This window comes from Sceloporus occidentalis, unplaced genomic scaffold (genome assembly GCF_023333645.1).
Source record: "Sceloporus occidentalis isolate IW3139 unplaced genomic scaffold, rSceOcc1.0.p SCAF_5, whole genome shotgun sequence".
Classification (NCBI taxonomy): Eukaryota; Metazoa; Chordata; class Lepidosauria; order Squamata; family Phrynosomatidae; genus Sceloporus; species Sceloporus occidentalis.
Genome location: NW_028316985.1, coordinates 134,333,742 through 134,622,099, shown reverse-complemented (window position 1 = coordinate 134,622,099; position 288,358 = coordinate 134,333,742). Strand labels below are relative to the sequence as shown.

The 288,358-nt window shown below is 39.7% G+C and overlaps 1 protein-coding gene across 4 annotated transcripts; it reads right to left on the bottom strand.

Moving 5' to 3' along the window:
- Nucleotides 1-90,891: 90,891 nt before the first annotated feature.
- On the bottom strand, nucleotides 90,892-273,361 carry SPOCK3 (SPARC (osteonectin), cwcv and kazal like domains proteoglycan 3). Of its 4 annotated transcripts, none has more exons than XM_089525545.1 (11): nucleotides 273,215-273,361; nucleotides 271,633-271,821; nucleotides 190,445-190,490; nucleotides 164,161-164,275; nucleotides 140,608-140,734; nucleotides 133,371-133,485; nucleotides 108,435-108,551; nucleotides 99,606-99,827; nucleotides 94,617-94,679; nucleotides 93,067-93,204; nucleotides 90,892-92,608 (listed from the first exon to the last, which is right to left on the bottom strand). In XM_089525545.1, the coding sequence occupies exons 2-11, from the start codon at nucleotides 271,819-271,821 to the stop codon at nucleotides 92,448-92,450; spliced, it is 1,293 nt and encodes a 430-aa protein (XP_089381671.1). In that variant the 5' UTR covers nucleotides 273,215-273,361; the 3' UTR covers nucleotides 90,892-92,447. The 4 variants fall into 4 exon arrangements, with proteins under 4 accessions (XP_089381671.1, XP_089381672.1, XP_089381673.1 ...); XM_089525546.1 differs by lacking the exon at nucleotides 273,215-273,361 and adding an exon at nucleotides 272,512-272,923; XM_089525547.1 differs by lacking the exons at nucleotides 271,633-271,821; nucleotides 273,215-273,361 and adding an exon at nucleotides 172,528-172,638.
- Between the last annotated feature and the right edge of the window lie 14,997 nt (nucleotides 273,362-288,358).

The window sequence follows — 288,358 nt, the reverse complement described above, 5'->3', positions numbered from 1 at the left end:
GTTGTAGCCTAAGACCACGGGAAGCTGGCTTATACTTACACATTCATCCATTCTAGCTCAGTTTTGTCAACTGTAACTGGCAGTTGCTCTCCATGTTTTCAGGAAGGACTCTTCCCTGTCCTTACCTGTAGATACCTGATATTTCTAGGTGGTCTTTCCTCCATCAGGCCTATAAATATCTGACAAAATCAGATGTCTCCCGATTAGAATGGGGATGAATCTGCCAACATTGTACTTCCTGATTCACTGTTCAAGCCAAGAATTCTTCTTGATCCCACTTCATGAAATTTTTATAAGGCAGTTTCTCCATTTCCCCTCCCCTGTGCATATTAGCAGAAAGTGCATACAAAAATATGTATATCATGGCAAAAGGTAAGCACAATATGTTTGCTCATGTGAAAAAAAGGGGAAACTGTCAGCAACAAATATTATGAACAAAAATCTTTATATCTGTACAAATGTGCACCCAAAATTAATATGAATTTTCATGCAGTGTTTGCTTGTTCTTGATAAAGTGATGAATTGATATGAAAATGGGACAAAACAAACATAGGATGAGGAAATGGGATATGAGAAAAGGTAGGATGAGAGGATGGAAATAAAAACAGAATTGTCAGACTGGTTCAATCTTTAATTATAACTAAAATTGTCGCTAAATACTGAGCAAGGTTTCAAGTTCATCAAAGTTGGGAAAGGAAAAAAAAGAACCAACTCTTCTCATAAGGGCTGTTGTTACACAAAGATGAACAAAGCCCCTCCCTCCTTAAACAACCCCTGAAGCTATGTTCCCATAGCCAGGCATGCAATGATGACATCAATGTTAAAATCTGTTCTACAAACAAAAACTCTACCAGCAGTTTGGTTTTTGTTTGTTTGCTTTAAACTCAATCCTACACCAAAAGCAAAGATGTTAAAAAGAAGGCCTGCCAGCTTGAAATACTCTTAGTTATCAACATCTTGCAAAAGGGCAGTTTTGGAATGTTAGCTCAAAATTATCAGAGGTATGGCCCAGTGTAGCAGATAAAGTTGCTACAGGCTTGTCCTTGCACTGTAGCAATATCTCATAATAAAAATATTGCTTGAAAAACACAGATCCATGCCCCCAGTGGTTTTCACTGTTATACAGATGAGGAAAAGTTGAAAAACAAGAACAATAAATTTTCTGCACACATACTACATTGGATTACAAAAGAAAAAGCAACATATGTATGGATGAAAGTATATGTTGCTTTCTATTTTCTCCACAGGTGGCAGCAGCAGGGAAGGCAATCAAACAGGCTACACATAATGAAGTATCAGCATGTGAAGAGAAGCAGAGTATAATAATGTTCCCATGGGTAAAGACAAGCCATACATTTTCAGTTCTTCTGGTGTACTTATTCTTTGGAATATTCAACTGACTTTGGACTGCATTCAATTATTTGTTATAAGTGAACCTACAATACCACATTGCAGTCTGTAAGTTTCCAGCCAGCCAGTAATGGTCTTTTCCCAGTATACCGTACTATGTTTTCTTTGTCTCAATTCTGTCTATCTCCAGAGTTTGGAAAATTTACTTTTTGGGAGAACTGCCAGAATCCCCTAGTTGAAATGGTCACTATCTGGAAGATTCCAGGGGTGGGTGTGGGTTGTATTTTAAAAAGTAGCTTTCCCCATCTTTGGCTCACCATCACCCCATAAGCATGTAAGCATCTTCTGCTTCCAATTAAGTTGTGTGTGTGTGTGTTAGCTGTCAGGCGATGTCCATGTATACAGTCACCTTTTTGGTTGAAGAATGTCAGTTTGCAATTAACAAACTATTAGCTTCACAAAATTTATCAGTCACTCTCCTGCTTCATTTGCTCATCCTTTACCCAACTCCCCTACAATGTTTGGTCCTGTTCTTTTCCCTACTTTGGCATACCAATCACCCATGTTTAGCAACACATCCTGTTTGGTGTCTGGACAGTTTCCTCCTGGACTCCTGCACAGAACCTTCCTTTCTGTCTATGTGGTAGGAACGTAAACTGGAATTATGGATATTTTGATGAGTTTTTCCTGTAGTCTTGTTGCATGATATCCTTTGACTACTTTCATTACATCTCTCTTCACTCTTAATGCCACTCTTTCTTCTTAGAGAGAGCTACCATGGCATAGTGGTTTGAGTGTTGGACATTGAAGACCAGGATTTGATTCCCAGCTCAGCCGTGAAACCCCCTTGGTGACTTTGGGCAAGTCATATGACCTCAGCCTCAGGGGAAGGCAGTGGCAATGGCAAATCTCCTCTGGACAAATCCAGCCAAGAAAACCCCATGACAGGTTAGCCTTGGGGTCGCCATAAGTCAGAAATGACTTGAAGGAACTCAACAACAAAACCTTCTTGTTAGGTTGTAATCTCCTAAGTAAAAAAACTATGTGTTATCTGACTGAAAATGTTCCATTCCTGTCCATTTTAGCTCCCTCACCCCAAGAATTACAACGCTGATGCATTTCAAATCTTGTTTTACTATGTCTAGCTTTATTTGATTCATGTTTCTCCTATTCTGTGTTCATATAATATGTGTTAAGCAGATTTGGATTTTTCTTTCAGCTCTGAGCATGTCAATAGCTGAATATTCTTTTAGCTTGAGCCCAGTTGAGTCATTAGACACAACGATACTGGTTCTTGTCCTCTGCTCTTCCCAGTAGCTGAGTGCCCTCTGACCTGGGAGTGTCATCTGCTGGCACTATCTCTTGTATCATTTTAGATTGTCTGATCATAGGGTTTTCAAGGTAGAAGACTTCAGGACTGGTTTACCACTGCCTTCTTCTGCACGATATTAACAAGTGTTATCTGTGGTGCCACTGTTGCTGCTCAATAGCTACATGAGACAATTAGTCTGGCTCTTCAGAAAAGGCCTTTCTGATATGGGAGAACCTATCAAAAGCACTGTGTCAGCATAGCTTCTTGTCTCAAAGAAATATATAATCCCACCATTACGGAAAGGTAGTGCTATGATAGGAGGTGACATGATAAACATCTTTAAATATCAGAAGGGTTGCCATATATAAGAGGGAACAATCTTGTTTTCTGCTGCTCCAAAGACTAGGATATGACTCAATACACTCAAATTACAAAGAAATACAGTCAGCCCTTCACATTCACAGACTTGGGATTTACAAGTTTGGCTATTCGCAATCTGAGTGTGTGCCTCACCAACTTCCTCCTCCCATGCCTGGGACAGTGAGTTTGAGATGTACTTCTGAGACTTTCTGCCTCAAAGTGGGAATACTTTGACTGGTTTTATTGATTGACTGGCTGATGTATGTCTGACTTACACAGAGAGAAGGGGTTGAATTTTGTGATTCTCTCATGGGCTCTAAAGTACAGGTTAGTGCATTCTTGCACTGTAGCATTTTGGGTCCAACAAGATGGACATAGCATGTCACATTTAGTTACATATTAATTCTTCCCTTAATTAATTTGAGGCAGAGTAAGCCACTGGCACACAACATGCAGGAAGGGAGAGCTCATCTCTTCTCTCCAAAATGATCACCAAACACACACACACGCACACAGACTTTTGTGGAAGTAGAAAGCATAGCTAAAACTCTCAATCAGCATCCCATAGAAGAACACTGGTAAAAGGCGTGAGAGTAATTTTATAAAGGTTTTCTAATGGATTTCAAATGAAGTATGAGCTGACAATTCAGAACTGTCAAAGGATCTACGTGTTTCATGCTCACGTAAAGCAGCTCCTTCCCCACAGCCAGATTCACTTCACAGCTTTCACGGAGTCACCATCAATTCAATAAGGGAGCTCCATCTATTTGCAATTGACCTCAGCTGGATTTCGCCATATGGCTACAAGAACTGTTAATGAGAAAAAGATCAAGCATGGAGGAAATAATCAGCCAAATACTTAGTACATTCAGTAATGACATTATCAAGCTCATTTTCTTGTGCTGAAAAAGATAATGAAAAAGCACATCCACTGAAGTGTTTATCTCTGCAGTTTACTGCTTTCCCTCCCCCTTGTCATTAAATGCCTAAGAGCTTCTGCAGCAAAGATAGCAGACAAAACAAGAAGCCATTATTTCCTTAATTTTAAGTGACGTACTATTTATATGCTCACAGGATATATAGTAGGGAGGGCAGACTTTTTTTAAAAAAAATCTGATGTATCTTGAGTAGGTCAGCAAAAGTCCACATGGTCTATTAAACTCAGAACACACACACACCAACTAAAACAGACTTTTTAGTGTGAGAAAATGCATAGCAGAGGAATGCAATGAAAATAGATTCTCATAATGTAAGGCAGGAAGGACATAGGGATGGTGGCTAAGAAAAAGAAAAGGCTGTGAATTGCTGTAGTTTATTCTTTATTTATTCGTTCAAGTAATGCTTCTTAAGCTATATGATTGAGGAACTGGCAGGATTTCCCCCAGCATGCCAGGAACTGGTACCATATTTGTGCCCATTGATTACAATAGGTTCTGTTTTTTTTCTTACAGACTACCACTGTTCCATGGTCCACCAGTTTGGGTAGCACTGCTTTAAACAAATTTTATCCATCCTTCCACACCCTGTTAGCCCTCTGGGTGTGTTAGACTGCAACTCCCTTCATCCCAGTCCAGGCTGGAAGGCTTTCATAATAATATTAGCATTTGGACCTAAGAAAAATAGAATTTATGCTGGAAAGCATTAATTCACTTCCCATATTTAGAACATTAGAACACTAGCAGAGACAATTCTAAGTACCACATCAAAGTACATATTCCATGAGTTACTAAAGTAGTATTCAAGTGCTGTAAGTATGTATTATGGATAGACAGAGAAAAAGGACGGAATGTGGGCTCCAGTATTTCTGAACTTACAAACTCATTTGTGTACGTATTCTGAGAATACATATGTATGTAAGCTCAGAGACACTGGACTCCACATTCTGTTCTATCTGTATGTGTAATCATAATACATAGTGTTCTGAAAAAACATACAAACAAGAAGCCATTATTTTCTTAATTTTAAGTAAAGTCCTATTTATATGCTCATATGATCTGTAGTAAGAAGGAAAAACTTTTTTAAAAAATCTGATGTATGTTGAACAGGTCTATAAAAGTACCAATGGTCTATGAAGCCCAGAACACACACAGACACACACACACTGCTGAACTAAAACAGACTTCTCTTAATGTGAGAAAATTCATAGCAGAGGAATGGAAGGAAAATACATGTATTCTAAGAATATATACACATAATGAAGTTGAAGCTAGGAAAGAAAACTTATAGTCTGATACAAACCTTTTATACACACCTTCTCACTTGGTGCTGGAAAAGAAACAATACTCAGCAATTTAGAGCCTGACTCCTCATCCCTAGCTGGATTAATACTCATTGCATCGCTTTATATGAAAGTTTACAGTAGTGACAAGAGAACATATACTGTTTACTCAGTAAACCTCTGATATTATAAATTGCAGTAGTCCAAATTCATATCCAAAACCTGAAAAATTAAAAAAAATTGGACTAAAATTCCAAGAGTTACTGCACCAGCATAGTGAGTGCCTATGTTAGTTGAAGGATTTTCAGAACTGTAGATTTAAAAAAAAAGTCTCTAAGCTTTGTTCAAATTCCTCTTACCTCTATTACTACTAATAGCCCCACTTGTCTAGGGTTTGCAATTTTACTCAGTTTTTTTTTAAAAAAAACAACAACAACCCTCTCTGCCAATCAGGTGTCTGTAACCAAAATATAAATGAGAGGGGGGGGGGGTATTTAAAGGCTTGAAGAATAGCTCTACAAAGCATGATATTTGTTATCTGCATATGCAAAACAGGGTATTTTCATGAACAATTTTGATGGAGACGCTATTTATAAAAGCCCTTGCAAAGCAATTAGCTGTCCTTTCCACATAAAAGGATGCAGTTCCAAAATAGCTGCAGCACAAAAGTCTACAATTGCTAATTTTCAATGTGAAGCTTATTTTTAGAGAAGAAAATGCATTAAGAGAGAAGAATATCTAGGAGGTGGTACAATAATTCCTATCAGGCAAAAGCATGCATCTGCATATGCTTCTGCTGCTGCCATTGCAGTTTAATGCCAGAGGATAGCATGGGGAACCCATTTGAAAAGCATATATGATACACTGTATCTGAATCTATTTAAGTTGAGGGAAAGCAGCTCATGAGCTGTGTATGGCTCTGTTAACCACCTCCTGCAGCTTCTCAAGACCCAAATCATAAACTATGGCCCCTTAAAAAAACAATTGATATCTTTCATGCTATAAACTGATAGCGCTATGAGTCCACTTTAACTGCCATGAAAACAGCATATGAATCCTGGGATTTGTCATTTTGGGAGGGGTATTTAGAATTCTCCACCAAAGAGTTCCTGTGCCCCACCCAATTTCAACCCCCATGATTCCATCGGATGCAGCAATGGCAATTTAACAAGTGTGAGAGGGCCCAAGAGTGTCATATTAACTTTAAACAATTCTAACCGTTAAAATAAATTATCTGGATCTCAGCTCAGCTGGCTCTACAAAGAAGCAACAGTGCAAGAAGTGGGTGTTGTTCCTGAAGATGGCACAGCCAACGCAAAGGTCATTATATGCAATTCTACCCTGGACAAATATAAAAGTCTGTCTCATTGACCAAGTTACTCCTCTTGAAATTAACAAGATATGATTTATGGGAGATAATCATTATTACGTAACTCTTACTACATATGAGGAAATCACAACTAGAAATGTTTGCCAATTGCTAGTTTTCATAAAAATGAGGCGATGAGTCTAAAAATTAGCACCTAACCCAGCCACAAGTACTCACCCAATTTAAGGTGAGTTCTGGGAAAGGACTAACTCCAGGTCTGGTTATGTTTGAAAAGTTTTGCTCTGAATAGTTGTCCTAGTGTGAAAGATTATTGCTAAGTGTCTGAATTCATTTTAATTAAACATTTATGGAATTCAGAGCTTGGGAAAATCACATTTTTTACTAAAACTTCTAGAATCCTTTGGGTAGCATAGGCGCGTTACAGACCGCCCATTTAGGGCAGCCTGTAGGCGCTCCTTTCCCTGCCGGATCAGGGCCTCAGCTGCCAGAATGGCAGCCTCCGAGGCCCCAGTCCGCCTCTTTCCAGACTGTGGGGAAGCGGCAAAAGGCCGCTTCCCCGTGACCTGGAAAGGGGTGTCCTTGGGGCTTCATGCCCCAAGGACACCCGACAGCGGCAGGGAGGAGGAGAAAGGGGCCGCCCCGTTTGGAGGTGGCGCGTTCATGATGTCGTAATGGCGGCCCCCGTGTGGAACGGGCACCGCCATTTTGTACGTCCTGGGGATGTATTAGGGTTAGGTGCGTGCGTAAGGTATGCACTTTGCCAAACCCTAGTACGTCCCCAGGACATACTTTACGCCCGTTTGTAATGGGCCATAGTTTGGTTTTATAGAGTGAAAAAGCAATGTTCTGAGTTTACTGAATGTTTAGGAATCAAGAATTGTCTTCCATAAATTTATAAATCAAAATTAAACTCCAAGGCAAAATTACTGCTGTATTATGTGGAATGAGGTTCACAGTCTTTGCGCAACTCAGGTTATTGGGGGGGGGGGGGGTCACCTCACAGAACAGACTGTTGGTTCCAGCTCCAAGTGAAACTACACCAAGGTATGATCCAAGCTATTTTCCTGATTGAGAACAAGATGGCACTCTCTTCCTTTCACGTGTAGAAGGAAACTAGACAACTAGTAGGATCTTTCCTCAACATTAGCATTGGGACAGTCCCCCCCCCCCCCCCGAGGGAAACAGACCAGTTTGGGGAGTGCTGGACAGGCTGCGTGACACAGACAGCTCTGGCATACAACAATGGCCAGAGGCAGCCAGAGCTGCTCCTGCCATCGACTCCCTGAGGGGTGCTATAGCTGGTACAGGGCAAGTGGCTCCTACTTGACATGTCTTACTGAGTACATTTCAGTTTGCACCCCCTAAGAATGTAAACAGGATTCTTGGAGAAGTGACATTCACCAGGTGCATACTGGATTCATGCCCTCCCTGGCTCATTAAAAGAAAAAGCAGCCAGAGGGAGGTTGGCTGAGTGAGTAAAGTAGGTAGTGAATGCCTCAGTATGACAAGGCTGGTCCCCAGCCTGCCTAAAAGGAGAGAGGATGAGGCTGTTCCTGGAAAAAAACCTCTGGATCCCAGCATATAGGTAGCAACCAGTCTCTACTATCCTTTTCTTGGACATAGTTATAGAGTGTGTGGGGGCCTTCCAGTTCTAGATGTTCCTGGATGAGACAGTTTATCTAGATCTAGTTTAGTCTGGCTTCAAGCCTGGTTTTAGGACAGAGACAGCCTTGGTTGCATGGTGGATGACATGTGCTGGAAACTGGACAGGGTGTGCATATTCCATTTGGGTCTGCCAAACTGTCCAGTATCTTTCGATACCGTCACCTATGGTAAACTTTTGGTCCTCTCTCTGGGATGAGAGTTGGGAAAATCATTTTACAGTGATTCTTGTCCTTCTTGGATAGGCAAACACATTAGGTCTTGGAGGTTTCTGATTTACCACCTGGTCATTGGCTTGTGGGGAATGCTCAGTTTTATCTCCCATGTCATTTAATATCTATATGAACCTCTGGGAGAAGTCATCCAAAGTTTTAGTGTTTGTTGATAATGATACTCAAGTCTATGTCTCTTTCCATCTAAATCCAAGGAAGCTTTTCAGTGCTAAACTAGAAAACATTCAGGGATAGCCATGGAAAATCCAATCAAAAATACACCAAACAGTGATACTTTTATTGGGCCAACCAAAGTGCACAATATATACGTTGCCCGCATTCAAAGCTTCACTGGCTTCTTCATCAGGCAAGGTGTTACAAACCAAACAGAACCAAAAAAAAAAAAAAAAAAAAAATGGAGATGTTAGTCACAGGCCTGCATTTTGATGTTTCTCTTCTAAGTTGAGGTGGTATGGAGGGCATATCTTGCAGGCTGGAGTATGCCATATGCACCTATTCCTGAAGATACCATATTTGTCTATGGCCTTGATTACATCCCTTCTTGGTTATTGTAACACACTCTGTGCAGGGCTGCCTTTGCAAACTCTTTGGAAACTGCAGCCGGACCAAAATACTGTGGCAGGCTGCTAACCAGGGCTGGTTCTTTAACACACATAACTACCATATTTAAGACCTGTTTGTGGGTTTGTTTCAAAGTTATTGTTATAACTTTTAAAGCTCTATATGACTTGGGTCCAGACTATCTGAAATAATGTACCTCCTTTTATTAGCCTACCTGGATTTTTAAAATCTTCAGGGGAAGGGTTTTTTTCTTGTTCACATCATCATCATAGGTATATTTGGTGAGGAGAAAGGAGAGAGACTTCTCAGTGGCTGCTCCCAACTTGTAGATTTCTTCCTATGGGAGGCTCAGGTGGCCTCTTGTTTACTGTCTTTCCTTCATATTCCCGCTTTTTTATCTAGGCCGATTTTTGGTCTTTAGTTACTGTGGCAGAAGGTTCTTTTTAATGGAGTACATTATGCTTTATTTTCTTTTTAATGGTTTTCAGATGTTGTGGTTTAATATTTTTATAGACCTGCTGTCTTAAAACTTCTGTATCAAATAAGGTTTTTGTGTACTTTGTTTTTAACTTGAAGCGAGACATCTTCTGTTATGATAAAGGTGGGATATAAATAATTACACATATACATTATTGTGGGCAGCTTCTGACCAACAATAGTGTGAATGTCTGTGAATTGATATGATAGCCTTGTTTAAATATTTGAAAGGCTATCTATAGATGGAGCAAGTTTGTTTTCTACTACTCCAGAGACTAAGACCCAAAGCAATGGATTCAAACTACAGGAAAAGCGATTCCACCTCAATATCAGGAAGAACTTCTTAACAGTAAGAGCTGTTTGACAGTGGAATGCACCACCTTGGAGAATGGTGAAATCTCCTTCTTTGGAGGTTTTTAAACAGAGGCTGGATGGCCATTTGTTGGGGTTGCTTTGATAGTGTATTCCTGCAGGGGGTTGGACTTAATGGCCCTTGAGGTCTCTTCCAACTCTATTATTCTAGGATTCTGTGAATGACATCCCTTTTCCTCTTTAGCTAGTCCCTTTTTTCTTTCTAAAGCAAAGATGCTGTTCACCAGCAAAGTCTTCATTGGGGATGCTGTATGGATGAGGTGATCTGAATGCCAAACATAGCTGAGAGGTAGCCCATTCTCAATCTTCTTATGCATCTTCTGTAGCCAAAAGAGCTAAACAGCATTGATTTGGTCTTCACCAGCTCTTGGAAATTGGGCTGCCTCTGAAACACAGACAAAAGGTGATAAATGAAAAGAATAGCTCTCTCTGAGTAACTAGCATGAAAAGAAGGACCTGTCTTTTGTAACTAAAATGTTATCTAAACTGCAGATCAGCCTCTGTCAGGTATCTGAATAGAGGTTTCAAGCTGCAGTTCTGCAGGAATGTGATAGATTTCACATTATTGGCTCTCCTATTTCCCCCCACCTCCCACAACAGCATTTGTAAACTGTACTGTCTGGTGACTGATGATGCTGAGGGTAAACAATGAACAGAGAATAGGAGAAAAGATGAAAAGACACTCTGTTGGCATAGGGAGGAGAAGCAGCCCTTCATCATCCTATCGGAGAAGGCACTTGGTAAGTCATTTATCAGCTCTGTCTCTGCTTGGCTTCCCAGGATTAGACAGCACACCAAAGTGGCAGAAATTGTGTGTCTCTTTATAATTGGCAATGTGTTTGTTTTTCTGTCAATGAGACTACTAACACAGACGTCTCTTCTTTGTACAAGATATTCACCCATACAATAGGAGTATGTGTGTGTTCCAACATATATTAACTAACAAACCACTGATAGATATTATTGCTCATTTGGACTGGAAAATATCCATCTCTTTTCAGCCTCCTACTTCTCACCAGACAGTTTCAAAGTTCAACCCAGCATTTTTAGTGCCTCCCCCCAAGAACCTGAAAAAGCAAGATGACTTGACGTCTGTGTAGGTTTCCTAGTGAATAATTTAAAATGAATGCAGGTTGGTTTATGATTTGCTGCAGTTTAAATCTGTCCACCTACGATGTAATAAAAGATTTAGCAGTTCCAGCAATCTCACTGCCAATCAGACAAACATAAAAGGGGATCCCAAAACATTGCAATGTGTGAAAAGCAAGCATACTGTATAAGAAACACCTGTTCATTTAAGAAACTATTATCCTGTCAATGCCTAGAAGTGATTTGCTTTCATATTAATAGCTTTTATGAATTCTTAAAGTGTTCCATTGCACTACATATTAAAGAGAACCTTTTATACAATTCTCTTTGTTTGCAATAGTTATATAGCTATGTAGGTTATATGGTATTAAACATAAGCTAGCAGGCCAATCTGAAGACTTTGGTAATAATGTCTCAGTCAGTGCCTGAATTATGTGGAGGAGGGAAGAATGCAGGCGCCTTCATGAAATCCACAAGCTCTGACTGACAAAGGCTTGGCTCTGGTTTTCACAAAGCTTAGAAATAATACATCAAAAGTAATGTAGTTACCTATAACAAGTTACTTTTAAAGTAGCAACAATGAAGTAAAGTTACATTCCAAAGACAATGAGAAGTACAATACAGAAAGGAAGTGAATTTACTTTAATGAATAACATTTCTGGTTAAATTCTAGTTACTTTTAAAGGTTATCTTTCAAGGTGTTTTGACATGAACTTTTCAAAAGTCATGCCACTCCCTTATTAGTCCTAAGGGGTCTCTCTCTCTCTCTCTTTCCGTCTCTCTCTCTCTCTCTCTCTCAAAACAAAGTCACATTACATAACAGAAAAACAATTAGAAGCACAAGAAGTGACATGAATTACTTTTTTTCAACAATACAACATGGGAAAGCAATGGGTTACTTTTCAAACACTCTGAAGAGTAAGGTAACTTAGGCACGTTACAGACCGCCCTTTGGGGCGGCCTGTAGGCGCACCTTTCCCCACCGGATCGGGGCCTCAGCAGCCAGAATGGCAGCCGCTGAAGCCCCGATCCGCCGCTTTCCGGGCTGTGGGGAAGCGGCAAAAGGCCCCTTCCCCGCAGCCTGGAAAGGGGTGTCCTTGGGGCTTCAAGCCCCAAGGACACCCTGCGGCAGTGGGGAGGAGGAGAAAGGGGCCGCTTGGCTCCTTTCTCCTTTGGTCCGCTGGGTGCAGCCGTCTGAAGGCTGCGCCCAGCGGACCAAACCAGGAAGGAGCTCTGAAACGGAGCTCCTTCCGGGGTCGCGGAAAGGGCGCCCTAGGCGCCCTGCCACGACCCCAATACGTCACAACCGCGCTGCCTCATTTAGAGGCGGCGCGGTCGTGACGTACCGATGGTGGCGGCTGTGTGGAATGGCCTTCGCCATTTTGTGCGCGCAGAGCGCGCACTAGGGTTAGGGGGGTGCAGAAGCACCGCCCCGTCCTAACCCTAGTACGCGCTCTGCACGTACTTTTTAGCCCGTCTGTAATGGGCCTTAGTTATTCCAAAATATAACTTTCCAAGCCCTGGGTTATCCCAAATCACACTGGGTCCCAAACTCTAGGAAGTCCTAAGTCCCAGCTCAGTTTCTATAGGGTGGATCTGCAATCCAGCTTTTTATGTCACCATATCTGGTAATTGCCCCCCCTTCCCTGAAACACAGCTGCAAGCATCTTGCATCTCTAGCTGACTGATTTCCCTTTCATTTCAAAGCCAAAACACTTTTTTTAGATGATACTCTGAGATGTATCATCAGCATCAGTTGATAAAATCAATCACGGAGCATAACTCTCACTAATGAATTGAAATAATATTTTAATTTAGATCTAAAAGAATGAGACCTCTAATGGGTTCTCTGCCAAAGAACCTAAGAATTAATTCAGTTTCATCTGCGATGAAATTAGGTGGCAACAAAAACTCTTGCTTTAATTCTGGAACCAATCAGAACATATTTTGTGTTCATAAGCTGCTGTTTCAGAATGCAAAGTAATAGCTGCAAAGCCGTTATTAATCAGTGCAAATGAGTAACACATTTTGCTGCTGTTCATGGGCTGCTTTTCTGCATCATCTGAGCACATTTTTCTGCTTTCCACAGCCATCTTTGTGTTTTAGAGAATATCTCCTTGAAACATGATACAAGGTGTTTACATGGCATTCATCCTAGAGAAAGAGAGCACTATTGAGACCCCTCTTTTGTTTGAAAGTAAAAATGTTTATGACTGTGTAGGGGGGATGCCAGTTGAAACTGAACAATAAACTGGTGGTAGAGGCTGCAAAAAGGAGGTGACATGGATTTGTACATGAACTGCATGTTTCCCACCACTGCTTTGCATGGTGATCTGAGAGTACATTCTACTGATCTGCATATGACTTACATTTGAATAGACATACATAGGATTAAAGTATGGATCAAGGACAACAGTCATTTGAAAATAAGACAGCTCCTGCTTACTCACAATTTAGTAAATACAATACAAAAGGAATAGGGAAATGAAACACTGGAGCAGCTGTTCTTTCACTGGCTGATGGATATGGTTTCTTCTTTGCTAGAAAGTTCTTTTTGAAAAGCAAGAATATTGATTCCCACTTTCCTGACTGATGGAAGAAATAGGAATGAATGCCAGTCTCTAATCAAGTTGTTCCTTAGTATGGAATTCTTAATCATGACTTCCTTTCGAGGTCCCATTCCCACTTACAAAAAATGTGGTTTGCAATCCGAATTGATGGATCTATTTGACAGCGGAGTGTGCTTCCTACATTTGCCTTGATCATATTTTCCCCACAGTAAAATAACCGATTCGTGGTTCACATTCATGAATGAATCAATTTAAAATGAATCAGTTCAACTCCAACCAGCCAAAGGACAAATTTAAATCTATTCCAATCTGCATCTGGTTCACACGTGCACAGAATTGATTTATCCCAAAAGACGTGGAAAACAGGAGCGTCAAAAAGATGTGGGTTAAATGCGTCCAGTGCGTGGCCCCCTCCTTGCCGAATTGCTTCAGCGATTCAATTTAAGTGGGAACCAGGGTTGTTTGAACCAGTTCAAACCAAATTGCAATCTGGTTTAAGAGGTAGTGGGAATAAGGCTCAAGTAGTTGTTGGTTTCATATTACCATTACCTGACACCAACCACCATCTTATCAAAAAGATTCACTGTTTGGATTTTATGAAATTTTTCACATGGGGAAAATTGGATGGTTAAACTGGTCACAATGCAGGGTCATTCAGGGCATTAGGAACAATTTCACAATTGCTTTTCAGATGACGCTGTGCACATACCGGCCAGAATCCAAAAAGAAAGTGAGGTGAATTAGGGAATATGAATTTTCGCAAAAAATACTGTGTTTTCATTTCCAGTTCAGTCACAAATATGCTTTCTTCATGTAATTGCAGCAGTCTGAAAACCATGTCTCTGATTCTCCCTGTTCCCCTATTTCCCATGCTTCCTTGATGTGCCAAGGAGAGAGAGGCAGCCTTGTTCTTAAAGGGATACACAAACACATCTCTTTCCCTCATGCAGCTGGTCTCCTTTTCCTGCAGCCTCTAAGCCTTAAGTCTAAGGGAACAGCTGGTGGGAGATGGAGAGAGAAAGGACGTTTTGGAACTCCTCCTGTACAGGAGAGAGAAATGGAGGATATGTCTTGGAAAAGGAGGGAATCTGGGAGTTTCAGCCCTTGCTGAAACCAGGCAGGTTTATGGACCAGCCCCCTCCTCCTTCTCTCTATTGTGTGTGTGTGGTTGTACGGGAGTTTGCAAAAGGGAACCTCAGCCTTCCTTCCTCTAAAATAGCTTCTGGGGCAAAGAGGATTTTCCTCCTCAGTTTTCCTTCCCTCTCTGGAGTGTGTGTGTGTATGCACTTGTGGAAATGACAGTTTGGGGCATGTGCAAAAAAGTTATTTCCAAGCTAGCAACGGGATTTGTCCTCATCTGTCTGAAAACCGCATTCGCTTTCTACACACTTTCTTGCCTAAGTAATGTGTTTTTAACCCCTTGTTGTGCTCTCTGTGTGATAAGCATTCACAAATTTGCTTGCTTTTCTGGGATGTCAATACTTAGACTAATTTTGGGGTGGAAGCACATAGATCCCCATGTGAAAAAGTCCTATATTATTTAATCACTAGCAAAAATATAGACAGGGGTTAAAAACTCTTTATTCTCATCACCACCCTACTGCTCTTTTCTTGTAATCCAGCACCTACCAAATAATCCAGGTGGTCTTCTTCTCCCCTTACTCACCCAGCTAACATGGAGCTTTTTGTCTCTAAACTAAGTATTGTTTCTCTTTCCTTGGCTACTATGTACTCTTTCTTTTTCTTAACCACTCAATGTAAATTTCCTTCCCATAGCTTCCAGTATCTCACAGATGAAAATTGAGTCACATGTGGCCAAGCAACATCAGAGTATGATCAAAATATAAAATGTTATTAATGAGAAAGAGCACAAAAGCTAAGAGAGGCTGCAGCAATTTGCTTTTGCTAAATTTGCTAAATCTGCAGGGATGGGCAAGATTTTGAACCCTGTTCTTCTCTCCCTGCTGCTGAGTTGAGTGCTAACTACTTTCACAGTTTGAACCCAGTTGGCATCAACTGAAGGAAGACATTTTAAAATCATCTGAAAAATTATGGTGAGAGAAGATTAATCAGAATAATTGTCTCTCCACAAAAATGCACTTTCTTTTTTCTCTCCTCTTTCACTTCTTGCTCCTCTTCTTTCTCACTCATCATTCTATCCCTGTGCTGCATACCCTTTTAGATTTTCTTCTTCTCACTTTTCTCTGCTCCATTATCAGAATTCTTCAATTTACTGTGTTTGCATTCATTAGGTACCTCTTCCTGCCCCTTTTATTTGGACTATATTTTTAGATGATCAACTGATGTTTTCAGAGTTCTTGTTGTGAATGGTTTTCAGTGGCCCACTCTTTGTTAGAAATTAGTAGAAGAAAAATTTCATTAGGGGCAGAATTCATACGGGAAGGGGAATGGAGATAATTGCATGACGAAAAAAAGTGACTTAGCTCTGCCGGGATACAGTCGCTTATGAAATGCAGTTGGGAACGATCACATTGAAAATGCCACCAATGCTACCGGGCGGCTGCATCCCAGCTGCATCCTGGCTCCCATGTTTTCAAATCGGCCGGCTGAGGATGGCTGGGAGCCGTGATGCAGTCACCCGGTGGCATCAATGGCTTTTTCAATGCAATAATTCCTGACTGCATCCCGTAAGTGACTGTATCTCAGCAGGGGTAAACCGCTTTTTTTCCCCATGCAATAATCTCCTATGACTTCATTTACCATCTGTAGGTGCATCCTTTTTATTTCTGTATGTCTTCTTTTTAATTGCTTGAAGAGTTCAGGTACCTTGCAGAGTGGAGCACCACACAGAGCTCAAAATGCTATAAAAGGGATACTGACTACAAGAAGACCTCATCTTGTGTTTGTCACCAATGGAGACTCTACCATCAAAGGCACATGCAAGACAACACAGCAACAGATCACAACAATGCTTAATTTCACACAGGAGGAGATGGCCCTTGAAGTATTCAAATCCCAGGCCACTTAGAGCTTTACAGATGGTAGCTAACATCCTGAATGCCCCCATATTCCCAGCACTTGTCCCAATGAAAATTCTAGCAGCAGCTTTCTTCATGAGCTGACATTTGTCAGTACTTTTCAAGGGCAGCCCCATGAGCTGAAGCCTAATGACAAGGAAGAACTTCCCTACTACCAAACAGATTTCCCAGCTATATTTTAGTAAGGCAGCCCTAGAAGGATGTGGGTATATGCCTTCTAGCTGCCTGCCAGCCTGTGGTATCCCCAAGAATTTTATAGGGTTTTCTTAAGCAAGAAATATTCAGAGGAGGTTTTTTCAGTTCCTTCCTTTGAAATATAACCTATGACACCTGGGATTCATTGCCGTTATTCAAATTTTGGTGAATGCAGCTAGCTTGGTGGAAACTTATCTCTCCACTACCACCTCTGTGTGGCAGCTGCTCCAGCTTCCTAGAAAATTCTACACAGAAAGTTGAGAACGCCCTTGACTGGGTTGAGCTGTGGTGCATGGATGTGGGAGTGGGAATGTCCCCCCCCACACACACACACACCAAAATCGTCAAATGTACCTTACAAAATGTCCCTCACAAACATACATATCAAAATTGTCAAATGTACCTTCCATTGATAGAAGATGCTCCTAGATTCAACCCAAAATGTTCAATGATGCCTTCTTTTTCCAGAAAGATTATTCATATGCAGCATTTGTGCTTCCATTTCATTTTTGAACCTTTTTGGTGGTATATAGTGATGAGTGTCTATAAGACTAGGCAGAGACTTTTATACCTTGATATTTTAATTTTGTACAAGGATTTGGAGTAAAACATATCTAACCAAATACCAAAAAAGACGGGGGGAAAAAGCAATATTGCTTTCCCAGTTATATTATTTTAATCTTAGACTTTATGCTTAAGGGAACATAAGGATGAAAATAAGCAAGATCCAATGTAGCAGGAGCTGCAAAACAATCTTGATACATATTAGCTTTTTTATCATCTTATGTCAGTTTTCCTTCGACTCTTAGCAAATCTAACTCCTTGAATGCCTTATGTGAAAAGCATCTTGATTCACTATCAATTCTAGAAAACAGCTGAAGATGCAGCATGGGTCCAAGGAAGAATAAATTGACTTAATTCCCCATAATAAGGATGTGCAGTTTACTAACAGATCATGAGAAGAGGCAGCAAACACTTCAAAACTGTTTGCATTGCTTGCAGGTGGTAGGAGCCAATTGCTCTTAGTTCCTCATTGTTATTCAGATGGATATGCTAGAAAAGAAATAGCATGGATAATTATATTTCTGAAAGGAACGGTTTCAATATATCTGATATTTTAAGAAGTGATGGATAAGAAAAATAAACACTGTCATAAAGTGACTGCTCTTCTGGCTTACATTAAAAGCAGAATCCTTTATAAAATATATGATTTCTCAGTCAATTATTGGTTTCAGTTTGTTTTAAGCCAGCAAATAGAACACAAGTTTTGGAAACCAAGTCATTTCCTTCCAGAGTTAGAGTGACAATTTTGAAATTGCTTATGTATGCAGACATAAAAGTACACTTAGTAGCTGTAATTACAGCTTTTATGACAGTCTAATTAAAGAGCTCATCCATCATATATATTGTTTCTCTGGCTGGGAACATTATAAATCAGCTTGGTGGGGAGGGGAGACAGCACATTTCCTTTTCTTCTCTACCTATGCTTCAAAGATAAACATGAGTTACTCTTAGAAGGAAGAAATCTCTCAAATGATATTACATGACTTCCTGCTTTTGGCTTCTGTCGGGTAACAAGATAGATTTTATTATTTGATATTTCAGTAAAGTTATTGTGATGGAACTAAGATATTCAGGCTAGCTAAGGACTGCAACTTCCATCAGTCCTAGCCAGCATTGGCAATGGTGAGTGATGAAGGGAGCCCTGGTGGCGCAGTGGTTAAATGCCTGTACTGCAGCCATTCACTCAAAACCACAAGGTTGCGAGTTCAAGACCAGCAAAAGGGCCCAAGCTCGACTCAGGCTTGCATCCTTCCGAGGTCACTAAAATGAGTACCCAGACTGTTGGGGGCAAATTAGCTTACTTGCTAATTAGCTTACTTGCTGTTCACTGCTATGATCTTTGGAATAGCGGTATACAAATAAAACAAATTATTATTATTATTATGAAGGGGATTGCAGTCTAACAACATCTGGAGAGCAGTGCATTCCCTATTCCTGCACCCCATTAGTTCTTGCTGTAACCTATTCCATCTCTGTTTTATAAAAGCTTTCCCAGATGTGTCTGCTTTCTTCTTTATTTTTCTCATACTTCTCATATCAGCCATGTGAAATTTGCATGATATCAACCACTTGGGGGGGGGGGGTCAATACACTGAGAGAATGAGTCAAGATCATTCCTACTAACCTTGCCTTCAACCTCCTCGTGTTGATCTGAACAGTACTTAGTACCTAGAATCTCAAAGGGTTTTGCAAGTTGCTCCTGCTAATCTCACTCAAATTTAGAATATTTGAATAGTTGTTGTTGTTCACCTTTGAATCATTTTCAACTTGCAGCAAGCCTAAGGTGAATCTATCATAGGGCTATCTTGGCAAGACTTGGAAAAATGGATTTGCCATTACCTTCCTCTTAGGCTGAGAGTGTGTGACTTGCTCAAAATCAACTAATGGTTTTCCATGATTGATCAGGGACATAAATCCTAGTCTCCCAGACTCCTGGTCCAGCACTCTGTATGCATTACTATTATTCATGAAATGAAAATGCATTCACTTTAATAATTGCTCAGTATAATCAGTACATATTCAAGTAATTATTCTGTTTTATGATAACTTTTTGTATAACAATTCAATATTCAGTTATAATCAGCAGATACAAGTTGCTAATACTTGATGTGCTCATATCAGTATAATGGTTGATATGTATTGCAAGACATGCAGCTTTACAACAGTCTTCCCCATCACAACACTTTTCAGGTGAGTTGTGTTGGATGACCAAGGGCCAAAACAGATGGCTTTAGAGTGCTGGATGAGGGCTGTGGCAACTGCATGTCATTGTCCCAATCCAGTGTTTTTCTGGACCAAAAAGGAGCAGCAAAATGCTGCTTCTTCTTGGATCAGAAAAAGGGCACCCTTGTTGCTGCTGCCACAGAGTTTCAATGTTTCGGCAGTGCGCGCATATAAACTCTGTGCCACCGAAATACCGTGAAGTCGCAGCATGTGTGTAAGCCATGAGGCTTCCCAGTGGTGTGGGTGTGGCATCACAGCGTGTGGTGTCTAAACACTATGCTCAGATGCCATCCCCAACCTAGCCCTTACTGCCAATCTGTTTTCCCCCAAAATCCACAATCCCAAACCACCATAAATAAATGAGAATGGTAGCTGGGGACAACAGGAGTTCTAATGCCACTCATCTAGAGGATGTTAGACCGGGCAAGGCAAATGGTGTCTCCCCTCTCCTTTTCTGTGTGTGACTTAAATCAATTCTTTCCAGACTGTCTGATGCATTGGACTAGCTTTCCCCCACCCTTAATATGCCAGGGACCAGTATCATATTGGTTTCCATTAACTACAACTTTTTTGTTCTTCCATGGAAACCTCTGGGATTAGCAGGCAATGGCTCCTGGACCACCACTGGTCCATGAGGCCACCATGAGTGCTTTAAAATTTGGTTTTGGTTTATTTGCCTTAAACAGATCTGTAAGATGTCCTGATTCACACAGTGTGTTAACTGGTTGTGTCCTTGAAAAACTACCAGCTGAATATAAAAATTTGGCCAACAAATTCTCTTCCACCCAGAAAGGGAATTTAAAAAAATAAAGAGACTAAAATAAAATATATTTAACAGGATTTTAAAACTCATTGACCTGCATGAAACATTCTTTAAATTTTGCTCCACATTGCAATATGTAAAATGATGTTTACTTGCGTACACTCATTTAGCACAGTTAGATTTTAAACTGGGTGCTGGCTAGTATTAAAACCACTCAACTCTAATAACACTGCCAAAATAGACACTTCCTCTTCAACTGAATGAAGAGGTGAATCACTTGCTGCCTGTCTATCAAGCATCTATAAGCTTGTAGGAATGTGGAAGTTGTAAATTGTGAAGAATGGATGTTTTGAAAACCACAATCTGTCTCTCGGGAGTTTATCTCTTCTCTCTTCAGCATCTGGGATCACAAAAGATGAGGCTACCTGTGAGCACTTGGTTAATCATCATTATATTTTATATAAGAAGAGCCCTCCCTCCGGTCCATCTGCCTTGTTCCAGGCCTCAGAGGGAGAGAAGAATGCTGGACTTGATCCCCTCCCCCTCACCATTCCCTTCTCCTTTTGTGTTATGTCTTTTTAGATTGTAAGCCTGAGGGCAGGGAACTGTCTATTATCCCATCTGTTGTAAGCCGCCCGGATTCCCAGTGATTGGGCGGCATATAAATAAATCCTATTATTATTATTATTATTATTATTAGAACAGGAAAATGTTGAAGGGGCCCTACTGGTCTTCACAGCAAGTCCAGCTGTTGTGTGTGAGGTGATGCCAAGGCTGGTATCAATTAATGCACAGAGTGCATATACAGTATTTTCAGGAAAGAAATAAGCACACACACACACACTTATACACACACATATATAATTTGCTTCCAGTGTCAAATGAGCATAATAGGCAGACAAACAAACATAACACTGGTTTGGACATTTTCTTCCCACTTTGACCTACCATGAGGTATGATGAGTAGCATGCATTTGTTATGAATATAGTGCTATAGCTGGAATCCTGTTGGTTAGTTCAAACTGGAGTAGATCCATTGAATCAATTGTTCAGTGGCAATTCAATACATAGGTTAATCTAAGGAGCTTAACACATGATGAAACAAGATAGTTTACCTCATCTGCATTCAGTACAGGATCCAGGATGCCCCCAGATGTTATCAGAGCTAAATCACCACCAATCTAGCCACGATGCAGCTACCCGGATGCATCCCAGGTCGAAGCTTCAATCAGCTGGCTATTTTTTAAGTCAGAAACTCTCTGACTTTGAAGAAATGCTGGCTGAGTTAGGCTTCAACCTGGGATACATCTAGGCAGCAGCATCATGGCTAGATTGGTGGTAATTTAGATCCGATAAACATCTGGGGGTATCCCAGATCCTGAATTGAATGTGGAAGAGATAAGCTAGCTCAGTTCTTCATGTGATAAATTCATAATATATTCATTGTGCCTATTTTACACAGGACCATTATTTATTTATTTACCTATTTGGTCTCTTCCAACTCTATGACTCTATGATTCTATACTTCATTTATATGCTGCCTTGCTTCCAGAGTGGGACCGAAGCAGAAATAGAAAATTAAAAATGTTTACAATAAATGTTTTAAAACAAATTAAATTTCTCATATTAAACACTATAAAATCATTTAAAAGCCATACAAAAGTTAAAAACAAACAAAACACACTTCTAAATAAGAACCTTTCCTGCTTAATCGTTAAACAGCTGCTTAAATAAAAATGTCTTTACCTACTGGTAAAATGTAAAGTGGGAAGGGGCCAGCCTAGCATCCTGCAGGAGGGAGTTTCAGAGAGTGAGTGCAGCCACTGAGAAGGTTCTTTCTCATATTCTCACTAAGCAAATCTTTGGTGGTGGTGGGACAGAGAGAAAACCTTCCTCTGAAGATCTTAGCATTCTTGCAGGTTTATATGGGGAGACTTGGTCATTCAGATAGTCTGGACCTAAGTCACCTAGGGCTTTAAATTCAGCACTCTGAATTGTGCTTGCAAATCAATAATAGAACTAAGGCCAATAAGCATAGATGGTGTTTCTCATTATGACCTCTGTGCACAAAATCTAACATGCATAGGCAAAATCTAACATGCAGGTGATTCTCCCAAGAGAAAATAATAGTAACTGAAGGAGTATTCCAATCTACATTCTTTCAATTTTGAACAGATATTATAAAGATGAGCATATTGAACAAGCTCATGCTCCACTCCATTCCCCCCCCCCAAAAAAAAAAGTCAGATTCTGGGGATGCTGAAGATCTGTTTTGAGATAATATATGAATTAAGTCTGTGTATGACTATCACCTCTGAGCAGAGCTTGGAAAAGTTGGTTTTTGAAATTCAACTTGTCCAACAAAGTAATTTTTCCAAGCTTGTGAATAGTATGTTTATGTGTGTGAATGAAAGAATATCTGACAGTTAAAGACATAATAATTATTACACATCGAAAATATTAAAATACATGCATTGGCTGGATAATGTTCAAGACTAGCACTGCCATTGCTAGAAGAAATAAACATGTTCAGAACTTTAAGGAATTCATGAATCCTTGAATGTACTGTTTAAAGTCCTAGATTGTTTTCATGGAAACTCGTGAACTCAGAGTACCTAGAGAATTTGATAAGATTGATAAAAGAGGTGCTGTAGAGTCCTTCAGAGGCATTCTATCTCAAAGTTTTCAATCAATAAAAATTACATTTTAAAACTCTCCAATTTTGGCCACTGCCATACTTACAGCAACTTTCCCTTACTCCCCTTGGTATTGCATGGGTCAATACTGCCAAGGAAAAAGGCAGAGAGAAAAAATGTTTAAAAAAATGCTCATGTGCTGAATATTGATTTCATTCTGAGTGGAAAAATTTGTCAGTTTAGATATTCTATTAAATTAGATACTCTTACTGAGAATCTCTTGGTCTTTGGTAACTTTGGAACATTCAGAAGTCAAAAATGGTTTGTTTGTTTTTAATGTTTTGCATGCTAGAATATCTGTGTCCCATGGGAAATGTAGTGTTCTAAGAAATAAATCACATTTTTCTATCACTGTGATCTCCAGAAGCTATCTGGCAGGGAAAAGCAAAAGATGAAGTTAGATTCAGTTGACATTTTAAGCCAACTGAACTGCAGACTGGCATTGACCCATCCAAAACAAAAACAAAAACAAAAACAAATAAACACAGGGAACTTATTATATCTTAACTTTCTTTTCCTCATGGGTTGCTGACATATTGGAAATCAGAATCATGGTGATGAAAGTGTGTGTGCCAAGGATGGATACTGGTGTGTGTGTGTGTGTGTGTGTAGCCATGCAATTTATGCAATATGCCATTAGATCCTTAAGACTAACCCACAAGAGCCTGGTCAAAACCATACAGAATGGCTCCTGATGTGATAGGACTGTGAAGAGTGAAGACAGCTAGGGTTCAAAAACAGAGGAAGATACATTGGATGACTTACTGTAACTCTGAATAAAGGTTTCTGATCCTAAACCAGGATCCTCACAGATGCTTCCTCTGGGCCCAAATACAGGCCACAAAATTCCAACCCTGTTACTCTGCAAAGTCTGCCAAACACTACAAGGAGAAGACCAGCTGAAAGCCCATATAGAGGAAGAGGGGGAGTCCTTTCATGAAGTTACACACTTAAGTTAGAGAATGATGGTTGGGAGAGTAATTTTATAGAGGGATTTGAGAGATCTTGTTCAAGTTCCAGCTCTTTTTGAATAAATTGTAAGCCCAAAATTAGCTAAAGTTGTCAAAATCAGACTGTCTACACTATTATGGGTTCTTTCTAAATAGTAAGAAGATGACAACGTTCTGAAGAACTCCTTGACAGTGTTTAACAGTGGAACACACTGCCTCAGAGTGTGGAGGAGTCTCCTTCTTTTGAGCTTTTTAAACAGAGGCTGGATGGCCATCTGATGGGAGTGTGGATGTCTCCACACAAATAGATAGATCTCTATGCTGTTATATTTACAATACGATTAATTTACAATATGGTCTCCATTATCCGTTTTGACATATTAATGATATTATTCTTTATCTTTTTAGCTAACTTTTACCACTGAAGAAGATGCATGTCAAAACACATTTGGATATATATATATATATATATATATATATATATATTTCTTGTTGGTTTGCATTGTTATCCCTTCCCTATGATCTTTTGGTAGTACTTAAAGCCTTACTTGCATTCTGATTGTTGCCTGAAATTTCTATATATATTGGTTGAGATGTATAATTTTTAGCCTTGCGTATATTGGAAATACTTGTATTTTTTACAAGACATTTTATATTCTTCATTGCTTTCACCTTCAGGCCTAGCACACAGCTTTATATGATTTTTCTTGCCTGAAAGTTTGATAATATTTCTGACATACTACTCTTTAAATACTGCACTTAATAAAACTGAGCTATCTCTTTCAGTAATGCTATTTTCCCCCTAGACTTTACTTGTTTTGCTACAATTCTTTTAGGTTTAGGGTCACACCTTTGTGCCTTCATCAGCATCTGTTGGGAGTGCCTTGGAAGATTATCACACTTGCTTCATCCTGTAATTTTCCTGACAGGATATGCACACATTTAACTTCAAAGATGGGTCTTACCACATTCTCCTGTATGCAGCCCATATTTAGCCCATATGCAACCTAGGCTTATACCGCAGATTTTCAAGGATGGGATTTTCCCATCCTTGAAAAGCCACGGGATAAGCCTGGGTCACATACGGGCTGCATACAGAAGAATACGGGCTGCATACAGAAGAATGTGGTAAGACCACATGTATCCTGTTAGGAAAATGACAGAATAAAGTGTGTGTGAGATAATCTCCTTGATTGTGTATCCCTGCATGGCAGGGGATGGGCTGCTTGGCCCTTGTGGTCCCTTCCAACTCTATAGAGATTATCACATTACAAAAAAACTTTGTCTTATCCCCGACAAGATACAATCACATTTTGGATTGCAAGCAGATATTATTGCACTCAAAAATGTCGTCACTGCCACCAGGCAACTGCAACCTGCATGCAGCCCAGGTCCCAGCTGCACTTAGCTGGCCAACTGTTAAAGACAGGAGCGTCCCGTGTTTGAAAATTAGCCAAGCTGCATGTGGGTTGCAGTCGCCTGGCGGCAGCAGAAACGTTTTTAAGTATGATAAAACCCACTTGCAATCCGAAACACAACTGTATTTCATCGGGGATAAGATGCTTTTTTGTAATGTGATAATCTTCTAAGATCCTATTATTCTATGACCTTCTGAATGAAGACAAGGGTTCCTCCTCCTCCCCTTTATGGCTTTTTGCCTGATGTTCTCATTGGCACCCAAACTCACATCCTAAGGCAATTTGGTGGAGCACTGAGCACTTTTTAAAATATTATAATTTCTTATTTTTTAAGCAGGAAAATATATTTTTAAAATTTATTTATTTATTTATTTATTTATTTATTTATTTATTTATTGTGTGGTAACTCAAAACACCACAGGGGATGAGATTCCCCAGGAAGTTACAGACCTATCTGGTAAGGACCATGCCCAAGGTCCTAATTTCACAATTTCATTGGCTTAGCTGGTTGACTAAACAACTTTAATGTTTTTTTCAGGGAACTCATCAAACTGCTCAGTAGCAACCAAAGATCTATAGTTTGAATTTCTTCAGGATTCTACTTACTTTTGTTCTTTTTAGTTGTTTTCTTCAGGTGGACTTTTTCTTTTCTTTTTTTGGCAGAGTTTATCTGAAAAATCTGTTTCATGATGGGGTAGGCAAGTTTATATTCATTCACTGCTTTACCCAGGAGTGATATAGGATTTAATTGTGGTATTACTAGTAAGCTATAGGTGGCTCTATCTCCAGAATAATTTTTACTTATACTGTTGTTCTAGAATAGTTCTTAGTTAAATAAAGATCACTAGAAATACACTGATCGGGCTTCTCTCTGAAATAATCCAATACCAAGATGGCTTTCTGTTAAAGATGAGGACTGGGAGTGGGCAATGTATAGCTCTCCACATGTGGCTGGACTGTTTATTGCCTATGTTTTCTGGGGTTGGTGGGAATTGCAGTCCAACAGCATCCTCAGAACTGCATTTTCCCCACTCCTCACACAGTGGATGGCATCCCACAAAAGAAACCCTGCAGCATACCTCCAAGAATTGTATGGGTGGTGTGTTTCACTGCACACTTTCATGATGCTGTGCCTCCCTTATCCCTTTCCAGCCAGCAAATCACTCTCCATTTTCTATGACGGTTGGGTTCACATACTCAGAAACATTTCCTGTGATGTCAGATGAAGCAGACATGGGGTGCAGGTGGCAGAGCAGTTTGGCTCACTGTTGTTGCTGAAATCCATAAACAGGTATAAGAAATCCCCTGGTCAAACAGGGTTTAGTCACTAATTATAGATCAGGTTTTATGTCTAAGGAGGAGAGACACTGAGGATACTCCTTGCCAATCAGTTAAGGGTTTTTTTAAAGCCAACAACTAGCCTACAGGTGCACAGAACAGCCTAATGAGCTCTCAGCAAAGCTCCAGGAATCTGTTGAGAAGTCTTGTTTACTCAGCTCACATGTACCCAACTTGCCAACTATACAGTCTTAACGAGTAAGCTGTTCTCTCTGAAAGCTTAAGTCTTGATTTACCAGAACTCATGTACACAGTATTTTCAGTGTGACCCCATTTGAAATGACCTACTTCTATTTATTCTCCAAGCCATTGTTAGCATTGGTTTCTTAGCGGTACCACTGTTCCCCATGCCAACAGCTGTTCATTTCACTTGATGTAGTCTGAAACATGGAAATTACCCATACCAGCTGCCAGTGACACCTGGAGGGATCCTGAGTTCAATCCCTCTCAGTGATGCTCTCCCTTTGCATGCTTTTCCCTGACACTCTTCTCATTTCTTTCCCTGTCCATTTTCCCCCTAAACAGCAGGACATTTCTTTCTGATGTCCTTCCTTCCTTCTGTGTCTCATCTAGGTCATTCTGGGCACATTATGCAGGAAGCTTCATAACACCTGGCATCATTTCTTCAGACATGGCTCTGGATGCTTGCTGGGAAGTCAAGATAATATGCAAAACTGTTGCTTTATTCTGCAGTATGTACAAGCTACAAGTTAAGACAGCTGCATTCCTTTCTTTCAGTAACTAACTAAAATTAAGTGAGGGGCTAAACAGACCAGCACTTAATGCCGGTCTTGGGGCAGAGTGGAGGCATGGTGTCCACACACCTCATGCCCCGATGCCACCCCAATTCTGACATCATGCCACATGCCCAACCACACAGTGGGAGGCGTCACAGCGCTCATTTGGTGGAGCATTTAGACACGCTGTGCCAAAGGAGCATCAAAAGGCTGCAGCAGTGGCAAGGGTGCCTTTTTGCCAGTGCTTAAAGGCATGGTATTTTGCCGTTTGTTTTAGCACTGGCAAAGTGCCAGATCAGGGCCACAGTGTGCAGCTGCCACAGCCCCGATACAATGAGGACAGGGGTGGCAGAACGCTGCTCTATCAGGACAGTCTGTTGAGCTCCTAAGTTCCAAGGCACATTGTTATAGCCAGATAAGAGAGATAATATGTCTCCCCAAAGTTTGCTTAATGTTCAGGAGGGATATACATTTTTATTTGACATAACTATTCCCACCATACTACTATTTTCAAATGACAACAGACCTTCTAAAAATATGGAGCTTAATAGGTCCCCAGAGAAAGAAAAAAAATTGAGAGTGGATAGGGATAGAGTGTGAAGGAAAGGAGGGTAGAGAAACATAGTGAAATGAAAGTAGGGCAAATTTCTAGTCCTCTTATTTAGAATATATATCCAAGACAGTATCAAAGTGACGTCCTCTAGTTAGGTTCATGTTCATTCATGTTGGCTTTCTTTTGTAGTCTGCTAAAATTTAGTTGGCAATCTTCTTATTTGTCATCTTCAATTGAGTCTATTGATTCCTGAGAATGTTTGGATTTGCTTGCTTTAAATGAGAAAGGCCAAATTTATTCCTGACACAACAGTTTTGTGCTTAGTTGTTCACCCTTCCAGCATCAAAGAATGAAATACATCATTTAAAATGAAGCTTCCAGATCATTTATGCTTTAAAACTATCTGGAGATAGGTTCTGAGTGATGCCCTTTGGGGTAATAAGTAGGGTTGGGCTGTGTACTGGCCAGGACATTTTTCAAGACCCCTGATTCAGCAATTCAGAAAAGAGCCTGATTTGATTCAAACTGATTCGGAGGTCAACTAGTTCAATCTGAAGATGAAATCCAAAATGAAATTCAGCAATATGAAGAATACCTCACATTGAGGTGTGGCTATAATTTTGGCTATCTCGCAGAATTGGATGAAATTTTCAAGCATGGTTTGAAAGATGCAAAAAAGCCCTCCCAGGACTTAAACAACTAAAGACCTGTTTCAAAACTTCATTTTCTGGGTAAGGTAATTGAGAGAGCTGCTGCCTTCCAACTCCAACTCCAGGTAGTCTTGGATGATACAGCTTGTCTAGACCCATTTCAAACTGCCTTCAGAGCAGGATACAGAGTTGATATTACTATGGTCAGTTTAGTGGATGATCTTTACCTGAACATTGACAAGAGGAGGATGTCCCTGCTGGTGTTTTTAGACCTCTCAGCAGTGTTTGATACCATTGATATCATTCTGGAACTCCTGGGGGATTTGGGAATTGGAGGTGCTGTGCTTCAATGGTTCCAGCCCTATCTTTTGGGTAGGTTCCAAATGGTTGTGTCTGGAGATAATTGCTCCTCAAAAAAAGAGCTGTTATATGGCATACCACAAAGTGCCATCCTATCCCCAATGCTTTTCAACATCTACATGAAACCACTGGGAGAAACTGTGGGGTGCTGTCAGTATGCTGGTGACACCCAAATATATTTCTCCATGCCTTCGAATATGACCTCAGCTAAGGACACTGTGTCTCCTTTCAATGAATGCCTGAAGGAGGTAATGGGCTGGATGAGGAAAAACAAATTGAAGCTGAATCCTGACAAGACAGAAGCTTATTGTTAAGAGTCTTAACCTGGGTTTGCAGGAGTGTCAACCAGTCCTGGCTGGGGTTGCACTCCCCCTGAAAGACCATGACTGTAGCTGTGCCCCTTTCTAAAATTCTGAGAGATGGAAGATCTAAAATTGGTAGTACATGGGCTGGTAATCTCGAGGTTGGACTTCTTGCTCTGTACATTGGGGACCTGTGTACAAAGTTTGGAAACTTCAATTAGTCAAATCACAGCAGCCAGAATATCCAGGAGTATGTATATCAAACCTATATTAAAATCACTCCACTGGCTGCCAATTAGTTTCTAGGCAAGGTACAAAGTGTTGCTTATTAGCTTTAAAGCTCTACATGGTTTGGGTCCAGGTTACCTATAGGGGTGCCCCCTCCTATATAATCTGCCCCGTACTCAGGTCCTCTGGCAGACATTTACTCCAGTCTTCCAGGATGAGGTTGGCAACTGTCAGCCAGAAGACTTTTTCTTCAGCTGCCCCTAGACTGTGGAACAACTTGCCAGAAGAGCTGAATGCACTGTCTGAATTTAAAACAGTGTTAAAGACCAGTTACTTCCAGCAGACCTATCCAGGTGATTTTTAAATTGTGAATTTTAAATGATGAATTTTAAATGTGGATTGTTTTAATATATGTACATTTTATATGTCTTTTAAAAGTGATGTGTGTTATAATTGATGTGTTGTATTTGTTAATTTTTGTTGTCTTGATCAATAGAGTGGGCAAAAAGAAGAAGAGGGCAGAATGGGGTGTAATATTCATGCACTATAGACTCTTATGAGGGGGAGTGAAGCCTGTCAAAGTTCACACAAAAAAGGATACACCCCTATGTTGATTATGAATAATTATTATACAACACAGAGGTGGCTCTAGAAAAGATGAGAGATTTAAGATTTTGGGGGGGAGGGGGGCTTGCATATGTAATGGGTAGAAATGATCAGTGTCTTCTTTTCATTCTATTATAGCAATTTTGGTTAAAATTGGCAACCCTAAGAGATCTGCAAAATTTCAGAAGGACAGGTGCAGTGGTTAGGGAGTTATCATGACTAAAGAACAATTTGAGGCATTTTCCTCTTTAAGTAGCAGTGGAGTCAAGTGAAATAGGATGGCATATACCTGTGAAACAGGGTGGCACTAAAATGGCCATCTCACAAACCTAGAGTTCATTATATGGCTAACCTGAATGTGCGCAGAAAGCTTGTTATATGCCCCTCTGTTGTTGTGGAGAGTGCTAAGTGAAAGAGTACTGCATCCTCTACATGTACAGCCTATCCATGCGTTAAGAAACCATGACTTTTTGAAGCTTCCAGAATTCAGGGAGAGTGTTCAGACATAGAAGACATTCTCTTTTTAGCCTATCACTCTCCTTATGGAGAAAACTACAATAGTGAGATTGTAGCGAGCCTATTCCCTCCGCCCAAACAATCATGTTAACCCTATTCTAAATGCTGGAATAAGGCCATTGCCCCACCACATTGTATCTGCTGGCCTGCCTACATCTTCTTTTATGTAGGAGAGAAGGTGAATTCAAGATCTATCTTTGGTAATTGACATTACAAGTAAATAATAAATGACATGTAAGTAATTGGCATTACCCTCATCAGTGGAATTGTCCTGCGGTTTGGTTTGAGAAGAGTGTATAAAATATGTTCCTCAACATTTTGTCTATTAGCGAAACACAATGATTTTGTGATGTCAAAGGCTTTCATGGCCAGCATCCATAGTTTTTTTGTGGGCTATGTGGCTATGTTCTAGAAAAGTTTATTCTTGATGTTTGGCCTGCATCTGTGTCTGGCATCTTCAGAGAATGCTGACATGGAAGAGAGTTGTGTGTGTGTGTGTATTTACTGTGTGACCCTGGGTAGAGATAAGTGATTTCCATGTTAATCTGTGTATTGTTCTGTTGCTGATGGCAAGACCTCAGGGTGGGAGGATATGCAAAGAGGATTTGTGTCTGCTTAATTAGAACATGATCACATAGCCTGAAAAACCCACAAAAAGCTACAATGATTTTGTTTTGTTTTGTTTTTAAGTAAGAGACAAGTAAATTTCAAAATGCAAAGGATCCCTCTCCCAGCTAAGTTAAAGAAGAATAGTTGAAATGAATACATTTTAAAATGAATATGGGAAAATTAGGTACTGATGGAAAATATATTATGGGAGTAGAGGAAAGGGTGTGAAAGAAAAGAAGCAAATTATTTTAAAACACTGGGGTCAGTCAATGTAGCTTAAATCTGTCCTATGTTAAGCACTTCAGACATAAGTTACATGGCACTGTGTTGTGTATGGGGTGTGGGTGTTCATTGTTGTGTTCCATTCCTGGCCTGATGTTTTTTATTGCCTAGAAACTCCCAGAGGAGAAAATTCTGAAATACACTACAACAAGCAATTGAGATTTACTGATCAAGGAAAAGATGTCAGCTGAGAAACCCATTTTGCAAACCCTGCAAATCACTTGGCACAGCTTGCAAAATGTCTGCAGGGCTCGTCCTTTCCCAATACAGACATTTGTGCCACATGTACAATGAGCATTAGTGAGCTTATCATTGTGACCTCAACAATTGACTTAATTGGGCATCTCATCCCAGACAAAGCAAATACATTTGTAGTTCAGAACTCAGATATCCTTATTCTCACTCCCATCCCACCCTACAATACCAACAGGGTTGTTTTCCCAGTCTATTCATGTAAAATTTGCTTAGAGGCAACAGCAGCCTCCTGATACATCAGCATCAGGAGGAACTAGAATCATAGTCATCATTATATCCAATCAACTTGTATTTATGCTGTCTTGTTCAAAGCACTGTTAAGCCAGGCGCCCTTGAGATAGGAAGCTCAGGGGACTGACTTTGTAGATGGATTTCACGACCCATGAGCCACTTGTTTTATTTAGTTACTTACAGTCCAAATGTCTTGGGCTTTCAAATATCACGTTTGAGACAGACATTAGCAAATGAGATTCAAAATCTTTCAGTGGAAGCTGTTAGGCAGAGAAGAAGAACTTGTTATGTGATACCAGCATCGATCCACACAAGAAAAACTGCCTTATGTGCAGGTCCCTGTAAGAATTTGTTGCTTAAGGAATAGGGGAGTGGAGAGAAGTAAACTAGTAAAACACATGCATTTGGCTTTGGTACCTATAATTTGTTCTCATTATTACTTCTTTCAAGCTTTGTCACCTGTTATTCAAGTACTATTTCTGTTAGCAGAATAATAATAATAACAACAACAACAACAACAACAACAACAATAACAACCTGTACCTGTCTTCCTGCAAAGAAATAGTGTAACATATTTGAGACTAAGGGGCAAAACAGACAGCCCATTTGGAACAGCATCCCGCCACCCTTTTCAGTGCTGGATCAGAGCCACAGCAACTCCATGCTGTAGCCCTAATCCAGCAGTTTGCAGGTGCTAAAAGAATGGCAAAATACCACTCCTTTTCGCACCAGGAAAAAGGTACCCTTGAAGCCGCTCTGAGAGCCATTAGGGCTGAAGGGTGGGGTAAATAATAATAATAATAATAATAATAATAATAATAATAATAATAATAATAATAATAATGGCATGTGGTGACAGCCGGTATGCACACACCCCCATGCCAGCTTATAACACCAGTCTGTTTAGCCCATTACTATGCAAAAGAAGTTGTAAAATAAGCTAGAGACTATGGCTGCATTTGCACTGTAGAATTAATGCAGTTTGACACCACCTTAACTGCCATGGTTCAATGCTATGGAATTCTGGGATTTGTAATTTTGTGAGATATTTAACCTTCTCTGTCAGGTGCCAAAACAAACTTCAAATCCCAGAATTCCTTAACATTGAGTCAGGGGAGTTAAAGCAATGTCAAATTGCATTATTTTGCAGTGAAGATGTAGCTTTGATCTACTTCCTCAGGTGGAGTAGACCAAGTCTACGAAAGTTTATGCTACATCTTTCTCTCAGTTGGTCACAAATCAGTGGATTTTGCTTGTGTGTATATATAGAGGAACCTCTTCTCTTCAGATCATTTGCTTTCCTATCTGTGGAAAGTGATAGCAAAGGACGTGAGAATAGGTGCTCCTAAGCTAAAGAAAAGATAGTGAGTTATAGCTCAATACAGCTCAACTGCAGGAAGCATCACATGAACACTGTGGTAAAGTTTCACACTCCTGACCCTGATCCCACCATTAGGCACATCTAGCTGAGTCTCACCTCCAGGCATCCTCTTGTGATCATACTCAACTGTGATTACAATGCACAAGCTCACATGTCAACTTCAAAATGATTGGAATATTAGGATAATTGGGGGTTCCATGTGCATGAATATATCCATGCAAAAACAGCTAAAACTGTGGGGGTCTGTTTCCTGCAGTTGACTATGCTATTACATGGTCCAATGATATGGACATATAGGCCCAGCAATATGTGTGAAAATGGCACAGGGTCATAAGTAAGCTCCTACTCCAGTAATCACATATGAGCAGAGTATGGAAAAGTTACCTTTTTTGAACCCAGTTTCCCCTAGCTACTGTTGCACCTTGTATATTCACAAGAAATTGTAATGTGAAAACAACAATGACAATAGCGATCTGGTTTCCAGAATAAGGCTAGCCTCGGATGAAGGCAATCATTTATTCTGAAGACAGTCAATTGTGACTTTTTAAATCTTCATAGAGACTTTTGAGAAACCTTGCTTAATGAAGCAGAAAGGTAAGTACAGATTTGGTGTTCTAAACTTCAAATGAATTGCCAATATACCACAGAGAGGGTAATATGTAAATATTAAAGGCTGTCAGCCAATTAGAGATTTTTTAAAAAAGTAACAGTTAACTGTGTCTGACCCTTAAACAATTGATCGTTTAACTGATTGATTTAATTTAAATAAATGTACATATTGCAATACTTCAGTGAAGGTAACCTTTTGAAAATCCCAAAGGAATGGCTCAGAGCTTCTTTTAAATATCAAAGCTTACAAATTTTGGAACGCTTGTTATAAGTAGGAACATTTATTATCTTATATGAGTCAAGAAATTATTTGGGGATGTGATATTAATATTAAATTAAAGCCTTAGCCAAAACATTATCTTCATCATAATTCCAATAAAACGCTGCAATCCTATACACACCTAACCTGTCAGTAACATCCAGTGAACTCAATGGATCTTACATCTAAGTAGACAGATATGCACAGGTTTGTGAGCATATTTGATTTGCAGCCCTTGCAAATATCAAAAACCAGTGAAACAGCAACCCCTCCCCTTCATGAATTTACTGACACCTGTATATTTCTGGACAACGTCTTCCCACAACAGAGTAAAAATTCACAGGCGATTGTATTGGTATGGTATGTTGCAATTTTTAAATTATTTATTGCAACACATACTGTGTTTTTTTTAAAATTCAGTTGTATAACTGAATGGGAGTAAAAGGTGGGACAGCAATTTTTATTTTCTTATTGTTGTGTGTCTTCAAGTCATTTCCAACTTAACAAAAACCCTAACAGCGTTTACTTGGCTAGTTTCTTCAGGGGGGGGGGGGTTCACTATTGCCATCCTCTAAGGCTGAGAGAGTGTGATATGCCCAGCATCCTCTTCCTTTTTAGTAACTCAACTGTAGACCAATGTTTGTCTGCATAAATAATTTCAATATATGGCATATGGAGCTGAATGTAATTGGCTCTATCCTCTGAGCTACCATGTATCTAGCTGTATTCCATCTGTGTTGTTGCTGTTTCCATTTTGGGTGCAGCTTCACCGTAATAAAAGGTATGTGCACATGCGTCTTCAAGTTGCCTCTTGACTTATGGGGCCCTATGAATTTCTTAGAAAGAGATACTCCCAGGTGGTTTGCCAGCTCCTTCCTCTGAAATATAGACTACAACAACGGGTATTCATTGGCGATCTCGCATCCACGTAGTACCTCAGCCTTATTTTTAGGGAACTCCCTATTCCTTAAGTCACAGCCCATCCTAACCAGCAGGCTGACTTATGCTGTTGTGTAGCATTTTCAGTGGTCATGAAGAAGAGTGGAATGTATTTCAGTCATCCCAATTCCTACATTCTGATCTAAACCTTTATATCTTATTTATTCCACTTATTGCGTTGCTGTTTTTCTAATTTTGCACAACTGCCTAGCTTCTTCTAGGTTGCAAGCTATAATCCATTTGGATGCAATACAAAACCTGAAGGACACATACAAATTGTACCCAAGTTTTTCTTGCCGTATCTAAGCATACCCCTCTTTAATAGTGGGATAAAAGTGTAATGTTCACTCCAATGGCAGGATCCTATCACACAGCCCTATAGAATAAGGATGATACTTGGTCCAGAGAGAAGAAAACACACTTTTTCCTGATAATCCAAACAGCATAGAACTTGTCCTGTTTGTTCAGTATAATTTCCTGTCTTCTACTATAGCTTTTTCATGGATTAATATACCCCTAAATTTAAAATGAAATGGGTTGATGTGATGCTATTTTATTGGTGCATTTTCTAAAGTATCACTTTTGAGGCAGGTGGATCTGATGTGTGTGGTGATAAACTGTGGTTGTCTTATTCTTTTAAAGGCCTCTTGTTCTGACCTCTTTTTACATCAGTATATGAAGTTCTGCAAGACCAATTTAGTATACAAATGTCTGCAAGACAATATTGCAAACCAATATTGCAAAGCCAGGACTAAGCTGGCAACTGTAAGACAGGGTACTTTTTTCAACTACCCTCAGACTAAGGAATGATCTGCCAGAAGAAATTTGACAGAATTTGAAATAGCAGTAAATAGTGGTCCTTTCTAGCAGGCATACCAGATCACCTTTAAATTGTGTATTTTAAGTATGGATTGATTGTTTTAATATGTATTGGTTGTATGGGTTTTAGCTGATGCCATGTGTTTTCAACTGGTTTATCTGTTGCATTTTAATCTGTTTTTCCCCTGTCTTTCAATAGAGAGAGAGACAGGTAACAAATTATTACGTACGATTATTATTATTATTAGTCTTTATTTTTATTTTCTTCTCAGTTTGTTTAGTTTTTGTGTATTTGGGGTTTTCTCCCAAAGAAATTATATTTGTTTACCTCTCATCTATCTGCTGACTTTTCTGTCCACTTCCTTTCCTATATGTAGTTACAGTTTTAAATTTTAAAATAAGATTCACTGATTCTTTCTTCCAAACCTTCCCCACAGTCAAGCATTTTTTCCTTCTCTACCATTCATTTCCCAAATTAAACTGTCCTCCGAGTTCTTAAATTATTTTGCTAATATTGCTCTAATTGATTCAATGAGAAATTTTTCCACTCTTGAGGATTAATGTCTTTCAAATGTGCTATAATTTTCCTGCTTCAATGCAGTTTATTCTAAAACACTCTAATTGCTAGGCCTCCTTCCCATGTTTCCTATTAGGCATTTGAGATATACTGACATTATTATTTTATGAAATAATATTCAATGTAATCAAATATATCAAATGAAAATGTATTCAATAATCATTAATAATTCATACAAATAACTTAATGCTACCTGGTTAAGAAATGTAACTAAACTAAAATATATTTCATTCATCCTTAAATGATCAAAACTAAACGTATAGGATTCAAATATATGACACCAACCAAACAATAATAATTCTCTCATTTCTTATCATTTTAACATAATGCTCACAATTATCAATTTGTCAGAGGAAAACAAGAGATTCAAGTCATAACAATAATTCTTTAATAATCTAAGAGGAATTCATCCAAAAATAATCAGTAGTTCAGTTCCTTCAGGGATCCAATTAAAGGATAATTCAGCAATCAAGATATTGAAAGTCTTTCAAAGTTCCTTGAAGTCTTACTATGCTTTGCACTTATGTAAAGTTCCAAGTTATTTAAAACTGAGTCAGAGTTTTCATCTATCAGAGTTAACAAGCAATTTTTCTGAAATGTTCTAAACACAAGTTTAACTGACGAGACTCCAGTAAAGAAGTAGATAGTAGAACAAAAGAAGTATACATAATTTGCTAGGTTTCTATTTAGCTCCATAACATGGAAAATGCACACATGCCTAATAATACCAAGATAGGATTCCACCTTTTTTTAACATAAAAAACAACATTTGCTCTGTTTAACAAGCTTTCCCCACAAGAGATGTACCTGAAAAATGGAAGCTTCATTTGGTTTATTGTGTAATTCCTTCCTGAACTGGCATGGGACGTTTCCATCACTTAGCATGTTCTCATGTTAAAAGTATCACTTTTAACCATCACTGTTCTGGGAGGGTTTTTTTTTAAAGTCCTAGTAAGTAACTTTTTCAAATCCTGTTCACAAATCCACTTTCCTATCAGTATTAACAGTAGGAGAAATAACTGATATTTGCCTTGAGTTTTGAATGACTCGAGGTGACCTCTCAGAAGGACTGGATCAGTTTAATCCAGGCTGGAAAGTAGTTCAGATTAGCGGAAGAAATTTAAACCCGCAGCTGCCAGAAGTATCAGAACAAAATTCCTTCATTTCTGGAGTGATTCTCAATATGAAAGTGCCTGCAGAAATTTTTAAAAAACATTTTTGCTTAGAGATAACCTGCGTAGAACAAATGTAGTTCATGCTGATGTCATTTACCTAGGTGGGCTCAAGGTTATGCATTGAGATGAATAACAACTACTGTGTGATGAGAAGGCAGCATGAATACATTGAAAAGATAATAAAAAAGAGAGTGTGAGGGTTTTTTTTAAGTGTTAAGCACTAGCTATTCTCCCAGCTAAATCTCTAGAATTAATGGTATGCTTTTTTCACTTGCACTCTGATCTGAAACATCCATAAAGAGATTATTTGTTTGATGAAAAAGAAGGAAATAATTCTTTGTTGTTGTTGAATATTTTCTATATGGCATAATAGTATCAAAGAGATTGGACGTGCATAAAAATAAGATTTTTTTAATAATACCTTTTGAGAATAAAAAAAGAATATGAAAATTATGTAAAGAATCCATAGAAAATTAGGAATATCTAACTAGAATCAATGATGATTCAGTACTTGCATGCATTCTATTGATTTCAGTGAGAGCTAGATATCATTCAGTTTCTCTGTGAATGTCACCAAATCCACAATAATATGGGACAGTAATGAGTTGTTTTAACCAGGACAGTTAATGATAACATGTTTTTAGTGTTTATTGGGAAATGTCTGAACAAGAATCAGAAGCAGCCTTCAGCATTAACATTCTTCATGCATTTGAGTGAACATATAGATGTGAACTGGGGAGACATGGAAAAATATGTATGTGGGCCTCAACTTGAATGTCTGGATGGACATTGAGTCCACTTCTGACCTTCATTCATTCAATGTAAAAATCTGAAGGGAGTAACCAGCTTCTTAGTGGTTAAATGCTTTTTTATAATGGAGAACCTTACACTACCAGAATTCCCAATCATGATGAGGATTCCACATGTCTTCAGTTGAGCATTTGGAAGCCCTCTTCAAACCTTTCCTTAACATAGGAAGGTCACAAGAAGGTCAGAGGTGAAACCAGTATGTAGAGGACACAGAAGGAAGGTCATGTGTATTTTCGTTTGAGACTGACATCCTTATTTAATTTTTTGAAAATATTTTATTAAGAGACATTTTCTATACTCTAAAACTACATATAGTAGAAATATATAAAACAAAAAGAAATTACATACATACAAACCATAGATAAGCAAAATTCCAAACATATTACTAAACCATTAAAAATAAAATGGAGAAAAATGTAATAAAGACTTCCAACTTTTCAAATCATTGTAATATATAGTATTATTTATATCAAACGTCCTATATTGTCAATCCCTTAACTTAAATTCTACTGTTGATTAATCCTTCTAATCTTCAAATACAACTACTGAACATTACCCCTGCTGTATCTGTAAGAAAGTAAGAGACTGGCATCCTTATTTTATTGTTGTGTGCACTGAAGTCATTTCTTACTTAAAGAGACCATAAAGTCATGAAGTTTTCATGAAATTGCCCTCACACATGAATCGGATTTTGCTGTAAATCTTCAATTAATAATATCTGTTCATTGAAAAGTAGGGTTGGAAAAGCATGGAGCTGAATCTGAAAATCTCAACAAAAGTAATGTTTTCCATAACGCCTCAGATTTCTTGTAGGAATAAAATACCTTGTCTTGAGACTTTGAACATTTGCCAGTCTTGCAGGGCAACTTGGAGAAATACAGGGCAGAAAAACAATGCCCCCATTTTTAAAGAAGGGTATCAAAACGGCAGATAAAGAAAAAAATTACACACAAACCCAATTTGGTCACTATGGCGGGGTACAGACCGCCGATTTGCGGCGGTCTGCCGCCGCCGCCAGTAGGTCCGCGGGGGAGCCGGAGCCTTCAGACGGCCCGACTCCCGCGCGGACCGAAAAAAGAAGCTCCAAAATGGAGCTTCTTTTCAAGTCGCGTTTGCGACGTAGCGAGGCGCCAGGGGCGCGCTCGCTACGTCAGAAGCGGCGCGACACGTCTGGATGCTGTGCGTCCAGTACGTAAAGATGGCGGCGCCCATGTGGAAGGGGCGCCGCCATCTTGTACGTATTCTATACGTACTAGGGTTAGGGGGGTGCGGAAGCACTGCCCCTTCCTAACCCTAGTACGTATAGAAGACGTACTAAATGGCGGTGTGTATCCCGCCTATATTAGGTAGCATGAATAAATCAATGTACAGATTGAAGGATGCACCTAAAATGTATATGTATTTAAATGCTGGAAGAAAATAAAAATCTTGCATCCTGATATGAAACAAGGAGAGGAAGGGGGGGGGGGGGACAGGTAGGATTGAGAGAAAATCAGGACAGAGATTTTCACATTCCTCAGTGGAACCCACAAGTGGAAATTCAGGATATTCTCATAGGAAAGACTTGAGGTGACAGAAACTGGTGACGAATTTTACATTTCAATGTTTTTATGGTTCCGTACTGCTAGGAGAAGTGCCAAGCTAGGAAGCTACAGTCAGTGCCATCTTTATTTCCATACAATCTGTCTGGGCACCAAGGTAGCAACATTGGTAGTAATCAAGAGTGCAGCAACCCTAGGTCAGTGCTGCTTGTATGAGACACAAGGCTTAAAAATAAACATACAAAGTAAAGCACAAAGCAAGAGTAAGACACAGTGGGATCTTCCACAGCATGTAGACTACAGAATTTGTCCCACCAAGCCAGGTGCTGAGACAAAGCCTGAGTTGAAATAACCCTACCAAATACAATAAAGCATGCAAGCCAACAAACTGTATGTGAATCAAGATCAGAACAAAGCATGGAAATGTTTTCTCAAAATAAATAAACGGTGACAAGATTTAGGTTCTGTCCATACTAGGCAAAGCTGCAGAGAGAAAGAAAGGGATGAGTATGAATGATAATGAAAGTGATGTGCAAAAGATCTACTATCCATTCTCTGTGCTTAAGTCTAAAAGTTAAAATATGTGTTATTAATTTTGATTGATAGTAAGCTGTTAAGGACCCATGTTAAATTAATTATAATATGTCAAAAAGATATAATGCACAAGATAAGGTCTGCAAGCATACGTAGTAAAAAATTATCACCCAGGACAAATTTTGATGATTCATCATTATGAAGTGTATCCTTGGATTTGGGATGTAGAATTTCAGTGGTGCTTAGTTCTAAAAGGAGAAGTGGAATTCTGTCCCATCTTTTACATGTCAGCATTACTATAGGCCTAATGGGATATTGTTAGAGGTGTAAAATTTACTGCATCATAATTTCAGGGATATTGTTAGAGATGTAAAATTTACTGAATCATAATGTATGTCTTTTTAAAGGCTCCCAGAAGTTCAGGCTTCAGTCCTGAATACACTTGCCTGGAAATAAATCCCACTGAAAGCTATTGAATTTACTTTTGAGAAGAGCCAAATTGGTGTAGTGATTTCAGTGTTGGATTATGACTCTGGAGAACAGAGTTCAAATTCCTGCTTGGCATTAAACCTCACTGGGTGACCTTGGACAAGTTATACTCTCTCAACCTCAGAGGAAGACAAAAGCAACTCCCTTCTGAACAAATCTTACCAACACAGCCATGTGATAAGTGTGCCTTAGGGTATCGATAAATTGGCAGCAGCTTGAAGGCACATATCATCATTAACAACAAGTATGAATATACAATTTCTCTGTCCATCAAGGAGTATGTTGTCTTGAACTAGGAGAAACCATGGCTAGAATTGCCTTCTAGCAATTTCTCTGGTATAGCAGTCACAAGCATCAGTGTCAGGATCTAAATGACTTGAGTATGAGAGTGAAGCTTTATTGTGAGAACAATATAAGACAATCATATCAGTTTTCACAGTTTGACTTTTCTGAACTGATACTTATTGCTGTCAAAGAGATTGTGTTGATCTCTGAGGAATCCAAACCAAATTTCCATTTAAGGCATTTCCTTGGTTTCTTTTTTGCAGTTCTTCAACCCAGCATTAAGTCTGTGTCATGACTGAGGTTTGCAGAGATTATATCATTGGTAACATGATAAGTTGAACATACAGTTTTAAAATCAGAAGAAAAAGTATGTATTTTCTGAAAGATGAAGGAATGGAGAAAGGAAAGAACTAAAAAAATTGAGGAAAAGCACATTGTATATTTTGAATAACATTTGCACAATGCTACACTTAGGAGTTCATCACACTGGGGCTAGTTTTGGCATTAAAGAAAGATTAAAATGCATTTAAAGCATCCTGCAAATAAAGTAAAAATGGTGAGAAACTGCACAAAAGATTATCACATGCAATTGCACAAATAAAGTGATATCGGAAATGCATTGTCACTGAAATCCCGAAAGTAAAAAGATACATGTTAATGCTTCTTTGTGACCACTTTAATCACAGGTTTTGTGCAATGGCGTGTGAAATCATTTCGCGTAATTACGCAATTTTCCCAGGATATTAATGGGATAAACTCCTGACTTCTTTTGTCAGATATCCAACTTAGAATTGTTAATGATCCCGGGCAAATTAATATATTATTTGTCGATATTAAAATTGGGTGGGAGATTTTGCCATCTACTCACCAGCATGGAGAGAGGAAATAGGATTCTTCAGCAGTTTACATGAGCCAAATTAAAAAAAAACTCTATAAAAGTTAGCTTCTGACAAATTTTGGCCCATTTAATACTGAAGAAAGCTCTTTTGGTGATGGGTGAATGAGGGAATGAGCTAGGGGTCTACAAATTCTATTTCCTAAAACTCAGAACTAAGTCCCACTGAGTTCAATGAAGTTTATTTCCAAACACTATAATAAAAAAATAAACTAGATCCACATTTGTACTCAGAATTATACACTTCATCCACAGTCAGAGAATGGATACATTTCACCAAATGTTCCCCAGGGACCATCCAAAACAAAATATCACAGAATTATTTGCTGAGAAATTTGGCCTACTTGTTTAGTGGGGCCACTGTAATTGCCGGCTTAACATCCACGGATCGGAGCCTCTACAAATTGCCCTTCCCCATATTGGGCAATGGTGGCATGCATCCACAGGCATACTGACAGAGGTGAACATACACATCACTACCCATTGACTGATACGGACTTGAACTCTTGGACTTTTTTCCCATTCACACTGGGGGTGGGATGGGAACCAAACTCTGCAGATGGGAAAGGCTCACTAAAAATCTAACAGTTTCTTTTCCTTTGTCCCAATTGGTTCACTATGTGATGCCAGATTTGGGGAAATGCATTTACCCTGCACATCCATATTCAGGTTCGTATTCTGGATAGGTGTGTTTACAAATCAATGTGGAGAAAAATAATTAGCTGTAACATTCTGATGAGTTAAGTGGAGGTTGCAATCACCAGCTTCACTTTGAGCCAAGAGCCTCAGGGGTACAGCTTTTTAATGGGAAATGCATTCATCATACATTAAGTCAACATTTGGAAAGAACTTCTGTGTATTATTAATCTTCGTCCAGACATTTTTATCCTCAAAGTCACATTTTACTGCAGAATTCAAAAAGAACTAGACCTATTAAATAGGCATTATTAGAAATGACATTATTATTTGAAGTTCTAAATCCCAAGATTCAGCATCTATAATGATGTTTTGTTTTGGTGCTTGTTTTGCAAACAAGCATCCTGTGAGAAATTATTTCTGGATGTATGAGTGTCCTGATTTTTACCATCTTTAACATGCCATCATTTCTTTATGTCATATTTTGCCCACATGTTCAAACACATTGTTTCTCTATATGAAAGCTTTAAAAAATGGATGAAGCAAAGAGCTAAAGATGTAAGAGGATGTCATAGTTTTTTCTCCCCTTTCTCTTATGATTGCCTCTCTTTTCAGGTTTTTTTTAAAGGAGGTGTTACACTGTGGGGCAGGGACATATCAGGACATGCTTTTTTCCTCCCTCACGTGGGAAAGAAAATTTAGAGAAAGGCATGGAGTTACATGAGTTACATGACTCAGTCATTGGAAACATGTTTTCTTTCATGATACTATTTTAGGTGTATCTACACTACAGGCTTATAACACTTCAATCCCATTTTAACTGGCACAGTTCCTATGGAATCCTGGGATTTGTAGCTTAGTGAGGTCCTCAGAATGCTATTGTTGAGTGCTCTTCTTGCAATAGTGCAGGAGGGGCATGCTTAGTCTCTGACAAAACTACAAATCCCAGGACTAACAGTTAAGCCGCTATCAAACTGTGCAGTGCAAATGCAATTGTGCAGTATAATTCAGGCTATCGCAGGCATTGTGTAGCACATGAGGCAATAGACAATGAAGCGTGGGGACATTTTAATCCCTGCTGCAAATGCAACAACATGTTGTATCTTTGATATCTGACTTATTTCCTAACTCTCCATTCCCAGAGAACCAAGAGGAAAAGAGACAATAGCCATGTGATATGAAACATAAATTAATTTCATGTTTAGACTTGGGTCCCATCTCCAAGACATCTCACTATGAAAATATTCCAACAGCCCCAAAAAATCTGAAATCTCAAACACTTCCAGTCCCAAGCATTTTGGATAAGGAAGAGTCCACCTGTAAAAACTTGTCACTTGAAATGGGATTAGAAATCAAGGCTATCTGTACTAAATAACCACTCTTTCTTATACTTACAATGAAATTGTGTGGAAGTACTATTTCATTATCATATGATTTATCAAAAGAATAAATTATGCCTGTCACATATAAGGCATTTGTTCAGGAATGCACTTTAAGATAGCTCTGTCTGTCTACAGTTAAAGTGCAGTGATATTATTTGACCAAGTGCTTTGCCTGGGAATATTTTATTCATTTCAGAAAGAGCAGTTCTCCCACCAGTAAATCATCTAAACTACAATTCTATTGCCAAGTCAGCATTAAATTCAGTCTTTCTTACTTCTCCTATAGGTATTAAACATGCAAACTTACTTATGGCCCCGGGAGTCTATAAGGAGCAGAATGTACTGAGGGAAGACATCTCTCTATAAAGTTGCTGTCGTAATTCAATTTAAGAGTACAAGCTATTAAAATTTTTTGGTCCTTTCTCCTACCATTCAAAGCTCACACAAAAGAAAAATACCTCAAATAAACTTAAACCACAGGTAGCTCTCTGTTGTCATTTCAAAGGGATATGAATTATTTTGTCTCATCTGTACAGTGGCTTTTGACAAAACTGGCTGGATAAATACATAACTTTCCCTGCATGCCATGTACTAAAGAAGGCATACAGAGCAGCAGATCCAAAGGGCATACATTCTTGTAGCAATGACTTATATCATTTGTGTGGGTTTCTTTATTAGTTTTTCATATTTCATTTATTAAGGTTTCCCATTAACTATCGTAAGTAGAAAGGGAAAGTATATTCAGCATTATTTATTTCCTTTCTGGAAAAATGGTTTCCCTGAGAAAAAATAACACAGAAAAAAATGGAGTTTTCACTCAATGTTTTCACATCCTGAAGTGTTTGAAGATATTATTCTGCACCTAATTATGCAGCATTTTTACTGCAAGAATTGTGGGCTTTGTACAAAACGTTTTTGTGGGGTTTGTGTACAAGCACTGTTTCTAAAAATATTTTACATGTAAAACTGTGTTTTTTTGCAAAGACTGTGCTTGTGCATATTTGAGGGGGGATTGCTGCGCACAAAAAAAAATCTACACGTGTTTCTGGAGATAGTATTTTGTGAAAACAATGTATTTTGTGTGAAAGAACCACAGTTTTTACAGCCATAGGTATTTCTGCACAGAAATAAATCCTAGAGCACGTTGGGATGTGTAAATACCGGGCAAAAACGATATAGCTGCATTCATGTTTCAGCTGTAGTGAGGAGAAAATTATGGAAGTTATTTATCCTCCCATGCAAGGATGAAATAGTCAGAGACTTACATCCCTGATCATAAAAATAAAGTGGAAGGGGAAAAGACTTCTTCAAAAACTTTATTCTATAGATAGGTGGGACTCTTCTCACTGACTGAATAATACAGACCTTAAGAGAAATTGTGGAGTAGTCATTTGTAAAGGAAAAAGAGTTCAAATATATGTAGTTAGGCATCCTTTTGTAGGCATATGCAATTAATGTAAGGATATCAGACATTGGGTACCCCATGGTGGGATGGGGTCAGAGGCTGCATCAGCACTGCAGAAATAATCTGGATTGACACCATTTTAACTGCCATGGCTCAGTGCTATAGAATTCTGGGAAGTGTCATTTGTTGTGGTACCCAGAGCTCTGCTATGCTTCCCAGAATTCCATAGCATTGAGCCATGGCAGTTAAAGTGGTGTCAAACAAGATTACATCTGCAAAATCAACCTCTGGCTCCCTTCACTCACGAGAAACAGAAAGATTTTCTTTTCTTTTCTGTGAGGAAGAAATTCAAATAATTATGTCTTTATAGTTGCTGGCTTTGGTCTGTGTGAAATTATTGAAATTCAAGCTCTGTTGCTTTCATCAGTCTTACCGCTGCCCAGAGAGCCACTGTACCAATCACAGAAGTAGACAATAAAGGGCTTGATTGGAACACAGTTTGACGCAAAACAACACAGCTTTCTATGTTCTATATTGTGTACCCAGAAAAATAGGTGAGCGGATTAGCAAATCCTTTGACCACAGCAATGTTCACATACATTAACGCTGTGGATTGTGACTGAAATAAGAGTAGTGTTTGTTATTTTTCTGGAGTAGCGCTTGTCTGAATAGTTAACTTTCACTACCTCTGCCTTCCCAGTAACACTGGAAAGAGGAAAGGACAATCTGGTGGATTTTCCTTAAAAAAATTTTTTGTTTTAACCACTGCAAAACTGTGCTGTTTTACCAAATGACAATAGCTCCTGTGCAAGAAGACTTCAAAAAATACTATTGTCTGAGATTCAAAAGCTCGAGTGAATATTCTTTTTGTGGCCTTCACGGACTCAGTCAAAAATACATCAATAAACATCTGCTATGTAAGACAAGCCAATACTGGTAATTTGGCCATATGCATTTTCAGCATGGAACATTTTGCAATGCATTAAAAAAATCCTCTGAAGGCATTACCACTTGCTGGAGTCAGTTTAACTGTAAGCGTTTCCTCATTATAATGCCATTAAGGATTGAACCAACCACTCATTCTGATTGATGGAGTAAATTCATGTAACTGAACAATCTGCATTTGGCACTAATGTCTGAGAGTCTGTTATATGACTAATTTTGCTCCTACAGTTTTGATTTCTTATGATACTCAAAGGAACAACACAGAAAAGATGTAATATGGAGAACTCTTTCCTTACTACCATTTCATAGATTTTGATAAGTTTGCTTAACCCTGTGACATGTTGGATAGAAATTCTACTGATGAATACTGTACCCACAGGAGGAAATCATTCAGTGATTAGAAAGAAAAGTGCTTCTCTCCCTTGATTAACTCACATCAAAGTCATCACTCATTTGGCAAAAAATGCAACAAATCACTATCATGACAGGTGTCAAAGAACTGCATATCTAAGGTCAATGTAATATTATTTTCCTTTAATGTTCATTTTCCTCTGCTTATCTACTTTTTGAACAAATTCATTCCACTTTCCACATACCCTCAAGGCTTTAAAACATGAAAGCTCTCTAATCTTTTTCAGACTTCATTTTAAGTAGTTTTCCCTGATTTACACCAGTGATTTCCAAAATGATGGGTTGGCCAGTAGACCAGCAAAAGCCATTGAAGTCTAATTACTGATAAAATGTTATACAAACTCTAAGCAGACATGTGAGCCCTATGTACACATAAGGACTAAAAGGGCGGTGGGAATGAAAGTATGCATGTAACCCACCCACCCCAGATCCTGAGTTTGTTGTCAGGGAGAGCATCAGAGTGGATTAAGTGTCCCCAGCAATAAGGGTCCTGATCCTAATTAATGATTAATAAACCCCAATACTGAAGTCACTTTCAATGTATAGAAGTGCATGCATATACTGGACATGAATGCTAATTTGGGAAGGAGCATAAGGAGTGTTTCCTCTGTTTGGAAATTTGCCACAATATACACAAGACTAACCTTCTTTTTTTTTAAAAAAAAAAAAGGTTGAGACTTATTTCAGGACAATTACTTCTCTCCTATCATCTAATAGGTCAAAGAGTACTAGCTCTTTTTTAAAATGAAGATAATAGATTGTCTGACTGGCTAATGTTTTTGATGCTACTAGTATGTTCTGAAACAAGACATACACGGTTCTAGAATAGGGTGGAGGGCACAGTTGTGATGTGCTTACATTGTATATAAAACAAAACATATTTTAATAGAACTACAGCCAATAAAACATTGATACAAAATGTCAAACAGATATTAATGCAGTTATTTTTCTGTGTGGTCTAGCTAATAACTATTTAAATAATGAAGCAATAGAACTACTTTCTATTCTGCAGTCCGCATTATTTAAAGGAAAATGCTGTATGAGGTTTAGGCAATGTTAGACTTGTTCCAGAGAATGCTAGGATCACATCAACGCTCAGCCTCAAAGCATTTGGAATGATCTTGGTCCACCACGGACATCCAACAATATTGGATGATTGTTGTTGTGAAGAAGTCTGAGCTCCTTGAAGGAAAAGCGAAATACTGTAAAAGTAAAATGAAATGGACTTCAGTTCCAGATCCATGTCTAGCCCATGGGCACGGAAGTAGTGTGCAGCATTCAGAGTAGAGAGAGAAGGTTCCTGAAAAAGCCTCAGTGTGGTATAGTCCAAAACACCTAAGAAGTCAGGAAAAGGTAAAGAGAGCTAGTGGATTTTCAGAAAAGTGGAGGCGTACTAAAAAAAAGGGAATAAATTTAAGCCTGGAGTATAAAAAAAGAGGTTGATAAGGAAGGGTATAGAATGGGTGGGGACAGTTGATGTTGCCCCATGAAGAAGGCTTGATAGAGTCTTATTTGATCCCCCCTGCCTTGTGGCCTCAGTATGTGTGCTCATTGAAGACTTTGAAATTGCTGTGTTCTACTGTAGTAATCTTAGTTAGGAAACCTATTTGATGCCAAGGAGCCTCTTGCTTATTTGCTGGAGGGTAGGATTGTGAATGCAACATCCTGCCTTTCACACTCAATTTCTGGCACACTACAGGCTGTCCAGCTATCTATGGTCATTGTTTGGGACTTAATCAGTTTATGGTATAGTCTATTACCCAAGCCTTTGTTCTCCATCAAAGCTCTGCAGCCCTTGCTTGGAAATCTGCCTCTTCCATGGCTCTCTCCCTCTCCCTCAGTATGTGACATTCTTCTTTTTCTTCTTCAAGATTAGGGCAGACTAGTTGAATAAGAAAAGAGGGAAGTGGGAAAAGTTAGGAATATTTATTCATTCCCTAATCATTCAGTGACTCTTATTCCTTTTATTCCATGTTATAGAGGCAATAGATTGCTTTTAAAAAAATCATAGTTTCATTTTTAAAGCCATTTTTGGATTTTTCAGCTACTACTTTATAAAACCAGCAGAAGTAAGGAAAAGTTCTCATGTCACAGAAACACAGGGTACCTCATAAAAGCTAAATGAATCAGAAATCGAGTGGGAGGAAGAATCTTCCAGCAGCAGTGAATCTGATATCTGAGAAATAGATAATTCTGGAGAGGAAAGTGCTTCAGAGCTTCCAGATGCAGGATAAATTAATTAGTCAATTTGTCCATTTGTAAAGGAGGAGGAGGAAAAGAAGGAGGAGGGGAGGAAATCCATGGTCCAAGTGACATTGTACAGTGGGAAGAAGAACGTCCGATTCAGCCAATGCTCTGGCTATTTTGATCAATAGAATGTGGGCAATATGGAGTAAGTCTGCCAGGGTGAAAACTGGAGATGGCTCATGTACTTTTAATGGTTGATTAGAAGAGGGAATTTCAGCAGAGTTGCCTGTTAGCTGGTTGCATGACAAATAATACCTTGCAGAAATTCCCTCTTCTTCACAACCAGGGTACAGGAACCATCTCCAGTTTTTGTTATGGCACTGCTAATATGGAGACATTTCAACCCAGCATGGTATAAATCTTACCTCTGCTTAGAATATAATGCAACAGAGAATGTTGTGTTTTATTCCATTTGTCACCATTCCACTGGAAAAGATATCTGCATCATTGAGAATGCATTTATTCATAAAGAGGTCAGCACTGCAAAAAGGTTAATGATGATGATTCAAGTTTAGGGGTGTAAAGAATGCTCACAAAACTTCTTATTCTCAGCCTGCACCTGCACTGCAGAAATAAACCAGGTTGACATGACTTCAACTGTCAAGGCTCAATGCTTTGAAGTTCTAGAAATTGTAGTTTTGTGAGACATTTAACCTTCTCTATCAAGAGAGCTCAGGTGCCAGCAACAGCCTCAGTGAGAAAGGATGTCTTGATAAATCAGGAACCCATCAAGAAAATGATCTACTGCTATGAGACTTTTCATAATTCAGAACTTTCCTGTGTGAAAACAGACAAATATTTGTAGGTAACATTTTGTCCACAAATAGATTTGTTTCAGTGTAAAACATTTTTTTTTTTTGGGGGGGGGGGTGAAATCCAAGTTTTTGTGCAAAATATTTTTAAAGGGAAAAAAAAAAACCAAATATGAGAAATTGGTGAAAGGTGTATAAAACTCTCACAATGTAACTCAGTAAGAATAAAAAATATTGAAAGTATTTGTTTGCACTTTACACTCTATCTGGAAATGCATTTCTATAATAATCCATGAAGATTGTGTAGTGATGGGAGCTACAAATGCAATCATTCAGTGTAGCTCAATTTTAGCAAAATTAGCTGGTGCTAATAAATAACGTAGCCAAAGTTGGATTCATTATTATATTCACTACTAAACAAAAAATTGTTCAGAGGCAGCATTTTGATACCAAACAAAAAAATTGTTCAGAGGCGACATTGGACAAATGGAAGAAGTGCTAATAGAGGATATGTTCAAACAGTTGCATCTAGTTGCAAAATACAATGCTAGAATCCAGTCTATAGTAGTCTTCCTCACAATGCAAGATACACACATAATTCAATTCAAGATGAGTTGCTAAACATCATAAGCAGAACAATACTGGAGTTAATAACATTATTCTTTTTCATTAGTCCCCATTAATGTAGCTCAATTAAATCAACTGTTTAGCAGTGAGTGAAGAAGTAGCTAAATCTAATTGATTCAGTGGCTCCACTCTAGTCAGGATGAACAATAGGTCTCAGGGCATTTTCTGTATTGTTTTGAATAGGGTTAGTACTTTCAGTACTTTCAATCCAACCTTTCTTGATTCTGAAATACTCAAAAATCATTTCCAAGCCATTATAATAATGTCATGGATAGGTCGGAAGCAGGATTCAGCTCAAATGTTCCAGAAATTAGGAATGGGAAAGTCAAAAAAGAATGTATCAATGAACTAAACTCTTCTTCAAAATGTTGACTGTCTTTCAGGAAACTCCACAGACAGTATTTCTACTATTAAAGTATTTCTACTAAGTGTGTACAAACTGTATATTTCTGAGCACAATTCAAAGTGCTGGTTATGACCTGTAAAGCCCTACATGGCTTAGGTCCAGACTATTTGAAAGACTGTGGCCCGTTACAGACGGGCACTAAAGTACGGAGTCAGTCTGTACTAGGGTTAGGAAGGTGCGGTGCTTCTGCACCCTCCTAACCCTAGTATGGACTGAGTCCGTACAAAATGGTGGCGCGCCCATCTACATGGGGGCCACCATGAGGACGTCACGGCCGCGCCGCCTCTATATGGGGCGGCGCAGACGTGACGTCCTCGCTCCGTGCCAGGGCGCATAGTGCGCCCTGAGCACGGAGCAGGAAGGAACTCCGAAACGGAGCTCCTTCCTGGTTTGGTCTGCTGGGCGCAGCCTTCAGACGGCTGCGCCCAGCGGACCAAAGGAGAAAGGGGCCAAACGGCCCCTTTCTCCTCCTTCCCGCCACCGCGGGGTGTCGTTGGGGCTTGAAGCCCCAGGGACACCCCTTTTCAGGCTGCGGGGAAGGGGCCTTTTGCCGCTTCCCCGCAGCCTGAAAAGCGGCGGATCGGGGCCTCAGCGGCTGCTAGTGTAGCCACTGAAGCCCCGATACTCCGGAGAAAGGGGCGGGTGCAGACCGCCCCAAATGGGCGGTCTGTAACCCGCCCGTATCTCCCCATATGAACCACCTAGAGCCCTAAGATCTTCAGGAGAAGGCTTTCTCTCGGTGCCACCACCATCCCAGGCTCGCCTGGTGAGGACCAGAGAGAGAGCCTTCTCAGTGGCTGCTCCTTCCCTGTGGAACTCCCTTCCACGGGAGGCTAGGCTGGCCCCTTCACTGCTGGCCTTTCGTAGGCAGGCAAAGACATTTTTGTTTAAACAGGCCTTTTGAGATCTGGCAGGCTTGGTTTTATTGGTTTTATTGGGAGAAGAGAGGGTTGGACTGGACTTTTTAAATTTTAACTCTGTATGTTTTAAATATATATATATATTTGTAATTTTTATATTTTTATTATTTTAATTGTACAATTTTAACTTCTGTTTATATATGTTCGGCGCCTTGGGTCCCATTTTGGGACAAAGGTGGGATAAAAATAAATAAATAAATAAATAAAATATGTAGCTTACAAAATATATTTATTATTATATTTATTTATGGTATTTGTAGCCCTAATGGCTATCAGAGCGGATATATGTGTTGAAGTATATTGCATACACATAGAAATTCACAATTATTAAAAGTTGTACACTAATATGAAAATTGGATGGAATGGAATAAAACATGCAAAGACCTTTTGTGAGTTACTGTAGACTCAAAATGAGGAAGGGAAAGCACAATCATTTCTGCTTACCCTTTCCCTTCATATACTGCTTAGCTCTGTGTAGCATTTAGAGTCTGTTTACATACAGTACATATGAGGGACGGATATAAATTCCTTTAAAGAAGACCGGCATTAGCAAGATTAGACAGTGAATGTTGTGGCAAACAATAACGTTTAAAAGTACAGCTTGACTGATTGTCTTTTTGAAAAGTCACTGTCAAAACACGCTCCTTTCAACTTCTTTCACTCACAAAATTTTAGAACTCTAATAAAAAGAAGAGCCTTGAAACGGTTTAAACTACCAACTGAATGCAGGGTGAATCAAGTAGCAGGTGAATAAATCTTGAACTCTGGCCTGTTACAAACTGCCAAAATAAAGCTGCTTCAGGTCTCTTTGGAAGTATGCTATTTAAATGATGCATGGGTCCTAAGAGTCCGGAGGTCGCACCAAAGCCACACTCCATTCCTAAGCACTGGAATGCAGCTTTTGGTGCAGCTTCTGGATTCTTAGGGTGCATGCATCATTTAAATAGTATACCTCCAAAGAGACCCGAAGCAGCTTTATTTTGGCAGTCTGTAACAGGCCTCTGTTTCACCTGCAGTGGAGCAGTAGAAAGAGTTTGTGCCTGTGAATGGGATAGCTTGAGAATGATGCTTTGTTGCAAATTTAGATCTCCAGAGGATTCCATTGTTACAAGGCCCATAGAGATGAATTAAATTTGCAAATGTGTAACATGGTTTGAAAACATCTTATTTTATGCAGGATATATCAGAAAGGAACCTCAGAGCCAGTTCCCATATGCATCATCCAGATCACTTTCTATCCCTGATTTCATGGCTTGCAACTGATTGTGCAAAGTGAAAAACGTTGTGTTTGAGGTAACAGTGGGTGACAAAATAATTCACATGAATATTACCACTAAATTTGCAGGACCAGTACCAATGGAAACCAATCTTCATCAAAGGAACTAGGGTGTAGTCCCAAAAAGCAATCTCATACCTGCAACACCTATGTAGGCCTTTCCTTGGGTTTACAGATGTCCCATTCTGAAGTGCACTCTAAATGAGCCCTTTCCCACAAATAAAACCCATAGCAACACTTAGCTAATTCAGTGTTTGCCATTAGATCCATGGTAATGTGGGCATTCAATCGCTATTTTGAATTAGATGACTGTAGTCCAGGGATTAACAAGGTGTGATGAACAGCATGCAGCTTCCCAGGTCTTTTTTTCTGTCACTCACATCCTTTTCACTTTTCATGCTCAAGAAAAAAATAAATAAATCAGAAAATGGGTCAAACACACCAGAAACTACCTAATCATGCTATTTTACAACTCTGGGCTACTTTCATCAGAATCAGAAATGACCAGGAATCATTTCTGGTTTTGAAAATGGCTTTACTGGGTGTAAAACAGAGCCAGAGGATCCAGAAAATGGGGTGACAATACCAATCATATCAGCCAGAAATTTCTGGGGAGTGCAGTGATTTGATTACTTTACCAAACAAATTGGACACATGGATAAGGTGGTCCTCCACAGAACTGGGGGGCTGCTGTGTCCCTTGATACCCTGAAATTGTCTGGATCTGCTTTACCTGTATTCAGGTGTTCAGTCTTCACATTTGAGGGTTAAAGATGTGGTGAGAGCAAAAAAGAGAAATTAAACCCTTTCCCATTGTTGCAGTCTGTTCCCAGCCTGTCATGCTGAGAGTTAGGCCTGAAGCAAACTTCTTGAATGCAAGTGTACTGTAGCACCTTCTGCATTAAGAGAAACCATCTGTCTTCCTAAAATCTGCCATTTTAAACATGTTTTCTCTGAAATATTGATTAATTTTGGTAAGAATGTTTGTATATGATATGAATTAACTGCAGTGAAATGACAATAAGAAAATGTTTTCAAACAAACAACATTCCTTGATATACAAGATTTTGTGATATTTTTGTACACAACTTTTATATGCATCTTTGTATTATACCTCTAAACTGAGAAGTACATTGCGCAAAGTCCAGAAAAGTGTGCAGTTGGAAGGATAACCCTGTTCTGATCTGCATGTTAGATATAGAAATGCAGGCCAAGCAAAATTCTATCCAATGTCTACACAGCACCTGCATATAATCAGGAGGCTGAAAATTTCAAGACATTGCTCTTGACTTGTTTTCACACTTCAGATATGTCTGAGAGCCTGTTTTCTTAGCTGCTCTGATGATAGGTGCTGGGGGGGGGGGGGGGAGTAGGTAGAATTACATTTCCTGCATGCCAATTCCCATATAGCATGCTGCAGTCTGTAGCTTATTGGTTGTTTGCACTATAGTTCCCACAAGCCAGCAGGACACAATATAACATGTTCAAGCAGAGGACAATCACCACAAATCCCACAGAGTATTCAAAAGCAGAAAGAAGGAAAGCATTTGCAGACACAGCCAGAAAGGCCTGATTGCTAAAATTAATGAAGTGAATTAATGAACTCAATAGTTACATACAGAACCAACCTCCACAACTTGTTTTACTACATATACATATGTGTAGTAACAGACTAAAACAGCTATATCTTTGAATTCTATATATACATATAGTCAGCTATGTGGCTATGAATATGAAGGCTAAATATGCAGAAATGGGGATGGAAGGAGGAGATGCAAAAATGCTATTAAGCAATACATGCATTTACTGTTTCCATTACAAGGTTGCAGCTAAAAATCAAAATTAGCTCCTGATTCCATAGTGGAGAGAGGGAAAATTTAATACATATCTAGATTCATTATAGTTGCAATGCCTGGTAACATGAGACATTGCATCTAGGAATAGAATTTCTGCAAGGAACTGTTCCATATAACCTGACTTTTCAATTTATTTAAGGTACTGACAGGGGCATGTTGATAGCAATGTGCTAAAGATTGTAAAATGTTTTTTGGAACTCCATCCAATATAGCTGTAATTAAACCTTCTTTCAGGTGGCAGTCAAAACAAACACAAACAAAATTCCATGACATTTTAGAAAGTATATTGATAATATATATATATATATATATAGCTTGTTATAACATATGGGCTGTGCACGTGATTACATTTAAAACGTTTATTTAATGGACACTCGGCCAAAAGCTGAATCTACACATTAATATATAAACTACACAGTGACCCCAGCATGTTGAGAAAATGATTCCTTTTAAGAATGTCTAAACTGTCCTTCATATTGACAGATTACAGGGCAATGAACAGTAATAAAACCATACTCTCTAACTGTTCCTATTTGTCAGGGAATGTCCCAACTGATCCTCTGTCATCCTTCTTTTTCACCTGCCCTTAAAATATCTAATTTCTCTCTCCTCTTCCCACTTTCCCCCTTTGTCTACAGGTTACTTCAATTATTGCAAATTCAGTTAAAAGTGTAAAAGTAGTTTGTATTCAATTAGCAAGGAGGAAGTGGAGGAGGAAAAATTGTGCCCTTTCCAGTAGACTCAGGCAAAAGCAAACTGCTGCAACTTCTCCTAGCTTGTGGGTTATTCCTCTTGAATAACATTTGCATCTTCACCATACATATTGCTTGGCTACACACGCCCTGTTTCCATCAGTGAAATATTGGAGGCAATGCCCGTCTTGACATTAACTTCAGGGATGCTCACGTCTCTCCTGGTGCTACCAGTCAAAAGGCATTCTTGATAAGGCAGAAGAATTATCCAATAAAAACTCCAATATGAAATTACTCTAGGTATTCTATAAGGAGGATTGTAAGAGACAATAATTATTTGTGATTTAATAAACTCTTTGCATTTTCACCAATACACAGAATTTGAATTAAGAGAAGGAAACAATTAAATTTTAGGTTACAGTCAAAAGCCACTCACTCAGTGGCTTTTGAATATTTCTGATGTATGTTTCATGCTTCTAGCTCTGGAGGACCTCTTCTAGAATCTAAACCAAAGCCAACAAGTAAAATTGGTCTTTGCAAATCATAGTGTAAACCATAGGAACATTCTAAGATCTGAGAAACCTGAATGTTGACAGTTTAACATGCAAGCTTAGTCAAACTGAACCGACAGGTATATTTCCATGGAAATACTTAAATGCCTCCTCCTTGTATCTTTATATGGAGATGTGCATGCACACACTATTTGAAAAGCTAAGGTGACTATCAAAGTCTTTCAGCCCTGCTGAAGATGCAACAAGGCTATTCATAATTATTATTTATTTATTGTATTAAATATTTATTATCATTGTTGTCTGCTTTCAGGTTGTTTCCAGCTTATGGTGACCCCAAGGTGAACGTATTAAGGAATTTTCTTGTTATGTTTCTTCAGAGGGGGATTGTCACTACCATCCTCTGAATCTGAGAGAGTGTGATTTGCCCAAGGCCATCCATTGGGTTTACAAGGCTGAGCCAGGGTTTGAACCCTGTTCCTCAGATTTCGAGCCCAACACTCAAACCACTACACTAAAAATATTCATATCCTGTCCTTTATCCAGACACCTCAGGGTAGTGTACTATAAAGAGAATGAGACAAATTAAAAACAGGGTGAATAATAAAAATGATTTCAAAAGGCTAACAATTCAACAAGTTGAAAAAACAGGTCAAATCAGTTAAAATTAGAATGTCCTGTGAAACCTTCCAGGGAGGCACAGGGTTCTCCATTGAAAATCTGAAATTTCACACAAATGGAAGGAGTTGTCTTTCAGATTATTATTATTATTATTATTATTATTATTATTATTATTTTCTTATATCCCACCTTTCTCCCAATATAGGGACCATTCTGGCCCCTGTATCCATGGGGTGAAACTGCAGTTAACAGTGAAAACTATATTTCCAGCAGAAGTTGACCAAGCTGGAAGACCTTCAGGTGCCTAGAGAGATTGTTCCGGTTACTAGTGCTATGGATATGAGGTCATACTTGTATAAGTAGATGTCTTCCTTACACATATTGTGTATCCTGATTATTCCATAAAGCCTTACTAAATTTAACATTGGGACACTATTACTGAATACAGACAGCCCTCCTTATCCATGGATTTTTTTATCCATGGATTCAAGCATCCATAGTTTGAAAATATTCAGAAAAAGCATAAATTTCAAATAACAAACTATGGTTTTCCATTTTATATAAGAGACACCATTTTGTTATGACATTGGATTAAATGGGACTTGAGCATACATGGATTTTGTTATCCATGGGGGGGGGGGGGTCCTGGAACTCGGGAACAGTGGTTTTGGCTCCTCTGACTCCTAAGAATGCCTTGTTAAGATCTGGGAGCCCTGACCTATATTCTGTGGATAGAAGGGGTCATGAGTGTTTAGGGCTGGGGTTACCCCAGAGCAAACACATCAACAATGGCAGCTGGCTTGGCCAGCTCTGTAACCATCTTGATTCATATAGTCCTTATGACTTTCAAGAGGAGAGATGATTATTGGTAGAGCATAGGGCTTTTCATTGATAGATCCCAGATTCATTTCCCAGCATTTCCGGTTGGAAGGATCAGATAGTGAATAAAGACTACTACTCTGGGATCCCGAGAATTGTTGACAGTCAATGGAGACAAAATAGGTCCAGATGCGGAAAAAATCTAATCAGGTATTTTAAAAAGCTTCTGATGTTTGAAACACAGTTCACTTCCTTAAATTATATGAACGTCTCACCTCTGTTAATTCTATACCAAGAATAAATTACATGGAAGTTCCCCATGTTCTCATTAAAAGCCTTATTTTTAGATTGTTAGTAACTTCAAAATTTACTGCAGGTTATAATTTGCTATAGTGTTTTGGTTTTTTAAAAAATACACTGCTGTGCAATATACTGAGATGCCAGATAATTTGCTTGATAAGTGTGTTGACAATGTCAGCTTGAGCAATCAAGCCATGTTGTTGATTAAGAAGCCTTCATGTTTCCCCTGCAATAAATCCTCAGCTTTATCTTTCAGTGACAGATGTTTTGTTAATAAATCTCACGGTGACTGGTAAGACCTCCTATCCTTGGTGACCATGCACACAGTATATTGCCATCTTAAGTCACCCTTTGCCAAGATGTGACTTCAATATTCTGTCATAATATTCCTTTCTAGCAGTTCTATTGTTTGGCCTTTCTGTAGTCACATAGATGCTTATCATTAACATCATCACCACTGGTTTTATTTCTACATTGTCTTGTTCTTAAAACAGGAACCCGGGGTAGGTTACAAATTTAAATCATTACAATGTAGTTTAGAACATATAAAAATCACAATTAAAATAAACAATTAACAATTTTACAGGTTGAGTCTCCCTTATCTGAAATGCTTGGGACTGAATTTCATAGAACCATAGGATCACAGAGTTGCAAGACACCACAAGGGCCATCAAGTCCAACCCCCTGTCATACAGGAACTAACAATCAAAGTAGCCAGCCTCTGCTAAAAAACCTTCCAAGAAGAGGACTCCACCACATTCCAAGAGAGTGTGTTTCACTTACTGTTAGGAAGTTCTTCTTAATGTTGAGGTGGAATCTCTTTTCCTGTAGTTTGCATCTGTTGTTCCATGTCCTAGTTTCTGGAGCAGCAGAAAGCTCCATCCTCGATAGGACACCCATCCTCAATATGACATTCCTTCAAATACTTAAAGAGAGCTATCAAATAATCTCTTAACCCTCTCTTCTCTAGGCTAAATATACCCAGCTCCCTAAGTCTCTCCTCATAAGGCATGGTTTTCAGACCCTTTACCATTTTGGTCACTCTCCTCTGTACATGCACCAGCTTGAGAACATCCTTTTGGAATTGTGTTGCCCAATTTGTTTGGGCTTCAAGGAGTTTTGGGGGGATGGGGTGGATGGAATACCTGTATTTGCAAATGTGTACATAATGAGATATCGTGGAGATGAGACCCAGGTCTACGCACAAAATTTGTTTATGTTTCATACACAGCTTATACCCATAGCCTGAAGATAATTTTATTTGTGCATGAAACAAGGTTTGTGAGAATCAGAAAGGTATCACTTTCTCAGCCATCATGAAAAAGTTTTTGGTTTTAGAAATATTCCATATTTTAGCATTCTGGATAAGGGAGAGTAAACCTGTAATACAATTTCAAATATATACTGAAAGGGTAAAAAGCAGTTTAAAATACTGCATTTAAAACAGTATAACACTTTTTAAAAAGCCCTTTTGTTATAAATTCATGGTTCTAAAAGACTTTCAGAATTTAAAACAGTTTTCATCTGATGACTAAGGACAGCAAAGGGCCATTCTAGCCTCATTAGAAAGGGAGTTCCAGAGCCCAGAGGAAGCCCCCAAGAAGCCCATATCTTGCGTTACCAGCAATCAGACCTTTGAGGGTGATAGAAATGTACATTTTGCACAATGCAGTCATGAGTAGGATGCTGATAGATGCGTATAGCAACAAGCAAATATTATTCGTCCCCAAACCCTGGGTTAGATTTTTTAAAGTTCAAAAAAACCTGGATCAATACAATACAACAGTACACTACCCTCTTGAGTCATCTTTGTCATTTACTCTATTTTCCAGAAAAATGTAGGGGGAGAGAAGAAGCAGAGAAAGCTACAGATAGCAAATAAACCATCTGCAACTTATCAGTGCTTCTGATGATAAAATGGAGACTTCTAAGCATTTTTAAGTCACTGCTTTCACAACCACAAATGCTACATCTTTAGTTTTATGTCTTCCTGGCTTAAAACAAATATTTTAAAGAAGAATGCTAATGCTCCTGACAGTAATGGAGGCTTCTGATCACATTTGAACATTTCCATTGCATTACAAGGAGTTAGAAGTAGGCACCTTGCTGTTCCCAGTATTATTATTATTATTATTATTATTATTATTATTATTATTATTTTGTCTCCTAAAAAGAATGTTTGTAGTGAGTGGGAGGAGGGAAAATGACAGCATGGCAGACAACTCCCAAACACATTCAGCACTGATAAGGCACCTACTTGGGATGGATTATGTGGGACATACATAGTCAAAGTAGGATGCTGAAAATATAGAAGTCCAGCTTGGCTCATTTTCTAACCAGAACTTTTCAAGTTAGGTGTTCACTTTCAAAACCCACAATTCTGAAAATTCCTCAGCATCTCTATAAGTGTGTTGGTGAAGTCATTTCTATGAAGCTGATACTGTCCTTTGTCAAGGGTACCAGTTTTGTGGGAATAGTTCATGAAATCTTCCTTATCATTCAGTTGCATCAACTGGTTGCTGTGAAGGTTCAGTTGTATATTGAAGTGAGCCCTGGCAGATTTAATTGGTGGTGGCAGAAAGCTGTACTGGTTCAATATGTGGCAGAAGGCTTGGAGGTACCATGGGACAGTTAAATGTCAGACAATTCCCAAACACATTCAACACTGATAAGGCTCCTACTTGGGGGTGCATCATGTGGGAAATAACACACAGTCAAAGTAGGATGCTGAAAATATAGAAAAGAGAGATTAGTGGTTCAAGTAGTTTGTTTTTTATCACCCAATGTGCAAGGAATTGTGCATTTACCTTGCCACCAAGCCCAGTTCTTGTGATGTTGTATTGGACATGCTAAATAAAAACAACAAACTAAGTGGACTGCACATCCAAATAACAACAGTATTGCTTAACAGCATGCCAAGTTGTATGTGTATCCCCCAAACATATGTTTCCATAGTACCAATTATTATCATTTAATTGGCCCTCTGGTTGGGAACAAGGGATACTGATGGACAGGCAGGATTTCTGGAAGTGGAAAAGTCATGTAAATAAATCATCTAGCTGTCATTATGTGCTAGAAATATACTTAGACCTGGATTATATTACAGGTTGAACCAAATCTTGGTTTTCTCTTACTTTTCAGAATCATTATTATTATTATTATTATTATTATTATTATTATTAATCTTTATTTATAAAGCGCTGTAAATCTACACAGCGCTGTACATACAATCTTGCTTTACCTCTTAATTTTATTTTAAGTAAGACTATGCTTGAGTACTAAAGTACAAGTGCACAGAATTATTCTCAGGTCTATACTACCAGTCCTGGTTTTTTTTAATTCATTTCCAAAAGCATTGGTTGTAAATAATTCCTGTTAATTCAGGCATTACATACCTGAAATGTTAAACTGAGCTCAGCATTTGAGTTTGCTTGAGGGCTATGGGCCATGACACTTTAACATTTTATTTTCAGCATCTAGAGTAGGCAAAATTGTTTGTATGATTTTGAAGGTGATAGGCAGTCACCTAGGACCCCAAATCCATGAAGACATGCATGTGGCTAATCCACAGGGAGTCTGCAAAGCCTGGATTTCAAAATATGCTTTGGACATGCTCTCTTGCTCTTGTCAACTTGAAAGAAGAGAAGGCAAGGCACTTGGCAGAAAAGAATTCAAGCTGCTCCAAAAGAAATATACTTGAGATAAAATTATTTTACAGGGTTTAACTGCTGAACTCCCAAAGTCTAGAAACCTAGAAAGTCCCAATTACAGTGTGCTCCTTGTTTCCTAGTTTCAAATAATAGTTCTTTCATTATCACAGAGGATTAGTTGAAAAATATTAGATTGTGACAAAGGAGCAGATGAATAAGAATACAGATGCAAAAATATTTACACCTCTTGAAACTTGACATCTTGAATTAAAAAAAAAAAAAAGACTGGCACTTGGTTCAGTTTCAGCATGATGAAATAAAGGCATTAACTAGTAGAATGCTTGAACCAAACAGAAAATTGTCACATTTATCTTTCACTTAATGGCAATTTCTGTATTGGACTTTCCAGTCATATTTTTAGGTGTTAAGAAGTAGTATCAGTAAACTTGAGCACATCAATCAATAGTCTACAAATGCTGAGAGGATGACCCTACTGGTGTCTGAAGCCTGCACTTGCACTGCAGTACTACCCTTACTGCAACCTGATGGCAATCTCTTTCCCCATTGTTGCTTCCAGAGATATGTGAGAAATCTGACCTGTTACACATGGACCTGCCCAATTTTGCACCTCTCAGACTGAATGGAGAACAGTAATAGCCAGACACCCATATTGTCATTATACAGTAAAGCATACAACTATGTGCTAAGTTAGAGAGGGGAGACCAGTAGAGAACTGCTGAACCATCTTCCCATGTGTGTTATTCAGTTGCCTACTGGATTGGCCTGCCACAGGTTCAGTCAAGAGCTGTCTGTTACCATCTATGAAAATGTGTTGGAGGCAAGCTACCAAGGAGCCTTCACCCAGTTGCCCAAAACTGAATGATGTTCCTTGGTAACCATCTTTGTATACCCTTATTACCCCCCATTTATTTCACTGGTCTTCCCTCTCTTACCTTAATACCTGCCTTGGAGAGAGACCAGCTCAGCTTGGCTTTCCAGTCACCCTCACCTCTTACAGACTGCTTCTAAAAATCCCACTTTTCAGTTATCCAAATACATGCCACACCCTTCATCGGACAAGTGATCAACGAACTCTATATAACTGTGGTAGTTCTGAAGCAATAACCAGTTATTGTATTGTTGTCCCATGCATCTATCACAAGTTTCTGGTAATGTCTTTATTGGAATGCCTTTTGTCTATGTTGAAGGGTGCCATGCCCCCCCCCCCCCCCAATCGTAATCATACTCATGGAAATCAATTTGGCCCACAGTATAGTCAGCTTTAACTACCAACTCCAGTCCTGTGATCTCTGTGAGGTTGTTCATGCCCAAATGCACCGCTGGAATGTGGAGTGGAGGAACGGGCCAATGCATCCAAAGCCTTCTGAACCAATACAGGCAGATAATGTTAGATATCCAAACTTTACTGCTCCTTCCTATTGCCACCGTGGCCTGCTTAACCCAGACAATACTGTGCTCATGTATCCAGATAGTAGTGGACTGCTACTGAGATGCAGAAAAGAGTTAGAGGATAGGTCTCTGATGCCATCACCCACAGCAGGGTGTCCACAATGGCCTTGTGCTTTACACTGCATCAGTATGTTCCAGGATCAAGATTCAAAATGACCTGAACAAACTAGAAAACTGGGCCAAAGCTAACAAAATGAAATTCAACACAGAGAGATGTAAGGTACTGCACTTAGGGCGGAAAAATGAAAAGCACAGATATAGGATGGGGGACAACTGGGTGAATGAAACTACGTGTGAAAGGGATCTAGGAGTCCAAGTAGACCACAAGTTGAACATGAGTTAACAGTGTGATGTGGCATCTAACAAGGCCAATGCGATTTTAGGCTGCATCAATAGAAGTATAGTGTCTAGATCCAGGGAAGTAATAGTGCCACTGTATTCTGCTCTGGTCAGGCCCCACCTGGAATATTGTGTCCAGTTCTGGGCACCACAATTTGAAAAGGACATTGAGAAACTGGAGTGTGTCCAAAGGAGAGCAACTAAAATGGTGAAAGGTCTGGAAACCATGCCCTATGAGGAAAGACTTAGGGAGCTGGGGATGTTTAGCCTGGAGAAGAGAAGGTTAAGAGGTGATATGATAGCCCTGTTTAAATATTTGAAGGGATGTCATATGGAGGAGGGAGCAAGCTTGTTTTCTGCTGCTCCAGAGACTAGGACCCGGAGCAATGGATGCAGGCTACAGGAAAAGAGATTCCACCTCAACATTAGGAGGAACGTCCTGACAGTAAGGGCTGTTCCACAGTGGAACACACTCCCTCGAAGTGTAGTGGAGTCTCCTTCCTTAGAGGTCTTCAAACAGAGGCTGGATGGCCATCTGTCAGGGATGCTTTGATTGTGATTTCCTGCATGGCAGGGGGGTTGGACTGGATGGCCCTTGTGGTCTCTTCCAACTCTACGATTCTATGATTCTATGATTTCTATGTTCCCACCTTCTGTATCACCTTGATTGGTAGACCCACCCCTGCCACTGTAGTGGTAGTCTCAAACCTTAATCAGAATGATGGGAAAAAAAATGTTGGAGGCCCACTGTGAGGAGCACCTTCCTTTAAACCTTACTCAATTGATTCTATGCCAGAGGCATATTGCTGGCATAAACCCACAGAATGTTTCTGCCTGGCAGGTAGATTTGAAGAAATGTTCTCAGGATGCAGATGCAGTATAAGTGCCCTTGGTACCACATGCAACCAGATAGGTTGCCCAATTCTTATTTTGGCTGAGTTACATATATTCCAAGTGAAGGTCTTCTCAGTGCTTAAGCCTCCCCCTCTCAGCCTCAGTACTAATTCATTTATCCTCATTACAGTAACAGTAAGGAATGTCAGCATAAAGGTCATGTGAAAGAGTGTTGATTCATATTGGCTGCTATAAATAGCTGATAGTGTGCTCAATAATTTCAATAATAGGAAAGAAGAAATGGGAAACCTATGACTTGGGTGACAGGGAGAATCCTGACACAATCCTCAAGTGCTTTCCAAATCTGTAAGACTGCTGTTGGGTCACCAAAGTCCACTGCTTTGATATGAAAATCTACTACCACTTGCTTGTTCCTTATTTTAGCTGGAGTGATGCTTCTTCATGGAGATGAACTGCATATCTGAGTACCTAGTTGGAATGTATTGGCCATCTTATTGAGGCTTTCACTTCCCACTGGAACTTCAAAAAGTTAGCCATGATATGACTGCATGCTTGGCATTTGGATGAGGCCTGGGATAGAACAATGGTCTGCTGGGCCTCTAACTTCCAAAAGTCCCTTGGGAACATATTGATTTTGTGGCTGATATGTTCCCAAGGGATGAACCTGTAGAACTGCAACCAGGAGAGTGTGCTTTCCTGCTTAGTAGGTCTACATCCTAGAAATATATTTTGTGGTAAACAGGATGTTACATTTCACACATTAGGACAAATGTGCTGTTAAGTGAGTTCTTATGCAGAAGTGGGTGTAGTTCCAGGCCTCTCAAAGAGTTATTTTGGTGCCAAACAGTGAAACATGTAACTGCTATAGCATACGTTTTGTTAGTAAGAAATGATGCTGTGCCAAAAGAGAAGTATTAAACTGAACAGAGTTCCAGATCAATACCATCATTAACAGAGGACCCAGCTAGGTTTCCCTAGTTGGAAAACCCACAGTTTGACCATGATCAGTGAAAGATGGTGTCTCTTTATCCAACTTTTTCCTAACTGTGCTATCTAATGCCTTTACTAATTGAGAATCAGTTCTCTGACATAAATAGTTGTTTGGCTCCTGTATATAGGATTCTGTACAACTATAAAGCCCTCATCCAGGGCCAAGGTGGCATTCTCCCTTCTTGAGTAGATGGTGAACTATTGCTTCAATGAGCCAAACGTAACTGGCACTGGAGCTCTTTGTCCTTGATGGGCTGTCCTGTGATGGCTAGTGCCTGGAGTTGTTTGAGTTAGTGTGCCATTTACCACTGAAACATGAGATGCTCACATGAGTAAGTCTGCAAGTCCAACATTTTTGTCTGAAATGGCAACTGGGTCTTTTACATTTGCCTGCATTATATTCCCAGCAGGCCTGAGCTCTTTTTCTGCCAAGACAGATTTCACAATTTCCCCCTTCGTATGGGCACCATGGGAATAAATCCACTGTCTGTCCTACCCTAACTGGTAGGAGAAACCCAAGTGCCTAGCATATCATCTGACCAGATTTTTCCTGTTTCTGATTCCAAGGAACAGATAGGATTGCAGCAGTTCTCATGCAAAGCTGCTTATCAAAATGTAGCAATGGTGGCGCTTTATAAACTTTGTATAGCCTCAGTATATTTGCCTGATACTTACTGACTTCTCCTTCATCAAGGCAGGGAGATGGCCATTCACTGGACCATAGTGATATGCTGTGGGTTGCACTCTCAAAATTATTCATTGATAACCAATTTCCCTTCTTCTGCCAGGGAAGCAAATGTCTGCCATATGCTCCCAGCTGCAAAAGTTATACCTGCCACTGAAGATGTGGTCACTAGCTATTCTTCAGCTATAGAATGAAGACTAGCAGACTCAGTTTCCTTCTGGGCCAATTGTTGCGCATCCATGCTCTGTTGTTGATTATATTGTTAGACTTATTTATATCCTGACTTTTGCCCAGTTTGGGTCTCCAGGCAGCTTTAAATGGTTAAAACAAAAATCATTCAAAAATAGACAACGCACTAAAAGTTAAAAAGCAATTAAATGATCATAAAACAAAACTGGTTAAAACAAATTGAAGCAACAGCAAGACACTGTTGAGTGTTGGGTTCAGTGAAACCATCCAGACCACAGTAGTCTATGCAGACAGTCTGGCTGAGGAAAACTGGGTTAGCATGCAAGGAAGGGACATATCTATTTGACATGCTGATGGACTTGTCAATGTGCAATCCACCTCATGCTCCATCTGCTCCTGAGCAGCTGCCACCATAGCCACCACCTACTGCACAGTCATGCTTATGTCATGTACCAAAGGGGGTGGTGTGAGGTGTGTGGATTTTAAAGCATCAACTATTCTCTTAACCATCTGGCTCTGCCCACTATCTACCGTAATGCTGTAACTGAACTTGGGTACAATATTTGTTGCTTGGTACTGATTTAATATGTAAAATACATTTCTCCTTCTCCTTCTCCTTTTTTAATTTTTTTTTTTTTTTTTTTTATGTAACACCAGCAAACAGAGGCTGGATGGCCATCTGTCAGGGATGTTTTGCTTGAGAGTTCCTGCATGGCAGGGAGTTGGACTGCATGGCCCTTATAGTCTCTTCTAACTCTATGATACTTTGATTCTAGATAGAACTGCTCGTCTTTTTTTCTTTTTCTTTTTTGCACTGAAGGAACCTATCTCTATTCTTCCTTTGCTATTTCTGCCTCTGCACAGGAACACATCTACTTTGTTGATTGAGGTATACCTGTACAATTCAAAATCTATACTTTTCTTGGTCTATGATGAATTCCTAATACACACACACACACACACGGCAATATGCACATATTTGAAAAACATGGTAAATACTGCTGTCATTCTGAAATGTATGCAGTAGTCAACTGCATCATACATTCATTTATGTGACCATTTGAAAAATGGACACAAATTACATATAGATATTACTTATTTATGTGTATATGTATTCTAAACATGGAATGGTCTTGAATGTGCAAAGAGTAGGAAGATCATGACAAATCTACCCATCCCTACTAGCTACTCTGTTGCCTGCAGTGGTCTCCTTCAGCAAATTGCCTGCCATATTCTTTCTGTTCAGTACATACCCAAAAACTTGAAATCTGGAGCTTATCAAAGTAATACATTCATCATATCGCTAACTAAAGCCTTGGGTTTATTTCTTAAAGAGGGAGGAGGAGGACTGCAAGTGGTCAGCTCATTCCCCTATCCTTTTTTCTCTGCACATTCTTTCATATTTTTCAACTGACCAGACAAGAAGATATCATTGAGATAATCTGCCTCCAGGGACCAAGTTTATCTCCTTCCATTTTCAAGAACAGGCTTGATGAATGTGTACTACATTCTGTCCAATGATAAGCGCAACCTTAATTGGCCATGAGTTTCTGCCTTTCAGAATTCACTCAGAAATCTAGCCAAAGTAACAGCTTGTAAAGATAGTAAGATTTATCTGAAAATTTATTGATATCTCTTACTACACACTAACTTGTAAAGAACATTTCTCTACTGGCCAATATAATTTAAGGGTTGGTAAAACAGTGAACCTATCAGTCTTTCTAAAAGGCAAGCTTGCTCCCTTCTCAGTACTTGGGATTGCTTTAAAAATAATAATAATACAAGCTTCTCATACATCCCTTTGCTTGTAAATGCAACTCTGCAGTATTTTTATGCTCTCGGTTTTAAGAATTGTTTCCCTCTGCATGATAAAGAAAAACAGCTAGGCAGCTTGAGTTGACTTGACATGTTATGAGGGGCTAGGATGTTGAAGTACTGAGTCACTGAAAATGTTAACAATAATCATTAGCATTTGGTTCATACTTTTAGCTTTTTTTTTAAAAAAAAAACCAATTCTCTTATTATCCTTACAGTGACTGTGTTTGGTGGATAGTTATTGTCTCCATATTGCAAAACTGAGAGAGACTGTCTTCCTTTAACCCACTAAGTTATGGCAGAAGTAAGTTTCAGATTAGGAACCTCTTCCTTCACTGATAGTTTCTTAGCCCTTTTGCTGTGTATGTTTTTTGTGGGTTTCTGTGAAGTAGAGTCTACCACACACACAAAAAGATATCTTGAGCTACCCATTAAAAAAAATCTAAGCAGATTTCTGTTAAATTCTCAGTATAACTGGATGGCAGCAAAGTTCTATGCATACAAGCCTATTTGAAAGTAAGATGGAGTGAATTCAGTAAGACAACTAGGTGTATATTGGAGGGCTGGGTAACATTTAGACCCAAAAGCTGTTTCTGCAGGCCCAAACCCTGCTTAAAATGGGATCTTATGGTTTGTTGCATTGGTAAATAAGCATCTCCTATGTGTTTGAAAGGAACATTTCATACATATTTGAATGGGTTCTTCTGAATTTCTTCTGCATTTCAGTGGTACAGTTTACTGCCAAATATTTGGGGCTGGGGGGAAGGTGCAGCCCACAGTCATTTCCAGGAGCAAATAATTAGTACTTAGACCTATCAAAATTTCTAAGGGGGAATGTACAAGGATTGACTGTTAAACTGTCAGGTAGGGCCAGTGAGGAACAGGGATTTAGGGGCTGTACAGACAGCCCCTAAGAGATGATGTGATGCTGCCCCTTTCCTAGCCGGATCAGGGCCATGGCCACTGCACACCATGGGCCCATCTAGCCTTTCCAGGGTGCAAAAAGGAGCCACAAAAAGCTGCAGCTATGAGGTGCTCCTTTGGTGCTACATTGTCTGGACACAGCATCAGAGGAGTGCCATCATGCCATACTTTGTGTGGAGTGGCACATGGTGTCATGATGCCCTGGAGGGGGGCAGAGTCAGGGTGTGCGTCATGTGGATGCGATGGCCGGTCTGAAGAGCCCCTTAGTTAGGTGAGAGCCAGGAGTGTTGAGAGAGGTTAAGTAAGAATTGAAGGGAAAGTTGTTACTTTGATTCTAAATAAGTTATTACAGTGAGAGATGTATGCAGCTCCTTACATGTTAGAGGATGAACCTGTCTGTTAATTCATAAACATTTTGTCATTTTGTTACTCTGCACCTCTGCCTAGAATAATTTAATTTAAATCATTAAAGAAGAAATTTGTCACACCATCATCAAATCAAACCAAGGCCAGTTATAACACTATCATTCCACTTTAATTGACATTGCAACCTCCTGTGTAATCCTAGGATTTGTAGTGTGTTGAGGCATTCAAGCTCTCTGGCTGAGAATTCTAAATATCCTCCCATAAACATCAAATTCCTGGATTCCACAGGATGTTGCCATAGCAGTTAAAGTGGAATCACAGTACTATAACAATAAATGTGAATATGCCCTTAGAGAGGAGATCATACCTGTCCACAGTAAAATACTACTTGGCCTTTATTTAATTGATAAATGGTTGTTATAGTGGTAAGCCTCTTCATGCAATGTGACTGAAAATGTAATAATCAGAAGTAGAGTTGGTATAATATATTCTTTGGTTTTGTAGTATATATGTTGGAGTACACACAATGATTTTTTTTCATTTCTTACCCTCTTTGCCTGATTAATCTGGTCAGTTTCACTCTATTTTTCTCTTGCAAGAGAGATACCCAGCTGTGTCACTAATTTCTATTAGTTGAAATGGAAATGAGAAAACAAATAGTTGGTGTTGGTGGAGGTCCTTGTAGTGGGATTTAGTTTCAATTCCTATTTCTATAATTGTATATTATATATGACTAATTTTGTTCTGGTCTATTGGCATTGCATTGCTCAATAAGCATGAGACCTGGTTAAGGGATTACCATGGCAGTTACTGTGGACCTCCTTTCTTCTTAACTGTTAGTCCAGCCCCGGAAAAACCACATCTGAAGAGACCTCCCTTGACAAAGCAATGCAAAATTTGAGCAGACGCAACTGCCTCCATATATCTCTTTTAAAAATTCAGTGCTAAGGAACAGATTCCCTTTGTAGTACACAGATGGCAGATGGCATCTCAGGAGACTTTTCTGTCTAAATACACCAAATAAATAGTAAATAAATGTCATTATCTTTACGCAAAATCAAAATGATGAAGAGGAAATCATAGAAATACAAGCCAGGGCTCTAAAAGCCTCTTTTTCTGGAGCCAACTTTCATCTCAGTGACATAAAAATAAAATAAATGCTCTTTAAAAACAACAAAAGTTATCTCATGACTCTCAGCAAACTTCACTATTTAGCTCAGGCAACAGGAGGAAAAACACTGAGATGTGTGTGTGTGTGTTCTTGTTGTTGTTGAGGAAAGGCTCAAAGGCAGAAAGAGCCTAGCCTTTCGGGACCTGAAATAACCTACACTCAGGGCAAGAGCCAGCGCACAAAAAATAGAACAGATGGCAGCGTGGTTGCCTTACTCAAACATACAGGTTACTGAGCAGATGCCTTTGGGGATCAAGATCACTTTTTTCTTTGAAAAAAAAATCTTGTAGGGTTTCAGGGCAGTCTTGTTCTTGCTCCACATATAAAACAAATGCAAACCAGCCCTGTGGGAAAGGCAGGAAAAAAAATTACCCAGAGAAAGTATAGGCAGAAGGCAAAAGATGCCAACAGGAAATCACATTTAGAAACTCCTATCAGCTGAAATTCAACCTTGCCTCACCTTCTACATTATTTTATTTTGGCAGGATGTTTCTTGTCTGTAGGACTGCACACATTTTATTGAGGTAACACACAACAGCTTGAGAGCTATACATGGAGGAAAAAGCTATTAGAAATTCTCCATCTGTTTTGCTTGAGAGGTCAGCCTACCTGAGCAGCTGAAACTCACCCCTTTCAGAAGCAAGTAGTTAGACATGGCATGAGAAAGCAACCACCGGAGAATGTGAGCTGAGTGAGGGAATAGGAAGAGAAAACATAAATATTTAGCCCGTTGGATGTTTGATGTCAGACTGAGAAAAACATGAAAGTGGAAAAAGTATGTTGCTATTGGTTTAATAGTTATGTTTTTGAAACCATGAGGTGTCTAAAACAAGACCCAAGAATCTTATTGGCAATTAGCCCCTTCCCCTCCACCACTCCCTTCTCCTTTTGTGTCGTGTCTTTTTAGATTGTAAGCCTGAGGGCAAGGAACCGTCCAATTAAAAAGATTGCATGTACAGCGCTGTGTAAATTTACAGCGCTTTATAAATAAAGGTTAATAATAATAATAATAATTAGTATTTTCCACCCAAACATCTTATTTGTGACAATAAGAGCTTTTCCACAGTGGAATATGCTGCCTTGAAGTATGGTGGAATCTCCTTCTTCTGAGGTCTTATTTAAACAGAATGGCCATCTGTTGGGAGTGCTTTAAGTATTCCTTCATGGCAAGGGGTTGGACTGGATGGTCCTTGTGGTCTTTCCCAATTCAATTATTCTAATTAAAGCACCTTTAATTGTTGATAACAGATTTGAACAACATTTTATTCTAAGTTTGTCTCAATAGATAGTGACAATTTCCACTCTCCAGGCCATGCAAATCAAATCTGGGAAGTGAAAATTCCCCATCTGGTCTGTTTAAGATTCCCAGAATTCCCTCCCCATCCCTGGATGCTGATAGACTCTCCTTGGGATGTTGCTTATATTACCAAATTGGATCGCTGTGCTAAAAGTTATTCCCCCTGTGATGTGCTGTCAATGGTAGCTGTTCCTCATAGTACCAGCCAACTCCTTTCTTCTATGGGGACAGATCTATAGAAATCCATGCCTGTCTGCATGGAAGAAGTTGAAATGGGCTTTGGGAAGATTCAGATTATGTCAGGGGAGGCATTTGAGATGGTTCTGTTATCTGATCTATTGGTAGTTTGCATCTGATCTAGTGGTAGTGAGCATCAAGAACAATCCAGGCTCTGGGACCAAAATATTTCCATTCCCTGATATATAATGAGCCATCTAAGGCTAGAATCCAAATGGTGGCACAAAAATGTTGTGACAAAAAATAGTTAGCACAAAATAAACTGGCACAAAAATAGTTGTGCAACTGTTGTGGTTTCTCAGAGGTTGTGTTTGTGCTATTCCTATGGCAGCCATGGATTCCAAAAGCTCACACGGGGCGTTTCTTTTGGACTCTTTCACACTATGCAGTTATAGGACTAATGTGAGCCCTAACATTAAATAATAGGTGGCTCCTCAATGGCCCAGTAGTGTTTACCTCTAAAGCTTCTTGTGTGTGATACCTAATACTATTTTGATCTTCAGGGTAGCAGTTAACAGAACAATTTGTGCAGTTTGTAGTGAAGGATGAGGAATCTGTTTAAATTTAGGAAAGCACTGCTGATAGAAACAATCATAGCAGTTTGCATGCACACTAAAGTTGCTTTTGGAGGATAGGTATTTCTTTGGGACAAGTATTAGCTGTATCTATGTCTAATCAATCTATATATTTGCACAAAATATTTATTTTAACATTGCCTTTCTCATATGATAATTCCTTACAACTGCAAGGTTGAGAAGCCAGAGATTTGAAAGTGGTACACACAGTGGTGTCTCCTTCTTGCTGTTGGTCTTCAAAAAGAAACCAGTACTGTGGGGAGTTTATAGTATTTTCTTCAAGTCAGACAAAGGCTTGAGTTTGTGCATAAGTTTGCCTTCAACAGTTCTTGGTAGTAAGAAGTTCAGTTATAAAGGCACATCCCAACTGGATAGCATGTGAAATGTCCACACAGTCAGCGTTTCACACAATACTTCGTTGACCTCATTCTTCTCAAACTCTGGAATTCTCATGTGACAAAGTCAACTTGTATCTGACCACACTCCTGCCTCAAGGCTGTAAAAGAAAACACGTGCTTCCACCCTCCCATTCATGTGCTGAATTTTCTACTTAAAATGTGAGCTTTATACCTTGCAAAAGCACTCTGCTCTCAACCACATCACAGCTCAATCACACCTCAAGAGGGAGAAACGAACTGTTGAAAATATCAGCTTTTAAGAATTGGTTAACTAGACGGAGCAGTGGCAGAGAAAAATTATACTCCACTCTCCCCAATTATAACTGTTTGAAGTGTTTTTGGTGTGTTTTAAAAACCATTTAACTACTTTGTTAGCATCTGGTAGTAAGAGGATGGTTTGGAATAAATTGGAAAAAATGCAGAAAGTATTTGCATTTGAATTGTTCCCAGCATGGACAATTTCATTGCTGATCTAGACTGACCAAGCCCCTCGGTAGGGGTTTCACTCAGTCCCACAATGATCATAGGGACATTTGGTGAGGATATAGAAAACAGCCTTCTCAATGGTTGTTCCTATGTTGTGGCACTTCCTCCCATGGGATGTTCAGTTGACACCCCCCCCCCCCGCCTTTTTCTGTTATCCTATTTATAGGAAAAGAGCTTTTATACAGCAAGTCTTTGGACACTCATGTGACAAAGGAGTCATTTAATGTAGTCCATTTATATTTTTAAATGGCCTTTTGTCTTTTCAATTGTGTTGTTTTAAGTGTGGTTTTATCTTTGTTCTGTTAATTGTTGTTGCAGTGTGACAGAAAAGGTCAAGTCGCTCACAAAATGACAAATCCCAGAATTCAATAGTATTGGAGATTACTGGATGTACCCAGTATGTAACTTTCTTAAGGCAGATTTTATCGCATTCACCCATCGCCAGGCAGTATGTAGCCAGTATGCAACCCAGGCTTCTCTAAGCTTGTCCCACATCTTTTCAAGAATGGCACAATCCTCTTCTTGAAAAACTATGAGATAAGCTAATGTGATAATCTCCAATGAATTATGGCAATTACTGTCATGTCAAATTGCTTTAAAATATACTGCTAAACAGTAAAATTAGAATCGTCCAAGCCATTGTATTCGCCAGCACCATGTATGGATGTGAAAGCTGGACAGTGAAGAAAGCAGATGGGGGGGGGGATTCATTTGAGATATAGGAGATCATCACATCAGCAAAAAAGATGGGAGCATAATGGTATGCTCCCGTTAATATCTTGCGATAATGTGAAGATCATCACACAATGTTGCATGACATTGTGATTATCCTGTGATAATTCCATGAATAAAGAGGAATTCTAGCACTGCTTTTTATTCACAGGGATTTTCAGCGAATAAAAAGCATCTCTAGAATTCCTCTTTATTCATGGGATAATCACGGGACAATCATGACATCGCACAACATTTTGTGATAATCTTTGTATTATCACACGATATTGACAGGATAATACCACTATGCTCCCCGTCTTTTTTACCAGTGTGGTAATCTCTATACTGTCATCCCAAGGACCCTCTTGAATGTGAAAAACATGCAAATACCTTAATCCTGCCATGACATGAACGATACAGAGTCCTCTCCCACCAAGAGCACTATTCTCTTTTCCATGTCGTGCCTGCATTTCCAAGCCCTTCCACTTTCAATCCAATTAGAAAAGATCCATCTTCTCCCCACATCCTCCTCTCTCCCTCTTCAACCCAGCCAAAATAAAAGCAACACTTTATCTTCCCTACTTTGCCAGAGTTTACATCTCCTTCATTTCCAAACCTTTACGATGCTAGCAGCCTGATTGGCATACAAGATCCCCCTCTTTCCTCCTTCCCTTCCTCCTCCCTGTCCACCCAGCCAGAGTTTGGAAACAAGGAAGATGCAAACTCTGGCAAACTAAGGAAGATAAAGTGTTTCTTTTTTTCTGGCTGGATGGAGAGCAGGGAGGAGAATGGGGTGAAGAGATTGATCTTGATAAGCAGCAGCTGCAAAGTCGTGAACAGTCAAAACTATGAGTCTGAAAGCCGCAAATGCCAAGGGATGACCGTAATACAGGAGAAGAGTGTTGAGGATACCAGGGACAGCAGAAAATGACAAACAACCTGGTCCTAGAACAGGTGAAGCCTGAACTTGTGACGGGGGCACCGCAAAGCGCCCCTTTAAATTGGGCCTAAGATGACTAAATTGAGGCTGTTGTACTTTGGCCACATCATGAGAAGGCAAGACTCATCAGAAAATATAATGATGCTGGGGAAGGTAGACGGCAGTTATTTTATTTCTGCAAAGTGGCAGAAGTCAGAGTCTCCCATCCTCAGAGATTTAATTCAATAATTACTCATTCATTCTGTATGCTCAGGTATCTTGTTGTCTGTTTTCCAATAAACTATAAATTTCATTATTTTGAACTCTGACTGGATGTCCTATTGAGGGGTCAACTACACTTTAGAAGTTTCTATAGAAACCTGACTTGAGTAGATGGGCAGCGGAAATAATAAATATGATTTTTCTAGGGAAAAGATAATTCTGTCTTGTGGGTATGGACCAAAATTATTACATTTAATTTGCCAAAAACATTTTATAGTGCAAATAAGTCTCATAGTGCAAATAGAATCATAGAATTGGAAGAGACCTCAAGGTCATCAAGTCCAATGCCCTGCCATGCAGGAATACAAAGCACCTCTGATGGATGGCCATCCAGCCTCTGTTTAAAGACATCCAAGGAAGGAGACTCTGAGGGAGAGTGTTCCACTGTTCAATAGCTCTTACTGTCAGGAAATTCTTCCTAATGTTTATGTGGAATCTCTTCTCTTACATATAGAAGGATACCATTGGGTTATCCAATGCATATGTTTGCTTTGGGATTTTTTCCCCAATAGAAAAATGAATATGCAGAACTGTTAATCCCGGTATTCTTTTTTTAAAAAATCATGCAATAACTGAGATCTCTTCCCCCTCTCCCCACTGCTGCAAAATAAACAAACAAAAACCTAGACCTACCTAGCAGAAATAAAATGGTTGTTTGATTCAAAACCAACCAGTAAAATGTTTATCCACTAAAACAGACTTATGAAAATAAAACAGTAAAATGTGTTATATCCCTAGATCATTGTAAACAGTTTATTTCAAAACAGGTGTTACTGAACATTGCTGGGAATTCATTTCCTTTTATCACCTCTTCCCATCATACAGTCTGTCCTCCATATCTGTGGATGGCAAGCCTGCATGGGCGGGGGCAGCAAAGGAGGAAGAGGAGGAAGGAAGGAAGAGGCAGCCACAGCAGTGGTGAGTAGAGGAGAAGGAGGAAGGAAGAGGAGGAGGAGGAGAAGGTGAGGAGGAGGAGGCAGCCCCCTGCTGTGTTGAGCAAAGTCCCATTGTCCACAATAGAATGGATCTCCCGTGGATACCAAAGGCCGACTATTTGTTGCTTGATTGCTTGTTCTTTTCTAAACAGTGGCAGAGAACATTTGCAGTCCAGATCCAAAAGATTCACCCAAATTCAGAAGATACATGTTCACATGACGTGAAACATTTGTTCCAAGTATGTGCCATCAAGCACATACACAATAGGTTCGTTATGACAATTTCTATCTCAGCCATTTTTTTCATTAAAACAATGGCAAGTGGCTGAAAATTTTGGACACGTTTACAGCTCTTCAAACCTATCTGTTTTATGTCAGGTAGGAACATAGGAAGCTGTCTCAGCCATTCCCATTTTCCTCAGTATTTTCAACTCTTACTGGCAGGGTTGCCTGGAGTGGTAGGATTGTTTCCTAGCTGGAGATCCTTGGTATTACCTAATGGTCTCCCATACATGTATTAACTAGGATAGCTTGCAACATCATACAAAATATACAGTGGTACAACCAAACATGACTCTGTGGATGAAGTGCCCTATAATTCTATTTGCCAAAGGTTAAACACATTACCTGTAATGGGCTATCAAACATTGTGCTTGATTCTGAACATGAAAATCACAGTAAAACCCAGACTTCCCAGAGTTTTCAACCATGGTTGAATGGTTCAATGGTTAAATTAGCATCTAAGTCCTTTGCTAGCCCATTCTAATTCTATAACTATTTGTTTTGAACAGGGATGGGCTGATGGAAAGAATATTTGAAAATATTTTTTAAAAAAGATTAAAATATGCATTTCTCAAGTGTTGGGTAAATTGTGATGAAAAGAATCCTGGATTGATGAGCAGCTTTACAGTTTGAGATATATTCTGCCCCAAATTCACATATCTTTTTTGTGTAAAAAAGAGCATTTTTATGCATTGAAATATTATTTTCTGTGCAGAAAATGTTCTGCACCAAACTACCACATGCAATTTTTGTCTAGAATAGGCCCCATACTTCTCTGAAATCTGTCAGTTTTTGATTTTCTTCACAGTGGAAAGAAAATTACTAAAATTGCTTATTGTTTCCTTCAAGAATCAAAATAGAAATTAATGAAGAACTACATCCCTTCTCTAGATACTGTTGGGTTGCAAACTCTCATCTGTGCTAATCTGCATAGCCAGAGGTGAGCAATGGTGAAAGTTGGAAACCAACAACATTGTGAGTGAGAGTCACAGATTCTCCATGTCTGATTTAGAAGCAAATCTCATGGAACACAATGGGAATTGTGAAGTCAAAGGCTTTCATGGCCAGCATCCATAGTTTTTTGTAGGTTTTTCAGGCTATGTGGCCATGTTCTAGCAGAGTTTCTTCTAGAACAGGTCAGGAAGAAACTCTGCTAGAACATGGCCACATAGCCTGAAAAAACACAGAAACAATGGGAATTATTTCCAGGTAGTAATGAACAGTATTGCAGACTGTGGTCTAATTATGTTTTGCAATTCAGACAGAATCCAGGCATAAGAGGATATAAATCAACAGACAACTGAAATCAACAGACAATGGAAATCAATCAGGAAGAGCAGAGATAGATATTTCATCAGGGGGCTATATCCCCATATAGGCAAACAAGTGCAAATTAGATGCAAGCAAGCAAAAAAACCCAGTATCAAAATACTTTCCTTCTTCCCACACTCTACACTTGTTAATGGCAATGTATGTACTGCTTAGAGGCATGTTACAATGAAACAAACATTGTATAATGTATTAGGAATAGACCATCTGGCAGAATATATTTGCTCTTTTTTCACTGTAGCTGCAACCTCACCCTTTCTTACTTTAACCACCACTTGAGCTACTTCATCCCTCTGTAAAACATTTCTTGCATCTCTTGCATTCATTTAAATAGGGAGGGGGGAGAGTAATAGAGCTATAACTGCCTTTTCTAATCACTTTTTCCACATGTTCATCATCCTCTCACAATTCTTCATTTCCTTTTTATTCACCTAATTTTTGACACCCTCCTCTTATCAGTGCAATCAGTTCTCTTTGGAAAACATCAGCTGAATATGAATTGCATGGTTTACAGGGAATAGTAAATATTTTATAAAAGCGACAAAATTCAACAGATTGGCCTATCTATAATTGAAGAAAATTATTTCTCTCGTGGTTTGAAGCAAATAGATTCTCCCTTTCTTTCTTTTCTAAAATACAAATGCCTTCATCTCATGAAAGTAACTGTGTCTATTATCATTATCTACCTACCACCTCTCATTGTTATCATGTACCTGCTCAGGAATCAGCTTACTGATAGTTTCATTAAACAGCAATGCAGGGAGCTCATGCATGACTAAGATTTGAATTAAAGAAAACAGCCTTCCAAATCTTCTGCAATATTTATTTTTCATGAGGTCAAAGTCTTCAGATTCAGACATGCAGGCTCTTCAAGTGTTTTACCTACACAGTAACTGACAGATGAAAGTGTCAACTGATCCCACTGAAAAGCACCACATGTCAGGTAATGTGGAGTAACAGGGAAGTTCTGTCTACAAAACCTATCCACATACAAGGCACTTTACAATGATTCAGCAACATCTGGAGCTCCACAAATTATTCACCTCATGTGTGAGTAACTTGTGGATGTCCAGACATTGCTTAATCACAACTCTCATCATTATTCACCATGGACCATGTTGACTGGGACAAGGAGGGTTGATATCTACTGAAACCTGGAAGGCCACTTGCTGACCATCTTTCATTAAATAATGGGTAAACCCATGTATGAATTAGGCCACAGCTGCCTAACAGATATAATATTATCACCATCCAGTCTTTTCCCCAGTCTGGGACTCAGGGTGCCTTACAAAACTTAAAACAGACATGGCTAAAAATTTACATCATATAAAAACTTTAAAATGTAATTAAACTATGAATTAAATTTAAAGCAGTTAAAGGCATAACCATTACAAAGAAAAACACAAATCTAAACAACACAGCACATGAAAGGTTCTTCCCCACTGAGCAGTCAGCCCTCAAAAGCTTGCCAGAACAAATATATATTTTCCTGTCAATGGAAGAGTAGCAGTGAGGCTGTCGGCCTAACTTCTCTTAAGGGGTGGGTGGGTTCCAGAACCTATGACCAGCTACCAAGTAGGACCTTTTCCCCACTGGATGTACCTGTGAGGGTGGTGGGACAGAGAGAGGGACCTCCCCAGAAGTTGTCAAAACACAAGCAGATTAATAGAGAAAGTTACAATTTTTCAGACTTTAGGTGTCTCAAGATTTTGTCTAGACGTAAAACAATTGTTGTCTTGTGCCTTCAAGTCAACTCCCCCTTTTGATTGCCATATGGCAAGATTTCTTCAGAGGTGTTTTCCCACTGCTTTCCTCTAAAGAGTGTGAATTGCCAAGGTTATCCATATCTGAGTGGTTATTTGAACTTTGATATCCCAGCGTCCAAGTTCAACACTCAAACCACTATACCATCCTGGTTCTTTAAGAAATCATAATTTGTACCAATCCTATTTCAGAGCCTACATTATGATTGGAAATTGATGGTACAAACTGCGGTTTGCAGATTAGGTTCAGGCTGGGAAATGCAGTATGGCGGGTGTATTGTATTTTTGTCTTGAGCTAATTGTGCTCTGAAGATATACATGACAAAGAATACAGTTATTGCAGAATTTTGAAAGGGCCAATATGCATTCCAGCCAGGTATATTTGATACTACTGCTATATATTTGACTATCTCAGCAGTATCTCAAATACACTTCTATTGAAAATTGAGTTGGTTATCAAAGACAAGGAGTCTGCAAAAATAAAATAAATTGGGAGAAGTTGAGTTTAGTGCCAGAAATTCCAGAAATTGCTGATGGAAGTCATTTTTTTTGGCAGAACTAATTTTGCACTTGCTAAGCTTGCCTAGATTTTGCTCACCCTTTGGTATTTAAAAAAACCTGAATTTGTGTTATCTCTCTGCACCACCAAATTTGATAGTCTTTCAGCCTGAAGATCATTATTGCTCATTTGAAAAGCAAATGTATAAATAACTATGATGGATAGCAGAAGCGACCCAACTTTAGTATAGAAAAGTTCTGAAGAGAAGAAAGATAAGAAAGCTTTTGCTGACACAGGTGAGCATTAGGAAGTCAATAGCCTTAGCCTAACAGTTTTGCTATGAAGAACTGTAAGGATTTTTTTGCCTGCCCACCCTTACTGCCCCCCTCATGATGACATCATTTTGAGATGGTTTGCAGAGGAAAACAGAAATATTTGGACTTGCTCTGGAAGGATGGGAGGGGGGAATTGGCAGGTGGTGCCCATGCAGTTGCCCACGTCGGTCTAAAGCAGTGATGGGCAACTGCAGCTGGGCCTGGGATCACATTCAAACATGTGGCACTACTCAGTGGTGCACCTTTTATACCATTTATAGAGTAAATAATTTAGAGCTGGGGCTGGAGTGAGGGAGAAGAAATGAGGTGGTGGTAGCAGCTGTAGGTGGGGGGGGGGATAATATTTTAAGATCGGACTAGACTTTGATGGAAAGTGGGAGCATCTACAGGCTAAGGAAATGATTTTAAACCAGGACTGGAGTAAGGGAGATGGAAAGAGGAGTTGGGAGTGTCTGCCGGTGAGGTAAGATGAATATCTGCATTTGCCCAACATTTGTTTGTCTCATCAAGCCCTCCTTCCAGAAGCCCAACAAAATTCTTGTTCCTGGTTAGATGAAGCCATAAAGTTGTTCCAGGCTAGCTGCACCACTCATCTCTTTCATGTCCAAAGACCTAGAGACTCAAGCAATGTTTTGCTGTAGGTCCTATATATGTGATATTTTCCCATGTATTGACTTTATGCCAGTGGTTCTCAACCTTCCTAATGCTGCAACACTTTAATACAGTTCCTCATGTTGTGGTGACCCACAACCATACAATTATTTTCATTGCTACATGCAAATATGTTTTCTGAGGGTCTTAAATGACCCCTGTGAAAGGGTCATTCGACCGCCAAAGAGGTCCCAACCCACAGGCTGGGAACCACTGCTTTATGCTAACACTTTTACAGCACCCTGGTTTAAGGGTGTTGTCATTGTTGCTGTGTGCCTTGACGTTGTTTCTGACTTATGGTGTCCCTAAGGGGAACCTATCATGGGATTTTCTTCGTAAGATTTGTTCAGAGGGGTTTTGCCTTTTTCTTCCTCTGAGGTTGAAAGAATGTAACTCGCCCAAAGTAACTCTGGAGCTGTACATACGGGCAGGGAAATGCCGCCCCTCTTTGCTGTGTATCATTCCCGGAGCAGCCAAGCCACACAGGAATGATATACAGCAGGAAGAAGCTGCCTCGAGCAGCTTCTTCCATATGTGGCATCATAAGGGCTGTGATGCAGCCCTATGACACTGCTTCCTGTGCACAACGTGTGGACACTATGTGTCACGTACATAATCATAGCAGCCCCTGTATGGACAGGAGGGTGGTATGATGGTGGCAGCAGCACGTTCTAGGGTTCCAGAGAGTACAGTTGCTGCACACTCCGGAACCCTAGAATCGGCAGCACCATGCCGCTTCCTGCCAGTGTGTACCGGGCCTCAGTGGGTTTTCATGACTGAGTGGGGACCTGAATCTTGCTCTCCAAAGTCATAGTCCAATGCTCAAACCACTACACTCCCCTAGCACAATGTCTTATGTGAAGTTAAATATATATTTTGCCTAGGGTGATTTTTCTTACAATGTGTGTGTGTGTGTGTGTGTGTGTGTGTGTGTGTGTGTATATATATATATATATATATATATATATATATAGGGTGACTTTGCAAAATGATGTGCCACAAATTTCTCTCAATTTGCTTCTTCCTTTGTTAACTTTATTTTAGTAATCTACTTTTAATTCTGGGATTCTTTTTTTATTTTTACATTACAAGTATGAAACTCTGAACAGCAATTTCCTATGTGTCAAGAGGATTAGTTAGACTTTCTTTTCTTTCTGTTGACAGGCAAATCAGTTTGCTTGGGCTGGGAAGTTTACTGATAAGATTCTCTTGTGTGTGCGCTGTCATTAATTTGTCATTTTTTGTGACTATGAGGCATGCAAAATTCCCTAGGATGCTAAAGAATTAAGAAATTAGTTTTCCTACTGATGTGATGACAATGCAAGGAGCTGCCATGAAAGAGAGATCAGATGTAAGAATGGTATAAAAGCACAGAAGTTCAATATTCATAGATATTGCTATACTTCTATATGCACTAGGCAGGGACAGAAAATGAATTATTTGTTCATAGCCATTTTTTTGAATTACATAGAAAAATGGACATTAAACTCTAGATGGGAATCTTACTTAGTATATTCAATGATTACCAAGAGTTTTCACACTTACATTATTTTAAAATGACTAGATTGCCCCTACAATTTGATCGACACTTCTGCAGTTTTAAGCAGCTAGCACAACGTTGGAAAAGGCTTCTTTTGAAGAAATCTAAGTGCTGCTTCTCATATTAAAGCCCAAATAAGGACAGCCACTAGAAATATTGATGTGAATCCCAGAGCCTGAAAAAGTTACTTTTTTGGAGTTACCCCCACAACCACATGCATGGCCAGTAGCTATTTGATCCTGGGTAGAGGTCATGCTGGCTGGGAGATTTTGAGAGTTTTAGTCTAAAAATATACCTTTTCCAAACAGGTGCTTTCCCACAGAATGGCTTATTTCTGGTGTAAGAAGGAAACAACTGCGGGGGAAGTTGATGGGGAAGATTGTGAATGGGCAGAATGGGCAATGGAAAGGTAAAATGTTAAGCATGACCATTGTTGTGCACTTAAGAGTGTTGCAATGGGCCTTGAAAAATCCAGGTTCAAATCCTCACACAGCCTTGAAAGTCAGTGTGTGAAATTCAGTGTAAGAAATTATGAGAAAGATAATCATTTTACTCTAATATTTTGAATTGATTCTCAAAATACTATTAACTGTTATTAGTGGTGATCTTTGTCTTTGAACAAGATGGGAACTACACTCATAATGTACTTTCTTCTTCTTTGGTCAGTAGCAAATTTTTCACCCTTTTCTTCCTGCTACTCAGTGATTTCCTTTCTCTTCCTTTTCAGGGTTTAAAAGGAAAGAGACCCTGGACTCAGACTCAAAGAGAATATTAATATAGTGTGTGGCAGCAGTGAAAACGGCAAGTGCCATGCTATGGATGGCATTAGCAAAGGGACGGAAAATGAAACTCTCAATATCACCATGTCTTTTCAGAAATCTAAGGTGAAACTACAGTCGGAGTCCTGTTACAATTCTGACCATCAGCACTTAAAAGGGATATTGAGAGCTGGAGGAGGTATACAAAAGGGTAACAAGGAAGGTCAAGGTTCTAGAGTGACTTTCCTTAGGAGAAAGTACAGTGTTTACAGTTATTTGGTTTGAGGGTACATATATAAATAAGAAGCTATATTGCACAGGAAGCTACATTGCACAGGAAGAAATCACACATGATAAGTTGGAGATAATATTAATACATAGGTGCATATATCTAAACTGCAACAAGCATACACAGGTCCTTATACCTGCTCTGCCACAAGCGTATGCAAGCATGATTGACAGCAGTGGATTGCTCAGGATCCATGAGGTGCAACAGAATCTCATACTTTCCTAATATTTGATGGAGTACAGTTAAGAGTCACAAAATGTCTGGTGAGAAAATGAAATCAATACAAGACATCTCATCCTATGTGAATTGCCCCTCCCAGTTTCTTATGTTAGAAGCCAACTAGTCATGTTTTGAATGAATCACTTCATTAGGTTCAGTAGTCCTAATGCCACATGGTAGGTTCCACCTAATGCCTCATTTGTAGGCATGCAAGCCATCACAGTCTTTTGTTCATCTTTTTAAAGGAGACTGAAAACATCAGCTAAGTTTCAGGCTGTGTTCTAAGGAGGCTCTCACACATTTTGCACATATGGCTTGGCCCTCACAGCTAACTCTTCTCTGAGCTGTCAATTAATTGCAGTCTGGAAGGCAGCAGTCTGGAAGGCAGCTACAACACCTGGTTTTGAGCCCTTTGGAGGTGCGTGCTTAGCACCACTTCACTGCCATCTGCTCCAGACATTCTTCTCCAGCTCAGAATGCCAAATGATCTGCACAGTAGCAAGTGCATGCATAGAGGACCTTGAACATTATTCACTCTCTTCTTCTCCTCTCACCCAAATAGACACACACTACAACTTATTGATTGCTGGGAAGCTCTGTGAGCTTTTAACATTGACATGCAATTTATAGAACTGCATGCATGACTGTATAAAACCAATCTGAGAACTAATGAACTAACAGGAATGGTGCAGCACCCCTATTCACTTCAGGGTCTATTATATATGTGCTATCACACCAGATCTCAAGACAACACACATAGTGATAGCATTAACAAAATATACAAAATATACATCTAGGTATTAAAAGGTGGAGTAGAACTCTCAAAAGGGAAAAGATTTCTCGAGTCATTGGTAAAAATGCTCATGAAGGTTGAACCAGTTCTAGCCTGAATCAAACCACATTACTGCACTACACTCTGATTCCACTTTTACTGCTCCAGCTGTCTCCTGTTGCATTCTGAGGCTTGCAGTTCACTAAGGTCTAAGCACTCTGAGAATTCTAAATGCCCTCCCCTAAACTTCAAATCCCAGAATGCAACAGGAGGCATCCAGAACAGTTAAAGTGGAATAGCAGCACTATAAGAGTGTAGTATGGTAATCTACAGAGACCTTGTTCATCAGTAACAAAACCCTGGCTCCTAACCTTCTCCACTCCTTTATGCTTTCTTTTGTACTATCCCACTTAACCCACAATTTTTATGGGACTGCAATAAAGAATATCAAAATAATGACTATGGGGTCCATACAGACAGGCCAAAATAAAGCTGCTTCAGTTCACTTTGGAGGTATGCTGTTTAAACACATCTTAAGAGGCCAGAAGCTGCATCAAAGCAATTCTCCAGTCCTTAGGACTGGAGCATGGCTTTGGCCTGGCTTCCAGTCTCTTAGGACGCATACATCATTTAGACAGAATACCTCCAAAATAACCCAAAGCGGCTTTATTTTGGCCTGTCTGTTCGGGCCCTATGTTTACCTAAGTTACATTATTGGCTGTAGTCATGCTTTTTGTTACACTTCAAGCTAATCCTGGAAAAGTAATTCCATAGATGTTAAGAGTAATTCTGTACAGAATATTGACTGTGTTCAAATATATAAAACAAAGTCCTCAATGCTTTTTACATATGTTATCTATAGTAAATAGAGATCAGATATATTATTCTCTTTGGTTCATATCTTCATTATTTTTATATCATTCTTTTCTCTTATGCACAATATCCTTAATTAAACATGTATAGACTCTCACATTTTTATGAGTCATGACTCATTGTGTCAGGACAGTGTAGAATTCTTTTTTATCTGCATTAATGGTTCTTCACCAGGATCAAGTGTGGGTACTTTTTCTGAGTAAAGCTGTTTATCCTTGTTCTCTAAGGATATGATATGTCATCACATCTCGCAATAGTAGGAAATTGTCTTGAAGCAGCTGCATTGCTTTTCTTGCTTAGATCTATAAGATGGGTGGTCTCCAAAACTACTACAGGAGGAGAGGGATTTCTATGTCTTACCATCTTGACAATTGGATTCTATGAGATCCAAATCCTACATCTCTCTTTTTTATTGACACAATTGATTTTCCATGATCCAGCTGGGCAGTGGTGGAATATTCAGAGGACAAACATGTCCAACATTCATTCATGTCTAATTTGCTGCTGGGAGCCTATCTTCCCAACCATCTTACCTGTTATCACTCTATGGTTTAGTCTCTAGGACAGCAGATATCCTGCCTTAAGCTCATTGGAGAAAAAGTGGCATATAAACATCACAAATAAATAAATCTATGAAAAATAGTTCATGATCCCACTGTAAACTAGCACTAGTGGCAATCTCACCTCATAAGAACACTCAAAATTCCCAAGGATTTTCTTCAACTACTGTATAAAGCTGTTCTTTTTTGCAATAGCTGACATTTTAGTTTTCTGGATATAACCCTTGTAGAACACTTTTGTGTTTTATAAGTAGGTATGGTTGCACTGAACAAATAATAATGTAAAAAGGTAAAGGTTTTCCCTTTGTGATGATTGTCAAGTCATGACTGACTGTAAGGGGTGGTGCTCATCTCTGTTACTTAACCAAGGGAGCCAGCGTTGTCTAAGATGTCACCATGATCAAATGGCCAGGATGACTGCATGGAATGCTGTTACCCTCCCACAGACGTGGTACCTATTTATTTACTTGCATTTTTACATGCTTTTGAACTGCTAGATGGCAAAAAGCTGGGACAAATTATGGGAGCTCACTCCATCACACGGCACTTGGGTCTCGAACTGCTGACTTCGCAATAGTTAAGAATCAGCATCTTAACCGCTGAGTCACCATATAATAATAATAGCTTATTAAACACAGTGTTTTTGGATATTTTATTTCAATAACTATAAACCACTCTTAGCATGTTCACAAGCCATTCTCACAATCTCAGTCTTTGCTTCTCAGAACCTTTCTACCTAATATTCCAAACTCTAATCCTATTCTTACTCTAAAATCCTCACTGCGTTCTATTCTAAGTCCAAACAAGGCTTCTTTTCACAGTTATTTTGTGTTTGTCAAAGGGAAGCCCTATCTGAACCCTTTTGGGCTGATTTTTGTTAATTTGGACTGCACTTTCCCCACCCACTCCCAGAATTTGAATAAATAGAGAAATGTTAGACTGTAATGAGGAGAAACTTCATACTGGTATAGGTATATTGAAGTACAAGTGAGATATAAATGTAACACACTAGACAACATCGACAGATATTTACCAGATATTTACCAAATATCGATAGATATTTACCATACATGGCCTGGGAACGCATCTCCCTATACAATCCGTCCCGCACTCTTAGAACAAGTGGGAAGAATTTGTTGGAGATACCATCATCCAAACATGTTTCTACTTCCCTAAAGGCATTTAGCATAGCTGCCCCCAGACTTTGGAATGGACTCCCAGAGGACACCCGCCTTATTACATGTTAAGAAATCTTTAAGAAGGCAGTAAAGACAGAACTCTTCCGCCGTGCTTATCCTCCTGACCTCCTATGAAGATTACTAGTATGGAACGAGACCAACTGACCCCTTGATTGATGGAGACTACTGTTTTTAGATTCTGTTTTTAGGTTTTTATGTCTTTATGTTTCTATTTTTACTGTGGTTTTAATGGTGCTATAATTTTAACTTTGTAATTTTAACCTTGCTGTGATTCCACTTCAATACATTGGGGAGGTGGGAAGATAGAAATAAAAATTATTATTATTATTATTATTATTATTAAAATATATTATGATACTGTTTATAGGAAGACAACATATCTATAACTAAAGATGCATAACCATTTATTTCATTCCTTTGCTGACCTCTGTAAAGTAACTAATTTATACAAAAGTTGAAAGGGGCAAGTGATATCAAAATTAAAAATTATAATGAAAACAAAAACTGTTTGTAATCCTAAACATGCTAATTCACTGAAATCTCACTGAATTAAATGCAGTCTACTCGTTATACTGTTTAAGCAGCATAGCCTACAGAACAGTTTAGGAGTTTAGACAATGTAGTCTAAAGAAAATGAATTTCAATCTATTTTCATACATTCCTCTGAAGGAAACAGTTCTGTAACAATTAGCAATATGGTAAAGAGCTAGTTTGGAATATGGCAGTATTTAGGTACAGTACCATAAATAAATAGCCAATTTTCTGCTTAAAATGACCCAGGCTTTACTCCAACTCTACTAAACACATTTGCATCCTTAACCATGATTTCATTACCAACTGCTTTCAACTGATAAAAGAACATAACTGTACCTCATAAATACTGACAGAACAGCTCATGTTCAATAAAGAGAGAGAAAACATTATTTAATTTCCTGTAAATAAAAAAGAGAATAAATATTCCCCATGAATAAAATGCAAAATGCAGTGGGAAAAAGTGAATAGGTTAACCACATAAACATCTATAGCAAAGCGAGAAAAAGATGAATATTTAACTGTCATGATAAAGACAACATTTGGTATACACTGTTCAAATGAATATATAATCAACCATATTTAAAAATTAAGCCAATCTTATGCTTTACATCACAGTTATAAGAAGATGAATCCAGCTACTTTGATCTTCTCCCTCATGGCTTTCAGTTCACTTGAGCTTTTCCTGGTATTTCCAAACAGAACATATTTTGCAAATCAAATAGGTCCTTGCATTCTTTTGATGAAGAAGGGATGGGATGGTCAGAACAGAAGTTTCAAATGTCTGCTTCTTATCTGCATATTTCATGAGGTTATGAAAATCCTACTAAAACTTTTGGAAGTAATTATAAAGAAACAATTATAATTTGCTTTAGTTCATCTACATTTGTATTTGTATACTTTATTATGCAGCAACAGTAAATATATATATATCAATACATTGGTTATCTAACAAATCAAACAAATATTTTGCTTGATTATTCTTGGTTTTCAGTTTAGAACACTTATGGTATATACTCGACCATATGTTAACCTTGTGTATAAGTTAAGGTCAACCTTTTGGGCCAAAAGTATGGATTTTGGTATGACCCATGGATAAGTTGAGGGTCAGACTTCCCAAGGCAGCCTCGCTGCAGAGAGGCTTCTAGGCGATCGCTCACCCTACCCAGCATCTCCACAGCTGGGCTTTCTCCCCAAGAGGGAGCTGGGCTGGGAAGAGGCTTCTGGGCAATTGCTCTCTCTGCCCAGCATCTCCCCAGCCGAGCTCCCTCCCTGCGAGAAAGCCCAACCAGGGAGAAGCTTCTCAGCAAGCAATCACCCTTCTCGGTGTCTCCCCACCTGGACTTCCTCCCCGGGAGAAAGCCCAGTCAGGGAGAAGCATCTGGGCGAGCAATCACCTTGCTCAGCATCTCCCCAGCTGGGCTTCTTCCACGAGAGAGAGAGCCCAGCCAAGGAGAGGCTTCAGGGTGATTGGCTGCCATTCCTAGCCTCTCCCCAGCTGGACTATCCCTTGTAGAGGCAGCCCATCTGGGGAGAGGCTTGGGTACCATATTGACCCATGTATAAGCCGACCTAGGTTTTTGGTCAACATTTGACCTAAATTTTTCCACTTATAGATGAGTATATACAGTAGATCAAACCTGACCATTTTCATATGCTTATTGGTAACTAAACCTTGAGACACTGTAACTAATGTGTAGTCGAGAGAGAACCAGCCAGACTGCAACAATTCAACAACCCTTCCTGCTGTGGGAGAAATAACTCTATTAGAATGCAAAGCACAGGCCTAATTAAGCTTATTAGCTAATGGTTACCCTAGCACAGGGACTGGAAACTCCATATATAGATTGCAACTCCCTTCACCATTGGCTATGCTGGCTAGAGCTGATGGGGGCTGCACTCCAACAATATTTAAAGGGACATGTTTCCCACCCCTCCATATTTGCCTGTCATATTTTGTTAGCTGTGAAAGAAGACAGCTATGTTAGTCACTGGTATTTCTGTCAGAGACATAACCATAAATTATTTCTGCTATGAATCTTGTGTGCCTTGCTATATGAGCTTACCTTTAAAAACATACTCAAGAGGCCATGCAATGACACTCCAATATAATAAAAATGGGTTGTTCCTTATCAGGATGGATCTTCTCCAGAATAACTCCCCCCCCCTCAAAAAAAAATTGGTACATTAGTGTACTGATTTGGTTCAGAATGGGAAGACAAGGATCAGAAACCAGCTCAACCAACCATATTGCTCACCTGAGAGCTTAATTCATGAAAAAGTTATAAAGCCCCTCATCCTCCCCTAATCTCTGTAGAAGATTTGCTTTCTAAATTGTCTAGTTGACATAATTAATGAGTTATTACATGTGCTCTGCCATGTGCACAGACAGGCCAACCCCTGAGAGACACAGTGTGCATGAAGCTGCACTGTTCCACAAGAACTCTAGCGAGAAGGTAAGTTCTGACAGGCAAACCTCTAGACCCATATTACAAGGCTGAGAAGAAGCAGAACAATGGTGAGAAGAACAGAGCCTGTGACTCTGTATATGTACAAGTGCCACAAAGAAACTTAAAGTAGCTGAAGAATCAAGCACAATCTCGATCCCCATATCTTTGCATCAAAACAAGTCACAACTCATACTCAGAATCTGGAAAAGAGAGACCTTTTCTGGGTTAATTGCTGACTGTGGCTTGAACACTTTCATTAAAATAATGTATTGTAGAAATCACAGTGAAATGTATGGTGAACTTTATCAAACTTCTGCTTGGTAAAGTGTGCTTCTTATCCAGTGGAGACTTTCTATGCTTGACATATCAAGGGATACCATCAGCTATACCCATAGGAATTATTACAGCATTCTGGTTAAAAGTTGGTTATGAGAATCTTTATTTTGCAAACTATACATAAACATGAAAAAAGAAAACTGTAGTATAGTTTAATGTCACATAAGATAATCATTAAATTTAATATTAAACCTATTGAAATCAAAGAAGAAAAATATTTTTTTTCTTTCAATTAACTGCAGATAAAAATTAGGGAAAACAGTAAGTCACAGTTGAAATTAAACAACTGCTTGCATATTGTTACACAGGGCCTTTCAGTTTTATTATGGCACAAAGCCACAAGTTTGATATGAATGAAGGTAATGGAATTTTAAAAAGTCTACACAATTAATCAACATGCTAACATAAATACAGTGATTAAAATAATTTTCTCTACAGTCAAATTTTGAATGCAAGACTACTTAAGAATTGTAATGTATTCTACATGGTAATTACATAACAATGAGGTGGGAGAGAAAATAACCTGTTTCTTCATTCCAGCAGCAGTACCTATCTTGATATTAAATTTGGAATATTTGGCTATTGCCTAATAATCATATATTGGTATGCATGCTATAAATCTTTCTATTTCTATTTTGCAAGGCACCTTACAATAACTCCTCTAACGTTTTGAATTAGTAAACAAAAAGGGCATGACTTAGGAGAGAGAATAGAAATTTGTTGGAGTTGGAAAAACAAAACTCCATAGTTAAGTTGAAAAGTGTCTCTTGGGGAAAGTATCATGGTTTTCAAGTCCATTAATATATAAACACTCTTTATGCAAAGTTTTCCCATTAAAATATGTAAAACTAATTTATGGTTAGAATCCTACAGAAAGAAAGATAAAATTATCAGGCTGCCTGCACGCATAACAAGCTGACATGATTTTAACATGAGCTAAGAAAAAAATTGGGAGGGAAAGGGGAAACAAAACTTCAGATTTTTCAGAATCTATGCTTGTCTTGGTTTTACTGGTTTTACATTTCAACAACCTAGTAATTTCAAAGTCAAAAGATAACATTTGCGAACACAGAGGAGAACCTGACCACTTCTACAGTCACAACTTTTCCAGTCCTCTGGTGCATAATAAGCTGGCAACATATTATGACCTTGATTATAATTTCCTTATCCTGTCCATGCACATTTTGAGAAAAACGTCCACATGGTCTAAATCACATCTAAAGTTTTAAGTCACTTTGCTTATAACAAAGCACCTGCTGGAAGTGGCCATACACACATTCCCAAACAGAAGATGTATTTTTCATGGAAGCTTTAAGGTTTGCTTGTCCTTATGATTATCTGCACATTTAATGTTTTTTTTTTATTTTGTTTTGTTTCATTTTTTAGTAGCACATACACATTTCTTTCTTCAGGCTAGACTCCAGTGTGTTTTCTTCTGCTCAATGGCATATAAAAACAACACATAATATAATGATTTTCATTTAAACAAAGAAAGTCTATGACTTCAGTTGCAATATTTCAAATAATCATACAAAATATACATGTTATTTAGAATCCTTTTGACCTTCAAAGGTATAGGGATTTTCTGGGAGTGTCATCTTGTAAATTTTAGAAAGAGACAATTTAGTCACAGCTACAAACATCAAATATATCCTTCATGGTCATCGTCATCATCATCGTCACCTTCATCCTCATCGTCATCTTCAATTTCATCTTCATCATTCATCATTTCATCATCCTCATCATCTGTCCAGTCATGGAAATCACCACTGGCAAAATCACCTGATGTTTCTAGCTCAATAGCTAAGAAAAACCATAGTTATTTATTAAAATATTTATATGCCACCCTAGATCCATTGATCTCACAGCAATGTATAATAACATCAATTTTTTACACTCGATCTCACCTATGTTTGTTTTTTGTGGCATAAATATAAAACAGAATTGTAAAATTTTATTTAAAAGAAATAGGAAAAATGGCTTCTAATTAGTAAGATGATAAAAACTTATGTCTGAAATTATAGGGAGGGTGTTAGTCCAACCACCCTGGGAAGGGAGTTCCAGAGCCTTGAGGCAGCTACTGGGAAAGTCCTCTCCTGTGTTCTCACCAGGTGGACCTGTGTAGATGGTGGGACAGAGAGAAGGGTCCCCCCAGCAGATCTCACAGCATGGGCTGGTTCATAAGGGAGAATTTTGTCCTTCCTCATAAGGACTAAAAGATTTTCCTTAATCATAAGGTCTTGAAGATTTCTGTGACTTACCACAGTCTGCAGCACCATGCGTTCTGGATCCTGTTACCTCATTACCATATCTATCAACACACCAGCATTGCCCTGCACTTCCATGGCACTGGGTTGGTTTGTAATACCCATCTTCATCACATAAGGGGATATACTGCCCTGCGCAATACAGAAAATCATATGAAGCAACCATTCTTACAGAACAAATTTTCTAATTTAATTAAGCAATGTAATAAACATAACTGGTAAATAAATTTACAATTTCTCAGATGTACATACTCTTTTATTCTACACACTCATACCTACAGTTGCAATAAATATCAAATCAAAGTTTTTATTGATATGGAAATATATACAAATTACTTAAAACACAAAATTAATCAACTGAAGCCAAAAATCCTGTTGGGTTATTTTTGTGGTCTTAGAATCAAACCCTATAGACCTATGGAAGAAGGTCCCCAGGGAAGCATCTAAAAAGGGTGGAAATGAACTCTAGACTGCATTAGGGCATTCTAGTGCCTTTTTATTTTCTTTTTTGGAAAAAGATTATGCATGATTTTTTTCATCAATGAAAAAATATTTGTCACTCCCTAAAAATGGTCTCAGGAGTTGCATGCAGCCTGCAGTTTGCACACTGACACATGGCATTACAGACTCCTGGAAGAGAAGGTAGATTTCTTGGCCTGGCCCTTTTGGGTTATGGACTGTACAAAAAGATAAGATAAATTATTGCTATAGTGGCAAGGCCTTGGTGAAGACAATGGAATAAAAAGAATGGAGAAGCTGCAAATCTGGATACTTAAAATGGCTCTAGGCCCACAGTGTACCTGTACTCTGATAAGACATTGTGATCATCTTTTGGGACATTCCAGAAAAGGGCCTCTTACCTGGAATTCAAAATACTCAAAAACCCATAACTTTTTTTTAATGGATGGCTGGGATAGTGTCACCTTGGCTTGGGGAAAAGATGGGATATAAATGAACAAAATAATAACAGTAACAGCCAACAACACCTAACTCATCAAACTAATGTGTTCTACACATTGTATTATATTTTCTCTATATTAAATATATCTGAATAAAAACATTTGTGTTAAAGTACCACAATACATACAACAATGTTGACATTACTGAGTCAATATTCAAAATATGGTGGCTACGTCAGGATACTCTTTAATCATCATGCTGAGCAGCAGCAACAACAACAACAAAAACAACAACATGGAGATTTAGATTCAGCAAAAAGGTAATCATGAAAGAGTTCTGCAGGAAATATCTGGGAGAACATTTAAAGTGAAAGATTTTACTGTTGTATCACCTAGTCCCTCTCTTCTCAGTGCCCTTTAAAGTCTAAAAATGGAGAGTCTAGTAGTGTAATAAAACAGCTGTAACATCTTGGAACTTATAAGGTAATAAAACTAAGTTTAACAGCTTTCAAAGACTTTACAAATTCTGTTACTGAAATTTAGTTTGGTCCATCATTTTAGGATTCATATTGATTTTATGTTCCAGTTTCACTGGGGTTATTTATGTACTCAATAAATACTTCAAAAGAATGATCTATGACTTACCTAGGAGCTTCTTTCCCCCTTGCTGTTTCTGAATGTTGCTGAGTTCTGTCTGGCAAGGTGGGTCTACAATGACATTAGACATGTTAAATTTTATTCATGCTTGAGAACTACGAAATGAATTGCTTGGGCTACAATTTAAATTCAAGTATATTTCAAAATGGTTTATTCTGCCTCCTCAGGGCTACAATCATAAGGAGCCATCTGCACTGCAGAAATAAGACAGTTTTGACAGCAGTTTAACTGTCTGGCCCAGTACTACTGAATTTTGGGAATTGTAGTTTGCTATGGTACTGGAGTTGTCAAACAGAGAAGGCTAACTGTCTCACAAAACTACAATTCCCAGAATTCCATAGCATTGAGCCATGGCAGTTAAAATATTGTCAAACAAAATTATTTCTGCATTGTGAATGCAGCCTATGGCAGCAATATTACAACATAAGCATTGTTTTGTTACATAAGACCAAAGTTACATCAAGCCAGCATTCAGATTACAGTCTCAACATTTGGTAATCAAATAGATATGGCTGCAGTCAGAGCTATTAGGAATAATCACCATCTTGTTGACCTTTTAAAATTTGTCCAATGTTTTTAAGCCACCAATCATCATGGACTCTTGACACAATTTTTTTTGCTGAGTAGGGTAGTATTTCCTTTTCTCTGAACTAGATCTACTGCCACTCTAAACACTAGAAAATAATTCTTACCATCCACTTCAATAGATAATTTTATTCTTGAACATATTAAATCATAGAATCATAGAATCATAAGAGTTGGGAGAGACTGCAAGGACCATCCAGTCCAACCCCCCTGCCATGCAGGAAATGCAAATCAAATCATCCCCGACAGATGGGCATCTAGCCTCTGCTTAAAGACCTCCAAGGAAGGAGACTCCACTACACTCTGAGGGAGTGTGTTCCACTGTCAGACAGCCCTTACTGTCAGGAAGTTCTTCCTAATGTTGAGGTGGAATCTCTTTTCCTGTAGCTTGCATCCATTGTTCTGGGTCCTGTTCTCTGGAGCAGCAGAAAACAAGCTTGCTCCCTCCTCAATATGACATCCTTTCAATGAGAAGAACATTTTAAATGTGTTACTAACTTTGTGCAATCCTGAGTCTGATTTATAACAATTTATTTAACTCTCAGTATTCATCAAATAAACAGAGTCCCACTGAATTAAAGATGAATGAATAAATCCTTTATAATGGATATATGCATTCGATAACAGGAAGTTTCAAAATAAACATATTTTGATTTTATATTACTTTACAGTTTTCTGAGAAGAATGCATAATTCCTGATATTTGACTGGTAGAAATGTTTGGAAAATGACATTTTGAACATGCTCCACATATGTCCGATGAACTACATCCAAATGGGACTAACATTAAGGCTGACTAGCAAGTGCCATTCATTTTAATGGGTCTGTCCCTAGTTGGGACAAAAACTGGCTAACAATTTTATTGAAGAAATTTAGCAACTGACTTTAGCAGTGGGTCTACTCTACCCACTGAATATAGACCAAAATCTGCATCCTGTGGCATGTCTAGAAGGGTGCCACACACTTCTGTTCTGGGTCCAGTGCTATTCAATATATCAATGACTCAAATGATGGAACAGAGGATATGCTTATCAAATTTGTAGATGACACTAAATTAGGAGGGGTTGCAAATACCCCAGAGGATAGGATCAGAATTCAAAATGACCTTAACAGAATACAAAGCTGGCCCAAAACACACAAAATGAATGTCAACAGGAAGAAATGTAGAATACTACATTTGGGCAATAAAGATGAAATACACAGTTATAAGATGGGTGATACTGCTTGATAACAGTGCATGCAAAAGGGATCTAGGGGTTTTAGTGGACCATATGCCGAATGTGAGTCAGCAATGTGATGCGGCAGCTAAGAAAGCCAATGCAATTCTAGGCTGCATAATAGGAGTATAGTATCTAGACTGTGGGAAGTAATAATACCACTCTATTCTGCTTTGGTCAGACCTCACCTGGAAAAGTGTGTCCAGTTCTGGGCACCACAATTCAAGAAGTATGTGGACAAGCTGGAGTGTGTCCAGAGGAGGATGACCAAAATGATGAAGGGTCTGGAAACCATGCCCTATCAGAAGCGGCTTAGGGAGCTGGGTATGTTTAGCCTGGAGAAGAGAAGGTTAAGGGATGACATGATAGCCATGTTTAAATATTTCAAGAGATGTCATATTGAGGATGGAACAAGCTTATTTTCTGCTACTCCAGAGACTAGGACACGGAGCAATGGATTCAAGCTAGAGGAAATGAGATTCTACCTAAAAACCAGGAAGAACTTTCTGACAATAAGAGCTGATTGACAGTGGAACACACTGCCTTGGAGGATGGTGGAATCTCCTTCTTTGGATGTTTTTAAATAGAGGCTGAATGGTCATCTGTTGGGAGTGCTTTAATTGTGTCTTCATGCATGGCAGGACATCGGAGTCATTGTAGATGGCCCTTGTGGTCTCTATGATACAGACTGTTACTTCTGAGTATAACTGATTTAAATAGCTTTGGTCTTTTTTGGAAAGGCGGTATATAAATATTATTATTATTATTATTTGCAAGAATCAAGCATTAAAAATCTTACATTCAGACCAGTGCAATTTAAATATTTAAACTTAACTGGATTGTTCATTCTGTGTGTCTATCTACCTATCCACTGCTTGACTTGAACTTCATTCTCTTCTCCATTATGAATAGGAAAACTTTTAGCTAAATAAGATTTAAGCTGAAGTTCTCATTCTTTTAGTTTTGATCCATTTCATTATATAGTGCGTTTGAAATAGTGCTAATACCATGTTCCTTCTGTTTCTGGACTACAGTGCCATAATACTACTCATTCTTATACATTCTGGATATTTTAATGGAACACACTTGTAAAAGCAGTTCAGGTTTAAAACTGAAACAAAAAAGATTTCCCTTGTATCTATTGACAAGACATGGTACAACTTGTTTTTTTAAAAGAGTTATACAGTGGACCCTTGTTATGTGCTGGAGTTTGTTTCCAAGATACCCCGCTGATAACAAAATCCATGGATGCTCAAGTCCCATTAAATATAATGACACAGCAAAATGGTGTCCCTTATAAAAATGGAAAATCAAGATTTGATATTTGAAATTTATACTTTTTTAACATTTTCAAACCATGGATGCTTGAATTTGTATATAAGAAATCAGTGTATAAGAAGAGCCGACTGTACTAGTGTTTACTTTAAGAATGTAGCTAGTAGCTCCATTTCCTCCCTATTTTACTCAAAGCTTAAGTACAGACGATGCAGTTCAGACTGCAAATGTAGCACATAATGAATCAGAGCTTTATCTTTTTTTCATCCTTTATAGCCCCAGTCCAGACTGTCCCACAATTTGTCTAAAAGTAATCCATTTATTTCAACAGAAAAATTTTCAGCATTGCAAACTGAAGTCATATGTTCCCATCCAACTCAAGATCTCAGCACAAAACAAAAATGAAAAGGCACTCTAAGCTTTACAGGGTTTGTATCTTTTGAATAAAGTGATGGGGAGAGAGTTACAATTGTTAGCTATATTTTTAAATTAACATCTATAGTCAGCCTCTTAGGGGCTGTGCATACCAGCAGGAAAAGCTGCCCTGGGGGCAGAGTTGGGGCATGGCATCCATATAGTGCACGCTCCGGCTTCGCCCCCAGGTCAACATGACACCACACGCCACACCACATGGCATGCAGCGTCACAATGCTCCTCTGGCATTGCATCCACATACTGCAGTGCCAAAGGAATGCTGTAAAGACATGGCACCATGGCTTTCGTGCCCTTTCCAGGCAGCTCCTTTTTGTGCCCTGGAAAGGCCAGATCGGGGGCCATGGCATGCGGTTTCCGCAGACCCAATCCAGTACAGCTGGAAGCAGCTGCAAGCCGTCCCTTAGGGGTGGTCTACACAGCCTCTTAGTCATGCATTAAGAGAATCAATATTAAAAAAAAAAATACAAAATAGACAATCTACTCTTAATTTTGTATCTCTCCCTCCTTATCCTAGTGAAAGGATTAGACAAAGAAATAATGCATGGACTGTGGCGATCCTTTCAAGCAGTAAAAGCTCCCAGAAAAGGTATGGGGCTTTTTAGGGGGTGGGGTGGAAATGGTAAGGCCAGAACAGAGGGGTAGGAAAGAGCGGCCCGAGTTCATTCCTTCCAGAAGCGGGTACGAACCCTCCCGATGACATGACCCACTTCCAAGGCAGGCCCTGTTCACTGGGGCTGATCAGCACTTCCTTTTTGGTCTGGTCCAAAAGACTGGACCACAGCCTTGGTGCAGCTTCCAGCCACTTTGGAGGCATGCATCATCTAATCAGCACACCTCCAAAGCAGCCAGAAGCTGCTTCATTAGGACCATGTGTTTCACCCTGTAAAGACACTAAAATAGTTCTAGATATACCAACTTGGAAACAATGTCCCATCAAACAAGGGCCAAGAAAGAACAGGAAAACAATGAAAATGGTTTTTGATGAGAAACCAATTGCTAAAACTAGTTTTACTTGCTTAAAAGCCATTTGAAATTAATCACAAAATGGAATAAAATTGTTGTAAAAGAGGCATGCTATGCATATGTATTATCTCTCATATTTTAGTGAATTACTTTTTACACTGAGTGAGATCAAGACAGCCTCTTGCACGAACAGAAGTTATTTGATTTATGCTTGGGACTGAGGGAAGGGATAGTAGCTCTGGTTAGTAGATGTTTTGCCTTCTAATTGCAGACTCTCCCCCATCATGCCATATCTGATTTAGAATGGGTCCTCTTCCTTCTCGTCTTTTCAAAGGCTGAAGTGGGAAGCAGGAAAAGAGAAAAGCACAACTGCAGAAGCACAATTCCTCTTAAGGATTTCTAGTTCCTCCCACCTGTATTCTCCACATTTCTATATTCTACATCCATTCATTTGATCAATTATCACTATTTGCAACTTGTTACAACTATAGCCTTTTTTTTACCTTGTTGTCTCTGGAAGCAATAGCACCATTCATTGTTAGATATCAAACTATCCTTATACGTATCACAAGAATTGAAGAAAGCCTTGGTGCACTGCTCGTTCTTATCAAGGTAAATGCTTCCAAGTTCTGATTGGTCCAACAGCAGGTCATAGTTTGTATCAAGCCTGTTAAACATCCAGCCAAGGGAGTCCTTGCAAATTGGCAAAATACTGGTATCAAATCCTAAGAGACAGAAATTCAAAGTGATCAGATGAAAAAGGTCCATCTGGGATATGGCTTAGCTAAACCAAAGAAATCCATTGTCATAGAAATTTTTTTTACAGGATACCTATAAAAATTTTGTGAACAGTGTTGAAGATTATTTTATGAAAGTAACACACTAATGGCACTTCAAAAAGTAGAATTATGGAATCTTTTATTAAACACTCAATTAATGTGGAAGCAGTCATCTAAATATGCTTACTTCCAACCCACATGCATTCAACAGTAGGAAAGAATTTTGGCACCCTTGCATCATAATGTTAACATCCACGAAATCAGAAACTGAAGAATAAGACCACACAGGGTAAGCACCAGGGAGATACATATAATTACATGAAATTTGGTGAGAAAGGAAGGGTGAAGACCAGATAAAGGGGGAATAGCCTGGGGAGACATAGCATGCTGTCACTTTTGTTGTATGCTAAGAAAGGTATGCCTGGATCCCCTTTTGCTAATTAGCTCTCTCAGGGAAGCCAAAACAGACTGAGCTGGCAAAACTGCCCTTGACAGCAGTAGCAGAAAATCAGGCTGATATGCAGCTTGTCTTTAGATTCTCTATCTTTCCTCAATTAACTGAAAATAGAGATCACTGCAATAAAGGACTTACAGTAGATTTTGTAAACTTTTGTTTCAGCAGTTGCAACAGGCAAATCTTATCAGCATTTTAAGATTTTCACTGATTTCTGTAAAACTGTAAAACTACAGAGAATAAATACATTCTGTGCCCGTTCCCACACTGTTTGAGGCCATTCAGACTTGAAGCTAGATTGTCTGAAGCTGAGCAAATTGTACAGATGCTGATACCTGATAACAGAGTTATTCACACAATTTTCCAAATATGTGAGGGCTAAAACTGGGTACAGGGATGGAATAATTTTAACTGGCTTTGCCTCTAATATTGGTGACTCCCATCTCTTTAGATTTTTTCCTTGCTGTGTTGAGTAACATGGTGTGTAGGAATTCTACTCGTGTTCATTTGAATCTCAGTAGGACTCTCAGAGTGACCAGGAATGCTGTTTTATTCAGATTCACTTTACTGAGACTTCAAGCAAGCCTGAACAGAAAATTCTTGCACACTGTACCATTCTATATGTCAATGATATGAGGGAGGTGGGCTGCCATGTAGGGAGGTAGCCTGATCCTCAGTTTCACAGTATGCATTTGATGAATATGGGGCTGTGCAGACCACCCATAAGCCAGATTGGGACCGTGGCAACTGCACGCTGTGGCCCCGATCTCACCTTTGCAGGGCGCAAAAAGGAGTTGAAAAAAAGTGGCTTTATGGCACTCCTTCAGTGCTGCATCATGTGGGCGCAGCACCAGAGGCGCTCTGTGATGCCATGCACTTCACCACATGGTGTGCGGCATTACGCCACCCTGGGGGTTGAGTTAGGGTGTGCATCATATGGATGCTACACCCTGACTCCACTTCCAACCCGGCCTTTCCCGCTGGCATGCACAGCCCCTATATGAACAGGCCCATGTCAAGAAACCAGTCTGTGTGGAGTTTAAACGGTGCTGTTAGCATGAATAGGATGTTGCTCCATGCATTTGATCCTATGTTTGAACACTGGCAGGGTATTCCATAAAAATATTCCACAAGATCTACTGCTCAAAACATCTTAACATAAACAAAATAACTGCTTTTGTTGGAAACTTGACACAGTAATGGCAGAAAATTGGGAGAAAATCCAGAAAAGCACAAAACCTATCAAGACAAAAGAATTTTGCACTTTTAGTTTTCTTCTCAATTCCATGCCTATGGTATTTACTCAAAGCAAGTAAAATGTTGATAAAGTACATATAAAATGCTGCAATGAAATACTGCCATTGAATACATAGTAGCAGAATATTCAAATACAATGTAGAATAAAAATAATCTATAACGATAATCATCTTTAGGTTCTAAAATATACAGGTTTTAAATTTTAAAACCTTTTCATTCTATCACAGATTATTTCTGAATCTCATATCCAGTTACTCTGTCTTTTTTATCCAAAACCATTTCCACCATTTTATATTTAATGCTACATGTGTTTCATCTTGCACTTTACTAATGAATCACCCTGCAAATAGTTATACATCTGTCATCCAGTCTTTATAAAATAATTTATTATTTTGAAATAGACAACTTTCAAATACTCTTTTACAAAATAAAGAACGTAAATCAATGTGAGAAAATTCTCTTTAAACTCACACCATACCCCTGGGTTTTAAAATTCAAAGTCACTATGTCTAGTGAGACCAGTGAAAATATTTGTGAATTGCAAGGCAATTTCTTTCAAGTGAAAAGTATGTTGTATAGAGAAATTACATATCATAACCCCTTAAATGAAGTGTATATAACTGACAATTTTTTCAAATGCATATTTTTAATGTAGGAAAAAATGCAGAATGTACTGGCATTGTTATTCCATATTACAGATGCAAGTGTGTGTGTATGTGTGTGCATGTGCGTGTGCGTGCGCGTGCCTGTGTGTGTGTGTTTACATCAAGAAATACAGTACAGTCCATGTTAGGCAACACAAAGTGATAATTCATTTTAGAGTGAACTTACTAAATATTTTATATTATGCTATTTTATTTACTAGCATAACAATCCATACCACCACCTTTTTCCTGGACAGAACTAGTGGGTTCTTAAAATCTCAGGAATAGATTTGTATGTGTGCATCACTGCAAGTAAATTTATAAGAACTTAGCCATGTGTGATAATTTAATTAACATGATTACTTATCCAGTCTGTACACATCTCCCTGGTGAAATACTGCTGTGGTCAAAGTTTCCCTGTAGAAGATTCAGAGTTTAGAGAGTTTCAAATGTTTCACCAAGGCTGCATCTATACTGCAGAAATAGTCCAGGTTGAAACAACTTTAACTGCCATGGATCAATGCTATGGAATTCTGGGAATTGTAATAATAATAATAAATATTTATTTATATCCCGCCTCATCCACTTTGAGGATCGAGGCGGGTAACAGCAAAGTTAATACAATATACAAGAATAAAAACAACAAGCCCCACAAGACCCCAACCCAACCCTCCCCCTCCCAACTATAAAATTAACAGTAAAAGATTTAACAAGTACATTACAATACATCAAAAATAAAAAACAGAAAAAACAGACCATAAATAAGAAAAATAATAAAAGGAGGGGGATTCAATTGGTTCTGGACAGTATAAATCGGCAAGATTTTTGTCACCTTTTTAAAAGCCTCGTAGTTTGCTATGGCACCAGAACTCTATGATAGAGAAGGCTAAATGTCTCTCAAAACTATAGTTACTATTAATTTCCTAGCATTGAGCCATGATATTTAAAATGGTGTCAACCTGGATTATTTCTGCAATGCAGATGTAGCCTATGAGAAACAGAGGTACAGTGGAATTATGAATCTATTTCATAATGTATCCTCTGGAAAGAATCTAGACTGGTCAGATTCTAGTGTTTGTTTCAACTATTAATGTTTGATTTGACTATTAGACTGCTAATTTTGGGTCTCTCCCTCACTGCACCTTGTCCTGTAGAAAAACTATTCTTGTTTTTGGTTTAGTGTATGACATTTGGCCATTTACCAAGTTGGCACATATACACAGTGATTTTTTTTCCTTCCAGGAAACCTGCCATTGGGATGAATTCCAAAGGAAGTACTGAATTCTACAGATTGCCATAAATGTTTCTGCACTTCATCGTGCTTGGCATTTCCTCAGTTAGGAATTCATGGGTGAAACCTTACAATAAAAAGTGTATCTGCAAACCAAGAGGTAAATGTTGATTACTGAAGGTTACCAAACAGAAGTATGACCACTTTGGCCTATCCCTGTAGCTATTTACTATTTAATATTATTGAACTAACTCATTTTAAAACTCTGCAAAGCAAAAGCATGAAGTTAAAAATCAGGTTTGATAAGAAAATGGGGGGGGGGGGGTTGCCTTTAGTACTATTTTGCATCTCAGTTTGAAATTTTGTTCAAGTTTATAGAAAATTATTGATACACAACCAATTCAATTTTACAAGGCTACTAAGAGACAAGAGAGAATTAGAGGATTAAATGTTGATGGGAAAAGTGAGAAAGAGACACAGAGTAAAGCACAGGATTAGGTAATTGATGAACAGAGGCACAGAAATTAAATGCAAGATAAAAAGTGTGAAGCCCTGATCACGGCTGGAGACTCAGCATGCACTAGAATAGTGAAGTCTGTGAACCATAAAACACCTGTAGCCTTAGGCAAACCACTTTTCTTATGCTTAGCCTCCCATTTTTAGTACACAGACAGTAACAGGAGCCATCAGTGTTTCTGTAAGAATGACTGAGATAATATTCTTTCAACACACAGGGGGGAAAGTACTGCAGAATGGCTATTGAAATGGCTATTAGAAGATTTCACAGTTTTATCAGAAAGAATGCTGGCCATAAACTAGAATAAACATTTGATTGATATCAGATAGAATTTGCTTCCTTTTAAAATAAACGTACAGAGACGAGAATTAGCTATAAGAATTTTAGAACGTGATATAGTTTTTTCAGTGACTCAATAAGATTATAAACCTAGTAATCTTGCTTTCAGAATAAAACAACCTAAACTTCTCATCTGAACTGATTGGCACTTCAGGGCATATTGAAATCTGGGTTTGGGGTGCCACAGCCGGCTATTAAGAACTGAAAAATTGGGAATGCATACTGCTTAATGAAAACTGAGGCATTGTGTACTGAGATGCTTTGGGTCTCTGATCTGAGCCTCTAAATCATATGTTCTCAACAGACTTTGAACAAAAGATCCAGGACTCAAACCAAGGGCAGCTAATAGTACAGCGTGCCCGCGTCATACGCAGGCACCTTTTACGTGGCTTTCAGCTTATGCTGAAAGCCACGTGACGGAAACAAAATGGCACGTGTACCACATGCATCAGCTCCATTATTGTCAATAGGGCTCGAGCATACGTGCTATTTGCTTTACACGGGGTGTGTGTGTGTGTGTGTGTGTCCAGAATGGATCCCCGCATAAAGCACTGTTGTTGAGAACTGCTGTGTGGTGGTTTGGGTGTTGGACTATGAGTCTGGGGGACCAGGATTCAAATCCTCATTAGGCCATGGAAACCCACTGGATGACTTTGGGCAAGTAACAGTCTTTCAGCTTCAGAAAAAGGTAAAGGCATGCCTCCTCTGAACAAACCTTAAGCCACCAGGAACCCTGATGGTAAAGTGGTTAAATGCTTGTACTGCAGCTACTAACTCACAAACCACAATGTTGTGAGTTCAGTACCAGCCAGAGGCTCAGGGTTGACTCAGCCTGGCATCTTTCTGAGGTCACAAAAATGAGTATCCAGCTTTCTGGATACTTTCTTGCATTTAAGCACTCCCTAAGCAGTATAGAAATTTACTTGCTATTGCCAAGAAAACCTCCGGTCACCATAAGTCAGAAATGACTTGAAGGAACACAACAACAACAACAAAGAGGTTCTAATAGGAAAATGGTACAAGTACATCAAAACTATAGTGCTGGAAGCAGAGGTGGGCAGAGAGCAAGAAAAACAGAAAAAGGGAAAGATGAGATCATGGCAACCAGCAATAGATATGGAACAATTCACAAGGCCCTTCCTTAAATCTACCAATTTAATAAGAATCTAAAGGAGTTAGAATCAATCTGATCATATATGCAGGTAAGAAAATCGAATATGCCACTTAACTGAAGTCAGTCACCTCTGTGGTCCCAAACAGGCCACTGGTAGGAGCACTCCTGAAAAGTCTGGCTCCTGCCACCTCAATGTGGCTTCTGGCTGCTTTGGGGGTTTGAGTCATCTGAACACTACACTCCCAAAACATCCAAAAACCACTTCTTTTGGCCCTTCTGTTTTGGGCTGTAATCTTCTGAAAAAGAAGATATAGCTGCACAGATATTTTACACGTGTACATTTCTTCTGCTTTCCCAAACTGGTGTCCTCTGGGTGTGTTCGACTTCAACTCAGCAGGAGTTATAGTCTAATATATTTGGAGGGCACCAGGTTGGGGGAGACTGTTCTGTATATTTATTTTTTTCTGAAATTACAAGAAAAATGAATTCATGCAAGGACTGTTTCATATTTATTCTACAGTGCACCTGCATTATACGCGGCTTCCAACATATGCTGGAAGCCACAACGGAAGTAAGGGAGCCACACGCAGGAAGGAAACAATGGTGCGTGTGCTCCCATGGTGTGTGCCCTGTGCGCCACTCCCCCACTGCCATGGGTACGAGCCCCATTCATTTGAATGGGGCTTGAGCATCTGCGTTTTTTCTCTTACACGGGGGAAGGGCGGAACAGAACCCTTGTGTAAGGGAAGGGTGCACTGTACTTTGCCTAACCACACATAATCACACAAAGAATTAACAGTTTCAATTAAGTAAAATAATAGGATTTCTAAGGAATGCAAATTTGCAGAAAGATGCAGCCATAATGAAACAAACACGATAAAAAATATTCAGAACATCTAAAAAATGTTAATAGTAAAGTCATCAAGGTAAGCAGTAGGTAAGCTCTATTAAACACCACACAGGAGAAATTCACAGAGCTGGCTTTTTGCATTAATGAAGGGTTCAAGTTCAATGCTTACAAAACCTAATTTGCCTTGACTTCTCAGTGGGAAACCACACTCAGATGTATTACTGAACACAGTAATTGCCATTTTAAACAAAGTCTACCAGTAATTACATAACCTGATATTCAACTTATTTTGATGCATAAACAACAGAATCTTCAGAGTTTAAAATTGGTAAGAGTTATCCTCTTAAGTGTTTACAGATCAATATTTCACCATTTTTTTCTTTGAGCCTGGATTGTGCACATACTCCTCTATCTGCACAATACATTTTGGGCATGTACTTTTGTTATAGAGTAGCATTCGCTAACAGGTTTTTGGACCACTATACAGCAAAGATTGCAACCTGCCATTTGAGTCCATTAAAGTAATTTGCATCGTATCCAGTGCTTTTCATTCACCAACAGAAGAGAATCAGACAGTGGAACTGATACCCTTCTCTCTTCCCCGAAGAGCTCTGCACTTCTCAAAATCTAATGGGGTGGGGAGGAAAAGAAAATGAATGATTGGTACCAAAAAATGGAAGTCTGTTTGGGCAAAGTGGGTGTAACCCTTTACTTTTTATCTTCACTTTAGGTTGCAGAATACATGGCCCATCGTGTATTCTCATAATCTCTTGTATCTGTGTATGTGTCTTTAGTGTCAATTTATGGTGACCTCATTAATTCCATAGGGGGTTTCTTAGGCAAGGGATACTCAGTGGTTTTGCCAGTTCCTTACTCTGACATATAACCTACAGAATCTGGTATTCATTAATGGTGTCCCATCCAAATACTAACCAGGGCAGACACTACTTAGCTTCCAAGATCAGATGGGATTTGGTTAGGGCAGTGGTGGCAAAACTTTTAGAGACTGAGTGCCCAAACTCAGTGATGTTCCTGCACTGGGTGTTACCCAGTCCTGGAGGGAGGGACTTTTGGGAGGCAGGACTTCTGAGGGGGGGGGGGGAATCCAAGGCACACTTGAGAATCCAAGGCACACCCTCAGGCTAGCAATAGCAACCCTGCCTCCCCGGACAAAACCTGTCAAGAAAACTGCATGATAGTTTCACCTTAGGCACTTAGGGTTGCCAGGAACAATCTGAAGGCACATACACACACACCCAGAGCGTAATCTCTCAGCCTCAGGCAACAGCAGCCCGCCTCCTGACAAAAGTTGCCAAGGAAACTCCATGATAGTTTCACGTTATGGTCACCAGGCACTATTTGAAGGTGCGCACAACATCCCTATTAAGCCGGGGCCTGCCATTCTGCCTCTTCCACATTCTCATTAGCCATTGGTCAGAGGGAGCCATCAATCACCTGGTCCTCCTGCGGTGATTGACATTTCCCTACAACTAGTGGCTGATGAGAATGTGGAAGAGGCAGGATGGAGGCAGCCCAGCAGGTCCTGTGTTAACTTTTTGTGTTCCGGCAAGGCTTCTCTGGCTTTCTGAGCCCTTGGCAGGGAGGCATTTGAGTACCTGTGCCCACAGAGAGGCCTCCGTGTGCTGTCTCTGGCACGTGCCATAGGGTTGCCATGAGGGATTTAGGGTATTTAGGCCCTCTTCTCTTACCCCTACATAATCTCTTATGCTGGCTAGGCCTGGTGGAAGCTGCAATCTAATAACATCTGGAGGGCCATATGTTCTCCAGTCCTGCATTATAGGGAAAACCATCATTTCGATGTATCAAACTATATTTTCCTTATTAGAACTATGTATCAAGTTGAGCAATAGCCTTGTCAGTGACAACCCAAGAAAACCTGCTTGTACCAGATGAAATCATTGAAAAAAGCCTTAAGGAACAGCTCATGGTAGAAAAGCAAAATTCTATTTCCTGGAGAGCCCCATAGTAGGAATATTGACTTCTGGAAGGCACGTTAATGCTTCTGTAGTGAGTTGCTTAGAAACTCAGTTTGAGACCAACTGAAAAATTAGTCATCTGTAAAAAACAAAACAAAACAACTTCACAGAGATTCTCTCAAAAAGATATCTAAAGTTGTAAGTGCTTACTGCTTCTTTCAGGCCTTTGTACAATTCTAGTCCTCTTCTGAATTCCGCTTTCATGAAGAGCCTTGAACCAATCTCGCAATCTGTTTGCAACCTCTCTGAACTCCAGGTCACTGCACACTGAAAAGCAAAATGAAAAGCTCTTTAATCTTCCCAGGCTGCATATAAATTCAATCTTTCAAGTGGTGGTAAACAAATGAAGACTAACTATAGGCAATAGTTTCCTTGTGAATTGTTTTATCTTTTGTCTTTCCAATGTTAACTGGGATTAAAAACTCAACACCTTAAAATTTGTAATTTATGCAGTGCTTTGGCAATAGCATTTAATGAATGTGTATCTTGCCGTATCTTTACTTAAATATATTGTGGAACTACTCTTGCAACACTTTGTACAGTTTTGGTCATCACACATTAAAAAAGGATTTTCAAAGGTGGAAAAAGAGCAGAAAAGGGCAACCTAAATGATAAAGAAGCTGGAGCAACTCCAATATGGGGGGGAAAAGATTGTTAAATGTGGTTTTAACCTTTTTTTAAAAAAGGTGAGTAAAGGGATGATACAATATGGGAATTTTAAGGGATGATATAGGGGTGTGCATGGCAGGAATAAAGTAGGCAGGAAAAGGATTTTGTTTGCCTCCCATACTAGAGCCCAGGGTTCTCCAATAAAGCCAAATGATGAGTTAAGAACATTTAAATTGGTGTGCTTCTTCTCACACTGCACAGTTTAATGGTGGCATTAACTACCACAAGATGTAGTTATGGGCTCTGTCTTGCTGAAAAGGGGCAGCCCAGAATATCCTGCCTCTGGAGCTGCCCTTACCCTCTCCTCATTGAAAGCCTATCTGGTCTAATGCCAGACAGCTGAATGCACATCTGTCCTGCTCAGCTGCCCACCACGTCTACCACTACCATGGGTCACTTTGCTTTGAGGTCAGAACAAGGCACCTAGTGACAAGCACATGTCTGGGCACCTTGTTTTGATCTCAGAGCAAGCAACTGGCAGCAGCAATGGAAGCACTAGAAGGCTGACCAGGGCATGTTTCAAACAACCACCCAGCATGGGACTGGAGGGCTCCAAATCTTCCTGGAAGATCTCAAACAATTGGTGAATTTTCAAAAGTAAGAACCAGTCTTTGGCCTGTGCGTCATCCTTTTTCCCTGGTGAGAGAACAAGGGGAGGCTTCTGAATCTGGCCCATGATCACTTACATGGATGACTTTAAAGGAGGATTACATGAATTTATGTAGGATTAAGGTTACCACAGATATCTAATTGGCTCTGATGTGAACAAAATACTTTCATCTGAACTGATCAAGTATGATTCTTGTTGTGTTTTCTTATGCTTTCATTCTGTGTAGCAAAATAGTAGAAATTTACTATACTTCATTTTCTTTATTTTTATTTAATAAGGATGTGAAGAGTTAATCAGGAGATTTTTTCCATATATGTGCATACTTTAAGTAGAAATGGGATGAAATTCTCTTGGAATCAACAGAATCTATGAAAGTAGTACTTTTGCCCCTCCCAAGACTTGTGACAAAATATGCAGCTTGCCTTGAACATGTGAATACTTTAAAATATGAATAGCTAGAACGTGCATAATTGAGAAAAAATATGCAGAAATATACTTTAGTTAAGGGAGAAAGTTGTCTAAATTAGGTAATTTTTACAAATAAATAGACACATTAAGAAAAATCCATACACTTGCAAAAGTTTTAGTACATGAAAAACAGCAGTAACAACACCAACAGAGTTTAACAACCCAATAAAATAAAAAAAAAAACATGAACAAACTACAGGTAAGACTCAAACTCAGAAATGTAAAATTTTTATGTCTTTAATGTTGGGATAATTTGAGTAAAACCTGGATAAATGGATAACATTCTACTTAAATTTTAGGTCATTAATAGAAAACTACAGTCAACTTATAGGTAAGATTCCCACCCACCCCAAAAAACTCATTTGAAGGGTTTTGCACACCTCTAAGTGCAATTAGTTCTCATCTCATCTGGCTTTGACTTGCCAAAATGATCTTCCTCAAGTGACAGGAATGTAAGAGGAGTGTTTGCTCTAAGCAACATGGTGTAGAAACCTTGCTGAAATAAAATGGGTCTAGTCAGTGCCTTTAAGGGAAACCCATCTGGGTGCCGTAGGCCTGCTACTTTGATTGCCCACAACCAAAATAAGCCAAGATATAAATATAATGGATCAATCAATCAATCTGATATCTAAAACCTGATATGTGAGAGAGAATTTGACAGTGGGCATGCAGTGATATTAAGCACTTAACCGCTGATGTCCAATAGTATATCACAGCAGTTTTCAACTTATTACATTCATGAAGCATTTTTATTATACTGGCAAGAAGTCTCTGAGCACTGCAGGCATGTACACCCTTGTTGTTGCTATCTTTACCTATACTGCTGTTTCTTGGTATTTAGCTGAACCCATCTGCTACCAAGAACAGTATAGCCTGTGCCGAGTTGGAGGAAGGCATGTGCAGCTCAATGTATTACAGTTTGTTGAATGAACAGCTAATCCAGATTCCGAGCCAAGCTCATGGAAGTGAGCTTCACTTAAGCCAGTGGTTCTCAACCTTCCTAATGCCACAACCCCTTAATACAGTTCCCCATGTTGTGGTGACCCTCAACCTGCCTGGAAATGGACAGAGAAGCGGTGTCTCAGTTCCTAAGACTGTCAGAAACATGTGTTTTCTTATGGTCTTAGGCAACCTCTGTGAAAGGGTTGTTCGACCCCCAAAGGGATCATGACCCATAGGCTGAGAACAACTGACTTAAGCAGAGGAAAGGCCACAGCTATGCTACTGTCCTCCAGTTCCATAGCATCCAATTGCTTGTCTTGAATGTCTATTTTGGCTGACAGCTCTGGACCCAAAGTAAGCTAAGGAGCTTATGTTAAATGTTATGTTTCATGTGAAGAGTAGTAGGCTATGACTGGTACCTCTGCACTGGCCTCTGCTACTGCGACTGACATTCCTGGAAACTTGAGGATAGAATAAATGAATGTTTGAGTATCAGCATTTCAAAGGAACTACAGTAGTGCACATAACAGAGTACAATCTGCTCCCCATGGAATAATTACACCCATGCATATTGCTAAACTCCCAGATAGTAGATAGTTCAATTAAGCTCTTGGGTTCTGCTACTGCCAGAATGCCAGATCAAGGATGTAGCATACAGGGATTTAATCTAACTAGCAAGCTATACTTGGGCAGAAATGGCACCATTTATCTATCCCTTTAAAATGAAAAATCTTTCCCCAAATGAAGGCATGCTACTCAAATTATATACTACGTATTGGTCTGCAATGATTTAAAATAGGTCAAGATGAGGTAATTCAGACTATTATTTCACCCAATAGGTTGGCAGATGAATCTTTAATGACAAAAGACAGACAGTAAAGGTTGTGGAAGGTTAGACAGTAATCAAAGAATGCATATTAAATCAGATGAATCCACTCAGGAACCTGCCAAGAAGTGCTTTTCCTTTTGTCTAATACTACTGCAGGCACTCTTGCTCTTGCAATCAATTCTAGCAGCCATTAAAAGAATTAGTATGGATAAATGAAGTCTCTAGCTCAAAGGTTATTTTGGTTCTATCATCTCAAAGTGCTAGAAGCTGACAGGGTTTACAAAAATCAACATATTTAACTATGGGGGAAATGAAGTAACTTAAAGTCTCCTTCTTACATGTTTCATAAATAACTTTCATATTATATAAATGGAAAGTAAACCAACTGCAGAATTTGTTTTCACATAAAGCAATGCAACCATTTGGAGTTGGAATCTGAATATAATTTTACGGCTGGAAATTTCTGGAATTACAATCAATATATTTTCCTTCACCACTATAATCTTCAATAAAAAAAGTGTTTACTTTCATACCATTGAATCAAAGGGACATGAATGAAAGATCTGTTAACATTTTATACCTAAAATATACATCTAAAACAGCATGATAGTTCACAAGATCAGTTGCTTATGAGAACAAACATATCCTGAAAGTAAGTAAAAGATATAAACAATGACTATGTTGTATCAGCAGCCTGTCAAGGTTCCCAAAAACCAGATTAAATTACATGCTTATGGGACTGAATTTCAGATGACTGTACTCTGAATGTATCACTTCTCCTAAATGGAAATAATTATTTTTATTTAGCAATTCCCTTAAAAAAGCATCCAGCTAGACTGTGTCTTATATTCCTTAGGTAACATTTCATTCCAAAATTAGTAAATTATGCCATATAGTATCAGAATATTTCCATGTATAATACTATGTTGCATATGTATCATTAACAAGGGCTACAGGCTACCAGAAATCATGGTAAACTTAACATCATTCAGAATATTGTACAGTATCTTTCCTCTTAGGACTGTACCACCTCCTAGGACTGAATGAGCTTTATCGCATGGGGCTTAAACCGTTCCCCAGCGCGTTCTAACGGGGGCGCGCAGGGGCGTGCATGGAACGTGATGGGCACCGGATGGGGCCCAGAACGCGACTTTATCGCACGGGGGGCCGCCGCCGCCACGCATTCCCATCGTGTCCCAATTCGGTTCCAGAGAGCGCCATTTCTGGGAACTGTTTCAAAGCGTCCCCAGAAATGGCGCCCTCTGGAACCGAATTGGGACACGATGGGAACGCGCGGCGGCGGCAGCCCCCCGTGCAATAAAGTCGCGTTCTGGGCCCCATCCGGTGCCCATCACATTCCGTGCACACCCCCGCGCGCCCCCGTTAGAACGCGCTGGGGAACGGTTTAAGCCCCATGTGATAAAGCTCAATGTGTGCCCACAGGAGGAAGAGAAGGAAGGGACTTTTTTGATTGCTAAAAGAATAGAGTAATCAGTATTTAAAATATTAGCAACTAGCATTTCTGTTGTCTGAACCAGAATTTCCCCAAAGATCTTGCAAATCAAGTAGAAACAGTATCCTACACTGCAGTATTTCTTAAGACATGGCAAGTGGTGTGTGTGTGTGTTTAAATAGGGTACAAGACTCCCCCCTCAGAATGATAGCTATTTTAGCACTGTAAATAAATCATTTTTAAATTCAGAAACAAACAAACAGTATCAGGACAGCCATTCTTTTCACATAAAGGAGTCAGTGACTACAGAGGACCACGGATGATAAAAACTACTCTCACCTCCAGATGATTCCACAACCTGAAACTTTTAATGCTGCTTAAACTATTAATGTGTCTTCTCCTGTGTACAATGCGTAATGGATTGTGTACGTTGGAACATTACATTAATTTTAACATTGTGTACATTAATTTTGATTTTGCTTTACAAAGGCTTTAAACTCCCCCCCCCCACCCCACCCCAGCTTAAACATACAGTAAAGTTTTCTAACCCTGAAGATACAACAGAGATCCTCCTTCCTTCAAATCCATCCTGTCAGTTGTTCCCAATGTTATTTTCTACCTATGGTAACCTTCTGGATATTTAGAGTTTGCTTTCATCCTTTGTTTCTCATTCTGATTATAGTCAGCTGAATCTCTTTGTTGAACAGTGTTTTTTTTACACACTCTTCTATAACCCTCACATTCCCAGCTATCAGTTCAATCTGATATTTCTTTATAGTATTTCCAAAACAGTGCCTGAAGTGGATAAAAAAAGAGGGAAAAAATAGGATAGTTGTCCATTTTCTACTTCCATCCTGGTTCCAGTTCACACTTTACTTTTTTTGAAGCCAGAGGTATCCTCCTCAAAGGCTGCTAGCTGGCTTTCATTCTTGGTGTGCCTGGGAATGATAGGAGTTAACTATTTATAAGGTAGCTATATCAATTTCTGAAGTAACCCTCTGCCTCTTGAGTGAATGGCTGTCATAAGAAAAATGACGAGTTGAAACTTCCAGTCAGCTAGATTTAAACTACTTTGACAGGGTTTTTGGGGGGAGGTGGGGGGTGGAGAGCAGTGGCTCTGAGAGTCAAATGAAGGAACTGCAGAACTTTTGATATTCTGGCTCTCAGTTGGAAGTACAACAGATTATTTAGGCTTTACATGTCGTGCTCCACCTTGACACAGCAATTCTCAGAAAGGTCACTCGGAGGAGCTGATGCATATGCTCCCTTAACTGCTTCAGAGAGAAAAGGAAGTGAAATGGCTATGCCAGAATCAATTATGTCTGTTTGCAAAGAAGCAAGATAGTATTTCAGAACTGTTTCTAAAAGCCTGTCTTTCCTTTCCTACATGCCTCTTGGTTGTGGCCTTGGTTTTTTTTTTTGTGTGTGTGTATGCTCCAAATAATTTTTTACTTATGGTGGAATTTTCTTGGCAAGTTTTTTCAGAGGGGGTTTGCCATTGCAAACCTCTGAAGCTGAAATAATGTGACTTGCTGAAGGTCACCCAGTGAGTTTTTATGCTCCAGCAGGGAAATGGACCCTGATCTCCATTGCCTTAGTTCAAGGCTCTAACCACTACACCATGCTGGCTCCTGCAAAGTACTATTTCATAACTGGGAAATTCTATTCACAACAGCTGAATGGAAATGACATCAAATACTGCATTAGATTAATTTTGTTATTGCTTAATTTTTTAAAAAAATGTTGCCAGTTGTGTAACATAATCCCTTTGAGTGGAAAAAAAAACTTGCCCAAAAGCATTTTGTTGGGAATTTATGATGTTGTAAACCAACTTATGATTGTGCAGTTTAGAATTATAGCATTGCACAACAGTTGTGCTCCCATGAGGTGAGTGTTGTCATAGTTGTGTCATTGGGATCACTGTACAAATTGCGTCAACAGTGTGGCTGCTGTTGCCTTTCTGCAATGACAGCCCAAGGAGAGAGAGGACAATAGCCCCCAACAAAGCCATGGGTCACAGGTAATCCAGAATGGAGAACAATGGGAATCCTGGATGACCTATGCTCTGCCAGAAAAATGACCCCACCTTTTGTGGTGCCTTGTTGCACGCGGTCATAGCAATGTAACATGGTTGCATACTGTGTCAGCAGTGTAGACCACCGTCATGTCTCACAGCCCATGACTCAGGATTTTAGCCAATACTATGTACTGTCACATACGTCTTATATTCAAGCTATCTGTTGCTTTTTAAAAGATTGGACTTTCACAATGCACATTAAAATCTAAAAATAAAAGCAGTATGATTTCTGTACTACTTAATGAAGCAAGTGTGTTTTATACTCCAGTTATTCTATGTTACAAATACTGCTGATATACCACGGAACTACAGATGCTTTTTCTTATTGCCTCAAATTAATGTTCCATACAGGCATTCTGTCCATGATTAATGTATCATAAAATCTAAAATGATTTCAATTATATTATACATTCACAAGAGAGATCTGATCTTGTCCCCAGACAAAAGTCAAGGCACATTTCATTCAAACATCAGGACTAGAGACGATTGTCAAGATTTACAACAAAAAGATGCACAACTGACCTACTTCTTTGTTAAGTACAACTCTTTGCCCTAAATAACTTTTCACTTGTCATTTCACTTGACCTTCTATAACATTTCTTTTTAGTGTTCTAACCACATTTGACAGTATGTAGGATCTATTTTTCATGTTTCCATACTTCTCCCATAATGCTGCAGTGTGTCATCAAACTGTACCAATTGGCTAGTCAATTAAGCAAGAGTGTTTGCTTTCTGGAAAAATAATGTTGAAAAGTCAGGGAATCAGACCAGACTTAACCCACAACCCAAAGCACTCTGACAGGATTGGCCCAAATTATTCTCCAGCCTGCTCTATGAGTACTGACAATTTCAAAAGTCTGTCTGCACCATTCAGACACTAATTCCTGTTTTGTTGTTCCTCCTCTTTGTATACACAGCTGTCCTTGTGCCAACCAAATAGGGTTGCCAGATGGAAATCAGAACAGGGCTCTTCTATCCTTAATAGCTGTGTAGAAGAGGGAATTTCAGCTAGTGTTACATGTCAAGAAAGAACACCTGCTAAAATTCCCTTTTGCTTATCATGCAATCAACACCTGTTGAAATGTCCTTATCTGCACAGCCCTTAAAGTTGCAGGAACCCTTTCCTGTGTCTCACCTGGTAATCCTACAACTGAAGTAGGTCATTTCACCTTGCTGCCTTGCAGGGTTCCTTTGGAGATTAAAGTCAGCTAAAGTTATTTCTCAGTATTGCTGATTATAATTAGTATCTTAAACTACAAGATGGTGCATAAGGGGTCACACATAAACTGACGTCTTCATAGCTGATTAGGGCTACAATTCTACCTATAGTTACCTGGAATTACCTGCTCATAAATCAGTGTGTTTCAATCACTGATTTAAAATTCCTCTTACAGAAACTTGTCACTTCTTCAGCAAATCCTGCATTGTACATTTTGTTCAGTGTTTTACAGCTTCTGTTTTTATATATGTATAAAAAAATAAAGCTTATAGTCATGATAAGATGGGCTCCCCAACAGTGCCTCATCTGAATACTGTTTATGAGGCCTAATTCCTTAGTCTAAACTGTGTGTCGGTGACATCTAGCTTCATTCACAATAAGTAGGCTGATCCTATGTATATTGACAGATGCCTTTCTAGGGAAAGAAATAATGTTTTATGATATTGTTCTATGGCTGAAAATAACAAAGAAGCATGAATGTTGTGTAGTTCACCCTGTATTCACATATTCCAAAGTGTTTTGGAAAAATATTCTATGCAGAAATTAATATTTTGGCATTAAAATGATGGAGAGAGGTTGTTCAAAAACTCACATTCTCCAAGCAAGATATACTTTTACAGATAGCCATAGATTGAGGTTAATATTTTTGCACAAAAGACTTCCATTAGTATTGTACAAAAAGCCATGTAGGAATTTTTATGTGCAATTTTTTGTTCTGTTTTGTTTTTTGCAAAAAATCCAAACAAACAAAAACCAAGTAAATCCCACAATGCCATCTGTGCATCTGAAAAATATTTTTACAGAAAAATCATGATTTTGTGCAAAAAAAAATTTCACATCTATATGTAAACAGAATACGTCAGAATGTATGAACACTAGTTGAGAACCTCACAGAAATATTTGCTTTCTCCTTTGAAAAGGTAAATAAAAGCTTTAATATTTAGTTTTGAAGTGAAATTTCAATAAAAGGGAGAGGACAGGGAAAGGTGCTTCAATTTCTTTGGTCTTGTTGGAAATACTAGACTCAGAATGGACACTGCATGTACACAAATAAGAAGTAAACATATCTCCCTTTCTTATTATTAGTTCAAAGGTGGAGGTAAAGGTATGGGTTTACTTCTGTATACAGTTAGCACTCCAAGCTCCCTCTCTAGTTCTGAGTTGTTGAGGAAAAGAAGTCTGCTTTTTGCCATAGATCTAAACAGTAGGTGATTTTTTCAGAACTTGATAATACATTTGAGATCCCATTGCATAAGATCATATCTCTTTGCCCATGGTTTTTGGCCCCATGTACTCTCCTGCACCCCAGAATAAGCTTTTAGAAATTGTTTTTTGGTGGTAGCCAAAAATCACCCCCAGCACCTCCTTGCGATCACAAGAGCAATTTCCACAACATTTGCTCCAGTCCACTTTAGGCCCAATGGAAGCCTTTTCCCCCCCTTTCCCCGTTGGGCTTATACCTTGCAAGAACTGAACCTCCTGTCCAAAGAATTCAGTGAGATGAGATAAGCCACTCTGAAACAGTTGTTTTTAGGGTGTGTGTTAATATCACTGTTATTATCCTAATTTGTTGCTACTATATACGGACTATACCTTAGAGTATGTACATATGCAGAAGGGCTTGTAAACCAAAAGAAAACATGCAAATGATTTTACAAAGTAATGTGCCCCCCCAACAGAACAAAAGAGCTACTGCTCAGGGAAATGAACAAAAAAAGGAACGAAGGTCATGGATCAATAAGTGATCCATTTCTTCAAAGGGGGGATTTGATAGCCAAAAGACAGAAAGTAGGCCTGAAACCTCACAGTATGATTTAGAGAAGCAAGCAGAAATCTTGAGCCTTGAGGCCTGGTTCTTTGAGGTAGCAATTCACATTCTTTTCCCTAAGAACATAATGGAGTACAGCTACAACAGATAACATATTTCTGAGGGGTGAAAAAACAACAAATGAATTCAGTTTCACCATGCATGCATAAGCAAAAACATATGTGATGTAGTAAGCAAAGCTTGAGCAACCAATAATGAGTTAGTGTCCAAGCAGTGTCCACGAGCTTAGGCTATGCCTGTATGTAAAATGCAGTCTTCCAGTCACTCTTAAAACAGGGCTAGGTCATTTTAAATGTGGTCCCTGCCTCCTGTTGCATTTTGGGCTTTAGTTCAGTGAGGTTTAAGAATTCTCTGGCTGAATATTCTAAATGCCCTTTCTAAACTACAAACGCCAAAATGCAACAGGAGGCAGGGACCAAGCGACCTAGACCCGTTTTAAGAGTGTAAAGCAATAAGCTCCACTGATACAGATGTAAAACTGTTTAAGAATTCTGTTCTTACCAGTAATGGGGGGCCACGTGATTTGCTACTAAGCTGTGTGTACTCATTCTTGCAAGATTTAATAAAGTGACATAAAGAATATCTCAGTGTGTGAGCTGAGACCTTGGCACACTGGGCACAAATCCTTACTCTGGAAGGCCTGTCTGAGGTTGTAAGGTGACGTGTACATAATAATAATAATATAATAAAAGCTTTATTTATATACCGCTTTTCCAATATGATCAAAGCGGTTCACATCATAACAAATATATCACAGTACAAAAGAGTAAAACAATTGTTAAAAACATCATATAAACAATCTTAAATATCTTAATCACAGGCAAGACATCTAACTTCTATGAAGGGATAATTCTATGAGGTGGCAATTTCAGTGATGGCAATTTCAGCAGCAAACTGATGGTAGCAAGAACCACAGCAGCAATGTTGATTTCAGAAACAGCAGAAGTACAATCTTGTTCACCAACATCATTGTGTAGCATCAGGGGGCATAGGGAGTTTCACAAATCCTATCAGCAGTTTGCACACCCTTACTTTAAATGCCCCCCAACATATCTACATATATAACTGGATTCTGGATGCAGCTATTAATAAACTTAAGATTGGCAGTAAAGCCCATTATACTGTTAACAAATTATTGGTCTGCCTGTTAAAAACAGTTTTATCCCAAGCTGTTTTAATGTCATATCTATGAAGAATTTTTCAAAGAAAAAAAGTAGACAATGAAATGCAAGGCAGTACTCTATTCAGCCATCAATTTGCTTGTTATTCATAAAATATGAAATGTATTTGAACTAACTGAATGTGTTGATTATCAGCTCCATTGCCTTCAGCTGAAAAGAACTGTCAGATGTCATCAACCATGAGCCTCTTTTTCCATTGCAGCTTAGACTAGCAACATCTATTTCCTCTAATAACTGCATCACTACTCCATACCACTTACAAGATTCATGAAACTGAAACTGATTAAACTGTCAATGATGACATCAGCTCTTTGTCAGGGAAAGTCAGAAAATAATCTATCAGGAGCTGATGCTTGGAGAAATAAATAAATGTTTCAACCTTTTCTGTTAGATCCCAAGTATATTTTGATAGTGCTGCTAAACATATCCTTGAAAGGCCAGCAGAGAATAGTCACAATGGATTTTTTTTACATTCTAATATAGTAAAGATCATGCACTCTACCAGGCTAGTTTGTTAATAATTCAGTAACCCTCATGCAAATAGGTCCATATATTTGGGATGCCACATATTTACATATGGCTTTTTTAAAGGGGGGCACTCCTGAAAACCAAGTTTATCATACTGGAAGGCACATTACCACACTGCATCCAAACATTTCTGTGTGGTTAGTAAAAAATCAAAACCAAACAAAAGCATGGCTCATGCAGAATAGCTCTTCCTCCCATCCCTAATACAACTCCTTGTTTTGCCAAATATAATGTAAACAGGTTTGCATATGCATTTTAAAGAAACACAACAGTGAATAAAACATGAAGTAACGCATTCATATAAATGATTTTGTTTATATTTTTAGAACTATTTCATATTCTTAAAGGCCAGGACCAGATGTCAGTGTAAGAGCCTCACTTCAATTAATTTAAAATATTCTAAATAATTTACATTCACATTAGTAAAAGCACACAAATATCATGCTGCACATATAAGTTCCTGTAACAGGATAAAATAATTCAGATGAAATAATGCAACAATTTTGTTCCTAGCTGCACTGTAGCCCATCAAAACTTGCACACATGATACAAAACACATACATCTCAATCCAAATTGTTAGATTACATCTATGGTAAGAACTGTATGTCATGGATGCCATAAACTCCCAAGCTGCACCTGACAGACTGGGATGTTGAAGTCGCCCCAAGGCCAAATGTCTAAAAGACTCCAATATCAATTCTGTGGGCCTGACCAGGAAGTTTGATAAACTGTGGGTAGCCAGTACACTAAAACAACCCCCAGTCTATCCTTGGAGATAGCTCACACCCTTAATGGTGTTTTCAGTTCTCCAGAATGGATTACTACTATATTTTTCTATGTTTAATGTACTAGTTAGGATGCCTGTATCTACAGCGGTGTATTAGGACTGTAATTCAAGTGATGTCTAGGGAGATTATCGCACTGCGTTCTGAGAACGTTCCTATCATCACGTGATGAGAACGTTCCTGGAACAGATATTACTGCATTAGTAAACTAGAACGTGATCAGAACGTGATCAGAACTGCATTTTACCGCACAGCGATTCCTGAAACCGTTCAGAGAACATATTCCACCAAGGCCGCCTCCGTCTCCTGATTGGCTGAAAGAATGACAGGCAGGGAGGCAGGAAAGCAAGCAGGCGAGCGACTGCAGTGAGGGAAGGGGGGTGTGTGAGAGAGAGAGGGGGGAAAGGAGGAGGGAGGGAAGGGAGGGAAGAAGGAGGGATCGGGAGGAAGGCAGGGAGAAAGAGAAATGAGGAGAGATGAGCCTTGCAAGTTACATCCCAAACCTCCTTTGCAAGGCTGGGAAGAAGGAGGAGCTCCATGCAGGTCTCTTCAAGCCGAAGAAAAGCAAGTTGCCAGGGAGGGGACTGGGCCAAGGGCAGAGCCCCGGCAGCCATAGCAGCTCTTTAAACCGGTTAGAAAAGAAGAGTCATCTGCTGTCATCCCAATTCCCCATTTTGGCTGCTTGTCACCCTTTTGCCTCCTGTGTGTGTGCGCATGTAATGTGTGCCTTCATAGAATCATAGAATCATAGAGTTGGAAGAGACCACAAGGGCCATCCAGTCCAACCCCATTCTGCCATGCAGGAAATCACAATCAAAGCATCCCCAACAGATGGCCATCCAGCCTCTGCTTAAAGACCTCCAAGGAAGGAGACTCCACTACACTCTGAGGAAAGAGTGTGTTCCACTGTCGAACAGCCCCTACTCTCAGGAAGTTCCTCCTAATATTGAAGTGGGATCTCTTTTCCTGGAGCTTGCATCCATTGCTCCGGGTCCTAGTCTCTGGAGCAGCAGAAAACAAGCTTGCTCCCTCATCAATGTGACATCCCTTCAAATATTTAAACAGGGCTATCATATCACCTCTTAATCTTCTCTTCTCCAGGCTAAACATCCCCAGCTCCTTAAGTCGTTCCTTGTAGGGCATGGTTTCCAGACCTTTCACCATTTTAGTCGCCCTCCTTTGGACACGCTCCTTTTTGAATTGTGGTGCCCAGAACTGGACACAATATTCCAGGTGGGGCCTGTGAGCTTCCCTCCCCGCTTTAATTCTTGTCTGGCTCTTTGCTATGGAATTCTGGGAGTTGTTTGCTTGCTTTTGTGTGTTGCTCCAAACAGAGGAGCTTTTGTGGGTTCCTTCCTGGAGGGAAGGAGGAGAAGGTCCTGGGCATCCCTGCCATCCTTGCCTCCTGCAGGCTGCCAGCACAGGAGCCCCGCTGGACATGACACTAGAGGCCCCCGCAGAAGCAGCCAGACCCTCTCCCTCTTGCTCTCTGCTCTGGCCCCCCTGTTTCCCTCTCTCTTTCTCTCTCTTTCCCTTCTTTCCTCTTCTCTCACTTGTCCCAACTTTCCTCCCTTCCCTCCCTCCTTCTTTCCCCCCTCACACACACACACCTTCCCTCACTGCAGTCGCTCGCCTGCCTGCCTCCCTCCCTGCCTGTCATTCTTTCAGCCAATCAGGAGACGGAGGAATGAGAGAACGGATTTGAGAACAGATAAGAATATCGCACACACTTCTGTTGGAACGTTCTCATCACGTTTCAGCTCTCTGGGAACACATTCATATCTGTACCCTCCTGGAACACATTTGGAACACATTTAAGCGTTCTGAGAACCCGATTGGAACACATACGTGCGGTATACTCAAATGCGTTCCGTTCTCATCACGTGATGAGAACGGTCTCAGAACGCAGTGCGATAATCTCCTAGATTATCTGAAGTAAATCAAGTTTTATTTTGTTCTTTTCTTTAGCTTAGAGGAAACTTGGGTTAAGAGAATGACCTCAATTGTTTGCTCCTTCTAATTTACCAACTATCTAATGTATGGACATGTACAGCAACTGCCATTCCACAGAAAACTTTTCAAAGACAGATTATGTTATTGAAAAATCAGTCCTCTGCACTGCCCCTTTGATGTTCTCCCACACTGTATGTTTCCAGTGTTTTAACTGCTTCAAAAGAAAAGAACACAGAAAAATAATTCTATTTCCTTTGTATTTCCCAGCTTTGCAAAGTCAGCCTGGTTTTTGTAAAAGCTGTATGCAGTTACTCCAATTGTATTTGAAGAAAGGTTGGTTTTAAAAATAAAGTGACTGAGTGAAGATAGAACAAATTATGACCTCTGGGATATCCTTTAAGTTTATTATTTCAAAATTCAATGTGGGGAAATACTAGGAACGATTAACACCTTCAACTGTTAGAAAGGTGAATATAATTCTATTTCCTGACAAACGTAACAGACTTATAAAACCACTTAAAAGCTTTCATCTCTTTCTAAATCCCGATAAGGAATAATCCTATTGGAAAGGCAAAATGTCTCCAGAATGATCTCAGATAATAACAAATTATTCTGGGGGGAAAGTGGTTTTCAGGTTTTAGCAATGCTGGTTTTGACACTTTGTTTAATCTCACAGTACTAGCAAATTAAAACCATTAAGTCCCAATTCTAGGAAGGACAGTATAATAGAATCATTTTGCTCTCCAAGGCAAAGTGTGCCTGGATGCTGTGTATATGTTATCCAAATGTCTCAGCATAGATGGTAGGAGGCTGACCACTGTCTAACCTTCTAGAGAAGGTTTTCAGGCCACTTTCTTCTTGTACAGGCCTGTGGATTAAGTGGTCAATAATACTGCTGATCCATCAGTGGGCATTTTGGGCTGACCAATAAAGATATCACTCTTTTGTGAATTTTCTTTTCTTTTACTATATATATTTGTTTCTATTTGCCATCAAGTCAATTGCAGTTTATGCTGACCCTATTCATGGTAGTTTGAGTGTTGGACTATGACTCTGAAGACCAGAGTTTGATTCCTCATATGGGTAAAACCCACTGACTTATCTTGGGCAAGTGACATGCTCTCAACTTCAGGGGACAACAATGGCAAACCTCCTCTGAACAAATCCTGCCAAGAAAACCCAATAATAGGGCCGACATAAGTCAGAAATGACTTAAAGGTACACAACAACAACAACATACTTCCAAGAGCCTTGACTGTCATTGCTCTGTTCAGATCTTGAAAACTCAAGGGCTATAACTTTCTTGACCAAATCAATCCACTTGTAGTGTAGCCTTCCTCTTTCCCTATGGCCTTCTACTTTACTGAGTATTATTGTATTTTTCTTTCTTTTTTTTTTTAATTTTTTTTTTAATTTCACATACAAAAGACAAATTCAACACACAGAGCACAGACACACACCAACACACAGATTATCAGTAACATTTAACATTGTACAACACATTTAAAAGCATCTTCTTACATCGTATTTCCTTTTATATTTGCACCGATTTTACTGTCTTTTCCTCATCCTTTCGTTCCTGTTTAACTTACCAATTTTGTTAATTGCACGTAATCCTTCTCTTACAGATTTTTTTATATATAAATTATTATGTATATATACATATGTGTTTTTAATTATTTTTATTATTCTTACCTTGCAGATCTATCAGTATAATGTTTCAGTCTAATTTGATTAATTTTCCCCCAAAATTCATTATTTTTTCAGATAATTATCTACTCTTTTCCAATCAGCCAGATTATCAGTTTTCCCTTTTAGTATCATAGTAAGCCTATCCATTTCTTTTAGATCTAAAATTTTTTGTATCCATTCCTCTATGTCAGGGGTTTTTTCCTTTTTCCAATATTTTGCTATTAGCACTCTGGCCGCCGTCACCAAATACAACATTATTTTCCAAAAATTTTTTTCTAATGTGGCGCCCAAAAAGGATGTCATATTCAATAAAAAAAGTTCTGGGATTAAAGGGATTTTGATCTTAAGCATTTTCTGTATTGTCTGGTGAATGTCCTTCCAGTATTTCTTGATTTTTATACATCCCCACCACATGTGATAGTATGACCCTCTTTCCGTACCACATTTCCAACATTTATCATTGCCCAATCTATACATTTTCGCTATTTTCACTGGGGTGAAGTACCATCTATTGGACACCTTTAAATAGTTCTCTTTAAGATCCTGAGCCACTGTAAACTTACTGGTTCGTTTCCATGAGTTCTCCCAATCCTCCAATTTAATTGTGTGTCCTATTTCTTGAGCCCATTTCGTCATACTATCCGTTATTACTTCTTTTTCCAATTCATATTCCATCAAAATTTTATAAATTTTTCCTATTTTCCCTTTTTCTTTGGCCCATATTATTTTATCTAACACATTTTCTTTCTTTTCAAATCCTTGTTGAGTATAGTCTTGTTTATATTTAGATTTTATCTGAAAATAAGCGAACCAATGTATATCTTTACCTTCTTGTTTTAATTCTTCTTTAGATTTTATATCATCTTCGCCTTTTTCATTTGATTTTAGTAAATCTTTATATCTGAGCCAGGATCCGCCTTTTTCCCATCTACTTAGAAAGGCCTCCTGGGGTGACACCCATAGTGGAATCTTTGAGTAGAACCTTTCTCTAATTTTGTTCCATATTTTTAACAGGGATTTTCGAATTGTATGGTGCATGAATTCACTATTAATCTGGTGTTTTTGATACCACACATATGCGTGCCAACCAAATCTAATATTACAAGATTCAATACTCAACATTTTCATATTCTCCACTTTAATCCAGTCCAGAATCCATGTTAGTCCACAAGCCCAATGGTAAATTTTTAAATCAGGAAGCGCACATCCTCCTTTAATTACCTTCTTTTTCAATATCTGGTTATTGATTCTGGCTTTCCTGTCTTTCCACAAAAATTTTTTAATGTCTCTATTCCATTCTTGAAAAACCTTTTCTTTTGTAATTATTGGGAGATTCTGGTAGAGAAAAAGTAGTTTTGGTAATATATTCATTTTTATAATTGCCAATCTGCCTAATATTGAAAATTCCATATTTTTCCACCTTTGTATATCCTTTTTAATTTGATTCCACGTTTTTTTATAATTATTTTCAAATAGTTCAATATTGTTATTAGTAATCCAAATTCCTAAATATTTAACTTTATTTGCCACTTGAATTCCTAATTTTTCCGCTAATCCTTTTTCCTTAGTCTTTTTCATATTCCTTGTAATCATTAATGTCTTTTCCTTGTTCATTTTAATCCCTGAGAGTTGTCCAAATTCCTCAATTTCTGCCAATAAATTTAATGCACTTTTTTCTGGTTCCTCTAAAATTATTACCATGTCATCGGCATAAGCTCTGAGTTTATGCTCATATCCCTTAATTTTAAGTCCTCTTATCGTTTCATTTGATCTAATCGCATTATTAAGCACTTCTAATGTTATTATAAATAGCAACGGGGATAAAGGGCATCCTTGTTTTGTCCCTTTTTCAACCTGTATTTCCTCCGTCTTTTGTCCATTTATTATTAATTGAACTTTTTGCTTTGAGTATAGATGTAATATATTTATCATTCCATTTTTTTCCACTCCCATGGCCTTTAATACCTGAAACATAAAACTCCATCCAATACTATCGAAGGCCTTCTCTGCGTCCACAAATATAAGTGCCATTTCTTTTTCTTTATATAAGGTGTAATACTCTATAGTATTCAGAATTGTTCTTATGTTGTATCTCATATATCATCCTGGGAGGAAACCATTTTGATCATTATTCATAATTTTGACTAATATTTTTTTCCATCTATTTGCTATTATCCCTGTAAACAACTTATAATCAATATTTAAAAGAGCTATAGGTCTATAGTTTGCCATGTTCATATTATCTTTCCCCTCTTTGGGTATCAAAACCACATTCGCTATTTCCCATGTTTTAGGTATTCCTTCCTCAATACTGTTAAATACTTGGTGCAATCTACCAATTAATTGCTCTTCAAATGTTTTATAAAATAAGGAGGTGAAGCCATCTGGCCCGGGTGTTTTCCCTTCCTTTAATGCTCTTATTACCTGTGTAATTTCCTCTAGTTGTATTGGTTTCTCCAAACTATCTATATGTTCCTTATTCAATTTGTCTATCTTCTTTTTCCCTAGATATCTTGTAATTTTATTCACCAAATCCTCTTTATTGTTGTTTTTATATAATTCCTTATAGTAATTTTGGAAAGCTTTTTTTATTTCATCTTGTTTAGTTATTATTTTTTCTCCTATTTTAATTTTGCCAATCCTTCTCTTGTTTTGTCCCTTTTTTAGTTTATAGGCTAGCCAGCGACCCGATTTATTTGCCCCTTCAAAGTACTTTTGGCCTATAAATTTTAATTTTCTTGCTGTTTCTTCTGTATTTTTTTTGTTGAAGCATCTGTTTTTGTAATAAGTATTGTTTTTTTATTTTCTCATTATTTATATTTTTTGCCATTAACTCCTCCAAGCATTTTAGTTCTTGTTTGTCTTTATTTTCTTTCTCTTGTCTTTGTCTTTTTATCTCAGCCCCCTTCTTTATCAGCATACCTCGTACTACAGCCTTAAATGTATCCCATACCGTTTTTGTACTAACTTCTTTGGTCATGTTTTCTTTAAAAAAAAAGTTTATTTCCTTTTTCAAATATTGAACAAATTTTTTATCTTTGATCAAATTGTCATTTAGCCGCCACTGTTGTTGGTTCTCCCCGTCCTGTTTTTCCAATGTTATCTCGATTTGACTATGGTCTATAATAGCCTTGGGGCAATCTCCATCTTTTTAACCCTATTCGTTAATTGTTTAGAAACCAAAAAAAGATCTATCCTAGAGAGTGATTTGTGCACTTCCGAATAGAAAGTGAATCCTTTTTTATTTTCATATAAATATGACCAAATGTCAACTAATCTGTAGAATTCTTCTTACCACCACATTTCACGACAGACAGACATCAGAAAAATGATGGCATGAATTATTCTGATTTAGGGCTTTAATGAGATACTGTTATACCTGAAGATTATATCTAGTTCCTTCACAGTTGTGCTTCCAAGTCATAGTCTTCTGATTTCTTTACTGGAGTGTCCATTATGATTATGATTATCCATTTTAAATTTATGTAAATTATCTGTGGTCATTATGATTCTGTAACACTGGCCCTTTGCGCTGGCTTGGAGACAAAATTAGGGCTTGGGAGGGCTGGGCGTCCACATGTGCCCAACCCTACATTTGGCACCCATGCACCATACTGCTGCGCCCCCAACCAGACGGGGCATAGGACAATGACTCACAGGCATCTCAGCACCCAAACAGTGCTCTCTGGAAGTGGTGACCTCATGACGCACGAGCACCATTATGACACCCCTAAAAAGAAGCCGCCTAGAGCAGCTCCTTTTAAGGGAGCGTGTCGGTGCCACACCGTGCAGCTGGTGTGGCACTGACAAGGGGCAAAAACGGGTGGCATGGAGCCACCCGTCTGTATCCTCCCTATGTCATGTTTACTGAATATTGAATTGTAATCCTGCTTTTGCACTTTGTTCCTTAACTTTCAATAGTGTTCCAAGTCTATGATATCTTCTGCAAGTAATATGGTATTATATACACATCTTAAATTGAAGATGTGTCCCACCACAACCACTCACCACCCAATTTTCGTGCCACCTTCCTCTGTGGCTAATTCTGTTTTCCTTCTGCCAGTTCTCCTGAATGTGGGTTTCTTTCTTGTAACTGAGCACCAGACCAAAAAGCAACAAAATGATGACATTACAGTCTTCCATGTTTGAGCAGTACAAAAATTAATCTCAGCCTAGCATATAAATAAATAAATAAATACATCTTATACAAATGTAATAATAAAATGTTATTGTATAAGCAATTTAATTTTATATGTCACATCACTTTTCTTCTGTACTGTTGGCAATAATTTTTTAAATTACAAATAGGTATTGCTAGCATAATTGCCCCATTATCTTAATAAAATTATGTGTTTAATGTAAGAATTATAAAGGCAATGAAAGTGCTAATTAAAACAATAGAATTTTCTATTACAGAATTATCAAGCAGAAAATGAGATATAAGGCAATTAGACTATGAAGAAATAAGAAATCATTAATTATTACTATGGTCCAGGTTCTGATCATCAAAATAATAAAAACTGGAAGTGGAGTGCTATAAAAAGCTACAATTTAAAAAGAGAGTGATATGGTGGCTATATTAAAAGGTATTAATCTCATATGCATTTGCCCTAGTACATAGACTTTTTGGCTACTATAGAAAAATATCTCTGATATATACTACTGAAAAACAAGAAAAATAAATTGTCGATAATACATAACACTGGAGAAATTCTAAATCATGGTATGTATATAAAATTGTTTAATTCCTATTTTTGAATTTATTTCAAGAAATTTTAAATGTAAACTTGTATTTTAAATCTAGAAAGAAAAATTATATTTTCACAAAGAATCATTCTTATCAAATTTAAGACTCGTAAATGAGTGCAGTGGTGCACAACTGCATTCTACAGTCATAAGTCAAATTCAAAAGTAAACTTGTAAGGGGAAGAAAAATTTTTTTATCTACTTCTGCCTCGTGAGAAGTATAGCATATGTTAATCAGCTACCTTGGTATCACACACCCAGCTAGAGGGTCCTTCAAGCATCTTCTTTTGGTATGACAAGACATTCTGCCACACTGTAGAAATGTAAATGTTACATGACCCTAATTGTGGGAAGAACTAGCTATGGAAATAAAATTTCTGTGCAAACACAGGGGAATAGTGCTAGAAACATGTTAGAGATTTCTAAGAACCATAATCAAATTGGTTATGGGTCCCTCTAATGAGGCACCTATTTATCTGTGAGAAAAATAAATTGGGATGGGGAATTAATTTATGTTAAGCTTTCTGTATTCTTCTTCTATTCTACTTTCAGATAATTATCAGCTATTCACATATAACAATTTCTTTAAAAATGACAAGTAGACTGCAGTTAATTGCAAAGGTTAATGTAGCATAAGGCTGTGGAAAAGGTTGGGCAAATTTTTAGAAGTTATTCTACCATAATTAAAGTTGTCATATTTATTGAACAAAGCTGAACAATCATCACAAGTAGAGAGACAAGGCTGATAATGATTTTTCATATGTTTCTTTATTCTTTCTCAAATATTCTGAAATGAAAGGCACTAAAAAGGTTAGCCGTTATGAAAAGATATTGAACAAATTTAGCAAATGTATTGCTAAGCATCTCTACCAGTTACAGTGTTTTACAATGTATCTTAGATAAAACTGTAAGGAAAACAAATAACGCTTCAGGTGAAAAAGAATTCAGGATTTTCTCATTTCCAATGTATTGTAAAAAGGTTTGTTCATTCAAGAATCTATTGGACTTAGTTGTTTCTTTAGTCTGTCTAAAACACCAGTTTTCTCACTTCTGTTAACTAAAAAAACAGTAGCTACAAGTTATATAGCAGTAATTCCCAAATGCCTGCCTTCCAGGTGTTTTGGACTTCAGCTCCCAGAATTCTAGACCATTGGCCAAGATGGCTAAGGCTTCTGGGATCAGAAGTCCAAAACACCTGGAGGACTAGAGTTTGGGAATTACTGCTATATAAGAAATGACCATCTAACCAATTTGGGACATTCAGTGCCTCTGTCTTATACCACATCTTGAAAGCTGTGTATAACAGGTTAAAGTTTTCAATAAGAAATTCAGCTAAGATCATGGAGGTAGTCATCTTTTTTCCAATGCTTTGGTAACAATGAAACATTATCGTGTAACATTGCATGTGCAAAATTTTCTAAGGATATTTACAAATATTTCCAAAGAGTCTGTGGACTGAACTGTTATCAGGTGGTCAGTTGAACCATAGCTACATTTTCAAAGAGTATATGGGGATTAAGAGTACATCTCCACTGACAGGAAAATCCAGTTTATCTTTGGGTTACAGGCTTTTGAGAGATCTGTCCACTCACAATTCTCTCTTTCAAACTCCTTCCAACCTGATAAATCACAGTATGCACAGCCACAGGGCCGTGACCTCTCTGGTTTCCCCCCCCTTCCCCCAATGCATGTGAATGTATTTCTGCACTCCTCTCCCTGGTCTCACAATGATATCACTATGGAGTGCAGGCCACACACATGCATGGGTATCCAGAATTTCATCTTAAAACTGGGATAAATCCCTACTTACTTCCTCCAGATTAAAGCTTTGGGCTGATGGAAAGAACCAGATTTGATCCCAATTGCCCTGTACATTCTTTGGAAAGTGTGCTGTGAAAACTAGATGAAACTGTTTTATTTGGAAGGTGTATCCCAAAAAGCCATGTGCTTAAAGTGTAATATCATCAGCACAGGCGCACTGTATTACTGATACTACTAAGTTTTAGCATAAGCCTGCAAACACAAATATCTATCCAGTCACACACATACACACAGTAAACACAAACATATCTACAGAAACCTTTCCCCATCTAGTTGTTCCAGATCTTTGGACTTTATCACAGGGGAGGCTTACCATGAGTAAATCGCTGTGAAATTGTCAGAAATGTCAAAGAAACATGATTAGGGTTCACACTCTTATGTGCTTCTCCCATCAGTAAATCGTCATGGAGCCACCACTTGGCAATAATGAAAGATCCTGTTAATACCAAATGGTGGCTCCAAGGATGCTTTACTCACAGCAGAAGTGAGCCCTGGTGCCTCCATGACAATTTGCTGATGGGAGAAGTGCAAGGGGGTGTGAACAATTAAACTACATAGTAACCCATAAAAAATTAAGTAATGATTCTTCATTGATGTTCCTTTGATTCTTTCTCTTAATTTATAAAGAAATTACATTCACTCCTGCCTTTCCAGGTCACACAATATATATACCCAAGTCCTTTCCAGGCAAGCATTCTCTGAAGATGCCAGCCACAGATGCTGGTGAAACGTCAGGAAGAAACTCTTCTAGAACATGGCCACATAGCCCAAAAAACCCCACAAAAAGCTATGGATGCCGGTCATTAAAGCCTGCGACTTCAAATTACATTCCGTTTTCCCAAAAAATATAAAATCAGTGTGGAGGTTAACGAAATGAAATAATCAAAACTTATATATAAAATAAATATGATATGATATTTATAAAAATAATAAAATGGATATCATACACATAAATCAAGTTATGAATCCAATTCCTTATTGCTCCCTTCCATATGATGTTGTAGTATAACTCCCACAATTCCTGACCACTGGCCAGTTGGAATCCATTGGAATCCAGTGTCAGAAGCCTCTCATTCACTGCATCCCACAACCTATTTTGGCCTTCATATACAAGTACAGTTGGCCCACCCCTTATGCGGGGAATCAATTCTGGACATGGACACACACACACACACGCATAAGGAGAATTGAGTGTGTGCTCAAATCCCATTAAAGTTAATGGGGTGTGCTCCTATGGCGCACGCCCCGTTGTTTCTACTGGGGCTTGCCTTCTGCATGAGCTCAAGTCCGCGGAAGGCAAGCTTGCGGAAGGAGTGGGCCAACTGTACATTTTTTACTTACTACAGAATAAGGAATCTTAACACTGAATCTTATGCTTCAAAAAAATGCCAGCAGAGTGAAACAAAGACTGATCAAAGTCAACCAATTAATTCATCATATTTTACAGGCGATGAACATTGAGACTGAGGGACAAAGATAAGCCCCCCAAATTAGTCCATGGCTGAAAATTTTCATGCCTCAATAATTCTGGGGAGAAAAACAGGAAACATATTTCTAGAAGGCTCCATTCTGAATTATAAAACAAGACACACCTTCTCATTTTCTTTCCACGACATCTGATGTGTAGTTCATGGAGGCACATAAGTTTGAGAAATGGGGCAGGTACAGCCCATGCCATGGATGCTCTGTGTCTGTCCATCTGTTTAAATGAACTGTACCCATTTTAGAGATACAGAACAATGAAGCCAGGATAAAGATGCTAACACTATTGGAGTATCCTAGTGGATACTAACTAAATAATCAAAAAGTGAGGTATCACAAAGAGTGATTTCTGTATCTAACAGGTAAGCACTCGACATCCTGGGCTAAGGTGATAGTCCTGCCTTTTCTTTCTCTCAGGTGAGAAGAAAGAAAATACTAAGCATTACCTAATGGAGCACCATTTCTCAAAGTAGGTCTAATCATTAGAATGAAAACTACAGGAGATCCTAACCAGAGATCCCATCTCAGATCTCATCCTTAGTTCCCAAATCATTAGATATTCAGATCTCAATATTCATGGCAAGACAGGAACTGTGTGAAACCTAAACAGAGCTTTAAAAATCATGAAACAATGTACATAGTATTGAACCTACATTTATAAACTACTGTAAAGTAAAGAGTTCTTATCACTGCTAGAAAAAATGATTATTACTCACAACATTTTTTCACATGCACAAGCTTAATTCATTGAAGAATGAGCCACTCAGTGATCTAATGTCAGTCAGCCAGTGTCAGTACTTACCTCTCTTATCATTTCTGCCTGCACTTGTGGATTTATCTGAAGGGCAAGGACAACGTCCTTCACACTTTACTGAGATCTGTTTTCCTGAGACACAGGCTTGATATTCTAGTTTGCACTGCAACAGAGAAAGAATGTCAGTCTTATATCTACTTTACATCTTTTATAATGTAAATTCTAAAAAAAAAAACTATTTTAAGAGACGTGGGTGTTAGCCATGCTTCAGTTTATATTTGAGAATTAAAAGTTTACAAAAGAAAGGAACATGATAAGGTAATGCTTTGAACAAATCATGTGGATAGATCCTGCCATTTATTAAAAAAATGAGTCCAGTAAGACAGGGAATTTTCTGTCTATTGCTAAGGATGCATGTGACTGATTAATTGGACTTTTGTGGACTTGAAGTTCTTATTCCTTGTTCATTTGTGGGCAGCAAACAGAGGGGGACAAAATAGCGGGGGGCACCACGATTCAAGCCAATGGGGCTTGAATTTAGGCAAATTTCCATTTTTGCAAGGGGGTCCGGAATGGATCCCCATGAAAATGGAGGAGCAACTGTACGTTCTCAGGATTGTAACTACTGAGGAGTTGATTGCCTGCAAGCAAGCATTGAACAAAACAATGAACTGCTGTCTCATACTGGATTGTACATACATTCTCTTCTTATATTTGATGTGGGGAATTCTACAACACTTCCTAGGAGATTTTACTAGTACTATACTTCATAATTATATAGCACTTATTCACAATAAAAAGATGTTTCTCCTGCTGCTGAAATTTCCTCCAAAATCATGATTGAAAACCTCTGTATTTTGTAAAACCAGTCATATAGGGCAAAAAGAAATAATAACTGTGTGCATCTTCCCCTAATGACACTGACAAAGTCTACTTCTCACCCTATCATCAGTAGGCACAGGCTCTTTGAAATTTGTGAACAGCTTACTTGGTTTATAACACAAGAAATCGTTATAGTTTACCTACTGAATGGTTTTCTATTGGTATTACATAGGAGGCATCAGGAAATTGTGGTTTAGCAAAAATGGTTTTCACATGAAAAATAGTTTCCAAACAGCCATGTGGTGTGATGGTTATTGGGCAAGAGGCCGCCAGGCTAAGCCCAAAGGACACAAGTTCACCATAGTCTATCTTTCCTGCCAGTCCTCTAATGCAAAATACTTACTGCCTTTGTTCTGTTCACCAAGTTCCTGTTCTAAGTTCCAGACACTCAAGTAGCAGCTATACAGTTGCCCCTCCAAGAAAGCGTACTTGAAATCGGCAGACTTGACGATCCACGGAGGGACAACCTGCCATTGAGGTGAATGGAGCATGACCGTTTTAATGGGGCTTGATTATCTGTGAGTCTCCCAACATGTTAGGAGGGGTGACTGCATATGGGAAGTGACTTCTAGGGCCACTCTCAACAAAGTTAGTGAATCATATCCTCCTAATAGAAATTTCACCCCTTGGGCCATGTTTCAGGCAGAGCACATGGCCCCAAACACAGAAAAAACACCCAAGCTTGCCTCTAGACAGTTCAGACAAGTCAAACAATCAACCGTAACACAAAAGACGCAAGTGTATCTTATTCTATCTCTTCCATCAATCCCATGCAAAACACAACTTGTCTGTATCCTCCTAGCCTAGTACCTGCTAACCTCCACAGGGTGTACTGCTCAAAGCTTTTTCACCTGGATGCATTCTAGGATCGTAAGAATTATATCAAAATATAGCCTATTGAAGGGAGGGGCATGAAGTCGAAGGCTTTCATGGCCGACATCCATAGTTTTTTGTGGGTTTTTCAGGCTATGTGATCATGTTCTAGAAGAGTTTCTTCCTGACGTTTCGCCAGCATCTGTGGCTGGCATCTTCAGAGTCTCTGAAAATGTCAGCCACAGATGCTGGTGAAATGTGAGGAAGAAACTCTTCTAGAACATGGCCAAATAGCCCGAAAAACCCACAAAAAACAAAGGGAGGGGCATTTGAACACCACATTTTTCACCCCATAATTGCCAATGTAGATTATTCACATTGTTAAAAAAGTAACAGCACTGAGGGGGAGAACATTTGCATCTGTGGAGGGAAAAAAAATCCACAATAAAAAGGTTGCCAAAGGTGGTGGTAGTGAGACAAAATTAACCTTTTTCCATATGAGGAAAATAACATGGAAACCAGTCATCAACTGTAAGGAAAATAATACATCTATATAATACATGCCTTTTACAATATTTTTGTGGAATATAGTCTTACAATTTGTGATATTCCCTTTCTCCTCCCTCTAAGAGATTTTAATGAATCATTTATTTAAAATGTATTCTCAAACTACAAAGGATGCATTATAATTTGATTTTTGATGCAGTATCTTTTCTTAAACAACAGCTACTGATTACACTGCTAATTCAGCAAGTTCAATTTACTCAATTATCCAAGGCTGAAATATTTATAAAGTTATAAGTGAACTAAAATATCACATAAAGGGCATGCTCATTAGTATTTAATTGTCGAGAAAATGCAAAACATACATACACGTTCAGGCATACTACTTCTTGTTGCTTTGAAAAACCAGTTGACCTGTTTTACTTGGTCTAAAAGTTAGAGCATATTCATATACGTACTTCTAGTTTTGTTTTGCACTCCTTCACTCTGGCATTTGTTAAATACGAATAAGATTAACTTCTTCATAGATATATTAAATAATAAAAGACCCATCTACAGAACATATGCATTCAGAAAGAAGCACACGCAAGTCTATCGTTGGCTTTTAGCCATTATGCCAGGCAAATATCACAAATGCTATGGGTACCTTCCAAAACAATTAACATCTCCTAAGTACTTGTTTTTAAAAAGTATTTTATTGTAATTTAATGTGATCCAGTCAAATACAGAATTTAGAATACACAATACTACAATGTTACTCGATATATACCCAATACATTGAACTTGTTGTGGTCATTTTCTGCTTTGCCACATTATTAATTATCTTCCCTGTTCATATAATACTCCATACAGATTTCAAATCTAACAAAAAAGAAAGGTGCTTCTACTTTTGTCAACTTCTCAATCTAATATGATGACTCAAAATATGAAATGGATATAGGATATACTTTCTATAAGATAAAATAAATTCATAGTGACATACTTCTTTTGAGTTTGTTTCATAAAAAATCTTAAATCAATATATCTTTTTGAATCCCAAAAATATCTTCCCAGTATTGTAATACTGGAAGCCATTCTTCTGTCAATTTGTCCTTTGATTTATTGTTAATCATAAATGTTAATCTGTCCATTTCCTTTAATTCTTGAAGTTTTAATATCCATTCTTCCCAGATTGGAGGATGTTCATTTTTAAAGTTCCTTGCTATCACTATTTTTGCTGCTGTCGCAAGATAGAGCAACACCCTCCAGTGTTGGCTTTCTACCACTTTTTTTAAAGACAGATGTTATAATTAGTAAGTAAAATTCTGGTGACATAAATTGTACCTTAAATATCTTTTGAATAGCCATATGTATTTTTTTCCAAAAGTTTTTGATCTTTTCACAGGACCACCATATATGGCACAATGAACTGGTTTCTTTATTACAGCGTCAGCATTTCATATCTGGTAGTTTATATATTTGTTTCAGTTTTGTTGGCATAAGATACCATCTATTTGATACTGTCTAGTAATTTTATTTTAAATCTTGTGACACTGAACTTTATCGCACCACGTTCTCCAGGCAGAGATGAGAATGGAACGGAAGGGGCCAGGAACAAGTGGGGGACGAGTGGGGGATGCATTTTACCACACACTGAAGCCCTTCACTCGTTCCGTTCCATTCCCCATCCGTTCTCCATCCATTCCAGAGGCGGTGATTTTTGAGAACTGTTCAGAACAGTTCTCAAAAATCACCCCCTCTGGGGATGGACTGGGAGCGGAAGAGGAGAACGGAATGAGTGAGGGACTTCCTTGTGTGCGCTAAATGCATCCCCCACTCGTTCCGTTCCCTACCAGGCTCCTTTTGTCCCATTCTCATCCCTGCCTGGAGCCCTATATCTTAAGCTATCAGATGCCCTATATCTTGTGCCCACCACACCATACTCTCCTTTATTGTTTCCTGTTGTAGATCTCTGTTTAATAGTATTTTGTAAAATTTAGAATTTTTCTTCTTATCTGATGTCCACCGTAGTTCATCTAATTCATTGTTTGTTAATTCTATCCCTTTGCTTTTGATATCCTCTTTGAATTTCTCTTTTATTTGTGTATATATAAACCAATTTAAATTTTTCCCTTCTTTTGTTAATTCTTCTCTTTAATTTCAATTCATCCATTTTTCTCTATTTTTGTCAAATCATATGTCTGCCACTTTAATTCATCATTCTGCTTGCCAAAGAAAGCTTCCTGCGTTGATGTCCACAATGGTAGCTTATTGTAGAAGATTTTTAAAATTTCCATCCATGTTTTCAGGAGATCTTTCCTTATTGGGTGATTATAAAACTCTTTATTTTTTTACTTGTTCCTCATACACTAAATATATGTGCCAGCCTTGTTTTAATCCTCCATCTTCCAAATCCAAAACTTTTTTGTTCTCCAATTTTATCCAGTCTTGGAATCAACATAAATTACAGGCCCGCATGTACAGTTTTAAGTCTGGTAGGGCGTACCCTCTGCTTTCCTTACTACCTCTCAATACTTACTCTTCTTATTCTCGGTTTCCCCCCCTCTCCAAATAAACCCTTTCAGATCTTTAATCCATTGTGGTATAGTCTCTTCCTTTATAATAATTGGTAGGTTAGATAACAAAAAATGATTTGGGGAAGAATGGACATTTTTATGAGAGAGATTCATCCCAAGATGGACAGGTTTAATTTATTCCATTTTATTAAATCTTTTTGTTTTTCCTTCCATTTTCCCTTATAGTTGTTTTCAAAAAGATTTATGTTATTATTTGTTATCCAAATGTCAAGGTATTTGATTTTTTTCGCAACCTGATTTGTTATGAGTTATGGCAGCACCACATTTTCCTTCTAGGAAACCCTGCATCTGGAATGTTGACTTCAATTGGCCACTGGAGTTTGAATGACAACTGAAAACACTCTGTCAAATTTTGAGGCATCTAACATACTGGTTTTATGAGCTATGGTTCTCAATTTTTTTTTCCTTCTAGGTATCTGTTTGCAGTTTTGATTTATCAGCTTGAATCTGGGCCCAGCAAAATGGATGACATCATCTTCCATGCCAAACAAACCCCACTCTCTTGAATTCTGAGGTACATGTGGAATTTGAGTGTGAAACCTGGCACTTAAGTTTGGAGAGCATCACAAATTCTCTAATTTTGAGGTGCCTAGCATGATGTCTCAACAAGCTAAAGCTAATGGAGCCCTGGTGGCGCAGTGGTTAAATGCCTGTACTGCAGCCATTCACTCAAAACCACAAGGTTGCGAGTTCAAGACCAGCAAAAGGGCCCAAGCTCGACTCAGGCTTGCATCCTTCTGAGGTCGCTAAAATGAGTACCCAGACTGTTGGGGGCAAATTAGCTTACTTGCTAATTAGCTTACTTGCTGTTCACCGCTATGATCTTTGGAATAGCGGTATATAAATAAAACAAATTATTATTATTATTATTATTATTATTATTATTATTATTATTATCACAGATGTCTGGATGCAATTTCAGAACTAGCATTGGATTTTCATGCAGTTGTAAAGTAGCCTTGCAAGTAATACACTATCATTTCCTTATGTTCTTGGAAACATCCATCCCATAAGTCATCCTTTATATAATATTCTCATTAAACTCTCTATAGGTTTAGTGGTGCATGTGAGCATGACATGGAAGTCACAAAGCAATCTCTATGAGGAAATTTATATTACACTAGCACTTTTTCTACAAGAGTGATGCAGTTTATTGATATGTGTTCAAAAAATGTACTACAGAATTTGCAGAAGTCTTTGATGATTAAATTGCAAGCAAAAAAAGATGGCTCCATCTTGCCAAAGTCTCACTGAAGCTTGACAGGACAATTAAAATAAGCTTTGCCTGGAGTGAACAAAAATATTTATCTTTTATGTCAATGTTAAGACTGATTACCTCTCAAAATAATCTTGATTTTTTTAAAAAAACACAACTTTATGCATTTTGATTGTTTTCTGAAGGCATACATCTTTAGTAGGTTAGGCAAAGGAGCAAGAAGCTTGTTGTTAATCTTTAAAATGCTCATTAGTGTGTTTAGTTATTGTAGGAAATGACTAAGCAATGAAGTTAAGTGTTCACTGTGATTTGACTCATTGTATCCTGCTCACATAGTCATTATAAAGCACCAAAATCATCTTGGTTTAATTTAAGTTACAGGAGTTGTAGGCATTTTGGGAAATAAGAGCACTCAGAACCTAGAGAAAGAGGATTCAGTGTCACTTCATGCACTTTCCAAACAGGAAAACAAACTATGTCATATTACACTCTGGTTGACATAAAAAGCAAACAGCAAACTTCCATGTGGAGAACAGCCCACATGTGATTACAGCTGCCATTGGCCATGAGAACCAAACATAATTTTCATTTGGATTTTGTTGATGTTGAAAGTGATTGTTGACAAAGAAAGAGACATGCATATAATATTTCCATAGTAACTTTGCCATGGGTCTGAGTCTGGAGGACCTGAGCAGAGCAGTGGATGACAAGGGGTTTTGAAGAGATCTCATCCACAGGATCACCATGAGTCGAGGTCGACTCAAAGGCAGTAATAACTTTTGAAACACAGAGTTACAAATATCTGAGAAGGAGATCCTAACACTGCTTATCATGTTTCATATAGAATTTAAACAGTTTTATTCAAACACAGGCTGGAAATCTATCTACTCATATGAGTGTATTGTAAAACCAAACAAATGAGCTGGTAATGATACTTGTTTTGAACAAAATGAGATAAAATACAGTATTTAAAAAGACATTATCCCTTGATGCCTAAACATAAATGAAAACAATTTTTTGAATTACAATTTTACAGTTGGATTTGATTTCTTCTGGAAGTATGAAGAAAGGAAAGCTTCATTTTAAATGCTAACTACTAGATATTTTTAAATGGGATTAACTGGCATTATGATTTCGTATGTGAATATTTATTTGCCAGCTGAATTTTGCAGATTTTATAGAATTTACAATAAGTTTTACATTTGTTTAAATGAAGTAAATAACAGAATGTTTGTCAACAAAATGATAAATTATACACTTAGAGCAATGGCTGACAAACCCCATTTATTCTTACCTGAGAAGAATACGTATGGCCATCTGATCCACAAACAGGGCTGGTATAAACCACTGGACACTGCTTGCATCTTGATGAAAGAGGACCAACTCTCCACTGCTTATGGCCTAATCCAGCCTCTTTCATACTGAAAAGGAGGGGGGAAGCAGGTATTTATGATCAGTAATAACACAAAAGATGATTCCAGAAACTATATAAAGATGAACTAATGTATTTATTAAATTAACTATTGTGAGAGCTAGGAAAATGTCCAAAGAACATTAACTTTGTATGGCTTCACTGAAACAAATATTTAAAGTTTACATTTGCTTTCAATTAATACTGTATATGATAAAGAGCCATATTTACAGCTCCACAGAAGATCAGACTGATTGTGAGGTTGTGATAGGTTATGAGGTGTGTGGATAACACTAAATGCACAGAACTTTTAAAACTGCCCCACATATAATGGAATACAGTGGTCCTCGCCTTATGCAGGGATCTGTTCCGGATCCCTCCGCGTAAGGCGAATTCCGCCTATGCTCAAACCCCATTGTAAACAATGGGGCTCGTGCATGGCGGCGCGGCAGCGCGACGGCGCACGGAGCGCAACGGGCGCGCGCGGCCATTCAATTGAATGGGACGCGCTGCCCCTTCCACCCTGCGCGCCCCCGCAGCTTGAGCGCGTATGCTCAAGCCGCGTAAGGTGCACCCGCGTATGACGCAGGCGCGCTGTACTAGCAAAAGCAGCCTTTTGTTTGAGCTTTCTTGTTAAATATATGACAGAATTTTCATGTATTAGTGATCACTTTCAATGCATACTTTATAAACTTGAAAGCAAACTGAAAGTGTCATCAGTATTCTTGGAACAACCAAAAAGGCAAAATTCCTTCAAATACATAGAGCTTCAACATTTTCTGAGCATTTTCATTAAAAAAAAAACCTGGAAACATAACTGACTGAAAATTCAGATGTAATGTATGGCTGACAACTTTTTAAATAGGTCTTTCCTTAATTAAATATGATTTACTATTAAATTATAACCATAGTAACTATAGTTATCATATCAATCCACAATCTTAGCTCAACTATGAAACTTGGTTTGAGATCCTGATTTGTTCTGATTTGGAACATAGGGCCGCGACAGATGGCCACAAAGGGGCAGCTTGAAGCCACCCTTGCCCAATATGCCGTGGGACCATGGTAAGTACACACCATAGTCCCAAGGATGCCCTCTGCCACCAGCAGAGATCCGCTTCTTTTTGGGCTGGGTTTGGCCAGCCTGGAAGTAGCGTCTGCACCACTTGCATGCATTTTGGGGGCATGCATCAATTTGCCCCTATGCCACGCAGAAACCATCTTTTCTGGCCCATCTGTTCAGGCCTATAGTTTCTCAGTTTAGTCAATAAAGTACAAATAATAATAGTAATAATAATAGATTAAATGACAGAATATTGAATTATTGTAGACAAAGGACAGAGGTAATGTGAGGAAGGAGTACATGGGTGCAAGAATAGTGCACATCAAGCAGTATGCTTGGCTTAACCAATAACTTAAGAGTCTCAATGTCTCTTTGCATATAGCCAGACTAATTCACTTTATAAATTTACAAATTGATAGCAGTGTGAAAGTCCTCATTTCAGGATCTCCCCCCCCCCCCCCCGCAAAAAAAGTTTTTCCATCCACAGTACTGGGGTCAAGCTTCAGAGACTTTTCTGTATTGATATAAAAAACTGATTCATGCATGTTCATAATGGTTCTGGGAACAACCAGCTGCTCTGGAAGAGTGCTTCATGAAAAGCATTCCATGGTAAAACCAATGAATCTCTATAATAAAATGTAATTTAAAAGGACAAGGAAGACAGAGAGATGACAGCAGAACTAATACAAGTTCTGTCACCCTAAAATCTGTCTGGATTTTCCTTCTGGTACTTCTCTCTCTCTCTCTCTCTCTCTCTCTCTCTTTCTATGCACAGAACAATAATGGCAAAAGTAAAGCTACAATGGTGCAGTGATTCAGCCTTTGGTCCTCTATATTTTGGGGACTTCAACTCCCAGAATTCCTGAACAATAAGCATACTGATTGGGACTTCTGGGAATTGAAGTAGAAAACATCTGGAGGCCCATAGGTTTAGAAGCACTGGGTTAGAGCTTTTTTTCCCGCCAAGGTTTTGACCAGCTATGAATCCATTTCTTTTTTTAAAATTGGGATGAACAGCTGCTGCCAGGGTTTGGTATCAACCAACATCAGAAATTGACTATTTTGTTTGTTTACTTATTTCATTTCTATGCTGTCCAATAGCCACAGTGAACCAGACAGTTCACAACACAGAGACAAATCCACAGAAGACATACTGTATGCTAAAGGCATTCGTAACAGAATAAAATTCATACTGCTGAATGTTGGTATGGGAAAAATTGTACCACACCGCACTAGGTTCAAATTGATTGGTACTCTGATGCTGGAAGCTTCTATGCAAATTTTTATACCAATATTCTTGAAAGTATCAGTACCTTCTAGAACTCATCTTAACCTAGCCAAACGTAGGAGTATTTGTGCTAACTTTATCTGTAGGTTCTCTTCCCTTTTTACTTGAGAACAGAAGTCTTTCTGTTATTATTGTGAAAACGCGACAGTGAATTAACATATATTTTTGATAAATAACAGGTTCTATTTAAATAGAATAATTTATTCCATGGGCTGTGTTCTTCTTCTGAAAGAAAAAAGGCTGGCATAACAGACAGCTATCCAGATGTTGCAGAGAACTAGGAATTGTAATAATCAACCTTGAGAGATATAACACAAGAATATTTTGTTGCATGCTACAACATCCTCACAAAACCTCTAATGTTTGATAGTCCTATGACTAAATTGTCAAAGAACTTACTCCATTCTAAATACTAAATGACAGTGAGCAGTATGGAGCCGTTAATAAATGAACTTTGTTTTTCCACAGCCATAGTATATATAACAGATCATACATACATATCAAACATAAATTGGAAAGTTGTTCTTGCCAGATGGCATGTCACTGAAGAAGATAAAGTCAAGACACAAAGTCAAGAGTGCACTAGAGAGATTTTGAAGATATTATGTTGGAAATGCAATTGAAAAATATGATCTAAGAGGTTAAAACCTCCATGACACAAAAGGAAATTTAAGGACTAAGAAAAGTGAAAATAACATTTTAAAGGTTAATCATGGAAAGTCATGATTTTCTCTTTCTTGGTAAAAATCTATGATAAGATGGAGCAAGGGTGGCTATTGAAGAAATAATAATGTGCCTTCTTGAGATTAAATTTTTTAAAAATTAGGCTTGAACACATTTGACAGGATTCCTTGAAGACATTTAACAAGAAAAGCAAAAGGCACAATTCAATTAACAGTTCCTCTGGAACATGGAATATATCTGAATTTAAGCCATAGACTGGCAAATGACAAGCCTTATTTAACTATGCTAGTGGCCTGAACGTGCCAATTTTTGAAAAAGACTTTTTTTGTGTCTGTTCCTTTCATAGCAGTGTAATATGCAGAACTAGCAGTTAAATTATATTTATCTCCATGTTCTGAAAAGCTTCATTGGCTGTTTTTCTCACAACAAACCTTGATTAAAAGGGGAAAATGGGCTTCTTATTCTGGCCAGATGGCAAGCTCTAGCTAGCCAAAGCCTTATGGTTATTAATAAAAGGGACTAAGAACATTAGAATTTCCCACCATAGAGGGCACCAGAGAGTTTTTAATAAACATGAAGATGGCCCCAGTAGGGATGCCTGAGATTTTTTCAGAAGAATTTCCCAAAATGTGAAGATATCTTCAAACTCTGGACAGAAAGAAGTTGACATCTGTGGAGGGCCCCAAGCTGGCAAATTCATCCACGTAGGCCCAGAGCTTTGAGTGCTTAACTCTTAAACATCTGTATTGAGTCTCTGTGTATTCAGCCCTTTTCTTTTCTGAGAGGTTGCTTATTTTTAACATTTATATGACAGACAGATACATCATGGTCAAATCCTGTGCTGAAAATGGTTGCATCAGTTTAATCTGGCTGGAACAAGTTATGTTCATTTTTAAAGAATTTAGCAGACTGTGCAAATGCATACGCTGGACAGAAAGAATTTGATGTTTAAAGAATTTAAATGTGGGAGTCTACCATCCTTATTCCGCAACCTTCTACTTCCTTCTCTCATTTTAATCAGCTGTTCTAGATTACTGTTCATTATTAGACAAGTAGAAATGGTTTACAGTGGAAAACCCAAATAGATATATTTACTTTCTGTGCTTAAAAGAGGCAAAACATGTGTGATAGACTGATATTCATTATTTTCTAAGCATCTTCTTCAGATTTTTAAAAATAATCTTAGGATTTCTTTCTTGAAAAAATAATAGTGTCAGTACAGTATAACAGAGTGGGTTAGGAAGAAGGTATACATTATCTGAATTTTCTAGGAACACAGACAGGTGAAGCCAGTGGCTCTTTTACATCAGTAGCACAAATTCATCTACCATCAGAAGGGGCAGTGCACATATCTCCCCATCACCAGCACTGCCAACCATGCTCTGTCTTATTCTGATGACTGTAAAAATTATATTGAAGATGGGCAGAGTTTTTAGAGTGCTAAGTAGCCCCATATGACTAAGATTCATACAATGCAGAAGATGTGTATTAATAAATTGCCCAAATCTGCTGTTGTAAGAAAACAGAGCAAGCAATGCTTTCCAGAGTATCTGAGGTGAGAATCTCCCAGTGGTGGATAGGTACAATTCACTACTCATATTTCTCCTCCATTATCTAAGGTTGGGGATTTACGCTGCCTCATGGGAAGGCTGCCCTTGTTCCTAATCTCTGTCTCATGAATTCGGCTTCACTTCAAACACTGATCTTATGCTTGTAGATAGATCTTGTAGCACTTTTGAGACTAACTGAAAGAAAGTAGTTGGCAGTATGAGCTTTTGTAGACTTTAACCTATTTCCTCAGATGCATTTATAGTGGAGTGGAAACCAGGGACAGACATATATATGCCATTGGTATGTGAGAATGTCAATGTATGTCAATGAAGTAGCAAGATTAGTTTAAACGATGGTTAGTGAACAACTAACTACACACATTTCAACACACATTTCAACACTATCTGGCCCCCAGCCTCAGGGGGACATCCCACACTCATCTATTCTCCCCCACCTACAGGCTAGTATCCAAAGCCAAACTGGTCTTGCCACTTCATTTCCATAGAAAAGGGATTTTGAATTTGAATTAACATTCTCAGATACCAATGGCATATATATGTCTGTCCCTGGTTTCCACTCCACTAAATGCATTTGAGGAAGTAGACAGACGTCTACGAAAGCTCATGCTGCTAACTTCTTTATTTCAGTTAGTCTCAAAAGTGGTAGACGATCTCTCTACATACTGATTCTACAGATATAACACGGCTATATCTTTGATCTCATGGTAGTACCTGGAGCTCTGAGTTAGTATTAACTAAGCACATAACAGATAAGGATGAGAGAAATCCCGACCAGTCAATGTTAACTTGGGTTAGGAAAACCAGAGTACAATCCAACTGGATTCAGTGTAATATAGCTAAACCAACTGATAAAGATTAGAGGGATGCCTCTTCCAGTCAAACCTGTGAGAAGCCTTTTTGATGCAGTTACAAACACTACATGCTCTGTTTTTTGGTAAATTTATTTTATTTATATTTCATCTTATTACCAATGCAAGGAATCTTACATTTACAATACAGATCAAAATAGAGTACAGGTAAAATCAATCACAACAGCAAATCAATCAATAAATCAAATCAGTTTAAGGTAGCAATTAATTTTGAAAGAAGTTTGGAAGCATTTGAAACATAACAAATGAAGAAGAAACAAGATATTTATGACAGAAGCTGTGGAAAACAGATTGTTGGTTTTGAGATGCTACAGTTTCCTTATAGCATTTCCTTTTCAAGTTTTCTCTCTACTGCCTTGGCTTTGTTTGTTTGCACTAATGTGGTATTTTCACAAGTCCTGCCATTGCTGAAGTCTTGAAATATTGGTTTGTGCTTTAGTATTGTTCTGACATTCATTACATAATGAATGTTCTGACATCATTACATAATGGCTGGATGTATTTTAGTAGCGGTGGTGAACATTACTGATTCAGACAAGCTTTGTAAAGCTATATAAACAAGTGACATGCACTGGAAGTACTAATGGACACTTATTTAATTATTTAAAAGAAATTTAAAGTTTAAATTGCCCTCCTTCCCCACCAACCCTTTACAATTAAAACTCTTCTTTCATTGTGGTGTGAAATGTTTTAACTTTATTCGGAAGAAAATGTAATAATTACTGTACATTCAAATCCAGGTCAAATGTTATACAATGCAACAATAATATTTGGACTTTCTACACTTATTATAAAAGGATAAGAACTATTGCATAAACTGCCAAATGGGAGAAAATGTTTGGAATTGCAAGGTGTGATCCATACAATAAAAAGGCACCTATGTGCAAAAGATGTAAGCAATTCCAGTTGTCTTTAAACACATTCACTCATGCATTTATAAATGACTCTCTCTCTCTGCCTGTGTTCTGAATTACACACATAAGAAATGTATCAATGGTTTCTGTTTATATAATCCCTGCTAGTTTTTATTCATTGCTCTTCACTCATGGGATTTCTATCTCTTTCTCTCTGCAGAATTTCTCTTCACCATGACTGCCTAATTTGATTTTCTGTACTAAAAGAGAGCTCAGATTACTTTCCATAGGTGAGACAAATAGAAAAGATGACACTATCAGTTAGAAAAAAGATGTCACCGCTAAAAATAACTATATTGTACACTCGTCCCCCGGGTTACGAAATTAATTCGTTCCGGCGCCATTTTCGTAACCCGGAAGTCTTTCGTTAGCCGAATCCCCATAGGCGCTAATGGGGAAAAGCCGCGTTTTGGTGCGAAATAGCGCCGAAAAGCACCAAAACTTTTTTCGCAAGCCGGGGAAACCTTCGTAACCCGGAAATAATTAATTAATGATTTTTTTTTCGTAACCCGAAAAATTCGTAACGCGGCGCGTTCGTATCCCGGGGGACGAGTGTATTCAGTTACGATGCAGCTGAATTAGACATGTAGCAAAAGACACACATAAAATAATTTAAAAAAAAATACATTGCCACAATACCTTTATTAAATCAAACAAAAGGCACAAATTATATATGCTAGCTTTCAAAGCACACTAGCTTCTTCACTGTGCAGTGCTGTTAAACTCATGCGTGAGAATCCAGGAAATAATGATTAATTTTATCAATTCTGATAAACAGGATTCCAGTCTAGAAGCAAACAACAAAAGATCATCAGTATATAATGGCAGGTTGCTTACTTGTAACTGATGTTATTCGAGTTGTCGTCACTGCATTCACATATATGGAGAATGTGAACCTATGATGAACAGCTGACTGGAAGCTTCTAGATAGCTCAGAGTTTTGATAGTGATCCTGACCTATCATCTTTAAGTGCTTGCATCTGGCATCTTCTTCTCAGGGACTGAACACCCACCTGGTGTGGTGTCATCTTCTGTGGCTGACACAGGCGAATAACCCCAGCCCAGGATCAGCTAGATTGGACATCAATTGTGATTATGGCCCAGCCCCAGTCCAAAAAGCCCTTAGCATGAGCCACTACCATGACCATGTTCCCTCTCCAGACCCCAGTCATGGCCTAAGACTACACCAAAATAGGACTAAATCAGGAAATTAAGCAGCAAAATGCAGTTCAGATGTTATGGTCACTAGCATAAAGAATAACTTCATTCCTTGCAAAAGTTTATTTGGATTGTCAGTCTTGGAAATTGGAATTAACAGAATGATCAGCCAGATTGTTGTTGTTGTGTTTGCTCACTTATTGTGACCCATAAGTGGCAAGTGGCAAGATTTGTTCAGAGGAGGTTTGTTTTTCCTTTCCTCTGAGACTAAGGCCTGTTACAGACTGCCAAAATAAAGCTGCTTCAGGTCTTTTTGGAGGCATGCTATTTAAATGATACATGGGTCCTAAGAGTCTAGAGGTCGTGCCAAAGCCACACTCCATTCCTAAGCACTCGAGTGCAGCTTTGGTGCAGCTTCCGGATTCTTAGGGCGCATGCATCATTTAAACAGCTTACCTCCAAAGAGACCCAAAGCAGCTTTATTTTGGCAGTCTGTAACAGGCCTAAGAGACTATGATGTGCCCAAGGACACTCTGTAGGTTTCATGGCAGAGGGAGGATTCGATCCCTGGTCTCCAGAGCTCAACCACTGTACCACACAGCCAGAAATTCAATCAAAGATAGTCTGCTCTTGAACACACCCTTGGTATGTCCAAACAGTACTTGGAATAGGTCCACCAGTTTATAAATATTTTTTTTTCATGAAAATATGCTTCATGTAGTCTTTAACAAATTATGTGACAATAGTTTCACTTCTCTCATACTGCATTGCCTCATTTTCATTTGGTACTGGTACAAATTACTAAAAGGCAGAAAACAGTTCCCCATATGGTCTTGTTCTTTTGTTGATGCTTAACTTCATCATTCACATGAAAACCCACAAAATAGTACAGCTGCCCCACACTGTGCTTTCCACAGCACCAGTATGTGTGGCACTTTATGTATATGCAGGAACTGTATTTTGTCCCTTAGATTAGTAAGTAGCAAACCATTGTCATTCTGTTGTGTTAAATAATGAACACGGTATTGAGTCTATCTATGGCCTGTTACAGACTGCCAAAATAAAGCTGCTTCGGGTCTCTTTGGAGGTATGCTATTTAAATGATGCATGGGTCCTAAGAGTCCGGAGGTTGCACCAAAGCCACCCTCCATTCCTAAGCACTGGAGTGCAGCTTTGGTGTACCTTCTGGATTCTTAGGATGCATGCATCATTTAAACAGCATACCTCCAAAGAGACCCGAAGCAGCTTTATTTTGGCAGTTTGTAACAGGCCTATATACTCACAGATGTTTCCACCTCTGAGTTCTTTTACCTCTTTCTTTTGAAGGAACCATAAAGTGCAACAGACCAAATCTTGTTTCTATAGCATTATTTTATGTGTGTGTATGGCAGGGGGGTGGGGGTTGGGTACTTTGTGGGATACCATAAAAATCAACACAACTGCACAGTTCCACAGTAATTTGACTAATCAAAGCTATATAACATTACCATTGTGAATAAAGTAGTACTTCTCATTAGCCCATTACAAAAGAATCACTGTAAACTCAGCCTACGTGCAGCATCACTTCCTGTGCAAACAAACATAGATAATACAACAAGCTTGAAACTTTTCCAAGCTGGCAAACTGGCAACACAAATTATGCAGAGAAACAGAAAGCTTTCACTAGATTCAATAGAGCTTGGAGCACAAGAATGATTAAATATTTCGGTACAGAAGTACACATCACAATAATGAATCAGACTAAAAAATTTCCAAGAAGGGATTCAACTGCACCAGCTGGCTTTTTCAGACAGCAGAGTTATAATGCAAAATAATGGCATTCTAAATAGCCTTGTTTCCAACTTTTATGCAATCTGTCTAAACTATGCCTTTAAAAAGAGAAGTGGGAAGAAGGAAGGAGGTAAACCATAACTGAAAAGGAACACTGTTATCACATAACTGTAAATGGTTTTGCTTTCTGTATTTTAAATCAGAGAATCGTAATATGATATTGTTTTATGACATATTTATTACTTTAATATAAGTTGAATTTGGTGCTGTAGTTTAAGACAGTGGCTGCCTACAGAATCAATGCTGGTGTTTTTGTTATTACTACTACTACTACTACTATGTTTATATGTATAGCACCATAGGCTTTGCATAGTGCTTAACAAAGGAGAGAAAAGAACAATCCAAAATAGAAACAAAAGCCTGCCTATGGTTCACAATCTAAAACCACAAACAAGATTATAAAATTAATAAAATATTACTATAACAAAGTTTAAAAAATATTATAAAAGTGTAAATTAATACAAATAATATGCCATAAAATATGCAGTCATAAAATTGAGACGAAAGATGGAACGCTTCTCTGAATAGAATAGTCTTTAAATTGGATTTAAAGTAGTCTAAAGGGGCGGTAGTCAATTTTGGAAGGAGATTCCAAAAATAGAGGGCAGTGTGGGAGAAGGGGTATATCCGAGTAGGGACAGAGAAAATCCTTGGCTGAATCAACAGCTCTGAATCACTAGAGTGCAGAGCGCGAACAAGAAGATAGGGGGAAACAAGTGCTGACAGGTAGGTGGGGGCCAATCCATGAAGGGCTTTGAAAGTTAATAATAAGAGCTTATAGTGGATTCTAAATGGGTTTGGGAACCAGTGAAGGGACAACAACAATGGAGTGACATGATCATAATGGTGGACGGAAAAAATTATCCTAGTGGCAGATTGTTGCACAGAAATCAAGGGGGCAAGATGGGAAAGAGGAAGCCCAGTTAGCAAAGAATTACAGTAATCCAGGCGAGAAATGATCAGTGCGTAAACCAAAGCCTTAGCAGTAAAAACTGAAAGAAAAGGCCTGATTCTCACTAGATTATAAAGAAATGGCATGACTTAAAATTTCCGGAACGAACAAAAGAGGAGAATAAAAAATGAAACCAAGGCGGGATACAAACCGCCATATAGTACGTATAGGATACGTACTAGGGTTAGGAAGGGGTGGTGCTTCCGCACCCCCCTAACCCTAGTACATATCCTATACGTACAAGATGGCGGTGCCCCTTCCACATGGGCGCCGCCATCTTTACGCACTGGACGCATAGCGTCCAGACGTGTCGTGGCGCCTGTGACGTCGCGAATGCGCCAGCGGCGCTTCGCAACGTCATCAGTGCGCCGCAAGAAGAAGCTCCGAAATGGAGCTTCTTTTTTGCTCCGCGCGGGAGCCGCACGGTTTGGCTGCTGCAGCTCCCGCGCAGAGCAAACGGCGGCGGTGGCGAAGCGCCGCAAAGCGGCAGTTTGTATCCCGCCCAAGACTTTTGATATAACTTTAATTGCTCTGGCTCAATGCTGTGGCATTCTGGGATTTGCAGTTTTGTGAGATATTTAGTCTTCTATGAGCTCTGGTGCCACAACAAATCATAAATTCCAGGATTTCATAGTATGGAGCTATGACAGTTAAAGCAATGTCAAACTGCATTAATTCTGCAGTGTGGCAGAGGCCAGTATCTATAACATTTTCTTGTTTGGTTAGCTTATTTATTTGTTCAAAAAGAAAGCCTACAAGAGCATATATTTTAGGGAAAACATATGTTTAGTTTAAACATTTATGCATGAAGCAATGTATGACTGTTATCTCATGCCCAGTTCCGTGTGCTTAAGCTAACCAAGTTCAATGAGTGGAGGCAGAATAGCAGACAGATTCAGGATCCTTGAATGAAATGAAGGTGGGGGAGGAGTTTCCCTCCAGGATTCATTCTGTTATTAGTAGCTCATTGTTTTTTTCATTTCCTCATGCACTGGCATGAGTTTAAGTAGGAACAGAGCCAACAAAGTATTCAAAAACATTCTACCCACAGCAACAGTGATATAATTATATTCTGCATTATACAAAGCAGCTGAAAGGATCAGGAACACAGGATAAAGATATTTCTCCTTTACCTAATGCACTACAGTTCTAAGTTTTCTAAGCATCTGTGTAGCATGTGCACATTTTAAACTATTCCTTCAGAATAAAGATAAAAATCTCTTTGAAGCATTATTCAAGTTGAATTATACTATGAGTACAATTGTACAACATACACACTTTTTTCTTTTATTCCACTTCTCTCTCCCTATCCCTATAATATACAACCTATTCAAGCAATTAATCAAAATAACATTAATCAGTTACATATGGCATAAAGTTTAGATTCTAGACAATTTGGGTGTGTATGTGTCTTTATGGTCCCTAGTCATTTTACTACCAAAATTAGATTTTTGATTAAAGGTGTAAACTTTTCTAAAGTGTCACTTTGTCTAAGGAACTCTTGTTTTCCCAGAAGGCCTCCCAGGTTTCACACACAAACACACACAAAGATCAAGACACAACTTTTTTAAAAATTGGTATTTTTGTTAAAGCCTAGTTTTTACTGATCATATTGGCTAAAAATGATAATGGAATAATAATTTTACATAGTGTCCTATCAGTTACCAGGTAGAATTCTAATTATGAAATGATGCTGGATTTTGGATTTGTTTGGTCTTGTTGTTCCCATGGTGAGTCAGCAATCACAGCTTTACTAAACATAACACAAATATACTTTTTGGAGAAAAAGTCAACTTTGTAGATAACTATAAACAGTATTCACAGCTTAGCAGTCTCTACATTGATTTCTCATTATTAATAAAAAGGCATTAAGTAGAGTCACAATGGATTATGGATAAATATACTCTTAGGGCTAAATCCAATTGCTAGTCCCAACTAACAGTAGACTGACACAACTGTTGAATGATAAATCAACACAGCTGTAAAGTCAGTTGATTCAGTGAGGGCCGAAGCAGACTGCCCAGAAGGAGCAAAAAAAGCCATTTTATTTTGAGGAGAGAGGACATCTCCACTGCACAGCCTGCTCTCAAAGCAGTCTGCCACCATGGTTCCAAATGGGCCATCAGCAGAAGCAGATTTAATACGCTCTTTTTGAGGGCGGCTCTTGCTGCTGCAACGTGGCTTCTGTGTGACATCCAGATGCTTTGGGGCATGCTTCAATTAAATTGGCAGGAAGCTACTTTATTGTTCTCCGACTGCCGAGTTCTTTCCCTTCCTTTGGGCATGGGAGGGGGTGGTTGGCTGGATGGTTAGGGACATCCTGGGGTGGTTGGGTGCACCTGTTCCCCTACCTTTCTCTTCCCTCCCCCCTCGCCCATCTGTTGCGCGACATGCAGGCATCTAATCAGAGGATTGGTACTGCCGATCCTCCTCTGTGCACTGCAGGTCTGCTCCTGGCATTGCTGACCTGTCTGGCACACTTGTCCATGGGGATCAGCCTTGGCTGGTCCTTCTCCCTGCACCGCAGGGTTCGTTCTTGGCTACGGCCCCATTGGCATCTTCAGCAGTGGGACACAAGGGGTCAGCCATCGCCGATCCTCTCCTCTAGGTCAGATTAGTTTGTGGTGCCTCGAGGTTCATCCCCGAGTCTTGGAGCAATTGGTCTCTTTGGTGGTGCTGGGGATCTGGGGGCCAGCTGTGGCCGATCCGTCTCCTGATGCTTTGAGGCTCCTCTGCTGCCAGTCGCAATGGTGCTGGGTGCTGGATTCGCCTTTGCCGATCCTCTGAGCCTGCGAGAGTATGACTTGCCCAGGGTCTTCCAGTGGGTTTGCACAGCTGAGTGGGGATCCAAACCCTGGTCCCCAGAGTCTTGGTCCAGCGTTCAAACCACTACACCCTATTGGCCTTCTTCTTGTATTATATATCTACCTCACCTACATTTACCATACAGGCATCAGATACTGCCTGATTTTGGAGGCTAAACAGGGTCAGCCCTGGTTAATACTCTGATGAAAGACAACCAATTAATATCAAGTGATCTAGTCTATATTTAAAATACTTAACAGTCATACTTGTATATACTCTTTGTGCTACAAGATACCACCCTCTCCAGTAGCACAGAGCCTCACACCCCCCCTCCAAAAAAAATCTGGTTGTTAAGCGGCCCAAAAACCTCCGGGGGGAAAAGTGGTGAAAAGCTGCTCTTTGCCTGTAGTCCTCGAGCAATTGGGGCTCAATAGTGGATGAGGTGGCCAGAGGCAACTCCTTCATGTCCACCTGTTTCACCTCTTTAATAACTTTTGCCATCTTGACCACATTCTGATGTTGCTTGGGCATGTACTCCCAGTCTTCATCTATGAAATGTTGTAGAGTATGCAGAGATAGTTTCATCAGTTCATATCATAGACTTTATATTACTTAAACTTTGATTTAGCAGGGAAATGAAAGTTTATTGACTATTACTGAAGAAAGCACATTTTGCTATTTATTATTGTTGTATGACTTTAAGTAGTTTCTGACTTATAGTGACCCTATGGCAAACCTATCATGACATCTGATTTGCTCAGAAAGGGGGTTGTCTTTGCCTTCCTCTGAGGCTTAGAGAGTGTGACTCACCCGTTCAGTTGTTTTCTATGGCTGAGCAGGCATTAGAACCCTGGTCTCCAGAATCCTAGTCCAAACCACTACACCATACTGGCTTTTACATTTTGCCAGGCAAATCATTTTTTAAAAAGGATAATTTAATCTAACCTATTGTCTATGACAATATGTAAGAGCATAAACTCTTAATCTCATATTCTGTGTTAAAAGAAGAATAAAAATGTCATCATTCAAGTTATAAGGGAAACAGGGGTGGGTTATAGATCACCCATTTGGGGCGGGCTGCACCCGCCCCTTTCCCCGGTGTATCGGGGCCTCAACTGTTAGAACGGCAGCCGCTGAGGCCCCGATCTGCCGCTTTTCAGGGGAAGCAGCAAAACACCGCTTCTCTGCAGCCTGAAAAGGGGTGTCCCTGGGGCTTCAAGCCCCAAGGACACCCCGCGGTGGCGGGGAGAAGGAGAAAGGGGCCGCTTGGCCCCTTTCTCCATTGCTTCGCTGGGCACAGCCGTCTGAAGGCTGCGCCCAGCGAAGCAAAGCGCCGTCGCAAACCAGGAAGGAGCTCCGAAACGGAGCTCCTTCCTGGTCCGCGAAAAGGGCGCCCTAGGCGCCCTGGCACAGACCAACAACGTCACGTTCGCACCGCCCCATGTAGAGGCGGTGCGGTCGTGATGTCGTCATGGCGGCCCTCTTGTGGAAGGAGAGCTGCCATTTTGTACGGACTCAGTCCATACTAGGGTTAGGGGGGTGCGGAAGCACCGCACCTTCCTAACCCTAGTACGGACTGAGTCCATACTTTAATGGCGGTTTGTAACCCGCCAGGAAATTTTATGTGCCAAAATAGACCAATAAAAATTTCAACAGCAGCTTGTATGCAAACACTAATAAACCTGATCCATCAGCTCTTCTTCTTTTGGTTGTTTTTAACAAGGCTTAAACAAATGGTTAAGGGACTGGAAACCAAGCCTAATGAGGAAAGACTTGGGGAGCTGTGTATGTTTAGCCTGGAGAAGAGATGGTTAAGGGGCGATATGATAGCCTTGTTTAAGTATTTGAAGGGGTGCCAACTGAAGATGGAGCAAGCTTGTTTTCTGCTGCTCCAGAGACTAAAACATGGAACAATGGATGTAAGCTACAGGAAAAGAGATTCTAGTTCAACATTAGGAGGAACTTCCTGACAATAAGAGCTGTTCGACAGTGCAACACACTCCCTCACATAGTGGTGGAGTCTCCTTCTTTGGAGGTCTTTAAAGAGAGGCTGGATGACCATCTGTCAGGGATGCTTTGATTGTGAGTTCCTGCATGGCAGGGAGTTAGACTGGATGGCCCTTTGGTCTCTTCCAACTCTATGTTTCTATGATCTATTCTCTATCTGGCTTTCTCTCATCTCCTTTCTACTTGGAAGCACCCCATTCTGCTTTTGAGTGATGAAAATAAAATACAATTCACATTTTTGTGGAAATCCTGGAATGAGTCTTTGCATTTTGTGCTGGTAAGACAATAGCTCTGTAACAAAACAACTGCAAAAATACTAGTTTTTCCACCCCCAAATTGGACCATCTACCCAGGCATGATGCTGTAATAGCTAAGACAATAATAATAATAATAATAAACCCCAAAATAACAAATTAAAATGAAAGCTTTGAATCCAAGTCAGCTAATGTTTCCAATAGTACTGGACAGAATGCCTAGAAACCAGACTTAATCCAGTTAAACTAATCTATTCATACAGCAACCCCAGGATTCATGCCAGGATGACACAACTGGATCCAGGACTATGGATGCAATATTCATTTTTATTACTTTTGATTAGTATCATTCTATATGTATTTTCTTTTTCATTGTTTCTAAAATTTTGTTAGAAATGGAGCTATAACTACCTGACCTTTAGAAAAGTCAAAAAGGCAAAACAGTCAACTTCACTGTGAAACAAAGTTACAGTAAAAAAAAAAAAAAATTATAGTAAAAACAGTGCATACTGAAGGCAGTCTCTACCATAGTCAAGCAGGCAAAGAAAGCACTTCTTTTCAGAAGGGAAGCTAAAATGAAAGTGACAAAAATAAGACACAATGAATACAACTAAGACCCTATACAGACTGGCAGAAAGCACCAGTGCTATGGTGTGACATCCATATGACATGCACCATCATGACGCACTTCTGGTGCTACATCCAAATGATGCAGCGCCGAAGGGGCACCATAGAGCCACGCTGATGCAGCTATGACACCCTTTGGAAGGCGCAAAAAGGAACCGCTTTTTGCAGCTCCTTTTTGCACTCTCCAGAGGCCAGATCAAGGCTGCAGCATGAGGTTGCCACGGCCCCAATTCATCCAGGAAAGGGGCAGCTGCATGCCGCCCCTTAGGGGCAATCTATATAGCCCCTAATTTTGTTTCATGAAATGCTGAATGCAATGGACCCCATTGGGGTTTGGTTCTGGAACCCTGCATGGATAGAAAAATGTGGGCACTCAAGTCCCATATTATTCAATGAGCAGTGACATAACTCATCTACATCACTACAACCATAAGCACATGCTGTCATTGAACAATATAGAGTGTGATGATCTGTGGGTAGTCAAATCAATCCAACAACTCCAAATATACCTTTGATTGAAATCCATCCAGCCATTTTTGCATGATGTTTTAACAAGCACGCACAGGGACAGTAACTTTATATTATTTATACAGTTAGGTTATTGAATATAAAAACTATTGAGAGCAAAAGAAGCCCATCCTGTGACTAACATGGAGGCACCAGTCCATGGAGGAATGTGCCCTAGAAGCCTTAAGGCCACCTCCTTCATCCACAGCCTGAAAAAAAGGGGAATAAAAATTCTGAAGAATGTTCAGCCACAGGGAAACAAATGAATATTTCATGTCCAGGGTAACTCTTTCATGTCTATTACAACATCTGTGAACAACTCATATAATCAGCTTTTACATACACGCTTTTCCCACCTGTGCAATCACTTCAGATGTTCTGTACTTTGCAACACTTAAAAAATCCTTTTCAGCATCAGGTATAAGTGTAGCTAGAAATACTTAAGGTAGAGTAAAAGATGAAGAAGCAATAGATTAACATCTTATCTTAAACTTTTTATTCATCATTCTAAAATAAAATATTTTATTTCACATTTTCCCATTTTTTTAAAGAGGAAAACTGAATGTCTCCATACATTACATCCAAAATAAGAAAGATGAATATCAGAAATCTGTTTCATTCTGATTGCCTTCCGAACTGGAAAGATGACAGAAGACAACAATATTTCACCAAGCCTCCCATAAGGGATGATTTTCTGGCTTTGAACAGTGAATGGAAATTTCCATAATTCATCATCACCTGCTTCCCATGAAGGGGAACAGAGGATCCCAAATCAGTCCCCCAGGTGGCATTTGTTAACACTCTTGCCAGGAATTCCTATCAATCCTGGGGTTCCAACAACACTTCAGTCCTCCAGCTGGACAGCAATGAGAAGCACCTGGGTAAGATTCCTTAACCTTACAGTGTCGTAGGAAGTATGTCATAGAAGAATGTCACCTGAGTGCCTCCCCACCAGTTGTGACAAAATAAATAATATAAAACAACTGGAAACTATATTCTATATATGTAGCAAGAAGAAGGTGTGGCCAGTCAGGGCACAACAAAGGAATTCTACCAGTTCCCAAAGACAAATGGTAAAGTCCACACACTGACCAGAGCTTGGGCTACATAACCGTGCTGGATGCAGCAGTAATGACATCATTGAGATGTGTCCTTGTGCCACTTTCCAGCCAACAAGTGGGGAAGAATGAAGCCACTCTGCACTAATGCTGGAGGAATGAAACTGGCTCTCACTTCTTCCTAAACCGTTCCATTAAAAGTCAAGTCTCTCACTTTTAAACTTCTGATTACCTGATTTCCCCCCTTTATATATTCTTTCATTATAAGTGATGTTTTTCCAATATGATTTTTAATGGTAAAAATTATTTGTTATATTACAAATAAATCAATTTGGATTTAATGCATTTATGTATTTAATTACATATTTAATATATCACTGACCAAAATCTCAATTATTTTACAAAATATTCTACTTACCACACAAATACAGAACAAAACAAAGCATCACTTATAGAGAACTCTTTATAATGTGAATCAATGTCATCCCCTGAGGGACTTCGTCCTCACTATCTAGTACCAAATAGCAGCCAGAAAGAGTAATATTGCAATGTGTATGGAGTATAATTGTCCCACTATTTTAGCTCTGTAGTATTTTGGAATTTATTCTAAGCTTTTGTCACATCATCCATCACAGACAAGGCTAACCAAATATCACGCTTCAGGGCACAGAGCTGATCACCTCAGAGAGCTGAAAGGGAAATGTTTTCCCCATGTAACTGTAGTGCACACATCCAAATCAGGCATACCTTAGGGAGCAGACATGGGTGAGAAGCATAAAAGCAAATTAATGGATTTTTACTATTTCCCATTCTTTTCTTAGCAGGCATTAAGTCTTTTCTTCTAGAGGTGAAGAGTACAGCATAAACACATGAAATTCACTGCAAGATCCATTTTGATAATATTTAAACTGTTCCTGTTGCTCTCACCATATTTTTCTCTAGCAAGTTCCAAAATTAAAAGATGTATAGATATCCATTGGTGGTTTTAATCTATTTGTAAGTAAAAGGTAAAGTGAGAAAAATCCCTAGTGTTTTGAAATTATACATCCCCACATTGACACGCAAAGTTCAGTGTGTTTTGATATGAAACTATAGGTAGATAAAGATAATGGTACTCTTCACATAATGACTGCAATTACAACACTATAGTCTGTTCTTTAAAGTAGTCCCTGTCAATGGGGAAGAGGGAGAATCATACAATGAGACTAAAATAAATGACAATCCCTAAATTTCTAGCACTGTAGCAACTAAAAACTTCTGTGAAGTACTTATAAATATGATGTAGGGCAAAGTTACCAAGGCAATGTGAACACAGCATATGCAAGAGGTAAAGGTTTGAACAGTTTCCAGTGTCTCACTTTGCAAGTCAGAGTAATCCCAATCATTTCCCACTATCCTGAATATACTAGGAACAACAGGCAGAATGTTACTTTGTGAAAAATCCTTCATGCAGGACTTGTATTTCTGGCACACAAGCTGTTTAAATCTAATATAGCCAGCAAATACTACTCTGCAATCATGGATATCAGTAGAAACATTTCAACAAATAATGAATCTGAACTCACTTTATGGGTTTCAAATTCCCAGAAATAGACTAGATCTTTCACAAGGAATATCACTACATAAATGTTCCACTTTCCTATCTTTCTCTTTCAGACTAACTTCAATATCTAACTAACAAAATAAAAACAAGAGGACATTGCAAGCTAAATCGTAAAAACACTCTTAATGTTTGAATCATATCCAAAAAGCAGCTTTCAATATTCTCAGCTGGCTCCAAAAGGAATGCCTGGACAGACTGGTCAAAATTCTGGAATGCCTCACATTTCACCAAGAACCATGTTGATCTCACAAATTATCTGCTACATGACCTGACATGGATCAATAAGATTCAAGTAATGTCACATAATTTGATGCACAAAGGGTCAAGAATAATGAAATGTCTCATTCAAGTTGGCCATTTAAAAAATATTTTTATATATAGAACTCTTTTAAAATTATGAAAAATTAATGTCACTGGAGGCAGAGTATCAAACATAGCAGAAGACATTCTGAATTCCTTCTTAAGATGAAAATGCAAATATTGTCTAAAATAGTCTATTATAATTTTCCATGAGTATGAGCACAGATAGATTTGATATAATTAAATACAATTATGAATATGATTTAATATAATTAAATGTATATACACTTGTGTTTCAATAAAAAAAGCATCAACAGTTTGAACATACAGCACAAGACATGGATGGAAACTAATATGTAAGAAATACTTCATGTGAACGATATGACTCAAGCACACCAGAGCTATCATTATTGTGATATAACATGGGTATTCCCCAGTGTGCACAGTACAAGAGGTCTAACCTGCAAGAAATTACAGTGTTTTAACTTCCACAAAAGGAAAACAGATTCTGACTTCGATTCACTTTCAGCTGCAAATACAGAGATATTAAGGTTCTGTACGTAAGGAAAAGGAATGAAAATATCCTAGATGCATAATTCCTCTCTAATAAGGGGGGAGGGGGGACCTGATAACAAATTGTGTTTAAGTCTTATTAAACCTGTAATTTATATGAAAAACAGGCTAGTATTTTGCAAAGTAAAGAAAAACTGAGGGAAACTGATATGCTTCCCTAAGCAGTGCAGCTGCACCCAATTAAAACCATCTATTTTAAGAATTGTTTGTACCAGCCACCAATGATGGCATAAACTTCAAGATCTGGCAAGAAAATGTGTTCCCCTAAATTGAAAGAGGTTTGGGGTTTGTTTGTTATTTGATAGAGCAGCTGCATTACTGAAGGGAAATCTATCAAAGGAAAAACACCAGAATAAAGGAATATATTTAAATATTTTAAAATTATTATGAACAACGAGGAAAACATTAACATAATGTGATAGACACCTGTGAAGCCTCAAGAATAACCTTGTCTTTCAATAAGAGTGGCTTCGGGTCCTGCTTTTGGGTGGGGGGAGGGGTTGCAATAATATAATTAATATTTTGCTCTTTTGCACAACGTGTGTTAACTCAGGAAATATAGCATTCTGAGCAGCAAGGAAATATCTTTATATTAAAATATTTTCCACTAAACTAGACACAAAAAACACACAAGAAAAGACCATGAAATTAAAACATGAATTTTGCATGGGTACCATTCTTCTTCTTCTTCTTTTTTATCAATTTATTACATCTCCACCCCACCTGCTCACATTATACTGATAGCATACAAGTACAGTGGGAACTCAGTATCCAAGGGTGATTCATTCCGGATGCACAGACAGGACACCCCCCCCCCCATGTATACCAAAATCCGCAGATGCTCAAGTTTCATTGTCTCCAATGGTGGTGTGTGCATGTAGCCATGCCACCATCAGGGACAACGGTCCCATTGTGCCTAATGGCAGCATGGCCAAGTGCACATGCCACTACTGGAGACAATGAGAACTGCCGTCCACTGCAGATGGCAAGTCCGCAGATACCGAGGTCTCACTGTACATCCCATATTTGTGGGGGGTTTTCAAGGTGTCACTACACTGCATCTGCTTTACATGTCAGTTTACAATAACCTGCTATAAGAAACAAAACTTCAGTTATATATCTGAGGGTTGAGCAACCGTGGAGGGGTGGGAGTCAATCCCCCTCCCCCTGTAGGCCACATCATCACATTTCTGGTGCACCAGGAGTGGCATTGTATAATTTCTGGCTGCTATTTGGCCAGTATTTTGTGGCTGATTATTTTTTGTAAAGTTTGAGGACTCAGGGAGAAATAAACCCCTGCATTTGTAGCCAATTTTAAGTTGTTTTTCCCAGTTCAGGGGAAACAACAACACACACTCAAAAATCATCAGGGTTGAGGCTTGAGGGTCCTTGGGAGACTGCAAAAGTGAGGCTCAGGGGCTCATGTATGCTGCAATTGCCAGACATTCTCAATTATTTTGGAATTTACAACAATCCATTTTCCATAGAATCTCTAAGGAAAACAATGGCTTGTGAACACTAAATCACTGTTTTCTGACCAAGTCACCGCAAAGAATTCAGCCTAAATGCTTATATGGTATAAACTGAAAGGACAGCCAGTCTACCTTTTCTAGTTGCAGAAGGTCTATCTTTTGGTATATCTTTCACTGCTTTCTGTTTGGGGTTAGTCAGGGTAGGCTCTTTCTCCTTAATACCACCAAAAGATTTCCCACTGCCTATCATGACTCCAGTTGTAAAGCAGCACAGACAAGGGGATGAAGATAATTCATGGGAGACCTGCCATTCCCAACTAACATAGAAAACAATTACAGCATATATTTCCCTGACACACAATAAGATGCATGGTGTGCCTTTAAAATAGTTCATGATGGCAAAATAGAAGAGGTGTTCTAGAAACCTTCTGTTTTTGCAGTGTCATAAAGCAGTTTGATGACCAACCCATGAAATAAGACCACACACAGAACTTGGAATAAAATAAGGGCAAATTTATTTAAACTATTTCCTACTTAAACTTGTTTCTTCAGAAATCCAATTGGGGAGCGGGGGGAGGGAGACCTAATGCATGACCAACTGAAGCAGTTGGTCCCACCCAGACCTCCTCCATGGCTTTTCCTGGGCAAAATACTTTAGCCATGAGGAGACTCCAAAACTAGGTTGCTTCCCAACTGGCCAACTGCTGGAAGGCCTACCAGAGGATCCAATCCCCAAGCCACATAACTTCTGTGGAGGGCAAGATCCCCCATCCAGCCTCCTTCCTCACATCCCTAGCTACTTAACCTGTGAGGGCAGTTCCAGAGGCATATCCTTCATCAAAATGGTGATCACTTAACTCATCTTTTCTCCCCCGACTACCTGCCAAGTGATTGCCTATTTAAGATACCACCCTATGCCAATTTCCAAGTCTCCAAAGAAAAGTTTAGGTTAGGGAAATAATGTGGAAAGGGGGGGGGAAACCAGCACCAAAGTGACCAGAAAACCTACACTGTATTAGAGGTGGGGTGGGGGTCAACAATTTGAAAGGCAGGAGCCTGAGGGGTGGTAGAGCCTTATATCACCCTGTGAAGCAAAATCATTGCTCATCATTGGAGGCCATCAAACACTTATCCCTCCCAAAGTGCAGGCAGTGTGTGGAGATATGTATTACCTCTATATTATCACTGTGTCTATGTTACTGTGGTACTAATGGGAAGAGAAAATTATGTTACTACTTTACTTCTGATGAAACAAACAGCAAATCCTATACTATGTATTTGCTTACCATTAATAACTTGACAACTTCAGACACCTATATTAACACTTCGCACCAAATAAAGAAAAAAAGAGAGAGCACAGATTGACACATTAAATTGTTGACTGTTTACATATATGTGTGTGTATATGTACAAATTGGCTTTCAGCAGTGCATACTTTGGGAGAAAAAAAACTTTGGTAATCTTTACTGATATCCATATATATCAAGGCTTGTGATGAGAAATTAAATAAATTATCACAATATGGTGCTATTATTCACAGCTGATCATTTTTTCTGGGACAGGTATGAATAAAATTAACAAAATTATGGTGAATGCAATATTAATTCAATATGGCTGCAGTCTACTACAAATTGCTTCACCACAAGTGTTTGTTATTGTTGTTGTTGTTTTCAAAACGCAGGTTCTGCACATTTCTTTTATGGGCCTGTGTGGGAAATATTTTTGAAACATCACTCCACAAATCTAGGAAAGATCCTGTCACTTCCAGAAATGCTTACGATATATATATTCTCCTCCCTCCCCCTTTTGGTTAAACCTTTGGGTATTGAATGTGCTAAAAATGTAAGTGATTAACAAAGTTCCACTTACTGTGAACAAATCAATAATATGAAGATATTTACCTGTGTGTCAGTCTCCGGTGGCTAATGCAAACAGCAGTTTGTTGATCTTGAGCAACGCACACTTTATGACGACTACATTTCATCTTTAAGCATGGATCTTTAGCTGGGTCTAAAGCTAAAAACAATTGTAAAGAATATTTTTTTTAAAAAAACCTTTTCTACAGATGCACAGCAATTGTTAAATCATCTAAATCTCTGCACACAGTAGAATTATGAATTCCTCACAGGAAGTCTTAAGTGATTTTTTATGTTAGAGCAACCACTCTTAAAACAAAACAAAACAGCAACAACCCTGTGTTCTGATGACTGGTGTTACCTAGCACAGTTAGAACCACTGATTTAATGGTGCCTCAATATGGGTAACCATGTACTGAACTGCATACTAAATAAATTTCTTGTTATTAACTTTTCCTGCTTGAACTTTCTTATCATGGTTTCAATATTTTAAAAAAATTCTCTGTACGCTGATTCACATGAAGATGTCCTTTTATAATTTGGAATATAGTTTATTGTTACCTGGAAGTGTAGGTGAAAAATTATCTGGTGAAATATTTCTGATGCCTTCTTCTTCCATGGAAGTGTTTCCATAAGATTGGAAGCATCTCTACCTTTGCCTACATAGGTATCTATGTTTGTCCCTAACTACCTGGCTGTTTAAACAATCATGTTGAATGGGCTAAAAATAGGCTATGAAGTTCTAGCAATTCTATGAAAGAGACAAGCATTAAAAAATGCTATGCTCAGAGGAACAGACTTAGAAATGATAAATCTACTAAACATGTTACTATTTCACAAAATCTCTTGTATTTAAATCAATTACAAGTAGTCATGACAAAATGTGTATGTTGCCTGTATCCACAGTGTCATTTACATCCTTTAGTGAAATAACATGTTCAGCTAGTTGTACTGATGCATTTTTCTCAACTTGAAATGGAAGTGATAAATAGTGTAGAGAATGAATGAGTGAAACTGGAGGTGCTACAATAAAACTGCAGCAAACCAAAGTGAAACTATTACTTTGCTTCAAGTACAGCTCTCTTTAGGTATGTGACTTTAAAAAATAGTATTCATTCAAAGAAAATAATTTCCAAGTACTGTAAAGCTTTGAATATACATGAATTTAACATATAAACCAAATGTGTTAAATCAGATAACATTTTCTTAAGACCCTGGCAAATTTTCCAGTTCTACTTTTTCTGGAAAACTCACATCACTGTTCTTATCTCCTTTAATCTTTTTACATTAATGAAAAAGACAAGCTAACATTATACTAAGAAATTAGATCTTAAATATAATTCTGTGAGTTATGAAATTTTCCAGATCTGAATATCTATGAAAAATAATTACTTATCATAAATTATCTTATTTGTGTCAAATATTTTATTATGTATCCTGTCCAGAAGATTGTTATTTCTTAACTTTATTCACTAAACCAAAAGCAAGCTGTCACAGAAGTAACTGTCAATTTTGTGACACATCACAATCCAAAAATTATGATAATGAACAATATGATTAATTTTACTAACCAAATGTCTATATCTCAGGTGGGAATTATGCAGCTACTGATGGATTGCAGATATTAGCAACTCTAGTTAGTACAACCAGTAGGAGGAAATGTAGTCTAGCATCTTTTGTAGGTCTGCATAATTTTCCACCCCATGGTCTACATAATGGCAAACAACTAGTCATGGTGGGTATTTCTTGGAGAACTAGTCAGGGAGCTATTGCTCCTGTGTCCCATATGTTGGCTTCCCAGAGGCATCTAGTTATATATCAAAAGGACAATTCAGATAGGAGGGGACATTTAGATTCATGATTCACATCCCAGTTCCTCAATATTCAGGATTAGACTAGAAGGGGAATGTTATATATTTATGTATTCTGTTCGATGGCCAGAGATATATGTGTGTGTATTGGGTGCCTTCAAGTTGTTTATGATTTATGGTGACCCTAAAGTGAACCTATCGCAGGGTTTTCTTTAGAGCGGATTTGCCATTGCCATCCTCTGAGGCTGAGAGACTATGATTTGCCCAAGGTCACCCTGTCAGTTTTCATGGTCAAGTGGAGATTTGAACCCTGCTCTCCAAAGATAGTCTCAAAACAAAACCCCAAAGAAACAGGGCATTTAATCATATATGGTAGAAATGAATCACAGAAATACAGATTTATTCATTGCAGTCATAGCACTAAAATAACATATATGTATCTTCTTATTCCCTTGTAGAAAGTAAACACAGATATGCAATCCTTATATTTAGAAAGAACTTGCAATAATAATAGCTAGCAATTTAAGTCTAGCCACTGTCTTACATTACAGGCTTAAAAACTGTCTCAGCACTAAAAAGAGGTTGACACTTTGCGATAGTAAACACTCATGAGATCAAGAACTAAAGGGGGATTTAAAAAGTAAAAGTAAATGTTTCCCCTGTGACAACATTCTCTAGTCGTGCCTGACTGTAGGAGCCAGTGCTCATCTCCGTTACTAAGCCAAGGAAGCCAACATTGTCAAAGATGACTCTGTGGTCACGTGGCCAGCATGACTGCATGGAATGCTGTTACCTTCCCATCAAAGTGGCACCTATTTATCTACTTGCACTTTTACATGCTTTCGAATTGCTGGGACTAGTGACTAAAAATACATAGGTGTTTCTAAACTTGCAATATAGACTAATTTTTATTGCTTTCCCCCCTAGTGCCCGAGAGAACAAAACATGTAAAGTGCATAGAAAAGACCAATGTAGGGAATAGCAAACAGTAGCATAAGAGAACTTTGTTATTTTTTAAACATTGTCATGATTTTGTCATCTGTTTTAAATGTTTGCAAATGGTCTCTGCATTCTTTTATTTCAAGCACAAGACAGACTGCTCCTGAGTTTGAGAAAATGAAAGGAGAATCTCCTAGGAGGGTACTTTCACCTCTCTATAGTGGTGAGAAAGAAACACCAACAGAAGGAGCCTTTCCCACATCTTGAAGGAAGGTTGGATGAGTGTTGGTATATATAAGCAAATCAACTTATTCTTCAGGCCCCAGGAAGTGAATTGGAAGATGAACTGTGACCTTCTCTAGTCCTGTTCCTTTTGACATTCTGGGCCATCTAAAGGACAAGGTCTGAAGGCTTTCAGAAAGTCACATCTGAATTTTAAGTGTTTGTCTACAATGTTACAAATTTACATACTTGATGACAGAAATCACCAAAACTTTGTGTTTCCTAGTGAAATTACATAAAGAACATACTAAGGTTTAAGACAAAAGCCATTATCTGCTTTAGGTATTTCCCAAGAAAACACTTCAGATTTCTGTGTTCTTCACTCTAGAATGCACAGTTATGAACAAATTTTGACCAGACATGATATTTATATTTAGTTTCACATTCCAAACATTTCTGTACAAGTTGAGGAATAACTAGCAAACTTCAGGGTTTCCCCCCCAGAAAAATGAATGCTTTTGGTGCATTTTGCATCATCAGTATGAACCCATACTTTCTATTTGTAGAATACCACGCTTTTCTACATTATCTTTACAGACACCTATTTCTATGGATGATTGTATTTACAGGAAAGTCCCCTTAAAGCAGGAAGCTTGTTCATAGGGACATGCCATCAACACAAACAAAACTTCAGTAGTGAACAAATTCTTCAGCGTATAACATGTGAAAAGTTAAAGTGGCTTGATAGTTTGCTATTTGCTCATAGCTAAATTTATATGGAACATTAACCACAACATTGGCCACTGTGAATTATTTTTAAATATAGTTGTTTGTTGTTGTTAACTGCCCTCGAGTCAATCTTGACACATTGAGGTGAAAACACATGGGCAAATAAAGCAGTTTCAAACTGCTTTGAAGGAGGGGCATTTAGATGATGCATGCTCTAAAGTGGTTGGAAACTGAGTTGCGTCTGTGCTCTGGGGCTAAAAACCAGAGCAAAAAGAACCCAGGATATTCTGACTTAGGCCAGAAAATGTACACCTTCAACCCTGCATATATACAGCCCAATGCCAGAATGGTTCTGAAGGAGCGATCGATCCTAACCCTAACCTTAAAGCTGCATATAAACATACTGGTTCAGGTGAAAAGAATCAGAAATAGTTTGCCAGTTCCTTCCTCTGAAATATAACCTACAGCAGCTGGTATTCATTAATGGCCTCACATCCAAGTACAAACCTGGGCTGACCCTACTTAGCTTCCAAGATCAGAAGGGATGTTGTGCTTTTAGGATATTTTATATGGCACAATGATTGTCTTCACATTTTTCTATGTAGTATAAGCAAACAAATAGTGATGAACCATTCTCTGAGGTATCATTAGCATGAGGTATCATTCCATAATCAGCTCTGAAAACAAGTCTTTCTGACCAACTCAGACCCCATTTGATGTTTTCATCAACCAGCAACTACTTTTAGATTCTATTAAAAGAAAACTGCCAACAAACCACAGTTTGTTAGTTCTAACATGACAAACTATGGTTAGTTAAAAAGTGAAGCAGAAGCACCAGAATCCAAGACAGTGAAAAAATGTGAGAAGTTCCAAATCTGAGAGGGCTTGCAGCTGCCGACATGGCCATCCCTTTTTTATCAAAAGAAAAGAAAAAGTTTTCTTAATTTTTTTTAAAAAAAACCTTTTAGAATTCAGAAATGAAAAGAAAAAAACACTAGGTGATACACCTGCAGCATCTGATGCCATTTCAATTTTCGCAATGAACCCATAGTTTTATGGAGAAAATTAAGATGGCAATGCCAGCTTCAATGGCCTTCGTGTTTTTCCTTAAAGTGCTGGGCTGTCCACTGCTGCCTGTGCCCACTGCTGCCAGCCTTTGTGGTATCACCACTAGAAGTCTTGCAGAGTGAGGGGAACAAACAGCCCCTTCTGCCCGACTCATCTTTAAACTTGTTGGCCCTGAGCAGATACTTCTTTTTTGCTTTTTGCAGTGACACTAACAAATGGGGAGCTTGGTAGGGAAGAAGCATGATAAGCCCAAGGCTGATACATGTTACACTTAACTATAGTTCAACTTTTCATTCAAATACAAGGTATATTGAGAAGAAAGGAAACTTTGAAAGAACACTCAGCCCTTCAGCTTCTTGGAGTCTTAAAAATAGCTGCCGGGGGGGGGGGGGGGGGGATAGATAGTGCTTATGTTGGCAGTTCAACAATGAGACTGAAAACTGATCTCTAGGTACCAATCCAGGTTAAGCAGCAAGAAGAGTAGGAAGAGAAGAAAGATGCAAGCAGGCAAAAACCAATCAGAACAGGAAATACTACTCTTCTGTATGAATGATGACACAGAAATGAGACATTGTATAGATTTTCTGCTTTCGGTGAAACAGCAGCCAAAGGAAATTGCTTAATTCCTCACCAGCTCACCAGGATTTACGCTGGAGAAATGGTTTGTCGAGAGAAATCATTAAACCTTAAAGCATATGATTTTAAATTATGACTATATTGCTATCTAAGCCATCTGCCACTTGCCCTGGAATTACTTCGAAACACACGCATCAATGTGAAACCAACTGACCATTTTGTCCGTTTTGAATAACTCCTAGGGTCTCTGTTATAAATGACTTATTCAGTATACTAACCCCAAATTCAATCATCTGATCAATTTATCTGCAAGTTATGTGATGTTGAAGAAACTGAGGTTTTGTTTATTCTTGAACATGGGCCTAAGGCCACATATCACCTTTATGATTATCCTTGCTTATTCATAAGTCATTACTTTGTTTCATTTAGGAGAAACCTTTTAATACAGGTAGGCAACCTTGTTTTGGATTAGAACTCCAATAAACTCTGCCAAAATGGGCAATAATCAGTGAGTATGGCAGTTGTAAGAAAAGGTGTCTGGAGAAAGCCAAGCTGCATAGTCCAGGTTTAAGGAAACATTTTTAGAACAAAAAAGCAGTCAAGGATCTCAAGCAGATGGGGCAAAAGGGGCAGCCTGTCACTGCGGGACCACAGAGACCAGAAGCCACAGTCTTGAGGCCGGCTTCTGAGCAGTTTTGGGGGAGGGGTTGTCATGTAATCGGCAATGTGTCTTTTTTGCCTGTCTGTTTCGGGCCAAGGGTGTAGGCACAATTAAAAAGTAGAACATGCACACACAGTCCAGCCTTGATTTTTTTTTTTTTAAAAGGGTTAGTCAAAAATGCTGATTCAGTTGTGTTTATTTCTAAAGGCTAAGGCCTAAATCTACGTATTAGTCCCCAGTAGACCCACAGGATCACTGGAACCTAAATAACTTATCATTAGGCAATTGATTCAGTAAGTTTTGAGAGCCAGTATGGTATAGTGGTTTGAGCATTGGACTATGACTCTGAGACCAGGGTTTGAATCTTAACTCAGCCATATAAACCCACTGGATGACCTTGGGCAAGTTACACTGTCTCAGCCTCAGATGATGGCAATGGCAAACCTCCTATGAAAAAACTTGCCAAAAAAACCCAAAGATATGTTCACATTTAGGTTGCCACAGGTACCTTAGGATCAGAAATTACTTGAGGGCAAACAACAACAATAAACTCTAGCTGGGAATAACAACTGGATTTTGGCATAAGTGTTATTTGTTATTATTGTTTTAATCATTGCTTTTTAGGATACTGAGAAGACTACTTCCACTGACATTTTGTGCTGTGTATTTCATTTAAAAAAAACATTTTATTTCAGAATAGGATTTTACTCAGTACTAAATACACACACACACACACACACACACACAGGTTTCCTGGTCAGATTTCAAAGTGGAGTCCATGGAGTGCAGTCTGCTTAAACTCTTACATTGCATTGCCACAGCGTCTTAGAACTTATTTTCTTTTTAAAGGATAATATCTAAATGCATTATAGCCATTGCAAAAAGAAATTAAGTGGATTAACAGTCAATGGATTGTGTTTCTGACTTACGGCAACCTTAATGTGAACCTTTCATGGGGTTTTCTAGGACTAAGAGTGTAAAACTCACCCAGGTTACCTAGTAGGTTTTCATGGTTGTGCGCAGAATCAAATCTTGATTTCCAGAGTTATAGTCAAACAACTATACCACACTATCTATAACAATGAGTGTGTAGCATCATATTAATTAAAGTCAGTGTATGTATACAGGGCCCTTGGTATCTGCTGGGGTTTGGTTCCAGTTTGGATGCCAAAATCCGTGGATGCTCAAGTCTTGTTATACAGTGCGCCAGCGTTAGACGTGCATGTGCTATATGCGGCTTTAAGATTACGCACTCAAGCTGCGGGGCGCAGGGGGCAGTGTGCGCATGCTGCCGTGCCGCCGCATACACGAGTCCCATTCAAGTGAATGGGGCTCAAGCATAGGTGGAATTCGCCTTACGTGGGGATCCCAGAACGGATCCCCCGGGTAAGGCAAGGGTCCACTGTATACATTAGGTTCCACTGTTGTTGTTTTTCTTTGCTGGAAACCTATCACATACCAATAGCTGATGACTCATGGTCAGATCATCACATTCAACAGCAATGAACTGAGCAACACTCTAGGCACTGGAGGTCTGGTTGTTAAGCCACCATACTTCCTTCACATCTCACTCTGCTCTCCTGCCAATTAGTTCAACCTGCACCCATCAGGAACAGATTTATGCATTTCTATGAGGCACAGATCACTTTTTAAAAACCTAACATGGGGTTAGCAGACATTACAGCCAGCATCATTACATGAAGGTAAAATGCAAGACACACCATAGGGCACTCCTTCCAACAATGGCTATATAATACATTACTAATGATGAATATAAGGAATTACAAGGTACTGGAAAGACTACCTTTTCAAAAGTTAAAATTGAAAGCTTTGCTCCTGTTCCCTTCACATTGTAATAAAAGAAGGTTATCTGTGTACATCTGATCTAACAGAAAGCAGTAGAGTTGCATTCAGCAATACTCTCCCTTTCTTTGTCTAGTGACATATTTTATCCTTTGGCAAAGATATCTGGCTGGCTGAGTACGTAGAGTTCTAAGATATGTACAGTACCTACATTTGTGTGAAATGAACAACATTTTCTGTGTTACTCTGCAAGCAGGCACACTCATTCCTTTACCTTTAAAAATGTAAACCCTGCAGTTTTCCAAATGCAAGTCCATGGCAGTACATTCATTTGAACAGTAAAGATCTTCTAATTCTTTTGTTATTAAGAGATATACAAACTGATCCCTGTACAGTAGGGTATTACAGTAGGCAAATAAACCTCAGGTACAGCATCAGAATCTAGTTAACTATTGCATGGACCCCAAGAGGCCATAAAGGTGCCACTAGTCCAGCTAACTCCAGCTAATTCTCCCAGCTCTTTGGTTTCCATTTTAAACTAGTGATCACTCAGTCATCAGAATGGTAAAGGGTGGCTTATCCAAGCTACCTCTCATTACCTACCGGCTCAAGGGAATATGGGAAGGAGGCTGTCTTTGGGCCCTGATGGCTTCGCCCCATCTAAAGCTGTCCAGCTGGGGTGGAATTAAGCGGTCAGCAGCCTCCTTGGAACACCTAAGGTTAGCATGTGAAGAAAGACACAGATCAGTTACCCAACTGATCCAGGATTAGAAACCAGGGTCAGTAGTGAAACAAAGCCAGGGCTCACAGTATCACAGTGATGTGAGTTTTGACAATGATATTTTCTGTCACCCCTGTCAGGTTTCCTAGTCTCATTTTCAATCCTCACAGTAGCTAAGAGGAAATTATTTTCCCCCCAGAAACATTATGCGTTATGTCTGTTATTATGCAAAGAATAGTGGGATGGTTTACTTTTGGACAGTCTGTGAGAAATCTTTATCTGGACGAGATGAAAAATTCTAGAACTGCTGTGTTGTCTGCATTTTGGACTTTTCTTTGTGTTAACTTATGGGAACTGTTAGAATGAGCATCTGTACTTGAAAACTGACCATTACATGTTCCACAGGGTGAAGTCACCTGAATGAAATGGAATCCTATCCCACCTCTCTTCAGGTATGCACAATGCATCTACCAGCAAGTGAAGTTAAGAAATCCACTATTTGATATTTCTCACAGGTCTTTATAATATTTTCACCCTTACTTCCATGTGTTCATTTCAGAACAGGGGAACCAATTCCAGTTGAACAATTCTCAATTCTCCCACTCGGAAGAAAATTTGTTTTTCTGCCCATACCACAACTGAAGTGCATCTATCACTTCTCAAAATTTCCAGCCACTAAGGAACAATCCTTTTCTTTAGTAGAAGTCTATATCCACCCATTAATTGACAGGTGATAAGGTCACTGACACAAGTCAAAGTAGCCAAATACCTAACAGCTATGCATTATTGTTCTGCTGAAACATGCTGCAATAAATGGAAAAATTCTTATACATGTATTATCCTATAAGGATTAGGATATGGGATGATACATGCATAATACATAGATTATCCTGTAAATCAGGAACTGAATGTGGTTGTAACAGGGAAATAGTTTAAGAATGCCATGAAGCTTATAGATTTACATATCAGATATTATTTCTTTTCAAGCAATCATTTTCAGAATTTTTCATAATCTTTGAATTATAAAGATTTGATTATTAAATCCAAGAGTGCTATATTACAATTAAAGTGACATTTATTTTATCATGCTTCTTTACTGCTTTATGTAAGATTCCCAGTGTAAATATTAAAAGAGAATAATCTCTGAAATAATAGTTCTGATCTGAGTTGCCAAACAGTTTCTGTCTATCCTTTGTGCCCCATGTTTATTCTATTTGTCTTGCTCCATTTATCTTTCTGAATTATATAGCAATACATAGCTTCATATTAACAAAATGTTCGATGGAGACTTTTTTAAAAAAAAAACACATACACAAGTTTCCATCAATGAACATATGAACACACAAGCATTTATCAAATAAATATATGAAATTTATGCTATTAATTTAAAGTGTCAAGTAACTGCTAAGCAAATGGTTTACATTTCTTTTTCTCTTTCTTTCTTTATTGGATCTAGAATGTGTATTTAAATTTTATTAGCAGATTTAATCAAATTTAAAATTTATACATTGGATACATTGACACCCTGAACACTTTAATGCAGCTTTGAGAGTAACTGGAAAATTATGGGGAGGGAGGGTTTCCCCAAAGGATCTTGATGTAAAAACAAATTTTATGGTCTGAAGGAGCTACCATTAAAATTTTTGTTCCATTCAATTCAAACTAAAATTATCAATACAAACCTACCTAATGCTGGATAAATTTCCTATTATTACATAATGGTACAACTGTAATAGTACTGTATAACAGTAAATATACTTGGTTTCTTAAATCTGTACAGTAAGTAACAACATTAAGTTACCAAAGCAAGATATTTTCCAGGAGATGGCTGCCAGGTGTTGCCAGTGCACAGCTGAGTAAGCAAACATCGTGGAAAGTAAAACTAGTAGCAGAGAATTAATTAGACATTTCATAGCCAATTTGGTATTGCTGAATGTGATTAAATGCAAGCTCAAGTCTTTGGTATGACTTTCCTATTGCTGAACTCTTTAACACTATGATATAAATGTAATAAAAGATGAACAAGTTAAAATATTCTAAAATATTTTATTAAATGCATACTGGAATAAAAAGTAATCCAATAATGATTAGTATGTTGTTGCTGCTAAATGCATTCAAGGCAAGCCTGTCATAGTGTTTTGTTGGCAAGATTTGTTCAGAGAGAGTTTTCCTTTACCTTCTGAAACTGAAACTGGGTGTGTGCTCTTCTGTCTGGATGTGCAATTACAAACCCTTGGGCCCCTATCACTCACCTTGCCCTTTCCCCACTTAATATTCCTCCCTGGATCTGGTACTTGGGTCTTAAAGAGATCCCATTTGGACCAGTAGATGTGTTGTTCAGTGGGCTCACTGTGGAAAGCATGGCCAGACTCTATATAAACTTAACAAAAACAGCCAGACACAGTTGCAAAAAAGGAATAAACTAGCAGAAGTTTATTAATCCATAATTAGATCAAACAATAACCCTGAACTATTTAATCATTCACAGCTCCCCAAAACTCTGTCCTGTCTCTATTACGATTTTCTCTATCTCTAGGCCATCTTCTTCAAATCCTCTTCTCTGCAATCCTCTTCTCTGTGATCCTTTCCCTTTCTCTAGACTACCTTTCCCCCTACTTCCTTGCAATCCTATCATTACATGCCTTCTGTCAGAGATAGGCCTCAGCTTTGTATCTTTTCTCCCCTATTGGCCCCCTTCACAGCATTCCCTGAGCTGTGATCAGCTGGCACCAACTAGGCTTGCCCAGCTCCACAGTATGACTTGTCCAAGGCTATCCAGTGGATTTCCATAGTCAAGAAGGGATTTGAACCCTGGGTTCCCAGAGTCTTAATCCAGCGCTAAAACCACTGGGTGTCATAATCAGCATACATGCTTAATATAAATATAAAAGCCAACAACATTAAGGCTTTTTTGACTGCCCAAGCTGTGAGATTTCAAGAATTTCACATCCAGTGTATATGCCACTTGGTTATATTTGGAGTGAGAATATTACTGCAGTATCTTTGACAAACTACATTCTCAGATCTAGCACTGGGATAGGAATCTGGTAAATCTTGTCATAAATGCTTGTGTCAAAGATAAAGACACTTTTTTCTATCTACCAGGTACATGGTCTTTTGAGGGTCATTTTCCAGAGAGGCACCACACTATATCTCATAGGCCTATTTTACTGTTCTCTTACATCAACCAGTATCCAAAGGTATAATGCATCTGAACATTGATGAACCATTGTTTACCATGACAAACATTTGTTGAGAGTCTACCCTCATGTATTTTGTCTAATATCTGTTTAAAGCCATCTAAGTTCAGGTCATCACATTATATTGCCAAGTACCCTATGGTGAAACATGACAAGTTAAAATATTCTCCTGCTAAGAAATCAGAGGGTAACCATTCACTGTAGATTAGATTTGAAGTCACTTTGTATACATCAAGCACCATTAAAATGCATAACAAACACAATAAGAAGGTCAGGAATAAGGCACCAAAGGATAAGGAGGATGAACAAGAAACATCCTAAAACAAAGATGCAGAAGCTCTGGTTCACAGGTCTGTCTTCCAGAGAATGGGAGGTATTTGCCATATCTCCCACTACTAGAAAATGTCAACCTCACTCTAGCAGTGTGCAAGAAAAACCCACTCATATCTCTGATCAGTGACTGCTAGTAAGAGTTGGGCTTACTTTCCCAGTGAGATAGAAAGGCTGTTTTTCTGTAGCTCTGGAAGGGATTGTTTATTTCCCATGCATAATATGGTAATAGCTATTACTCTGTGCCCTCTACATCAGGTGTGGTCAACTACGGGCCCATTAGAAATCGATTCCAAAAGGCCCCTCATTCTTACTATGAAAAGGGATCCTTTTGGAATCAATTTTTATCCATTGGAACCCTTGCCGTTCCCATTGGGGCCAAGAGAGGAGGAGCAGCCTTCAGCTGGTCGCCCCCCTAACCCCTTTGCACCAGCGAGCTTTGCCAGGGCACCTCGCCTCACTGCTCCAGAGGCTGCTCCAGTGGCGAGCCCTGCATTTTGGGCTGCAGTGGCCAGCCTTTCCCTCTGGGCCCCCTCAGGCATACTGGACCCGAGGGACTCAGATGGCAGGATGGGGGAAGGACGCGGGCGACTCACGGACCTGATGCGCCCTCTCTGTCCATGGGCAGGCTACAGCAGAGTGGTGCACCCCGGAGGGTTTCCAACACCTGAGGAGTGTGTGTGTGTTGTGAGTGCCTTCCCCGGGGTGTCAGGGCTGGCGGCGGAGCAGGAGAGGAAGAGGAGGGAGCACTGAAGCTGGGGAAGGTAGAAGAGAAGAGGAGGTAGAAGTGAAGAAGGAGGTGGTGGACCAGAATGGGGAGGAGACTGAAGGAGATGGAGGTAAGGCCTGGGGACCCAAGAGGAGGAGGAGGTAGATGGACCCCCCCCCCTCTCTTTCTTTTTTTTAAAAAAACTCTTATCAAAAAAATCGCTAGATTGCTAAAAAAAAAAAACCCAGCACCGAGGGTGTTTCTGGGGAGGGATGGTGACAGCTCTCTGCCACTTGTCCCTCCCACAGAAACAGAGTCCATTCTGATGGCGTTCCCATCTGTTGGAATTGTGTCAGAATCGATTCCTTGGGGAAAAACCTTGAAACCCCAGCTACCAAAATACCCCAGGCTTTTTGCATTTGCTCCGTTTTTCCCCCACTGGAATCGATCACATGAGGATCAGGGTCAATTTCCAGTGCAAACTATGGACATAAAGCTCGAATCAGGATCCAGAGCTTTTCACAGTGGAAATGGACCCTATATAGTGGCAGGGTTAATTTTCTCCCCTTTGCTTCCATTGAGATTATCACACTAAACTCTTAAAGCATTGCTATTCCAATTTAACAGCTCTGACTGCCTCCTGTTGTATTTCAGTGAGGCCTAAGAGCTCTCTGGCTGAATATTCTAAATGCTTCTCCCTGAACTGCAAATCCCAGAATGTAACCAGAGTCAGTTAAAGTGCCTTATGAGTGTAGTGTGACAATTGACCATGTGACCTGTATTAGCATATCAGTATATCACTAGCAATGACACAGTGATATACACTTGAGTTAACTGATTCAAACTCAAGTTGGACTCACATTGCTTCAATGACTCCACTTGGGACTCAACTCTGCAACAAATGATGCAGTGACTCAACTCAAGACTTGTATATTTCATCTAGAAACAGCTATTGTGTTATGCAATGGGCTTGAGGCAAGGATTAAGGTCTACTCAACAGTCTGTCTCAACTGCACATCAGAGGAGTCTTCTAAAGCTTTTGAGAAGCTTTAGAAGTATCCATCTGTCTCAAACCCATTGCCTAACACATTTGCTATTCCCTTAAGAGACTTTTTACCTAACTTTGGGCTTCACAGACCAGCAGGAAAGGCCAGTCTGGAGGCAGAGTTGGGGTGTGTCAACTGACTCCGCCCCCAGGTTGGCGTGACACCGCCTGCCACACCATGCACGGAGTCACGGCACTCCTCTGGCGCTGCATCTACATGATTCAGCATCAAAAGAGTGCAGAAAATCCATGCGGTGTCATGCAGCTCCTTTTTGCACCACAGAAAGGAGAGATTGGTTGCGGTTGCTGCAGCCCTAATCCAGTGCAGACAGAGGCAGCTGCAGGCTGCCCCTTAGGGGTGGTCTGTACAGCCCCTTTGTGAACATCTTCTTGATTTTCTAGTTACTGAAACCCCGACACATCCCACAATTACTTCCTTTTTAAAAAAAAAAAAATTCTCCCAAATTCGAGACTTGTCTCAAAAATATCTTCCAAAGACCTGAGACCTGACTTGGACCTGAAGGAAGAGATTTGAGACTTGACTTGAGACATGGAGTAGAAGACTTTAATGCATCACTGTAATGGCATGACATCACTTCCAGTTTCCATTTTCAACTGTTTTTTCCTGTCTTATCCAAATGTTTTTGTTCTCTTTTCTAAATGTTTGTCTGGCGTCTGATCATTAGGAGAGCATTTGAAAACCATCTGGACATAACTCTAGTAATTTTTCAAACGAAAAGTCATGCTAAAATGTCCTGATACATATAGTGGCTTAATTTTACTATGTGTAAAGAATTAATTTTTTACTGATCTTTTAATGTGATTAAATATTTCATACTGATCTTTTTTATTCTTTTATTGTGTTTATACACACACACACACACACACATTTTATTTAGTTTGTGCATCCTTCTGTTTCACACTTGAACAGTATTCAAATACCAAATAGTGTTATAGAATTTCAGCTTTTATCTATGAAAGCTCAGTGAGCATCAGTGCATCAAGTTCATTGCATCAAAACTACATTAAGTTCAAGTAAAGCAGAGCATTACAAGTAAGTTTTCAAATAGCTTTCAGGTTCAGAAGCTCTGGGTTGTTTCTCACATGTCATGAAATGTGCAACAATTCTCTGTGTTCAACACTTCTATTCAACCAGTCCAGCAAGCCCGCAGTCTTGGTTATATCTTTGATTCCTCTCTGTCATGTATCCCTCAGATCCAGACCACAGCCAAGGCTTGTAGATTCTTTTTGTACAATATTGCCAAAATCCGACCTTATCTCTCTGCCTCTACTGCCAAGATCCTGGTCTATGCCCTAGTGATCTCACGACTTGATTACTGTAACGTCCTCCTGGCTGGGCTTGCTCTTTCTCACCTCCGTCCTTTAATCTCTGTCCAGCATTCAGCTGCACGCATTATCACTACTGCCCAGCGCTCTGACCATATCTCTCCTGTCTTGACATCCCTTCACTGGCTCCCCCTCCCTTTCTGTATTCAGTATAAGCTCCTGTTGTCAACATTTAAAGCCCTCCATGGACTGGCCCCTCCTTACTTATCAGACCTTCTTTCTCTTCACCTTCCCACCAGGGCCCTCCGTTCTGGTAGTCAAGGTCTGCTGTCTCAGCCCAGGATTTCCTCTGCCCCATCCCGGATTCGCCCCTTTTCACTTGCTGACCCTCACTACTGGAACCTTCTTCCCCCACAAGCAAGAGCCATCACTTCTTTAACCAGCTTCAAAACGGAGTTGAAAACCATCCTGTTCAGAGAAGCCTTCCCAGGCATTGCATAATTGTCGCTTACTATTTGATGTTCTTTTAGTGCCTGTTTATCGAACCATTTCCTGTATTGCTATGTACTGTATATGTATTATCCTACTTGAGAGTATATATTTTCCCTGGAAGAAGATTAACTATCCATTATGAAGCCAAGCCCTCCCTCCAGTCCATCTGCCTTGGTCCAGGCCTCGGAGGAAGAGAGGAACTGCTGGACCTCATCCCCCTTTCCCTCCACCACTCCCTTCTCCTTTTGTGTCATGTCTTTTTAGATTGTAAGCCCAAGGGCAGGGAACCGTCTAATTAAAAAGATTGTATGTACAGCGCTGTGTAAATTTACAGCGCTTCATAAATAAAGGTTAATAATAATAAAGGATAATAATAATAACAACAACAACAACAACAACAACAACAACAACACAGGCTTTTCTTTTCACAAGATAAGCTGACACAGTCAAAATCTAACTTTATATGCATTGCTAGCAATATTTGCCACTTATATCTGGTTTTATTGTATAATTGCCATTTAATCAGTGCTGAATATCAATCTGTGAGTGTCTTACAAGAGAAAGTTGAAACAAATGTATATCCACATAATTGGATACATAATCTTTCAACTCCCATGGTCTGTGCATGTGATGCTTACTGAAGGTTTGGAGACCTAACATAAGCATGTATATAGATACATACATGTAAGCTTATGGAAGAGCGTACATGTGTGTGCATGTGTGCACATACACACACACGCACATATACATATAACTACATCAGCCCTACCCCAATGTAGGGAAGGGAAAGGAAGGGAAGGGACAGCCTTCTCTCCATTGCTCCTCCCCACTTTTGGGAAGGACATAAGATATTGGGGAGCCACATGGAACTTTTGGGATTTGTGCACCTTGCTATGTAACCTGGAAAATTTCTATAATCAGTTTCCTGTATAATATAATGTTTTGCTGGCATCATATGTAAGATCTCCATTTCATTGAAAGACAAGTCTTGAACATGAAGTCCATCAAAGGCAGTGACTTTTGAATGAGCTAAAATAAAGTGTTACAAAGAGTACAATCCTATACCTGGCAACAATCCCTGCTGAATTTAGTAGTACTTATTTCTCACTGGGCATCTAGAGAATTGGAAACAAAAAAGAAACTGTTCTCAATCAATCAAGTCTCACTCTAATAGAAATCCCTCTTCTGCAGAGTGCCTTATACTAAGACATCAAGAGAACTAAAGCAAAAACATGCTAGCAATTAAAATTACTGTAATACACTCTACATAGGGCTACTTTGAGAAATTGGAAGCTTCAGCAGGCACTTGTGACTTAATGAAGAAGGAAGACAGATAATATAAACATACATACACATTTCCAGCCAATTTAGTTTTAAGGTACTACTACTAAGACCACATGGTAAATCTCATTGTACAGTAATATGCACAAATTTTTATGCATTTATCCCCACACTATGAAATTCTTTGCCTAGGGATGTCTGCTTTGCCCTTCATTGCTGTAAACTATAAAGAATATTAATATTTCAAAGGGGTATTTGCTGAATTTTAAGTAAAATAGTCACTAAATTATTTTATCATCCTCAATTATTTTTCTTAAGTATGGCTTTTAAAAAAAGATTTTCTGCAGTCAATAAAAAAAGCAAGTTGGAGAGATATAAACAATTGTATTTTCTAGGCTATCAAAAGCAGTGCAAATACACTGCTCTCACAAATACATGATCTACCATTTTGGCTGTCTTAACTTGTTTCCATTTCATTTTTATAAAATAACTCATAGGGCCTAAACAGATGGCCTTTTTAAGGCTGCCATCCATGTGGCTTCAGAGCACATAATTTAGACAGTGCACATCACAATGCTGCCCTGAAGCTACCCAGAAGTTGGATGGCTGTCCAGATGTGGGTGACTTCATGACACTCCAACAGCGTGGCAATTACATGCCACCAGAGCATCATAAAGCTTCCATGGGGCTATGGCAGGGCCATCAAAGACGGCTTTTCCCTGGCCAAAAAAGTAGTCAATCATATCTGCTCCTTTTTTTGGCTGGGTTCAAGGTGGACTGATGCCATGGCCAATCCGTTTTAGGAAGGGACGGCCTGAAGCTGCCCCTTCCTGCCCATCTGTTTCCCCCATGGAGATTTTGCACTAAATCTTCCAGTTCATACAGTTAGCCATGCTGACTGAGTGATCCTGGGAGTGTGGTCCAAAGAAAGCTCTGATAGTTGATCATGTTTTGTTACTATGACATAGCATTAAGTTTAGAAATTGTACTAAAGGACCTTCATGCATTCAGCTGCAAAACCTAATTAAATTAGAAATCTGTTTGTTTTATATAAAAGAAGTTTTTTAGGCTGTTAAATTCTTTGGAGAAGACTATTTGTAGACAATAGTTAGAAGATTTAGGGTTATGCTAACACTTCTCATCAGGCATGTTTGTCCTAATGCCTGGGTATAACATTATCACACCACCAAAATGTAGTATACAGCTCAGATAATTCAGAGATATTTATGTAATAATGCCTAATACATTGTAAGTAATAACAGAAATCAGTGGCATTATTGGGGGGGGGGGGTGTGTTCAGACTGCACTGAGTGACATCCCAGTGGGAGGTGTCACCCAGTGGGGTGATACACCTAGGGAGGGCTGCCTTCTGAGTTCTACATGGCAATTGTCACGTGGGACTCAAAAGGCCTCATGCTGCCATCTGAGAGGGCTGAGCATGAACTGCATCTTGCTGTGCTAAACCATTCTACTCACAAGCAGAATGCTGCCACAGCAGTGAGGTGGGGCATGCCCTTTTGGCTCTGCCCCTGGAAGCCTCACCCCCCCCCCCATTAGCCCTGCTCCCTGTACCAGGTGACACCCCTGGTGGAAATGCCATTGATAGAAACAGAATCTGAGATACAAGACTCAATTCAAATCTATTATACACCTCTGAATGTCTAATAGCTAGCAGAATGCAACATCCTTGCAGCTTCCTCAACTGGCCAAATCTGATTTCTAGTGCCAATTAAAGTAGACCCACTGAAGCAAATGGATTTACCTAAGTATTGATTAATTTGTATAGGTGATAAACTAGATTGCTAAGATCCACTACATTCAATAATCTACTCTATGCAGGATAAACAATTGGATCTCTGACATGGTTACTTCAGTTATTCAAAGTTTTTTAAAGTTTAAAAAAAGAGATGCAGAGAAGAGGATGCAGTTTGAGAATATTCAGATTCTATTCTCTATCAAGCTTTCCTGGACAACAGAACATGATTAACTTTCTAACACAGTGATGGAGTATTGCAACTGCCATCATTCCCAGACAGTCTTGCCAACAGTTAGGAAATGTAACAGAACAGGAAACTTAAATTAAAAAATATTTAGCAGCTTACTTTAAATTCACTACTACAGTAGTTTCTGACATGATAGATAAAAAGTAAAAACATTTTTTTCTGAAGAAAATTGGGAAGCTCTCCTCTATCTAAAAAGGTCATGTTGTAAGGATAAGGCAGATTAGATATAAATTGCTAATACAAAATATATTTGTATAAAAAGGAATGAAAATATAAACCAAAATTCAAAAGTACAAATTACTATCAAAATATCTTTTGAACTTACTAGTTTCACTCTTACCTAATACCACTTGAGGACTGAAAGAAACCATGCATTGCTACCTTTTCCCATCTAGTTACAATTGCTTTTACCAGTCTGTTCTATCCACTCTTTTTTTTTTTTTTTTTTTTTTTTTTTTGTGGGGAGGTGTTACACCTCAGATTCCTGTTGTTTGCTTTATTCATGATTACCAGCAAGAGGTGAATAAAATATAGATATTATGGGGAAAGGACCAAGGACAGCTCCCTTCTATTAACACTCTTCAAGCTGCTTAAAGGATGAGGGAAAATCGATGTTTACAGAATATATGTGATCAACATTAAAGCTTGAAAAATTGTAAGCTGCTGGCCTGTGGCACAAAATACCCTCTCATCCCATCTTCCTTGTTGCCACCACAACACCCACAACAGAGAATGAAGAATGAAGAGACCGATTGTATGGAGTAGTCATAAACAAGTCATGTGTAATCTTTTACCACTACAACCATTGCTTTTTGCAAAGGACACACTCTTATCACAGGATAAAAAATAAGTACTTCTCTATGTTGCACACTATTTGTTGCTGATTTATGTGCCCAGACCCTAATAGCCAACATGCATTTGTTGAAATTCCACCAAAAGCCAATGACTTTTGCATGTGCAGTGTTATTTTTTAATAGACAGAAGATCTTCGTAGCTGAAATCTCCCAGTTGTGTAAATTTACTCTCAAGAATTGGTAGCACATTTTAAGTACTTATTCAATCAGTCACACTTACGTAGCTCAGAATTCACTGCCCATCTGAAATAATTTTTTCAGTATTGTGTATGTTACATGCCTAATGTCACACTTAGAAATGGTCATAAATTAAACCAGTTGCAAGTGAACAAATGGTCAAACTAAACCAAGCGAGTGTTAACTGCTGCTAAGAAAATTAAAGTCATCACCAGAAATGTGATGGGGAGTTTTGCAACACTGTCAAAAACAAAACAAACAAACAAACAAAATCTTCTGTCATAATCATGATTTCTGCAACATTTCTCTGGACAAATAATAAATTCCAGTTTTGCTTCTTTATGGGATTGGCAACCAACACCATGATCATAATTAATTAAAGAGGTCCTGAAAATCATTAGTTCAAGAATTCATCACTCACTGTAACATATTCAGTAGCCATGTTGGCCATGCAGCAAAATACAACAAAATACAAAATTTGCAAAACAGGGCTTCCACCAGGTACTGAATCTATCAGGTTCACATAATTTTTCACAAATACATATTGACTTCTGTAATCAGTTGCAGGTAAATAAAGTTGGCAACAGACCATGTCTATGTGTCATTTGTTTCATTAGCTTATTTACTGTTCTTTATTTAGAATTATAAAGTTACGTTAAGATCTAAAACATGTCAGGATAAAAATATGTGATAATCCTAAGGGCACTGTTTATTTAATAATGTAACAAATTCAAACTGATTTATTGATGTACCCATACACCACCATATTACTGTAATTTTTAAGCAAAAAAATCCTGGTTTTAAATCTATATTTAGACTGGTTGAGTAAACCACACATGAATATGCTGGAAAAAACATCAGAATTTTAATCGGTGCAAAGCAATAGTTTCATTCCCCAACCATCTACCACTTGGAAGATCTGTTTCAGAGTTACAGCCATACCACAGAGCATGACATGGACATTTCAGTTTGTAAAAGTAGGGGGCTGCCTCACTTCAAGACATATAATTGATCAATTCATTTCAATATTTTTTAGCACAAAGCAAACAGCATTTCTTCAGTGTTTCCCTCACCATATCCAGAGGTGCCAGGGTGCCTTATACCATGGAACCATTTGTGTAGAAATCTGTTCAGTGTACTAATTAGGTATTCAATTATCAAACTATATCTTAGATTTAATTACAGTGCATGCACATCATACACGGGCGTGCCATAAAAGGCAATGGCACATGTGCCCATGGCGCGTGCGCTATGCTGCATCGCATGCACAAGCCCCATTGTTTTAAATGGGGCTTGAGCATCTGCAGAATTTCCCTTACGCAGGGGGGGTGGGTCGGTAATGGATCCACTGTGTAAGGGAAGGGCACCCTGTATATAAAAAGCAAAGACAATAACTGAATTAGGTACAATAATGTAATGAACTTAACCAATTTGGCACTTTAAATATATAATATAAGTCTGCAGGCAATAGAATTATGGCATAACTAAACTGATAAAAGGAAGAAGAATTCAAGATATTGAGGTGAAACTGTTTCATTCCTGTTTCTGAGCAAATGCTTTGATAGAAAATATATGTATTGTAAAAGCCAAATTCTACATAGTGGCCCAGGAAAAGCCTTATTAATGTATCTACTGCCATAAAAAAAAACAATATCCGCAAGGTATCTGTCCTCTGTGGAAATGTCATTTCATATCTTCTGTGTTACACGAAAATACTTCATTGTTCCTCCAGGGTATTTCTACTGAGCAACCAAAAGCAGGCTCTATGCTATAGGAATTACTCCAGTGACTTTGTACAATAATTTTATTCACTAAAGTGCTCTGCCTAAGAACTGAACATTTGCAATCTAGAAATAAATTGCAGTGGATAATATATTGTACATGTATGGTCACAGGGAGATTAAGAATTTCATGTGCCTTCTACAGATTCCTTTTTAAAAGTGCCATGTAGCTCATTTCTAGTTCACCAAAAATCCCACACCTAAACACTCAAATAAAATTGATACATAGTAAATGCTTCCTAAGCTAAAGCTGCAAATCTTTGTTATGGCAACCCACTGCATGCCCCAAGGATCTCTTGTTGACAACTCCACTGAATTCCTACTAAATGCTCTTCCTTCAAAAGCCCATTTTCATTTAAACAAGGTGCAAGCTCCCATGTACATTGTTTAAAAACAGATAAGGGTGGCTTCTGGGAGTGTGCATCTTGTTTAAAGGGGGAAATGCTTTTAAAGTGTTTAACTGCGGGACTTTTTAATGTGTGCCATCAAATTCTGGCAACACAATTGACACAGCCTTCCACAGGTTTTGGGGAGATGGCCTTCAGACCCACAGAAGTTGCTCACCCTGTGACAAATGATGAATGGGGGAAAGCGGGGGAGAGTCAACATGTTGAAGCCCTAGAACAGTGCGTCCCAAACTCTGGTCCTCCAGAAATTTTGAACACCAGTTCCCAGAAGCCTCAACTGTCTTGGCCAGCGTTCTGTGATTCTGGGAGCTGAAGTCTAAAACACCTAGAAGGCCACAGAGTCTGGGATTCACCGCCCTAGAGTCTGAAATGAATTTTAAAATGGAATACAGGAGAATGTAATAAATCCTAATCTAATTTGTTTGCTTTGAACATTTCAGGTAGCACCTAGGTCTTTTTGAGGGGAAACAGTCTTGATCTACATGTTTGACAAAATAGAATCCAGTTGATTTCCCAATATGTCTTCATCCTTCAGCAAATCAAGTAAGTCATATTTGTTGGAAAGTACAGATTAAATAAATTTAGGCTGACTGTGCATTAGGCATGCAATAAAGAAGCAAAGAATATGTCATTTCCTCAGAACTGCTCTCTATCGTTCATAATTCATAAGGACTGACAAATGCACTCACCAACTTGTCACTGGAAAACATGTTTTTAACAATTCTGGGAAGAACCCTCCCCCTTTTAAGACTTCAGATATCACACTGTTTTTAGGGACTCAGAAAGCAGAGAGCTTTTTATTGATTCTCTAAGGCCTGTTACAGACTGCCAAAATAAAGCTGCTTCGGGTCTCTTTGGAGGTATGCTATTTAAATGATGCATGGGTCCTAAGAGTCCGGAGGTCGCGCCAAAGCCACACTCCATTCCTAAGCACTGGAGTGCAGCTTTGGTGCAGCTTCCGGATTCTTAGGATGCATGCATCATTTAAACAGCACACCTCCAAAGAGACCTGAAGCAGCTTTATTTTGGCAGTCTGTAACAGGCCTAAGATTAAATGAGACAAAGACAGAGTTATAAGTAATCCATTTTACAGATTACAGGAGAAGACTGGAATTTGCACCTATGCTCATACTGATACCCTGAGGTCCTAGAAGGCCCTCCAAAGTACAGAGCTGTAACATAAGCAAGAGCCCATCCACCAGTGGAAGAGTAACTTTTACAGCAAACACTTTCACTTTTCAGGCTGTCAAGGCCACCAAAAGTTTGGCAACCCCCCAGATGTTTACTTGGATATTAAAAAAAAAAATCAGAGCAATACAGAATGATACATCAGTTGAAAGATGATCACAAAATGATACGGAGACATTTTGGATGATAGAAGTGTTTCTCTCTTTAATTCTCTCTTGACTAGTATTGCACAGAAGCAAGCAAAAGAGTGAAAACAGAATTTTAAATATATATATATTATCTTTTTTACATCTACATTTTGTACATTCTTCTGAATGACCTATGAAGAAACTACTGACTCAAGAAACAAAATTCCATTTTTTGCAAAACATGGCCAAGCCTACTCCTCTCACCCTGTATCTCACTTCTGTTGAATAAATGCACATCATGAAATAGTCAAAAGTAAGAAATATATATTTCAATAAAACTGAATGTGTTTTAGAAGTAAAAAATACAAGTACTTTATATCTCAGGAATATTTTAAAACATGAATACCCAAAGTATTCTTTGAAAATACAGCCCTATCAATACTTGTCTTAAATAACATTTTTAACAGCCATTCAGTTTCCAAAGCAACAGCCCCATTCAAGCTAAAATACACTAGTCTGATGCTTGCGCTCTTTAAAGAAATGGTGCAAAGTAATATACCGCAACATATTTAAATCCAGCAAATCCAATGTTACTTAGAAGTTGGAGAAGTGAACCTTTATTGGTGTTTTCTTTTTTAATTGAAAACACTTTGCTTCCATTACTGTGACTTAATGAAAATACAAATGGAATTGTTAAGTTTTCATAAAGCTAACAACTCCATAGTAAGGGTGAACCTCTGTAGCAAATCACAAATCGTATAAGAGCAAGAAATTTCATGAGACAAACTACTGCCTTATATATTTCAAAAAGGTTTATTGTTCTAGAAAAGGTTTAAGGCAAATGTAAGAAGAGCTTAATTATAGCAACAACACAAAATTATTCACATGTGATACAAGCCTGCCCCCAAACATTTTAGTCTATCATCTTATAAAATCTATTTATTATGGAAAAGATTGTGATTGTATTTGCCAGAATCAGTGACTCAAACAGCCAAAAAAGAAAAGAAAAGGAAAGGAAAGGAAAGGAAAGGAAAGGAAAGGAAAGGAAAGAAAGAAAAAGAAAGAAGGAAAGAAAGAGAGCTGTTGGAAGAAAGTACTGAAACTTGAGCCAACCAGCAAGACTATGATTTAGACATGAAGGAAAAATATAGCATAGTCACTGATATTCCTTTCCTTAATCCTGAGCAGCTATCTTTATTAATTTTCTTCTTCTATCCTCATCTGTCACAGATTTTCTGGACCTGCTGTATGTGAGTGAGTGAGTGAGTGAGTGAGTGAGTGAGTGAGTGAGTGAGTGAGTGAGTGAGTGAGAATTCATCCATCTTTTCCTTACAGATATGAAGGACAAAATGTGCAGATGGCAGTTTTCTAGAAGCATGTTTGTATGTATGAATAGAAATTCATGCACATCCTTCAAATATGTCTTGTGTTCCTTGTGTTTTTCCAGTATATTCATGTTGGTGTGTGGGGAAATGAATAATAAATAAAAGTAGACTTCTAAGATTATTCCCTAACCCAGACATGGGTTTATATCTGTACATGTAGGTCCAAAACACATTGCAGGAATAAATCTAAGACAGCTCTAACTGCCCTGGCTCAGTGCTAGGTAATCTGGGAATCACAGTTTATTGTGGCACCAGAACTCTCTGGCAGAGAAGGCTAGATGTATCACAAAACTACAGTTCACAGAATTCACTAGCATTGAGCCAGGACAGTTAAAGTGATCTCAAACTGGATTATTTCTGCAGTGTGTTTTGGCCATGTCGGTTTAAGATAAATAAATAGCTGATATGAAGTGGTGGCCTGGGCCAGATTGAAACTAATAAATTTATCACATGTCAACTCCTGACCAATCTGAGCATGGGCTAGGATCGGCACGGAACAGGCAAGAATGGGTGTTACCACACAGGAGAATGCCGGCAATGCCATCAGGAGTCCCCAAGCCATTCACCATCCATGCTAAGGCCACCGATTTTGAAGAATCGAAAGCTTTTCCAAATCGGTGTGGAAATGATGTGCGATAAAAGAGGAGGCATTTAAACCAAAATAATCTCATGTGGTAAAGCTTCTTTCCAATTGCAAGCTGCAGCTGAGAAGATGTTAGGGAATCACAGTCTAGAATGGGAAATACTCAGCAACAGCAAAGTCCCGTGCCATTATTCTTCTCTGGTTCATCCCCAATTTATACTGGCTATCAACTTAAAAAATAAATCAATGATCCATAGCTAAATTCATTGATAATCATAACAATTACCTTCACCGATGCAGCTGTTTAATGAGCACTAAAGGAAATGAGATGTTTTGAAATTCAATTTTCAACTCATTACACTTAAAATCTGATGTTACCAGGAATTATATTTATAAATGTAAAGATGTTCTAATTTGCTCTGTAAGGTTATAGGGTATAGGGAGAGATACCTACGAACTTATTATGAATACCCACATTCCTCCACATCTGCTAGAGTTAGTGGCACAGGACCCCCGTGAATGTGGAAAAACTGCAAATAACAATAATACTATGTTTTTACCTGAGAGAATACCACTCTAGAAATTTCTAGATCCTCCGGTGCAACTCTGTGGCCAACATCTGGCAGACACTTAATGCTCTGGAGGAGCTATAAATGCCTAGTTCTCTCTATGACTCTTTAGATCATTCAGTGTGGCTTTTGGTTAAAGTTGACAATAGATTTGTGCTGGAGGACTTATATATTCTTAGAGAGAACATATTAATAAAATCCATGAATAATCAAATCCTCAAAAGTCAAAGCTGTAAATGTGGAGGGATGAGTGTATGTCGCTTTTTAGCCAAGCAATGAGGACAAAAATGACATTAAGAGCTTTTCATTCTTTATTATGCATAGCAACTTATAGTAATGACAGCTCCTTTTTTTCTGGTTATATGAGAATAATGTCTTACCTTGATCAAAGGGTCTAGGTGGGCTCCATGTGCGAAAATAATCATCCTGTAGCAGAAAAAGAAAGTGTACATTTAGTATTCAGAAAGCAGTACAAATACATGCAGGGAAAAAGGCCTAGAAATACATAAGGAATATACAAACCTCAACTTCCTGCAAAGGGCACGCAGCAAAAAAAGAAACACAAACAAGAAAAAGATATAATTATCATATGAGTATACTAATTGCAGGGAACAGAAAAAAATCTTTGCTAGTGAAGAAAAAAGCAACAAGTAGCAAATCCACAAAGCATAAGTACCTGATTTGAGAGTCTTTCATCCAGCCTTAACATTTCACGTTTCCAAACAGAAATGGTCAGCATGTTATGAGGTTCCCTCCTTTCTAATATGTTTGGCAGCAGCTAGCATGGAAATTCCTAATATACAAACCATGTGAGAAGATATTCTAAACGGTATAACTAAAGACCTAATAGCATTCTCCACACGAGATCATGACCATCAAACTTGTATGGGCCTTCTTTGTACAACTTCCTGATTTTTTGTAAGTTTGCTTTTCAGATAACAAATTTTTCAGATCATCATTATCCGTCATTTTGCTGGAGAAAGCAAAATAAGAAAGGCTCTTATAAATGATAGGCTGGATACAAACTACAGCTGCATCCGCATTGCAGAAATAATCCAGATTGACACAACTTTAACCATCATGGCTTAATGTGATGGAATTCTGAGAACTATAGTTTTGTGAAACATTTTGCCTTCCCTGACAGAACATTCTGGTACCACAATAAACTACAAATTCCAGGGTTCTACAGGATGGAGCCATGAGAGCCAGCATGGTACAGTGGTTTGAGTGTTGGACTATGACTCTGGATATCAGAGTTTGTGTCATCATTTCAGCATGAAAACCCACTGGGTGACCTTGGGCAAGTCACACTCTCTCAGCCTCACATGATGGCAATGGCAAACCCACTCTGAAGAAACTTGCCAAGAAAACCCTATGATAAATTCTCCTTAGGATTGAGATAAGTAAAAAATGACTTGGAGGCACACAACTACAGGAACAACATGGCAGTAAAACCAATGTCAAACTGAATTATTTCGAAAGTGCAAATGCAGCCTTTGTCATCCTTAGATTCATTCATGGAGCAGATTCACTAACAATAATGCGATTTAACTCAGTAATGATTTCAATAGGTCTACTCTAAATATTACTAAGTCTGGATCCAATTCAATCCAAATATTACTAAGTCTGGATCCACTAAATCTGGATCCAGTTTTGGAACTACTGCTCTGTGTTAATATTTAGAAGAAACTTTCAGCTTACTGAAAATTGATATACTGCAGTAATAGGTTTTATGAGTTTGGTCATCTTGATATATAAAGATTTCCCTTTTAAGTCTATTGAAATAAAAGTGTTTTGATTGCTGATCGAAGGATAAAAGGAGTGGGACATTTTTCCTCCCTGAGAAGGCGTATGCAGAGCCTACAGGCACTACCTTGCATTCTGACTAACCATACTTGTGACATCGGTGGACTGAGTGAAGGGCCTCTACCGATAATCTCAGGGCCAGGCCAGGGTCATTCAGTCTGCAAGATAGCTTGAACCTGAGTCACTTAGGGCTTCGTATGTTATTAGTTTTCTGGCAGTTCATGAGGTATCTGGAGGACTCCAGGCCACTAAAATTTGTCCCATACCCAGTTCCCCGTGACCCTGCTATAATATGCCTCTTCTCTAGCTTTTTCCTCCCCCGTTTTAAATTTAAAGGATACAAATCCAAAGACTCCTTTCTGCATGAAGGGTACAAAATAAAAGTGCTTTTAACGAGGGATCCATAGAATTCATCATTTGTATTCTCAACTAAACTAACTGTCCATCCTTCAAATCCACGAGGGAGCTATTCTAGACCACCAGCACCCGCGGATAAGGAAATTGGGGGACCTCAAGTCCAGTTGTTCTTAATGGTGGGCATGACACGCATGCAGTTGCTAATGCAAACATGTGCACATACACGTACACCTATTGTAAGCAAGGGGGCTTGCTGTCCGCTGATGTTTAAATCCATGGATGGCAAGCCCACAGATATTGGCAGCCCACTATATATGGAAGTTTGGAGCAGATTATCATTAACTGTGAAATTTGGCATTTAGCTTTTAAATGCAATCCCTACCATACAGTGTATCAGACTTTTGCTGCAATATCATATCTGAATTGCATTTGTTTTATGGGAAAGTGAAACAAAAATATTTAGCCACATCACTGCTCTTTAATTGGTTTACAATAGTTAAACATTAGATTAGAATTTTACAATGTAATGCTTTCTGGCTGAGCTGATATGAAATACCGTATTTTCCGGCGTATAAGATGACTGGGTGAATAAGACGACTAGGTGTATAAGACAACCCCCAAACTTTTCCAGTTAAAATATAGAGTTTGGGATATACTCGCCGTATAAGACTACCCCTCTTCCAATGCACACCAAATAATTTTTTTTAAAAAACCATCAGATTTGATTTCAATATGGTAATTTTAATTCAAATGCTTATGCCATGCAGGTACTTAGCAGGAAACCTTGTTGTATACAAAGCCTGCTTGGACTGGTCAGCTCTCCCTGCCTGCCCAGCCCTCCCTATCTCCAAGACTATCAAAGTGGTAGCTGCTTTCATACGATTGCCGCATACAGCGGGGATGCGTCCACGGCTGTTTTTGAGCTCCCCCCACTATATGCGGTGACTGCAGATTCTCCAGTCTGGCTCGGAAGTTTCAGCACCTGCGTATAAGATGACACCCGGCGTATAAGACGACCCCTGACTTTTGAGAAGATTTTCCTGGGTTAAAAAGTAGTCTTATATGCCAGAAAATACAGTATTTCATATGAGGCAATACCAAAAAAATGGAAGGTTCCTCTCAGTTACTACAATTCAAAGTAACACATATCCAAACATATATGCTTTTAAAATATCCTTTTAAAATTGCCTTCTAGCAACAATCCATCAAGTTTCCTCACCACATGAAAATGGAAAGTTTGAAAATTGAAAAATAAAAACCTTCTTTGGAGTTTTTTAAACAGAGGCTGCAAACTCATGGATGACCAGGGCCTGGTACTACTAGGATGCAAATTCTTTGCCACAACAGCTTCCTTGTCTGCCAGTCTATTTCTGGGCACGGTTTGCAGGCCCTGAATGGCGAAGGTCCAGGTTATTTGAAATAGCATATCTTAGCTTACCCTACCTTACCCTACTCTACATATCTGCCTGGGCTGTGAGATATGAGGCCAGGCACTTCAATTGCACTGAACTCAGAGGCACATTTGGTGAGGATAAGACAGGGCCAATGGCTGCTGAGTCTTTGGAATCCTCTTCCAAGGAAAAGTCGTCAGTCTCTCCCACTTGCTGTCTCTTCTTCTTCTTCTTCTTCTTCTTCTTCTTCTTCTTCTTCTTCTTCTTCTTTTTATTTAGACATACATTTGGCTGTTGAACAAGAGATTTTTAATAGCAAGTGCTATTTGTTTTTAATAGACACACTTCAGATTGCTTTCTAATTTAATCATGTTTTGATATTATAAATTATTTCACTAAATTTTAGCATATTAACTTATGTGTTTACTCTTGTTGTGAACTGCCCTCAGTTCCAATTCTGAAAGGAAGATGTGATCAAATAAATAAAATAAGCAAAATGAAATGGAATTCAGGAGAATTCCTCAGGTGCTGAGAAGCATTGTAGAAAAGGAGGAGGTTACCACTGAGGCAAAGGAGATGGGCCAAAAGGAGTGGCCAGAGGCCGCTCCAGCCCAGATTGTCCTGCAATTCACCGGGGACTGCAGCATGGCCTGCTCTTAAAGAGCCCTGGTGGTGTAGTGATTAAATGTCAGTACTACTCACTCACAAACCACAAGATTGTGAGTTCAATCCCAGCACAGGGTAACAGTCTAGCATTCTTCCAAGTACCCAGCTTGTTGGGGCAATTAGCTTACAGTTTTAAACCATTTAGACACTGCTTAGTATGGTATGAAGCAGTATATAAATGAAGCTGCTATTGCTTTCGCTAAAACAGGATGCTGCCGTGGTCCTCAAATTTTTTGATTATCAATATAACTAGCAAATAGCAAAATTCAAAATATATCCATGTGACCCTTGAACAATCTTCTTCCTCCCATTCCTGACTCTGCAAGTATCCTCCATAGAGTCCCCCCTCCAAAACAAACAAAAAACACAACTTAAAATTTCCTTCTTGTGGGACAGCAAAGAGCTAATTTCAAGAAAAAGTATTGCAATATATTACTTCAGAAATGCTGGAATTATCAAACACCCACTGGGATTGGAATCTGAAGCTGTCACCCTTTCATTTATTTCATCACCACAACATTTCTTTCATTTTCTACCCATAGAGAAATCTAAGAGTGAAATGTATCTCTAATTGCTGACATGTTCCCCAGTACTAGAGGGGTTCGCACTCCCCTCAAAGGACTGTGTTCGCATCTTAGGGGTGCTTCTCGACTCATCACTTCAGATGAGAAATCAGGTGAATGCAATGGTCAAGAGTGCCTGTTATCAGCTCCGACTGATACATCAGCTGTGCCCTTTCCTGGAGCCTTTCCTGACCTCAAAACTGTAGTACATGCACTGGTAACCTCAAGACTTGATTTTTGCAAAGCACTCTACATGGGGCTACCCTTGTGCCTAGTCTGAAAACTTCAACTGGTACAGAATATGGCAGCCAGATTGATTACAGGAACAACTAGGAGTGACCATATTACACCAATATTGAAATCACTCCACTGGCTGCCTATTTGTTTCTGAGCACAGTACAAGGTGTTGGTCATTACCTTTAAAGCCCTCTATGGCTTGGGCCCAACCTACTTAAGGGATCACCTCCTTCCGTATAATCCGCGCTGTACACTCAGATCCTCTGGGAGGAATTTGTTGCAGTCCACAAAGACCAGATTGATGGCGACCTCCCAGGGGACTTTTTCCACAATCGCTCCCACTTTATGGAATGGCCTGTTGGACGAGATCCATCAAATTACCAACCTAGAGAGTTTCAAGAAAGCTGTCAAGATGGATCTCTTCTGGCAAGACTTCCTGGAATAGAACTGGCCACGTAAAGCTCCCCCCCCCCCCACAGACATATATAAGTGAAGACTCTGCCCACCATTATTTTATTATTGTATTATTGTTTATAGATTTTATCGTCTGTAATTTTAATGGATAGAATTGTTTAAACCTTTTTTAAGGGAGGGGAAATTGTATATATTGTATTTTTTAAAGGTTGTACGCCACGTTGATTGTGGTAACAAAAAGCAGGATATAAATTAAAGTTTTATTTATTATTTACTCCTCCTTCTTCTGTGTCCAAGCGTGCTTTTCTTGTAATATGTTCTGCATACAGAGTAAACAGATAGAGTGAAAGGATGCAGCCTTATCTGATCCCTTTGCCACTTGGGAACCATTCTGTTTCTCTGTGTTCTGCCTCTTCTCCTGAGTACAGATTCCTCATTAGGACTATCAGATGTGTTGGCACTCCCATGTATTTAAAGACATTCCATAGCCTTTCATGATCTATGCAGTCAAAGGCTTTGCTATAGTCCAAAAAGCACATGCTGATTTTCTTTTCAAACTCCCTGCTATGCTCCATTAGCCATCATATATTTGCAATGGGATCCCTGGTGTCTCTCCCTTTCCTGAACCCTGCTTGGAACTCTGGGATTTCTCTCTCCATGTATGGTTGGAGCCTATGTTACAGAATTTTTAACATGATTTTGCTTGCATGGTAGATTTGTGTTATGGTTCTATAGTTGCTGCAGTGTCTTGTCTCTTTTTTGTGGATGGAGATGTATATTGACCGTTTCCAATCTGTTGGCCATTGTTTTGTTTTCCATATCTATTGACATATGTTGGTTAGAGCTAGAGATGCTTCTGTCTATCTTTAGTGTTATTGGTCTGCAAATCAGAGCAACTCTAGTGAGCATAGCCAATAGTGAACTATGCTGTGCACTGAAATTCAACAAAAAGAGAAGTATTATGCAATTCCTATCCCTGAATGAAAAGATACTGCATAAAAACATTAAAACACACCTTCTGACAAACTTGCAAAACTGAAGTAAAATAATGCAAGAAAGCATCCTGTAAGAAAAAAGGCCTAACAAACAGGGGTATACTGTAGAGATGAGAACTACAAGCTGCATGTTCCCATTTTTAATGAAATGCATAAGCCAGGGCATGTGAATTACAAACTCTGGACAAGAATCTCAGTATGAGGAAGTACAAAAATATATGTATTTATATATGTGTGTGAAAGACTATATTAGTATTTTATCTATATGTTATTTTTTTTAACATTACAGTTGGCCCTTCTTATCTATGGAGGATCCATTCTGGACTCCACCCCCCCCCCAGCAAACAAAAAATGTGGGACCTCAAATCCAATTGTTTACTATGGTGGTATGGTATTTGTGTAGTCACTGCAGCAGCCTTGTGCACAAGCCTCCATTAAAAACAACTGAGCTTGGTGTCTGTGGAAACTCAGATCTGTGGAAGGCCAGCCCACAGATAACAAGAGCCCACTGTATTTTTAAACAATTCTTTTTCCTGGGAAATTAGAGTAGGGATGTGTGTTGTTAAATTATTAATTCCCCCAAAGAACAAAAAGTGATTCTATCAATTTTCTCCCTAACATCAGACATCTTCAAAAATTATACAGTTTTCAAAGAATCTCAGGAGGGGAGAAAGTCACTGGGCCAAAGCAGACAGACAGGAAAAAGTGTCTTGATGCTGGGTTTTCTGAAAGCATATTGAAACCCCACTGTCCACACCACCTGCTCCCAAGGCAGGGTGAACACCCATGGGCTGTCAGCACCATATGACACCAAGCCATGTTGTGCAGGTTGTTTTTTGTTTGTTTTTGTTGCCTACCCACTGTGCATGTACACCATTGCACAAACAAACCACCAGTGACCTCCAATTACCGCCCTTTTCCCACCAAGATGACATTCCACTGGATGCCTGTATAACTGGTCACAATCACAGGTTCAATGCACTGCCTGTGCAGTGCATCGGCTGGCAAAGCACAATCATGCAGGCCGCCCATACATGTCCCCTTCACCCCACCACGCCCCTGTGAGCACGAGCCCCATTGGCTTTAATGGGGCTTGAGCTTATATGGTATTTTCCTTATGTGAGGGGGTCTGTAACAGATCCCCCATGTAAGGGAAGGGACTACTGTATCTACTTGAACTTTTACATGCTTTCGAACTGCTATGCAGCCAGAACCTGGGACTGGTGATGGGAGTTTATTCCATCATATGGTGCTTGGGTCTTGAACTGCTGATCTGCCCACCTTCCAGTCATCAGAGTTGGTGCCATAACTGCTAAGCCACTGCATCCCAATTTACAGGGTCCATAAAAAGCAAAATCTGACACAATGTACTACAACACAAACTTTGGTTTTTATTCTACACTTTGGGGTAGAGGTCAAAAGATCCTGCTACTTTAGCAAGACATGAATGTGTATTTCATATCAGTTTAAGACCATGTAATTTTGAAAATATGACGATTTTATATTAATGTAAATACATAGGCCATTTTCATAATCCTATGTGCTTTCCCTTTTTTCTTTGTTACCATACTTTTTAAATCCTTTTTGACAATACTGAGAGATTTATCAAATTAAACAAAGCAGTGGTTCTCATTCTCTTGAAGGAAAACCACAAGCACTTTTAACAATGGGTAGTTTTCTTTCAACATTTCTGCACAGAAATCATATCATAATAATGTCCCAAAGTGTAAAGAATCTTGTGGCTGTACTCTCTTTCCTTGATGGGGAGAATAGTAAGCATAAACACATCTTATTTTAGTTTTAGTTTTTTCCATCAAACGAACAATCATTAATGAGTATTTTTCACATCCACACACACATCCACACACACACACACACACAAAACACTACTGGGTTTTTCTAAAGGAAGAAATATCTGTTTAATGACAAGCCTTTTGATATAGTTTTCCTCCAATATATTCAGGTTTGAAAACAAAAAAACTTTCCTTTCAGCATCTAAGCAATGATTCTTGTCTTATTATGTTGGATTCTTGTGCCATGCTTAAATGCCCAAACACATAATATTTTCTTTCTTTTTTTACTTTACTGTTCTAAATAAACCAAAATTTTATTTTAGAATTTTTACACACACAAATGATTAATGTTAATGTTTAAGATTTTATTAATAATGAAGATCCACAAATACAACCTTGGATACAAATACATTTAAAGATTCCTGCTTCCCACAACATGCCTGCATGTCTGATCCTTGGTTTATATATAAATTATAAAACCAACAAAACAAAAAGGCCCTTGACATCCCCTCCTCAAAAAAACCAGTTTAAATCATTTATTGAATCCAACACATTTTCAGAATATTATTCCTTCTTCAGAGGCTTCCTTTTTTATTTTTAAGAGCTTACTTACTTCTCTTCCTATAAATCTGCAGCAATAAGCTCTTATATTATTTCTTCTACTGTAACAGACTTTGGAGATTATTGCATTTCATTTTTCACCCGATCTAGGCATGGGATGGGAATGGCCTTGAATGGGTGAAAATGGGTGTTACTGCACAGCAGAACGCTGCCAATGCTGCTGGGAGACTACAAGCCATCTCCCAGCCATGCTAGCCCACCAATTTTGCAAGGATGGAAAGCTTCCGTACTTCAAAATTAGAAGGCTAAGTGCAGCTAGGGGATGGCTTGTAGTCTCCTGGTGGCATCAGCAGTGTTTTGCTGTGTGATAACACCTGTTTTCACCCATTCAAGCCCGTTCCCAGCCCATGGCCAGATCAGGTGAAAAATTAAGTGTGATAATCTCCTAAAATGGTTTCTACCTAAGGCATGAAGCAGATGGGTGGCTTGGAGCAGCCTCTGGCTGCTCCAGCCAGAAATGTTCCAAGTGGCACAGGACTGCAGCAACCAGCTGCCATGGTTCTGAGGCCAGCAGCCACCATGGTCCACAACAGACTGCCAACAAAGAGTGCCTTTTTTTTTGTACTCTTTATGTGGCCTGGTTTGGGCTGCTCTAGGCAGCTGTGGAGCAGCTTCAACCCAATCCAGGGGCATGTGTCATCTGAACACCACACCCCCAGATCGACCCAAAGTTGACACTGTTGGCCCATCTGTTTTCAGGCCAATGTAACCTTTTAAGGAATCCTTGAAAAAAAGTTTTATTTCCAAAATGAGTTCGTAAAACTATATAGATATAGGCATAAATTTATTATGCATAGTCATAAGGAGTAAATGTATAAGAATCCTTTATTCATTCATGTATGCTACAGAGTGATTATTACATGAACATCTATCTGGCTTGAGAATTAGAAACAGGTCTACATCCCAAATACTCAAACTCTATTTTAAAAGAAAACAGTCAAGAAATGTAAAGTACTGTACTTAGGCAGAAAAAAATGCAATGCATAGATTTAGAATAGGGGACACCTGGTTTAACAAGCCTACATGTGAAAGGTATCTAGGAGTCCTACTAGACTACAAGTTGAACATGAGTCAAAAGTGTGATGCAGCATCTAAAAAAGCCAATGTGATTCTAGGCAGTGTCAATAGAAGTATAGTATCTACCTCAAAGGAAGTAATAGCACCACTCTATTCTGCTATGGTCAGGCCTCACCTGGAATACTGCATCCAGTTGTGGGCATCACAGTTCAGAAAGAATGTTGACAAGCTGGAGAATATCCAGACGAGGGCAATCAAAATGGTGAAGGGTCTGGAAACCATGCCTTATGAGACAAGACCTAGGGAGCATGTTTAGCCTGAAGAAGAGAAGGTTAAGAGGTGATATTATAGCCCTGTATAATTATTTGAAGGGGTGTCATATTGAGGATAGAGTAAGCTTGTTTTCTGCTGCTCCAGAGAATAGGACCTGGAACCATGGATGCAAGCTACAGGAAAAGAGATTCTACCTCAACATTAGTAGGACCTTCCTGACAGTGAGAGCTGTTCAGCAGTAGAACACACTCCCTTGGAGTGTGGTGGAGTCTCCTTTGGAGGTTTATAAAACAAGGCTGGTGACCATCTGTCAGGGGTGCTTTGATTCTGTGTTGTGGTTTCTTTCAGCTCTATGACTCTATATGCATCAGTTACAAATATAGAGAAGAATTCAGTTCCCTATTGTACTTACATCTATGCTAATTGGCTGCTACTATTTTAATAGTATATGTCTGTTCATGTGTTTTAAAACTAGACCTAATTAGAAACTCCCACTCCTCATGAAAAATGGAAACTATTACATTCAGTTCAGTAACTCCACAGTAATTATTTCTGCAGCCCCAAATTCATTATCATGTGTTAAATGAGGAACCATCAGTCCTAAGTAATGACTGTAAAATAAAATATATTTCCTTGATATAGGTTCATGACTATGAAAGCAGAGAACTGAAGCAAGTTTTAATGGCTGTACTGTATATGCTATATTCGATTTTCAGTGTTTGAAGTATCTTAGAGCACTAAGATCCCCCCACCTTTGAACAACCTGGTTAAAATGCAAAGGGATCTTGTAGCACCTTTAAGACAAACCGTACAAAAGAAGTTGTAGCATAAGCTTTAGTAGATTTGGTCTACTTCTTCAAATGCATCTTTCATACAGTCTCATAGATGCTACACGATCCTTTTGCAATGTCTAAATTCTACAGGCCTGATTAATGTTAAAAACACCATATTTTTCTTCAATCATAGGTTTACATATAATCACATATGAAATTATTTTAAGAATTTATAAGGGTAGAAGTGAAACACAACTTTTAAAAACTGATTTGGATCTTTGTATTAGAACAGAACATCAGTCATGTGCAATTGACTATAAGAACATCACATGTAGAGCCAAAAGATGCCACAATACAAAACATTCCTATGTGTTTTGAAGACTAGACTAATTATTAAATGTTTTAATCACTAGAAAAAGAAATCATGCACCAAATAGCATTTGGCAATTAAAAACAAATACCATAGCAACACCTTAGGTTTTTTTAAAATGATTACATAAAATATGTTATATAAGAGTAATAAATCATAGATTATTTTAAAAATAAAAAGGATGAAACAAGAAACAGCAGGCAACTCTGCAGAGTTGAGGAGGAGCAGTGAAGAAATTTTTGTTAGCTGTTAGGGGTAGGATGGCAATGCACCTGTTTCCCATAAGTACTCCTTTTGCAAAGTCATATGTTTCATCTCCTACATATTTAGAAGTCTGGGAAATATAATGCAAATAGTAGGAGAAGTTGCAAATAATTTAGCAAAGAATCGTAAAGAAAGACGGAACACTCCAGCAGGCCTAATAAGTGGAAAAGACAGCAACCAAAGATGAAATGCTTTCTTGCTCAATAAATCAAGGATCAAACAGGAACCTCTATTTGGCCAACAGGCTGAAAGTTCCCAAGAATAACTGCACAGAATAATTGTAAAAAACCTCCACTTTTCTAGTTATTACTTTTTCCCCAAACATAATATCAAGAATTCCATAAAGGAAAATTCTAGTTTTCTTTGGCCTGGTACAGACTGCCGGTTTGCGGCAGCCTGGAGCCAAAATTATGGCTCCTGAGCCCTAGCACGTGGCAGCGGCGCCATCACGGTGACGCAAGCATGGCACAGAGTCTGCATGTCGTGCTACCGTGCTTGTATCATCGACACATGACAGTATGCCAATGGCACACTCATGGTGGCAGCCACACACACCAAGAAGAACCTGGAGGGAGCCCACACGGTTAGGTTGCTGTGGGGAGCAAAAACAGACGGTTCCAGCCCACCCTTTGGGGGCAGTCTGTCGAGCCCCTTTATGAACCTTAAATCAGGTAGGTATTTGCAAAAGAAGTCTCATGCCAAAAACTTGAAGCTGCTATTGTATCAAAATAGTCCCTTTCAAAGTTCTGTTGCTCTATAGGGTACTCTTATGCGTTCCGGTGGCAGCGGAGCGCATAAAGCCAGCTAGTTTGGCCTCCTCCTCCATCCCACCCCCTTTTCCCTCCAAGGACTGTGCGGTTCGGGGCCGCTGCTTCGGCCGGGCGGCTCTCTGGGCTCGGGTTTGTCTGCGCAGCTGCGCACCGTCCCAGAGATGCCACCTACGGACAGTAACATCTCGGCGTCTCCTGCTGCCAGGACCAAGGAGTGTTTGCCACAGCTGGGGGGAAGGCGGAGGGAGGGCGTTCCGGTGGCAGCGGAGCGCATAAAGCCAGCTAGTTTGGCCTCCTCCTCTGTCCCGCCCCCTTTTCCCTCCAAGGACTGTGCGGTTCAGGGCTGCTGCTTCGGCCGGGCGGCTCTCTGGGCTCGGGTTTGTCTGCGCAGCTGCGCACCGTCCCAGAGATGCCGCCTACAGACAGTAACATCTCGGCGTCTGCGCAACTGCGCACTTGTGTGACATCTCAGAGGAAGACGGTTTGGGTTCCTGCTAGCTGTACAGTTACAGTGATCGATTGTTTGTATCCTTCTCTGTTACTGTGTTGTATGTTGAGGGGGGGAGAGTTGGATATGGGATGGAAGTGTATGCATGTATCAGCTAGCATAAAGGTTTTTTCTCCTTTTTATTTTGTTAACTGTAATTTAACTGTATTACTGCAACCTGGGATTTTGTATTACTGCTATGCTTGTACTGGTGCGTGTATATTTATATGGCTATTGTAATTTGTTCTGTGATTTATATCTTATTGTACTTTTGTAATATTGGATTTGTATTATTGCTATGCTTATATTGAACTTGTTATTTTGATTTATTGTAGTTCTATATGCCTGCTGTAAACCGCTTTGATCAAAGGAAAAGCGGTATACAAATAAAACATATTATTATTATTATTATTACTTTAAGATATGTACATTAATCAACTCTACATGAATTGTGCAGTTAGTACAATAGACTAGAACCATTTTTGGGGGAAAAGAAACATTACAGTACCTAACAGAAAATATGAAACACTGACAAGTACTTGCCTTCATGAATAATCCATTCCTGTCCTGAAAAACAGAACTCTAAAATTTTGTAAAATCACAATTCTAGTTTCAAACTGATACTGTATTTCTTACACCACCTTGCCTTTGAATAAGTCATTCTCAGTTTACTTTGAGTTCAAATCTGTTCTGCTAGTGGGAACACATCATTCCATGGGTCCAGTCACAGCAGTTAAACTATTGACTCCACAAGTGAAGGATTCACTAATATTGGCCTGAATCTACAGTAGCTGTTATTCACAATTAGAGAAACACTGAATTAATGTGATACTTGAAAGTCAGCTGTTTCAGTGGACCAACCTTAATTTGTTTCTTTATTTATATTCTGCCTTCCTTCTTGGTGCATCCATACACCATGATAGAGCATGGTTTCTGTTAACCATAGTAATTGTCATGTAACCACAAATTAGTTAGCAGGGAAGTAAACAAAAATATAGCCCATCTTCCCCATTTCTGGTTTGTTTCTATTAGCTTCTGTTTCAGGTAGCTAGAAAAATGCAGTCCTAATGGCCATTTTTGTGGACCTGGGATGGGGGGTTAAAAATGCAAAATAAATAAATAAAATAATTTGAAAATATTGCTCCAGTATCTCCTCTCTCTGTGTGTGGATAGCATTTACAACAAATCTGGCACACCCTGGGAGCAAAACAAATTTGCAAATACACACACACACACACTGGAAAATTTTGCAAAACCATTTTTTGCCCCAAAATTCCCTGTAGTGGATGGGGAGCCATTCCACCATGTTTGGGGTTCAATACATGCCTTTTTGAAAGAGGAAATTGATAGGAAATGACTTTATTGAATTCTTATTGTTAAAAAGAAGTCCTCCCCTAAGGCTAAAATGGCCCAGAAAGGCCCAATGCCATGGTGAAAATACCGCCATATCCTCTGGAAGGCATTTGGGGTCAAATATGTTTGATTTACTGTGGGAACAGATGGAGAGGAGTGTGGGTCTCCAAGGTCTCCTGGGGGACTAATGAGATCCCCAGCCCTTCCACAATTGCCCACTCCTGTCATAGCTGAATAACTGGCTTAACTAGTTCAAATTTGTTGCAGTTTGTAAGACAACAGCAATCTATAGATTCAGATTGGGTTTTGCAGCTCATTAAAATGTCTTGCTAGAAACAGTGAATTCATATATCACAGGTCACATTTTTACACACCATAGCCTTTTCTCATATACAACTGCAGTCTTTTTGTCTTAGTTTCCCTTTGTGTTTTCTGAAATTACTGTAATTTGTAATACACAATTCTTTGCATGTTGTTATTGTTGTGGGTCTTCAAATTGTTTCCAACTTATAGTGACCCAAAGATAGAGCTATCATGCAGTTTTCATGGCAAGATTTGTTTAGAGGGGGCTTGCCATTGCCATCCTCTGAGGTTGAGTAGGCATGACTTGCCTGAGATCACCTAGTGGATTTTACATGGCTATACTAGAAGATATGCACATATTTTATTTATTGGATTTTTATCCTGCATTTCTCCCAAAATGGGATTCAAGGAGACAAAATAATTGATATATATTTAAAAGTGCTTCCAAATATGAAGCATAAGTTTCTGGTGCTTTCAGTTTCCCTCATGTCTGTAATCTCCAACAGCAAATTCCTTATAAAGAAGAAAGAAGGAGAAGGGGTGGTGGACCGAACCAAACAGAGCCAGAATGGGGAACTTTTGGTGCTAGGGTTGCCATTCATCAGGACCTCCAAACCGGGACAAATGTAGGACAAAATGTTCAAATGTAGGACACATTTTTTTTGTGTCCTACATTTGAATAGGAGCCTCCGAGGCTTTCCCTCTGGGCCTGGGCCCCGCCCTCGGCGGGGGCGGAGCCCAGTCGGAGAGGGACTCATCCCCTTCAGGGAGGCTTTCCCTATGGGCCTGGGCCCCGCCCTCGGTGGGGGCGGAGCCCAGGCGGAGAGGAACTCCTCCCCTTCAGGGAGGCTTTCCCTGCAGGCCTGGGCCCCGCCCTCAGCGGGGGCGGAGCCCAAGCAGAGAAGGCCTCCTCCCTTTCAGGGAGGCTTTCCCTCTGGGCCTGGGCCCCGCCCTCGGCGGGGGCGGAGCCCAAGCGGAGAGGGACTCCTCCCCTTCAGGGAGGCTTTCCCTGCAGGCCTGGGCCCCGCCCTTGGTGGGGGCGGAGCCCAGGCGGAGAGGGACTCCTCCCCTTCAGGGAGGCTTTCCTTGCAAGCTTGGGCCCAAGCGGCAAGGGAAAGCCTCCCTTAGCTTGCTATATCTCGCCCGGGAGCAGGGACAATCCCGGGGACGGGGCCAAACCGGGCCGTGACCGTGCGGCCCCGCCCCAAACCGGGAAAGTCCCGCCCCCAGGCGGGATATGGCAAGCCTATTTGGTGCTCCAAATGTTTTGGATGTAAATGCTCAGAAGCACTAGTCATCGTGGCCAATGATAAGGGCATGAGAATTGTTATCCAAATATTTGGACTAAGAAACATTCTCTACTGCTAAAACACAAAACCTAGAAAATCTAGTAAAGAGTAAAACCCTGTTCCTTATGGAAAACAATCTATCATCTATCACCACCAGACTGACTTATCAGGCAGGTACTCTCTAAATCTAAACAGTAGAAAATAATAATAATAAAAAGAACTGAAAACCAGCAATCCACCTCAATATAAAAAAACCAACAGAATCCTAAAACCAGCAATCCACCTCAGCATCAAAAAAACAATGGAATCCTGTGCACTGTATTCTGGATAGAGTTACTAGGATTAATTTCTGATCCAGTTGTGACCAAAAGGTTTTTACACGTCCTGCCCTAAAAGCTGAATTTCACATATGTGTTACCATTTCTTGTCCGATTCTTAATTCACATAACAATTCATTTTTAAAAAATTGGGTGTAGGTGATTTCATATGCTTCATAGCAGTGAAATGACTACTGGTATATTTTTAAGAGTATTCCAGCATTGCTCAGAAGCACAAAAGTCTTCACACATCCTAACTTCTAGATCACTTATTCTGGCATGACCTTAATTTTCTTAAGCAGCTTGTTTTCATCCCCTGAGAAGACATTCTTTGTATATGGAATCTGCCTGTATCTTTTGTTATAAATATTGAAGCACATAATCTATTTTTTTCCAACATCTTCCTTTCTGGTTAATAAATTACTCATTGTGAGTATATGTAGGGTTGCCATAAGTGAGGACCTCCAAACCGGGACAAATGTAGGACAAATGTAGGGCAACATTTTCAAATGTAGGACACATTTTTATAAAAATGGAGGACGTGCAAAAAATTGAGTGTTTTTTTTAAAAATGTTAATATAAATGCATGTTTTTAGGCATGATCAAAATGGAGGACATTTTGGCATTATTCTTAGACAGATGGCAGAAATGGACTTGCCCTCGGGTTCAACTGTACTTCTCAGAAGTGTGTACTTGGGCAAGGGACTGTGGTTTTTCTTCACTGCGCATGAGTTTGTAAAAATCACAGCAAGTTACACTGGCCGTGCCTCAGAGGCTTGTTGATATCAATATCAATATCATCATCATCATCATCATCATCATCATCATCATCATCATCATCATCATCATCATCACTATAATTAGCCAAGAAAGGCAGACTTGTTAGCATTCAAAGCACCATAAATACACAAAAAATGCACTTGCATATATTTAATAATAAAAAATAATGAAAAAATAAATAAAAAACAAGGCAGGGGTGCATATATTTGATAATAAAAATTAATGTAATAAAATAAAAAACAAGCAATAATAAAAATTAATAAAATAAAACAAAAACAAGCAATAATAAAATTAATGAAATAAAATAAAACAAGCAATAATAAAAATTAATAAAATAAAATAAAAACAAGCAATAATAAAATTAATGAAATGAAATAAAACAAGCAATAATAAAAATTAATGAAATAAAATAAAACAAGCAATAATAAAAATTAATAAAATAAAACAAAAACAAGCAATAATAAAAATTAATAAAATAAAACAAAAACAAGCAATAATAAAAATTAATGAAATAAAATAAAAACAAGCAATAATAAAAATTAATGAAATAAAATAAAACAAGCAATAATAAAAATTAATAAAATAAAATAAAACAAGCAATAATAAAAATTAATGAAATAAAATAAAACAAGCAATAATAAAAATTGATAAAATAAAATAAAAACAAGCAATAATAAAATTAATGAAATAAAATAAACAAGCAATAATAAAAATTAATAAAATAAAATAAAAACAAGCAATAATAAAAATTAATACAATAAAAAATAAAAAGCAATAATGAAAATTTAAAAAATTAAATAAAATAAGTATTTTATATTTTAAAAAATAATTTAAAACCCCCAAAATACCAAGGCAGACCTAATGGCCACTGACTCAGCTTTCCTTTTCCTCCTCCTCCTCCTTCTGTGGCCCAATTCTGCCCTGGCCTTCAGGCACCCTTCCTCCAGCTCCTTCCTCCTCCTCCTCTCCCCCCTCCTCCTCCTTAGGATGCCTGGCGTGGGAGGAAGGGAAGCGGGGCAAGCACACGCACGTGCGCGCGCGCTGCCACTGGCCCCTACTGAGGCCTGGGCAGCGCGCAAGCTCTCTCAGTGGGGGCGCAGTGGCAGCGGCGCTTCTGCTGCCGGCCCGCCGAGGAAGAGGAGGAAGGTGGAGCCGGAGGAGGAGGAGGAGGTGGGTCGGCGCCGCAGCAGCCGCATTAGCGGCAGCGGCAATGGCCGGAGCGGACCCCCCAAACCGGGAACAAGGCACGGGTGGGGGCCCAAACCGGACCGTGACCAGGAGGGGCCCCCCGAAACCGTGAATGGCACGGGGGCCGCCAGGTTATGGCAACCCTAAGTATATGTCATCTCATCAATGATATGTTAAAAAAGAAACTAATGATACTACTTACCTTCATGAACATAATGAGATGCAGAAAGAAAGAGTAGCCAGTCTACAGCTACTAATCAGTGTCAGTTTGAAAAGGCTTATAGGATAAAGTATACTCCTGGCTGTAACAATGATTTCACTGAACACAGCAGTAGGCCCTAGAGAGAACACTGCACTCCAAGGTACCTTTTATTTTCTGCTCAATAATATCCACATTGTTTAAGCAAAGCACAATACATTTCTGATATCACTGGCAAAAAAGTAACTTATGCCACTACTCCTCCACGATGCCACCATTTATCAGAGGCCTGTTTAGCCCCTAACTGAGAGAATGGAAAGTTGGTAGCATAAGGTTTCATAGGTAGTAGTCTACTTTCACAAGGCCTGATGTATTGAGTGATATCACTTACAGTTATATTCTGTGCCTCTGTAACAGGAAGGAAAATGCCAGTTCCCAAGCCCAAATTAAGTCTGGCACACACTTAAGCTTTTACCACATTTCTGTTTATGTTGTATCTGTACTTTATGGCAAACTTAAGTACAGTGGGCCTGCCATATTAGCAGGCTATCCATCTGCAGATTGGAGCTCCCATGGATCATACTGCTCCATATTAGACAATGGCAAGCATATGCATGCAGCTATGCAGAAATGAACACATTTATGTCATTGCCTATTGATTAATATGGGTTTCAGCTCCTGAATTTTTTTTCCATCAAGGGCAGACCAAACCCCAGAGGATGGGAAAGGCCCACTGTACTTTCCTTGTTACTATAACTGTGTGATAACTGTGTCTATTTTGTTGCACTATAATCATTTCCATGGATGTTAATTTCACATTTACATATTTATGAACAGGTCACAGTGCCAGTCTAATTTTCAATAAACAAAATAGTACCAACATAAAATTTCATTTTTGTTGGTATGAGAACAATATTTTATGTGAGTTTTCCTCCAAGAAAAAACAGCCTGGGAAAAATAAGTATTTTGATAACAACTTCTGGAACTTCAAAACAGAAATAACCATGCCTTCCTGGAAGTTCTGGAAACTGCAGCCCATAAAAGTTACTTTTCCAACTTGTGGCCTAAAATGACACTTTCTCTCTCTCTCTCTTTTTTTTTCAAAGCAAACTGCTCAAGAATAAATAGTATAACTGTTCCATTGCTCTGATTTCATCTCTCAAAAGCAGTTATTCAAACTGAAAAACCTATGGAGACAGCAGTGTACAACCACTACTCTTCAACTGCCAAATAAGTGTCCTGTTAGTAATAGATTTTATTGACATATTACTTTTCCCTATACATCTGGGAGCCTAGAGACATACCCCTGTCCTCCCCGTTTTTCCTCCAAAATGGCTAATCTCTCTAGTGAAGTGCATCTCAAGCTTTCCTATGTGGGATCAGCATTTCCCCTCCCCCAGAGAGTCAGGGACTAGTCACATATTTGTGCTTATTGGCTAAAATTGTTTCTTTCCTGGAGGCGCCAGGGACCAGTTGGCAATGACTCACAGTCTGGCACTGGTCCATGGACCACCACTTTGTACCAGCATTATTCCTGGGTGGCACAATTAGCCCTCTAGTCACATTTATGACTTTAAGGGCCTCTTTTTGAAACAAAAATTGATCAGATGGTTCCTTCTGGTTTTGAAAATATTCCTTCCCAAGGGTTCAGTTAGCCATCCTAGAGAAAAGCGATTCCCCCGCCCCCCCAAAAAAGAGCCTTGGGGCTATATAAAGTCAATGGGCTGTTCTTTGCCCATCTTTTCATTAAATATACCTGAGTGGCTCAACAGACTGCTCCTTTTAGCTCTGGATCAGAGCTGCAGTATGTACATGCCACAACCCCAATCTCACCTTTCTGTGGCACAAAAGAAGCCACAAAAAGCGGCTTCTTTTTGTGCCCTGGAAAGGGTGCCATAGCTGCCAGTGTGAAGCTTTTCCATCATGTAGATGCAGTGCCAGAGGAGTGCCGTGATGTGGTGTGCCATGTGGAGCATCATGACAGCCTGGAGCCGGAGGCGGGCTGTGCATAATGTGCATGCCATGCCCTGACTCTGTCCCCAGGCTGGCCTTTCCCGTTGGTCTGTACAGCCCCTGAATATCTCAAATCTTTGCTTTTTAATTGTTTTTTTATGTTCCCCTGTGAAATTAAGATGGTTCAGAATAATTTCCGCTGAAACTTAAGATTGCTCAGAAATATGGAATACAGTACATATAATTTTATGTAAAGAAATAGTTATCTATCATCAGAATAGGCTAATACTCATACATTTTACAAGGGATTAGAAGATTTTGTCAAGAGTAGATTAAAATAATAGTATAATTTAAACCAATTTGCAATTGGCATAATCTAGAGAATTGACAAATTTTAATGAATTCTGAAACACCAGGATGTTATTTTCCAGCTGCATCACAAACTATTTCTCCTGTTATAGATTACTGCTGATCAGAATAATCTGTCAGTCAAGAACTGCCTAGAGCTGCACTTTTTAAAAATACATGAACTATATTTTTTCCAGCAATAATACCATTTTGATGGTTAAACAGAGTTTATAATTAGCATAATCTGTTACTCCTTGACTTCATAAAAGTTTAATGCCCCCGTACATTAACTGACATACTGGAGGTTTGAAAAATACAATTCATTAGTGGAATGAAAATGAAAATATTTGCATTTTTACTTGGAATCATCACTTTATGTAAATGTCATGGAATTTGCTATTACAAGGATGCTGATTAACAAGTCACAGGCTGTATGCATGGACACATATTTATATGCACACCAGCAAGCCTCTTCCTTCTCTAGGAAAGGAAGGGATAGAATCTGTCTGATAGTAGCAGAAAACCTGCAAAAAGGCATTTGGTGATGCCAGAGAAGTCACCGCATCTATGGAACACTGAATGCACCAGGAGGCTGCGTGCTGCCTCTGGAACACATGTTGCACACCACTGGAGTAAGTGATCAGAAAGAATGAAAAGTCAACTTAAATACCATAAAGACACTAGATCCTATCTTATCTTGGAAGCTGAACAGGTTCAGGTCTGTTTAGTACTTGGACTGGAGACCACTAATGAATATCAGGTTCTTCATAGGAAGAAACTGGAAAAACTACCTCTGAGTATTCCTTGCCAACAAACTGAATGCACATACTGTACACACAAAACACAAGAAGGCCTGCTGCCTCAGAAGTATTAGGACTGAAGGAAATGGCTCTGTTGTCAAGCAGGTTAATCTGTGTGATTTTCCTGGAAAGACAGTAGGGAAAGGGGAGAACCTTATGGAGCTCTGGTCAGACCAGATTTGTGGACCACAATAACAGCTGAGTTTGACAATAAAGAAAAAAGAAAAACGGAAAAGTGGAAAATATTAGTCTTAGAATGGGGTGTACTAGGGCAGTTGATCTGTTTGTTCAGCAGGAGCCCAAGGCCCCCAAGCAGCCAGAACACTTTTTAGAAATTCAGGCTTTTTATACATCAGAGCAAGGTAACCCCCACATCAGCCTATATAGAGGAAAACTTTTGGGAATCCTTCAGGTGTGTTTGTGGGGGGGGGGGGGAGGCAAGCAGTGGAAGTCCATTATGATTGTCCTCAGTAACTTCTTCTCTATTGAGTACATCCTGGAGTAGTTTATATTGTATATTTTCTCACAATTTTGTTTAATATTACTTGTACTGACCAGCATTGAATCACTTTGTAATCTTGCTGAAACAGTGCTGTGCACTTGGATTATTAGGTGAAAACTTTTCCACAGTTCTACCCCATTCTCTCTCTCTGTGTGTGTGTGTGTATGTGCTTCCACCCTTCCCATTCTGTTACTCTCTTCCTCCTCCTCCTCCTTCTCTTCTTTACCCACCATCCTTTAATTATACAATTAAGGGGGTGCAAAAGAATGTGCTTGCTAGATAACTGATCATTTAGACTGAATTTGCCACAGATTCAATTTAGAGTTCCTTTCTCCTGTAAGTAAAACATGCCCTTTACAATTGATCTTTGCAGACCTCATGCCCTGACTAGGAATGGGGAGGCAGAAAGGATGCAGTAATTCATTTGTGGAGAAAGATGTTCTGTATATGCTCAGAGTCTCTCAAAACATTTCTGATTAAAAACACTCCACCCTTGATTCACTGGCTGATCCCTGTAGCTGTACTCGTGTAGATCAGTGCCCTCTAACTGAAACAAAACCCTCTTTATTAATTTTTAACAAACAACACATTTGAAGAGTGAGTAAAGTGTATATGGTAGTAGAAACTGGCACAGTAATGAAGTTCATCGCACGGGCCCTAAAATGGGCATGTTGCATTTCAAAACGGGGGCGCGCATGGGCGCGCACGGAATGAAATGGGTCTAAGAACTGGAGTTTACTGCACACTGGAACGCTGCCGCTGCCACCAGGCATTCCAATCGCATCCTACATCTGTTCCAGGGGGTGCGATTTCTGAGAACTGTTCCAAACGTTCTCAGAAATCGCACCCTCTGGAATGGATGTAGGACCTGACTGGAATGCCCAGCGGCAGCGGCGGCATTCCACTGTGCGGTAAACTCCAGTTTTTAGCCCCATCCCGTTCCATGCATGCCCGTGCGCACCCTCGTTTTGAAACACAACAGGCCCACTTTAGGGCCCATGCAATAAACTTCAGTATTTTCAAATGGGATGCAAATGAGTGACAAACTGATTTGAAGAAGCCATAAAATGAGATGCTATTCTTTAAGGCAGCTTTTCCCAATACGATTATTCCCAGACATGTTAAGACTCCCACCATTCCCAGGCAATATATCATGAGCTTTGTAGTGCATGCGGGGTGGGGATTCTAGGTTGGAGGAAGGAACATTTTAAAGACAAGAAGAGCACTATGAAGAACACAATGGCAAAATGTGCTCCCCTAAGTAAGCAGTGACTACTTCCATGCCTTTCTGTAAATCCTATGGCCTAGTCCCACATTAGCATTTCAGTCAATGATTTAACTCAATTAAACATTTTCAATTGTTTATTTGTTTTTATAATGATTAATTAATTTTGAATTTCTAATTTTTAAAATCACTGTATTAATTTTACAATCTAATGCTTCAAGCTCTAGCTTGACAGTACCAGAATTAACAATAAATAATCCAATAATTTATTTATAAAGAGATAGTATGATAAAAAGGTCCAGGATCACAACATAACATTAAAAGCAAATTACAAACCCAAAATTGAAGAAATATATATTCTTCGTTCATCTTAAAAAGCAATCACTTTGCACTGAATTTATACAGATACAGTGAAAGAATGTATTACGACTTGATCCCATAGGAAAGCTAACACAGAAATGCAAAATGATTATTTTGATAGTTGTTACCATATATGACTGCTCTAGATACTGCACATATGAAGATACTAAAATAGTGAATAGCTTTTAATACTGTTGAACAAATTTATACATACATTGAAATGAGGGAAAACAAGGGCTGGCTTTTTTTTTAAATGGATTCTTTAAGAAACACTCAGATTTTTGTCATTTCATTCTGCTACACAATCAGAAGGAATTACTGGATTCCTCATTACATGGTTGGCTAGAATATTGACTTTCCAAGAACAAAGATCTGTATCTTTTTGGAAAACACTTAAGAGTGCAACTTATAAATTCAGTTGATGACTAAAGCCCATTTGTCACATTACAAATGGTATGGCTGCTGCCAATGAAGCACATTTACCACAATATGCAGCTGTCTGGCTTGCGTGAATGGGCAATTTCCATATGCTTTTCCAAAATGGCAAATTGTGAGGTTAAAATACAAGTAAATTGCCTTCCCAACCTTAGTACAATGTGAAGGTGGTGTGTCAGCACCAAAAGACAAAGCTATTTTTTCAATCCACATATTTCTTCTACAGCAGAACATCCATTTCACAAACAAATAACTTCCATGAATCCTCTTTATAGTATTCCACATAAAAAAAAAGAAAAGAAAAGAAAAGAAAGAACATCCTCTGTCTCACAAGATCACCGCCCTTCAGATCTGGTTTCTCCTGCCCCCCAATCCTTCCTTCCTTCCTCACTCCTAGTACTTACCTTTATTTCATCCACCAAGCACAAACATAGCTGCTTGTTTGCTATGCTTTATCCTTGGAATCCATAAGCCTTCCTGTTATTAGTATCCAGGTACAACTATTCACTTTTCCTGAGTCTGCTGTGCTACTAGATTGATAGGAAAGCCTGAGCCAGCAAAGAATATATTATAGTAGCAAGCATAGTTTACTGATGCCATTATTATTTATAATCTGGAAGTGCGGGGAGTGGAGACTTGGAAAGCCTCTGCAGGTATACTGGAACCCACGGGAACTGTAAAATGACATGGCTGCTTTCAATCTCCTATTAAAACCTTTGTGGGAACAAGAACACATTTCTCACTGCCTTTTCACTGACAGGATAATTTGCTTCCATTATTAGTTCATGAACTGCCATGGCATTTGTGATCTTTGACAAACACCAGGATCAGCCTAAGACAGAACTTTCCAAAATATCTTTTTCCTCTAAAATTGACAATATTCACCTTTACTCTACACTCTTCCATGTCTCTTGCATGGGCCAATGCACTGCCAGTTGTCCAGCTGCATGCAGCAACACCAGACACATCTCCAGTGTGCTCTAAATTCCCATATTTCATACCTACATAACTTCTTTTCTTTGTTTAATGGAAATATAGTAAAAAAGTTGAAGGACCATCCTCAATTTATCTATTAGTTTATAAAGAGAGTAAGGTAAGCAGCTCCATTCTATATACAAGCCTTATGTCTGGCAATACTCCATATTTTGTAATGAAGCTTATTTTTCTTGTTCTTCTTGTTGTGTGCCTTCAAGTCATTTCTGACTTATGGCAACCCTATTGTAAGTTTTTCTTGGGATGAGAGGGTGTGACTCACCTAAGGTCATCCACAGAGTTTTCATCGCTGAGCAGGGTATCAAACCCTCATCTCCAGAGTCACAGTCCTACAGTCAAACCACTACATCACAATTGCTCTCTCTTTTCTAATTTACCCTTTATTTTTGAACCGTCTTGTTTCAACAGCAAATATCCCACTGGCTTAACTGTATGCAGAAACCTTACCATTTGTACACATCAATTCATATGATTATGCATTATGGATATCCATTTGCATGTTGGGTGTATTGCATGATTCGGTTAAAGCCAGCATTAAAGAGCATTAAAGATCTGCTAGCTGAAATAGTAAATATATCAAGAGGGGATATACAGGGCATCTTCCCTTATGTGGGGGATCCGTTCCAGAACCCCACCCCACCCCTAGTGTAAAGGAAATTCCATGGATGTTCAAGCCTCATTTAAAACAATGGGGCTTATGCATGCAGTGTGGCATGGCATGTGCACCGCAGGTGTGCACGCCATTGCTTTTTATGATGAGCAGCTTTCAGTGTAAGCTCAAAGCTGCATAAAGCGTGCCCACTTATGATGTGGGCACACTGTATAAACAATTATATTTATATAACTCCTCTTGATGTATTTACCATTCCAGCTAGCAGATCTTTAGTGCTCGTTAATGCTGGATTTAATGGGCCTACATACCTAAATGCAGTGGTTCCCAAACTTTGGCCCTCCATTGTTTTTCACTTCAGCTCCCAGAACCCTCAACCAATTTGGTCAACAGTCAAGGATTCTGGCAGCTAAAGTCCAAAACATCCAGAGCACCAAAGTTTAGGAACCCCTGACCTAAAGGCACCAGATCCCATCTGATCTTTGAAGATGTCAGAGTCATCGCCCCTCATGATTCCCCCTGCCATATTAAAGTTAGACCTGCTTACCTATACTGTAGCCATGTTGGAAACTTGGGTATAAGGAGAGCAAGGTAAACAGCTGTGGCAAATTGTATGGGAATCAAGGTCATGTAGTACCTGGCTTTTCATGGGTATGGAATGCTAAGGCAGGAAGGAGGTCATTCTGGAAAGGGTATAGAAGCAAAACTTAGCTTGTTAACTCAGACCTGTCAAATTATGTGCTACTGTGCTGATCTTTTCAATAAACTATTTCTGGTTTCCTCCATGAACTGTGTTCATTGAGTTAGATAGGGACAGGGCACTACAGAAGCTTAGCAGGTCCAGTCCTGGTTAGTATTTTAATTGGAGACTGCCAAAAAATACCAGACATTGTAAGCTATATTTCAGAGGAAGGAACTGGCAAAACTAATTCTGAGTATTCCTTGCCAAAAAAAAAAAAAAAACTCTATGAAATTCATGGGTTACCATAAGTCAACACGGGACTTGAAGACAAACACATACACACAAATCATACTTTATCAACGGTGGATAACCAAACTGTGTTTCATTATTAATTAATTTGCAGAATGTTTGATACAACTCTTACTTTTATTATCTTTAATACTTTCACAGAATATCTCATATCTCATTACTCATATTTTATAGGAGGGAAATTATATCTGAAGTATAGCAAATTCTTCAAGGCCAAAAACATGAACCAACATGAACCAAGGATTTTCAAGATCAAGGACTGGGTCTCCATCTCTCAAGAGCATTGGGATAGAAGTAAATCTATTATTCTGAAAGTTACATCTTCAAAACACACACAAAAAAGATCATACAGTATATTTATCCTATAATAAAGCATAAAACAAACAGTTTCTGAAAACCAGTCTAAGGTCCAAAACACACTGCAGAATAATCCAGTTTGAGACTGCTTTAACTGCCCTGGCTCAATGCTAAGGAATTCTGAGAACTGTAGTTTTGTGAGACATTTAGCCTTCTCTGTCAGAGAGCTCTAGTTCCATAATAAACTGCAATTCCCAGTATTCCCTAACATTGGGAGTTGCAGTTGAAAAGACCCTTCTACACAAATAATTAATCATTCAAACCTCAGAAGGTGAACAGAGATAGCCTAATCCTCTTGTGGGGAAAAATTCCACAGCCTAAGAGCTACCTTCAAAAACTATGGCAGGATACAGACCACCCAAAAAGGGCGGTCTCCCACTGCCCTGGTTTGCTCCATGAGGGAGCAGCAGCAGACAAACCACACGGCTCCATTGCGGAACAAAAAGAACCCACAAAAAGCGGGTTCTTCTTGTGGCACCTTTATGATGCCACAAGGTGCCAATGGCGCACTTGCGGCACCACAAAGGCACTGGGACGTGCAGACACATCAAAATGACAGCACCCGTGTGTACAGGCTGCCGCAATTTTGACACCCCCATCACGTGCTGGGGTGAGGCCTGTATAGACACTACATCCTCGGCCAACCCCTAGCATGTGATGGGGGCGGCGCAAAGGTCCATTTAAATCGGGCCATGGTTATACCAGATGGGCCTGGGACAGTGATGAGACCCAGAGAAACACCCTATCCCCCAGATCTTAAAACTCAGGCAAGCTCATATAGGGAGACAGAGCTTAATAGATCATACCCAACACTCTATATTGTAGCCAGAAATGATGGAACTCCTGTTACCAAATCCTTATTATACAAAACCTTTCTTCTAATTAAGAAAACATACAATGTACACTTGAAGATGAAGCAACAGTCCTTCTATTTGAAGTCATTTTTACAAAAGCATAAATGGACTGTTCCATTCAGCATGGACATCATTACCTCTTCTCTAATCCTTTCCTTTTCTCTAAACAGGAACAAAATACAGTATTCCCTGTCCACAGGCCAAAATGACTGTACAACTGTAACTACAAAAAGCAATGTTTGTTTTCATTTAGAAAGTGCTCAGTGCAGATAGATCAATTAATTACTACTTTTCCTCCGAAGTGATAAGACTTACAACCTGAAGCAAAAGATCAGTTTTGTACCACTTTGCTACTGAGGCAATAAAAGGCTGAGCCAAACCAAGGACAATATTCCTATTCCTTCATTATTGACTCAACTATACTTATGAATCCTTTATTATCATCACAATTCTTTCTGATATATAAGACATTTTCTGTTGAACTGAGGATCAAGCCTCTTCTTCGTAAGAAATAAAAACCCAGTGAATTTCAAAAACCATTCTATTGATAGCCTCCTGCCCAAATCCCAGCCAATTATTCTTTTTTTCTACTCACTTTCACAATCCTCTTATTCTCCTTCCCTTTCCTAACTCATCTCTCCCATGTTCATAGTTAGCAAGACATCCTTCCTTTCAGTATTACCAAACATATAAACCTGGCTGCTTAAAACTGTTACAATATTCCAAATTCATTTTGGTAGTTTCCCCTATCAGCAACTTCTCCTAACATAAGGGACATGAGTTTTTGACAAGTGATCGACATGTGCTAATAGAGTTGTGCAGCTATTTGAGGTGGGGATGAGTGCACTGACCCTCCAAATGAGAACTGTGCCCTTCCCCAATGAAATTTTCCACCAGTCTCCAAATTTCTAGCATTGCTGGAAGTGAGATACTGAAAATCGTTCATAACTAGAAATCTTATAATTGCTGTCTTTGCATTCCCTTGCAAACTTTGTCTGCCCCTTCTTTGGGTGCCTAAACTCTATTTCTAAACATTCAAATGAAGTTTTAAGTTTCAGTTATGCTAGAAATTTGAGGAATGAAGGAAAATTTAATCTGTGGGGATATAATTCTTATTGCCCGATTTGTTGCCCTCACACCCTTTTACCAATATTTGCTCACTGTTCTTTGCTGACATTAGAAAGTTCCAAATCAGGATCAAGATCAAACTAGGGTTTGATTCCTGGTCAGTCATGCAATCCACTGGGTGACCTTGGCCAAGTCACATGCTCTCAGCCTCAGGGGAAGGCCATGGCAAACCTACTCTGAACAAATCTTACCAAGAAAAACCCATGACAGATTTGCCTTAGGGTTGCCATAGATGAGAAATGACTCGAAGGGACACCACACACACACATACTTTGGATAATCTTGATATTTTAGTTGTCTTGCCATTATTCAACGTTACAGAATGTTCTAACATCCCTTTCTATGAGTTCAGAATAATTGAATTGTCATTTTCTAACACTGGAAAACAGTTGCAGTCAAACACATTCTACAATTTGAAATTTCTGAGACTTAACCGTCCTCTGATCTGCATTCTCTCAAGAGTTCAAAAGGTAATGATTTTATATGAAAATTGTTTCCTCTTTAAAAACTGTTGTCTTCTGAAGTTGCTGTTTAGAACCAAAGTGATATAGTGATTTGACCATGAGACTGACTCAGCCCAGAGTTCGAATATCTGCCCAGTCATAGAAACCCACTGGCCAAGTCACACCCTCTCAGCCTTAAAGGAAAGAAAAAGCAACCCACTGCCAATCATACCTTTCTTTAAAAAAAACAACCTACGATAGGTTCATCTCAGGGTGGCAATAAACTGGAGATGACTTGAAGGTACACAACAACAGTGGTTGTTGTTAGAAATTAACAACTGCAAGCTCTCCTTCACTATATTAATTCTTTCCGCCAACCTGTTGCTTCATAGATAATACAAGGAATGCTTTGTTTAATGCTTTTAATGCTTTGTTTCCATTATATAAATATTGTTCAGTCACAGCAGATATCAGCTTTGCCTACTATCATTGTTTTTTTAGGAAGTCCATGTCTCGTAAAAATAAATGTTGGATAATTTTGTCTGTGGTCTCTTCATCAGAAAATGAAAGCTCTAGCCACTTGGAATAAAAATCTACCATTACCATAATAAATCTTAGCTTGGCAAGTTGATCATCATAAAATCCCATAATCTCTAATGCCACTTTCTCCCCATGGACTATGTGGATTTTCCACCAGAGTTAATGGAGTAGAGAAGACCTTTTGGGGTTTATCACTTGCAGCACAAGCCATGCAATGCTTAATGGCTTCTCCAATTTCTCTATTCCCAATCATCAAAATTTTGTCTCAGCCACCTATTAGTCAAACTCATTCTCAAATGACCTTCAAAGGCTAAATGAATCAATTTTATTTGTACTGATGCTGAAACAAGCAAACTATCCATCCTCATTGGGTCATCATCAAAGGAGATGAAATTCACTGGCTCCATGCTTCTAAGGAGAACATTCTGGAGAAATTCACTCTTGATTTAATAGGCCCTCATCTTGCAGCTGCTCTGAGTTAAGTGGGGGCTATAGCAGAAACAAACCTGGGCACCATCAGAGTTACCATTCAACCTGGAGCAACTGTGAGTGGGGCAACTATAAAATCAAGAAGAAAGTTGGAACCATCATGACTGCATATCCACCAGCTACCCATAAAAAAACCTTTAATAACTCCTCAAAAAGGAAGAGGAGAGGATTGGAATACAATAAAGGAAAAATACTGCCCATTAAGAGGATAGCACAGTCGGCATCTATCCTTGGCGGAAATGCTCTCTTAGACATGAAGTCTTTTGTTAGGCCCAACTAGAACAGACCCATGGAATCAATGGGATTTTCCTACGTATTGACTGACCCAGCATTCAACAAGTGTTTCACTGCAACTACTCTAGTTGGAACTACCAAGTGAATTCTTGTTGCAATCTTTCCAAAACCACCCTAGCCCACATTTTCATCTCTTACATGGTTTCATAAAGATGCATGATGTTTTGTAATAGCTGGTCTAGACAAAAGTATGTGCCTCTAGTATCAATATGCTCTTTCAAAGACTTGTCTGTCCACTGGCAATTAGTAGCTAAAAGCAGCAATTAGCACAGTAGAGTCCCTGTAGCAGCAGAATCGCAGTTAGCTTGAGGAAAAGTGGCACAGCATCTATTAACTTAGAAATTCTCTGACACTTCTTGTTAACAGGCTAACATATGTAACAACATTATAACAAGAATATGTGACAACTAATCACAGTCAGGGAGGTTTTAATTGTTAATGTCAGATAATTCAACTGTGCATGCCACTGATCATCAAACATTCCTTAGCATAGCATTTTATATTACAGTCACTGTGCATTTAAGTGAAACTGTAATGTCCATTTTCAAAAAGTGAGGGGAAAAAGAAAAGGGAAAAATTAAGCCAAAGCCTCCTTCTAAGGTCTTATTTTCAAGGTATGGGGTGTACCAGCCCCCCCCCCCTTCCCCACCTCCCTCAACCTAACACCCTATAGATGTTCCAGGCTGTAACATGGTAGCCAGCAAAATCTGGAAGTTGTAGTCAAACACATTTGGAGGGCAAAAGATTGGGGAAGGTCAGTATAGAAAATAAAACTGCTCAGTGGTAATTCATAATACACAAGGAGATATAACTTAATAAGGGATAGAAAACTGATGATTAAAAATTGGGGATCTGTATATTCCAAACTATTTTCTAGACAGAATCTGATTTAAGTGTTCCCTTTCAGAAACATTTCTTTCTCGGAACAGAACAGAAATATAAGCAACATCATGGAGCTGGTTAATGCTTGGTATGAGCAAGCTGATAAATGCATTTAACTCTTCACTTGAGTGATCTACTCAGATGAATAGTGTAATGTTGCCACTCTGAGAATAACACAAATCTCTTAAGTATTGTAAATCTCCTACCCTTGTGATTGTACAGCTGTTATAATCAATACGCTGTTTCATCTCTCAATTACCTACTGTCTTGCCTATTTATAATCTTCAATGTGTGAATGCAGACCCTAAAAAGCACACAACAGGAAGGGTACTGCAGGGCTGGAGAATGTGTCTACCAATAGATACTAGGACTTTGCAAGTGGTTCAGCTAAATACCAAATAACCTATGCAAATAACCTAGATTGATTTGTTCATGCTCCAGATCAGAATGGATTAGCCCAAATTGATTCTGGAGCAAAACAGAACTCTTCATTTGAGAAAAGCATTAGGGAACTATCCAAAGATCTGAATATTAAAAATCAGTGGAAATAAGCCAGAAATGTCTCTCCAAGACAAAAATTAGGGAAACAACAAGCTGGCAGAAGGGGTGAAGGAGAGGCGGACTATGTAGCCACATAGCAGAATTAAACAATTTGACACTAGTGTAACGGCCATGACTCTATCCTACAGAATATTGAGATTTGTAGTTTGGTGAGCCACTAGAGTTCTCTGACAGACCAGGCAGAATACCTGTTAGTAATACATATGGTAATGGCAGGTTATTAAAAACACTGTGGTAACAGGCTGCTCACTTTTACATGAGTTGGTTTCATATTCTTTTAGTTTATTTTTGTTTTCTTGAATAGCTTAGTTTACTCTTCTGTTGAACTTTGTTAATTTGTTTGTTTAATGAATCTGTTTGTGTTTTTGATAGCAAAGTTATCCCCCCCTCACCCCCAAATGTCCCAAGTTGATATTGCTACTTGGAAGGCAGGCCATATGAGTCACCACTGAAAACCCAGAACATTGTCTGCAACCAACTGCTATGTGCCTTCAGTGTAAGCAGCAATAGAACAGAGGTGATAAACCTCCTTACAGCATACTCTGCTGCAAAATGCATCAAAGCAACTCCAAACAGACTTGTTCATGGCAGAAGTAGAAAAAAAAAAGTCTGAGCAGCCAGGCTTCAGTGGCAAAGTCTACAGGGCAAAAAACAAAAGGTGATTTCAACAGCAGTTCTCTTGTACTCCCTTCCCATACAGCTTAGGCAATAGTTCTGGAAGAAATGGGATAGGGAGATTATGGGAGCACGAGGGGAAATTTTCAACAGCAATGCAGATCATCAAATGAGTTAAAGGCATGTTGGCAACAAGTTTAAAATGTGCATACCACCCCACTACCTCCTTATAATACATTCTTGAATGTGTCCAGTTGTTTTGCTGATAGAATAAAGCAAAAAGAAACCACTCCTCAAATGCTCTTTATTATTAACATTATCATCTATTTAACTTCAACAGACTTAGCTGACTGATGTTATGGAGAGAGTTCCAGGGCAAAAAATGTGTGGACAGGACTTGAACAGTCAACATCATTTGAAAATGGTTTTTGTTTCTTGAATGACAACAACCTTTACTGGTGCCTAGCAAAAAAAAATCAAAAGCAAAAAAAAACCACTAGGTTTGGTTCATCCCTTCTTTGGCGTCTTCTATGTTTCAAGATTTTATACAGATGTACAGAGTAAAATTGAAAAATAGGGCTAACAGGTGTACAATCTTATTCCCAAATCTCAATTAGGATTTGGAATTCCTACTGGAAAGGACTGGATCCAGATTAATCCAATCTAATTTGGGCCCAGATCCAAATTGCTGAATCGACCTCTAAACTAAATTGTAGACTCTTTGTAAAGCAGTAACAGATATAGACCTGAGCTTCATCTTCTTAAAAAAGCAGGTGTTGGGGAGCTTAACCTAGCCAGAATCTGAGATTGCAGGAAATCCAGACAAAGAATCTCACATAGGCAATGACGTCTGGATCACAATGCAGAGATTGCTTTTGGACTGTAGTTACAACTGGGTCATCTTACCCAATAGCTCTTGGATACCAATAGACAGGTTGGCTCTATAGAGGTTGTCATCCTTTCCTATAATCTTCACAAGATGCAACAGTAACAGAGTTCAGGACACTCTTAGCCAGGGGTCGGCAACCTCCGGCCCGCGGGCCGGATGCGGCCCGCGGAGGCCTGGCGACCGGCCCCTGCCTCCCCTTGCCGCCGCCGCCGCCGCCGCCGCCGCGGCCGCCCGTCGCGGCGTTTCGCCGCTCTGGGCGCCGCCATTTTGGGCGGCAAAATGGCGGCGAAGTCTCGCGCGACCTCCCTCGAGGTCGCGCGAGACTTCGCGGCCATTTTAGCTGAAAAAATGGCGGCGCCCAGAGCGGCCTCTGGGGCTATGGGCGCCGCCATTTTTTCACCCAAAATGGCGGCGAAATCTCGCGCGACCTTGGGGAGGTCGCGCGAGACTTCGCCGCATTTTGCCGCCCAAAATGGCGGCGCCCAGAGCGGCTAAAAGCCGCGATGGGCAGCCGCGGCGGCAGCGGCGGCGGGCCTTTGAGAGGCCCGCTGCCGTCCCTGGGGCCCTCCAGGAGGGCTCCGAAGGCGGCAGCGGGCCTCTGGGAGGCCCGCTGCCGTCCCTGGGGCCCTCCAGGAGGGCTCCGAGGGCGGCAGGGGGCCTCTGGGTGGCCCGCTGCCGTCCCTGGGGCCCTCCAGGAGGGCTCCGAGGGCGGCAGGGGGCCTCTGGGAGGCCCGCTGCCGTCCCTGGGGCCCTCCAGGAGGGCTCCGAGGGCGGCAGGGGGCCTCTGGGTGGCCCGCTGCCGTCCCTGGGGCCCTCCAGGAGGGCTCCGAGGGCGGCAGGGGGCCTCTGGGAGGCCCGCTGCCGTCCCTGGGGCCCTCCAGGAGGGCTCCGAGGGCGGCAGGGGGCCTCTGGGTGGCCCGCTGCCGTCCCTGGTGCCCTCCAGGAGGGCTCCGAGGGCGGCAGGGGGCCTGCTGCCGTCCCTGGGGCCCTCCAGGAGGGCTGCGAGGGCGGCAGGGGGCCTCTGGGGGACCCTTTTCCGTCCCTGGGGCCCTCCAGGAGGGCTCCGAGGGCGGCAGGGGGCCTCTGGGGGGCCCTTTGCCGTCCCTGGGGCCCTCCAGGAGGGCTCCGAGGGCGGCAGGGGGCCTGCTGCCGTCCCTGGGGCCCTCCAGGAGGGCTCCGAGGGCGGCAGGGGGCCTCTGGGGGACCCTTTTCCGTCCCTGGGGCCCTCCAGGAGGGCTCCGAGGGCGGCAGGGGGCCTCTGGGGGGCCCTTTGCCGTCCCTGGGGCCCTCCAGGAGGGCTCCGAGGGCGGCAGGGGGTCTCTGGGGGACCCTTTGCAGTCCCTGGGGCCCTCCAGGAGGGCTCCGAGGGCGGCAGGGGGCCTGCTGCCATCCCTGGGGCCCTCCAGGAGGGCTCCGAGGGTGGCAGGGGGCCTCTGGGGGGCCCTTTGCCGTCTCTGGGACCCTCCAGGAGGGCTCCGAGGGCGGCAGGGGGCCTCTGGGGAGCCCTTTGCCATCCCTGGGGCCCTCCAGGAGGGCTCCGAGGGAGGCAGGGGGTCTCTGGGGGACCCTTTGCAGTCCCTGGGGCCCTCCAGGAGGGCTCCGAGGGCGGCAGGGGGCCTGCTGCCATCCTTGGGGCCCTCCAGGAGGGCTCCGAGGGCGGCAGGGGGCCTCTGGGGGCCCCTTTGCCGTCTCTGGGACCCTCCAGGAGGGCTCCGAGGGCGGCAGGGGGCGTCTGGGGGGCCCGCTGCCGTCCCTGGGGCCCTCCAGGAGGGCTCCGAGGGAGGCAGGGGGTCTCTGGGGGACCCTTTGCAGTCCCTGGGGCCCTCCAGGAGGGCTCCGAGGGCGGCAGGGGGCCTGCTGCCATCCCTGGGGCCCTCCAGGAGGGCTCCGAGGGCGGCAGGGGGCCTCTGGAGGGCCCTTTGCCGTCTCTGGGACCCTCCAGGAGGGCTCCGAGGGTGGCAGGGGGCCTCTGGGGGAACCCTTTGCCGTCCTTGGGGCCCTCCAGGAGGGCTCCGAGGGCGGCAGGGGGCGTCTGGGGGGCCCGCTGCCGTCCCTGGGGCCCTCCAGGAGGGCTCCGAGGGCGGCAGGGGGCCTCTGGGGGGCCTGCTGCCGTCCCTGGGGCCCTCCAGGAGGGCTCCGAGGGCGGCAGGGGGCCTCTGGGGGCCCTTTGCCATCCCTGGGGCCCTCCAGGAGGGCTCCGAGGGACGGCAGGGGGCCTCTGGGAGGCCCGGTGCTGTCGCTGGGGCCCTCCAGGGGGCCCTCCAGCGCTGGTGGCCCCCACCAGCTTTTTTGCCGGTCTCTGACGGGGCCTGGGGCCCCGTCAGGGGCCAGCAAAGGTGGGGAGGCCTGGCCCCCGGAGGGTGGAGGCTCCGCCCCCGGTACGCAGCCCCGCCCCGGAGGGTGGAAGCTCCGCCCCCGGTACACGGCCCCGCCCCGGAGGGTGGAAGCTCCACCCCCCCGCACGTGGCCCCGCCCCGGAGGGTGGAAGCTCCACCCCCCGGCTTCGGCCCCCCAGTCGCCTGAGGGACACCAACCCGGCCCCCGGCTCAAAAAGGTTGCCTACCCCTGCTCTTAGCCATAACTCCTTTGTGTCCCCAGTCAAGTACACAATGGGGGCACCATATATGTCTCCCGGAGTAGGTTATTGCATAAACAGGGTGAAATGAAATGACTGTTCCCATGTGCTACCCATTTGTCCATTGAAATCAAAAGCATACAGAGAAGACCTTCAGATCTAGATTGTTTTCTTGGACTGATACATATGAAAAGAAATTAACACAAAGCCTGTACACTGCTTTCAGGACTGGAAACAAATATGCTTGATACTTGGTGCCAGCCAGTAACCTAGCTGTGTTCTGAAGCCTCTGAATTACAGTATCTTCAAATATATCCCCTTATATAGGTCCATACTTCCACTCCTGTGTGTACACTGTTCTTTACAGATCATTACTCACTAAAAACAGGTTTGTAAATACTTTTAGCAAATTCCTATATTTTCATCACTTTATGTATGCATTTGACAGAGTAAATTCTTCATGCAGTAATTTGATCAACACATTTTCAAGCAGCTACACCAAGTCTGTAAATGTTTATAAAAAATTAAATGAAGATGAGAGGCTTTATCATGCAAGATGGTCCTGTATAACAGCTGGCAAGCAGAATGGGTTCATTGTTCTAATAGAAATCCAATTTAATTAGTAGATTAAGGGGCAAACACTCAAAGTCTATTTAGCATATTTACCAAGCTTCCTACTACCATGAGAAACATCTTCTGCTGTTAATCCTAGTTTAGTGCACTATGTGGCTTTCCATAAGAACCTTAAAACAAATTTTATCCATGTACTCTGTAACACAGATTCTTTAGTAAGATTTAATAAGTGCTTTATTTATAATCTCCACCTGAATATTCCTTTGCAGACAGGTAGAAGTCCTTGCATCAGCTACCATACTGGGCAAACAGAGTCTCTTGTATTGGTGGACTGGTATCTTGGTCCCAATTTTTTTAATGGGTCAAACACATATGAGTTGTCTTAAATGGAACACTCAAGATGTCTCCTAAAAAAGAGAGCCTTCTTTTTGCTTTCCAACTCCAGAGCCAAGCCCATCATTCACATCACATCACATGTAAGAAGCCTCTTGTAGTCAGGGAGGGGAGGGCGAGGAGAGGGTTGAGCGGACAGAACTGCAGCAGGACCCAGGGGAAGCCCGTGAGGAAGGGCTGTGGACCTGGAGGAGGGGGATAAAAGGTCAGGGAGAGGCAAACGCCGAGAGGAGGGTGAGAGGTGGAAGAGATGGACGCGTAGAGGCAGTCAGGAAAAGGCCAGAGAAGGTAATTAGGAGTCCTGGGAGTGCAAGATAAGCCTGGGTTGCTAAGAACTGGGCCATCATCGAGAGAAAAGCTGCTTGGCCAGAAAGAGGAAGGAACGCTGTAAGAAGAGTGGTGGGAGTTAAGAGACTGAACAGAGGAAACAGAGTCCAAAGCTCATCGAAAGAGGCAAGGAAGCAATAGAAACAGTGGAGACACGGTCCGCTCAGAAGGGAGAGGTCGAAGAGGAATCTCAGTGAAGAAACTAGAGACTGCCTTGGATTGTAGAGTTTATTTAGGTGGTGGGAACCTGTGAATTCTGTTAAGTAAAGTTTGAAGCATCTGTGAAGTGTGTTTGTGGATTTGTGCCTACAAGAAAAAGTTTGTTGGAACACACGTGTATCCAATATGTCTCAGGGTGTGAGCACCCCGCCCACACCTCTATACTTTTTCCTTCTCGCAGTTATCGCATTATTTTCCTGGGCACTGGAGGCCATAGGTGTTTAGTGATTGGTACCACATCATCATCATCTTCACAATTCATTCATCGGTCTTCTGAGCAGTGATTCCCAAACTTTGGTCTCCAGATATTTTTAGCACAACTTACAATAACCCTAAGCATTGATCATGCTTGTTTGAGCTTCTAAGCATTATAGTCGGCCAACAGCTTGTGAATGTCCAGTACAAGGCATTGACCCTGAAGTATGGTGTTCTCTGAGGGCTAGTTGGCCATAAATGTTCAGGTTTTGTGTTTCAGAAGATATATTCAGAAGATTATAGTTGGCCGACTATAATGTCATTGCATCAGAGTTGTCGTGGGCATACTCACTAGCTGTTGTTCAAACTAGGGCCTCTTTTAATATTTCTCCTGAAAGTTAAACCATACCAGACACTCCTCCTTATACTCTTTTTCTTACTCCTTTAAGGGAGATGGATAGACAGCTAAACTTTCCTGCAATTGTATGCCCGCCTCCCTTTCAACCCCACCAATCAAATGTGGTCACAACCTGTGACCAATAGCAGTAATTTGTGACCAGTTAGTAATAAGGTGCTGCTGCTTGGCCCAGATTCCCTATTGCAATGTCTCCAAAATGAATTAGTACTTGAATGAGCCTGAAGTTGAAAAGCAATGCTTTACAACATATTAAAATTGTAGTGTAATATTGTAGTGTAGTGTGATACTGTCATAGTTCAATTCTATTTTAATGCTCTTTTTGTATGTTTTTAATCATATGCTTTGAGTCCAAATTTTGGGGAAAAGTGAGATAATAGTTCCTTTCCGAACGCCCCTAACCCTAGTACATGCCGAGCATTTACAAGATGGCAGCGCTGTATACACATGGGCGCCACCATCTTGACGTTGCAGACGCTTAGCGTCTGCACGTTGTGCAGTGGAAATGATGCCGTGAGTGCGCCATTGGCGCTTTATGGCATCATTTCCGTGGCGCAAAAAGAAGCCACTTTTTGCGGCTTCTTTTTTGGCCGGTGGGATGCCTCGCTGTTTAGAGGCTGAGACTTCCCGGCGGCGGAAGAGGAGGCGCCGGCAGACCTCCCTTTTTGGGCAGTTTGTAAAGCGCCATTGCTCTAAACGGAGCTGCCTTTGGAAAGTGTTCAGAAACTTAAGTTGTCTCAAACAGCTGTAGCAATGGTGTTGGTTGAGGTTTGTGACTTCCATGGCATAACTGCCTTGTTAAAATTGGCTATGCCTCTATTTCTGGAAACAATTCAAACCCTCATTTATGATTTATGAAGCCTTATATGACTTGGGTTCAGGCTATCAAAGGATGGCATTCTCCTATATAAGCATACCTGGCCTTATGAAATGCCCATCCCTTGATCCAGCCACCTTCACAGACATATCCACTGGAGACATAAGAGAGGACATTTTTGGTGGTTGCTCCTATGTTCTGAAACTCTGTTACTAGGAAGGCTACACTGGCCCCTTCCTTGTTATTCTTGTATCAGCAGGCAAAGTCTGACAGACTTTGAGAAACTGACTACTAAACCAACTTCTATTGTATTGTTTTGGGTTACGTTATCTTTTTATTTCCCTGGATGATTTTAATGATGCCATGTAGTTTAATTACACTTTAATAACATTTTGTATGCTTTTACTTATACTATATTTGTACAACCTCTGGCCTATCATGTTTTTACTTTACTTTATTACCACCTCAGAAGCCTTTAAGAAGGCACTTAAGACGGATCTCTTCCAGAGGGCCTATCCATCTGACTTTCTAATCTCAAAGAACACTCTGACTTTGATAGCATGAAAAACAGATGACGATTTGGTCATTTTAGTGATTGGTAGTAGTTTTATTGTTCATTCTATTGATTGTATTTTTAAACAATACTATATCTTGTATTTTATTGTTGATTTAATTCTGTGTTGTAATCCCACCTCAATCCACAGGGAGAGGCGGGAAATACAAATAAAATTTATTATTATTATTACTTGCAACTCACATTAGTTGGTTGTCTTTTAGTGATCAATTAATGGCTTTATATGAACCTTTGAATCACCAGTCAAATTCCTTCGCGACCTAATTAATTTGAATTGGATTCTACTATGTATGTGGTTGGTCTATCTATCTATTATATAGATTCCATATAAAAGACAACATGTTATTTGCCATTTTCATATTGTCTGCTTGATGCCTCCCCACTCCTTCTGCCTTAGTTACAGTTTCTAAGGCAGCCACAGCTGTGTCATATCCAGTAATAGTAGGTGGGGCGTTTTGAAATCATACAGAAGTCTCTGCGCAGTCTAAAAACCTATCTGGATCTGTTCCTGCATCAAACATGGGGCTGAATTAAATATCCAACAATTCTACTTTCACACCTACAGTATATAATACAAATGGACCATTCTATTTCCACTTTATTTGGGGGGGGGGGGATGATAAGAAACATTCTCTGTGTGAGACTTTTTCATTCAGAAAGTATTTTGGCTCTTCCTCCCTCCCTGTATTCCAGCTGAAAAGCTAGCAAATTGCTTGATCACATTTACATAAAATTCCATCTTTCAAACTGCTAATTTCATATGATTAGGATTTAGTGCATGTTAGCATTTCATAGAAGACTTTGCATGTATGGCTAGGATTTTGAAACTTACTTCAATAAGAGTGAAGTGATACAGCCATTAATAAAAACTCTCTGTGACAGCATCAGACAAGGGAAGAAAAATTGTTTGTTTGAGGCTTCAATTATGTGTTATGGAAAAATATTTCAAGTTTGTTTAGGGTTTGTTGGTTTTAGTGCAAGAATGATGATGGGTTAGAAACAGCAGATGTAAGCAGAAAAATGCACAGTAGTTTAAGATCTTGTATGGGTCTCCTTTGTAAAATATAATTCACTTTGATTCTGACATCTGTGTGTTACCGTGCCTGTATAAACCAGCATTAAATTGTAAATTCAAGCCATTTAAATTCTCCACATATATATTTTGATTTTTTAAAAACATCAATTATTTCTATAGCACTTTCAGAGTACAGAGTGAAAGAAGTTTGCAGTACTTATCTTCTTTATTGTCTCCACAATACTGTAAAATATATAAAGCTCAGAAATGTGGCTTATCAAGAACACACACTCAGCACAGATTTCTCCACCTCTCCAAAACTACTCCCCTGATCCCAGTAATACAGTGTTCCCACGCCATACGTGGACGCACTATACACAGCTCGCTGATTATGTGGAAGCCACACAACAATGTAAACAATGGTGCATGCCCCGTGGCGCCCCGCTACCGCTGCATGCACACACCCCATTGTTTCCTATGGGGCGCGAGCATACATGGATTCTCCCTTACGCAGGGGGGGCGGGGGAGGAACAGATCCCCTGCATAAGAGGAGGGTGCACTGTATTTAAACTGTTTCATAGTATTGCTCCTATTAAAATGTACTTATTTCTTAAATACAGAATACACAGTGCAAGAAATCCCACCAAAATTAATAGTAACAGTTTCTGTAGCATAGTAAAGACAAAAAAAGTTTTTACACTTCATATTTGGCATATTCTTATAGAGAGCATCTTTAATTTCAAAAATTTCATTTATTTTCCAATACATGTTCACTCAGAAGCAAGACATGGTGAGTTCAGTGATATGTACTCCCAGAAATTATAGGGAGCACTATACATTTCAAATTACCAAACTGATATTATTATTTCCCAAACACTTCAGAGTAGTAACCAACATTGTCTTTGTCAACAGATGGGAAAAATACCAACAAATCTCTTAAAATAAGAAAAAGTATACAGTTCTGCCATCACAACACAAAATTAGAAGCAGTATTCTTTAATTTCTACTATGTACTTGGTGATATAGAACACTAACAAATATTGTGGTTCTAAGCTAAGGCATCTGTATATGTAAACTAGAGCAGGAGTATTCTGCAACACTCTAGAAGAGGAATTTGACCATCCAGAAATTGTTAAGGCTCCAGCTCTCATAAACTGTAGCCAGCAATGCAAGTGGGGAAAGATGATAGAAGCTGCAATAAATAATGGATTCCTCCCCCTAGTCTGCCAAAGTATTTCATAACTCAAGGCTTCTTCCTGCCTCCGTACACCTAACATACAAATTAGCACTTTCAATCTTACCCAGAAGTGCATTAGTATAGTTCTTTAAGCAGCATCAAGATATATTCCCAATGACTAGGCATACTTGATAACCTTGATACCCCAACCCCCCCCCCCCCCCGCAGATGCTCAAGCCCCATTCAAATGAATGGGGTTCATGCCCATGGCAGTGCAGCAGCGTGCGGGGCGCATGCCACGGGAGCTCAGGCCATTGTTTCCTTCCAGTGCGTGGCTCCCTTCCTTCCATCACAGCTTCCAGTGTACGCAGGAAGCTGCATAAAACATGCCTGTGTATGACACGGGAACACTGTATACCAAAGCAACCATATATACTAACTCTGGATGATGGCAGTCACACTACTGAGGAAGGCTACATTACAGTAGTACAGTGCACCCACACCACCCGCGGACTTGCCAGCCACAGTTTGAGCTTCCGTTGATGGTAACCCCTGGCTTTTTCAACGGAGGCACACACACATGGTGACGCGAGCAGGAACACCCATTGAAAAGAACGTTTTCTTTTTTTTCTTTTTTCATAAAATAAAAAGAAAATAAATCATTTCTTACATATTACATATCTTCACAAAAGAAAAGAAAATATTTTTATCATATTCCCATTGTCCATATCTAAGGCGGGTTACACACCGCCATATAGTACGTATCCACATGGGCGCCGCCATCTTTACGTACTGGATGAATAGCGTCCAGACGTGTCGCGGTGCCTATGACGTCGCGAATGCGCCAGCGGCGCCTCGCGACGTCATAGAGGCACCGCAAAAATAAGCTCCGAAATGGAGCTTCTTTTTTGCTCCGCGCGGGAGCCGCGCGGTTTAGCTGCTACGGCTCCCTCACGGAGCAAATGGCGCCGGCGGGGGAACGCCGCAAAGCGGCGGTTTGTATCCCGCCTAAGTCTATAATTTCAACCTTAATATTGATTACTTCCTTAACGTTTCCTACTTTCTATATTCAGTTAATATTTTCTACTACCATCCAGCTCTTGCTTATGTTCTCACAGTGGTACAACAGAAATGAAATGTCTAATAAACCTCCTTAATCTGCTAGCATACATGTTCCTCCCTCATGATGGCATTTATTAGTACTTGCCTCTATTGTTATAAAACTAAACAGTCATATAATCTATTCATCATCAAATAGAATGGTTGAGTATTTTCCCTTCTTAGCCCTCATGTAGTCTATAAATGATTTCCATGTTGTCAGAAGATCATTTTGTGATTTCCCTTTTAATAATAATGTCAAACAATCCATTTCCATATAGTCATATAGTTTAACCAGCCATTGTTCTTTGGATGGTATCGCCGTGTTTTTCCATTCTGCCGCATAAAGAGTTCTGGCAGCAGAAACTATATAAAAGATAAGTTTTCCATATTTCCTTTCCACTTCATTTTGTTCAATCATGGTTAACAAATATAACTTGGTGTCTTTGTTAAGGTTCATCTTTAGTATTTCTACCATTGTGGTATGTATGTCTGACCAGAATTTACGTGCCTTTTCAAAGAGCCACCAGCAATGGTAGTATGTACCATCTTCTTTTTCGCATTTCCAACACTTGTTATTTCAACTCTTATTGATTTTGGCTAGGGTATGCGGGGTCAAATGCCATCTGTATTGCATTTTTATTAAATTCTCTTTCAAACCCAGATTTGGTGTGTATTTCATTCTTTTCTCCCAGTTTCTTTCCCACTGGTCCATTGAGATACTTTGCCCTACATCCTTAGTCCAGTCAATAATACATTTTTTTCACCACTTCTTGTTCAAGATCATGTTTTAACAACAGTTTGTATAGATTGGATATCACATGCTTGCCTTCTTCTTTAATTATTTTTTCAAATTCCAGGTCACCTTTCCCTATGCCTATTACTTTTTGGACTGTCATGAATTTTTCTCTTAGGCGTCTATACAGAAACCAGTTGAAACTGTAACCATTATTAAGAAGTTCTGCTTCTGTTTTTAATCGCCTTTGTCCTCCTTCCAGCACTGTGATGTCTTTGTAAGTTGGCCACTTTATACAGGACATTTTTTTCATTTTTAAACAGTGCCTCATTAATAGAGGCCCAAAGTGGTATTTTGGAGACTCAAATTGATCTAACTTTTTTCCATACATTTGAAAGTGATTTCCTAATAAAGTGGTTATTAACCTCTTGAAAAGAACGTTTTCTGCTATCCGCCAGAGGGTCCGGAACAGTTCCCCCACAGATAGTAAGGGCGCAATGTATCATCTAATGCCATCACTAGAACTTGGATGTCTTCGATGATAAAGTCCACTTGGGCCTCTAGTGGCTGTATTGGATAGAAATCCCTAGGTCCATGGTGGCCAACTTATGGCATGTGTGCCCTCTCTGGCACACAAAGCCATTTCTGAAGGCACACGGAGACAAGACAGGAGGGTGGGGGAAGAGCCTGTTCCTGCTCTTCCCCTGCCCTGCTCTGCCTTTAGCTGCCTCTCCGGAGACAGCTAAAGGCCTGAGAGGGGGAGGGGGAAGAAGGGGAACAGGCACATGTCTGTTCGTCCTCTTCACACACACACACCCGCCCCCTGGGCCTTATGCTGCCTCTCTGGAGACAGCTGAAGGCCTGGGGGAAGAGGAGGAACAGGCACTCCCCCCCCAACCTCCCAGGACTTTTGCTTCATGCCCCCAGAAGTCCCACCCCAGAAATCCCACCCCCAGCACTCTGAGTAACACCTGGTGCTGAAATGCTTTTAAGTTTGGTCAATTGGTCTCTAAAAGATTCATCATCACTGCCCTAGGTACAAATCCCTAGATGTGTACCTCATCTTTTTTAGGGAGTTCACTCATGACCAGAACAGGACTATCACCAAGCAGATTAAATATACTCCATCAAGACTGAGTTGCAATGTATTATCACCACCACCATCCTGTCGATTAACAGTAAGGCATGATTCAACATTGAATCAGAAAGGTGGGGTTGGGTACAGATAGGATGAAGCTGATAATTCAACATGTAAATATATTAAATTTTGAAGATGAACGGAGATTAGTGACTGATTACTGGAACAGCAAATGGGAATGGATATCTAGGATTTGCAGAATAGTACAGTTTGCCTTTTGTAAGTATTGTGTCATTTATTAATATTCACTATTACTATTTTTACTATTAGTAATTTAGTTAAATTTTTATATGTTTTTATTTAGAAGATATTGGGGAATTAACAGTGAATTTGACACCATGAATTGACAAGCTGGAAGTCATTTCTTGACCCCTTTCCTTACAGTGTAGTGGTAGCAGTGTGTAGTCTTTGTAGATGTTGAAGTAGAAGTAAAAATTTTGTGTGTGTTTGTTATGTTTGTAGTATATGTAGTGTTGTAAGCTTGCATTTGTGTTTTATATTAATGAAATATCTGTGCTTGAATAAAAATACTTTTTTTAAAAAGAAAGAAGAAACAACCGAATTCCATATTGTCAAGCAAGAAGAAATATATCATATTAATGCTGTACACCGCAGTAAGAAATATACTGCAGAAGATCACGAGATATCACCAGCAATGTGCTGCAACAAGACCAACTGGTACACTATATTTTTGTCAAGATTTATTTCTGAAAAGGCATGCTACTGTACAATATAGATCCTTCTCACCTGCAGGTCATAGCTCTATCTTGAACCTAGTAAATAACCTTTGAGAGCTTTTCATGTCCAAACAATCTCTCCAGTGATTTTCTTCCCACAAGGTGATGTGTAATACATATATACTACAAGACTATGAGCATACAATTGTTTTTATCCTTCTGCAGTGTCCTATAAAGACTATATACTCATGAAAAGCTGAAAAATTAGTTAACCCTGATGCATCACTGAAGCAATTTCCACAGTGCATTCAGGTTTTTTTGCTACTGGGAAAGATTCTGTTTTCCAGAGTAGAAAGATTGCTTCCTAAGTATCTATTAACTCTATTGTTTTTCTTAGAAATGCATTACAGTTGGAACAGAATTATTTCTCTCTTTTACAGCCTTAAGCTCCATCCAATATATAAGAAATATATAAATTCCACATGAGAATTTAGATGCAGCTGTAAGCTCCTGAATTTTTTATAAAGAGATGAAATATTTCAAGTATTACACTGTTGGCACATACTGCAGAAGCCATCCATATATGGAAAAACACAATACTGCCCAGTTCAGACAATCATATATTAGCTTTCAGAGTGTTTCCGCAGTCCTTTTGCATTCCCCTTTACAAAGGAACAGAAAGTCTCTAAATAAGCAGAGTTTCATCTAAACTTGATTATTTATTTATATATTTATAGTATTTATACCCCACTCTTAGCTACAAAGGCTCTCAGAGAGAGGGGGAGATTACACATAGGATCTTACACATGGCGAAAAGTGATGGGAGCATAGCAGGATGCTCCTGTCACTATTATGCAATTGCTTGCAGTTTATAAGATGATGTTGTGTGACTTTTCACCATGTGAAAGAGTCCATGGTTAATTTAACAGTTCCCTGCCCTCAGGCTTCAATCTAAAATGTCAGGGCACAAAAGAAGAAGGGAATGGCAGTGGGTAAGGGGATCAAGTCCAGCAGGTACTGCTGCTTCTTCTCTTCCTTTGAGGCCAGGATGATCACAGTTTAAAATGGAGGGGGGGGGGGCTTTCAACTTCCTCTGGCCATGGGCATGGTGAAGCTGTGCCTGCCTCTCCTTCTTTCCCTCTAAGGCCAGGATGTAGTCTATTAAGATAGAGGGAGGGCTTGTCAACTTAATATCTTAAACACATCAGAATATTGAACTATAGTCAACCCATGGAGTAACACACTGGCTTGTTCACAAACTAAGAACAACAATTTCCTGATTTGGATAGGCTTCTGGCTCTGATTGCTATATGATGTGCAAGCAAGACCTAGAAGAGCTGTGTACATGCACAGGGTCAGCCCTGGTCTGTACTTGGATGGGAGACTGGAATGAATAACAGGGGGTAGTAGATTACATTTCATATAAAAAATAGAAAAACCTCTTCTGAGTATTCCTTGCTTAAGAAAACCCTATGAAATTCATGGGATCATTTTAAGTTGACACATGACATCAAGACACACACACACACACACAAACTTTTTCTGGGTTTGTGAACTTGACCTCAAAGGCACCAGAGGCTTTAAAATGGTACGAATCCACATGCAGACATTCATGAGCATATAAAATCTTAATTAAGCTGTTTCTTCCTCATTCTTTCCACTCTCAACCACTCAGGGTAAAAACTCCCTATTGAGAGGAAATTAATTTATTTGCTAACACATTTTTACAGTACTGAACTGCTAGTTTGTATTCAGAAAGCCAGCACCATTTTCTCAGATGAAGTGTGTATGTTTATCACTCTTATAAATCCTAAAATCCATGAGATTTACTTGAAATTTTCTAAATTTTTCCAGATCAAAACATCTGCTCTATGACTGAGTGATGGTCTGTCTTCTTCTAGAGGTTTGTCTCTCAGAAAAAATGGTTTCTACACTCCAGTCTCCTTCTGTATCTGAGAAGTGTCAAGCACATCAGTTTAGACTTCCTCAGCCCTCAAATATTTCAACACTGTTCCTTGCTTTTGGTCTATAGCATAAAGACAAAAGTCATTTTCTTCATGAGAGGTAGGCAACTATCCTCCTCCAGATTTCTGGAGTACAAACTTCACTATTAGCTATGTTGGTTAGAATTGATGAGAGTTAGTCCCAAGACATCTTCAGAACCACAGTTGTCCACTCCTATTTTGCATTGTTCCGTATTTGGTGGGTGATTTTTCCTGACTGCTTTATTGCAACACAGACTTTAATATTAGGTTGTAACCATTTAGTAGCAGGTAACATGGATACTGCTTGACAGAAATCTCATATTGGTTAGAACAGTGGACTGAGTCTTAGGAAATCTGGGTTCCACTCGAGGCTAAGGCCCTATACAGATGGGCCAAAAGGAGTGGCTTCCGGCCACCTGGGGGAGGGGCGTGAGGATGACACAAAATGGCGACCCAAAGCCACCAACAAAAGGAGCAGCAAAAAATATGCTCCTTGTAGGCAGCTCCTTGCAGGCAGCAGTGTCCCTGTTTAAGAGTGGTTATCCGATTGCCATGGTCAGGCTGACCATGCCTGCCTGTTTCGTCCTTCAGTGACCTACCTCAAAGGGTTGAAGTAAACATAAAGAGGAGACAAAGAGAACCATGTATGACGCCAACTTATTTCACTATCAATAGATATGCAGTTCTGCATTTTCAATTCCTTCCTTGTCTCAAGGGGACTCAATATGCCCTGTGGGATTTAAAAAAAAAGTTTGGGAAATGCCCCAGTGTCAAAGTTTTAATAATCTTATAGTCATCCACTTCTTTTTCTACACCACTTCTGAATCTAATTCCATCTCTTCTAAAACACTATTTAACACACAGGGCTTTGTATTTGGCTATAAGGCTAACATTTAGTGCTATGAATGTATGACAACAAATCTCCAACTCATATATTCTTCCTTCAGCCTGGCCACAAGGAGATACAAAGAATCTGCTTCAGTTTTAGATTATCGGAATAACCTAAACTATGGCTAAAAGGTAAAGGTAAAGATGCTCCCTTGACATGAATGTCTAGTTGTAGCTGGCTGTAGGGCATTGTGCTCATCTCCGTTACTAAGCCGAAGAGCCAGGGTTGTCCGAGGACTACTCTGAGGGTCATGTGGCCAGCATGACTGCACTGAATGCTGTTACCAAAGTAGTACTTATATATCTACTTGCATTTGCATGCTTTCAAACAGCTAGGTTGGCAGAATCTGGGACTAGTGACAGGAGCTCACCCCATCATGCAGCACTCGGGCCTCAAACTGCCAACCTTCTGATCTTCCGATTGTCAGAACTGGTGTCTTAACCACTAAGCCACCACATCTCTAATATTGTCTATATTTAGCTGAAGCAAACCAGCTTCATAAATTATGTTTGAAATTTAGTTGACAACTAATCACAGAGAAGATTAACCACAATTTGTCAGTTTGGACAACACTGTGAGAACCTGTAGTGAATCTAAAACATAAGTGAAAACTGCTGACCCCACTCCTCATGGCCACATGAGGGAAGAATGTGTGCCCAAGGCTATTTCTCATAATAATTAACTATGCCTTCATGTTATATCTGTCCAACAGTATCTACAGCAAGGGGTTTCAAATGTTTTACCACCAAGCACCATGACAGTAAGGAGAGCACAATTCTGCTTTACCAGAGTGAACTAAACCCATTGACCTTCAGGGAATAGGAATCACTCTCCCATTGTCAGGTAGGATTTGCTAAAGGAAGCATGTCTATTCTGTCACACATTCCCCTCAAATTATTCTTTTCCATGCCCAGTCATTTCTTCCTCCATTCTACTTTCACACATAACATTATTCCACTTCCTTCATTCCCAGCTTTCTGTATGCCCCACCTGCTGCTTTCACTTACCACTTTCTTCTTCCAAAAATACCCTGTCTGTTTTATCTCCTCCCTATTCTCAGTTTGTTTGATAAGAAAATAAATACTACACAGTTTTCAATTTCCAACAAATTTCATTTCCCTCAAAAAATAAGAAAGAAAAGAAGAAAAGATTCCCTCCCCATGCTTTCAAAATTTCCAGAAATTTTCTATCCCCGTGCCTCCATCCCCAAACTACAGGTTAAAGTCAAATCTATGAAAGAGTATACGGTTGGCCCTCCATATCCACAGATTCTTTATCCATGGACTGAACCATTCAATGGCTTGAAAAAAAATAAAAAAAAATAAATTCCATAAAGGCAAACCTTGATTTTGCCATTTTATATAAGGGATACCATTTTACAATGCCATTGTGTTTAACAGGACTTGAGCATCCACAGATTTTGGTATCCTGGAGGGATCCTGGAACCAAACTCAATTGGATATGAAGTGCCCAAAGTAGAACTGAACATTAATTCTTTACTTATCGATACAGTTCCAGTATTCCATTGTTCAGGCATTAACCAGATTTTTATATTTTGCTATGGAGACCAAGGTGCTGATGTAGATGTGTATTCATGTAAGAGATCTTCTTCCTGGCTGCAGTCCCTGTTGCTATCGATGTTTGATCCCAGGTATGAGAAATCTTTTATTATTTCTATTTCTTCATTGTCTTGGTTGAATTTGTGTATATTCTCTGTGGTCATTATTTTTGTTTTCTTTATGTTCAACAGTTTTCTTTATGGTCCATGCCTGGGAGGTGTTTCTGCTAGTATTATGCTGTTGAGTGCATATCTTAGTTTGTTAATATTCCTTGCTCCTATTTTCACTCCTCCTTCTATGTCCATGCCTGCTTTTCTTACAATATTTCTACATATATGTTGAACAGGTAGGATGATAAGATCCTCCTGCCTTGTCTGACCCCTTTGCCAATTGGGGACCATTCTGTTTCTCCATGTTCTGTTCTGACAGTAGCCTTTCATCCCGAGTACAGATTCCTCATCAGAACTATCAGCTGTGTTGGCACCCCCATACCTTTAAGGGCACTCCACAGTCTTTCATGATCTATGCAGCCAAAAGCTTTGCAATAGCAATAGCAAGTACATTGCTGTACCACTTATCAGTGCATTTAAGCACTCCCTAAGTGGTTTATAATGTATAAGCCAATTATCCTCAACAAACTGGGTACTCATTTTAGATATTTTAGAAGGATGCTAGGCTGAGTCAACCCTCAGCCCCTGGCTAGGATTGAACACACAATCTTGTGGCTGTGAATGAGTGGCTGCAGTACTGGCATTTAACCACTGCACCACCAGGGCTATTCTATAGTCTATAAAGCACATGCTGATTTTCATTTGGAATTCCCTGGTGCACTCCGTATGTTTGCAATGTGGTTCCTAGTGCTTCTGCCTTTCCTGAGCACCACTTGGATCTGTAGAATTTCTCTCTCCATGTATGGTTGGAGTCTATGTTGCAGAATTTAAAAATAGTATAGCAGAATAAAAGACACATTGGTGTGTGTCTGCTATGAGGATATAGGAAAAAAGCTGGGAGGTGAATCCCTAAACAAACACAAGCAGGTGAATGAGCAAAAAGTTTAGGGGAGATGGACACTCGGCAATTTTATTTAAACAGTGTGTTGCACTCAAATGCAATGAATGTATTTTAAAAAATGTTAAAATACAAAGCATGTGATCTATAAAAGGTAATACAAGCCTGGGCCAGAAAACTGCAAATCCCATGGGAACATATATAGTACATGAAATATCAGTTCATTTGTGCCTCACAGAATGAGATTAAAGGATATACAACAGGTTAGAGAGTGCACAATGACTAACAAATAAAAAGGGATAATACAGTATGCCCATTACAAAATAATAAATGTTGACCAAACGCGTTTCGACATATGTGTCTTCCTCAGTGGTCATGTACAACTGTGAAAATAAAATGAAAATGGGTCACATACATCGCCATGTAAGTAGTAACAAAGACCATATAACTAAAAGAGCATGAATCATAAATACCTAATGAAACAATCTTGGAAAGGTACTCATAAGATGTATGGGGACATCCCGTCTCTATGGGTAAGTTGTAGCTCCTAATGGACCAAATATCCTGCCTGAAAGAATATACATGCAGGCAACTTTTAAAGATATAAAGTATAGTCCTTAAGGAAAAAAATATACATATGTAAACTCCTAAAATAGTATCCAGACTTACCTAGGGCTGGGATGCTTCATTAGAGCTGGCTACACACAGTAGCAAGCTCTAATGAATTCCCTTCCTTGGCTAAGTTCTGAAGTCCTGGCTCTGTCTTTCCTTCTTGAAAGCCTCACAGCCGTGTTGGTGAACCCATGGCACACGTGCTATTTCCGGCAAGTGGCCTGGTCCGTGAGGGCATGGAGGCCACAACTGGTAGGGGCAGGGGGTAGGGCATGTGCATGGCCCAGTGTGACCCAGGACAACCAGGTCACAGCAAGGAGGGAATGGGATGCACGCACTGCTGTCATGGTTCCTTGCAGTGACCCGGTTCTCCTACGGAAAACCGGTCTGCACACTTGCGTTCTGACCGGAAGTCTTATGCCTTGCTATGGGATTCTGGGAACTGTGGGACTTTTTTGTTGTTGTGTGCCTTCAAGGTGACCTTAAGGTGAAGTTATCATGGGGTGTTCTTGGCAAGGTTTGTTCAGAAGAGGTCTGCCCTTGTCTTCCTCTGAGGCTGAGAGAAAGTGACTTCCCAAGGTCTCCCAGTGGGCCCTGATCGGAGGACAAGAAGAACAACCCCTGCAAGGTAAGAGACCATAATGTCCTCCATTTTGAGCAAGGATGACCAGCCGTCCTACTTTTCCAGGACGAGCCCTCTCTTTCTACCTCCTTCTATCCAGGAGGAATTGCATAATGTCCTCCAGTTTGAGCCAGGGTGACCAGACATCATCCTTTTCCAAAACAGGCCCTTCCCTTCCACCTCCTTCTGTCAAGGAGGAATTCCATAATGCCCTCCATTTTGAGTGAGGATGACTAGATATCCTCCTTGTCCCAGAACATGTCCTGCATTTCATCTTTCTGTCCAGGAGGAATTTCAAAAGGTCCTCCCCTTTCAGCATGACGTGGGCGGGCTACAGACGGGCAGGGGAAGACGTCTTGGAGGTGTATTCTGCTGAATACGGAGCCTCCAGACCGCCTGCCCCGGGGACGTGCTTCAGGTGTTGGGGCTTCCACATGGGGGGCAGTGAAGACGCCTCACCTGGGGCCGTTTCAGACCCGGAGTTTCCAAACCGCCGCCTCGGAGGACGCCGCAAAGAGAGAGGCAGCTTCCTCACGGGCGGCCCAAACCGCGGCTTTTTTTTTCCTTTGCCGGCTGGTGGATGCACAGCTGCGCAGCTGCAGCGCTAAGCAGCGGCGGCAGAAAGCCTATGGGCACATTTAAAGTGCCCAAGCCCCTTTAAAACTTTTCCCCCTGCTCTGCCCAAGAACAAAGGTGGTCTCCTGCCAGGTGATCAGCTGGTGTTGGCATCCTTGTCCGCTTGCACTTTGCCAGTGTCACCAGCATCATGGATGCCTCCTCTCCTTTGGTCCCCGCGCTCCTGCTGAATCTGCAATGCACAGCCACAGCTGTCGCCGCTGCCACCGCTGTCCCCCTGCCATCCCCCATCACCTCCCTTGTATATATGTAAATATTTACAGTTTTAGCGTTTTTTATTGTTAGGTGAAAATGGCACAGGAATGTGTGTAGGGGTGCACTTTAAAGTCCAAACTTTCCAAGCAGCGCATGCGTACATGTTGCTCTAGGGTTAGGGTTAGGGTTAGGGTTAGGGTTAGGGTTAGGGTTAGGAGTCTTAAAATGCGCTGCAGCTGTGCTGCAGCTTCCACACCTGCATGGCAGCGGACGCTGCAATTAAAGCCTGACTGCAAACTGCGCATGTTCCAAGACCCCAACTCATTATGCGACGCAGCAGACACGGAGCTTTTAAATGGGCAACTTAAATTAGCGGTGTAGCAATTCTGATGTACCGGTGCAGCAGCTCTCATGGCTTCTTCCACTTCTCGATATGTGTCAGCATTCAGGTAGGACTGCTCCAGTTTCTGCAAAATGTTTGGCTGGGACCATATAGCTATGAGGTCAGCCGTCTCAGTATGAGACCAAGACGTCCCCCTGCCTTTTTTCGGGGTGCTGGTGGATGGCTGTGCCATCCTGCCTGGTGGCAAAGGGGAGCCGCCACACAGCTGTGCCAGGAGCAGCCGAACTGTGCCTGTTCCCAGGTGAAAATGGCACAGGAATGTGTGTAGGGGGTCACTTTAAATTCCAAACTTTCCCTTATCACTTTCTACAACCAAAACATCCGCCGGCAAAACTTACAACTTCCCGCGATTCTAGCAACGCATGCACACAAGTGGCTCTAGGGTTAGGGTTACGAGTCTTAAAATGCGCCGCAGCTGTGCCGCAGCTTCCACAGCTGCATGGCAGCGGACGTTGCAATTAAAGCTTGACTGCAAACCACGCATGTCCCGGACCCCGACCCATTATGCGACGCAGCTGACATGGAGCTTTTAAACAGGCAACTTATATTTGCGGCGTAGCAATTCTGACGTATCGGTGCAGCAGCTTACATACGGAGCTGCGCACGTACGCCGCAAATCAAAAAGAAGCGGAAAAAAGCAGCACCTTTTTAATGCCGCTTCTTCCCGCTTGGGGCGTGCGGGCGGCGCGTTCATGACGGCATTCAGGTAAGGGCCGTCTGAAGGCTCTACCTTCATGACGTCATGAATACACCCCTTTTTGCCCGTCTGTATCCCGCCTAAGAAGCATGAATATAGATTTATTTAAATGTTTTTAACTATTATTTTGTCATGTCCCACCTTTTTCAAGGCCATTCATGGGGTTTCTTAGCAAGATTTCTTCAGAGGTTTGCTGTTGCCCCTCTGAGGCTGAGAGAGTGTGACTTGCCCATTGTTTCCCAGTGGGTTTCATCACAACCTTAAAGTGACCCTATCCTGGGGTTTCCTTAGCAAGGTTTCCTCAGATGAGCTTTTGCCATTGCCTTCCCCTAAGGCTGAGAGAATGTGACTTGCCCAAGCGGATTTCATGGCTGAGCTGGGAATCGAACCCAGATCTCTGGAGTCATAGTCCAACACTCAAATTATTAAACCATGCTGGTTGTCACTTTATTATGTACTGAGCTGTATTTTTCTGATGAATGTTAAAATGGCTTATTGGCTTGCAATATACTTATAGAAGTAAGACACAGACTTAAAATTGTGCATTACAAGCCACAAATTCTTTACTGAGGAGCTGTACAGACCCCCCCTTAGGAGTGGCCAGCAGCTGCCCCTTTTAGAGCCAGATGAAGGCCGCACAACCGCACGCCATGGCCCTGATCTCGCCTTTCTGTGCTGCAGAAAGGACACCATAACCACCAGCACGGCAGCTTTTTGGCACTCCTTTGGCACTGTGTCATGTAGACACAGTGCCAGAGGACTGCCATGATGCTGCCCACCGTGTGGTGTGGTGTGCAGTGTCACACTGGCCTGGGACGGAGTTTGGGCATGCGTCATGAGGATGCCACACCCTGACTCTGTCCCCAGGCCAGCGTTAATGTCCAGTCTGTATGCCCTCTAAGTCTACATTTAATATTAAATTTAAATATTTGTCCATTGTGCTGAAATTAAGGAGGAAACCCCCTTTCAACATTTGTATTGTGTCTTCAAGCAGCTCACTGCCTAACATAGTTGCTGTCCTTCTCCCCTCTCAGAAACAAACATGCCCTCAGTTCATGCAAGGCTTATCTGTTGCTGCTGCTTCAAGAAAAACAAGAACCATCCAGCAGGGTTTCAAAAAGGTCCCCTATTTTGAGCATGGCTGAGAAGCATGTATTTACAGTGGACCCTTGTTATATGCTGGGATTTGGTTCCAGGATCCCCCACGTATAACAAAATCCATGTATGCTCAAGTCCATTAAATATAATGACATAACAAAATGGTGTCCCTTATAAAAAATGGAAAATCAAGGTTTGATATTTGACATTTATACTTTTTTTTAATATTTTCAAACTGTGGACATTTGAATCTGTGTATAAAAAATCCGTGTTTAAGAAGGGCTGACTGTACAGTATATGGGTGTTTTCAGTTCAAGGTGACTAGACCTCGTCCTCCTCCTTTTCAGGACCTGTCCTCCATTTCAACCTCCCATCCAGGAGGGATTCCAAAGGGTCTTCCATGCTGAGAAGGGCTGAGAAGGATGAATGTAATGTTTATATGAGTGGCTTTTTTGTTTTGAGTTTTATTTGGTCAAGTCTTCCATTTTTTCCTTGTGTGTCCCCCCCCTCCCGAAGTGCCACCCCAGATGTCCAAGCCCTGGAAGTCCTGCCCCTGGAACACAGTGACACCTGGTATGGGAATACCACTGAGTTTGGGCACTCGTATTCTAAAAGGTTCACCATCACCACCTTATAGCTTTCTCAATAACAAGAGTCCCATACTAGTTCTTCTTAATTTGGCTGAGATACTTACTAATTTTCTGAGCCAAGCCTATCAAACAGGAAGTTGCCTGTCCAAAAAGAACAGAGCCAAAGGCTGTAATGCAAAGTAACTCCAGTGGCATCAGAATTGCTCCCTCAGTCGTCCGAAGGTAGAACATTTTCCCAACATACAATCAGGTTCAGATGTATCATTAGACATATGTATATCCAGTCAATCATGGTAGTAACTAACTTTTGGCTGTTATACAATAATATGATTTAATTTAGAAGTTTTCTGGAAGATAACTTTTAAATTGTTGAACAGTGTCTGGAAAAGTGTTAAATACCTTTTTCATACTACAGTATATATGATGTCAGACAAAGGGCACTTTCCATTCATTTATGATTGTAGAAAGGCACTGCTTTTGTGTGGGTGGAGGCTACTGTCAGAGGGAAGTGCATCAAGGATAAATTAGGAATCTTATACTTAAATGTAATTCCAACTGAGATCAAAAGGTGGTCTGTCCATATAACTAGCTGCAAAACTACAAGCTGAAATATTTCATGATGGTGTAGACAAGCTCAATGACTGTGTGCTTCTTGAAGGATACACTCAAACCAGCATAGTAATTCTGTTCCTGCAACCTGACAATTTACAAGGTTTTCTCTTTGTGTTGTAGAAAGACATAAACTGACCTGTCAAGAATGCTAGTGCTTCAATTAATCTTCCTAAAGTAGCACAGCATTTCATTTGCTCCAGTGACAGAGTTAGGTTTCAGCTTTATCAATTACTATGAGAATTTTTATCAGACATTATATAAATAGAAAATTATATTGTATGATTCTTCATGGATATCAGACCCTATTCTCTCTCTCTCTCTCTCTCTCTCTCTTTTGCATTGTGATTAACTATCTCAACACTAGTGCAGAGTGTTTAGTGATGTGTGAAAGATGCATTGCCTCTTTCTTCCAAGCAATCCAACAACTTTGCCTTCCCTGTGCTCTTTCTGCTATGGGGGGGAAGAAACCAGCTTTGTAGCTGGGACTATTTGTCTAAAGTGGCTGTTGTGACAGCTGTTATAGGCATGCTGTTTCATCTCCAATGCTCTGTTCTGACAGCACATACAAGGCATGGCTGTGGTAAATTTGTGGTGCAATGAGGCACAAAGAAGAGCAGAGGAAGGGAAGAAGCAGGGAAAGCAATAGCAATAGCAAATACATTTCTATACCGCTTATCACTGCACTTAAGCACTCCCTAAGCAGTTTACAAAGTGTAAGCTAATTGCCCCCAACAATCTGGGTACTCATTTTAGTGACCCCGGAAGGATGCAAGCCTGAGTCGAGCTTCAGTCCTTTTGCTAGTATTGAACTTGCAGCCTTATGGTTTGTGAGTGAGTGGCTGCAGTACAGACATTAAACCACTGCGCCACCAGGGCTGGTCTCTGTGATTAACTGTCAACACTAGTGCAGAGTATTTAGTGATGTGTGAAAGATGCATTGCCTCTTTCTCCCAAGCAATCCAACAACTTTACCTTCCCTGTGAAGCAGAAGAAAGCTGAGCAAGTAAGTGAGGAACAAAAAGAGCAATAAGCAAAATGCAGCGACAGCAGCATGGTGAGACTGAGAGAAGGCATAACTACCGTATTTTCCATATGCCGTATAAGACGACTCTCAACTTTTCCAGTTAAAATATAGAGTTTGGGATATACTTGCCATATAAGACTTCTTCTCTTCCAGTGTACACCAAATATTTTTTTAAAAAAAAACTTCAGATTTGCTTTCAATATGGTAATTTTAATTCAAATGCTTATGACATGCAGGTACTTAGCAGGAAAACTTGTTGTCTACAAAGCCTGCTTGGATTGGATTGTATACAAAGCCCACAGATTCTCCAGTCCTGCTCGGAAGTTTCAGCACTCGCCCTATAAGATGAAACCCAGCATATAAGACGACCCCCGACTTTTGAGAAGATTTTCCTGGGTTAAAAAGTAGTTTTATATGCCAGAAAATACAGTAATCTAAAAGGTCTAATCTGTACTGCAGAAATGATGTCGTTTGACACTGCTTTAACTGCCATTACTCCATCCTATGGAATCCTGGAATTTGTAGTTTGTTGGAGCACCAGAGGCTAAATATATTACAAAGCTACAAATCCCAGAATTCCATAGCACTGAGTCATGATCATTTGAGCAATGTCAAATTGGATTATTCCTGCAGTGGAGATGCATCTTAAGTCTTCCCACCATAAGCATTACAAGGTAAGCAAAGCTGATAACCCCACTTACTAGTTTTGCTGCCTCTAAGTAATCAGTTTAAATGCATAGTAAATGGAGTCTTTTTACAAACATACATATAAATATTTCATAATGCCACAAGATAGCCACATATATACAAGAGAGGTAATATCTGTAAAATGTTTATTTGTAAGCTTCAGTGCAATTGCAATGACAGAAATTCCATCCAAAAACTACAGCTATATATTAGCGATGGAAAAAAGAAATCTCAATAAAAACAACAGCACACTATTTTCAAGATTTTCAGGTGAAGTCTTAGTAGTCCAATCACACAAAGCAGTATAAATGTATTATACTAAGGCATAAAGATGCTTGTTTACCAAGCACTGCTGCTCCCTTCTGCACAGCCAAGAACTAGCCAAACAGGTGAAAGGAGAATAGTGAAACAGGAGCCACAAATGATTTCCTTCTGTGAGCCACAAAAACAAACAAAGGTTGAGAAGAACATATAGCAATCATTGACCATAAAGGTACATAGTGGCCTGTGCTGCACTGCAGAAATTGAGAGGTGATGGCGTATGCCTATCTTCTACCTCAGTAATTTTGAATATGTATCAGCAAAGGTGTACATCTGTCAATGAACATATATCTCACACTTTAAGGACCAGTAGAACACCAGATATTGTGGTATTAAAAAGTCCATGTATTTCAATATTACAGAAATCCCATTTTTAAGATAGCAAAGATTTCATGGCTGGCCATTCTGAAATATAAGAGGTGTACTTTTTCCTTATCGTTATTTATTGTGGCAGTTATCTGAAAATGTTCTTCTTATAGCAGCTTCAGTTAGAAATGTGAAAAAGATTCACTCCAAGATTTTTTATCTCCATAATATATATCACAGTTAAGAACCAGCAAGAAAAAGGATTTATGTTGGCAGCTGGATAACAAAGATCATTAATTTCAGCTTGCAAAATACATCCAGTCATTGAGCAACTGTTCATCCTGAAAGCTTATCAGTAGAACAACTAAAACTACAGTTGTTAGTAGAAGCTGTGACTGCTCGACTTATGTTGGATGAGTCATCATCTTTTTCACAATTAATTCAAAGTGAAAATATTCTTCCTTCCAATGTAGCAGTTCATCACTTGACAGAAGGTTTACTGAAAGACTGGCCCACAGTGGTAGATGTTCTCACACGTACTGAGAAGCAGGCCATCATTCTAGAATTACCAATGTCAGTCCTATTGTGCCCATTGTATCCTATAAATTTCATCTGTTAGGTTTTTCCATAGCTGAGCTCATCTGCCACTAGAATCAATCTACCAAACTGGTATCCAGATGTATCTGAAGAGTCCCTTTGCTCTTTTGAACATCAGAACTTAACAGCAATTCTCAAACTGACACTTGAGCTATCATTTTATAGCTGAATGAATAAATAAGCTGACCACAAAAATGTACTGAAGGTGCCAAAAAAAGGTGCCATGTCACCTTTCCAAGAGGCTAGTAGACTAAAACAGTGATGGTCCAAAATACAGGAGAGGAGAATAAGAAAGCTGAATGCCACATTGCATAAATGTATAAACTATCTGCTGAGGATATACTAGAAATGCCATAATAAATATTGGCTTCAGAACTTAACATAACCATTACACACATCTGAATGACACAGGTAATGACACAAGAGATGTAATTAGTGTGCTGGCGCCATTTGGGTGCTGTGACGGAGGTGCATCATCATGGTGAGCCCTGTGTCAATGGGCACGTGCCAAAATGGTGCCCTGCCAGTGCAGTTAGGCATTGGAGCATGGGGACACTCAGCCCTTACCCCGCCCATAGGCTGACACTTTTCGCCAGTCTGTACAAGGCTAAAGGTGTTCCAAGATCCCTTTGTATACTGATTTTCCAGACTAACACAGCTGTGTCTTTGAATTCAACTAATATGCAGCTCATGTGCTCACAGCAAAACAAACACGATAACTGTATGCACCAATATACCTCAAGAAAAGCATGCTCTCACCTAGAAACAAAAAAATGAAAAAAGTATGAAACATAGTGTACCTTCCCTACAAAAGTCTAAGTTATTTACTTATTATATTTATTTTAAATATTTCTAAGCTACCACTTAGGGCAAATTCCTAATAGTAAAGCCAGTTACATAAATGTAAATCTTGATTATTACATGGAATCAGAATATCTAAATTGTAGATTTAAGCAGCAAGATACATGAAATATTAGATGAGCTCTTTCAAGATGATTTTCAATGGGTATACTCAATGTTTTGAGCCTTCATTCTATCCCATATTTATCCTGCTTATCCCAAAAAGCTATACATTTTCAGAAGTGACCAAGCAAACATTCTGATCCTCCAACTTTTTTGTTTGAAGAATATTTATGATGGGAAACAATTATTATAATATTTGTACAACACCAATGAATATGTACATCACAAGCCAGTTAGCAGAGGGCTTTTATACAATACCAGCAAGAATTAAACATTACCAACAAGTACAATACCGGCAAGTATCTTCAAGTATCTTAACTGCAAAATAAAAAACAAACAAACAAAAAACACCTAGTTTCATATATAGACATCCAGCAGCTAGCAATACAACGTCAAATAGGACTGTATTTGTTCTGCTTGGCATTCTGTGTAGAAATAGCTAGAGCAATGCAATGCTGTTTCATTTCAGTGAGTGGCACACAGGAGAGCACTAATTAATGAACTGAAAATATGGGGGGAAAGCAAGCAAGGTTATATTTTGAATTGCCAGGCAATCCTTTTGAGGGGCCTGTTAAAACTAGAAACCCATAATGTAGAACAATAAATCTTAACATCATTTAAAATTTCTAAGCACATCTACCACAGAGGAAACCCGTTGAGGAGTCATTTGAAGTTAGGCAGTCTGGTGCTACTTTTTGGTTGTCTTGCAACATCTTACTAATGATGCTCAGAATGTTATGTTATGAGTAAGTGATATTATGTGTATTCACTAAAATGTTATAATCATTTATGCCTGCTCAGAAAGGAAGATGAGCAAATACATTTAAAAATCCTATATACAATGTTTCAGAAATCAAACAAAAACTTTAGCAGGAGAAGGAGAACCAATTAAGCCCAAATGTCACAGATACATTTTCATTCCACATGTACAGTTAAGTCAGCAGCTGATAGAAGCAGCAGTAGCAGCAACAGTTGCAAGAAGGCCAATAAATTGTAATGTGTCATGGAATTATGGATTATACATACCTAAACATAATTCTGAAATTCTAGTTACTGTGTCACTGAAGCCAACATGTTATCTTATGTGCATTTAGTATTAACAACATTAAGATTCATGAGGGACAAATCAGATCTCATTTTGTTACATGATTAGATAAGGGTTCATGGATTTTAAAAAATCATAAATAGCCAGGAAAGAGGGCCCAAAATAATGAATTTGATATTATACAGATTTGGGGCAGGAATACATGCATCAGTGCTTGCTGTCCACAACCACAGGAAAGCTACCATTTATATCACTGGAATCTTCCAGTGGTGATTCTGATCATGAATGAAACAGGGAAAAGGTTAAGGATCAGAAATTGCCACAGTCCAAATCTGTCTCAGTTTGACCCCATACACTGCCTAATTTTGTTTCTAAAATCCTATACAGACTAAAATCCTGTCTAATTTGGAGATTAGACATGTGGAGATTATCTGATTATTATTTTTTTAAATCAAAGGGACTCAGAAGTGGCAAAATCCTTTCCAGATGTTAATGAAATAGAATGTAAATTCTTTTGCATAATATTTATACTGACATAAAACAAAGTATGGTGCTGGTAGAGAAGATTATCTCAACAAAACCCCACAAGTTCACTGGAATCCCAAAAACTGGTGTTTACCAACAGCAGATTCAATCACTAATGGGTAAAGGAAATCACAAGCTAATGAACAACTGTATGCTAAGCAAAGAATAATGATATCTGGTTTTCTTTACCTACAGCAGCATACACACAGTGTCATAGATGAGTCTTTCTCAATATTTTATTTTGATTTTTTAACAAAAGACATACATATAGATGTCTATGCACTCACCTAGTGCATAAACAAAACATTCACAAATACTATACAATATAGCAAACAACACATAGTAATACAATACCTACAATACAATACAAACAAATACAAACACTTAAATTAATACCATTACAAACAAACAAAAACTGTCTTCCCACCCTCCAAATCAGACACAAATAGTTTTAGAACTTACATGTACTTCTTCATTTTTGCTTACTCTATATTTCCACTTTTGCCAAATCAACCTTCCTACATAAATCTCAGTATTGAAACCCCATAAATGTACGTAGGCCTTCTTTCCTATGTAAGAATAAAAGGTTCCCAGTCTTTCAAAAAAAAATCTGTCTTTCACCAAAATAGTTTGTCCATTCCAGCAATCTCTATCATCTTTAGTATCCATTCATCTTTAGATGGAATCTCCAGGTTCTTCCAGTATTTTGCATACAAAAATCTAGCTGCCAAAATTTTGAAGTGCAGCACCTTAGAATTTAGCTCTTTGACCTGTTCATTTGGGATTCCCAATAAAAATAATTCTGGTATCAAATTAATTTTAGTTTTAAACACTACCTGCATCAACAACTGTATCTGTTTCCCGAATTTCTTAGCCTGATGACATGTCCACCACATGTAGTAAAAGGACCCGTCATGTGCTTCACACTTCCAACATACATTGTTTGTTGCTTTATACATTTTAGATAACCGTACAAACGTCAAATACCCTCTATACATGATCTTGACAATTTTTTCATTAGATTGAATATATTTAAAACCTTTTGCCCATATCTTTTTCCATTGTTCCAGATGTATATTGTAGCCAAAGTTCTGGGCTCATTTATAGATGAGACTTTCTCAAAGGGATGGTTAGTTATGAGTGTCAGTAATATGAAATTAAGGCTGCATCTACACTGCAGAATTAAAGGAATGTGACACCACTTTAACTGCCATGGCTCAATGCTATGGAATCCTGGGATTTGTAGTTTTGTGAGGTATTTGTAGTTTTGTGAGATATCTCTGTTAGAGAACTGTTGCCACAACAAACAACAAATCCCAGGATTCCACAGGATGGAGCTGTGGCAGTTAAAGTGGTGTAAAACTGAAGTAATTCTTTAGTGGGGCAGCATCTGAAGAAATTCCAGGATCAGTCCACTCATGCCCTTAAGATACGTACAGTACTATTGAAAGGCTGAGCTGATGGGTTGCACTGTTGAGAAATATAGGACATGTAGTCCTCTGTGGCATCCTGAGGTTTTCCTCTGTGCTGCAATGTTTTGCTTATTACAGGGCCTTGAATTTCTTTATGCCCAAAAGCCCACTTCCACACAAACTGGCCTTGTTAGTTCTGAAAGGGAATTTGGACAACCAGAGTTGTCTCCCCTCCACATACAGAGCATATGTGTCAGCATGACTTAGCAAACTGCACAGACAAGAAAACCCTCAAAACAAATCTCTTTACTTGCTGAGAACAGAACAAATCCATGCTAACAAAGGGCCAGTTTACATCATTAGTTGAGTGGCAGTTAAGTAACAGGCTTTCCATTCAAATGGCTTTCCATTCAAACGGCTTACCTCAAATGGCAGGTCCATTGATAGAATATTTGCAATCTTAAATTGAGCTGTAATAGCCACTTCACACAACTAAATCATCACTGCAATGATATAAACCTTTACTACACTGATGTATTCATGATATACTAAATGAACCCAGGGCTCTGATGCAGAACAAAACAAGGAGGATTTTAAAAGGACTTGCTAATAAGATTTTCAATTAACATGACTAAAACAGGTTAAGTGATTTGTAATAGAAAGTTTAGAAAAAGTGAGCAAAACATAGTATAGGTTCTATTATTCAGTATTTTCCTACTTAGAAAGATGTGAAGGCATACCTATTAACAAAGTAGATGGGTTCCTGGGCATTACTTCTTTAACAGAAACTTTGATACCAGAGGCAGAAAAAACCCCAGAAAGAATGGGGATAGGTTCCTGCACCACAAAAAGAAGAGCAGCTTAAATATCATAGCCTCTTTTTAAAGACCTCCAAGGAAAGAGACTCCATCACACTCTGCGGGAGTCTGTTCCACTGTCCAACAGCCCTTACTGTCAAGAAGTTCTTCCTAACATTTAGGTGGAGTGTCTTTTCCTGTAGCTTGCATCCATTGTTCCGGGTCCTGTTCTCTGGAGGAGCAGAAAACAAGCTTGCTCCCTCAATATGACATCCCTTCAAATATTTAAACATGGCTATCATATCACCTCTTACCAGGCTAAACATCCACAGCTCCCCAAGTCATTCCTCATAGGACATGGTTTCCAGACCCTTCACCATTTTAGTCGCCCTCCTTTGGACACACTCCAGTTTCTCAATGTCCTTTTTGAACTGTGGTGCCCAGAACTGGACACAATATTCCAGGTGGGGCCTGACCAAAGCAGAATATAGTGGCACTATTACTTCTCTTGATCTAGACATTATACTTTTATTGATGCAGCCTAAAATTGCATTGGCCTTTTTAGCTGCCGCATCACACTGTTGACTCATGTTCAACTTGGACTCCAAGATCCCTTTTACATGTAGTCTTGTTCAGCCAGGTGTCACCCATCCTATATCTGTGCATTTCATTTTTCTGCCCTAAGTGCAGTACCTTACATTTCTCAGTGTTGAATTTCATTTTGTTAGCTTTGGCCCAGCTTTCTAGTCTATTCAGGTCATTTTGAATTTTGATCCTATCCTCTGGAGTATTAGCTATTCCTCCTAATTTGGTGGCGCAGTGGTTAAATGCCTGTACTGCAGCCATTCACTCGAAACCACAAGGTTGCGAGTTCAAGACCAGCAAAAGGGCCCAAGCTCAACTCAGGCTTGCATCCTTCCGAGGTCGCTAAAATGAATACCCAGACTGTTGGGGGCAAATTAGCTTACTTGCTAATTAGCTTACTTGCTGTTCACCGCTATGATCTTTGGAATAGCGGTATATAAATAAAACAAATTATTATTATTATTATTATTATTATTATTATTATTATTATTGGTGTCATCTGAAATTTGGTAAGTATCTCCCCAATTCTGTCATCCAAGTCATTGATAAAGATGTTGAAAAGCACTGGGCCCAGGACAGAGCACTTCTCTCCAGGATGAAAAGGAGCCATCACTGAGTACCATTTGGATTCGGCCAGTCAACCAATTACAAATCCATATAACAGTTACCTTGTCTAGCCCACATTTTACAAGCTTGTTTGCAAGAATGTCATGGGAAACCTTGTCAAAAGCCTTATTGAAATCAAGATACACTATATCCACAGCATTCCATTCATCTACCAAGCTGGTTATTTTATCAAAGAATGAGATAAGATTTGTCTGGCATGACTTCTTTCTCTGAAACCTATGTTGACTTTTTGTGATTATGGAATTACCTTCTAGATGTTCACAGACTCTCTGTTTAATTATCTGCTCTAGAATCTTTCCTGGTATTGATGTCAGACTAACTGGATGATAATTGTTGGAATCCTCTTTTTTCCCTTATTGAAGATGAGGACAACATTTGCTCTCCTCCAGTTTACTGGGACTTTTCCTGTTCTCCAGAAGTTCTCAAAGATTATTGCCAATGGCTCCGATATTACATTTGTCAGTTCTTTTAATACACTTTGATATAATTCATCTGGTCCTGGAGACTTCAATTCATTTAGATTAACAAGGTATTCCTGCACTATCTCTTTGCTCATTCTGGGCTGAAATTCCTCTATTCTGTCCTCTGCTCCATTATCCTCAGGTTGAGCACCCTTTTCCTTTTCTGAAAAGACTTTGGCGGGTTATAGACCACCGCTTTGAGGTGGTCTGCCGCCGCCGCTGTTTGCTCTGTGCGGGAGCCGCAGCAGCCACACCGCGCGGCTCCCGCGCAGAGCAAAAAAGGAGCTCCAAAATGGAGCTCCTTCTTGCGGCACCTCTGTGACGTCGCGAGGCGCTGCTGGCGCATTCGCAACGTCATAGGTGCCGCGACACATCTGGACGCTATGCGTCCGATACGTAAACATGGCGGCCCCCATGTGGAAGGGGCGCCGCCATGTTGTACGTATGGAATACGTACTAGGGTTAGGGGGGTGCGGAAGCACCGCCCCTTCCTAACCCTAATACGTATTCCATACGTATTTTTTGGCGGTCTGTAACCCGCCTAAGGCAAAGAAGGTGTTGAGTAATTCTGCCTTTTCTCTGCCTTCTGTTAGCATTTTGCCATCTTTTCCAAGCAGTGGCCCTACCATTTCCTTTTTCTTCCTTTTGCTGCCGACATATATTTTTTAAAAAGCCCTTTTATTGTTTTTAACCTCTCTAGCAAGCCTGAGTTCATTCTGTGCTTTAGCTTTTCTGGCTTTACCCCTACACATGCTAGCTATTTGTTTGAATTCCTCTTTGGTGATTTCCGAATTTTTCCATTTCTTATACATGTTCCATTTAAAACTTAGCTCAGTTGAAAGTTCCTTAGTCCTGGTTCCTTGAGACACCTCCCATTTTCCTTTCTCACTGGAACTGTTTTAAAGTGTGCCTTCAGTATCTCCTTTTTGAGAAACTCCCATCCATCCTGAACTCCCTTTTCTTTTAGTATTCCTGACCATGGGATCACTCCTAGTATTTCTCTAAGTTTACTAAAATCAGCTTTCGTAAAGTCTAGAATGTGTGTCTGACTATGCCTGGCTTCTTCTTTCCACTGTATAACAAACTCCAGGAGAACATGGTCACTTCCACCTAATGATCCCACCATTTGCACCCCATTAACCAAGTCATCCTTGTTGGTTAGGATCAGATCTGAAATAGCTGACCCCCTTGTTGCCTCTTCCACCTTTTGGACCATGAAATTGTCTTCCAGGCAAGTGAGGAATTTGCTAGACCTTGAGGATTTAGCTGAGTTTGAATTCCAACAAATATCAGGATAGTTGAAGTCACTCTCCTTTCTGAGTGTGTAGTCATCTGTTCTAGAAAGGCATCATCAAATTCCTCCATCTGACTTGGGGGTCTGTAGTAGACTCCCACCATAACATCCTTGTTGTTTCCCTCCCCTTTAATTTTTATCCAGATGCCCTCCACCTGGCTTCCATGATTGATGTCCTGGATCTCTTCACTGGTGTAAAAATCTCTGACATATAGTGCTATTCCTCCTCCTTTCCTGTTTGGTCTCTTTCTCTTAAAAAGGTTATACTTCTCTATTCCTACATTCCAATCATGAGACTCAGCCCACCAGGTTTCAGTGAAGCCTATTATATCATATTTGCTTTGTTATCCTATGAGTTTGAGTTCATCTTGCTTATTTCCCATGCTCTGTGCATTAGCGTAGAGACATCGCAGCCCATGGGTCCCATTTACTTGCTGCCTGTGCAAGTTTTTTTTGCCTCCCACTGTTGGGGCTTTGCACTGTTTTTCTTGTTTCCACTATGTCAGTTTGACTATTTTCTCCATCCTTTTTGCCTTCCATAATATTATCTCCCTCCCCAACGTAATTCAGTTTAAAGCCCTCCTGATCAAATTCTTGAGACTGTTGGCAAAAACATTTCTTCCAACTGGCATGAGATGCAACCCATCCATTGCAAGAAGTCCCTCCTCATGGAGCCACAGCCCATGATCCAAGAATCCAAATCATTCTTGGTGGCACCATCTGCAGAGCCAGTTGTTTACATCTGCTATTTTCCTCTCCCTTCCTGGACCGTGCCTTTCAACTGGCAGAAGAGACAAAATGACAACTTGTGCATCCATTTCTTTGGGCTTCCTACCAAGAGCCTCATAATCCCTTCTGATGTTCTGAAGGCTGTGTCTTGCAGTATCATTGGTTCCCACATGGACCAAAAGGAAGGAGTATTGGTCAGTAGGCTTGACCACTCTTGCCAGCCTGTCTATAGCATCATGGATCTTTGCCCCAGGGAGACAACACACTTCTCGAGACATCTTGTCAGGCCTACAAATCACTGCTTCCCTCAGCAAGGAGTCCCACACTACGACCACATTCCTCCTCCAAGGCTTAGCAGTGGCTAGTCCTCTGGTGGAACTCTCAGGTTTCCCTGCTCTGTGCCTGAAGTCTGTCCATCCTGCTCTTCCTGGTCCTCCTTGATAAGGGAAAGAGCTTCAAATCTATTCCCTAGCTGCGAGCTCCCAGAACAATCCCTTATTAGCCTAGTTCTCTGTGTGACATTCCTCCAGCTGTCTGCTTCCTGTCTATGTGAAGTGACCTCCTCCGCCCCAGCAACTTCCTATGTGTGGTCCTTGTCCAAGACAGTTCATTCCGTTCTGTCCAGGAAATCCTCTTACTCCCTAATATGCTGAAATGTAGCTACTCTGGACTCCAGCTGCTGGACTTTCTCCTCCAAGAGGGCTACCAACTTGCATTTGGTGCATGTGAAGTTCTCCACATCTGTAGGAAAGAAGGCAAACATCCCACAAGTGTTGCAGGTGACTGCAGCAGTTCCGTCAGTGTCCATAGTGAGAAGTCTTAAGTAATCACTGAAACAATATGTATCAGAAGACTTTGGAACTAAACATATGCGCATGTGAAATGAAACAAGCCGGTCAGGTAATCCTTGCATGAGTGAACAAAAACACTTTGAAACTTCTAAAGAAGGTTTCTTCCAAACTGCATCCAGGGATATGTTTTTTTTCTTTCACAAATCTCAGTTTTTCTTATTCTTTACATTTTGCTGGGCAGACTTATAAATATATCCTTTTTAATACATTGGGAATACCTGGTGAAGCAGGTTTATCTGCTGCCCTCTCCATCTCTCTGTCTGTCTCAATCTCTCCTTTTTTTCTGTTCATATATAAGGGATTCTGGAGGTACAGGGACGTAGCCAGGATTTTAGGAAAGGGGGGGGGGGGGTCCAGACTAAGTGCCACCATTATAATGGGGCTTGGGTGCAGCAGCGCAGCAGCACACACCATTCATTTTTCTAATGGAAGGGGGCGTTCCAGACCCCTCGGCTACGTCCCTGGGAGGTAGCTGCTGTTTGGCTTGCTTACTGTATGCCAACACGTAGAGCTACAGTAGGATCTGTTATATCAGAATCCCATTCTTTTCCAATTGAAAGTTTATTGCATTGTTTACTGCAGACATGCTGTTGCTGAAAGTCTGTGTTTCTCTAGCTATCTTTCATCATCTTCCCGGTGTTGACGCGACTAAAAAACAAAAAACTTCCAGCTACAAAGAGGAGATGGAGAAAGAGGGCTCGGTGGCAGTAAAAAAAAACTTTTCATAAAAAGGAGGTTCTTTCTCAGAGACTGTGTTAACTGAGATGTGCCTGTAGTTCAAATCATTTATCAGTAGCCACCTCATTCAGCAGCAAGTCAGTGCTGTGAGCTATGATACGAAAGCAAAACAAACTGGCCATGTTTTTTTAAATTATTAAAATTATTTCTCATGTTCAAAGAACCTAAATTTATTATTAATGGTCCAACATAAATACCATTCCATACAGCAAGGTCACCAGAACTTTAAAATAAATAAGAGAAAGCTATGGACTTCTGAAAGAAACAAAGTCTGAGCATTAAACCATACCACATTTCTGTTTCATCTCTGGCTCTTTCCAGTTCATTTATATATAAAACAAGAAAAAAGGTCTGCTGCCACTACCTATTCATACATCACATAGCTATTTATAATAGCTACAGTATAATAGGCACAGATGGTAAAAGTCAATTCCAATAAGATTAAAGGCATAAGACTAGGCTAATGGTGGGTAGCCATATCCACAGAGCAACTTACGACAAGTAAAACAAAGATTATTAAAAAGGCGATAAAGACAAGATGAAACAGTTATCTCCTTTACCTAAGATTACACGGCTAATCTAAAGAAAAACATATTAATGTTCTTCTAATTCTGAAATATCCAGCAGTATAATCAGCTTCTCTTGCTAAAGCTGTCTATGACCAATAAATATTTTTCTGCTTTTCATTTCTTAGATCAATCTGAAAACTACATGAATCCACCCCAGATTTTTCATTTTCTTTTTTTCTCCAAACCTTATATACTAGCTCAACCAAGAAATTAGTGATAATAAAGGAATTTACAGAGATCAGAGTCATTCAGTTTCTAGATTTCTAGATAAACATATAAAGACTACTTTCAAAGTTGATATATTTTATTTGACTCAGAATTTCTCTACACCCTATCTAATTATTATTATTATTATTATTATTATTATTATTATTATTTATATGCCGCCCAATCACTGGGAATCTGGGCAGCTTACAACAGAGGAATAATACAAAGTAAGCAATAACAATAAACATGAAATAAAAAGAGATATAACATAGCAACATATTGAACAATAACGATAAATTAAGATCACAATCAACAATAACCGTAAATAACAAAAACAAAATATTTAGCAAATCAACAACAGCAAATTAAACAACAAAATACATAGCAGTTAATAAAGCAAAACAAGTGAAAGGAAAAACTAACAATAAACATTCCTTGCAATTAAATAATTAAAACTGTTAACTCCATAATTGGAAGGGTCAAAGGGATGAGAAATATAAAGCCTTGGTTCTGGCACTCATTATAAAACAACAGAACATCTCATAGTGTCAGTGGGTGAAACTATCTGCTTCTTTAATAACATTACTGCTGAATAAAACAGACATTCTGTCACATGTCAAAGCTTAGATTATAAACAAGCAAATTTGCAATAAAAAGTGCAAATACTGTAGTGCAAGTCTATTTCTGCTGTGTAAACAACAGGGTTTTTTTAAAAGTTTTCATCCAGTATGTTTTCAAAAAAGGAATAATGGCAGTCTAATAGTAGATGCTCACCTACTCACTCACTGACACTATGAGATGTTCTGTTGTTTTATAATGAGTGCCAGAACCAAGGCTTTATATTTCTCATCCCTTTGACCCTTCCAATTATGGAGTCAACAGTTTCAGCAACGACTATTAAGGGCCCCTTGCATTTCTGTTTTCTTGCTGGAGACTAGATTGGTTCTTCAATCTACTGACTATAGATCTATAAAATTAGTATCTTGGGGAAGAACATAACCAGGAATACAAATGGTTTCATAGCAACTGAACCAAAGGATTTCATCGAGGATACAGCAGGACTGTGATCAAGGTCAAAAAGATTGTACTTGTCCTCCCATAGCAGAGGTCACTCTGCTGATAGCATTTGAGGGCATAATGGCCTGTTACAGACAGCCAAAATAAAGCTGCTTCGAGTCACAGTGGAGGTATGGTGTTTCAATGATGCATGCGTCCTAAGAGTCCAGAAGCCACACCAAAGCCACACTCCAGTCCTGAAGGGCTGGAGCATGGCTTTGGCGCGACTTCTGGACTCTTAGGACGCATGCATCATTGAAACACCATACCTCCACTGTGACTCGAAGCAGCTTTATTTTGGCTGTCTGTAACAGGCCAATCTTTTTTATTTCTGTTTTAGTGATTAGAGGTTTTTCTTCAGCTATTGTGTTAATGGATGTATTCATCAGCCAAATAATCTACTGGCACATAGGTTGCTAATAAAATCAAAAAGCCAAAGTAACCCCTGCACAGTTAATGAACAGATAAGTTCAACAACACAGCCTGATGGGTCCTATCTAAAATACTCTAGACCAGGGGTAGGCAACCTTTTTGAGCCGGGGGCCGGGTTGCTGTCCCTCAGGCGACTGGGGGGCCAAAGCCGGGGGTGGAGCTTCAACCCTCTGGGGCGGGGCCACGTGCCGGGGGTGGAGCTTCCACCCTCTGGGGCGGGGCTACGTGCCGGGGGGTGGAGCTTCCACCCTCCAGGGGCGGGGCCGCATGCCGGGGCGGAGCTTCCACCCTCCGGGGGCCAGGCCTCCCCATCTTTGCTGGCCCCTGACAGGGCCCCAGGCCCTGTCAGAGACCGGCAAAAAAGTTGGTGGGGGCCGCCAGCGCTGGAGGGCCCCAGCGACGGCACCGGGCCTCCCAGAGGCCCCCTGCCGCTGTCGGAGCCCTCCTGGAGGGCCCCAGCGACGGCAAAGGGCCCCCCAGAGGCCCCCTGCCGCCCTCGGAGCCCTCCTGGAGGGCCCCAGCGACAGCAAAGGCCCCCCCAGAGGCCCCCTGCCGCCCTCGGAGCCCTCCTGGAAGGCCCCAGAGACGGCAAAGGGCCCCCCAGAGGCCCTCTGCTGCCCTTGGAGCCCTCCTGGAGGGCCCCAGAGACGGCAAAGGGCCCCCCAGAGGCCCCCTGCCGCCCTCAGAGCCCTCCTGGAGGGCCCCAGAGACGGCAGTGGGCCTCCTAGAGGCCCGCCGCCGCTGCCACCGCGGCCACCCATCGTGTCTTTTCGCCACTCTGGGCGCCGCCATTTTGGGCGGCAAAATGGTGGCGAGGTCACGCGAGACTTCACCGCCATTTCGGGCGAAAAAATGGCGGCGCCCATAGCCCCAGAGGCCACTATGGGCAACACCATTTTTTTGCCCAAAATGGCGGCGCCCAGAGCAGTGAAAAGCCGTGACGGGTGGGTGCCGCGGCAGCAGCAGCGACAGCAACAGCAGCTAGGGGCCGGTCGGCAGGCCTCCGTGGGCCGCATCCGGCCTGCGGGCTGGAGGTTGCCGACCCCTGCTCTAGACCAAAGTACAGTAACACTTGAAATTGTTACAAAGGAAGGAGGTGTATTTTAATTTACCATACCTGGTCATTTTGATACAAAGTCTTAGGATCCAAATGACCTGTTCTTCCCAGCTGATTTCAACACCAACATCCAATGATGAAGCCTATGCATACATTAATGTATTAACAGTAGGGGCTTTTAACTGTATCTTTCTTGGTTATTAAACTTTAATACTAGGCCAACATAAGGGCCAAAGCAGAGAAATGTTATGAATGGTTCACTAAAGAATCCATTCCTTAAAAAGTGGTTCTTATTGAACTGGTTCTTACTGAGGAACTGTAGCTTTCCCAGTATTGCCTGGTTCTCAGGTTGAAGACAAGTAAAAGAAAAGCTATAGCAGTACAACTGAAACAGTTTCAGCACTCTAAAAAGGACATATGCACACATAAGGGAAACTTATGCACATGAATGTCCCTAACAAGATACAACCCTTTTTTACTTTACTTTTAATTTACTTAAATATTTGGAACCCACAGTACTTTCCTCAATCATTAAGTGATGGATGTTCTTAACTATGGCTGCATCTACACTAAAGAATTAATGCAATTTGACATTGGTTTAATTGCCATGGTGCCATGGAATTCTAGGATTTGTAGTTTTGTGAGATATTTCACTTTCTCTCTCAAAGCTCTGGTTCCACAACAAATTACAAATCCAAGGATTTTATTGGATGGAGGCATGGCAGTTAGTGGTCTCAGATGCATTATTTCTGAACTATGGCAGCAACCAATGGCAAAAGGTTCCAGTTTGAAAGATAGAGTAACAGTGCTCTTCGCAGCCATACATTGGCAGATACAGTGTCTAATGCGATCACTAGTAGCACTTTCAGTCTTCCCTCCTTAGATGGATCTAATTCCCAAAGGTGTACAACTTTGTTTTAATGTTTTGATGTATCACATTTAAGATAAAGCTTGATATGTTCATTTATTACTCAATAAACATGGAATTTCAATAATATAATTGACACAAGTAGAAAGAGATGTTACAAAAGTTGGTAGGATTTTGCTTGTCACTTAGCAATGCTTCCCTATAGCTGTGCTTCACCTAATGCAGGAACATGAAATTTTAAAAGCCACTATGTTGTAATAATACAAGATATTACATCTTCAGCTGAGCAGAGATATGTACAAAAATTAATGAAATGTGTACAAGATTATTATTGCAGTGTGCCTTCAAGTTGTTTCTGACTTATGGCAACCCTAAGGTGAACCTATCATGGAGTTTTCTTGGCAAGGTTCTTCGGAGAAGGTTTGCCAGCACCATCCTCTGATGCTGAGAGAGTGTGACTCCCACAAGTTCACCCAGTGGGTTTACATAGCCAAACCAGGATTGGAACTCTGGTCTGCAGAGTCATAGTCCAATGCTCAAACCACATCACCATGCTGGCTCTCAGATAAAGAGCAATTAGAAATATGGACAAGACATAAAACAAGGCTGAATTTGGATCACCAAAACCGTTTTTTAATTAAAGAGACTCACCATGGTAGGACCCAATTACTTCAAAATACCATGTTCCTTTATACAAGTATTTACAATAGCATTAAGCACCATACTAGATACAATTATACATGTTGCTCCATTTTGTGTTATTTGGAGTTTTCAAAAACAGAAGTCACATACTACATGAAAGGCCTATCAATGTCTGCTTAATCTGTTGTGTGGCCACTCAGAATATCCCCACCCCTTTTTCGTCTTGAAGGGGGGGGGGGGGGAATGGAAAGATATAACAATTCTGAATCTCTGAACACAGGAAGCTGCCATTGGTCAATTTGGCCTAGTATCATCAACTCAGAGTTACTTTTGGGTAGGAGTCTTCAAAAGCCCTCCATGAAGATCCCTGGTACTCTCTACCAAGTATTAAACCAGCCTAGGCCTACCTGGCTTCTGAAATCATACAAGAACAGATATATTTGGGGTGGCACAGTCACAATTCTTGCCCATGCAGGTGGAAAGGCAGCTTGGGAGATGGGGAAGGGCTGAGCAGAGAAAATGGCTGCCAAGGAAAGAGGTAAACCGGAGCTAGGTAAACTGTAGACCTCTACAAGTTGTTGAAGTCTGATTAATGGTAAAACCTGACTATCCAAATCATGAACATCCAAAGAGCTAAAGGTTCTCCATAGCTGGATTAAACACATCTTTATATTTGCAACTAAGCTTAACCTGATGACATTCTTGGCTGGTTTCAAGTTTTCTTTTTAAAGTGTTAACCTGCTTCTCCCCACCCCCTGTCTAATCTCACTGTCTATTGCAATTATGTGCAGTAAGTACTCAAAAATATAGCCAGTGAGTACTCAAAAATATATCTTTTCAGCTGTTTCACAGGAAAACATAGTATTTCTTTCCCCCAACAGTTACACTACATTGTCTCAAAAGCACTTTTAAAAAGTAAAAATAACTCATAAATCAGATTGTTGATAAGGTAATACACATTCTTTCATGTTTACACCAGTCAGTGGATCTGATTTAATGATTAAGCCCATTTAATCCATGGCAACATAACAGACAAAGTTGAAACAATGCAGTATGAAACCAACATTAAGTTTAAGACATTCCTGATTATGAACAATTATTTCTGAACTGCTCTTTATTCCCTTTCATTGTGTTCTAAATCACCCCTGGAAAGCTGAGCCAATGAGCCAGAAGTCAGGGTCATTATCTTACACATTAATCAATCCTGTCAGTTAACTCCTGGGTTAAGCCGTTAAATACTTCTTTACACACCAGAATTACCTCTTAAACAGACAGGATTTTCCCTCTATTTTACAGAAAGCATACTTGTCATGCAATTCACTGCTGTTTAAACACCCTAAATCCTCTCTGCACTTGAAAAGAACAAAGTTGTATAGAAATGAAACTGAATAATCAGGTCAGAACAGCATAAATCGAAAGTTTTGTGTTGGGATTTCAAAATATATCTTTCAGATCCTCACTCTCCAAACTAAAAGCTGAGACTGATGCAATCTTAATCATTTATTTCAGAATAGCCCTAAAGATTTTAAGTTATCTTGACTTCTCAGCTACCATTTCAAATTTAGTTGTTTCTGGGTGGTAGAATAACTCCATCTTCTCCCATTCAAGCATTTCTCATTCAAGTTTTCTTTGTAAAATGAACCTAAGTGCAATATGATTACAGTGAATCCAGATATTAGTAAGCATTAGTAAGCTATCTCCTTTAGTGGCGGATATAATCATCATCCTAATACATCATTTTGTGAGAGAAACCACTAACAGCTCAACAGGTAGGGCTTATCTACAGTGCTACAGTGTTACAACACCAATAAAAAATGCTACCTGGTGAACTTGTGCCCGTCAAATGCCATGTAATAGGTTTTGTCAAAAGAAAATGCAGTAATCCCAGGTATTAGGTTTTATCCATTTATTGACTTCCCCCTAGTTCTCCTTCACCCAGCCTGTTATTCTCACAATCAATGAAAGTGACATGGTCCCTTGAAAATTACTGATTATACTGCATAGACAAATGTTTATGAAGATATCTAACAATTTAATCCTGGCCCTCTCCAATCAAATGTAAACAACATTGAATTCAGTAGGTCTCTTTCTAGGGAAGGTGAATATTAAATTTCAGCACTATTCTTAGAGGAACGCATAGAAAAGACTGCTTCCAAATACTTTAAAAATTGTGTGTGTGTGCCCTCAAGTTGCCTGTCGAATTATGCCAACCCCATAAATTTCATAGGGTTTTCTTAGGCAAGGAATACTCAGGAGGTGGTTTTGTCACTTCCCTCCTTAGAAATGTAGCCTACAGCACCTGGCATTAATTGGCCATCTTCCGTCCTAGAACCAGAGCTGATCCTAGTTAGCTTCCAAGATCAGATGGAATCTGTGTATTTTGAATATTTAGGCCACCCTTAAAATGAAATAAACACTTTTTTTCCTTTGTTTTTCACCAGGATAAGCTGCCTGCCTTGCACAAAAAATTAGTAACCTTACAATATTCTATTCTATCCTATTTCTTTATTCACTTTTTTCTCCCAAAGCTGGGGCACAAGGTAGCCTACCAAATCAAAGTACACTGCATTCACTTCTTCATTTTACAAGATGATGCATTGTGAACATGCCATCAGCATATGATGTTTACATAACATGATCAGGTACACACTTAGAAGAATGCTGAACAGACCTATCACTACAATGATTTGACAAAGAGTCCCACATCCCTAGAGTAATTACATACAACTTCACTGGAAAGTTTCAAACATCCAGTTATGCACCATAAAGTCAAGGTCCTTTCCAATTCTATGATTTAAAATGTCACTGGCAGTTCAGAAGAAATAGCACAGGCATACATTACTTACGAGAGCACTTGAAAGAAAAGAGACATTGAAAAACTATTAAAGGAACTTGTTGAAGTCCCACACAAAACATGTCGAAGTCTTACACAAAGCATGTCTTATGGAATTGAAAATTATGTTACCAAAGCAATTAAACAGTTTAGAGAATGGGAAATGAGATTTTTCACAGATGTAAGAAATGACAGAAGAGCTTCTAACAGATCCCTTTGAATTTCCAATATCTTTCCTTCTCTTTCTGGGAGATGGAAAGAGGTTTACTAAAAACTCATTTGTTAACACATGTTAAAAGCTTTGTACATGTAAGTCTATCTCCAATGTCCTATGTTTTGCAACACTGTAGAATACCAATCAATATGCTCAATTAATTACCACTCAACTGCAACAAATAATATATACTCACTTAACAGACTATATAGTAAAATCTATTTTCACGCATTTTTCATTTTAAAAAAAATGAGAAAAACACTTTGGATATTGTTTCAGAGTCCAGTCCCTTTCTCAGTAGAAGGCTCACTGTGATGAAAACAAGAATAGTATGCAGACTGATATATTTTGTTTTTCTTAACTATAGTTGTATGAATTAAAAAGCAGAACACTATGTTACTGTGCACTATGAAAGCGAATAGATTCATAACTGCAAATTTATTTACTGTGCATTCATAAAATAACTATAATCTGAAGTATGGACATAGATGGGATGTGGTGGCTAAAGTGGTTAACACACTGACTCTGTTGACAGCAAGACTGGAAGGTTGGCAGTTTGAGGTCCGGGTGCAGCTTGGTGGGGTGAGCTCCTATCACTAGTCCCAGCTTCTGCTAACCTAGCAGTCTGAAAGGATGCAGATGCAAGTAGATAAATAGGTACCACTTTGGTGGGAAGGTAAACAGCATTCTGTGCAATCATGCTGGCCATGTGATCATAGAGTAGCCTCTGACAATGCTGGCTCTTTGGCTTCGTAACAGAGATGAGCACCACTCCCTATGGTCAGACACAACTTGACAACCTTGTCAATGGAGAATGCCTTAACCTTACCTTTATGGCAGAGATAAGCTGTTCTTAAATATTGCTCTTGATGTATTTATCCCAAACAACTCCTATTCCATTTTTCCATGATTTGTAACCTCAAGATACTTGGTATCTGCTGGGGTTTGGTTCCAGGGAAAGACACATAGACACACACCCTGTGAATACCAAAATCCATGGATGCTCAATCCCGCTGCATAGTAGACCATGGTGCAGTAAAATAGTGTCCTTTTATATACAATGGCAAAATCAAGGTTTGCTTTTTGGAATTTTTAAAAAAATATTTTCAAACCATGGATGGTTGAATCTGTGGATATGGAGGGCTAATTCTATCATGTTCTTGATTTGGGTTTGTCCTCACTGTAAAAAAGTACATAAGTGAGATCTCATCTTAATGTTCTCTTGCAATATTAATTCTGCAGCTTTCAAAAGAAAAATCCCTACTAGCCTAAGAGAGACCAAAACTTCTAAAAAAAAGATGCCTCTTAAGAGGATGATAAAATATTGAACTACAACCTCAATAAAAAGAAGTTTGGGTCACATCATGTGCAAGGGAAACAGAAGAGAACAGCTTACTAGAGGTTTCTGAAATATTAACCAAAACAATAAAGCAGATCAACTGTAGAAAATGAAAGGTGGCAAACTTTTCATAATAAACTCTTACTTTCTCAAGGAGACGGGCTAACTACCAAAATACTAGCATATGCTATCTTTACATTTTCTCAGCAGTTCAAACAAAAAGTTTCATAGAGTACAAAATTCATTAAGATGAAAAGTACATTAAGCCTTCCGCTTCTGTTTTTCTTGATGATACAATAATTTCAGCTACACTTATATCAATGCAACCTTTTAGGCTTGAAAAAATGGGTTCAGGTGACTATTTTATATAACATAATACAAACAAAATATGTTGTTCCTGTTGTTTTGTTTCCAAAACATGGTTTTCTGAACATGGACTGACAATACTCTTTTCTGTAGAGATGTTCAAAAAGAAATCCTACTATCTTTGGTACAATTGCATCTGAAGAAGTAGACTGTAGTCTACAAACGTTCATGCTACCAACTTCTTTCTTTCAGTTAGTCTCAAAGGTGCTATACTATCTCTCTACATATCTTTGGTACAGTTTACTCCCTAGTAAATTGAGGCTGCAACAATCCAATGTACTCTTACTTTGAAGTAAACTTCATTGAATGCTATAGGACTTATTTCCAATGAACAATGCACAGATTAGGTTGTAAAGGACAAAGTTGTCTCCATAAAAAAAAACTTTAAACAAGTATTTAAATATTCAAAAGGCAAGAAAACTTCTTTTTAATCCATCATGAAAAGGTAATATGAAAACCATCCATTTTGCTTTGGTGGGATGCTTGAATTTTGGTGGGATGCTTGAGTTTTAAAAGTTCCAGATGTAGTCTTATGATATCTTACTAAAAAGACTGAAGGAAATAGATGTGAGTGCCTTCCCCCACTCCTTTTATTGTTTCATTCAGAAGCATTTTTTGCACTGACTTAACTGAATTCTTAAGACTGAGCACTCACCTAACTCTATTCTTGTGCTGGCCCCATCTGATCAGACCAAAAGCAGGATGGGAAAATGCAGTTATAGACTGTTTCCCTGTTTCATACATGCTGGGAGTTTTTGCAATTTAGCAGCTACCTTCCACAGAACCAAAGAAACATTATGTAACCATCCCTCTGTACCTAACCCACATTGCCCTCTTTCAGCTTTGTCATTGTGTGCCTTCAAGTCGGTTTCAGACTTATGACAAACCTAAAGCAGACCTATCACAGGAAGTTGGCAATTTACAGAATACAGATCCCGAGACAGAAGAACACTGTGATGAGAGATGACCAACTAACTGCAGCAAATTCTGCCACAGACTCAGCTCACATTCAACTAAAACCAATGCATCTTTCCCCTGGGCCCTGACTTTAGAGAGCCATCCCTTGTACCTTTCAAACTACCCCATTCTTTCTTTTTTCTGTGATTATTCTTGGGGGTGGGGGGTGTTTGTTTTGATGTGTTTTTTCCAGGTGACTGAAGCTGCATAGAACTCTTGGGGCAACTTGCACCTCTCTTTGCGGAGGGTCACCCAGCAGAAAGACGACCACCTAACCCTTTCAGCACCATTTCCATTCCCTGGACCTCTGACTTTGAAGGCTGGCATTCAACCTCTAGTCCTCTGCTTGCACAAAGAAGGATGGGGTGGGAAAGTGCACCCACTCCCCACTTTTCTTTTCTTTTCTTTCTCTCTTCCAGAGCTCACAGCGCATCACCATCAATCAGGGGCCTTTTATTCATTCTCAGGCATCCAAGTCTTCCAAAGTAGCATTGTCTCTTGTTCCCCTCCCCTCCTGCTGCTCTCGCTTTCACAGAGCCATTAAAACATCTGATCGATCCTTACACTAACTTACACTAATCGGTAACAGCCTTTCGCTGGCCATGCAAGAAAACCTTTTGCAACCCTACCCAACCCTTCCATTGCCCCAGTGGGCATCCATTTTACAGCTGGTGTGGGGAGAGAAACCTCACTGCCTTTCCTTTTGCCACACATACCCCAGTGGGCATCCATTTTTACAACTTGGGGAGAGACTTCATTGCCTTTCCTTTTGCCACACATACTGCAAAGGGCATCCATTTTTACAACTTGGGGAGGGACCTCATTGCCATTCCTTTTTCCACATATCCCCCAGTGGGCACCCACTTTTATGATTTGGGGACAGGCCTCATTGCCTTTCCTATTTCCACCTCCTCCAGTGGGCACCCACTTTTACAACTGGGTGGGAGGAAACCTCATTGCCTTTCCATCCCTTCCTCAGCCACCCATCCTACCCAATGCAAAAAGTTGAGCCTGGACATTCATTCACTGTAGAGCAGGGGTAGGCAACCCTTTTGAGCCGGGGGCCGGATTGCTGTCCCTCAGACAACTGGGGGGCCGAAGCCAATAAATAAATAAATAAATATTTTTTTAAAAAATTAAATAAATAAATAAACCAGGACAAATGTAGGACAAAATTTTCAAATGGAGGGCACTTTTTAAATAAAAAATGGAGGTCACGTGAAAAAATTTGCTGATTTTTTAAAAAAATGTTAAGATAAATGCATGTTTCTGAGGTTTCTATAGACAATTGCCCCACCATGCCCCTCGCGCGAGACGCCAAAGGCCCCGGTGGCAATCGGTGGCAGGACCGGGCTGGGGCCGGTCCCAAGGCCTCGCCGGGCCGCATCCGGCCCACGGGCCGCAGGTTGCCTACCCCTGCTGTAGAGGATGCACCAAATATATACTCTTTGTGTGTGTGTGTGTGTGTGTGTGTTTGTGTTTGCGTGTGAGGATCTCTTCTCTGCCCCTCTCCTTTTCCATGAAACAAACTCTGAAGAATTTTGGGGGAGAGGCGAGGAAGCCATGCCAGAGTCAAATAAATGGGGAAGGAAATAAGCTTGGAGGGAGCGGGGGGGGGAATACCAGGGATACCCAAGAACTTATTCTTCCCAGAGAGAAGGTGATGGCAGCTAAAGCAGAAGGGAGAGGACAGGAGGGCAAAGAGATGGGCTGCAGGCGGACTGGGGCAGACTTACGTCTCGGAATTTGTTCCACTGCCCGGCCTCCTTGTCATACTGGGAGACGGTGGTAAGCCATTGTTTATCATCCAGAAAATTGCCTCCGGGCGACCTGGCCCCGGTCCCCGATGAGGCCGAGGCCCCAGCCCCCTGGCTGCACCAAGCGGCGGCTGCCCAGACACAGGCGAAGGCTGGCACCTGGAGCATCTGAGGAGGAGGAGGAGGGTGAGAAAGCAGAGATGGGACTTTATCAGACAAGGGAAATTGGAATATAATCCAATGGCAATACGAACACAATCATGGGGTTTAACGTTATTGCGTGATAGACTACCACACACAATTTCAGGCAATGGCAAGCTAGTTTCAGGCAATGGGAAGTCAGTTCGAACACAATTCAAATTCACGTAATTTCACTGCACTAGCGAAGACACATGAATGCGTTCTGGCCCCACTTTCTTTTCATTCAAAATGAAGAGAAATCCCTCCCGTGTGATAAACTCCAAGGGCGGTCAGGTCCCCTCCTCAACCAACAAGAAGGGGGCCCAGGGAAGGCGCCATTCACAGAGAGAGAGAGAGAGAGAGAAGGAGAGAAAGGCACCCCGAAAGGCCTCTGAGAGGAAAGGAAGCACCAGGGAAGGAAAGGGGGGGGGGGAGAGAAGACTCCCCACACACACACACACACACACACACAAGCACAAGCACAGACACCTTCCCTCTGTGTGAGGAGTGTTTGGAGGTTTTAAAATGGAGGGAAGAGAAGAATAGAAGAGGAAGACAAGGAAAGAACTCCATACAAACATATGCCTTCCTTCTGGATAAGGAGAGTTTGGGGGGTTTTAAAGGGGAGGGAAGAGAAGGGAGGAAGAGAACACACACACACTACACAAATACACATACCTTCCCTCTTCATGAGGAGAGTTTTAGGGGTTTCAAAGGGGAGGGAGAAGAAGAGAAGAAGGGAGAAAGAGAAGATCCCCACACACACTACACAAACACACACATCTACCCTCTGTAGGAGCAGAGTTTGTGGGGTTGTAAAATGGGGGGAAGGGAAGACACACACATGACACAAACACACACCTCTTCCCTCTGTAGGAGGAGAGTTTGTGGGGTTTCAAAGGGGAGGAGAAGAAGGGGAAGAGAAGACATTCCACACAAACACACACCTACCCTTCCACTGTATAAGGAGAGTTTCAGGGATTTAAAGGGGGGGAGAGAACACACACAACAACACAAACACACAAACACCTCTTCCCTGTGTCTGAGCCTGAGGAGAGTTTCAGGGGTTTCCAGGGAGGGGGAGAGATGAAGAACAGATGGGGGAAGAGAAGGTCATGGATGCCCCCACTCTGCAGGAGGAGAGTTTTCAAAGCAGCGGAGCACAGAAGGGGGAGAGAAGACCCACCATCACCCCCACCCCCACCCCACACACACACACACACACACACACACCTTCCATCTCTATGAGAGTTTGAAAATGGGAGGGATGGAGGGAGAGAAGAAGAAGAGAAGGGGGAGAGAAGGTAGATGGATGCAGCAGAGCCATACAGAGAGGGGAGGGGTAAAAATAGGGGGTGGGGAGCACTGGAGAAGCGGTCACCTTGCTGCGAAGCCCACCGGCTTCTCCGGGCTCCAGCGAGTGGAGAAGGTGGGTCGCTGCTGGCAAGGGGCTGGGAGCTGGAGCTGCTGCCCGCGCCGCCTCCTCCTCCTCCGCCTGGAGCAGCCCTGGCTCAGTCTCTGGCTGGCTTGCGCCGCGCGCCCTCCTCCTCCTCTCTCTGCCTCTGCCTCCGCCCCGCTGGCTCCTCCTCTGCCGCCTTCTTCTTCTTCCCTCCTCCGTTCTGGGCTGCTCTGGGCCCTCCTGGGGAGAGAGCGGGCTGAGTGACCCACTCCCTTCCTGGCGCCTAAGGTGACCAGACCTGGCCTCCTCTTCCAGGACAGAGTCCAGGACTCCTTCGAAAATGAGCTCCATTTGGAGCCTGACCAGACTTGGGCTGCCTTTTCCAAGACATAGTCCTCTCTTTCAGCCTTTTCTGTCCAGGAAGAATGTCAAAAGGCCCTCTATTTTGAGCCTGATGACAGTGATCAGACTTGAGCCTCCTTTTCCAGGACATAGTCCTCCATTTCGGCCTTTTCTGCCTAGGAGGAATTTCAAGATGCCCTCCATTCTGAGCCTGACTCCTCCTTTCCCAAGACATGTCCTCCATTTCAGCCTTCTGTCCAAGAGGAATGTCAAAATGTCCTCCACTTTTGAGCACAGTCAAGAAACAGGAATCTTTTGAGCTTTTCTTTGGTCATTTCCCTTCTTTTACTTGAATGTCCTCCATTTTGCCTTGCCATGTCCTCCTTTGTGGTGGGGACATCTGGCCACCCTGCTCACGCCCTTTTGCTGAAGGGTGCCACTTGGATGGGAGACCACAGAAAGTGTAGGGCTACCTAACCCCAAGCTCTGGTTCCTGGGCACTCTTTTCCTGAGGTAGCTGTGATAACCATCTAACAAAGTACAATAGCATCCAAAATCCACAAATACCTTCCTTGGGCCAACCAAAATGTGCAAAATATACCTTGCAAACTTTCAAAGTTTGACTAGCTTCTTCATCAGGCAAAGGAATAAAAAATCATTGTTGCTGTTGTGTGCCTTCAAGTCTTTTCTGACTTCTGATGACTTAAGGCAAACCTATCAAGAGGTTTGTTGGGGTTGTTTGGCAAGTTTCTTTGAGGGGGTTTGCCACTGCCAGCCTCTGTGGCTGAGAGAGTGTGACTCACCCAAGATCACCCAGTGGGTTTCATGGCCAAGCAGGGACTCGAACCTTGGTCTCCAGAGTCATAGTCGAATGCTCAAACCACTAAACCACGCTGGCTCATACAGGAGAACTTCATTCAGGAGAAAAATAGAATTATGAGGATGTTAACCACAAGCCTGCATTTTGTCAAAATGTGGCTGTTCTTAGTTCAGGTGGTGTTGGAAGACATTCATGCAGCTGATTCTTCTAGACATGTAGGTTGATAAGTGTGCCTTCAAGTTATTTCCAACTTATGGTGACCCTAAGGCAAACTATCATGGTTAAAAAAAAAAGCTTTCGTCAGAGGAGGTTTGCCATTGCCTTCCCTGAGAGAGTGTGACTTGCCTAAGGTCACCCAGTGATTTTTATGGGGAATCTCCAGAGTCACAGTCCAACACTCAAACCACTCCACTGGCTCTTTGTCTTATAGGTACTGGGAGGGGGGGGGGTTAAATTCCATTAGCAAGACAAAAAGAGATGCTCAACTTGAGATCCAAGTTGTGTCAATTTTCTGTGGAGCCACAAGATGCTTTATATGAGAACAAGGATCTGGCTGCCCTTCCTTGTAGCCATTTGTGAGACAAGCAAACTCCACAGATAAAAGTTGCCTCCTTTCTCCTGAACCTTTGGCAAAAGGGGTGACTGAGAATGGGACTCCCAGCCAGGAAGACCAAATTCTCCCACATCCATGGATCTTCTGACTTTGCCACACCTGGAGATGGTTTTGGAAGCTTGCATGCAAAGGATCCTCCTATGTGTAATTCCCTGTCAGCCTTAGCCAGCATAGCCAATATTGAGGGATAATGGAAGTTGCAATCCAATTACATCCGGAGGCCACATGCCCCCCAAATCTTTTTTTTTTACCTCTTTTCCTTAACACTTTTCAGCACCACAGCTGCTCACAGTGCTCCCTTGAATGAAGGAGTGAGCACTGCCTGTGTCTAAGGTCTGCTTAATAATAATAATAATAATAATAATAATAATAATAATAATTTATATTCCTCTTAATCACTTGGAATCCAAGCAGATTATAACAATAATCCCTCCACTCTGGGCAATGCAGCCCATAAATCTGGTCACTGAGGAAATGAGCATCTCATCCTTTGACACATTGGCACGGTGTAGAGATTACACCCAGCCATCCCTAGTCTTCATGCTTGGGGACAAGTCAACTGAGGACAGACTGGTGAGGAGGATGATTGTGTGTGTGCACAAATGCCTGGGTATGAGCTTTTGGGTGCCTGAACAGTGAAAAAACAAACAACACTTTAAAACATACATTTTGGTAGATCCGCATACCAGAGAGTGGATATGGTGTCTGTTACTAAATTTACCTAGGACCCATCATGTGTCTCATCTCAGGCTCAGTGCCAGTTCTCAGTTGCTTTGGTGAGTAGGCAGTGAGAGAGGGTAGGTGAGTAGGCTCTGCTCGCCCACTACCTCTGGATAGTGCTGAAAAGCCCATCCCTTCCTCCTTGCCTAAAGTGAGAAGTAGAGTAAATGAATAGTGTCCCTGTATGCCTTCAGGTCATCTGTCAACTTACGGTGACCTCCATGAATTTCATAGGGTTTTCTTAGGCCAGGAATCCTCAGAGGTAGTTTTGCCAGTTCCTTTCTCTGAAATATAGCCTATAACACCTGGTATTCATTGGCAGTATCCCATCCAAGTATTAACTAAAGCCAATCCTGCCTAGCTTCCAAGTGAGTAGGGACACTTCTAAATAAAAAGTTCTAAATGTCAACAAAAAAATGTTGTTGTTGTTGTTGTTTTCCTTACTGCATTTTTGTGCTAAGAAAAAAACACATACCCCTATCATCCTAATTCTATGAGTAAAGCATGATGATTTCTCAATGGAAGGCTCATCTGGAAGCAGCCAAGGCTCAATAAGACATTTGCCCAACCCTTGCTGTTGAATTGAGGGATAAAGTCCATGGCTACTCCAGAGCCTTCTCTTGCTCACCTTCTACCCACCAAATTGGGCAAAACATAAGATATGGGTCATTGCTTGTATGTTTGGGGACATATGGGAAAACAATGCTCACACTGTTTGGTCTTCATGAGAAACATTCTGATTTCTCATAGCTCTATATGGATGCAAGTTGGTTTGGCCCAAGATTCCAAGAATTATGTGGTATGTTCTTTTCCCACCTTGAGTACGCTTGTACAACGAGACTAACTTATGTTTTCAAAACACATGGTTCTCTGGCTTCATCTCCCTGTTAAGCAGAAAAGCTTTGGAATGGTGCAGCAACCTGAAATGCCCCCAGATAACTTCTTCATGAAAGGATGATCTGGCTCTTTTTTTCTGTGACTCATGCTGTTTGCTGTATTGCCTACAAAGAGAATAAGTGACCAGCTTTAGGTTGCTGAGTTCATGATCTCTTTCTCTCTGTGGTTCCACAAGCCCTGCCTGCCTTGCCAGAGTGCAGAGAGAAGGTGAGCAAAAAGAGGGAGGCAAGAGAGACTTTCTCTTCCTTACACACTTTATCACCCACCTATGAAAACTTGTCATTCAGAGGGAAAGATGATGCATGAGAGGAGACATTGCTGCCTCCAAAGAATCTCTCAGCTATTTCTTTTTCCCAGCAGGGAGACTGAGCAAGTAATAGTTGGTGCTTGCTGCAATTGCTCCCCTCCCCATCTAGAATGCTGTGGTCTGCTTGTGCATCCTTTCATTTTGGATGATACAATGGGAGGAATCAGGCACAGCCATTCAGAGAGAGTAGTCCATTGCTCCTTCAAGGAACAGGCACATGTTTGTAAGCTCCCCCACTGAGCTATGTGGACAATTGAACTAGTTGCACCCAAACATCACATCACACCAGCCAGAGGGATAGCACAAAGAAATGAATAAGTAAGGCAATAAAATTCCAGTGACTAAACCTCTATGAGGCACCATCCAGCTGGTGGATCCTATGTAGGTGAATTCTGTTCAGGTTTTAATCCAGGTTTAGAGTGTTCTCTTAGGTGCTGAATCTATTCCTAAATAAATTCAGCACATTGGATAGCTCCTTTAATGCTAACCTAAAACTGAAACGGACTAACTTCTCCACTGACAAGAGGACTACCAGCTGCCATTGCCAATGAAAGAAAGAAAGGATGAACAAACTAACAGAGCTGGTGGTTCATGATCTGGTTCTAGGCAACACTATGAGTCCAACCTTGTTTGACATAATGTCCAGATAAAGTGCACCAGGCATAGAAAGTGGTAGGATTCAAGGAAGGAAGGACTGTGGGGAGGAGGATGAAAGTTCCAAGGGGGGATCTTCCCAGATGGAGTTTATCCACCTTTATTCTGCAAGGAAAAGGCAGAATATAAATAAATCATATTATTATTATTATTATTATTATTATTATTATTATTATTACCATCTTTTCCTCTTGTTTTTTGACAGATTCTACTGAAGGAAAGCGCCAATTATTCGCATTTCCTCCAGAAGTAGAGTCATAACGTTAGGCATCATCTCCCCACCCTCAAGTGGTGTGTAAATATATCTATAGTTAGATCCAGCATGCTGACCTTACAGGCATGCATATGTTTTTGGCAGTTCAAAAAAAAGTAATCAAAAGCATTTAAAGATGCAGAGAGACATCTGTAACAGCACATTTGTCACTGGGATAAGAAATTGAAACACTGGAGAAGTAGGAGGGTTAGAGGTAGATCACATCAAAGGAAGCTTCAGAGTGGCAAGGTTGTGATAAATAATGGTGATGAAAAGAAGCCAGAATTATACATTTTAATTAGGAATGATAATTTGTAATGCTTAAAAGAAAGCAATTTAACATACAATACTCTGCATGTATAAATCAAGCTGAAGTGTTATGTCATTTACACATCAGGAACTGAGTCTGAGTCTGCAGAATTTAAGGATTCATGAAACTAAAGAGGCTTACCTACATAGATGTCATTTTGGCATTAGACAAAGCCCTTTATTCATACCCCAAGGCTTCAAAAATTCAACAGTTTTAGTTAATAATTGGTTTTATTCTGTTTTGAATTTGAATTTGAATTTTGTAGTTTAATGCTGAAATTTTAGCTCATAATTTTTCCAGGTAACCTGGGAATATCTTTGAAGAAATGGCAAAGATGGCTATAATAAAGAATAAATGAAAATAGAAAGCCTACTTTCCTCTTTCAGCTATTGTGGTAAGTCCATGACCTGAATTTTAGAAAATATGAATATTATCTTTTTATAAGCTTATAATCAATAGAAATCTAGCATTTTTGTACTCTAGTGCTTTGTCCACCCAGTTTAAGAAACAGTGGTTTAGTCCTACAAGTCAACTCCTGGAACACACGTATAGGAAATAATGTGCTATACAGTGGATTGCTGTCATCCTCTGGTACATATAAATATGAGCCATAGCAGAGATGAAACACATTCTCACATCATATTGCTTTACACATACACACAAACAAACTAATTTCCAAACCTGTTGCTTTTCTCCCTATTTTTGGCCCATTCGACAGCTGATGTTATCTTTCTCAGAAGTGATAGACATGGCTGAAAAGCACTGGCTTTCTCACAACATTCTGCTCTCTAAGGAAGGACTAACAATGTTTCTTGGTATTGCACAGCTTTGTTTCAACAATACACCTTTTGGTTAATTCCCTCCAACAGGAAAACAAATAACTAGAGAATCCTGGAGTGAGAAAAAAGTTGTTTTGAATCAACATGGAAAAATATGCTTCGTTCCAAATAAACATTGCATTTGTATACTTTACATCCCAGTCTCTTGGTTTATGCATACCTTCAGGTGATTGTGTGGGATGAGCATAGGAACAAACAGCATAACCCCAGTTTTTACTCTCCAGATGTTCATAGCACATTTGTTCACAGGACATGTGTTTGGGGGGGGGGGGGGGGATCTTAAATTGTGAGTTTTTCCATAATGAAAATAACAGAGTTGGGGGGAAAATATAAGTGTTGGGGAAAGAATAGTGTGGGATTCATATAAACTTTGCCTTGATTTATGGCAAGAGAGATTTTGCCTATCTGTGCCTGCTCTTTTGACAACAGAAAATGAATTATCAATTGCCCATGTCGCAGCTTCCTGAATATTTAATATAACTCTTAAATCTTATATTCATAACACTATAACTGCAAATATTACCGTCTCTGGATAATTGTTTTAATAATCTCATTTTGAAAATATATTTTACCTTATTTAATCTGTGGATTTATATCAGAACTCCATTTTTTTTTAAAGGAGGGTAATCTAGGAGTCCTAGTAGATCTCAAGTTGAACATGAATCAACCCTGTGATATGGCAGCCAATGCAATTCTAGGATGCATCAATAGGAGTATAGTGTCAAGGCAAGTAATAATGCAGTAAGTAGTCCCTTCCCACCCATGGGAGCTCAGCCCAGCCCACCCACCCCCAACCCCAGGGACAGGCAAAAATACAGATGAATGATTGCACCCCATTTTATTCAATGGCAGAAACACGCACATGGCCACTCCATGCATGTGCTGCCATTGAATAAAATGGGGCATGGTCATCTGTGATGGCTTGAATCCATGGATAACTAACCCACTGATATGGCAAGCTCACTGTACCACTCTATTGTTCTGCTTTGGTCAGACCTCACCTGGAATATTATGTCCAGTTCTGGGCATCACAATTCAAGAAGGATTATGACAAGCTGGAGCATTTTCAGAGGATGGCAGCCAAAATAGTAAAAGGTCTGGAAACCATGCCCTATGAGGAGTATCTGAGTATGTTTAGCTTGGAAAAGAGCCGTTTTACAGGTGACATGATAGCCATGTTTAAATATTTGAAAGGATGTCATATTGAATATGACATCTTGTTTTGTACTGTTCCAGATAATAGGACATGGAACAATGGATTCAAACTAAAGGAAAAGAGATGCTACCTAAATATTTGGAAGAACTTTCTGGTAGTAAGAGCTGTTCAACAGTGGAATATGCTGCTTTAGAGAGTAGAGGAGTCTCTGTCTCTGGAGGTTTTTAAACAGAAACTGGATGTCCATCTGTCAGGTGTGCTTTGATGATGTATTCCCACATGGCAGGGGACTGGACTGGTTAGCCCTTGTGGCCTCTTTCAACTCTGTGATTCTATGAGTCCTAGCTGCTGGACTGGATGGTTAACAAACATTCTGGTACTTCTCTAGCTGCTCAGATTGACAGATAACTGATTGATGAAGTTTTATTAGAATGCCCATGTGGATGGAATATTTATGAAAGCATTTGCAATAGGGTATTTGTGGCAATAATATATCAATACTTGTTTAACTACACAATAACTCCAGTTCTGATAAAGCATGCATTTTGAGAAACCTCACTAGACTGAGAAACCAAGTTTTTCTTTTTCAGAATCATTAACAGGTTATGTGACAAGCAAGCATTTTGCCTCTAATACTTTTCCTAGCATTAAGATGTATAAAGTGATGTTTAAAACGTCATCGTATGAATTTCTGATCAACATACAGTTGTTAGATCTGCAGGAGTCCCGACATCGGGGTGAGAAATGTGTGCCTCCTCTTATTCTATGTAAATTATTGAAGATTCCTGATGTACATTATGCCACGATTAAATTGTTTCAAGATCCTGTTTTTTCACATCAGACATAGAGTCTAGTTTCAACAAGATTATGCAATTTAGGACAGTGGCCTTTAATCTGAACACTCTCCTTTGGGTAAAACCCTTTGCTTTGTGAGTAAAACTCCTTTGTGAGTAAAACTCTTGGCTGAGCTATAAAGATCAACAGGATCTGCTCATTCAGGAAAATATGACAGTCAAGGAGTGGTGTCCATGTCCTCTGGTATAATTAGTTATTTGTTAATATTGAAAGAGCCTTGTAAACCATAGGAAGGTGGTGCACACACAGTTTAGTTGCATGCTAAATAAGTGCACGTACAAAATCATATTTTTTTATTCTCAATAATCTATCACCCCTCTCCTCATTCACAGTGATTATCCTGATAGTTTCAGTTCTAGTCACTTAAACTATTCTGCAAGTGTAACTGAATCAGGAGAGACTAAAATATATTCAACACATAAAGTAAAATACACAGAGAAAAAATATAAAAGTCTTCTGTGGGGAATAGTATGGGAAATAAGCACAAGAGAGGGATGCTGTTTCAAGAAACATTATAGAGAAATCTGGAATAGCAATCCATGAGGTGTCTGTAGAGTTATATTGATGCAATGTGGAAGTAACTATGTGTGACTAGAAGTGTGCAAGAGCAAATAAAACAGAGACCAAAGATGGCATCATAGAAGCAATATCTGTTATTGTTCCAAATGCACATGCAAATGTTAAGGAAGGAACACACAGACCATAATATACAATATGTTCCTTCAATCCATGACCATACCCTCATTTACATCAGCCCCACTGACTCAAACAAAAAGGGGGGAATATTATCACTAATGTAGAGTTGTGTGTCTGATTCATGTCTGTTGCTGAAACAAAGTAGTTAGGGAATTGCCCTTTGGAGACTGCAGGATGGGTCTCAGTCTTAAGAATATCCCTTCTTGGTCCTTCACATGGCTTTCCCCTAGCATTTTTTTAAAAAAAAAATTAGGCATACAAACGTTGAGTGAGAGCCAGTATGGTGTAATGGTTTGAGCGTTGGACTATGACTCAATTCACGGCTTGGTTGTGGAAACCCAGTGGGTGGCCTTAAGCAAGTCACACCCTCTCAGCCCCAGAGAACCTGTGACAGGTTCACCTTAGGATCACCATAAGTTGGAAGCAACCTGAAGGCACACAACAACAAGAACAACCACAACCACAACAAACAGTGGGTGTTGATATGTCATTTAGCCCTAACAGAGCTCATTACCTGTTTCACAACCCTGTGCCATATACCAGGGGTGGGCAATTTTGGAACAACTAGAGGCCCAGTTTTCATTTCCAACACAAAGTCCAGAAATGGCAAAAATGCATGTTTAATATTCTTTAATTTCTGTGCATTATGGTTCAGGATGTTAGGAGATTTGAACTTCTGCTTGACAGGATACCTCAGAATTAATAGTAGCAGGATCCTTGCTATCTGAGTCCTTAGGATGGTCCAAATTGGGATGTTGTATTTCATTTTCCATTTTTATAGGTGTGGTAATACAGTGTCATGGTGATACAGTGATGTCCTCCACATGATAAGGTGCAATCTTTAGCTGCCTAAATGAGAACAGTGCCCTTTCTCCTGAGTTATAAAGTATCCTAGTATAGTAAAGTTATTTTGACTTCTATGGTAGAAAATCTCACAAAGATCTTTCTGCCTCCCTGGCAATAAAAATGCAATCACAATACCTTGCTGCCTTTTTCATGACACTCAAAATCTGAGATGGATGCTTTACACCACCTACTATGAAGGCTGTCCCTGTTGGCTGCCCCTATATGTGGGAAGCATGAGGACATTGGCACAGAAAGTGTCTTTCTGGAGTACTGAAGGGATTTCTATTTTTTTTAAAAAGTGTTTTGTTTCTTCCTGGGCTGATCATGCATTGGATTCAGTGGTGGTTCTGCCAGTTTAATAGAGCATATCTCCTGACCCAGCATAATAAATGCACCAGGTTGCTCTGTTTTTATGTATTTCCGTGCTTTCTGTGCTGATATCATTCCAACAAGCCTCAACAACATTGATCTCATGATAGTCATCCCTCTCCTATTTTAAAAGCAAACTAAACAGGAGGCATCAGTACCGCTGACCATAAATGCCTCATCAGCATTGCATGCCCTGCATGAGTGCACCCAATCTAGCTCTATTCATAATGACTTTCTGAAAACAAATACATATGTGCAATATGATACTATGCAAATTTACCAAGATATAGGTCTCATTTAATCCAACAGGGCAATGGTGTGAAGATTAGATGGAATATCTAATTGCTATATTAAATATAAAGGGTTTACAAAACTGAAAAAAAGGTTCAAGAATCCTGGGCCTCAATGAATCAACAAAAATAGAAAGCAACCAAGTTGTTGTTTTTGGAATTGAAAACCTACAGTAAATGCTGAGTAAAAGCGGAAACACAAATTAATCTTATATATAAAGTATGGATCTTATACAGAAGATTCATAATGTGCTGAACAGAAAAAATTGCTTACAAGGTTGTACCTTTTTCTTACATGGGCTGCATAAACTAAAGTTGTAATTCTAATTGAATAATGGCCTGCTGCCAGTATAGAAGTATGACTAGTTTGAAAATGAATTTTACATTTCACAGTTGCTCCATTTGAGGATGTCGCCTTTTTTCATAAACCTCAGGTTCTTGAATGCTTTCTACCTGTCTCTCTTTCTTTTTCTGTATATTTATTTCTCATGAAATATAAACCCTAACAGGCTTGGGGTTGATGTCTATGCTCTGAAAGAAATGGAATCAAACTTTCTGATTTTTCTGACATTTATACTGCCAGATTAGCATTCATAGGACTATAATCTAATCCTTAAGAGTCAGCAACTCATCTGTCTCAAAAAATCATCACCAATTTCTCTTCTTGCTTTCAGTATGCAAAGGGATCTTGTAGTACCTTTGAGATGCTACAAAATCCCTTTGCATACTGATTTGTTGTTGTTTTTGTTGTTGCTGCATGCCTTCAAATTGTTTCCAATTTATAGTGACCTTGAGGCAAACCTGTCATAAGGTCTTCTTGACAAGATTTGTTCTCTAGCAAGCCTGAGCTTATTCTGAGCTTTAGCTTTTCTGACTTTACCCCTTAATATGCTCACTTTTTTCTGAATTCCTCTTTGGTGAATTTCCAATTTTTTATTTCTTATACATGCTCCATTTAAAACATAGCTCCACTGAAAGTTCTTTAGTTATCCATCCTGGTTTCTCAAGACACCTCTCATTTTTCATTCTTGTTTGAACAGCTTGAAATTGTGCCTTCAGTATCTCCCTTTTGAGAAACTCCCATCTGTCCTGAACTCTCTTCTCTTTTAGTATTCCTGACCACAGAATCATCCCCAGTATTTCCCTAAGTTTACTGAAATCAGCTCTCCTAAAGTCTGGAATGCATGTCTGACTATCTCTGGCATTTTCTTTCGACTGCATAACACACTCCAGGAGAACATGATCACTCCCACCTAAGGATCCTACCACTTGCACACTATTAACCAGGTCATCCCTGTTGGTTAGGATCAGATCTAAAATAACTGACTCCCTTGTTGCCTCTTCCATTTTTTGGACAATTAAATTATCTTCCAGGCAAGTGAGGAATTTAATAAACCTTGAGGTTTTGGCTGAGTTTGACTTCCAGCAAATATCATGATAGTTGAAGTCATCCATCACTACTACATCTCTCCTTTCTGTGATCATCTGTTCTTGAAAGGCATCATCCAATTCCTAAATTTTGACTTGGGGGGTCTGTAGTACACTCCCATAATAACATTCCCATTGTTTCCCTCCCCTTTCATTTTTATCCAGCAATCTCCTCAAGGCATTTTCAGAGATGACTCAACTGAATTTTTTTTAACTCTGAAGGTGATTCCCCCCCCCCCCCCCCCCATTTCCAAAACTCCTTTAACCTATTTCTTAATTTACTGGAATCTTAATACAGTACTCTAACTGGAACAGGAATTTTGGGGAAGATTTTTTAAAAATTGTTTTTAAATTGCATTCATGCTAATATATTGTGTTTTAAAATATGAGATTTTTTAAGCTATATACACATGGTTAGCTATGTTGTGATTTATATTAGTTTAAATTGTAATTATACTGCTGTAGTCACTTTGTAAGCTGCTATGCAAATTCATTTTACCCTGAAAAACATGGCATATGTGCTGAAAAGAATGGCATATAAATAAAATAAAGTTTTAAGAATTAAGTCTCATTGTGTGAGGTGAAGCTAACTCTCCATAAGACCGTGATGGAAACAATGGGACGTCAGATTAAACCTCATTAGGAGCCAGGTCACTTAAAAAGCAAAAAGAGTATTATTATTTTTTCCTCAATGAAAACAATTCTCCAATTGGGCCTATCAATTTTTATTTTTGAAAATAACATTATTTCCGTATTTTTGTAATGAGCTAACTAGACAGGGGTACACTCATGAAATACAGAGAGAGGTGTTACACTGAACAATATGCCACCATTCCCAGCTGCTTCTGTTCCCTGGATAATATCATTTAGATTATTTCATTAAATGTCCATTCATAACAAGACTTCTAGTAAATCATGTCTAGAGATTGATGTTAAATGGGTGGGGGAAGAAATAAGATTTCCCTCCTTGGTTACTTTTAGTTCATCCTAAGAGAGCCATCTGGGAACCTTCCAATCCATACTGCAGCCTCCTTACTCACCAGGGAATCTTTGTTGGAAGACCTTTTGGATGCTAATTAATCTCCTTCCGAAAGTTTACTGTCCCTGGCTTCAGGTCATTGTCTACTTGGCCTTCAGTCTCAAAGAAAGAAATGGGGCTTGTATAATTTGAAGAATTTTCTGTTGAAATAATGTTGCCCTGCACAACAAAGAGAGTACTTACCCCACCGAACAAAGCGGCTCACTCACCATTGCTCCTCCGTTTCCACCACATTTAAAAAGGATCTGATTTGTCACTTTTTAACCAGATTTCTGTAACTGGAGAACCAACACATAGAAGTAGTAAGTAAGTGTCAAGTAAAAATATGATCTGTTAACATGTTACTTTGGGGTTTAACAAAGGGGAAAATGCAGCCACATTTTTACTTGTCTGTGTTAATCCTAAAATACTCTTTTTTGCATGATATCAGTAATGTTTGCTCACTATTTTACTTGTTGGTTTCCCAGTTTTGTATTTTAAAGCATAATTTTTCTGAAAAAGCAATTTAAAAGTAATTCACTAATGGCATGATATTAACACATAAAGTAGCATGTTCTGAAGAGTAAAGAGGAACAGGTAGCCTTTTCTAAGCAAAGTAACGCTAGAGATAACACACAACATTTTAATATGGTATCCCAGGTTTGTAGGATTCTACTATTAGCATGCCACGGATATACCAATGGAACCGTGTTTTCTTTAATTATGCATGTGAGGGAGAGAAGAAAATTTGAACTCCTCTCCATGAGGAACTGTGGCATCATCTTGCATGTTGTGTTTGTGGTGAGGCAGGTGATGTGCTGCCTCACATGCCCCCATCATTGTTCCTCCATATGTAGCTGCCATGTGGGTAGAATTATTGGCATAATTCCAGGTTAATAGGCAATGACAGTATGTTTCCATGGAACACATCTCTCAGGTTTACTTTTTCTTCTCTTGCTGTGCTGTACTCTCCTATAGAGATGAATTGCTATATGATATAGCATCTGTGCAGCCAACATAGGTCTCTCTCCAACTTCTCATATAATTAGAGCAAAGGATTGCTCTGCCCAGAACATGTTTAAAAATATTTTATTTAATTTTGTGCAAACCACAAAAACAACTGTTGTGATAATAAGACTGACAAATGATTCAGTATCCTCAATAAATATTGTTTGAATTTCCATTTTCATCTTGCAAAAGATTGGTTGCATGTATCTTGGGTTCAATTGTTTTTACCTCTCCATGTTTAACATTATTTTCAGGTAGATGCACTTTCAGATCTGTTCTGTATTTCTTTCATAGAAAATGTAAACTACCTTGTAGTTTGCTGTGTTGACTACTGGGAAAAAACAATTGTTCAGTTCTAAATGTCTTTGATTTTAGTCATTTGCATCTCTTAATATGTGCATATATACTCACAAAGAATTTGAACTCAGTAAAACTGCTTTTGAATAAACATGCTCAAGATCATGCTGTATATATTAACCTTAATGTATGTTATCTGTCATTAACAATATTTCTTTTCATTTAGAACTCTATGGGTTTTAAAATACATATGCTAGAATATGGCGATCCATATGGTCTCTAGAATTCAGTATTTCAGTAAAGGATGACCTGCCCTTCTTGAATTTTAAAAAAAAAAAGCAATCAGAGTAAATCTGGAATAAGGAACTAATAGGAATTTCAGAAAAGGAATTAGGAACTAACTTTAGCCTCATATACCAGTGGGCTTGATTTTTCTCAACTCTGTTTCAATGTGGTTTTGCTAAAGAGTGTTCTCTTGCATTAGAGGATAACTGTTCCATGGATATCATGCAGCTCCCCTATGTTCTCACTTGGACAGCCTGCCCACTAGTCCACTTTAGCTTTCCCTTAAGCCTCTCATGTTCATAGACTTTCCCTAATCTCAAAGGAATTTTGGAGCAAAGCAGATGGGGCCTGATCACTGTGGGACCATGGCAATCACATGCTGTGGTCCAGTAGGATGCTGCTACCACAGTCCTGAATGGGTCGTGAAAAGGAGGGGTAAGAAACTGCTCCTTTAGCGGCCATGTTTGGGCCATGTTATGTGGCCCCGGTGTGGCCTCTGTGCAGCCTTTGCGCAATTCAGTGGCATGTACACACCTCATTCCCAGATTGGCCCAATGGCAGCCCTTTTGGATCATCTGTTTGTTAGTGTGCTGTGCACTTTTGAATGACTTTGTTGTATATTTCTTTTTTTTCCTCCTGTCTTGTCTGAAGGGCAAAGCACACAAATAATCATAATTTTACATATAAATATTTTACTGTTCTTCATTGTTTTGTTAATAAAACAAATGAAGGATATAACTCAGGTTTGACAAACTATCACACAGCAATGAACTTCCAAAAATATATATATTTCCCCCTGTTTAAAAAAATTATAAAATGTGTAGAGATTGTGAAATCGGATTTCCTACTGTGTTCACTGCAAAGGCTTTGTACTATTGTACAACTACAATAGTAGGGAATGATTAACGGCTGTTAACAACACTAAAAGTTCTAACACAGTGTGTCCTCCATAGCCACAGATTCTGTATCTATGGATTCAACTGTCTACTACTTTAAAATATAACCTCCCCACCCACCCCCCAAAATTCCAAAATTCCATGATTTTGCTCCACTTACTACACCATTGTATATAATGGGACCTGAAAATCCACAGATTTTGGTATCCATGGTGGGTAAAAGGTAA

What these genes read in the sequence shown, in the direction of transcription:
- SPOCK3 (XM_089525545.1), bottom strand. Translation starts at nt 271,821, where the DNA reads ATGCTCCAGGTGCCAGCCTTCGCCTGTGTCTGGGCAGCCGCCGCTTGG. An exon ending in AGTGGAACAAATTCCGAGAC is followed by an intron (nt 190,491 to 271,632) that starts GTAAGTCTGCCC and finishes TTTCTGCTACAG; the next exon opens with GATGATTATTTTCGCACATG. An exon ending in ACAAAGGCCTGAAAGAAGCA is followed by an intron (nt 99,828 to 108,434) that starts GTAAGCACTTAC and finishes TCTGTCTCTTAG; the next exon opens with GATTTGATACCAGTATTTTG.